The 251,323-nt window shown below is 36.9% G+C and overlaps 1 protein-coding gene across 9 annotated transcripts; it reads left to right on the top strand.

The window, feature by feature from the left end:
• The first annotated feature begins 45,518 nt into the window (after positions 1-45,518).
• On the top strand, positions 45,519-216,207 carry FER (FER tyrosine kinase). 9 transcript variants are annotated; one of them, XM_062599089.1, is made up of 20 exons: positions 45,519-45,579; positions 58,595-58,703; positions 62,264-62,522; positions 67,038-67,211; positions 70,028-70,127; positions 85,062-85,245; positions 87,839-87,976; positions 88,930-89,049; positions 92,917-93,039; positions 94,793-94,982; positions 118,491-118,583; positions 125,082-125,285; positions 128,555-128,677; positions 150,479-150,535; positions 153,099-153,214; positions 154,809-154,903; positions 170,700-170,823; positions 201,893-202,047; positions 205,128-205,250; positions 206,834-216,207. In XM_062599089.1, exons 3-20 carry the CDS (start codon positions 62,316-62,318, stop codon positions 206,974-206,976), a joined length of 2,469 nt encoding a protein of 822 aa, XP_062455073.1. In that variant the 5' UTR covers positions 45,519-45,579; positions 58,595-58,703; positions 62,264-62,315; the 3' UTR covers positions 206,977-216,207. The 9 variants fall into 9 exon arrangements, with proteins under 9 accessions (XP_062455073.1, XP_062455074.1, XP_062455077.1 ...); XM_062599090.1 differs by lacking the exon at positions 67,038-67,211; XM_062599091.1 differs by lacking the exons at positions 45,519-45,579; positions 58,595-58,703 and adding an exon at positions 62,742-62,823 and having other exon boundaries at positions 62,460-62,522.
• The last annotated feature ends 35,116 nt before the right edge of the window (positions 216,208-251,323 follow it).

The following is a 251,323-nucleotide window of genomic DNA, read 5'->3' as shown; positions in this document are numbered from 1 at the left end:
TTTGTCTTTTACATAGAAAAAAAAACACAGTTTGTTTTTAATACGGTGATGAAGATTAAAATGAGAAGGAGAGAAAACCAAATAAGAAAACCAAATGCATTTCACTAGTAGGTTTGGGACTCCATTCCTCTATGCTTTGTATAAGTTTTTAGTGGAGATAACCCCCTCACTGACAAGCTTAGATCATAATTCAGTCAGGCAGACCTCTTCCTCCTCCAGTCCCAAGAGTAAGCATATTCCTTTGAACTTTCCTATCAGTAATATAAAAACAAAGCAAAATGTATATACTTAAAAGTTTCTATAAACACAGGACATTCCATTGCACATACTTCACTCCTGGGGGAAAAGATGGGAATCTTGATTGTATCTTTTTTTTGTATGGCTGGAACACACTCTCCTGTTACAGTGAGATACATCATATAATCAACTCATGATTTTATCGGGTGACAGAGAGGCAACATATGACATGATATACTCCTGCTGGCCTCAAGGTTCAAGTATGCCTTTCAGTACCATAGTGCAGACTACAGGGCCTTCTTGGTTACTAATATCCACTTGAAAATTATTACTAGTTCCTGGAGAAATATCTCCATGTCCTCCAGTGGTACCAGTTCTCGTCTTCGCATGTGCAGCTAAAGTGGGGGCCCACTCTGCTAAGCTCTGGATACAGTGAAGGAAGTTCTGAGGAGTCACAGTTCTTCTTAGGGTGCTCCAGTCTTAATTTACAAATCCTCTACATAATTTTAATGAGAATATTTTTTATCTCATTACCTTAAAATAACAAGCCAGGTTAAGATAAAATATAAATAAGAATGTTTATTCATTGTCTCTGGAAACAGTTAAAATTTTATAGAAAAATTGAAGAAGTCATTAAAGTAAAACCACTTTTATACTACCTACACTTAGGCAGGTGTCTCTCTTCTTAGCTGTATTACTGTCATCTGTCATGATGGCAATTGGCTTTCAGTCTTCATACATACTTCGTGAGAGAGGTTGTACCCATTTGAGATCCTCCATCAAGAACATACCCACTGTTCCCTAGTGCCTGTGGACACTCTATCAGAGAAGTCCCAACAGCGGGCACCTTCAGGGACATCCTTCTGAACATGCCTTCCCACAGTTCTGAGCTTATTAGCAGTCTACTTTTTGAAGTCTTCTGTAAAGTCCAATTAGATTTAGTTTTTCCACACTAAAGCTCATTCAGTCTTTTCAAAAGTAAGTAAGTATTGTTTCACTTCTTGGGGTATACAAACATCTCTTTATAGACAAGATAGCCTTTCCTCTATTGACTAGTAAATTAACAGCTATGGGACACAACACAGGACAAAATTCTCCCTGACACCCTTGTGACATATATTTCAGTGTAAAATATCTCTTACATTACCCTTCTATTTTATATCAATCTGTATCTAACAAACAGACATGATATATAACACATCTAACAGGGTAAATGTAGAAAGTTCATTATTAGCTCTTCATTGACACCAGACTCATTCAGACTTACATAACTACTTTTTCAAATAGCTTATTCTTAACACTTTCGCTGTTAACTATAATAGCTCGATGCTGTTGCCAGACCAAAGTTTGATTACCATCAGAGTTATGTCAGATGCCACTACACTAACTCTGGGAGATCTTGTTAACATGGATACATGACTGAAGGCATAATCAGTCCAAAACTAATAAGCCCTCTCAGAACCAAAAATGGACAGATACCTCTCAAGTAGTATTTTTTTCCTTCACCTTCTAGTGCTAAGCCTAAGCGCATAAACCCTGCCAGACAACACCGGCACCATGCAGAGCTAACTTTGGTGTTCACCAATGGCACTAAATAAACCACTAACCTATAGTATTGTCCTTAAATCTATATGAAGAAAAATTATGCCCAGAATAGTGAATTAATCTTTTAGGAATCAGAGATGGAAAGATTCCCTGTTTCTTCCATTTAAATCTAGGACCTCATCTGTTAGGCTTGAAAGTAGTGATAAGTGGGTTGATGAATCTCTGCACATATCCTACAGGACTCCAAAGAGCTATGTACTTTTTCTAAAGGTTCATTACACTTGACCACCTGGTGATTTATTTCCAGAGTAGGTAGCTTTGGGAAGTTACGGAAACTACTGCGTATGCTAGAATGCTTTGAAAAGAAGGAAACTGAAGTTTTCTACTGGCAAAATGTACTTAGATGTTACTATATTTCTTGCCAAATTTCTTAAATCTCAATTTAAGAAGAACAGAGAAACCTATCCTCAGAAGTTGATTTTGTGTTAAACTTGAGCCTCCTGTGACAAATTTGTTTGGACATGATCAGGATAATTCATAAACAACATATGACAAAGCTGGGAACAATATATACTCCTTTCTATTTAATAGAGTTCTTGGACTACAGTCAAAAAAATCCTATGAAAAGACCAATTTTCTAACATATGGCAATGCAAATTTGACCATAAGTAATTAAAATACTGAAATTCATATTCTTTGTTTTCTGATGCATATGTGCAAGATTAATATGTGACAACTAATATTTGCCCAACTAGACAGGAATTCATGGAGGGCACTTTCATTTCAAAGCACTTTTTCCTCTGATTCAGTTTTAATAACCTATATAGAAAAATGTTAATTAACATTTCTGCATGATATCCAGATATAATTTTTGAGGCTCAAGAATTAAATCAGATAAACAAAATGTTCAAATTAAAATTACTGCACCTGATCTTTACCACATCTACGTGAATTAAAACTGTTCTACACAGAACAGCAGAACAAAGTACCTCAGTAGAAAAAAGTGGCTGCTTACAAACAAACCTCACTTTAAAAAACCTATAGCAGAACAGTAATTTCACATACTAGATACTGCCTAACCTGTTAAGTTGAAAATAGAGATGATCTTAGAAATCTCTTTTGGCAAAATCCTGGCTATAAAATGTAAACTACGTATCCATTACTATCCTGTCAATTTTCACTTCAATCAACTTTTATTCTAGAAATACTAGTACGATCTATATCTACCAAGTTAGAAAGCCTTTCAGGTTTAGCAATATTCCTTCCTGACATTTCAGGTTTAGCAGGAGGTTAATTAGACACAGTTTCATCTGTGTTGCTTTAGGGCATAGCACAACAGGCCAGTTTTTAGCTGCGTTTGAACTTAGAAGCCCTAGGAGATACCAGCTTGAGACTTATGGCAGGTTTAAACAGTTTTTTGTTTTTTCCTGCATAATTAGAAAGTGTACTGAAATTTTGTTCCACAGCACAAACTAATTGAAAAAACTTTGTCAGTGATGAGCTGTTTAAGGCCAAAATGGAAACATAGTCTTCACCTCTTTTATGTGATGGCTTTTAGGCACAGTGCAAACAATAACATCCAGATGTCCATATTCATCAGGGCTTAGAGAGTTTCACACTGATGAGGGTCATCTCATTACAAACCTACCACTGCTTTTATACGTGGACACACATAAAATGGAGAATAAGAATGAATCTATAATCTATTTTGCTGTAGTAATTTCCTATAAAGCACTGAAGATTAGAATTATATCAAAAAAGGATGAACGAGATTACATAAAAAAAGGAAATCATTAATTTGTCCATGAAATAATAACCATGTGTGTCATTAATAGAAAGCAGTGAGACTGAGGTGAAGTTTATGTGTGTATACTGCCTCTTTTAGACAGTAAAATCCTAAATTTTCTTCTGACACTGTAACAATTCTTTTTTCAGGCAGTAGAGATACAAAAGAATGTTTGTCATAACTACTAGTCATAACTATTTTTGAAGTCTAGGGGAAGTAGGGGTACTACAAATAAGACAGTTGTGGAAAAAGTGATCTATGTGATATTTCTCTGTCAAGCCAGTGGGAATAGACTCTGAAATTAAATCTGATCAGACCTTTTCACCTATTAAAGTTCTATTCACTCAGATTTTATCAGATCAGAAGCCTTACAGATATTACTTAAGGTACAGATAGAGGGGTGTAAGACTTCAGATGACATCGTGGGACAGAGAGTTCTGAACAGCTGTACAAAAAGGTTAGCTTTCTTTTTAATAAGCTTTTCTTTGAAAGTCTCCTACCTAAGTATTCACATGGTCCAATCTTGTTTAATTAAAGAAAACTAAGTTTGGTGTGAGACAGAATGGCGCTTAAATAATTCTTTTGCTTTTTTTTTTCACTCAGCCTACGATATCAGCATCACATAACATCTCTTTTTTGTCAGACCATTTGCATGGCAGTAATTATATTGAAAAAACAGGCCAAATCACATGAATTTGAGAAAACACATCTTACAGGCCATAACTGAGATTACTGGGATACAAAACTCAGTTCACTAGAACTACAGTGGCCAAGCACCATAGACCATCAGGTAAGGAGCAATATCCACTCCTCCAGCTGCCTTGAACACATTGAAAAAAAGTGTTTCCTTCCTTGTTCATCCTCTTATTACAAGACCAAAGCTTTCTGGTTCCTGTGACAGCGCACTGACCAGGTAGGAATGATACATGATACCAGTAGCACAGAAGTCTCGATTTGGGCGTTGCAATTTCATGAATGCGAAAATTTGCCAGGACTCAGATGACGGCTGTTACAGATAAGATGACAAGGCCAGCAAGACTACAAGGCAGGTTAAGCTCTCTCCTTATTGAATCTCTTTCACAGAACAGCTATTAAGAGTTTTAAAAGCAAGGTTTTGGCACAGCTTGAAATACAGGAGTCCCAGGATGAAGGCATTTCATCCTAAGGGCCTTGTTTAATCAATCAGTGCTCCTAACGCTTCCCGCAGCTCTCAGGGTTCCCCAAGAGGCAAAGAAACTGCTCTGTGCCAATGACAGTATTTTTGGAGAGGATACGGAGGACTTCCTGCAGAAGCAATGAAGCTTTGCCTTCTCTCAGGTACTTGCTTTCCTTTTTAAAAGGAAACTCCTCCTCCAGACTGTTCTTACTCTTCATCTTCTGTTCTCTAACACGCTTGCATGTATTCTTGCATGTATTTTAAAATATGTATTATTTAAAATATTACAATAAAGTAAAACAAATAAGCTATTTCACTGAGTCCTTATTAAATAGTATATGTTTGTTCAAGCTGAAATGTTTATTATTTCTGTTTCGTTCAAAGATACAGAATCAGCCTATACTTTCAAAAACATTTTTACAGATTTTTAAAGAGATGCATAATTTTAAATTCACAGGAGAAAACTTAACCATTTCTGAATATGTTAAATTGCTTGATTATTTTTCAGTTACAATTCTGAAAATAGAAATGCATAAAAAATATATACTTAACAAAATAATGTTTGCAAAATAATCAGGTGATAAACCCTATGCCTACATGTTTATTAAATAATTTGCCTCTTCAAATTTTTATAAGCTCAGTAACTGGAAATCTCATTTGATTTTTTTTCTATAAACAAGAAATACTGTTATGAATAATATTACCTGTTTTTCAATAAATAAATGATTTGGGGCATAGCTGAAGTTGTTCACCACCAGTATCACAGGGACAGCTTTCCACTTCTGCTCCTGAATCAAACTGTTCCAAACATAAGAAATACTTTTTAGAGCCTTTGCTTCAGCAGGAATACTACAGCATGAACCTGAATTTTCAAAATTATTTTGAATGTTGTTAAGAACATGAACTTGATTGATCTTCTCTATGTTCCAAAATTTTGTTTTAAAGTAGATTAATTCAAAAAGATCTGGGGTTCCTTCTCCATCCTTTCTACTGTTTACATAATTAACTTTGAAAAAAATACTGATTTTTAAATCCTATAATGTATGGATTAGATTATTTAAGCTTAAACAAGAGTATGAGGTTCCTTTTTCTGCACCCCATCATTTTTTTTCATATCTTTCTGCCCCTTTGCTTTTATTTTCTTTGATTTTTTGTCTCATTTTGAGTTCTGTTTCCTCTTTCTTTCCCAAGTTTTAAATTTTCATCAGTTTCACTAAATAAAATGACTGTAAAGTATTTATGACTTGGACTAAGAAACATAGCTGAAATACCTACACCATTACCATTTCCTTAAATCAATATCTGCTAACTTTTTAATGTTTAAATTAATTATTGTCATTTATTAATCATCTATTTATTATGGATTATATTAAGCAAAAATAAACAATAGCTAGAATTATTTACAAATTAAATCCACATGATTTAGTCTTGGTTACTCCAGTGTCCTGTATCCGTAACAAATCTGTCAGTGTTTACTGTGAATATGTATAGTGAATTGGTAGGTTAATTGAAAAAGAAGTTAAATGAAAAACCTTAGCTTTATTTTGTGTAGCAGACATCACTCTTTTGGTGGATTGACAGAGAATGAAGGCATGTGCAGGCTACCTAAAGCTGTGAAAAAATATAATCTATAGATTTTCCATGTTAAAAACCATAGAAGGGAAGTTTATCTCCAAGGTGACCTAAGTACAGTGATTCCCCATGTTGTTTTATACAGTTTAAACCTGATTCCCCCAAATTAACAGAGATCTTGTTTTCTTATACAAGTTTTCCAGAGGTGTGGCTCTTCTTCTTTAGTTATGTTCCATGTCTTTTTTTTCTCTACATATGCACTGGTTTTCCCTGTAAACTGCAAGCAGACAGGACAAAAAGCGTAACTCATCCAAGGTGATGTGATGGATCATATTGCCTCAAATGTTCATTAATGCCATTCCACCATCTTAAATGTTAACTTTCTCTCATTCATGTACAATGTGGGGACAACTCTATCTAGTACTGATGTGCAGCAATTTACTTTTTGAGGCCTCTGAACGTCTTTTACAGTTTAATCTTGGCTGACTTAAATGCCAAGAGAGAACTTGCAATTGTCTTTTGAATACAATCCTGCAATTCTGAATTGTTATAATTTGTCCTTTGTTAAAATAAGTGGTAGTTTATTTTAAATTAAGATATATAACAGGGTTTAGATTTAGAATAATCTTGAAAAATCTCCTCTCCTTAAGGATCTAGCAGCTTTTAGGAATGATATTGTACACTTGGTTATTTTCACTAAGTATCCTGTATATAAAAGTGGAATCATGTGCAATTTTCATCCATTTAGCTGTTTGCTTCTCTATGACTTGGGACTTAAAAAATGTTTATTACCAAACAAGATACAGACCTGTGAAATCCCATCTTTGTTCAGAAGTAATTTTAATTTTATCTGTAGCACTTGTTTGGTTTTTATAAAGGGCTTTGCCTATTTGAACAGCTAATTAATATTTTCCTTTTTCCCTCAGGTTCTGATTTATAGTTGCCTATACTCCCAGAAATAGAATTCAAGAGCTGTCTGCTCTTGAATTATAGTTGACAGCTTCCTGGGAACTGATTTCACCATCTCTTCTTCTGAAGAAACTTATTAGAAAAAAATTCATTTTTAAGATGAGTGATCCAAAATTACCTCTGTTGCAGAACTTCCTTCACTGCAGTGTTTTGGATACACCAGGATAGTGCAGCGAATCTGAGCATCACTGGTGCTCAGGGATCCTTGACCCATCTGCATTCTCTGATTACAGTGGCAGAGAAGAGCAGAGAAGACATCTACGCTGTTTCCTCTCTGGCAATAGATTTTCCCATCATATCAGCCTCAGGTTAGAGAAAAAAAAATATACACCAAAAATATCCTGAGCGGGCTACAGAGAAAATTCTATCATATAATTAAGTATTTCAAAACTCCATTTCAATTTATCAGCGTCAACACATACTATAATATGCTTATACTTCTAATTCATTATGGCATATCCTTGTTCCTTCCTCAGCATATTATGCAGAAATCTGTGCTGCCAGTAACAGGTCAAATGCTCTTTATTGTCCTTCGGAAACCATATCACAGCAAAGAGAAGAGGTCTATAGGTACAAATCTTCAAAGCCAGCACTGCTCTTGTTGCAAATATGATAGTCCACACAGCCAGAAGTGATTACTCAAAGATGAGAGTAAAGAAGATGGAGCTGTAATCACCATTCATTGGTTTAGAAATGTCACGCTAGCCACATTTCAGACGTTGTCTGATATTAATACTAATCAGCATATATTAGCAGCCAGTCATGTTCACAACTGTTCTAACAGCTGAGTGCCTCTAAGCTAAATTGATTTCAACCCTTAAACACCCATTAACACCTCTCTCTCCCATTTAGATAATGGAACACAGTTGTTCAGGGGTGTTTATGAAATGACATTCATTTGATTGATAAGTGACCTTGACTGAATTAGAATATATGCTTGTTGGAACTTAAAAGATCACCTCCCTTTTCAATAACCAAGTCAAAAGTTGCACACCTCCAAATCCTTAGAGAATTCAGAGGTCCACAATCTGTAAATATCAATATATATTTTTTTCCATGAGAAGTGCATTTGAGAGGGTTAATTTTTAGATAATGTCTTACATATACATAGTAGTATTCTAAATGTAGAGTGTTGAAGAAATCTGAGAATGAGGTCCGATTTGAAAATAAATCAGTATTTAATTATTTGGTTTTGTAGCTTAATCTATTTTGAAAAACTCACTTAATCTGGCTCCAGTGGAACATTCTTATTAAGATCAAATGAAATATTGAAGCTTCATATATTGTTAATTTTATAGGGCATATAACCCAGTCATAATTAATTAAAGATATTGGAAACTTCTGATACAATGACAGAAAAAAAATGCAGTTTAGTATAAGAAGGCTTTCTAGAGCTGCATTACAGGAGTTTTTCAATAATAGATTAAACAGACTAAATAATTAAAATGTCATTTGATTGCAATCAGACCATTTTCCTAGTATTTCAGCATTTCATCCTGTAATAGGCAAGACTATATTTTCAGCTCCAAATATTAGGGCAACCGTTACTATTCATTTCTGTTCTTTACTTCATAAAAAACATGAGACGGAATTTAAAAGCAAACGACAAATGCTGACTTAAATATTTATTTAAGAGTTTAAATAAAAAGGTATAGTTGGGGTACTATATATATCAAGTTCAAGGATATAGTTCAAGGATTCTTGAGTATGTTTATACAGAGATTATTTGGGGGAGACTACTGAAACTCACCTGGCTTTGCTCTGGAGAAGGTACTTGGGATGCGAAGATGCTCCCAATGCTACTCTTGACCACTCCCAATCATGTATACTTGATGGCTGGAGCCCTGTTCCTTCTCCTTGTGCCACTGTGGCTGCTTCTGCTTCTGGCAGGGCAGAGGGACACCTGAGAAGCAGCACCAAGCGTTTGCTCCTCTCTGCAGAGTTTGTCTCAACTGCAGCAATTTCTGACGTTTCTGTGGCAGGACAGATAGGTGGGCGGATGCTCAGCTTCCCTGGATATGAAGCCGGATATAAGTGTCTGTGGGCCAGATGTGGTTTGCAGATCACTAGTTGGACCACGCTGATCAGTGGCTCTGGTGTGATTGACTATTTTGCAGTCCTTTCTGCTAAAGCTCTTTAAGTATTTTTGTCAAATACTTAAATATAGGTAAGCACACACTGAAATAGAAATTCTGCTATTGCAAGAGCTTCCTAGTACTTGTGTTTCATGTGTAACTGGATAGCATCTGCAGGTGAGACTGCAGCAAGTCCACAAACCTCGTGGCAGTGATCTTGGCTGGAAGAGGCTAAAATGAGATCAAATACACTAATTGGTTGATTCTAAACAGACTTTTGAATGGAAGTCTTCCCTTTTGCAAGACAGCACTCCCACCACTAAAACATTTGTTTCTCCTTTAAAATTCTTAAATATAAAGCCCAATTTAGAAAAACATTTTTGGCCAAAATCTGCTGGCAACGGTTACAAGCTATTTCCACTGTATAAAACAGCTGTTGATACTCACTCTCATTTAAGTGAGACACAAATGGAGACAAAGACATTCCAAAGTAGGTTCATAGTTATTTACCTAAGTTAATTTCCCATTTTTAGAGGTATGTTTTCGCTGTTTCACCACTACAGCTTTTTCTATATTATACCAATATAGCTTTTTCTGTATTATTCCTTTTTCTCTTTACTGCTAAAAGTGAAAAGATCCATCAGGCATGATCCTCACAATATGAGGCTCACCTAACTGTGTCCTTGTTGAAGATACTCTTTACATGAATCCATGGTCCCATATGGTTTACAGCTCAGCAAACACAGTATATAATACACTGTTAATCCCCTCCTAGTGAACAATGCTCTATAACCTAAGTCTGCGAAGGTAAGCTACTGCCACAGAGGCCTTCGTAGCTTGGCATCTTGAGCTTGGGTCCCATCACAATGTCACGGAGGGGTGGCACTGTGAAGGTTGCATACCCTGTGTTTGGGGAAAGATACCTTAGCACCACACTACAAAAAGGGGAGATGCCAGCGTAGTTAGCAGGGACTGGGATTCAGAAACCACATGCATCTTATCTTGATAGTATCAAACTTGATGAGCCTGAGATAAAGCTGAACACTTCTATGAAGACTAATTTTTAACCCTGAAAACAGTTAAGGGAGTGAGTTTTTGAACTAGGGATGGTTGACACAACATAGGATAATAAACAAGCAACTGCTCTTGGTCAGTTCTTCCAATGTTCAGGAAAATAGGAATTAGTATGCACAAGAAAAATGGAAGGCTGCTTCAAAATACAATAGAGTTGTTAAAAGGCATCAGCACTTCTTGGCATAATTAGAAGAATTGGCAATAGTCCAGGCTTTTGTCTAGCTGCTTGGGTCAAAAGTGTAAAAATGATTTGAATGTAGTATCAAATAAATATCAGAGTGGATATTACGCTGACTATAATAATATTTTTACATGTAATTCATCATTATCTCTCACATTAATTTTAAACCGTTATGGTACAGGAACCACAGGGCCTTGTCACTGAGTCTAAACTTAGCCTTCTGTTGAGTTCACACAATTTTTCACTAAATCTTTAATAACTGATTCTTGCATTGTGGTCTTTATGCTTTCACCATTTTTGATACAGGAATGGACTTTTTTAAAGAACTGGCAGAAAAGAGAGAAGGAAAATCTAAATTATAGCTCAATATATAGGAATGTAATAAATGTAAAATAGTTTGTTCACATGTATTTTTTGTAGGTATTATTCTCTCTAATCATAAAGACTTCAGGCTTTTTCTTAGTTGCAGAGGCATACTCACATTTCACTTACATGGCTGAAAGGTTAAAAAAGGATGAAAGTGAAATGTTTAACTTGTAATTATCAGATGTTTTAAGTTACTAAATGATAACTGGGTAGCTATTAAATCACAATGATTGCCATCCATGATATGAACATTCAGGATACCCTGCTTAGATTTGCTCAGACCAATTTAGATTGGTTGCCCAGCTAAGTGAATTGACATCTGTATCTAATCCAACAACACACGACATCCTTCTATATTTTAGCCAGCACTGATGTTATATCATATTACAACAGAACTATGAGGAAAGCATCTAAATCAAAGTATTCTGAGAGAAGAGTGCTGATGCCCTAATAAATTAGTCATTTTTTGTCCTGAATGATGTTTGAGATGAGGAAGAAAAAAAGTCAACCAAGCCTGCAAGTTCAATTTGACCATGTGAGTCTCTGGTATGGTTGCCATTCCATGGCCTACAAGAATTTCACAGTAAAGTGTCCTTTCTGAAAATAAAGTTCTACACTCAGCAGTGATAAGATTCCACACTTGACTTAGTTATTCCCACTTTCCTGATTCATTCCTACTTCTGCACTGTAGAATCTCTCTCTGTCCCCTCCCTTCATGTTGCCAGCAAAACTGTTTGTGGGGTTGTCCTACGGAGAAAATCACGTAATGAATCCAGCTGAAAAATCACTTGGCAAAACAGGAGTTTAAGAGTTATATGCTGCCCTCCTCTCCTGGGAAGTTGTGTTTACACAACAGATGGCACCACACAGGGTGGAGAGAAAACGGTGGGTGGGAATAAGCAGCATGGAATCACATAGCATACACAGAGACAGGCATTTTTAATCCTCCATTGATCAATAAACCAAATTTTAACTTACACTTAGGTTTCTGTAGTGCTGGCAACTTCCCAGAAAATATTGCCAGCACTACAGGCAGTTCCGCCTGACCGTGAGGGGGAATTTCTTCCCTGTGAGAGTAACAGAGAACTGGAATAGGTTGCCCAGAGAGGTTGTGGAGTCTCTTTCTCTGGAGATCTTCAAGGCCCACCTGGATGTCCTCATATGCAGAATTAGGAAAAAGAACGAAGTTCTTGAGCTTCAGTTTCTCCATAGCCGAAGTTGTAATGGAAAGTTTGGCTGAGTGGGTCTATAGTATGTCCTGACCTGTGAATAGCTGACCACGAATTGTGTTGACTCTGCCACATATGAGTGACTTTTACCACAGAGTTGGTGACAAGCAAATACCAGTTGCTAATGTCTTAGATACAATAGCTGCTTGATGATGTGGTTCAGAATTTTGCATCTCTTTCCTGTGTGAGGGATGCTTAATTTCCTATATGTAAAGTAAATGTCTTTTCAGTGCATTTCCCACAATCTAAGCAAAAACTTCTTAACAATGAAATTACACACAACTGATGCATCAGCTGATCATTTCAATTGAAGGGTGAATAAGTTTAGTACCTGAGCTTCTCTTCTGTCCAAGATAGAGTTGAAATACAGACAGCCTGGTTAATTACTTGTTTTTTAATTACAACAGGAAAAATTATTTTTCAATCATTTTTATTCTGTGAAAAAAGGCATATCAGCAAAATACCAGGATTGTAGTTTAGGAGGTATGTGCTAATCTATCCAGAGAGCCTTTAATTACCTCTTCTATGCAAAATCCAGCACATTAAAGAAGAATTGAAACAGTTACTCAAGGAACGTTCCCTTCTAATCTCAGGTTTTAAGAGCTGATGAAGATGCTGAAGAATTTTGATATGAGGCTTATGAATACATCTATTAATCTGAATAACACCAGGTCGCAAACTGAGTTAACAGGAAAAATGAACAGTACTCGTTTGTCTCTTTATGCCAAATATATCCAGTTATAAAACATAATATAGGGGGATAAAGCAATTCCTAAAAACAGCTGAGAGAGCAGAGCTGGAAAGCATTACGGGGTATTCTCTGGCTGACTCTCCACTGTCTCTCAGAAAACAGAGAGCTAAAGGAAAAGGACTCTGGATACCTGAAAAAACTTGGACTAAAGATTACTTGTATCTAGGAACTCAAACCCTAACATTAGAAGTTTCCTTAGTTTCATTATGGGACTAAGCCCCTCCCATTGCTGGTGCAGATGAGAAGCCCATCACAAGAGAGGTCTCTTTGGAGCATGGCCCTTCCTTTGGCAGACCCATCAAAGTCCCACTGCAACATCACCTCTCAGCTTTCTCTTTCTCTCAACCCTAACCTTACCCCAATCCTAGGTTATTTTTCCTCCCCCTGGTGAGACTAAGGCCCTCATTGCTGGTGCAGAAGAGAAGCTGCTCACAGGCCAGGTCTCCTGGCAGCACAGCCCTTCCTTTGGCAGCCTGTTCACAGTCCCACTGCAACGGGGCCATTTGGCTTTCTCTTTCTCCCAACCCTAAGCCTAAGCCTAAGCCTAAGCCTAACCCTCGGATTTATTTCCAGCTATGCCCCCCATTGCTGGCACAGGACAGTTCTCTTGGCAGCACAGCCCTTCGTTTGGCTGCCATTTCACAGACTCATTGCAATGGTGCCTTTAGGCTTTCTCTTTCGCCCAAACCAAACCAAACCCTAAGCCTAACCTTTTAGCAGCCCCTTTGCAAACCCATGCAATGGCACCTGTAGGCTTTCTTCCATAGTAGGACTAAACGTCCCACTTCTGGCCCCGATGATATGCTCCACCTTAGTGTGTTTTTCATCTGAACAAAGGAATAGAAGGAAGGGGCTAGGTACATTTTGGCTCTTACATTATCTCCTGCTGTTGTGGTAAACCTAGAAAGTTTAAGACTTCTCAGAGAGCAACATTTTCTTCTCTAAGAATCAGAAATTGAGCATTCCATGTGCAATTCATTTTTTTTGGTCTTCCCATGCACAATATATCCCCATCCTCAGGAAGGATTCACTGGCAACTCATTTTATAATGGGTTCTTCAAGAGAAACATAGAAATCCATTATACCAGAGAGAGAGTTTTAGTTATTATCTATCACTCTGATGAGTGTGTATGGTGTGACTATTGAGACCTTACAGACCATGGAAGCTGTCTGAAGTAAAAATCGTCACAAATACAATGGTCTATGTTGGATTCATTAGTTTAAGCACTGCTCTGCCTGGTTCTAACCAGTCTTCCCTATCTGCTCAATAATCTGATGCTTTCTGGGTTTGGAAAGGCTTTGAGATTGCAGTATTTGTAAATAACAGTATTTTTGGCCCATTTTAATTTCCAGATGCTGTTATTATAACAGTGAGATGATCCAGTTTTTGTCTAGAGGGTCCTTCAATGTGATTGGCCATAGAACACATTTTTCCTCATTTGTAATTATATGGTCTCTACTGACAAACATTTACAAAGTTGTGCAGTGCTGACACTGAGGTAGTATATATAACTGATAGTATTGTTATTTTATTAGGAACAGGGATAGGCACATCATTTTAATAATAATGTGACCTCTTAGTCACATGTCCTGTGCAGCAAGTGCAGTACTTAAAGTTTTCTTCTCTTCTTCTGTTTTTCATTATTCCTTAAGAGCCTTTCTGAACTCAAGTATTTATGCCTTTCTAGGATGGCCTGTTATCACACGCAATGGAAGAGCCTTTGAAGTTCCAATATGGAGTTAATTCATCTCAGTTTAGTCATGCCATCCTTTCTGCCAAACCACCACATCAGGCAAGACTATCTTGAGTAGGGTAGCATTAACCACTCTCCCTGCATTATTTATTCCCCTTTCTGGCACACTTTTTCATGTAAGCTATGAGTCTTAGCTAGTTTTCACTGTGGTGTGTCATCAAACTAACAACCCAAGCCCTCTTGTCTTCATCCTTCAGCAGCACTAGTTCCTCAGTCTCAGTCAGGACAGTCAAACAGTCCTCCATTACACTTTACAAGCCATGTAAGGTTTCTACCAGGTACCAACTCACTCTTCCTGCTTCTTTTTTTTATCATCCTCCTATGGTAAATTAGCCTGCAATTGAAAGGAAATCTGAAGGTTCTGACTACCTTCATAGTAAGATCTAGATCAACTGTTCTGTTGGAAAGTGTATCTTTTCATTTTCTCTCTGCTACTGAGGAAGAAACACTTTAGAATAGAGTTTACCTTTTTTGCCTTAATGAGTGTGGGAAAATAAAGCTAACACTGTTTTTCAAGAGCTTTTAAATAAATTATTATATCTTTAGACTCTTCACTAGCATCTACATTTGGCTATTATTGCAGACAGAGTATTGAGCTAGAGGACCTTTATTCTGAATGAGCAGACCTTTGGTACTGGTCACGCTTTTATATTTACACAGAAAATACGAAAATAAATAAATTGTGAAACAACACGTGAGAGAGTAAAGCCTCAAATAAACTGACATAAGCTCTCCTTTTATTACTTTTTCTTTGAAAATTTGGAGCAGGTGAAGAATCTAACATAAGAATAAATTCTGGTGCAAATGACCTCAGGAAAATATTTGCACTTTTTGTCCCTACAAGATCACAGAATCATAGAATCAGTGAGGTTGGAAGGGACCTCTGGAGATCATCTACTCCAGCCTCCCTGCTCAGCAGGGTCATCTAGAACATGTTGGACAGGGTTGCATCCAGGTGGGCCTTGAAGATCTCCAGAGAAGGAGACTCCACAACCTCTCTGGGCAGCCTGTTCCAGTTCTCTGTTACTCTCACAGGAAAGAAAATCCTCCTCAGATTCAGGTGGAACTTCCTGTGTTTCAGTTTGTGCCCATTGTCTCTTGTCCTGTCACTTGGCACCACCAGAGTTCATCCCCATCCTCTTGACACCCTCCCTCAAGGTATTTGTGTACATTAATAAGATCGTCTCTCAGTCTTCTCTCCTCCAGGCTAAACAGGCCCAGCTCTTGCAGCCGATCCTCACAGGGCAGGTGCTCCAGTCCCCTGATCATCTTTGTAGCCCTATACTGGACTCTCTCCAGTAGCTCCATGTCTCTATTGTACTGGGGAGCCCACAACTGGACACAGTACTCGAGATGAGGCCTCACCAGGGCTGAGTAGAGGGGCAGGATCACCTCCCTCCACCTGCTGGCAACACTCCTCCTAATGCACCCCAGGATACCATTGGCCTTCTTGGCTACAAGGGCACAGTGCTGGCTTATGGTCAAATTGTTGTCCATCAAAACTCCCAGGTCCTTCTCTGCAGAGCTGCTTTCCAGCAGGTCAGCCCCCAGCCTGTACTGGTATATGGAGTTATTCCTTCCTAGGTGCAGGACTCTGCACTTGCCCTTGTTGAACCTCAGGAGGTTCCTCTCCGCCCAGCTCTCCAGCCTCTCCAGGTCTCTCTGAATGGCAGCACAGCCCTCAGGTGTCTCAGCCACTCCTCCCAGCCTGGTATCATCAGCAAACTTGCTGAGGAGACCCTCTGTCCCTTCATTCAGGTCACTGATGAAGAAGTTGAACAAGACTGGCCCCAGTACTCTCCCTGGGGAACTCCACTAGCTACAGGCCTCTGGCTAGACTCCTAGACTAGACTAGACTCCTGATGACTGCCACTGATGACAACCCTTATATTATATTAGATTAGATTACATTATACTATAGTATATAGATATAAATATTATATATAATACATGTATATAAAATAGAGATATATATTATATATATAATCAAATAATCTTACACAATAATAACACACATAGACCACTGCAATAATGTTTACCAGTGCTCATCTGTCAAAGATCTTGCAGGATGCAAACAATCTTTGCATGAAGATCTCTAACAGTTATTAACTTTCCATTTGAGAAAGACTTTTCCCCCTCTTTACTCCTATGATGAAGTAATCCTTGAATTAAGTTTCCTGGGCCACTAGCAATCTGCATTTAGATATTGATATAGTTTGGAGTCTTCCATGGAAACTTCTTATAAAACTAGAAAGAACAGTTCTCATGAGCAGCATAATTTTCTCTCTCTCTCTCTCTCTTAACTTTAAGGTTTAGCATGCCATACAAAAAAAGGCTCCAATAAGTCTTTAAAGGTGAGTTGCAAAGGAATAATTCATTTTTATTTATTCATTTTGTTAAAATGTTTATCATGGATCTAAATGAGTAAGAGGTGAATACAAAACATGGAAATATATCCTAGTTTCCTCATTGGGAGTGTTTCTCTTTCTCTCTGAAAGCCCACTTAGAACTCCTTGGACTTTGAAAGACAAAACATCCAAGATAATATAGGACCTCATCATGAAGCATCAGGAGTGCAGTTACAGTTGAGGTACAAAATTCTTTGATCCTTACTCAAACAAAAACTCCTACTGGACAAATGGGAACAGCACTTGACTAAGGACAACAGCATCCAATCCTGTAATCATGAGTCATAATTATTTTGGATAACTTCTATAAGCAAAGAATATCACAGCAATTTTACAATTTTTTTTTTAATCTGGAAATTAAAATTAAATTCTATGCTCAATATCTCCCATATCTAATTTGTTGGAATAGTCAACATAAAACACAAATCTGTATCTTTTCATCTCTCTGTTTATAGTTCGTTTTCAGAGTATATTAATTGTAGCTCATTTGAACTGGAAATTATCCTTTAAAAGTCAATGAGACATTTTAGGGCCTCACTGTAGTCTGTTTTCCAGAAGACAAACAAACCCCTTCAAAAACAGTAGATATGTATGCAGCTAGTGTGTGCATGCACACAAGGTGTATACAGTTAATAAACATGGATGCCTTGACAGGTTGTGCCTTTAAAGCCTCACCGTATTATATTTGTCTAATAAACCACAATCCCTCCATCCTTCACCTGTTTGAAAAATAAATTATAAACTGTGTTTAACAGTATGGTCTCTAAACAAAAGTTCAGAAAATGCTAGGGACTTAGATGTCTTCTCCAGTATTAGAAGAAAGTGCTTCCTTTTTCTTTCCAAGGAAGAGATCAAACTACTTCTAAAACCTGTTTCTAAAACTTGTTTGGAAATTGCTTCCTTGAAGCAGAATGAAAGCACTGCTTACTTCTACATAGTAGCTCCCCAGACAGGCTGTGGGAGCATCTCTTCTGCCCGTGGGAGATTCAGGTACACATGTCCCTCACAAGCATCTCTTCACTACCAAAGCATGCCACAAACTTTAGGAAATTTTAGCAGCTTTGGCTGCCCTTTCTGTTCCACTTCAATTTTGAATCTCTTTAGGCTGAAGATAGAATTGAACCACTGAAGGGGAGGTAAAAATCATGTTTTAACTCTATGTACTAGACCTTAGTCCTGTGTTTATATATGACTGGATCAAACATGGTACTTGTATAGGAGAGAACTGTCTGGGTCATGGATGCTGAGAGCGCTCTGGCAGTGGGCAGGCAGTGAGCTATTTAGCATTGAGAAAGCTGAGTTATGCCTGGGGAGTACCCAAAAGTTAGGCATCTGGTGCATGCCAGTGTCAGGGACCGAGACCCTTATCAACTGGGATATCCCCAGGGATAAACTCCAGTTTACCCGGAGTCTGGAAGGCTACTGTTTTGGCCTTAAGTGTCTTAGCGTGGGAGCTACAAGGACTTACAAATCCAAATCCATTTATGAAGTCTCAAGAATACGTTACTGGACTGAGTGAATTCTGTTTTCCGTTTTACAGACGGGTGATCAAATTATAATAAGCAATCATTAACTTTAAGTTCTAAACTCATAGTTTATCACAAGTAAATGTATCACATGTCAAAATAATGCCTGTTGTAGGACCATTACACCATCTTGGATGAAGATCAATACATTATTCTTCATGATTTTTAAAATTCTCAGTTATATTGTAGTTCTGGCAGAAAAGGCCTTTGCCATATGTCATTTAGATTGACATTCCCCATGATAACTTATTTTTTCTCATCCTACATATTATATATTGTTGCGCAATAAGTGCTCACCCAGTTCTTTAGTGATGTTTAGTGATACACAGCTTTTATATGATGTATAAAAGACACTGACATGTGTTTTACCTAGAAAGTAAGCCATATGCATTCAAGATAGTTTGCTTCCCAGTTGTGACTCAAAGCATTGAGTTTTGACATAGAGTATGACTTTCTATTCCTTTCTGAACTGCTAACATTTTCCAAATAGATTATGACAACAATTTTCATCTTCAAGTTGTATGAATCGCCTCAACAGATTTGGTTAATAGATGGTAGGTTATCAGTTTAGGTACATACTCTACATAGATACTTTTTAAAGTAGGATTTGGTGCCTATGTCATTACATACTTAGGCAGAGAATCAATAGAATATTTAGGCTCCTAATACCTACTTAAGGAAATTGATAGGAAGTTGAAACCCTAAACACATGTTAGTAGCTTAACTATTCTTTTGAATTTGGGCTACACACAGTTTTGGCGACCTGGTTTCAGCATGAGATCATTTTTTGAAAAGAGATTCAGGCTCCCACATTATGAGATTTTGAAAATTCCATTCAACAGCAAATAAGCACTGATATATTCACAGGCAGTAACTTCCATCCTCTTTTGTTTGTAATGAAGATTATCAGAAGAGTGAGAAACTTGAGCATGACTGTCTTTGAGAGTCAATGATGCGCTCAATAATATCTGTCTTTTCAAGTCTATCTTGCTTGGCTTCAATACCAGAGCCAAAGGAAGTGAGAGGGAGCCAGATGGCCAGAACACAGAATCTTAAAAGAAAAAAGTCAATGTGAGACTATATAATAGAACAAAGTATTCCTTCTTCAGTCAGAAGATTTTTTTAAAGGATGGAAAAATGCCAGACTGGCTGACTTGCATTACAAATGTTACTGTTTGCAGTAAATGAGAAGTGCAGCCAGTTTTAACAGGTCAATATTAAACCATCAGCCATTCCAGAATCATCTTCGGTAAACTCTACAGTAAGCAATATTAAAGGAAAGTATATTGACCTGCAAACCTGCACACACACACCCTTTTTTTTTTTTGTATTGAACTGTTCTGGCATCCCCTCTCTAACTTTTTCTAAGAGTGATCCTTCCTTAAGCTTTATCACATATCACAGCAATCTCTGCTCACACCTAGCTGAACACTTTCATATTATCTAATTAAACATAGCAATCCCACCCACCTACTGCAAGTCCAGCTATCAGTCATAAGGGAAGTTCAAGAGTTGAAAGATGGTGCTGCTGACTTACCTTTCTCTAAACTGACTGTCTTTTATGTTCATTTTTAGAACTGCAAAGTAATTTAAAACATCTAATAACATGCACTAGTCTCTGCTCTAAGAAATATACTAGAAAAATGTGTCTAGTCAGGGTAAGGAAAGATTTTAGGAGCACAGTAACAATGGAATATAAAATAAATATATGCTATAAAAAGTAATCAGAAATTTCAATGTAATCTATTCTTTAAAGGCCAATCACTTAAAGACTGAGATACTTGCTTCCAAGGATGGGAGAGAAAGTGTATAAACTCATTTATCAGCATTTTGTGTGCTACTGATATAGTGAGAATTCCTTCTTCCTTTCCAGGGCAATAAGTTTGACATGGAAACGTATTAATTCTTTTAAAAGAGGGAGTTTAATGTTTATAATATTTTCAAGGACATTTTACCCCTGTGTTTTTGTTTTGACTAGTTGTTTAAAAACTTTATCATTAACTTATACAAATTAGATTAAAAAAAAATCTGACAGAAAATTTTAAAATGTTTCTATCTGGCTCCGTGGAAAAATATAGATTAGAAGTGAATGTCACTAAGACTACAGTTCTACAGTTCTTTTAGACTCACAAGTCCATGTCATCACTAGTTTCTGACCTTTTCTTCATACTTGTGCCAGCATTCCTGCAGCTATATGGGGAACAAGAACAAGGAATAGATGTAACTGCAAATTCATCCAGGAAAAAAAATATATTTTTAGCCAGATTTATCCTTTAACTGTTCACTGTATAGCCACACATATTACTAATGCTTGGGTAAGGAATGAGATGGGAACATCACAACTCCAGAACCAAAAGCAGCTGATTACTAAATGCTCAAAAGTTTAAACATATTGCAATATACTCTCAGATTGCTTCCCCTCGCCTATCCTCATCAGCATAGAATTGATACCCATTCTGAACCTTCATCAATATGCTCTCAAGAATGCTACAATAACTACCTGGTCATACAGAAGACCTTCTCAAGAGTCTGTTGTTCCCCACTCCCCACCCAAAAAAGACTAGTGCAGATGAGGGAGAAACTTGAAAGTTCTCACTGAATTATCTAATCAAGTAGCTCCACAGAAAATACTGTTATGACAACCCCTTTGTTTATAATAAAATCAAACCCAATAAATTCATAATACCTTCCATTTAAAGATTTTAAAGTTGTTTAAGAGTACCACAATAAGTAACATTATTCCCATTTTATGGGTTGGTAAATAAATTATAGAGTCTGTAGGTGATCTGTCTACAGGTCATGTGTCTGGAATATGTCTCAATCTCCCTACTTCTTGTTAAGCTAGAGAAACTGGTTGGTTAAAATTGAATATTAATTGCAATTAACCATTACGTAACCTCTCAGATCCCCTGCTATTTTAGCTCTAGAGCTCTACAGCCTTAGCTCAAATGAGCACACCATCCCCTAATCAGATCTAGCAGAAAATGAGCACAACTTGAAGTAAGTGTTCACAATAAGATGCTGTGCTCTACAAATAGGCAGCTTAATTCTGCATCAATTTTTACAGATCCAAGTAGTAGTGTTCATTGGAGTATTTTGACCTGCTCCAAGTTTAAAAATAGATAAATTGATACCCAGATCCTTACAGCTACATGATGATTGAAATGCAGTAGGAAATCTAGTAAGATGAGCTCTAATTAGGAAGTCAGCTGAAGTCAGAACTGATGGATGCATATCCTCAATCAAAGGGCTGATGCAATCTCTTCCGTATCGTCTGGTTGCTTCCCCTGGTCTCATCATCTTAGTATTAATATCCAGACTGAACTTTAATCAGTTTGCTCTCAGCCATGCCATGGACTCAAGCAAGCTCTTACTGAGATGCTCGATCACACTGCCTGTGCAAAACAAGCTGCAGATACAAGATGAGTGCATACTCTCTTTGCGAAAATGTTTCTATCTGTACTTTCTCACAGACTCCCTTAACCGCAGTTGCCTGATACTTAAAGTGAGCAGGACTATGTCACAGAATCCCATAAAATATCCTTCAGGGAAGAACAACTACAAATCATTTAATGATTATTCATTTATTTAGTAACAGAAATCTGTGCAGAAATCCCAAGATCTGTATAAAGCAGATTTTTAAAGGATATTTTGATGTCTCAAAATGTATTTAATTTAGTTTGGGCTCTTTTCTGCTTTGAAGGATTCTTGTATCCTATTTCATTATTGTAATAGAATTATTGAGTTTACCTGCTTATGTTGGAAGATAAACTACATTCATACTGTCAGTGATGATAAGATAAAATTGCTGTAGCCTGAGGGGTTTCTTAGAAGCATCTTCCACATCTTGTTTCTTACTATGTGTGGGTTAGTGTAATCACTCCCATCCTCCAGCCAAAATGAAATCAACAACAGACCCCCATAAGCAGTGAAAAAGAAACATTCCTGTGTGCTGCTTTTCACCATATTCTTTAATTCCATGCCAGATCTTCCTATGCTGCTCCTCTTCTAAATGATTTACAGTTTTTTACCATGCTGTTGCTGTTGTTGATATGCCCACTGCCACCAAAACCATTCACTTTTTGAAACTGAAACACACTAGTACTACAATGGTGACAGTATCAGTAATAACATATCAGTAATGAATATCTGCAAGACACGGTGACAAGATATGCAAAAATACCTATCCTAACTCTTAAATTACTTTCACTAAATTTCTTCTTCAGTGTAGAACTGAAAGTCTTTTTTATATAGTTTCAGGGGAGTAGTTTCCTCTTTATCTCCCGTTTGTTTTTTCTTCTCCACATTACTCCTAAACTTCTTGCTTCCTTTGAACAAACTTTTAATTTTCATGTTCTCTGAGAGTCACATTTTTCCATGAGTTCTGCTGCTTACATAGTACTGTGACATAGTCAGAATGAGTATCAGATTTGTCCTTCTTCTAAAATAAACACAATAAATTCTTAAAACAGACTTACCTCATGACCTACTTATCAAACAGGCTTTCCTACCTAGGACACTGCATATTGTCCTATGCAGGAAGGAAAGGCAATTCTGCTATAGTTATTCTTTTGCATAGCATCATGTATGTTTAATGTGCTATATAAGTATTACTGCCATCCTGCTGTTATTTACTGGAATTATAATAACATTTAAAGCCTCATCTGAGATCAGCATGCCATTACACAAGTACTACAAAGGGGCAAAAAAGCCATACAACTTCAGTGTCTGGCCCTGTGCTAATCATTGGAATTAAGCACATTAATAAAGTTAAGCGTGTAAATGTTAGACACGGACAAGGAAAATGGTAGGTAAAAGAATGGAAATATTGCTATCCCTGTTTTGTCTATGGGGTAGAAAGTTGCAGAAAACCTATGTGATTTGCCCAGGCCACACAAGGAATTCATGGCACAGACAAATTCCCTTTTATTCAGCATCTTATGCATGTTCCTGTTTTGTAATTTATCTATAAAAACAATCAGGTTTACACAAAGACAGCATAGAAACAATAGTATTTTGAATTAGAATTGGTTAATCAGGAATATAACAAAGGGATTTGTGAACATACAGGAATGATTTAAAAGGCAACACTATGATAATATTGCACTACAGCATACCTTGCAAGCCATTCTTTATAATGAAGTTTTCTTGTAAAGCCTGAGACTGATTAGGAAGCCTAGAGGGGAGAACAAATTGAATAAAATATCTAGAACTGTGATGAATAAGGAGAAAGGCACCTAGAGGAACTGAAGACTACATTAAGGTATCAGAAAGGGAAAAAAAGCAACAAAATTGGATCTGGCATAGAGTGGAGGGAAAGTATCAGAAAAAGTCAAATATGCCAAAAGGGCAGAAGCCCATAGTAGTACAATCTTCTTTAGATATTAGATTAAAACTCAGAATTCTCAAATCTCATAATTCCTGGGCTATCAGCAAATCCCTTTCAGATCCTCTTCATTGTCAGTCAATATAAAGAGCCTCCTCTCCCCAGCTCAAGTGACAGATTTGAGCTGTCTAAAGGTTCTGCATGAACAAGCTGACTATCTGTACAGTGACATACAATTCATTGCTTTGGTTTGCTTTTCAAAGCCAGGAGATCACACGCAAAAATACAGTCTAAAGCATTACTGAGCTTTTCTATACTAACTCAGTACATCCCTCTTGTGTCTTTACATTGTAATTTTTTTATACATAGAATTTTTTTACACTTTTCTCATTCAGTGCCTTCCGGATAGTCTTGCTCTGAGAATAAATTAGAATCATACCGAGTAAGAGGCTGTATAATTCTTAAATTATTATTGAAGAAGTTGGAAGATGTGCAGCACTGGATGAGGCAGAAATTATGTGAAAACAAAGGATGGTCTAAACATTCAGAGGAACTGAGTGGTGCCCTTAATAAGTAGATTATATCCATCTCTCTGCCACAGATTGCCTGTGTGAGGCTCAACAAATCATTTAAAACAGAACTGTTCACAAGTGGTCTACCTGTATGTTCCTCATTCTTGTACCTTCAGGCCCTTGAAAATTTTAAGTACTTGCATTTGCAGTATAGTCATAAGGAACTGAGCACTGAACGTGCACTATACTATATAATACAAAGCAATCTGAAAAATCGGCTTCTGAACATCTCAAACTGTCAAAAATAGTAGATATTTTCTAATTTATTCTGTCTCAGTTCTCTCTCTGTTAAACTAAAATAATAATTCCTCTTCAGAACACAGAAATTCTGCAAAGATAAATTCATTAAGATTTGTAAAGCACTCAGACACTGTAGTGTTGAACACCATAGAAAAGCCCATGAGGAAATTAAAGATTCTGTGTTCAGAGCAGAACTTAAAAATGTGGCATTGGACCATACACTGAAAAATAACAAAGAAACAAAATGATGAATAGTTACTCATTCTGTGAGCATTATCTATATATTGTGCACAGGAGGAGACAAGAGTCCTGGGGGGAAAGAACAGTATGTGATCAGTTAATTAAAATCAGAATCATAATGCATACCAGAGAATGGTGGGGAAAGAAGGTTATGTGGGCAACCCAAATTCTGGCAATTCCAACATTTCAGTACTTGGCTTTAAATACATTGCATTTTTTTCAATGTACTTTTTATGTTTGTATGGAGAAAGCTTAAAGAGCTCTGTCTACCTCAGCTATTTGCACCGAGATATGACAGCAGCTATAGTTTCCTCTAATGTTACAGCTGATCTCCTGATTCAAAAGATTTGCTCTGATCTCTTTCCCACCTCTCTCAAATCAGTTTGTGTAGGGTTCTTGCAGAGACAAGATTTTGTTATTGTGATTTATAAAATCAGCTGCTGTTAAGAGAATCTCATGAAAAGTTAATTGTGTCAATGATGTAATCCATGTTATATGAATGAAATCTAAACTCTGCTGGCTGAATTATGTGAAGTACATAAATCCTACCAGAGATTGAGCTATGCCAAACTACATGAGTGTCTTATTCCATTAAAAACCTCTTAATTAAACAAATAAAAGACTGTCTACAACATTTATAAGTATAAAAGTACAGATAAAAAATTCACATTGATAGTTTGATTTTGCCTTGAAAAAGGTACCTTTCTAATTCTGTTTGTATTGCTCTGATTTTCTTAAATCTGAGTTGCTGCCTCATCCCTCAGTAAGTCAGTCATCAAATTCTCCAGGTTTTTATTGGTCCTCTAAATAATACCCTCTTGCCTCACAGAAAGTTTTTAATAAAAAATGGACTGATGACCCTTCTCAGACATACGGACTATGTTTTACTAGAAGTATATTTCCATTTTCTTACTATCAAAAAAACCTCTAGAAAGGGGAAGAGCTATTCCCAAGAATTCTGAAAAACAAATAGATACAGAGAAGTATTTTAACGATTTTTTCTACATCTTTTTATTTATCCTCAGTTTTGCAGATTTTTTTTATACAAAAATATAAACTTGAGGTTCAATTTTCCACATACAGTATTTAACAACTTTAATATTCTTTAACTTCTTATGCTTCTAAAACAAAAAGCATAGTCAAATGATATTAAAATGCTGGTGGTTCAGATACAAGTGCTTTTATAGTAGTGTTACAATTTTGTACATAACTTCATATAACAATGCAGGTGGATGAGGTATTAAGCAGATAAAGCTTATCAGTAGTAAGATACATAGTAATCCATGTATTTAAGTCTTCTAGGCTTTCTTTTTACTCAGGGATGAGTTTGAAGGTTAAAAGTTAGAAATATTTAAAATACAGTTATTGGGAAAAGGAATTTAATTCATCAGCATGAAAACTCTTCAGGATTCATGAATATTAAGCTATTAATTATAATGAACTAACACTTTTGCAGTTGGCATCTAGTGGTTGCTGGGTTTATTGCTTTTTCATCTGTATGCTTTTCCCATGTTGACAGGACTCAAGTGAACAAAAAACGTGACTGTAACCTCAGAAGAACAAAATTATATATATATATATATATATATATATATATATAAACTGTAACACATGTTGTAAGATAAGGGTAAAGCTAAGTAAGTCTGCCTTACTTTATCAAAGAAACATTCAGGTTTTGAAAGATACTAAGAAGAATAATACTCCTAATTTAGGAGACTTTTGTTGTATCACTGGATATCTTTCCATAAGGGAGGTTAGAATCAGACAGAATGACATCATCAGTAAACGTAAGATCAGTAGTATTTGTAAAGCTTGAGAGAAGTGTTTTGAATGGAACCAAATTATCAATTGTCTGAATGCATCATCCAGGATGAGTACAAACAGGAAGGTCCAAGAAGACACCATGCACGTCCTTCAGTTTTCAAGGCACAATTTACCACAATAGAGTTGGGAGTTCTTCTAAGTTATCTTTTTTGCCTGACAATGGGTTTTAGATTTCCAAAGAATTTTAAAAGTCCTCTGCTTTAGATAAATGTAAATGCTTTAGAGAAATAGATAAAAATTTCAGTCTTTGGCAGATGTTTGCCAAGAAGCTTCAAGAAGTTGTCATGCACAGTGTGGATGAAATTTAGCGTGCCTGAATACTTCAGAAATCCCTCTTGGTCAGTTAAGCGTAACGAAAGGCTTAATCCTTTTTAACATATTTCTGTGGCAGCTATTCAAATCTGATCATTGTCAACAAAGTTTTTTCATCTTGGGCGAAGGGGAATAGGAGGTTTAAGAGACCTCAGTAGAGACTCTAATCCTTAGTATAATTGCAATTTCTGTGATGTTTAGGCCACAAATTTCACTACTAAGACCTGCTGCATTTACTGTAATTGTTCTATATATTCTAGTATCTAGGAAGCAAAGAATAGGGTGTCTAAAAAAATATCCTGTCAATATCTCTGATCTCTTTTTTACCTAGACCTCACTCTCCCGCTAGTAGAAATTATCTACCTTTCAAAAAATGATGACCAAGCTCATCAGCCATATGAAAAAGCCCTGATGATGAGATTAAAATGTAGGAAGATGGGCTTCAAGACAAAGGGATGGAATTTGTGAATTAAATTTCTCATCTCAAGCACTCTAATGCAGCATTCACAACTTTCCTTCACAGCATCCTTTATGGCTTTATATTGTTGAAACACTATCTTCCTTCTAAAGTGGACAATTCATCATATTCCAGACGAGTCTCAGAAAGAGATAACCAACCATGTATGAATCTAGTTATTAATTTTGTTACATTTTTAATCAAAAGTCAAATTCTTATTACAAGTAAATTTTGTATTTCAAATATTCAAATGCTGCCTAAGTTTATTGGGCTTTGGTGAACTCTTCAGTATCTTAGCCTGGTTTAGAACCAGTAAGGAACTACCACAAAAGGAAGCAGCCTACGTTTGTCTTCTAGAATCTACATCACTCAATAAATAGACAAAGCAGCTTAGCTGGCCTCAGCAGAGGGAGCAAGCACCAAACAGGCAGAAAAACAGGACAGTCTTCTCATCCCAGAAGATCTTAATCATAGGTCAAAGGAAACAGAGTGGGGCTCAGAGTGTGTAGAGTATGTGTAGAGTATGTCTACCAGTTATTCAATAAATGTTTAAAAATCAATGATGTAAAAATGCAGCATTCGTGTTCTTTTACTCCTTCCTACCAGCTCCACCTCTGTGTTTTCACTTTCTCTGCTGTGCATCTTTACTTGCACACCACCGCAGAACTTTCTCTGTATTTCACATTGAGAATGTTTCCCACAGTTTCTTACTGGATGTCATTAAATATTTTCAGATGTTTATATAAATCTCCTTCTAAAAGTTTTCATATATATTTTGTGATTTCAAAGTCTACTATAAGACAGTGAAAATTCTGTCTTAAGCCACTAAAAGAATGTATCACAAACATGAATGTAGTATTACACTAGTTGGTTGGTCAACGTGTCTGACTTTAACATCTAGGCTATTTTTCCTGAGATTAAATATTACTTTCATTCATTCAGTCCCTAGCCTCTTCATCAGCCAGAAAAAAACATCCCCTGTCATGTAGACCTCTGTATAGGGCATCAGAATGTGACCAAAAAATTCATTTAAAATTTGAGCCACTAAAAGTTATCTAGAGGTGAACAGGAAAGCTAGAAGTTTTTAGGACCCTATTATCAATGTCCTGAAATCCCTACCCCACATTACAGTAAAATAAATCTTACTTTACTTTAATAAAATTATATAAAGTTTCTCATATAAACAAGCTACTATTAAGATGCCACACTCCATTATTTAGGTTGAGTCTACATTTTGTACATAAAATAAGATCTGGTCTTTTATCGTGCATGTAGCTAAAGCATGCCATTGCCAACCTCATAGCACTTGTTCTTTGAAACCAGAAAAAAGTGTACTGAGATAGTACAAATAAATCAATGTATTAGATTTATTTTAACTAAATTAAAGGTTGATCAATTAAGTAATTTATCTGTATCAAATCTTTCTTTGTTCCATTACTTAATAAAGTCCAAATATTTATCAAGCTTTCTTAGTGATATTTTTCTTCATTTAATTGTTCTCTTGTTTTTAAAAATTAGCCATGGACTACTTTGGGTTCCTTGGGATCCCTTAAAAGGGGGTCTCCATGGCATTACTGAGGGTCTTTATGAACTAGGGTTCAAGGACGGATTCTTCCTTCATAAGCTTACTAAAAGCCAGAGAAACAAATGAAACAAAGGCCAGATTTTCTAGCATGCCCTGGGCACTGATATAAAGTATATTGGCTATTTTCAAATAATCCAATAGTACACTGATTTCAAAAATGGTTATGCATTGCCAGTTCATTCTAACATATCCTATGTTGTAGCTTGTTTGTGCGAAACTTAGAGCTACTACACCATTCTGACGTGGATAGAAAATTGCTCGATCAGAATTCCTGTATGTGAAGTTCCTGTACAGCAGGTTACAAGCCTTTTAGCATTGTACTACCAGTGAAGCAGAACATACATAACATGTTTCATAGCAGAATTTCTTATTGATATTTCTAATGCTTACAGAAAGTATCATAAGATACTGCATTTCATTCATATGATGATTCTGTGGAACAGCATCCAGATTATATATTTATTCCAGCAGGATGCATCCTTTCCTAGAGATAACATCTATCTAAATCTGTCAGATTACAGCCGGTATCCAAGGAAGAATTTTCTAACTTGTTTTCTGAAATGTAACATGAGGTACACTGTCCTGAAAGTGTCAATCATAGAAATACAAATTTTGCAAATGCACCCACCTCTACAAAGAACAATACAAATTGTGATAACAATGCATGAGAGGTACTTTTCTTTTAAAAAATCCAGGTATGGCAGAAAATCTAAAAATATTTAAGCAACTATACTATACAACACTATTAATTACAGTGAGACAGTAAACCAACAATATCACAAGAGCTCAAACAAAATCAGTAGGAATTTAGTACAAATATCAGGTTTGGAAGAAGTAAAGCAAAAGGTAAATAAAATCTGAAAAAAGTAGCAAATTAATCAGAAAAAAGATTTTCATAAGAGCATCCAAACAATGAATGGAATGATATATTCATAATATGTTCCCAGCTAGAAATTTATACCAGCAAAGCCAACAGAAATAGCTCTGTGGTATGTTACACTGTCAGTCTGCACAGAAAAACAGAAAATGAATTACAGCAGAAAAATATTCATTCATTATTGACTATAAGTAATTCTCTAGTTTTCAAGATTTCACTTTAGAGATTTTTCTTTTGTATCAGAATGTGATATCCTTCTGGAATTGGCTGTATGAGAAATAAAAAAGGTTCTTCATATCTTCTGGGAATAAAATGAACATGAAATGAAATGGTATCAGAGATTTTGTAAGCAATATTTTGTATCTGACATATTACTGGTCATTTAAAAAATAGCTGTATGCAAGAACAGATTAAATAATTTCTTATTATAGACCTCAGTTCTTCAGGTAAAACTTCTAGAAACAGATCCCACTCAGTGTTACGATGCCCTTGGCTAACCTGGCAGGATAAAGAAACCTCCAATTTGCTTTAATCAGGTGTTTCGAGTGCTATGACATCCTTCTTAACAGTCCTGGTAGATGGCCATGGAAAAGGGACTTGAAAAGTTTATGTACTTCAGCCACTGGCTGCTGGCACAGTTCTTTGGATCTGTGACCCAAAGACTCATTAGCAGATAGCAGATAGAGGAGAAATCCTGCTGACTCAGCTATGTCTAGGCAAAGCAGCTTAGGATCATTTCTGTCATCTCTAGTAATATCATGTGCCCTCAGTAGAAAACTTGTAACACACCAGAGATCCTGAGCATGATTCAATTAGTGTATAACTAATATTTTACACAATATTTAATATAAGGTTATACCGTCAGCAACAGACAAGACAATTTCTGCTGTCTGAATCATGCTGACATGCTTATGTTCTTCAGCAACTGTAGCAACAGCACATAATAATACAGTGGAATGTAGATAAGTCTTAAGGGACCCACAGTCTGGGGCATATTTAGGGAATTAGTAGTTGGGAAGTGCTTTTTGCTAGTCTGCACTGATCACTGTGACAAGGACTAAGTTTCAGATCTCTTCAATATGCACAAATCAGTCCCCCGTTTACGAGAAACAGGAATGAGAAGAAATTCACCCTTTTTCCTTCCCTACAGATCTGAATGTACCCTGAAACACTGCGGGGGGCTATTGCACCTGATGCTAAATATAGTTGGAGGCTTCATCTATACCAGTAAATTAAATGTGCCAGGGAAATGCTCCTGATAATTGAGGACAACTGGCCCAGAATGACTGCAGCTATTCTAGATGTCTCTAGGTCTCCAAAAGAGGAAGTGCAAACAAACTATCTGATAGAAGAGGGAAAGGTCCCCAAACATTATAATTTGCAGCTCATGACCAAGAACAGTTTTGAGCAATATTAGGCATGTGCCAAAAATATGGGGAGAGAGATCATTTTAGCAGTTTAACAACATACAGTCACATTCCAGTCTGAGAATGTTCCTTGGGAATTGTTTAATTTACTAGTACAGGTATAGCCTAAGAGTTTAGTAGCTTTACAAATAAGGAGCTATAAAAGTAACCTTTGAGGTGATTACAAGTGAGTTGACCCACAGATCTGGACTGCATTACTATTAGTGTGAGTCTAGAATAGAGGACTGAGTGCACAATTTTTACAGCATTTTTGTTTCTGGGGGATGATCAGTGCTATATATAAATTTAAGAGATTTTATTACTAGGCATTCCAATCTTAAAAGTATTCTAGAAAGCACTTCATGATTTATGCAGTCTTAATCACAGATTTATGCCAGAAGTCATGGCTATTACCCAGGAGCTTGTAAAGAAAGGTAGAAAATTTAACACACAGCTGGAATATGGGACATTTATCCTACTAAAATAAAAGGTGGATTCTATGCTAAATTTCATCTAAGCTAACTTTCATCTTCTGTCTCTTTTTTCAATAAAACTGTAGATGGTTTTATGTGAAAATTAAAAGAATAACTACCAATTAAATCAAAAGAAGCGATTTAGGAGGTGAGCAGTCGGACTTTGATAGAAGTCTAGGCTGGTGACTGTTTTAAAATTTTATGATCTTATTGCTCATTAAATTTATACTCACACTCAATTTGTTAGGTTACAGTTAGGAAAAAACACTTATGAGTCTGAATATTTTTAGTCCAGCTCACCAGATAATAATTTTTAGTTATAGTTGTCTACCAGTCCAGAAATAGTAGGAGATAGAAAGAAACAAAAATGAAATGAATATTCTGCAAAACTTTGCAGGTCTTCTGGAAAAATGTTAGACTCCCAACAGAAAATGTTTTCAGCATGTTCAGTCATTGTTTCAACTTTTCAGCTTGCTCATCGATGAGATTCAACAGCCATTATCTATGGAAGCTAATTAGTGCCTAGTAATGTGATGTGATTCAAGATAAAAGCAAGAAAGGATTTATTTCCAGATCTGATAATAACTACTTCTCTTATAAACTATCAAGTTAATTTAGATTTAGGGATGGACATTGCTCTGTAGCATGCACCAAAGTTATACTGGATTCCCTGTAGTGCCATCTTGCGACAGCTGGCCATATGCAAATTTGAAAGTGGACTATTAAACATTTATATAGTATTTCCAGATGAATGTGAGAAATATTTTTAGATAGCACTATTGCTTTAAAAAGTTGAAACGTAAAAAAACAGAAAAGACTCAAATATTACTGCTTATATTTCAAGTTGTACAGATGATTTCTACACTGTAGGAAAAACAGAATTACAGAGAAGAGAAGAATTTAGTACAGATCTTGTTTAATTGCATACAAAGACCTATCTTAAAATAAAGTCATTAAGGTTGCAACACTAAGTACTCCACAATAATGAAATATCAAGTTCATGATTCTCAAAATCGGTTCTAAAGTACTTTGTCTAACACTACATGAGGTCTCCACAACAAAGGCAGGGACAGAATCCAACTCCCTTGACCAACATTCATGTCTTAATCTTTAAACTTTTGAACTACCTTTTTTCCTCTGCAGTTTTCAGCTTCATTCACTGGATATATTTCAACTGTTGCAACAGGTGAATTATGAATTATACAAAGCAAAAATTATATAACAATATAACACTGACATTACTGTTGTGATAATACAGTATAGCACTGATTCTCCTCCAGTGAAGGTCTATCATATACGGTAAATAAGTCTCAAATCCAATAAAGAATTGCATCTCTTAACACAATATGGGTTCTAAATCCATGCTTAATCCTTAGAAACCTGAAAGTCTCTGTGGATGCAGGTTTTCAACAGTTCCACTCCCAGTATAGCTTAGATACTGAATGTATTGCTTTAACAGGTGCCTTAAAATAATGCCTTTCAGTAGGCTTGAGCGACTGAATGGAAATTCAGATAATATGCATTTCCTCTGCCTAATTATTCTGAGTTTTCATTTAATAAGAATATTTGCAGCTTACGGCAGGACTAAGAGAAAATCATGCCCAACCAACCTGATTGCCTTATATGATAAAATGACTGCATTTGTGGATGAGGGGAGAGCAGCAGATGTCATTTACCTCAGCTTTACAGGAGTTTGAACACCTGCCCCTGTAATATTCTTATATCCAGGTTAGAATGCTTTGTTAGACAATCAGTTGGGTAAAAAACTGGTTGACCAGTCAGGTTCAGAGGGTAATGGTTAATGGGTCATATTCTACCTGGAAGCCGATGACAAGTGGAGTACCACAAGAACCTATCCTAAGAGGGAGGAAGGAGGGAAGGAGAGATGGGAGAAGAGGAGAGGGTTGGGCTTCAGGGAGAGCTAATAGCAACCTCCAGTATCTAAAAGGAGATTGTGGATAAGGTGGAAGCAGGCCCTTCACAGCAGTGTATGGCAGGAGGACAACAGACAATGGGCATAAGTTGAAACACAAGAGATTCAGACTGCACACGAGGAAAAATTTTTCCTCTTAGTCAAGCAGAAGAACAGGTCACCCAAAAAGGCTGAGGTTTTCAAGACCTGGTTGGACAAAGCCCCAGGCAATCTGCTCTTAATTCAGTGCTGACCCTGCTGTGAGCAGGGGATTGCACTAGCAACCTCCTGAAGTCTCATTCAACCTGAATTATTCAGTTATTCTATGACATATATTTGCATTAAAAATAATCTCATCTTTAGTTAGAAAAGATATAATCAATATTAGCCCCAACTTCTTTCTGTAGTAGTATCCAAATGCTTATTACATAACAGAGTAACGGGTTAAATTACTTCATGGGAGACCTGGATCAGTTCCCCTGTCATTTTTCACTTCCTAAAACAGTCACCTGATCAAGGTACAGTGGGCATTTTTTATGTCTCAAGGGCACTTTCCATCCCTCCTTTGCTGCTAGAAAATAAAGAAAACTACTTTATTGGCCCTGAGAGCGAAGGAGGTACTAGAGGAAGTATAGTTTCATGTTAAAGACTGTTAGCAAATGGAGCATGTTGCTGTCTCCATAATGGACAGGACAGGCAGTAAACTGTAAGGCTGATGAATCCTTTTAGCTACAATTAGCAACCTAAACCTCTGAGGGGTGGATTTTAAACTGACTCTTCTGTTTAGCATTTCTTCATTTCTGGTATTTTTTCCATTTTCCCCATCTTTTTTCTCAATTTCCCTTATATATTCTTTCTTGGTAACCTTGTGTCCAGGCCCTGAGAGCATCAGCTGACCTCCTGGTCCCTGCCCACACGCCTAGGCCTTCCCCTCCTGCCCAGCCCCAGGCCCGCATTTCAGTCCAGCCCAGAGCCATCAGTCCCTGCCCTGTGATGCTGCAGTAGCACTGGGATCCAGCCCCAGCATGGCCCTGCCCCTGCCCAGCCACAGTCCCCCAACCCCAAACCCAATCCCAACCGGCGGGTGACTTCCCAGCCTAGCTTCAACCTGGCTGCATCCCGGCAGCGGTGCCCAATGACTGGGGCTGTGCCCACCTCTGGCCGCTCTGCTCCCTTGCAGGGCGCCAGGATGGGCCAGGGCAGCCAGGCTCTGCCCTGTTGCCGTCAGGGCGCCTGCCAATACCACTCCCTGGGGAGGTGCTGGCCTCATGGTACCTTGACGCCTGGCTATTACAGTTTGAGGGGACTAGCTCTCCATGCTCATTTACTAAAATGATTAAATATAGGGGCCTAACTTGGTACTCTGGTTTCTGTCTGAAAACCAGGCATCTAGAATTTATACATGGTGACAAATACCTGTGTGGTTTTTAGTTCTCCTAATTATTACAGCCAAAGTCCAGGATAATAATGCTGTCCTGTCTTGTACTAAGACTGAATAATAATGTGAGGCATTGACACCCACAAATGTTTATCTGGTTGATCTATACACAAAATGACAATAGAAATCTTGGATTATATATCTATCTTATTCAAAGTCGCACTTACATTCTTCAGCAATAAGTAACTTCTCCATAATATAGCAAGACCAATCATAATAAAGTATTTAAAGGTGCAGAAAAAATCCTTTTTAGCTAAGTACAAACACTGTTCCAGATAGTTAATATAAACTAGCCAAGCAATTTCTGTAATTTCATATTTAACAATAGGTAAAGAATGCTGATAAAGCACAGACACTTTATTCTGTGCACATACATTAACAATTTTAGTGCAGTTTCTATTAAAGTTGTATCAACATAATCCTGCAATATCAGAACAGAAAAAAATTTACATTTTACAAGAAACATTGTTTACAATTATATACAATAGGGATAGAAATAGAGATGAGGTTAATATTTATGAAACAAAGCAAATAATATTTTTGGTAAACATTTCCTTCGAAATATCTTTTGCTGATTTTCTTATTTAAATAAAGAAGTAGGTGTAGGACAGAAGCTTGTCTTATCCTGCTTTGGATTCTAAAGGGCACAACTGATATAGTATAGCTGATTAGACAAGGGGGAAAAAGCAAAAGCTACTGTCAGTTTGTTACAGCTACTATCAGTTTGTTACAGCTTCACCTGCAAGTGTTCAAAGCTGGAGGATAGATATTTGCCTGTTTTTCATTTGGTGCCTATTATTGCTAGCTGTGGAATTCATAGTGTTTGCTGTTGGACATGATCCCACTCCACTGATGTCAAGATATGATTTCAGTCTACAGGGATCTGGACCCTATAGGAAGAGCTTCCCTCTGTGTGGAATTGTGGTCAATGTTGCATCAGACTCTTGTTCGTAGATGGTACTGTCAGTTTCAGTGCAATTCACTGACCAAAGGGCGTAAAGGACTCATGAAAAAAGTGTTGTGTGTACTCACTCATCCTTAAAAGATTGTGCAGACCTGTCAGGAGCTATTGAAACTGCGAAAAAGTCGTACTGCCTGTTGAATAATCATCGGATGTCCTGTGACACCAACATGCTAGGTATACCAGGGAGCAGCAGCTTCATTTCCAGGACCATAAGCTAATCAGCTTGTTATAATTTCCCTAATAACATGTAGTAGTAACAAAGTTTGTATTAGAATCTGAGAAACCTATTGATTCCCTCTCTCTTTTTTTTTTTCTTAATTCACTTTCTGAAGGAATTGATTTGTTAATGTACATACATATTTATTTATGGAACTCTTGACTAGCTGGCATTTCCATGTAAGGATTTGTGAGCTGCTGTAGAGTTGGAAGATCTTTTGGGAAAGACTCTGAGAGCAAAGACGCTGTGTCTGACAAGTAGCTCTTTGTACCTAGTTATTATTGCAGTGCTGCATAACACTTAAAAGATAATCTCAGTTGTGAAATACACACCATACTTTAGGAAGAATAACAATGTGTAAAATAATCTCATGGGATTGAGACCCAAAAATCAAAAGAAGTTTCTGCTATGAAGGAATTCCATTTTACAGACATTCTAAAGAAAGCTCCTGTGGTTCTCTGTAAATCTTCTAAGTAAACAAAGATAAAATTGACATTTTTGCCTTGGGAGCTCCACAATTTTGTCTCCTCCTAAGTTTTCCAGTTCTGTGGTTTGCAAAGACATGGTGACCCTCCAGAGTCTCTGACTAATACGTACTGAAAGATACTGCCAGACAAGACAGTTCCAAGAAAAGCACAGGATTTTAATAGGATGTTTCTGGCCTCAATAATACTTTGACTCTTTCTTTGATCTGTATTGAGATAGGAAAACCAAAACTTTGAAGTATGGGTCATTTCATAACCCATCCAGAAAAAATCTCTGAAGTATGGAAATGCAAAACTGAAGAAAAGATTTATACTCGCTACACTGAAATTATTCTTGACATCAGAAGTTAAAATAAAAGTAAAGAAGTATTTTACTTCCACAATACAGATATGTGCAACTTGATTGTTAAGTCTAGGGAGAGATTTAGAGAAATAAAGATTTACATCTATTGCTGTGTTAGCTCCAGGAAACACCTGCCTGCAACTTTCACCTATAATGATATGAAGTCACTTATCCAGACATTGCACTGTAGATACTAATTTATACAAAGTCTTCATCTTCTAGGCCTTTGCCTAAAGGAAGAAGATCTAAGAAATGTATAATCTTTATAAACACTCCCTTCTGTTTCCTGTCTTCTTTCTCATGGATTTTTTTAAGGTAATCAAGATATAGATCTTTATCTTTTCCTGAAAAATTATCTCCTGTTACTGCCTACAGTTTGGAAAGACTAAGGCCCATCACAATAGTAGGTGCAACCATAACCTGTCCAGATAGACTAAATAATTAACTTGCTCTGAGAGTAATGCTGCTGTCTCATGGAAAAGGCTCAGCTTCTAGATCATGGATTAATAAGTGCTATCCTAAAGATTTTGTTTGTTTATAGGTTTTTATTTACACTTATCAGTTTTGTTCATAATGTAATCCTGCAAGTTGTGTCAGCCCAGCCTGGGGCATCAGCATATTGCAGCCTAAGGAAAAGAGTGTGCACTGTGGGAGAGAGGCATGAATACCTTAAACTGATTCTTTAGGTCAAGGTAGTGTATTATTAAATGATGGGTTTTGTCTGTAGGTTCTCTATACACTAACAACTATGCTTTATACAAATGTATTTACAGTGACGGCTATGCTTTATTTAAGCATACAAACTAGTTTAGTATGTGCGTTACACTACTAGCTCCACATCAGAGTAGGTAAGGCCAGCACCAAACACACTGAAAAAGAGGAGGATTTGCTATCCTAGGGTTGGAAAGCTACTATGACTCCACCAAAGAGGTAATCTGTGGTTGCTTTTCAGGAACTAAGCTTTGGTGGCAGTAGTAGCTTAAGGTATTGCCACGCTCATCCTTTTTACATGGCTGTTCATTCTTAGCCTTATCTTGCTGAGTTGTACGGCTGTGATGTTAACCAAATAGAGAAAAAACATCTCATCTAAAAAAGCCCTAGCAAGATATATATAAAAATTTATATATATGTAGAGTATATTTAAAATTAACAATAGCAGGACTCTTTTTCTTAAGATAGATGATTTCCTTTATGTACTTTACAGAACAGCTGTGTAAACACTTGTCCTGGCAAAAGTGAGGGAACAGCATGCTTAAGATGAATACGTGGTACTGGAAGTGGTGGTAGAGGCAGCAATACTGACTTAAGGTATCATCAGTAAAGACTTCATATCGTGATGTGCCAGTCTGAGAGAAAATATCAACAGACACTGTGGTGTGTTTTTACTTAGATAGATGAACATATGATCATCACACATCCTTGTAGATAGAAAATTAATTTGCCTTAACACTGCTGAACTGTTTTAAGGTGGTTTCTTTACTGTGTGAATCATATACTCTTGCTCTGGTCCCGTTAACTTAACAGTAGGATAGAAACCTCTTGATTTTCAAGGAAAGACTAATAGCGGAGATTCTTATTCCTAACGCTTAAGAGTAATAGCTAGCTCTTAAATCAGCAGCTAAGGGGGAACTTTAAATACATTTTCACAGTAGATTGCTCAACTTTTTACTAGTTAGGATCAAAATATTAGAAATTAGAAATCTTGCTTCAAAGAGCTAGAAGTAGGAAGCGCAAAACGAAATTTGTCAACCTGGAACACAATCTGATGCACGGGATAAAACTGAGGCTTGTCATGTTAGGAATGGGAGCCTAGTGTTTGTAATAATGTTGCATAAGCTTTGTAATTGATTTTAATTTGGTCTAAGTGCTCAGGAACATATCTGTGGGGCTTCTGGGAGTTTTTGTTCCCTTCATGATCACTAGTTGATGCAGCGCATCATTTAGATCCCACATTTAGATTACAGTTGTGTCTGTTTGTGGAATTGAGCAACATATCCATGATTACCTTGTAGGATGCAGCCTATGACTCTACCTAATGACATGAGCAGTAAGTTTATCAGGAATTTAAATAGACTTAGGAAGTCAGAGATTTTAATGCTTGTGCTTACAGTTATTACTGGTTCCTCCATTATGTATTTATTTTTTGTTCAGGCATTAGCAAGAATCACTAGCTCCTTTTAAGAATAAAACTATGCTTTTAATTCTCTCAAGTCTTTGGTAAGCTTTCTGTTTGCTCTACTCTGTACTCACATGTTCTTTGTTTTATTGCTTTAACATGCCTGCATTTTATGATGTTATTCTCTAGATATATAATAGAAGAATCAGCGTAATTTTCATATATATTAATAATAGTAATAATGGTATTCTGTGTCAGGCACAAAAGCTCCGGTGCAAGGAGCTTTTGGTTTGTGTAGTTATTTAAGCCTTTTTACAGTATTTCTTTATCTGCTGAGTTTTTCTTTATGACTTTGTGAAATTAAAGAAAACTTACTGGCTCTTTTTCTTTTTCTGGTATTGATGTGGCTAACTCTCCAAGTGTGGATTCTCTCCAAAAAGTTCTGTGATGGATTCCAGTTTCGTATATGACTGAGAAATAAATTGCACGTATGTGTATGCACGTGTGCCAACATATGTGTATGTGTGTATACATATGTAAATATATATATATGTATATACATATGGAAGAACTGACTAATATATTTCCCACTGCTACCCACACCACCTTCTGTCTAGCCACCATGCCTCAGAGAGGAATTATTCAAAGTGATGTACGTAAGAAGAGATAGTCAGCAGTAGGTATGAGGATTTAGGAATGCACACCTGCACCACAGCTTTGGTAGGGAAAACCCTGTCAGGATATTCTGAGGAAATCTCCAGGCACCTTAAACACAAAATGTATAGTTTTAAATAGCACAGCATAGAATTCAAAAGGGTCTGAAGGGAGCACCAGTCAGATCGTGGTGTTGTCATAGCAACAGACATTGAAATTCAAAATACGAAGTACAAAATGGGGATGGGAGAAAAAGGATAGAAAACAGAAAAATATCAAGTAATCATGAAAATCTGTAAAAAGAATATGAAAATAAGACTTTCAGGACCAATGATAGAAATAATTAAACTAAGCTTGTTCTGTATGTTTTTTGCATTTGTTTAGTTTTTTACATACAACAATTTGAAAATGCTTTATAAATATTAATAATCTGTTCTTTCTGACACCCATCAAGAAAAGTATTAGTGTTGCCTTTTATAGATAGCGATACAGAGGCAGGAAGAGCTTTGTTTAATTCCAGTGGGATGTCTGTGGCAGAGGTGAAATGAAAAAGTTCAGCTGTTTGCTCTACTCTGTACTCACGTGTTCTTTGTTTTATTGCTTTAACATGCCTGCATTTTATGATGTTATTCTCTAGATATATAATAGAAGAATCAGTGTAATTTTCATATATATTAATAATAGTAATAACGGTATTCTGTGTCAGGCACAAAAGCTCCGGTGCAAGGAGCTTTTGGTTTGTGTAGTTATTTAAGCCTTTTTACAGTATTTCTTTATAATAGTAGCATAGTTAGCAAATAGAAGATATGATAGAGAGGGAAAGAATGAATAAAACAGCAAATTACATTTTTTTTAAGATGTGTAATAGTTTAGAAATGGATACTCATTCATGCCAGCTCATCAAGGACCTGCAGTAAATTTAATTTAATAAAAAGGAACTGATATGTCATTATTGGTGATCCAGAAATCTCGCTGTTGGTCAAAAGCTTGAGATTATTTGGGAGATTATTGTTAACTTATTTTTCTCTCTCACAGATCTCTCTCCTTGCAATCTTTTATTCTGAGTATACCTCTCTAATATCTTCCCCATATTACTGGCTGGTGTATAATAGAATTCTTCAGTATATCTAAGAGATTTTTTGATGCTGGACTTTGCAATGACTTACATTTTACTTCAGCATTTTGAAGGAGTGATAATAAAGTACTCCCTCTCTTACATTTGTATTTCACTTCCCGGCATGCAATCTCATTTAAAGTTGTTATCATTCTTCAGGTAATATAATGCTAGAATGCCTGTCCCCTAAGAAGAGCTTTAAGGTTTTTCAACTTGAGTATTTACAGTCTAAAGCAGACACTTGCACGTTGCATTTAAGAATCTAAGACAATGAGCCATAAACAAAAAAGAAATTAGATAAAGATAGAAAAGCATTCAAAGTTATGAAAATGATCTGACCGAATTATAGACTGGTAGTATACCAGAAAGTTGCAGCAGACAGAAGAACAAAAAGGAAAGGATTCTTGAATCCTAGAGCTTAACTAAATATGACAAGACTCTTGCTATTCAAGGAGCAAATCCCTTGGGATTTCAAGGGCCATAATGGCGGGAGAATAGAATATGATAGAAAGGCTGTAGTTTCTTTGGTAAGTCAGAAGTTTGCAAAAACTAAAATACAAAAGTTCACCAAAGATGACAGTCATTTGAACGGAGAGGACAGAACAGGATAATAAACTGAATTCTTCAGGTATTCCTACTAGACAGTTACTACTGTCTCAACCAGTTCAGCCACAAAGCACTCCGCCTGGTAGGCCCTGTAGACTTGCACCACAGAACTCAGCATGTCCAGGTGCTTGCTGAGTTTCTCAGGGAGATTCTGTATTTTGTAATGAGGTCTGTAGCAAAGCTTGACTGCTACAGTTGTCCAGACTAGCTAGTTGAAAGTACTGATGTTAATTAGCTTAGAGTTTAACAACAACAACAAAAAAAGGTTTAAAATATGCAGGAGCAAAGTGGAAGAGGTAGGAAGAAACTATGTTCAGGGATTGAGAGAATGTGGTGAAGTAGAAACTCTCTCCATTTCCTTGATTGTTTTTTTTACACTGGAAGGCCAGGTAGTAATGGGGCACAAGAAATTATATGTGGGGCCGAGTGGGAAAGGAATGTATGCAGGGCAAGAATAATGGGGCGGGGAAGAAAGGAGAGGAATGCAGCTGCAACTGAGCAGAAATAAAATTATTTTAGGCTTTTAATTGCAAAATACACCCTTAATGCTTTTCTAGATCAATTATGGGTTGCAATTTCCAAATAAAATTAACAATCCAAATTTTAAACAAGCTTGCATATGCCTACATAATACGTTGCTGACTACAGTATTCTTTTTCTCTTTCATTTAATAAATATACAAAGTTCGAAAAAACTAATTACAAAATGGAATGAAAAATCCTTTCTTCCTTGAAAATCAATTGGGTTGTTCATTAAATTGGTTTAAACTCTAATCAGAAAACTAAAGCAAAGCTATTCTTCTAACCTCACAGCAGCCTCTAGCAGTTTTCATCAGGTTCACTGCTACTGAAGCCAGCTAAACTGCTAAATTGTAAGCATATAATCACAAAAGACCTTTTTTATTTCTGTGTATGGCATGATTGATGAGTTATCTGTCCAACCCAATAGTATATATATATTTGAATACAGCTGAAACATGACTGAATGAGAGGGTCTCTCTGCATCTACATTCGCATAAAACCCTTACATTAATGATTTCTTTCACTAAATTCAGTATCTGCATCTAAATTAAGATTTTTATCCCAAATACAACATTATTGAAAAGTAACTAATGGTAAGTTACATCTTAGAAAACACTTTCTACTGCAAATTAAAGAATAGCTTTTAGTTATTTTCCTCTATTGTATATTTACTGTTTTGCAAACTTGCTTCTGATCCTAGATTCCCATTTTACAGTGAGGTCCACATCATAAAATATGATAAAAAGGATGGAGCTTCCTTGGTAAGTAGGCAGCTTGGTATAGGAGGAGGTACAAAAAGAATGTATTTTTTCACCTGATAAACCATAAATAAAAGAAATAATTTCCATAAGATATTGTGGAAGGAAAAAACATAAATGCCTTAAACTGACCAGACAAGTACTCACAGGATAGTTTCACTAGTGTTTTTTAAATATGATGGTCTAAAGACAAATTCCAGCTGAAGAGGCCCTGTATTGGAATATGTTTGCTCTGCCCATATCTCGTTTCCTAGACTCCTTCCTAAATACCGTCTACTGTCCAGCACTCAAGACAACTTGTATGTTCCTCTAGCCTGTTTTAGTGGTTCTTACGTTCTGCTGGTATGAAATGCATTGCAATAACAGACAGAAGTTACTACTTCTCAGTTACTTCTCAATTAAATTGAATTCATTTCCTTAAAATGGAATATGTTAAAAAGAGAATATCTAACATTTTAATATTCAAGCAATGTGTCCCCAACCTCTTAAGTTAGTGTCATGATAACAACCCAGCTTTTTTGTTCCTTCTTGTTAGCTGCTCCTGATACTAAGTTTGCTAGGTAACACAACATCAGACTTTTTTCCTATCTGCGCATAAGCTGCAATGTCCATGAGTTATTTTCTCAGGCTTTGCCATTTTTTCATCTCTTATATTTCTTTTACATTCCCACCCACGTTTCCATGGTCAAATACTAAATAGCAGAAAAGTTACACAAACATATTAAACCTCGCAAACAATGTATCTCAAGTGTGGCAATTATGTCCGTGTTCCTTACCAGTTATTAAAGTTTGAATCAAATCTTCTGTTTCCATTCTCCGGTCAATTCTGAAGGTGGTTACATCTGCTTGTAAATTGTACTAAAAACAAGATACAAAATATTTCTGAAAATTTTTGGAAATGTCAGAAGTGATTAAAGAAATTGACAAGATAGTTAAAAATTATCTTTAGCAAAAAAAAATCTGGTGCATTAATTTTCAGCAGTGGTAGACTCTACGAGTGCTTCTCAATGCACAGATAACTTTTTTATTTATATTCAGCACTAATTATCACACATTGCTTTTAATTTCTGGTAAGTTTTAGGAATGTTTGTCTGTATGAATCTGACCAGTGATTGCAGTAAGCATGGCAGCCTTTCGACTTTTCATCTCATGTGGCTTTTAAGCACTTGAAGGGTTACATCTACACTTGAGCTATGCAGAGAAGAATCAGCCTCTGATGTTACGGCATTTGCTAGAAATTTTGCATTTCTGCCTATGGAAAGAAGAAAATCAGCAGTGGCTGCTGAGGTTGACAGGCAGCTACAGATCCATTCCCATCCCTTGACACAGTGCTGGGAGCTACTGTCATCTCTAGTCCTCTGAACTGCTTTTGGAGTTTCCTTTACTTGCAACTGTCTGAGACATGTCATGTGTGTTTTGTGGCCCTTGTGAAGATTTTCTTAGGTGGCTTATACAGTCAGGAAAGATGCTCCCTCAGGATAAAGAACATAATCCAATTTTATTATACTGGAAAATGAGGTTTTCCATTCAGAATCTTCATGTGATTTTAGTCACTGCACCAGTGCACTATGTGCACCACTTATGCTACCTAGTCTACTTAGTCAAAAGATAATTTAAATATAAATCTTTCCAAAGTTCCTATGCTACAGCCAGACTCCCATCAGCACCAGCTGCTGAACCTAAAGGTAGAAGAAAAGCAGCTGTGATTGCCTAGTAGAGAAAATATATAGTACAAGGGATGAAAGACTCATATGCTTCTATTAAAACTCTAAGAAATTGTTAAGCATAGCTTTTAAGCTGAAAAGGGTTGGGAAAATTCAGCAGCAGGAAACTAACCTACCCGGGCTTTATTACAAGTTTTGAAAAGAAGGCCTTTGGGGGGGCACTATTTCCTTCTCATTGGGCAGATGTGCACCTCTGAGAGCAGGGGGTGCGCAGGCGGCCTTCCCGGTGCTGCCGGGGGACATCAGTAGCACCAGCAGGCTCCACTTCCAGCGCTCCACCTCTCCTCAGGTCGCGGCACGGGGTATATAACACGAGCAATTCCGACACCCGCTCTCTGCCAGAGCTCTCACTGCCCTGAAAGCAGCCCGCGGCCGGCTCCGCGCGGCGGGGCGCTCCGCCTCGCGCGGCCGCCTCACAACTAACGGCTGCACCAACGGCCACCGCCCCCGCGAGCGCCCGCCGCGGGCCGCGCGCGGGAAGGCGCCGCGCCTGCAGCCCGCCCCGCCCCCGGCCCCGGCCCCGGCCGCGGGGCCACGGCGCCCGCCGCCTCGCGACTCCCCGCCCCGCCCTTGCCAATCGCGTCGCTCCCTCCGAGCCGGGGGGCGGGAGCAGCACCGCCTGCCCCCTCGCTGACTGGCTGTCAGCCACAGACCGTCACCAGGGGGCGGTGAGCCCACGGATTGGTTGGCCGGGAGAAGGGAGGCCGGCGCCGATTGGCCGGTGCGGCGCACGTGACGCTGGTGGGGCCGTGACGCCTGCCGTGGCGGAGGGGCTCGGCTTGTCAGGTAGGTAGGTGCCGCGCGCGGCGGGGCGGCGGCGGCGGCGGCGCGGCCGGGGGCGGCCCCCGCGGCGCCCCCCCCGCGCGGCGGCGGCCCGCGGCGCGCCCGGGGCGGCTAGGCCCCGCGCGCAGCTGTACCTGCCGCCGGGCCGGGGCGGGCGGCGGCGCCGCCGCTGGCGCTGCTCGCCGAGGGAGCGGCGGCGGCCGCCGGGGGCGGCGGGGCGCGGGCGGGGCGGGGCGCAGGGCTCGCCCGGCGGCGGCGGCGGCGGCGGCTCCGCCCCGGCGGGGCAGGCAGTGCGGGCGGGAGCGGGCCCCCGCCCCCGGGGCTGCCGTCGGGCCCGGCCGGGGGGCGCGGCCCGCGGGTTGGGGCGGGCTGGGCCGGGGCGAAGCGAGGGAAGGGGCCGAGTCGGTGCGGTTCCCGCTGCGCCCGCCCCCGGCGGCGCCCGGCCCCGGCGGCCCCCGCGGAGCCTGGCCTGGGCTGCGCGGCCGGGCGCGCCGGCCGGGCTGGAGCCGCCGCGGGCGCGGGGAGAAGCCCCGGTGACCCCCTTGAGCCCTCGTGCTCCGGGGCAACGGCGACTAAAGCCCCGTTTTTCCTGTGGGAACGCTGTACGGTTTAGCGACTTTCAGAACTCTGTATGTGTTGGATCCGGGGGCTGCACAGAGAAGGACTTTGTGGTGTTGCTCTACTGGCTTTCTTCTCAGGTGCCCTTTTTTCTGTATCTAGAATACATAAATATGCTGTTTCTGTACACTAGTTTGGTATCTAAGGATACTGATTACATGTATATTTGTTATGTGAGGGCAAAAGATATATGGAGGCATTAAAGTTCCCTTTCTGTATTGGACTATGTTTCCGTTTTGTTTATATGTACGTGAACATGCGCACCTTGAAGTAACACATCCCATGTGAGCATCTGGGACTTGATTATTTGGTTAAATAAGCAAACTTGTTTTTCTTTTTTCTAAATAAGACTAAAAATAATCAGTATTTCCCAGATACTTGGCATACCTTTTCTCCACTTGGTAGCATACCTGCACAAAGTGACTTGGATGTTCTAGTACGTATCTTGATGCAGCTTCTTTTAGTAACTGCCAATATAAGAAAAACTTTGGCAACATCTGGAATTTTATAATTTAAGTCCAAAATAATTTACTGAATTTTATTTTTATTATTGTGCATACTGAACTGCGTATAATAAAGGTGTAGTCTCCAGAAAACATGACTGATATACTTTGCTGCATGATGTACTAGCTTTGGGAAGACTCAAGAAAATGGAAAGTTCATATTTCTGAGCAGCTTACAATCAAAACAAATTGCAATTAATAGATATCATAGGTTGATTTGCCATAATGATTTTTAGTAAGACAAATATACAACACATTTCTCCTCATGTGAATTCCTTTTTAACGTGTTCTAGCAGTTTGTCTGTATTATTATGCGTTCAGGGTAGACATTTGTGGGATGTTAACACCAAACGAGTTGTGTTTTGAGGATGCTTTTTTGAAGCAAAGGATCAAGTCTTTTACATACAAGGTGACTTTTTGACTGAGCAAAAGCTGCGTTAGTTATCACCAAGACCTTTACTTGCTTTTCTACACCTGTAACTTCGTGTCACAATTAAATCATTCAAAGGAAGGTGGTTCTTCTGTTGATATTTGAATTCTCAATCTGTAAAATGATCACAAAAAGCACTTTAATGAGGGGCTTGAAAGTAACGAAAGGATGAAGAAGGGATAGGAGGATTTAAAAGTGGGATGATATAAAGGAAGATTAGAGTGGCTCTTCTGTAAGAGAGAGAAGGTAACACTTGCTTCACTGGGATAGGGAACTTTAATGTGGGTAGGAAGTATAAGCTGCTGAGTTGCACTTAATATAGGATTTACTGTTTCTGTGCTTGAAAATGTGCTAAATTCAGTTTAGGACTTTATAGAATACAGAGGAGAAGTGTTTTGCTAACATGAAGTAGATTTATCCTAGACTGTTGCCTGGGGTAGGCTTATAGTGGTCTGTGTTTTATCCATGTTGAGAACCTCTCTTCCTGTCCTTGTTGCCTTATCCACTTGCTGCCACTTCTGGATGTTCTGGGAACTGGGAAGCAGCTGGGTGAAGGAAGGTATGTTGCCTTGTCAGCCTGAAGGCAGAGAAAGCTGGCAGCCAGCCCGGAGTTGCTCCATACAAGGAGATGGGCTAGCTGCATGAGGTCACCACTTCACAGGGAGGAGTTCTTCAGTGTGTGGGAAGTGGGTCTAGGAAAAGGAAAGGGGATTCTTTTGGTTTGGGGAGGGGCAGAGGAAGGAGGAGCAGCAAGAGAAAAGAGGAGAGGTTAAGTTCATTCCAGCAGAAAGTAAACTGCATATGTGCTTTTATCTTAAGATAAAAAGGACTTTCCACTTAATACTGTCATAATTACAGTGTTGATGTATTTGCATTATAAAAAATGGATTTAGAAAACTTAGGCTCGGAAGATTATTATGCAGGAAAAGGGGGACTTGGGAATTGTTGTGATCACTACTTTATTAAGGAGTAAATGGATTTAACATATTATGTATGTAAATATGCTGCAGGTTTCTCCTGTGTAACATTTACATTAAGCCACTGCAGCATTTCTGCAGAAAGATTTGTTTTGGAAACTTGTTAGTAAGCTAAGGAATGCTTAGCTTTGTTTCCATGGTTTGAGAGAAGATGGTTTTGTTTTAAAAGCTACATGTGTATGGTGATGCACCGTGTATAGAAAGTTTTGGAAGTAGTTCTTAGAAAGCAGCGAGGGTGCTTCTAAAATGGCTTTTTGGTTTGGCTTTTTTTTTTTTTTTTTTTTTTTTTTTTGAGGTGGTTCTCATATTGTGGAATCATATTTGAGGGGCTGACTTCAAAACATTTTTAATTCTTTGTAAAGCTTTAAATGCAAAGTTCAGGTTGGTTGAAAATGCAGAGAATCTACAGCAGCAAGGATTTTTTCAGTCTTTTGTTTCCCTGATGATTATAAAATATATTCCTGGTAAATTAAGATTTAATATTGTTACTAGTCTGAGTGCTCAGATTGGGCTTTATAAGGTGGTGGTTCTACTTTGGAGCTTGAGTGACCACATGGTCTACAGTCACCAGTTTCCTCTGCAGTGGAAAGTGCCAAACTATTTAACTGCAAACAATTTCTAACTCACTTTCTCACATCTGAACTTGTTACTAACCAGCTTACTACACGTGTACCAGTGATACAGCGGTATCTTTCACATAGAATTCATACAGTCAGTATGAAAAACATAGTCTTTCACATACAGTATCTGACAGTTCTTTCACAAACTCTTATGTTACTTTAATCATTCAATCTTAATGCTTCCCAACTTTTTTTCCCTTATGTTATTGATTTGGAAGCTATTTGTATATGAGGAGCCTAAAACATTGAGAAATTATATATCAAAATAAAGGACTTTAAAGTTCAAATGAAAAATCAACTGCCCTTTAAGAAGGGATAAACTGTGAAAAGTTTATGATTTATTTGATATTATGGAAGAACTCTTTGGCATAAGCAGAAATAGATTCCAGAATAATATTGAACTGCATTAATCATGAAGCCTTTGTTCCATGAAATTGCCTGTTTAGAAATTGGAAGACATACAGTTATGGCAGTGAATGCAGTGAGCTCTGAAGATGAGCCCCTCTGACAGAATGCTGAATCAACCCAGAGCACTCCATCCTCTAATAAATGAGTCAGGCATTTATAGAAAAAAGTAATATGGAAGTAATTACATGATCACATAATGCATATTCCACAGAGAGCAGAATTTAGGGGTTTGTCCTCAATTCGTGAATCTGTTAATTTCACTACTTGATTTGCCAACCTTCTTGTTTTTTTTTTTTTTCCAGCTTTCTGTATGGCAAGCCTTTTCGTTAGAAAAATTGGAAAGTCTTATTCCATACGTTGACAGTATGGTTGTGTTTATAGTGTTTGCTATTTCAACCAAGAATGACAACAAGAAGTTTTTTTTCTGTATGAAACAGACCTGAGGGATGGGGCATAGATTATTACAGATACTTTAATACAGCTAGGACTAAGTTTGTTGGTTATTTGTCACTATAGTGCTCATGCAAATAATATGTTAATAATAGCTCAATTGGTGGAGATCATCCTAGCAAACCACAGACTTCACCCTGGGAGATCATATCAGCAAATAAGAATCCATTCTGAAGATAAACCTTGGTAAAATTTCAATAACTAAAACTTGTCATATATGTTATTAAATTATACAAGTTTCCTAAACTATGGTAGGCAGGGCATACTGCCAGTTTGTCTGTTAAAATACAGCTTTCGTGCTATACCTAAAAGCTGTTTTTTCTTTTTTTTTAATGTTTCTGTTTTCCTTCAGATAGCATTTGACTTTGCAATAATGGTTTCTGCATTGAAAAGTATATGAATGTATAATAGTATCCTGCAGTTTTAGTATCCCAGAGAAGTTTCAAGAGTTCCAGATACGGGGTGTGGTGAAATGAGGTGGCCAAGCTTTTAAATGTGGCAGCTTGAATAATGATGTTTAAAAATATTTGTGCTGTCCCTTCAGCAAGATGTTGTGAGAAATGCTTTTGTAGCCAATTTTAAGGAAAATCATTCAGCTTTGTGCATTGTTTTGAAATTTTACTGATTAAAAGATGCAAAGCATGGAAGCAGAGAAACAAACATACACTTGGTTATTGCTGGTATGTTGTTCATATGTTGAAACTATGAATGGCATGTTTGGTCCAAGACGATTTTTTCATCATTTCTGTAATACATTTGCTTACCAGGTCAGAAGATACGGTAACTTCAGTTCACCAAATAAATAGAAATGCCTGTATTTTGCCAAATACAAATATAAAAACAAAACAAAACAAAAAAAGGCAAAGTGCACAGTTGCAAAAGCAAAGAACTATGAAGAATTAAAGATCTATAACAAGGATACAGAAGGACCTTTCTGATATCCTATTCTACCTTTTTGGAATGAGTAAATGTTGATATTTGAACAGGAAGGCTCTAACCTGTGGATGTAATAAATAAATCTAAAGCTGTTAGGTTAACTGTACTTAACTGTCATCTAATTTAAGTAATTTTCCAAATGATTCTGTATTTTTTTTGTTTTGGGATGTAATTATACACATCCTTATTGAGGTGAAGATCTCAGTTGGATACAGTCTTCTCCAAGAAGACTTGTAGTCTTCCTCCAAGGCTTGACCTTTTGGTTGTCCTTGCTGGCTGTGTCCTTACTTTGCTCTTAGGTTGCTTTCTGGAGCCAGCCTTCTGGAAGGAAACGTACCCAAAGCTGGCAGGATTGTTTGTTCCAGCTGCAGTATGGAGGCCTACTGCCACAGATCTATATCCTATGCAGGACGATCTTCAAACAGGAGCCCTGTATGCCTTGTGGAGCCGTAAGGTTTCGTGTTTCCACGTGGCTTGTAGTGCATACTATATGCATCATGTTGCTAAAACATTATTCTGATGGGTTGTGACAAGATGATCTCTTGTGTTCTAGTAATTTGAGCTTGAAATGTCACCAAAGTCCCCTCGATCAGTTATGGAGAGCCTAGAGGAGATCTAATGATTTGCAACATGGATGTGGTTAGTTTGCTTTCAGAGGGTGGGAGCTGTGAACAGTCTAAAGTAAGAACATCTCCATTAGATGATCTGGATTGTTTCTGCAGTGTTGTCCACAAACACATTAGATCTAGCCATTTCGAAAGCAGAGATTAAGCAGATGACTTTTAATATGTGATTTTTAAAACTGGAAGGCTTGTGTCCCCCTACATTATTTTTCTCAAATTAAGTGGTGATTTCAGGGTCAATAGTCAAATTCTGTTCAAGTGTCTCAGAGTACAGTAAAGCAAGAATTCCCAGAGGAACTTAAATAACTCTTGCCTACAATGCAAACATTCTTATCATTCAAAAACATTTTTTTCCCAAGAATATCTATGAATAGTGTTATGTCCTAAAGAACATTGGTCTCATAAATGAAAAGTTAAGCTGCTTGCATCATTTCTGGTAAGAATGCCTTTGATATCATGCTGAATGAAAGTCTGGGGGCTTAAAAAACAATAAAACAATGACAAAAAAAGCTAGTATTGCCTTTTGTGATCAAGTTAAATTAAACTGAAGCTTATGTGTGTAAATAAATTCCCATATGACGAGTCACTTTACTTCTGGCTGCATGTCCTAAAAACTGCTAATACGTAAGTACAGGTTTTCTCTCATTTGCACTTCAGTACCATTTCTAGAGAGCTGAGAAGTAAAAACATTGACAACTTCTAAATACCTGCTAGAATGTACATTAATTAGAGCTTGTTCCATTTGTGTCTTTGCAAATGAAAATAATACCTTTTAGAAAAAGTATTGTTTAACTAGAAAGGCTGATGATATCCAAACAGAACTGACTGGATCTAAAAGGAGGGGTAGGTTTTTCATATTTTTTTAACAAGTTCTCTCTCATAACACTGATGTATTAAAGTATGTTGTGCACCTGATTTTGCATTCCAGTAAAAGTTTTAGAAGGTGCACATCCTAGTTCTGTCTTACTAGTGCTTCTGGCTTTATAGTGGGAATAACTTTATCCTATTTGAAAGAAAGTTATCAAAACTAATACATCTTTCAGGATGAGCATGCTGGGGACAAGTCATTCAGCTCAGGAAAGACACACAAGCTTCAGGCAACACTGAACCACATTATATCTTATATTTTCTGCAATGCAAAAATTGGGAACATCAACTAGTAGGGAGGGGTCAGGACTTTGTCCCTTAGGAGGAAACAGTTGCTAGTTTTCTGGGTAGACCTACAACGTGTAGAATTACATTAAATATGACATAATGATGTCAAGGAAGTAAGTGACCTCAAGAAGACTGAATGAACAATGAGTTAACTGAGCAGAGAGTTTAATGAACCTGAAGGATGTAATTAGTTTAATGAAGGAGGAAAGAAAAAGCAACAACTTGATTGCTCTTTGAGGGTCTTTTCAGAGTGATAAATAATTGGAACTAAACTATTATTTTTCTGCTGAAGAGACCAATATGATCCTGTTTGACACAGTAATGGCTGTTTTTTAATCTAATTGGAGAGAAATTGTGTCAGGTGCTGGGCCATTACAAAAAATTAAAATGCTTCTAGTCCTTTAAAACTATTTCACATAGTCTGTGGATTGCTGGTACTCCCTAGCTGTTTTTAAATCTCAAAATTTAATACGGTTATTCTGGAAGAAGCTTCTTGTAGTATTTTGGTTTTCTAAGTTGAAACATGAAGACAACCGTTAGATGAGTTTCGCAGCCTGAAGTCTCACTAAGGAAGAGTCTTTCATTGTACTGTGTCATGATGAAAGACCCTTAAAGCAGCATCAATATTGTTCTCTCTTCCATCTTACCCTGAAGAGATACTTCCTTCAACAGGCCTCAGGACTGAGAGTTTAGGTTTGGATTTATGTTGTTGGTAGTGATGTGTTTCTTTTTTTTTTCTTTTTTTTTTTTTGTGTGTGTGTGCGTGTGTGTGCTGGTTGAATGCTTATACGGCATTCGTTCTCTTTTGAAATGGTTTTTATCTCAAACAAATGGAAATCAAGAGATGAAACATTACTTTGAGATTTATTTTTATTTTTTTTCAAATAAGGAAGACTACATTTACAGAGCTCGGGAAGTCAACATCTATTTGAATTAAAGAAATGTGAAGGAGTAAGTTAACTATGCATGGGCTGAATCAAAGAAATAAGTGAAGGAGTAAGTTAATTCTGCATGGGCTGAGTCATCAGTGGTCAAGAGTACTACAGTTTTTAATTTCAACTCTGACTCCTGTCACAACTTTTTCTAGAAATTTCTGTTTTTTGAAAGCACAATCCTTTAGTTGTTTTCTGTTGTTATTCTTTGGTCAGAAGTTTCTTTGAAATGCACTAAAATGAGCTTAAGTCACAGATATAAATGTTTAGGTTTTTTTTCATTTTGTGACCAACTCTTTGCTAATTTTAGCATTGTAGGTTCCTTTGTAATTTTAGGAGAACAACCACGTCCTTTGGAAGGTAGATGTATTGTAAGCTTAGACTAGTGAAGGCTACTCATACCCTTCAGAAACTCCGTAAGAGATATGAGAACTTACTAATAAAATTAAAAATCAGGGGACTGAAATAGTTATTTTTAACCTAATATTTCTCTGTAATTTGCCAGAGTACATAGGGCAGTATTCTTCCTGGCATTAATATATTCATTAGAAAAGAAGAGAAAATTGGCTTTGTCCAGGCTGTGTGAGATTCCTGCTATCAGATCATGGTTTTGAATGTGCCTTTGTCTTTGTATGCAACTTATATATCCATATAGAAAAAGTTGAGAGTGCTGGATCCTTAGTTTGACTAACTCTGCTCTTCCTAATCTGTTGTTGTCTTCACTTTCTTCTCTCTTCTGCCCGGTTAGATTCAATCTTGAGCCTTGCTATTTACCTGTGTCTGTGAGGTAGAAACTGCTACAGGATAGGATGCAAAACTAGTTCAGTAACAACACTCAAAGAAGACATACGACCTGCTTCACTACCAAAATGCAAGGGGGTTGACTACATGTTTTGCTGTTGCATACTTTTCACAAGAGGCCCAAGATGACAGAGTAAAGACCATGCTGAGGACATTTGCAGGTGACATGAATCTGGGAACAACTGCAAGCATGGTAGGGAATGAGACTGAAATTGGAAAAAATCTTGACAAATTCGAGATATCATTTAGAATAAAGCTGGATGTAATTCAGTAAGCACAAGTACAGCATACTACCTGCAGGCAGGACTTGTATGGATATAAGATGAGGAAATAACAGGCTAGGGAGCAGTACTGTAGAAAAGAACCTGGGATTTATGGATCACAAAGAAAGACAAACTTAATATCATGCTTTTGTGGAAAAGGTAAATGCACTTAGACAAGCACTTAGAAGACGTGTGTAGTCTCTCTCTGCTTTTCTCATAGTTTGTAGTTCTTCACTATACCACTGCTCGAGCCTCTGGATTCCAGGTGAGCTGGAGGACAACTGGGGGGAGTTCAGAGGACAGCAGCTGCCTAGAAAATAATGATCTTAAATGAGAGAGTAAAAGAATTAGGATTACTTCAGCAAAAAATGTTTCAAAGTTGCAAAGAAGTGGATAGTCTCTTCTCACTGTTCCTCAGTAAAGAGTTTTACTTGGAGCAGGGGAGATGGGAGAGAGAGCATCAGGGAATGTTTTCTGATCCTGAGGGCAGTAGAATACTAGATCAGATTATCTGAGAAGATTGAGACATAAATCTTCTTGCCCCAGGCAGGTATATGGGATTCTTTAGTCATAGGAGAAGGAATTAGGTGATGTCTTTAGGTCATGTGCAGCCTTATACTTGTAAATCTTCTAATAAATTACTTTTATCACAGCTATTACTTCTATTTGCACATGTGAAAAAAAATTCCAACAGGTGGTACTCCCTTCCTTCCCCCGCCCCCTCCCCCAAAAAGCCGCAGGTGTGGAATGATAGTTCTGACACTGCTTTCCTGCTTTTGCAGTTTAGAGACGTCCTGAGATGGAAGTTGCACTGTGTTTGAAAAACCTTTTTTTCATGAATTTGTATAATAATTTTGAACCTGCTTATTGGCCCTGAAAATGCCTTGAGGCATTGAGTTCTCTCCTGTAATTATGTATTAAGTGAAGAAGTACTTAAGAGCAACTTTAAAAAAATACATTTGGTATTCCCGTGTTCTGGGAAACACTTCAAACGTGACATATCATGTCACTTTGTGCTATCACAATTTTTTTTGTACTTTAATCTGACACTCTCCCATCAGTTGTTTGTTTTGCAAGCTAAAAAAATTCTTTCTTTGTGCAGAAGCTGCTCCATACTCTGATTAGTATTGTCCATATTTTTCTGATGCTTTGTGTTTTTCTTGCATTAGGATAAATAGAAGATACAGGAGCACTGTGAATTTTTCAGCAGTATACAAATGTGTTATGTTCTTAATTGCTTTCATAAAGTTCTTATATTCTGGCTGGTTACTGCCCTGACCACTGCTAAACGTTGAACAAATGTTTTCAAAGAGGTGTATTCAGAGAATACCAGAGTTTTTTCCAGATAATATTAAACAACCTTGCGCAGAGCACTGCGTATGTGGCTAGAATTCTCTCTCCCAGTGTGTTACATTGGATTTAATGACATGAAATTTCACCTGCTGTTTTATATGCCTATTGCTCAGTACTCTTCTGCAACTCTCTGTAACCAAGTGTCAGTTCTGATTGCTCAGAGTAATTGTGTATCATTTGCAAGCTTAAGCACCGATGATATGTGAAATGATAAATATTAAGGTGGCTGTTTTGAACAGCAGCACAGGTCTTAGCACAGATAATGATGAGGCTTGTGACCCCTTCCTTGTGAATCCTTGCTAAATCTGAGACCTTGTGATCTTCATTTCTGTAAGAGCTCTCCGTAAGACACTAGAAAGAAACGTTTTACAGGTCTTTTGTTCACTACCACTTGTAACATCTTTGCCCATCTGCTTCTTGACTCCTTCAGAGAAAGGTGATGAAGCATGACTTTCCTGTACAAAAGCTGAGTTGTTCCCCCCACCTCAACACCATTACTGTGGTCTAAAAATTCTTATGTTTTTAACCACTTTGTCTATGTGGAAGTTGGACTGTGTTGTACTTTTTCCTGATTGCCTTGTCAAGCTCTGAAAAAAACTTGATGTATTTGCCATTCTCCATTTATCATTACTTAGGTCACCTTAGCTGTAAGTTTGTGCAGAATTAGTAGATCGGCAGTTTCAGCTTTGGTCTTTTAACACTTCTGTTGAGTAGTATCTGGTTCTGGTGAATCCTCATAATTAAACTGATATTTTTACATGCTTTTCTGGTGCTTTTCAGCTTGAAAGAATGCTGTATATATCCCCCATATAAAGAGGATCAGGTGTGGGATTGGCTTTTACTGCCTCAGCAATGATTTCAGAAGACAAGAATTCATCTGACTTTTCTGCTGTAGCCTTTTTCTTTTTCTTTTTCTTTGATAATGAAGATACAAGAAAAAGAAAAAGAGTTTGTTGTTCATTCGACCATGGTTACATTGAGGTATCAAGTTGTCTGTAACTATTAGCTTCTACTATGTTCAAGCCCAGAAATAGTATCAGGAATTTTGTTTTATAACATTTTATTGCTCTCTTACAGTTGCTGTATAGATCACCAACAAAAATTTGTTATACTTTCCTGTTTTAGCTAGTATACCCCATCAATTACTCCAATGCGTGAAAGAGTTTGTATTACCAATTTTAATTTGGAGTTTTAAATCCTACTGATGACTTGTATGCAGATGGAAATATGCACATGTAGATACAAAGCCAGCTGAATGGAGTGACTATAAATGGATGTTGGCATTGTATTTTGTTTTAAAATGACAGATAAAAACTATATTTTCTTAGGTGTGTGATAGGATAGATAATGAAGAATGTTATGATTTTCTTCTGTGTCCAGAGAGCAGAAGATACAGTTTGTCTGGGCTTTTTGAGTGGCTCCAGTCAGTAGTTTTTAGAAAGGGGCATTTAACCACATGAAATTCTTTGACACCTGCTTAAAATCTTCAGGTGTTGGTAGTAATATGCCTTTCACTTTCATGAGGCCCATTTGAACCAGGAAAGGGGGAGAAAAAAAGTGTTGCTGTCTAGTGGTGGTCTGCTGTTTCGAACTGGTTTGTATTTGTGATGGGAGGGCTAGAACCAAAATTACCATCATGTTTTGCTCATGGTTGTAATTTTTTGATGGTCTTGCATACTTGAATCTTGGTTTTTGGAATTTATCACAAGAATTTGTGTATCTGCTATTAAAAATGTGGTGAGTTTTGTAATTGTTGTAGCCTGATGCATTTTTTTTTATCTCTTCTTGTATCTGCTTGCGTAGCTGCTGTTTCCTTGCAGTAACTGAGTGTAAGCATCACTTCTATTTCTCCATGACCAAAAATAGGAAAGACTAAGTTTTGTATTTGTATTCGGCAGCACTTAGTTCCTAGAATGTCACTAAGTAACCAGAACGGAATACTAAATAGTATCTGTTGAACATAAACTAAAACTGATCCTTAGTGCTTTGTTTTAAATAATGGAAATCTGCAAAATAGTTCTCTATTCTTCCACTCAGAGGACTGAGTCTACCTTTCTTTTCAGTTTTGTTTAATGTGCTAAATTGCTTAAAAGGTATGACTAAAAAGTATAAAATGCCTCCTCTAAAGATTTAATTTTAAACTGGTATAAGATTGTATGTGAACACTTAATTGGTCCAGATGTAGCTGCCAGTTAATCTGTATAAGCTACAAGCAGTATGCAAAACTTGTATATAAAAATATAAAAACCAGTAAAACCTCAAATTCATTTCAGCTTCATTTCTCATTTTGCTTCACGTAATTTGTATTCCAGAGTTGCAGCCTGAATTTGAATGCTGCAGTCTTTTTAACTCTCTGACCTCTTACTATTCAAGATATTGGAGTAATTGGAGAATTTGTAAAGAAATTTCAGTGTCTGGGGCACTTTCTCAGCTTGCCACTTTGTTTCCTTACTGTCTTTTGAAAATACTGCTATTAAGTTTGTCTTTGCCTTATAATCTTTTGGTCTCTCATGCGTTTCCTTTCCTTATTAACTGGCTTCCTCTTCATTTTGCCAAGGACAAAGTTCATACCTTCAAAAATAAATGAATTTATCTAGTTTTCCAGGTATAATACACTCCATCATAAGAAAAGAAATTCCAAGAACTTTAAGAAAAATAACCACCTAGAACTCCACATCACATAGAGGTTTTGTATAGACAAAATTATTTCTTGCCTCTAAACTGTGTATGAAGTGATAGTATAATATGGCTTGTAATCATCTGAGGAATATTTGCTCTTCCTATTTCCTTCCAGCTGTTTTTTTTTTTTTTTTTTTTTTTTTTTAATATATCTTCTGGTAATAATCTGAAAATGCAATGCAACATACCAAAATTTAATTCTTGCAACATATTGTAAAGTAAATGCTGGAACAAAGTAATAATTATATTTGATTTGTTTTTCTTTCACAGAGTTTCTGGAAAACAAAAGGTGTTTTTTGGAAAGTGAAAGTCAGAAGAAGCAGCTGGTGGCGTAAAGAGAAGTATACTAAGGATCATTTCTTGGAGAAAAATTTTTAAGGTATGTGAGCTGTGTTTTGCAGGAAAGCTTTCCTGAAAATAAGCTGCTTATTTAGCTTTAGATAAACTAATATTTAAGACCATTTTTGAGGTGATCAGGCCATTCCATATCCCTCCTTGAGGGTCCAGATGTGCTTTGCTACCCTGTTCTGAATTTAACTGGGGGCCAGGCTTACTTCTGGTTTGTGGTTTATCAGTTGCCTACCTTGGCCTGGAAAGCTTTAAAGAAGTGGGCTGTCATTCACATTATTAACTCCCAAGTTCCAGTGATGCACATAGATGCATCGTTATTTTAAGATTAACATTCACATTCCTGGGTATGTTTCATAGCGATGTGTAATAGAATCCATATACTGCAAGTTGTTATAAGGGTAGAGGAGTATTCTGGGTAAGTATTGTTTTATGTGTGCTCTGTTCTTCACTACTCATTTGCTTTTGGTTGTTGGCAGAGATACAGGACAGAAGGCTAGATGGGCTAGTCCTCTGACCCAGTGTGGGTCATTCTCTTGTGTCAGGGATGGGTTGCAATCTTTAAATTAGGTGTATATGTGAAAAATACTTTCTTCAGAGTCGTTGCTGGAGTTGTTGCCAGATTCCAGGAAGACTGCTAATGCTGGAGTATTGGCTCTGGTTGTTTCTGTATTAAAGAATTATGTAGCTGTCACTGAAGCCTTTCAGTGTATTTCAGAGTATTTTAAGTACAGACTGCATTGAACATGTCTATTAGTCTGATTGGTAATTCTTACAGTTTTGGCTTGGAGTAACGGTGTGATCTGTGCAGGTTTCAGTTGGCTTCTATATCGAATTAAAGCTAGCTTATAAGTGGTTAAGTGGTTTAGATCTTGGATACTTGTTTATCACTTCTTTTCCTTTGCAATATTGGAGCATTTGAGAAAAGCTCAATTTTTTGCTTGGACATTTTACTGTTTTGCAAGCAAGGTGTATTGAGGCTGGCTTGCCCAGTTTAGAATGGTCAGCTGTGAAACTTTGTCCTTGTTAGTCTTAAAGAATCAGAACTTGATCAGTTTTGCAAAAAAATTTTTTACTATACTTCTGTACTGGTGAATGGAATGATTTAAAACCAAAATCAGAGTCCATATACAATTTTTGTCCACATACACCAGCATCTCATAATGTAATTTGAAAAAAAAATAGCTCTTATTTACTGAGGGGAGACTTAGCAAGCTGGAAAGAGGTGTTATTGGGTCTTCTGTTCTATTGATTTTTGTGATACTATGACTCCATAGTCAGTAGAAACTGACTGAAATATCATGTACTAAGAATATTTCCTCCCTCCCTTGCCCTCTTGCATTCCAGTAAAAGATAGAGATCGGAGTAAAAGAAAAGAAAATCGCACACTACTAGCAGTACAGTACTTCAGTCTGAGATTCAGCTCCCTTCTGAATTTGGAATCTAAGAAAATAAAGATACTACCTTTTCTTGCAAGTCTTACGTGTGGTAGAAGAAAAATTAGCTTGGTCAGAAAAGTAGATACAGATCTGAAGAGTGTCAAAAATCAAAAATGAAGCACCAGTCAAGTTAAAAAATAGATGCTTTAAGATTTTTTATTTCATTCATCTTGCTAAAATATTAGTGTTTTTGCAAGACTATTCCTAAACTTTAACTGTAAAAATACTATCATTAATACAACTAAAAATGACTAAGACCATCCTTTATAAATAAAGCCTATATAAATCATTTAGTGTTGCTTTTTATGACAGAGCTCTTAACCATCAGTGAGATTTCTGACTAAAATGTGATCATTTTGAACATAAGAGCAAATGAAAGCTTGTAACAGAATGTGTTGGAATTAAGGTTGCTCGTATAACCTTGATTTGCCTGTATTGTGTATGTGCATAACAGCACAATGCTGTTTTTACTGGCTTTGTGGAATTTTTGGTTCTTTTGGTACGTAGCATGGCTTGTGTTCTGAGTGTGTACTGGATGCAACTTATTTCTGTAAGTTTTTGGAAGAGCTGACTGTGGCAGAGAGCTGCAGGAAGAGAAAGGATGGTTTGCGGAGTGAGGCTACTCTGGAGATAGAGTTGTTCTGCTGTTATTACCATGGCATTACATGGCATATGGACCAATCGTATACAGGAAAGTTAGACTATGTGATGACAGTTCTTCATTTTCTGATAATCAGCTTTGCAGTTGTAGATTCTGATTTGCAGAAATTTTGTTTGGTAACTGAAGCCAATTACATCTTTTTTCTAGAGGTTTAATATGCTAAAAATGCTAGGCACTCTGAAAAGTCTGTCTTTAAGCCTTGCAAATTAGACATCCAGTATTAGCTGGTACAATGTTGACATTAATTTCTACGTCTTAGTTCTCTGTGTAAAATAAGAGCATTAGTCTTGCTTCACCCCATGGGCTGTTAGGAAGATAAATCTATTAATGTTTGCAACGCACTCGAGCATTTAGCTGGCGCTTAAATTAGCTATGAAGTTAGTCCTTGTGTGTTCAACAGAGCTAAGGCTTGACTGGAGCGTAGGAATTGGTGAAAGAGCAATGCACAGGGTATGTCTGTGCTGTAGTCTGGCGGGGTAATTGTAGTTTGTGTAAGTTTGTCACCTAATTTGAAGCTGATTAGTATAGGAACAGGTTTTTGATGAGCGCACAGAATAGGTGCTCAGCTCACAGTGCAAAACCTATGCAAGTCTGTGGAAATTACTCGTGTGTGGGCTCAGCTGTTTCATGATGTGCTTGCAGGCTTATTGGTAGAAGAGGCAGGTGTTTTAAGGCAAGTTCAAGCATATGTCTTTGAACTGAGGTTGTGCTATAGTATTTTGTAAGAATAGGGTTCAGTATTTATTCAGTATTGTTATCTGGTTATCAAACATCAATTTTGTCCAATGAGACTGGGCTGCCTTGGAGGAAAACAGTATGAAATTAAGAACTCTGTCATGATCTGAGGGGGAGTAACGTAAGGTTACATGGGGGAATGTAATTTGAGTTATTTTCTCATAGTTGATATATTTTGAGTAGTTAGGGACAAACTAGCTGGTCGTATTCTGGCTATCGATTTCCCAGACAGAGATGCAGTGGTTCAGACCCGATGACTTCTTTAGACTTCTCTGTGCTGTCAGGACGGTATAGATGGGAATCAAATATTTGGGGTCACTAGGAGCAGAGTGGTACAGTTAGGGGTTCTTGTCTGGAGATACTGTTACCTGTATTTATTGATTTGATTAATTATATGGATTGATCTCTCATATTTGTCTTAGGGGCTTCCATTTGTTCCCTCATAAACTCCCCTTTGAGTTGGGGAGATACTAGTATCTGCTACATCACAGATGGGAAACTGAGGGACACAAGCTGAGATTAAGCTCTCAGTCCAAAGCTACATGTAGGACCTGAGATCTCAAGTCCTAGACTACTGTTCTAACCAGTGTACTGACCTTCCTTCCAGCTTAGGTCCAGGTGGTGTATACCAGACGGTACAGTTGTGCTCAGTCTTATGGTTATGTTACTTAAGAGTTTAGATGTTAATAGGTGCTCTTTGTAACACACCAAGTTTTTCTTTCTGTGTATTTCTCATTAATCTCGTTGTGCTTTCAGATGTGGTAAAGAGGATATCTTGTCACCTGTACGGTATATAGTGCCTTAAAAAATGGGGTTTGGAAGTGACCTGAAGTATTCTCATGAAGCTTTATTAAAACTGCAAGATTGGGAACTACGACTGCTCGAAACAGTGAAGAAATTTATGGTCATGCGAGTAAAAAGTGATAAAGAGTATGCCTCCACTTTACAAAATCTGTGTAATCAAGTAGATAAAGAGAGCACTTGTCAACTGGATTATATCAGCAATGTGTCCAAGGTAAGAAGAAAGTGTTTTGAATTTGGAATATCCTTAGAAATCAGTAGTATTTGGAATGTTTTTTGATTCGTTTGGATTTCTTGCCCATTCTTTGTAAGCAGCAAAGTACAGTTGCTTTTTTATTTTAATGAGCTACTGAAGTGTGTCACAATAAAATATTTCTCTCCTGAATGCTTTGCCAAGTGATTATGTCTTGTATTCTGTCTGCTTTATTTAAAGGAAACTGGAATGGTAACTGTCCCAGCTAAAAATAGTGTGTCTGTTGGATTCCTATTGATTCAGCTTCTTGAGACTTACTGTTGTAAGTAAGTGTTTAAAATGAGCTCCTTTTAGTCCCTCAGGGAATATGCAGAAGTCGAGCTCCGTTCCTGCTTAAAGAGCAATAAAATAACCAGAATTCTGAACTTCAGTGTTCTAGGTTCCAGGGTTAAGCCAACTTTTTCTTTCTTTTTCTTTTTTTCTTTCTTTTTTTTTTTTTTTGTTTTCTCTTCAGTATTTGGAAAACAGAGTAGGCTATAGTAAGCTTTTCTTTTGAAACAGTTAAATAGGAACTATTGTTTATGTTATATAGAATTTGTGACAGAAATAGAAAAATGCCAGGAAACAAGACAGAGCCTAGCATTCCAACTGTTATTCACACCATAGTATGTATTGTAAAAACAAAACATTAATTCAGGATGTTTCTCATAATTGTGAGTTGTTTAAGCATAGTTTTATATCCAGTGTAGAATAACTATCTTGACTTTTTATGAAGGTGAGGCTGCCCTTCCCCAGAATGATTAATCATTGGATTTAGAGTAAGTACAACAAAGGTGATGAGGCAAGCTTCCCTATTTAACCTGTTGGGTTAGCTTCATTCTTGTCTTGCATTCCCTCCTGAGTAAAGAAAACAATTCTATTTTAATGCCTTATTCAATTCTTGGCCCTTTTGCTGTAGCAGTGGTTACAGGTCACTTCAGTCTGACATAAATCCTGGTCTCTTCAGGACAACACCCTTTTTCGCTTAGGTTAAGTTTTAGACAAAGCTTTTTTTTTTTTTTTTTTTTTTTTTTTCTTTTTTTCCCTGAACTTACTGGGCTCACAGAGTTGCTCCTTGAATGCTAGCCATGGCATAAGAGTGGGAACACGACTGTCCTTTAGCAGCTGTCTAGATTAATACTGGGCTAATGTGTATGAATTGAAAGCTTCGGTGGTATAGCTCGCCTGTTCCATGTGCCCCAGAAGCAGCACTGCCTAGTGATCAGCTATACCAAATTCTGCCCTTGCCTTCCCCCCAGTAATTCTTGCCTTTTAAATGGATGCACTGCGTTTTTTTCATTTGTGTATTTTGATGGTGTATTTGGAATGCTTGTCAGCCAGTCAGGTTTCTCATACGGAGTTTCTTACAGGTTTTGTTAGCTAAGTTGTTATGATTTTGGTAAACTAAGATTCAAATGTTTTCATTAGCTTAAGAATGGCAAGAGTCAAAATATTTTTAAAGCTTTCTACCCTGTATTTTATACTGTTGGATCCCCAAATTTTGAATAGATTTATTGATGATGTGATTAATAATTCTTGCCATTGCTGCCCCAGTAGAATTGCTCTTATGTGCTAGTAAAGTTGTCCTGCATTCTTTTAGGCAATGAGACTGAGTACAGTTTAAGGCTAGGACAGCAGAGGAGAACAGGCATGAGTGTATTTAGCATTATAGCCCTTAACTTTTAGGTGGTCAACTAGGTCTCACACAGTTTGTGTCAGTGCTGTGGGCATTTATTTTGTGTAAGCAGATAAAAGCTGAGGATGAGGATGTGTCTTCAGCCGTTTTCTTCTTGGGCTGCAGAGAAGCATCCATGTCACATCTTAAAACGTTGTTTTGGACATTGTTTTATTCTGGATAACGTTGTTCTTTCAGGAGTCACTTTGCTCCTTTTTTCTTTCTTTTTTTCTTTTCTTTTCTTTTCTTTTTCTTTCTTTCTTTCTTTTTTTTCCTTTTTTTTTAAGAAGCTGCCATTTTTCTTTCAAACTCCATCCCTGATCTGTGTACATCTTTACATAACAGTAAAAGTATTCAGATGCTGCTGGCCGGTCACCATCATTTTGCATGGGCTTGTCCTAAAATTTCATCGTTAAGGTTGTGTAGCAATATATTACTGTCCCATTGGTTTTAGCGGTTAACTTGTCTGAATTGTTTGATTACTTTGCTCGTGTCATTCTAATTTACTTTGCTATTTCATGATACCTTTTCTCTTGTTCTGGCATAGCATTTTGCAGAAACAAATTTGTCCAGGTATTTTGGCCATAAATCTTACATCTCTTATTTAAAGCACTGTGCATGTATATTTGCTTTTTTTTCCCCCCTTTTTTGGCGTTATGTGACATAAGGAAATAAATACAAGAGAATATCTCTGATCTTTTATGCTTTTATTTTCTTAAGTATACTGCAAGAGTGAACACTGAGAGAGATGATGTTTGGGGAAATGTGTCCTATTTTTTTAATGAATAGGCAGTAAACTTGCTGGAAGGCACAGGGCAGCAACCAGTAATGTCAGGAAAGCAGAATTTTAAGTGCTTCCCATAAGCATTTTTTGTGTTTGTCTAAAAAAAAAATGTGAAAACAAATAATATTTTATTCTGTTGCTGTTGATACACTGTGTTAGTTTTTTCTGTGGAAGGAAGTGCTTTGCCTTTTCTGCTATCTGTCTTCATCCTGCTGCTTTTCTATATCCCAGATAAAGCTCAGTTTTTAAAGACTTTCCCTGATTATAGCTTTTCACTTTTGATATTTTAAAATATTATCATATAAAACATTGAAATCCTGTTTAACCAATCTTTTTTTTGGTGTGGAAAGAGATGCTAGGAATGGTGAAAGTACAAAATTTTTTTAATGGAAAGATAATTTTCTGCAAGTTATATGACTTATTTGGGTTCATTTAGTGAACTGTGAACTAAGTGCTTCTTTAGAATATCTGTTCTGTCAAAGAATGCCTTTGCTGTGCTTTTCAGGGTAGATCGAAACAATATTTATCTTATCAATAACAAATCAGCCTAAAATCAAGTGCACAACTCTTAGAGTTTCACCTCTGAGAGCTCTCTCATGAACTCATCTGTAACCACAAGAGCTACTCCTGTAACAGAGGTGTTGAACATTGTTTTTCTCATGTACAACTTTGTAGCATGTCTGCTGATGTGATCTGGAAAGTGCTCTGTAATGGAGAGATTAAATGCTCTTCAGAAATAGCCAGGAAGATTTAGGCCATGACCTTTCAGAATAGCACTTTTCAAGCAATCTAAGATAGCTCTGTGCCAGTCCATGGAACATCTGTGAGCTAAAAGGAGTGTTAAAGATGTTTTCATGCATGTATGAGAATTAACTGTCTTTCACTTCATTCTGTAAGATCCAGTCTGACTTTTACCATAGTCATGTAGTGATGGAAATATGTATGTATCTTTAAAATGAGATATAAGAAAACCCCAAACCTATGAAACAAATGAGATTTCCCAGGTTGGATGATATAAGGTAGATTTCTATCTTTAGTAAGAGCAAGGTTATGAAAACCAGTGTACTAGCTGCTTTCCTTAACTGACAAATTGTATTGCAAATAGCCTTTCTGAATTTTCAAGTGTAGTATAGCAGTCTGTGTTAGTAGATTATCTCTAAGGAATCCAATAACGTTCCCATCAACAAAGTGTGACAGGGTTTTTTTTTGAGTATCAGATACTTTGATCTGATTTGAACTTTAATTTCAGGTCCGTATCTGTTGTACATTGGAAATCTCTCTGTCCACATTGCAGTTCTTTCTTTAGGCAAGATTCAAAGCCAGAATATATTTTGCTGTCTTGAAAACTGACTGACAGAATGGCCAGGGAAGTTTAATAAAATTAGGTTCTATTTTAATAAAATAGAAAGATGTTCAGTTACTGTGACCGCAGAGTTGCTGCTTTTATCTCTTAGCCTGTTGGTGCCTTATGCTTTGCCCCAGGCGGCCTGGAGACTTAGGCTGCCAGTTGATGTGGAGCAGCTGACCAATGGTTTCCCCGAAACAATGGAAGCTCAAATATATATTCTTACGAGATATTTAAATAAAGGGAGAAGGGTCATCTTGAACAGAGGACCTATGATTAGAAAAAGGAACAAAGAACACAGGGACATCATCCTCAAAGGTATTGAGAATGTAATCTAAAACAGGCTGTACAGCTTTCAAGGGTGTTCAGGAGTACATGAACAGTGCTGAAACGTCACCATGCAATATTATAATTTTGTGTCTGATTTTTTTTGTGAATAAGTTCAAGGGGTGGTTTTGCTGTAGCAGGTAGAATTTTATTTTAGATGATCTCAAGTGCATTCAGGTAAAAATATTTTATTAAGTTGTTTTAAAAAAAAGATGAACAGGAACTATGGGAAAAATGCATCACTTTTTTTTTTTTTTTTTTTTTTTTTTTTTTTTTTTTCGGTATTTGATTATCTGGTTGTAAGCCAGAATAAGTAACTACTTTTCTGTCCCCCTCTTTTTTTTTCTTTTTTCTTTTTCTTTCCAGTCTTGGTTGCTCATGGTACAGCAGACAGAACAGTTGAGCAAAATAATGAAGACACATGCAGAGGATCTTAATTCTGGTCCTTTGCATAGGCTTACAATGATGATCAAAGATAAGCAGCAAGTGAAGAAGAGTTATGTAGGTGTTCATCAACAAATTGAAGCAGAGATGTACAAGGTACTTATTCAACTATACTTTATACATTTATTATAGTTTTGTATATTTACAAAGTAATACACTGAAGTGGCATTTTTTAGTTCTCTGTTTATTTGTGCTATGTACAGGTGGTGATTTGTGCTTTGTAGATTTTGTCTAATTCTGATTTTAGTCATTTCCTCCACATTTTCTCTCCCCTGCTACCTGACAAGGCGGAGATGTAAAACTTACTTCAGTATGAATTTGTTTGGACAGACAGCATTGAAAATGCTCTTATTCCAGTAGAGGATGATTCCATGTGACACTTCTGTATTCCATCTCTCCTCTTTTTTTCATCCACCCCTCTAGGCATCCTTGGGGCCACAGCTTTGAAAACTTTTCTTAATGAGAGCTCTTGACAGTCCAGACTGTTTTGGATGGGAGTGGGATGCTGGCCTCTATTCTAAAATATAAATCAAGTGTAAACCAAATATTAAGTCTGCAGATGGATTCTTAAGGGCCTTTTCTGTTACTTCTAGTGCTAGTGGAACGGAAGATGATGTTAGTTGTCCTGCTGACACTGAGAGTGCTGTGTCTAGGCAGTGAAGCTGACAGGCATCACAGTTTCGTTTAGATGCTCTGGAAGAAGGTTAGTTGCAGCTGTCAAAAATTGGATTGGTAGTCTGAAAGCTCTTCTGAGAGAAAAGGAAAGCAGTGTTTTTTCTTTATTTGAGCAATGTGGTTGGTGTTGAGGGGGGAAATTTGGAGTAATGTAATTCAAATGTAACATTTGAGTAATATAGTACGAATAGCAGGGACTGATGACTGATTTTGGGGCAGGCTGGGGGAGAACATTAAACTAGTAGTAAACATACTAAGTTAAACATATTGTCTGTTATAGCACTGCCTCCATAATCTGCTGGGATCTTGGCCTCTTCCCCAGGTTTTGACTGTGGGGAGTGCATCCTTTTTGGTACACGGTCAGTAGGCTGCCTTGTCTGATAAAACTTCCAAGCCAAATAATCACTTACAGCTGCTTACAGTGGTGCATCTAGATGTAGTCAGGGCAGGAGAAGGGGAGAAAGTGATGGTGTAAGTTAGAAATAGTAAATCTATAGAGAGCTGGAGAGAAAGAAAGCAAGCAAGAAAGGAATAGCAAGGATAGCAGAAACAAGACTAATGAGAACTGAGTCATGTTTTTGAAAGAAACTGTATAATGCATGTTTTCTTCTACTAATCAGTTAGTTCTAATAAATTGTTAGTCTTTTTAACAAGACCTTTCCAATAAAATATAATACATATTAAACATTCCCCAAATGTCTCATTAAAGCCATATTGATTTTAATCAATTGTGGCCATATGGCCATGCAAATATGTTGCACCCCCTCTAATAAATCTGTGTGATTTTTGTTTTTTGTTTTTTTTTCCCTTTCCTGGTTTTTCTAAGAAGCATTTGAATAGCATTTTGATTAGTGCTGTTGTGTTCCCTTATTGTTAGCTGGCTCTATTCATTCAAAGGTTTTGTGTCACTGAGATGCTTACAGAATGGTCACAGAAATACGCAATTCTTTTCATGTTATATGGTTTTATTTCTGCTTTTGTTAGATGCAGTAGCAAAATACTGCTTTCCAGGACATTATCTAAAACTTGTAAAGATGAGTGTCTGTGTGGTTCATAATCTTTCGGATGCTCTGGCAAACCCTATATTTTCCTTTCAGCAAAATGCACGTACATCGTCCTTTTATATTGCAGAGATCTCTTGGATGATGAACCTTCTGATACAACTCTAAGGACAATAAACTACTGTGCTTTTGACACAAAGCTGAAGTAAAACCTGTATCTTCAGGTTTATTTCAGTTTCCATTCAGATTTTGGGTATTCTTCTTTGTGAATCTGGGCCTTACTTCATTAAAAAAAGGTTAATTGTGAACAAGAGTCTTCTGCATGCCAAGTTTGATTTCTTTTATAACACAGAAGGATTGTCCAACGAGCACTTTTTCGGTGGAATTTCTGCAGAATTTTCTGCATGCTCAGTGAGCTGAGTACTTCTGTTTAATTAAGCTCCTCTTTCTACGATTTTCCACTGTGAATATGTAATACTTTTTTTGCTAAAGGTTTTAAGTTTCTTTACTATAGATTCCAGTTCTCAGGCATTGTAGAGACTGGGGATGTTATGAGAGTTTTTAAGAAATTTCATGATCTGCGAGTCTTGATTTCTGCACAGTGCACTAGTTTTGTCGCATTGTGGATGGAAGTTGGGGGTGGAAGAGGTAACATTATTGCAATTTCTTGACCAAAGATGTCAAGTTTAGTGCAACTTCTTTCATTGGAAAGACATCCTTCAGTGCGGTGTTCCACAGTGCTTGTTCTTTTTTTAAAAGATTTTAATTATCATGACAAGTAGATTGGCCCATACACAGTTGCTATTTCTAGACCATTTGTATGAAGTTTGAATCTAAAAATTCTTATTTCTTGCCTTTTATTTTAGATTCTAAAATGCTTCCTACTAGCATACAGGAATTTTTCATCTGCTGTGGTTTAATAAGGATTTTCGGTACTTTTTTTTTTTTTGATTGAAATATGGTAGTATTTATGATAAACTGAAATTTCCTAAACATATTTGTTGTTATACTGTATTGCACTAATACAAATGGGATCTGTGTTTCAGTCCTTTATTTCATGTCATACATTTTTTGTTTTTGTTATGTAAGAGCTTATTAAGATAATTTCAAGCTGGCAAAAAAAGATAATATCCTTATTTTGGAAAATAAATCCTGTAATTCTTTCACTAATGCTGAGATATTTTCAGTGTTGTGGATAGCTATTTTAATACATTTTATGTTTCTGCCTTCTTAAAGGTCACAAAGACAGAACTGGAGAAACTAAAATCTAGCTATAGACAACTAATAAAAGAAGTAAATTCTGCCAAAGAGAAGTATAAAGAAGCTGTGGCTAAAGGTATGACTGACTTGTATTAATCTTATCAATTTAGTAATGCATGTTCTAAAACTCAGTGACACAGGATAATGATTTTATTTTGAGCAACCTAATTGATTACATCATAAAAAGATTATAAAGCATCTTAAGTAAGATGGGCTAATTGTCATCATGTATACTTGGTGGTACTGTTTCATAAAATAAATAATAGCTCTTCTTTTGAGACAAATGAGTGCCTTTCTTTTAAGCTTTCTGTGATTCCTTCGGTGGATGTATTTGGAATGTAAAATTACTCAAATCAACTATAAAAACAGTAAGCAGGTTAGAATATAGATGAGATGGAGATGCAGCTGCAGCCAATTTGCGACCTGTGATCTTTTGTAGTTGCTGCTGTGCCATTCCTTCAGACACCACAGGGGCATCAACATCAGTTCTCAACACTTAGTAGAATGTATCCAAATTTTCTAACCTTAAGCAAAAGGGAGGAAGAATTCATTTGTCTGTTTTTAAAGCTGTGAAGCGTTCCCATTGCATAGCTTTCGATTCACATTGAATTGTACTAGGTAAATGAAAGCCCTTGCTCTATCAACTTTTGAAATATCGTATTAATATTTGGTGTTCTCACACGTTTAAGATTTTTATTTTACTTTAAAGAAAATTTAATTGAGTGATAGTATATAAATAAAATTCCAAGATCCATCTTTACTTTTTGTGTGACTACCTAAAATGATACTTACTGTCTTTGGTTCTGTTGTACTATAATTCACAGTGCAGTAAAATAACTATCAACACTAAGAGAAAGATTATTTTCTTTCCAAATTTGTCTACTGGCAAGTGAATGTGAAGAAAAAACAGTGTGGAATAAGGGAAATTATACTCTAGTACAGTTTAGCTTTAGGTTTTGACTTGTGTTCATGTTGACTTAAGAATATAAACACACATCAGTTGTTAATTTCATGTAGTTTCCTAGCTATTTTTTACCTATGACTTTAATTTAGATATTTATTCCCAACTAGCTACCTAACATGGGAACGTAGGGTAGCTAACATGGAAAATATAACAGGGTGTTGTGATCTCAGCTGTTCTTTTCATCCCTTCTTCCTGTTTTAGCTCTGATCCTTGTTCTGTGTTCCTTAGGCACCAAACTTTCCCATTGAAACCTAAGAACATTTTGACTATTGAGCAACTGTAATGTTTTTATGTGGTTCAGATAGTTGGATTAATATTTTTTTTAGATAGACAACAAACAAAAGCTTTTCCTATGGTTTTCCTTAACTTTCTCTCTCTTTTCTGTTTACATTTCTATCTCATTATTATAGTTTATACTTAATTTTACTTTCCCTAACCTTCTACTGTAAATCTTTGTTAACAAACTCTGACACTCTGCAGGTTTTTCTCCCAAGAAATGCAGAATTAAAAGTCCTGTGTTTCTGCCCCCCCCCCCAGGCTATATTGTTGTGTACAAATGTTAATGTAGTTGTAATGGTGTAAAGGAACACACTGCAGTTGTACATTAACTGATCAACTGCAGTTGAGCTGCTGTAACTTTTTTTTTTTTAAGTTGTGATATTTTCACAGGGTTTCTGAACCCTTTAATTGTCAAGCTGGTTTGAGAGGTGTGCATACTGTGGAAGTCTTAAAATTGTAATACTTCCTTATTCCAGACATTAGTTGAATAACTAGTGCTTACTCAAATTCTGTGCTGTTAAGAGATGCGCTTTTTCTTAATGTGCAAACTTGTTCAGCTTTTCAGGATTTCAAGAATTGTTGATAACAAGGAAGGAACAATGCCTACCAGCACAGTAGGAGGACATAACCAAGTTTTGAAAATAAGCTGAAAAACATTTTGTTAAGAAAAAAAAGAAAAAAAAAAAAAAAAAAAAAAGAAAAGGTAAAAGATGATGGAGACATTTTTGGACATTAACTCTTAAAAGAAATATGTTAAAAGAACACAAAAAGGACTCTCTTATTAGAATAAACAGTCCTAATTTTTTGTTACAGATAAGAAAGAATTTAAAATAGGATAAGTCTTTGTTGCTAAAGAGATGTCTGAAGAATGACTTAAGTGATGTTTTTACTACTAATGCCCAGGGCTAGAATATAGTATTTGGGAACATCTTCCAGGCCCCGTGTCGTATCAGAGCTATAGTAGGGGCAATATCTTGGCATCTTTTGTTACTGGAGAACGTGGTGTCAGCTGCTTTTCAGTAGCCTAATATTTCTTGCTTTTTTTATTGCAAATGGTGTATTTTTTAGAAAACTGAGTTTGGATTTGAAACACCTTTTTTATTTGTGTTTTTTTCTGATATTCGGTAAGATATTTTAATCCTGTCTGTTCCTATCTATTCAAGATAAATTCACAGACTCGTACCTTTGAAGAGCAGTGCTGGGGTAAATATTTAATATTCTGTGGTATTTGGTAGACTTCTATGTTTTGTGATCTGGTCTGATTTTTCCCTTCTATAATACTGGATGGTGTGCTGCCAGCAAATGAGTCTCTCGATCACTTACGTGTTTGGATGATAAAGATCATATTTATGTATTTTTATGTGTACATTTATGTAACATGTCATTAGACAGCACAAGTAATATCCCTGGATTTGGGTAGCTGATACTGAACCTTTTAAAGATCATCTTAAGTTCAAAGCACAACTTACGTTGGCTTACTATTAACTGGGAGCATCTAGTACTTTTGCATATCAGACTCAAAGTACCAAATGACTTCTCAGAAATGAGACATGTTATGAAAGAAATGGATATTTTATAACAGCTTGGTTTGAATGACTTGCCTGAGTTCTAAAGCTATTAATGGGGATTGGGGCAGGATTCAGTTCTCCGAAGTATTGTTTGGCTTGAGACTGCCAGTTTTCCTTTGATTTCCTTTCCCATTTAGGTCTAGTTTCTTGTCTAGCCAGTTTAGTTCTATTTTTTAAAAAATACTACTCTTGACAGACTCCTTTCTTTCTGGCAAACTGAGTATCTATGACAGTGTCTGGCTCCACCTGTCTGGAGCAGAAGGGGACAACCACTGCATAGAAAATCTTACTTGTTTTTGTGCCCTTGGGCTAGATAGTGTGCTTAATTATTTAGTGGTAGATTTGCACAGTGTCTCTACAAGCTGGTCAACATGAAATGCTGTGCAAGTGACAAAAAGGAACAATTCTGATATTTTGCTATTTTGCAAGTGTAATGATTTGTAATGATTATGAAATTTGGCAATTTTTTTTTCTTTTTTTGTGTGTGGAACAGTAAAGCCATCTTCTACTGAGAGATTGAATTTACTAGAGCTGCTCACCAAAGAGGTACAAGCATTTATTTAATTTGGAAATATAACTGTTTTCCTGTTTCTAAATGGCTGAGTTGTTAAAACTGAAATTATATTCTGAGCTAAACACCTGCTTTAGAGGATATTGACTGAAAAGGGTAAAGATTGGCAAAGTTAGAAACAGTTGAAAAAGTTCCTCTCCAGTAGTAGTTTGTTCTTGCAATATTTTCCTGTAACCACAATGTATCATCAGGAAAGCTTTAATTACCATCTGCTGCACTTTCCACCAGGTATCAGGACAGTCACTCAGCATTGTCATGTTGGTGCCTTAGCACAGAGTTACTCCTAAATTGTTGCTGAAAACACTAAAAGGACCTGTGAAGGAAGTACGAAGATTAAGCAGTGAATAATAATACCAGATAATTCCAATTCTTGCTTGGTTTGGGGCTGCCATTGCCAGCAGGGGAGCTGCTTCAATGAGGAAAAGGGAACCGCTTTATGAAGGGCAGAGGCACAGGCTTTTTTGTCGGGTGTTATGTGTAGGTAGTTAGGGAAAGATAAGGAAAAAAGGAGGTGGATATTGCTGATACATAGTGGACTTGGAAGGAGATGGGATGATGCTTGGGGTGTGGTGAGTGAAACATTGGTTTGTCATGGCTGTGGGGAGGTAATAGCTGTTGTGAGTGAAGAGGAGCCCTCCCAGAGTTAGGCTGCAGGAGCTTCATTGTGGAAGGGTTTGCGCTCTTCAGGTCTTGAGGAAGACAAAAACGATGGAGATGGTGGCTCTGGAGCAGTTGAGGGAAAACTTCCACCAGCACTGCTTCTGCTTGGACTCTGTCGGGGAAGCAGTGAGACAGCTGAGCTGCAGAGAATAAGTCTTGGCTGCCATTCGTTCATTAGGCCAGACTGCGCTGTGCTGTTGGGGCCGCTGCTCTCTGCATGCTGCCTCAGTGGGAAATGACTAGTCTCATTCGCTCTACGCCTTGTGCCGTTGAGCAGTGCCTTGCTGTTCCTCTCTGCGCCAGTGACTGCCAGGGAATAACGGAGGCAGCCTGGCTGGCTGTGCTGTGAGCGTGGAGCCCACAAGTGTCTTGCGGTCTGGTTAGTGTCATTCAGTCGAATGATAGGCAGTTCTTTGCCTTTTTCGGTCTTAATAAAAGAGAAGAGGAAGGGAGAGAAAAAAATAGAATTATGTGCGGTTACAGAAAGCAAGCTGGGAGAGGGTGAAGTCAGCAAGCTGATCTAGTCCAGTGCCTCTCTGATGAGGAATGCTTCAGCAATTGGGAATCTGAACAGATTAATAGTCTGTTCTGGTTTTAAACCATATGAGTTGGAAGACTTTGGAAAAGAAAAAAAAAAAGAGCAGTAGTGCATGCTGGGTTTGTTTTGAGCAATATATAAGATAAAAACTAATTTTTAGTTTGTCTTTGCATAATAAAATGGACAGCCCTCTGAAATCCTTTGGATGTGTGATATTGAGGGAAAAAATGTGTAAACCTCTTATAGATCAAGCCAAAATGGCAGTCTCTAAGCCTGCGGTGCTGTGCAGAGATGACCAGGCAAATAGGATGTGACATGGTGACTTAAGCTGCTGTAGGAAAACACAACCCTTTGACTCCGCGGAGGGATTTGTGACCAGCATGGACATACTGTTTCCACTCAGTGCTGACCTGCAGCCATGGGTTTACTCTCAGTCCGCACAGACTCGTATTTCTGAGGGAATTTACTAGCAGTGTTTAGCTGCTGTGGTATGCTTGAATGAGTAAGATCTAATTTTTATTTTTGTTACTTTTATACTTTATCTTAACTGTCGATACCCATTAACCAGATAACTTTACTAAACTAACTCTTAACTCAGAAGTTTAGGTCTTCAGTATTCTGTAAACCTGAAGTCTGTAAGTATATACAAACAACTTTTTCCCATCAGAAAACTGTTAGTCACTTGCAGTCGTGAATCTGTTAGATGAGGTCTGAGGAAAAACTCCTTATCCTTGTCGTAGAAGCTCACTGAATGGAGAAAGGAGTGGGTGACTTTCTTTTTTTGGAAGAAGCACATTCATGCTAGCCTCTTGCAAGAAATAAAGGTGAAAAAAGACCTTGGAGAGTAAAATCCAACACACCCTTTTTATTCTGTCCATTTTTGTGAATTTAGAGTATCACAGAATCACAGAACGGTTGAGGTTGGAAGGGACCTCTGGAGATCATCTAGTCCAGCCCCTCTGCTCAAGCAGGGTCACCTAGCGCACGTTAGACAGGATCGTGTCCGGGCGGGTTAGGCAGGTTTTGAATATCTCCAGAGAAGGAGACTGCACTTGTGTCTCTTTATTTGGTAATTCAGGCTGGTCAGTAAATGCTAGTGTTTGCTTCCTGAGACAGAAATTAAAAAAAAGAAAAGAAAAGAAAGCTTAAAAAGTGCTTTTCAGATCAGTATAAATGACTTTTACAGTCTCTTCTGGTCTTACTCATCTCATTCACATATAGAAGGAAAGTTTTCAGTAGAATATTGCAAGCAAATAGTATAAAAGAATATTATTTTTCAGACACAATGAAATAATCATCTGAGAAAATGTGTTTCTCCAGAATTCAAATAAGGAAGTGACTGTATGGGAGGTTTGTTATCCATAAACAAATGTAGAGACAGCAAAAAATTCAGGAGCTACCTTTGTTAGGAGAAATGTTGAAAAAAAAGTATCTGAAAAGATAGATGCAATTCTGGAAAATAATTTGAAAAACTGCTTTTGTAAACACTGGCAAACTTGTCATACATGTCTGTACGCTTTGACACAGCTCTACAGTTCAGTACTGACACTTAAAAAAATAAAAGATTCTAAAGAAAACCACATGAAAAATAACTGTTTGAAACATCATCTCAGGATTCCTCATTTATCAAAGGAAGATTGTTGCTCCATTTATTAAAAAAAAAAAAAAAAAAAGCCCTGATAGTCTCCCTAATACTATTTTCAATTTTAAACTTTTTTGAAATCAAATGCTGTGATGCCCTAGCAAGGTGTTAATAGAGAAAATTGCTAAAAATCTAAAACCAGACTCATTGCCCTTTCTTGTGAAAGGCAGGATATCTTAATTTCTACTAAGAACCTTGGGGAGTAATTTAAAGTAAAAATATTGATTGCATATCTGAGATAATGATAAGATGATAATGGATTAGAGGGGCTAAGAAAAGGCACTAAAACTTCCCAAAGGAAAGTAATGTGTTTTGTGGTCTGAAATAGAAAAGGAAAAGAGAGAAAAGTGCTGCAAGGGGTCTGGACTGATGAGTTGGTTTGGGTTAGCAGCTGCTCAAAGGCGGCTGCTCTCAGCGGTTATCAGGAACCCCAAGCCGCAGGTGGAAGGTCTTACTTTAGGGCTCAGGTAAGGCTCCTTCACACGGGCACCTGCGTTGTGCATTTGCTGGGCATGACTCAGCTGTGGTTTGGTGGGGGTACCACGTAGGTCTGCCTGTCTATACTGCCGTTAGCAAGCAGCTGCTGTAGTGCAAACTTGGTCTGGTCGTGTAATATGAACGCTTCTAACGTAACTAGCTGCTTGCTGTGTTTCTTGTTTCAGCTTTTTATAACCTATCTAACTGTTAAAATATTGTTGGGTTAATTGTTACTGAATTTCTGTTTTAAGCAAAAAAGCATAAATTCCTTCAGCCTTCTTTGTCATGCAGTAGTTATTTTAATTCATTATGAATCTCATGTTCTTCAACTATTACTTCTAATGTCTTCATAGAGCTCTGTTTTTCCAACTTTGTGTCTTCTAGTAGTTGTAGGTCTTTTGTACCCTAACCTCTCTGATTCTAAGCCTTTCTTTTTTTAATATATGTAAATATAGTCAGATCTAGAAGTGACTCTCAGTTTCCAATTTCTGTTCAATATCTTTTGTTATTTTTCTAGTCATTAAAAAATTCAGGAAGTAGTAATATTCACCTTGTTCTGCCTGTTGTTCCTCCTTCTCAGGACTGCTAAATAGTGTGTGGTCAACTTGGGGTGCTAACCGCTGCTTCTTTCCCCCCCCCATCCCCAACCCTCTCCGTATTTACCCTAACCCAGAAATTTTGTTTGACTTTGCTTCTGGCATTTCTTGGACTACAGAGGGAGTTACATGATTTTCTGACGTAATGTCCATGTCTGCTAGCTTTCCATGAGATTTAGTCACAGTTTTCTTTATGTATAAAGATTCCCCCCCCCCCCTTACAAATATATGGGCCTTCAAGATCTTGAGATTGCCCTTCTGGTTTTCATTTTAGGTATGCCTCTGCCTTTTTTTGAGCCTAACTTAAAGTCATCATCAAAAGTTGTGTCATAGAAGGATTTTCCCTTTTGTCAGATGGACATTATCTTCATTAGTGTTTCTTCACGGGACAGCATTCTCTTGTGACAGTGCCAGCAGCTATAAATCCTGAAAGCGAAATGATCTGTTGTGAGCTCAGCCTTTGCAATGGTCTCTGTTGCTTCTTCTATGAACATTTTATCATCACTTTTGAATGGCGGAAGGTCATACCTGTCAGTATTGTTAATGCTCCCATGGGTGCCAGGCAAGGGGCAGTCCTTGTTGAAATACCGTAACGTTGGACTTCAAACAGATGTTTTCCAGGATTTATGAAAACTGTGGGAGAACTTACTATGGACATTTCTCTCTAATTATAGATGTTGTAAAATCCGACTAGCTTTGTCAGATTTCTGCAGTTTTGGCAAACTGTTCAGTATTTTAATTATCCTTCCTCGAAAAACAGTTATGATATTTATCGTTTTTAAGAGCATAGTCTGCATTTAAAGATACAAAAATCTGCGAGAGCATATCAAATATGATGACATGCTTAGATGTTGACGCTTTGGCTGTCTGGGTCTTACCAGCTTTTTATTGTTTGAAATCTCTCTCCTTTTTTTGTCTCTCTCCTTCCCCCCTCCCAAGCAAAAACAACCAATTAAAACCAAAGCTAATTTAAGGACAAATTGCTTAATAACTGATACTTCCAGGAGCTACTCTTGGGCAGTTTTTTATACCATCATTGCAAAGCAATACTGAGGGTAAAAATTACAATCTTTCTGCGGAGTGGGATATCTTTGCTAGAGTGGTTTGTGTGAACTGAAAGACTTATTTTGTTATATTTTCAACAAAACAAAAGTTCAGGGCCTCTGTAGTGTGTGTCCACTGAACTACAGTGTTGTACTGTTTTCGTAGCAGCTTGTCTACAATACAGACATAAAGAAACATTTATTAATGCATTAAGTCTGGAATTTTCCTGATGTCTTTCTCTGTTTGAGCTACCGAAAATATTTATTTGAGCTTTTAATTTTGAGGGAGGTGCTTTGTATTTCTGGTTGATCAAAACAAAGAAATTTGCTATATGTTCATTATCTTCAAAAAGATTAAATTTTTAATGAAATTGTTCTCTTTTGGGGACCCATGTACCATTGCAGGATATTACATAACCTTTAGCTGAAGATCCGTAACTGAAAGCAGATTAATTGAAGTTTCCTATTGCAGCAACAGCAACAGATATGAGCCTCTGTTGTTAGTTTGACCTATCTTACAGTGAAGCTGAATTAGAAATTTGACCAGCTTAGCCTGTGCCATGTCTTCATTTGTTTCTTAAAGTTTATGCTACAGCCACCCGCACTGGTAGGTGATCCTTGTCCCACACGAATTAGTGTGAGCTTTATGGTGAATTCAGCAGTGTCAGAATTTCACTGTTTGAATGAATCATCGTCATCTATAACGCACATTTGAACTGATCACAATCATTGTTAAATTTTATTGGAATCGGTAATAGCTAAAGGTGATAAACATCTAAAGGGAGTTAACATTTTTGATCAAGCATAAAAAGTTGGGGGAAAAACATGGAAGTTGGGGAAAACCTGAGCTCTGCAATATAATTATTTCTGTTGACCTAAAATGTATATGAAAAATTTCTAGTTTTGCAATACTTATTTTATGAAAGTTGGTTTCTTTGAGGTGCTTGCACTGTAGATTAATGCTTATTAAAAAAAAATCAAGAGAACATTATTAGCTGAAGTTGTTCTCAGTTTCAAAGAAATGTCCAGTTTCTGTTGTTCCATTCCAGGTAAATATTAGGCTAGAGGAGACTAACAGAACTTCAGAATAGCCAATCTGCCATTTTAATACTTAAAAACAACCTACTGGATGGCTCTGTTGTACTATATGTAGTAAAAACTTCAAAGAGTTTTTATTAAAAATTGAAATACTTGACTTCCTAGAATGGTTTAACAAGTATGCCAGCTTTTTCTTTGCAAATGTCAAACTTGCATAATTGAATTTTGCAAGCTTCATAATAGTGTTTATGGTGTGACACATTGTATACACAGTCTGTTTCTATAAACATTAAATAGATTTGTCAACAACTGATGGCGGTAGAATTATAATTAGATCTATTTATGAAATTCATTATACAGATAAAGAAAACTGGATGTTTTCCTCTATGTTAATTGACATGTAGAACAACTGTGTATGCTGCCTCACTGCATTCTGCTGCTTACAATATGGAAATAGTACTGTAACTATGTTTCTTGTATTAATTACAGGTCTAGAGGCTGTGTTTAGAAGTTGAGTGTGTATGATACTTTGATTTATTCCAAAATTAGTTGAGTTGTTCTACTTAGGAGATGGCAAAGGAATTTAATCTTCAAGGCAGATAGGAAAATGGTATAGATGAGCCATTACTGAGGTTTCTGAAAGAAGTATAGTATTGATAGTCGGTAGTAATGTGGTTGTGATGATTTTTAGTGTAAATATTCAGCTTAGCTTAACTGTTAAAAGCTATTTGTTATGGTTTGTAGGTCAGAAACCTGTATTGATGGTGTGCTGTACAATTTGGTGATATGTGTTGATTTGTTGTAAACTGAGAATGAATGTAATTTAAGTAGGTTTTAAGCCTTTAAACTGATTGTGACATTCAGACGTAATTTCAAGTAGTATAATCAAGACCATACTGGCCAAATACTTTGAGTAGAGGTGGCCAAATACATAATAAAAATAAAAAGACAGTCCAGCATTTCTCTGTCTGCTGCCACGTTGTTGTCCTTTCTCTGTTTCCAAAGAAGTGCTCCATCCTGCGCATCTCCCAAAGGATTGGGCCAGGGCCAGGCCGTATAAAACACATTTTTCCTTCCTTCTGCTCTGTGTTCCGGCTTCCTTGTCCTCTCCTGTTTCATCCAGTCCCTATACTATAACTACTACTTGAGCTCTTCCTCCGCAGATTCCCTTCAGTCATCTTCCATTATCTCCCCGTGTTTGCATGCCTTTTATTCTCCAGGATGACTGTGTAGTGTATGTGTGCTAGTTTGCAGATGAAACATCGTAGCCCTATGTTTCTCCTGGTAGGTGGATGTCAGACATGCCCATGTTCAGTGGTTTGTAAGTTCTGGTATGTTAGTCTGGGGAAATTAGTCTCTGCATGAAACATGAATTTTAGTTGTTTGTGTTTACAAAAGATAAAACTATCAATGTTATCATTGGGAAAAATTTTAGAGAGAGTTGAGATGGTTGTCTCTGCAAAATAGCAGTTTTAAAGAAGTTTTAAAGTGAACTACTTTATCTGAGGATATGTATTTTTTTTTTTTCTTCTAAGAGCTTAAATGCCTAGATAAAAAATACTTCTCCAATCGTAGCTCTGGAGATGTATGTGTTTTCTGCTTGTTTTGCAAGGTAAATTTGTTCATGTAGTTATATTACAATACAAGAAATCTGTTCCACATACAAAATTAGGCCAGTAATTAGAATGTTTTCAATTAAAAACAAAATACTCTTTAAAAATAATTTTCTTACTGTGTGGTAAGAACATAACTGATAGTGGCCGGTAGCAAATGTCTAGGGAGCATATGAGAATGGACAAGTAGATACAGACAGTTGTCTCAACTTCATATACATTTGTTTTGTAGGGAATTCCTGAATCAGAGGTGCTGTCTTGTTTTTAACAGCCCTCCAGAGTTATTTTTTTTCTTACGTGCATTATGTGCATTAGTTAAGCTACAGAAGCTTTTCATGTTAAAAATAACCTTGGACAAAGGATTTGCAGTTTAGTTGCATGTTAGGTGGAGCAATATGTCCTTTTATTTGTTTTGAACAAAATACCTACTATTTTCTTATGATACCTTCTAGCTGTTGTATTGAAAGAGGTCAGGTACATCTGTTCACTGGCCATCCCTTCTCATGTATTGCTGCTCAGTCTTCTTTCCTCCAGCTTCAAGAGTCCTCATCTTAGTCACTCTGTGTGCAGACTGCATTTCCTGCCATTCCGATGCTCAATGCACTTTCTCTAAACCTTTTTTATTTCAAACGTATCCCTCTTGAGGTGAAGAATTGCATACCATGCTACGTCGGTTTACTTAGTGATGAAATAATGCTGTCTCGTCCTTTCCTGATGACACATTTTTTGATAGCTACTGAGCACTGAGATAGCATTTCCATCAAACTAGCTATGCTAACCCCAAAATCTCATTCCTGAGTCCACTGAGGAAGCTTAAAACTAATTATTAATTGTATAGTTCAATAGGCAGTAATTGAATAGTTCTTCCCTGTATGCATCTCTTTACATATATTTGTGCTTACTTTTGTTTACTGTTTCATCATTTAATTGCTGTGTTTCAGTGTCCTTTCCAGTTCTTTGTACTGGACTCTCCTTTTCACTTTCTTCAGTCAGCACGTTCATCAGCGTCTTTATCAACTCATTTTTTTCTCATACCTCTTCTAAATCACTTATGAATATGTTAAGAAACACAGGCCCCAACTGATATTCCTGAGTCATTCCATTAAATGTCTGCCTGCTCCTGTAAAACCCAACCGTAATATTGGTATAACATTCTTAAGTTCCTTTAAAATTCTTAGGCTGTGTACCATGCTGGCCTGATGATTTCTTCTGGCTTCATTGTTCCACAAACTCTTCTTCTGACATTTCTGAGGAGAGAAATACTTTGCCTCCTTCATTTCAGCGTGAGAAAGAGACATTTCAGCATGGAAATCTCCCAAGCTCTTTCATAGGAAACATACAAGCAAAAAAGTTGGTTTTTTCTTTTTTTTTTTCTCTGTCACCTCCTTTTAAGTCCTGATTGTCAATGGATCATTTAGATTCTCTAAGAAGCTTCTTGATTCCAGTGTATTTTTGGAAAATGATTTATTATCAATTTTGTCCCTATTTTACAAGTTGTTCCCTCAACTCTTTTTTGACCTGCCTTAGTGTGTTTTTAGGTTTTCATTTATCAGAGTTCATAATCCTTTGTGTATTTCTTGCTCAACATGATTTCAGCTTTTTAAGGTATACTTTCAAGCCTCTGTGCTGCTGATTAACTTTGTGTGCATGCTTTTTTTTTCCTCAACTCTTTTGTGGTATGTAGTAGACAGACACATTTAAATGTAATTTTATTACTTGAAGTAAATGATTTTAGGATTTTAAGAAATATATCTGTCTGAATGAGATTAGTTTATGTCTACCTGTGCAAGTAATTGTGTGTCTGCATTTGATAACTGTAGATACAGGATTTATTTTAAAATGCCATCACTGCATCAAAAAACTAAATGGGGTGTAAAATCTTCTAATATATAAAAGAAGAATTGGAGAGGATTGTAGAATCTATTCTTTGTGTTCATAGGTGGAAAAAATTAAGGGTTTAAATTAAAGCAGGAAAGATTTATGTTGGAGAGTGGGGAAAATGTTTTCGGGAAGGATAGCATAGTGCTGGACCTGAATTGCACAGGTAAGTTGCAAAGTAGCTGTCACTGGAGGTCTTAGGAAGATCATAAGACTGTCTGCCCCATACATGTGGAGTTAAGTCTTCAGGCAAAGAATCAAATAGGTGACCTCCTGAAGTACCTTTTAGCTCTCTGGTTCAGCACTGAAGCGGTCTCATCAGTGTGGACACAAGATTTCTAGACTATAATACTGTAGCAGTTGATTTGTAATGCTGACCCTCTGATCAAGATGCTGACAGTGATGAGGAAATGTTAAATTGTATTAAAGAAGCTGCAAGTTTTGGATAGGAGCAACTGAGAGAGCACAGCCACTGTCCATAGACTGAATCACTGCTTCATCAGGATAATACGTAGCAATAGAATTTTTGCTTGGAAGAAATGATAATTTCCGAGAACAGTTAGCCTTAAAACACATAGGAGAAGTCATGTGTACTCAAGATGATGAAGAGGTATTTGTGGGATAGCTGGTATCTGCTAGTGGCCACTGTACAATTAGTTTCAACATTGTAATGAGAGTGGACAAACCAAATCCATTGTACAGAAACTCAGTTTCAAGAAAGGGAAGGTTGAGCTCCTTTTTTAAGGGTTGGAGGGAGGCAGAAAATTGAAACAAACACCCAAATGAAAAAATGTAAAAGGAATAATTCATAAACAGGTTTATAAAAGTCAGGTGGCCTTCATCTAGGGCTTCTGAAGGAGCTCAAATACCAAATTGCTGAACTGCTGGCAGAGACATACAGCCCACCACTGTGCCAGGTGCCTACTGGCTTGCCAAGGGGCTAGAGTTGATCATGGGAGCAACCAGCAGGTGGTTCTAATTTCTGCCCTTGATAAGATTGTAAGGTCTACAATAAATAAGATTGCTGAGGGCCAGAGTAAGCATGGTCTGTTAGGAAAAAGTTAACATGGCTTTTGTAAAGACAATAAGCATGTGAATAAAAGATTTCCAGTAAACAAAATATATTTTGTTTTCAAAAAGCCTTTACCAAAGGCTGTTAAAGCAAAAACTTGCCATGGGATGGGAGGAAAGGCTCTAGAAAGATTTTTAAAGTTAGGAAGCAAAGGGTAAGGCTTAGTAGTCATTTTTCATAATAGAGCAGACTGAGTAACCAACAGAATTAGTACTGCATCTGGCTTTTATTCAATGCTTTCATCAGTGGCCTAGCGAGGGAGTTAATGACCTGATAAGTGCAGAACTATTATTTACCAAATCTTGCAGTACTAGGACTAGGTGGCCCTACTTGAAACCAGCAGGAGAGTGTTTCAACAGATAGAAGTGCTATACGTAGCAGGCAGTGAACTACGGAAACTTGCTGCCAGAGCAAGTTGTGCGGGCAGACAAGTATGAACAGGATCGAAAATGGATTCAACATATTCATGGAAAATTGGTTCAGGGAATAAACAGGGATATATCTGCTAGCAGCCCTTATCCGGTGACAACGGATTGGGATCCTGTTGGGATTTCCAACAGGAAGTGGGCCACATGTGGTCTTTTGCCTGCTTTCCCTAAAAGCGACTCCTGCTATCTTTATTGGAGACAGAGTACAGGTCTAGAAATACTATGATTCTGACCTAGTACGATGCTTAATTTCTTCACTAAAAAAAATTTCTTTATTTGCTTTGAGGCAAAGAAAAGATTAGCATTTGTAGTAACTGAGTTTTGTTTGTTTGTTTGTTTTACTCTTCATAGTTATATTACTTTTATACCTATAGATGTTGGTTTTCACATGCATTTCAATAAAAGAAGTCTCACACTTCTCAGTTTTTTCTTTCTTAGTCTTGAGTAAGAACACTAGGATATTTGGTCTTACAAATGAGTTGAGAATTGTCAAATTTTACCTTTTTCAGAGAAATAGCTTGAAAAAAACTACTGAGGAAAAGGTGAAAACTTACCATACATCTATTAGATTTATATAATCTACAAATATTGGTGTTTCTATACTTCTAAATCAACACACATATTTTTCTTCCTTTTCTCTCAGGAAAGGAGACTGAAAAAGCCAAAGATCGGTGTGATAAAGCCACTATGAAGCTTCATATGTTGCATAACCAGTATGTGTTGGCACTGAAAGGAGCACAGTTACATCAGCACCAATATTATGACACTACACTTCCTCTGTTACTTGATTCCCTACAGAAGATGCAAGAAGAAATGATTAAAGCCCTGTACGTGGTATTTTCTCTCATTTTTCTAATTTGTACAATTTTATGTATATCCTAATTAATTTACTATTGTTAGAAAATAATAAACTGTGATTAATTGCTTATATATAAAGGAGTAATTAAAAAAGCTGTTTTCGTCTTTCCATTAATAACAATTGTGCATAACGAAGTCTATTCAGGTAAACACAGATGTTAGTATTAAGGGATCATGAAATCATTGTAGTGAGAGGCTGTCTTTTCATGAAACTTTTAAAATCTTAAAGATTGTCTGAAGTGTTTATAGTTGAGCTCATGCTTTGTCCTTTTCTTCATCTGGGATACCGTGGCAAGTTTGCTGTACAGTAGTCTTAATTTTTTGAAATTCTGCCGATAGAAAATTTGGTTTTAACTGGCAAACAGTCTTGAAAGTTATCTGAGAAGAAGGTCAGACAGATGCATGGTTACTTGCATGTGCGTGCAAGTAACAGGATCCTATCAATCTAATTTCAGTGTAAGACATCCAGTCTTAAAAATACAATTACCTTTTTCTGAAAGATCATTCTCCACATCATTGATGAAGATGTGCAAACTGATGATGTCAGAGAACTGTAAAGGAAGACTTTGTGCTCTCTCTTCTGATTCCTAACCACCATGCTGCCGCCTCCTCTTTCTTGAAGAAAGAGAGCTGATTTAGGAGACTGCTTTGTAGGTCTTTCTCTAGGGCATTCTGAGGACAGCAAGTGGAAAATATTGCTTCTAAGTCACTTATTTTTAAAGAAAAGCCGTTAACCTCTTTGTGCAAGTATTGTTCGTATAAAGGTGAGGCACTCATCTTTTCTGTAACTCATTTTATGAATCTACATCCATCTTGACTTCAACGCGTAGGAAGTGAGGGAGAGCTGGAGGTTTCATGCTCTTATCTGCTTAGGTGACGACATTAACCGTCTCACAGTTAAAAGTATCATATTACTCCCTTTGATTTTGGTAAAGGTATCTAAATGAAATAGACTCTGAGTAATCTTTTTATCTTAGCTTCATATGGAAAATCACAGCAAGAGACTGTAGTTAAATTTTTATGCTGTGTTAAAATTGTGAATTCTGATAATTCATTGAAGAACTTTATCACTGAACAGGAACCTATTGAACTCACTTGTCTTTGTCATCTCTGTAGTAAAAACCTGTGAAAATATTTTTGTCGCTAAATACATTTTTGGAGGGATCTAAATTTATTGGATAATTAGTACTGTCTGATATGTTTGAGCTTAAAGACCACAAAAAGAGGTGGTGATTTCACAAATGTGATGATGTGGCCATCCATGGGAAATACATATGTTTTAATTTTGCAGTTAAAATAGTTCAATAAAAATAGTTCAATAAACTTGAAGTGTAGATTAAAATTACTAATATCAGTTTTGGTTTGGTGGTAATTGGCAGATATTCTTGCTTTTAGATCTGGCATTGCCATAGTTGATATTGGCTTGTCTCTCTCATCACTCTATTGAACTGTTTTTCTTTTCTTTTCTTTTTTTTTTTTTTTTTGGAGCTTTTGCAAATTTGTTGTTCACAGTCAAGTCAAGATGTAATGACTTTTCTTGTCCCTTTTCTCCTCAGAAAAGGTATTGGAGAAATCTAATGAAGTGTTTTTTATGTGCAATGAATGTAACTTGATCTTATTCAGGAAAAAAGCTGTACTTTTTTCTGTGTAACTTCCTCTGAGTCAGTCATAATTCATCAGTATTTTAAAAAAAGTTCACCATGCTTCAGAACTTAACAAGTCAGCAAATTTGTCACAAAGAAAAATGAAATAGGAAATGATTATAAGAGGTCATTTATGGAAGGCTGAAAGTTAGAATAGGATGGTATTTTGGGAAGTGTCACTGGATACCAGTAAAGTTAGTAGTAGAATATCACTTATTTTTCTTGTACTATTCCCTAATCTCTTAAATCACTTCCCACTGTTGGGGGCAGGTCATAAGGCTAGATGGCTCCTATTTTCTCACATGAACTTCTTACTTGATTTTATTGCTTCTTGTAAATGCATGCAAACTTGTGACTTACACGTGTTCTTGTCCTAAGGACTAAATCATAAAAATTAAGATATGGAAGAGCGTAGTTAAAACAACAGAGAAAAACAGAGCTTAAAGGATCTACATACTAATTATTGAATGGAACTATGGAAATGCATACTAACTATTCTCTGACTCATTTTACCATATATCAGAGTGTATTTATTTTATCAGTCTGGGGAACATGAAACACTAGTGTAAGTGATGGCTAGCAAGGTAAGTCTTCTAGTTGGGGAAAAAAGGGGTGTAATCAGTAAGTTGTATGCATTCCTTTTCTCCACAGCTTTAATTCAGCTATGTTATATGTGGATGCTCTGAAAGTAGAAGGAACGCAGTCGTAAGATTTCTCTACTCATAGCCAATCTGTAAAGAAGAGGCCACAATTGATCTGTTATTTCCTCAATGAATATATGATCTTATTTCTTACATCTTTTTAAACAGTTGAAACATGAGTTTGTAGAAACAGCACTGGTTGAAAGTTTGAAGCATCATCAGTGCTATCTATGCCTCCAGTGTCATGTTGTATTCTATTGATTTTTTTTTCTCTTCAGAAAAGGGATCTTGGATGAATATAGCCAGATCACTAGTCTCGTAACAGAAGAGATTGTGAATGTCCATAAGGAGATCCAGACCTCTGTTGAACAGATAGACCCTAACTCTGAATATAATGACTTTATAGAAACTCACAGGTATGCATTTTCATTTGGATGTGCATGTTCATATTTCCTCTTAAGAAATACTTGTGTTAAAATGCAGCACTGCTGAAGTGGTTAAAGTTGAATTTTGCTAAAGTGAAATGGTTTGCTAAAGTTGAAATGGTTCCTTTTAAATCATTATTTGTAAAGATTTATCCTAATTTGAAAAGCTGTTCCACTTGCTTTTACAGAAAGTTGACTGAAAGTTTTTAACCTGACCATCTCTTTGGCTGTATCTTGATAAACAGAATTCCAATTATGTTATTGCATGAAGAACTGTAACTTTGGTACTGGCAGCATACTATGCATGACAACCATGTGTTGTCCACATGATTCAGTGTGAGCTAATTTACTGTGATTCTGAATGCATTTTGCATCATGGGCTAAACTGAATTTTTCTGCTGTATTTCTCTCCTTGCCCAAATTCTGGATAGTTTAAAGTGAGCACTGGAACAGATTGCCCAGAGAGGTTGTGAAGTCTTCTCTGGAGATATTCAAGGCCCACCTGGATGCGACACTGTCTCACATACTCTAGGTGACCCTGCTTGAGCAGGGGGGTTTGGACTAGATGATCTCCAGAGGTCCCTTCCAACCTTAGTGATGCTATGATTCTATGAACTCTAGGTGCCCCTGTATTAACTACAGTTATTGTAGAGTAAGCAGTGCTTAAAGCAGAAGGACAGAATATGCAGGTAATACAAGAAAGTTTTTTATTTTAAAAATAAACTGTATTTGCTGTTTATTGAACTGATAACGCATATTGGTACTAAGTGAATAGTCTAAGACTTCTTGCATTATCTGTTACTGTTAATACACAAATTGATAATTGCCATAAGCGGATATACAGATGGCTCAGCAAAGAGTGGATCCATGCCATAGATTCCCTATTCCCTATTCTAGATAATAGATGCTAATTTTGCAAATGTAACTTTTATTTACTAAATTAGGTCATCAGAAGTTATTGAACAAGAAATAGAGTTTGATACATCTTTACTAGAAGAAAATGAAAACCTTCAAGCGAATGAGATCATGTGGAATAATCTAACAGCAGAAAGTTTGCAAGTCACGTAAGTTTTTCTTCACAAATCTTTCATCCTTTAGAAATGCTGTCATACATTATGACACATATTATGAGGCTCTCTCAGCTCATCCCGTACTGGAGTCTTTAGTTAACCTATTGCAAAGGTCCAGTTTCTGAAATAATGTTTTCAGGCTGTAGACTGAAAACACTGCTGTTTCTGTTGTTCCTTTGCATAAAATACTTCTTCCCCACTGCAACAGACTGTTTGCCTGAACTTTCAATCTAGTCTCCCCTCCTTCTCAGTTAATTCCTACAGTGACCCAAATACATTGTGAATTCTCTTTGAGAACTTACTAATCTTCTCAAAAGGTTTTCCATACTCACTGATCTAGGAAAAAATACAGAATGCTATTGATGAAGCCACCAAGTACAGTGATGCAGTCAGTGATTTAAATTGCTAACCAGAAAATGTTCATAAATACACTTGTTTTACTTATTTGGCAGGTTTTTGCTTTTGGTTTCAAAAAAAAAAAAAATCCTTACTCATTGTTATAACCTTTAAAGTGTAGTAATTTACTAACACAGAGATAGCTTTTATTACATTTCATGGTACTTTTGACTATTCAAGATGATAAACTCTCTCTCTACGCATTTTGTTAATCTATTCTGTAGTTTTCTTTTTACTAATTTCCCCAACTACACCTTTACTCAGTTGTTATTGGGGAGTAAACCTTCTGATGAGGTTTGGTATCTTTATATTATAATATTCTTTTTATCTTGTCAGCCTCACCTTTTGCCGTAAAATGGTCTGATACAGTCTGGTGAGACTTCAACTATTAATTGTACATTTTTTATATTGATTATAAAATCTATAATGTCTATAATGTATTTCAACCCATATTTGAATTATTTGTACATTTTTTTGGTAGAAAGCATAACTAATCCAAGTAAAAAAGATCAGTGTATTTTTTGATTTTTTATGTCATCCTAATCAAACTGTGACTTTTGCTTCGTTAATTTTTTTTTTTTTAATCAAAATCAATGTGGAGCATTATTCAAGTGAGGCATTTCAAATGTAAATACGCCACAGTGTGTCTTCTGTAAATTATTGTAATCTCTGTTTCCTCAACACTGTTGAGATTCTCTGGATTTTGTTCATTCCTTTTTGTTAGCTGTCCTCTCTTCCTCCCCTTTAAACATGCTTCTGTTTATAATATATTCTGTATCACTGCTAAATTGTACTTAGTTCCTGTATAAGCTATGTGTAGGTTGTACATCTAGATACATCTAGATATATTTCAGAACAGTTACAGGAAAAAAAATATACCCAATCTCCCTTTTAAAATGTCTTACAGTTCTTTTTTGTATAAATTCTACCTTTCATAGCTCAAAAAGATAAATAACTTCTTGTTTGGCTTGTCTTCCATGTCCTAGTATTTAGAAATAAACCATTAACATGTCTAGGCAAAACAGCTGAACCACTGCTTTTTTTAGTAAAGGGTTTTGATGAAATGAGTGCTTGTTTTTGTAAATATTTATCTACATAACTGTACAAATACACATTTTTAATACAACTTTCAGTGTATCCTGTTATAAAGCTTATATTCATGCAATTTAAATTCTTTCATACATTTTTGGAATAGGAATCAGATAGCTCTTTTAAGTATTGCTGACTTCAAGATGTCCATTTGCTGGTATAAATCATATTAAGACCTCTGAGCAAAGAAGTTTGGCTGTATTAGGTCAGACTAAAGGTTGACCTAGCCAACTTTATCCTCTCTGACATTAACCTATGAGGAAAGTCGAAGGAAGAGAACAAGAACAGAATGTGCATGCAATGCTATTTCCTCAGAATATGCTCTCAGCTTGTATAATTTACAGCTCAAATTTTTGAATCAAATGTAATGTTTGTTTCTAATAGCTTTAGATATATTTTTCCTGTGTGAGTTTTTCCAATAGTTTTCAATATGTGTAAGTATTTATCATCTACAATATCATAGGTAAAGGAATTCCTAAGATTAACTTTGCATTATATGGACTACACTTCCTAGATTCGCTTTATGACTTAAAGCTCATTTGGGATGAGAATAGGAACAATATACTCCTTTTCACCCAACTCGTGATGCTGTAAACGTCTACCGTACTCCTACTTGGTTATCATTTTTCCATACCAAACAGTCTATAACTTTTAGTCCTTCCTTTCACACATTATCAAGCTTGTCATCTTTCTTTTGAGTGTTTTCAAGGTCACTGTATTGTTTTTTGAAATCAGTGACAGAATTGCACAGAAGATGGATTAGAGAGAGCCATAAAAAGGTTTTCTATGTTCTATATTGTTCTGCTTCATTTTTAACAGACTCTGGAGAATCATTCTGTTTGATTTTTTTCTGAGCACTGCTGAGTATTGAGGCAGTGTTTTCTTTGAATCATCTGTTGTAACCTCAAGATCTCATGTCTGAGTGGTAGCTACCAACTTAGAGCCACTCATTGTATAAAATTTTGGATTATTTTTTCCCCTCTATGTATTTGTCTATTTTAATACACATGGAAATTAATCTTCTAAATATGGTCCATCTTCTACATGATGGGTATCATAATGTCCAGGAAAATCCTTCTTCATTCTTTATGTTCAGGCTGTTCTTTTACTACCTCAGATAACAGTGTACTGTTGGCATTCTTTGTCACCTTGATTATTTTCCTTTTATCTGGATTATTATGAACCTATTAAGCAGTGCAGATTCTTGCAGAGCCTCACTAGTAATTTTCTGGTTCTGTGAAAACTGATTTCATCCTTTTCCATTTTTGTTCTTTTTTTCAATACAAATGAGAACCCTTCCTCTTTTACTGGTTTAATTTTCTTTAACTGCTTTTGCTGATACGACTTGTCAGCTACTTTTTAGATAGCCTTTGCTAAATTACACTTGTTTTAAAACTACTAGAAAAGTAAAACAGACATTTGCATCGCTTACAATGCATCAACTAGAAATTCTCAAGTAAGGTCAGTGTATTACATACATTAGTGATAGATGATGACTTTTGAAAGTATCCTATCTGTAAGTGCTGAAAGAATAGGAATTTGCCTGTTGATTTTTAGAGTTGAGATCATGTCCTTGGATCTTCAAAATACTGCAAAGTTATGTTTTTGTAGGGGAAAATTGCATACAGGACCTAGCAAATATAGTAGTTCCAGTAAGTGTACATGTTTATTTCCCAGACTTTGAATAGATTAGATGTTAACCTAGAATCAGTACTTCTTGGTCAAATCCATGATTTTTTTTTTAAATGTATATGAGGAAAAAAGATAGCTTTACATTCAATACTGATTGAAAATCTTAATAAAAATATTTTAAGAATAAATGATGATGAAAACTGCCTCAGTTTTACATTTGCAAGTGAGTTTATGTTTATCAATGAAGAAGCTTTGCAGAGAGAGGTAGTTAACAGTGTTTACTAGAGAACTTTTCTAAGTAATAATAATATCTAATGCAAGACCTATTGGTTCTGGTTTTATTATTTCCAGAGAGAATACATCACAACTACTGATTGTACGTATTTAATTAATGTGTATTGCTGTATTGGGAAAGTATTTATTTTTCATTCAGCTTCTGGTGAATTAGCAATATATTAGGAAGATATTAATCTACATAACGTAATACATAACATGCAGTCTAGAAGTTTTCTTGACAGAGGAGTGTGCAGGCAGTAGATCATGTGTGTATATGCAATCAAGTATGCGTACTGTAATAAAGGTTAATAACATAATATAAAGCAATAGCTACAAAAAAGGCTATCAAGCAGCAAGTAGTATAATCTAAAGACTAATTCTCTTTTTCATCTTTAGAAAAAGAACACAGTGTTCCCAAATATGTACAACTGATGTGTACCATTGATTTCTGAAATGTATGTATCACAGGTTAAAAACAGTAATAGAAGAACTCATGCAGACACAACAGACTCTTTTGAGCAAAGAAGAACTTGTGCTGGAACTAGAGAAGAAAATAGAAGAATCTTCTAAAACTTGTGAAAAGAAGTCAGAGTAAGTATAACGAATACCAAAATAAAATAATTTGAGAGGAAATTGTCTGTAATGCAGTTCCTAAGACTTAAATATGAAATAACCTCCACTAAACTTGTTTTGCTTTAGAGAATTATTTTCAATACCAAAAAAAAAAAAAAAAAAAAAAAAAAAATTAGCTTTCCATCTCTTACATAACCCTCCCTGCTCCAGATCCTGAATAGTTAGAGAGCGAACTAGCGCCTTTAATTTAATTTAATTGTCATACTGTTGGGGTGGCTCAAGAACCAGACCTTTGATTAGCACTGTAACTTAAGTTTGGCAGAACGAAACACAGTGTCTCTTCACATGGCTCTCCAGTTTCTTGCACAAAGGTGGAACTCGTGGTAATTTCAGTTTAAGGGCCAAGAGCAGTGTTTTATGTGGGGGTGTGTTGTGAGACTGCTTGCGTGGTTCTCTCCTCTTCCCCCATCCCCCAGATCTCTAAAAAGTAAAGCACTCTCTAGTATGCCTGAAGCATCTAGAGCTGATAGTAGGATATGCTACAGCTGTTGTTTGGGAAAGGAAAATCTCAAGTCTTCTACAAGATTTTATTTATAAACAGTTTGAAGTCTCTTGAAGTGGAAATGAAATCTCCCTCACAAAAAGGCAAATAATAAATAGACTAAAAGCTGGTTACTGGACATGAAACGACTGTAAATAAAGTTTCTTACTCTGAATTACTGATATTTTTTGTTTTATTATTATTTGAAATTAGTGCTGTAAAGAAAAGTGACTAAAATGTTGAGATGAGATACTAGTAAACTAAGACTGCATTCTATATGGTGGTTGGCTAATTGTGTTATAACAGATTCAAAAGTAAACTTATACAAATGAAAAGGAGAGCTTACAGTAGTTGAAGGTGGCTGTTGCTGTGGCTTTGGAAGAATGTTGGAGGTAATAAAGGAGAAGTGAAAATGTTATCATGATCTCTGAATCTATAAAATGGTGAAATGTTATATTGGAAGACTGTTGTATAGGTGAGACTGCCATTCAAATATGGTTTCAAGTTCTGATAGACGATGAAAAACAGGAGATGGTTCAGAGAAAAGCCATAAAAATGTAGAAAAAAAGAAAAAATTTCTTTTAGCCCCTCGTGTAGTTGAATTTGTTGAGCTTAATAAAGAGAATGTTGAAGAGTATCTTGACTGCAGTCCAGAAATACTTGCATAGTAGAAGACCTTTTAGTCGAGAAGGTAGAGACAACAGATATATCTGATCTGAAGCCAGACAAATTTATACGATGAATTCAATAGTGAAGATAATTATCATTATAACAGCTACATGGGTTGCATTCCTCATCACTGAAAATAGTAATCTAAATGTGTATTTCTTTATTTCTTATTACTCAAATGTGAATTAGTTTAGGGAACTTTAGTGGTTGTAAGTTCAGTCAAACTGGTTGAAAATAATAGTTCCTTCTGAATTTATTACAATATGATTTTTGCAATACATTGGAAAAGAAAGGGAATGACTAGCTGTTTGCTTTGATTATCTTACAGCTTTGAGAATTTTCTAATTTTTATCTCATGCATGTATACTTTTGAAGTAATAACTCAAACTTTTCACATTTTCTTACAGACATTTAATAAAATTTCTGTCATTAACTGGACGGATAAAGTGAAAATAGACAAGTTCAATATTGAGTATGCTTTCTTTTGTGTAGCTTTCATGAAACAAAGTATGTATTTAAATCATGTGTGTTTCTAAGTTAGTTTGTTAATTTTCTCTGCAGTATTGTACTTTTGCTGAGCCAAAAGCAAGCACTGGAAGAACTCAAGCAAACAGTTCAGCAATTAAGATGCTCTGAGGCAAAATTTGCAGCACAGAAAGAACTACTGGAGCAAAAGGTTCAAGAGAATGATGGGAAAGAGCCACCACCTGTAGTGAATTATGAAGAAGATGCCAGATCAGTCACTTCTATGGTAAGCTTGATATTTGTTTTACTAGATCATGCAATCTGCAGTCTTGCTATTGTACTTTAGTCCTGGGGTCAAAGGCCTAAAACATTCACTTGCATGATGACTGAAGTGAATGCATCTCACTTGACATTTGTAGGGGTTCACTTAATGGGATAAAACTGTTAAATCACTTGTTATTTTTCAAGTTGCAGAAATTTGATCACTTATAACTCTCTCTGTACATTGGTAGACTTTGTTTGGCCTGCTGCACCCTTGATATTTAGACTCTCACTAGATGATTTTATAATCAAAAGTATAAATTCTTAAGTAGATTGAATAAGCATATGAACTCTGAGTAGCTATTGATAATGACATTGCCAGAGTCGAAGTAGTACATTCACAGTTGTAGATAGAAAACTAGCAGTAAAACTTGTTGGAATCACAGCGTACATGTAATTGAGAAATGAATTTAACATATTGTAATCACTGTTCATCAAATATTTGCAAACACTGATTTCTGTGCTATTTATTTTTAAAATATTTACATGCTCTTGACAGTCAAAATGAACTTTTTGTATTATTTTATGGGACACTGTAATTTGAATAAGTGCTTTACTATGCTAATATTGTGTGTGACTTTCTTTTCCCAACTGTATACAGCTATGTGTAAGGCAGAGATAGTAGGCCATATAAAAAACAACAAACAATATGTGTTTACTAAAGGGATTGGCAGTAGTGTTTGCTTTTATGGATTAGGTTTCAATACATGAGATGTTTGTGACTTGTTTTCTTTTGATATTTCACATGCTGTTACTTTTGGTCCACAAAGTAAATGACAATGAAATGGTTGCATGTGAGAGAAATGCTTTTTTTCAATATCTGTTTGTGGAACCAAGTTTGTTTTTTCTTCCACATCTCTTTTACAGTTATACTTATTTGTCAATATTCTCTTTCTTCTGTTACTATTGTTTAACATTTACAAGGTGCTGACAAGGATGGTTGCCATTTTCATTGGTACAGAACATGATTTTTATGAAGCTTATATGTTTTTCATAGTCTAGGAGGAGATAATGAAACACAAAAAGATGAGGTCAGAGAACAGGAAGGATGAGGATAACTGTAGTGAAAGAACAGGAGATTTGGGAGTTGTGGGTTTTTGTTTGTTTGTCTGTTTGTTTTTCTTTTCCTCAGATAGGCTATCTTGGTAGTTGTTTCATGTACTACCCTGTAGTAGTGTTAGTGATTATTCTCAGTAAGGGTCAGTTGAAAGGACCAGTGTAAAATTTCAGTAGAATGGTGTTCTTCCGCCTCAGTTCAACGTTACTAAAGTCTGTCTTCTGGTGTCCAAATCTCTATTTGAATATGTAGGAGAAAATACTGTTGCATTTAGGTACAATATGAAGTGAAGAACTTCTTTCTTACTTTTTACATTCTTTCTTCTGAACTTTATTGAATAAAAGGTACTTGTTTTATCTTTTTTGCTGAAAGTAGTATATACTGAAACCTCTAGAATGACACAAGTTTGATTAATTCCTTTTCAGAAACAGAAGCAAAGAAATGTTTGCATACCTTCAATGTGCTGAGAAAATTAAAATTTTACTATTTTGTTTTGGCTTCAGAGGATTATAGATTATAATTTATTTGTAGGCATCATTAAAAATAAAGGGGTAAGATTAAATGCTGGATGTTTTCATTTGAGTGAATTACTTAAAAAGGGTAAATTGATCGTAAGTTTTACCTAACTTATAAGTTGATATCCTGGGCTAATAAAATTGGCTAAATACTTTTAGAAACAATGGCAGTCTAAATTAAACCTTTTCCAAATTACTCTGCACTGAGAGAGTCTGTACTCCCAGTCTTGTGCTGTGTCAAAATAAGAAAAATAATAGACAGGTGGACTATTTATATAAACATCACTTCAATTGATATAACAACATTTTTTGGGAGTGGGGAGTAAAGCTCTTCAAAGTTGTGTAGATGCTCAGTGATCAGTAATGGAATATTCCTGATGCTGCTGTTCATCCTGGCATTATCTCTTAAGTTAATCATTCAGGAATATCATTATTTCTTCAGCTATAATTCCATTTAGGTCTCTATCTAAAACTAGGTCATCTAAATGACTTGAATGTAGCTATTTATTCTTCTTCAAAAATTCATTGTAAACAGTTGTTTTACATTTTTTTTCTTAAGAGTGACAAAACTAGCATTAGCTTGTGTTGTGAGTGTGCATATTTATTTGCCTGTGAAGTAGCCTTTGCATTCTGTAACAAATTGAAGTTCATTTTGTTACTAAGAATATGATATACAAAACAGCTTTATGAAGTTGCATGTCTCTATTTGAAGTATTTATATGGCATCATATAAATACAGCCAATTTCTTAGGGAAATAATTTGCAAATTGTTTTATTTTCCATCTGTTACACTAGATAACTGCGCCATAGGTTACTAACAAGGAATGCAGTTGTGAAGTGCTGCTTGAGGTGTTTTTATAGACAGATTGTTACCTTAGCGTCTCTAATAACTGTAGGAACATTTATATTTTATTAGTGCGTCTTCAACATGATGTTGGTTCAATATATTTTATTGTTTACAGAATGCTAGGTGTGTATTGATGTTCATATAAACATTTTAAGGAGAAAGGAAATTGCTGGAAGGTTCTGTTTTATTCATCATGATGGCATAGTAAGGAATAGAAATATTCTGCTTTGGCTAGTCCTGAACTGCAGTTGCATTTAAGAATTTTATACGTTGAAAAGTAAAAGCAATTTCTTATTTCTAGCATTTATGCCATTATAACTAAGCAAGATAAAGACAATTTTAATGCTAAATGTGCCACAAGCTTAAAATGATCCCTTTGTACCCTTAGCATAATTATGCAATTATCGTATTGTGCACTATGCAAGCAGGAAAATCAAGCTTTCATTCTGCTGCACTTACGTCAAAGTTAGGAGATAGTTCTTAAGAAATAGTTGATAAATTCTAGTAAAAAGATATCCTTTTGCCAAAACTATGTAGTATCTAGATTGTTATGTATCATGTCACTTAACAAAAATTAACTAGCAAGTTTTAGTTAGGTGTTTAGTATCTAGATGTTTAATCAGTGAATGTATGGCCTGTCATTTGTCTTAAGATTCGTGTATATGACTTTTGCTATTAATGTGATTAATGGAGCATGTCAGCAGCCCACCACAGTTAAAACAAACGAACAACTAAAACTCCTTTAGGTCTAGTGATCTGACTGAAAACATCAGGAATATTGCAGTGCCAGCGTAACAGTTATTTAATTAAGTACATGAGACTTTAGATGATGATGGTTTGCATTTCATAGTAAGACTTCAGAATTACAAAATCTGTATTGCCTTGGGGTACTGTTAGAGAACAGGAGCTGAGAAAGCCTGGCAGTAGATTTATTTAATATAAAATAATAATTTATTTTGTTTAGCAATAATACAATCTGTATTCCACTTCGCTATGTCATCTCCTTTTTCCTTGTTTGATAAAAAAAAGGTGCAAAAGAGGAGGGACAAAAAAAAAGTTATAAAGCTACAAACAAGATCTTTAAGAATACGTATTTACTTTTTCCGAAAACTATTTAACAATCTTCTAAATAGAATAAAACACTTTAGGACATACGAGTGGTATGATGGCAGTATTTTAGGTCCTCTTGGAAAGATTATCTCCCCATAGGCATGGTTCGTATAGATTCATTTTGCGTATTGCAGCATTATTCTGGAAGCACTGAGTATTTGTATGGAGGCTGTGTAATACTGGAAAAAATTGTCAGCAGGTGGAGCTCAGTGCCAGAGGACCAGTTATGGCTGAATAATGAAAAGTTGTTGTTACTGCATATGTTCAAATAAGGCTCACGAGACACAGAAATGTGGAGAGAAAAATATATAATTTTTCTAACGTCTAAGTCGTCTGAAGTGTTTTGCCTCCCCACTTCCCCATGGTAAAATACAGGAAGACAGAACGCGCATAAGCCAGCCGCAAGAGCTGGATAAGCTATACTGTCTACGGGGCAAGTGCTGCAAAGGCTCTGTTTTTTTCTCCATACCAAAGGACTTTTAGTCCGACCTGGGTGTCAGGATGGCAGATACAGATCAGTCAGTCCATAATGTCTCTAGTGCCATGAACTGTGCTATAAAAAGTAAATATGTCAGCAGGAAGCTGTAACACCACGGCATTGCGATTAAACCCAGTGGAATAGATTTGACTGTTAAGGTTTCATTCCAGGAGAATGCCACTCTTAAAAATGTACGCAGTGGGATAACAGAAAATAAGTGTTAGGAGATTTTACACTTCTGAACTCCTGTTTTGCCTGCTGTAGCTGAAGTAACCAAAATGTTGTAGTACAGATTTATAGATGTGTTTGCAAGCCAGTTGCTTTTTATGCATATATATACATATATATATATATATATATATGTATATATATATGTAAGAAATTTGGTAAAAGTTCACTGCACTTATTGCTTTTAATATTTGTCATTCCTTTTTAAAAGGCTTCAGAGATCATAGTTTGAGTATAAAACATAGTTGCTCTAAAAAGGGTCAGATAAGTCAGCTTTTAGTGAAGGTTGTTTGTGGTAAATATACAAAAGGAAGTTCACTGGTTGTGGAAGAAGAATATTAAATGTATAAAATAGTGCTAAAGTGATAGTTTCATTATGTATAAATTAATCTAAAATGATTTTGATTTTCTTATTGTTATTGCTCTGTATTCCCAATTCTGCTTTCTAGAATCCATGAATCAGTGCTCCTTTAATAGTGTGACTAACAAGACAGTACTCATAGTCATTTTTCTCTTAGCTGCTTCTACAGGTTTGATTTTTAAGGCAAATGTTTTTAGAATTATTACTGAAATCATAATTAACACATTTAACCAAACTGCGGATTTTTCAACTTTTTCAGGTCACACATATATTAAAAAGCATTTACAGGAGTGGATTATTTGACTAAAGATGCTTTGTTAAATGTATTTTAGATAACGCATCGTTAAACATATCCCATGGAGAGATGCACCCACGCTTTAAGGGGTCTCATTTTCCCACATGCCTCTGGCTATGTGGAACCTTCGTGTTCAAAGAGACACGGGGAGATGGTCGGCTTCAGGGGCAGTGCACTGCAGCAGTAACAGAAAGCTTGATGGTAGAGATTGGGAATTTTTTTTTCTCCTTGCTGACGCAGAAAAATTGAGACTTTCCTGCACTTTGTAATGCATTGCCGAACAACTCAATTGTTTATCGGTGGTTGTAAGTAATTCACTACTAATTTGTGGCTCTATTGAGAGAGCCACACATTGGCTTGAAGAACACATAATAGAAGAAGATAGGGGAACCCTTACAGTTATTTAATTTTTATTTATAAATCTTGTAAAACTCACTTGTGTTAATCCAAGATTGTAACTTTTCTTGTCAATAGAAAGAGGGCCAAAGTAAGTACATGGTCTGTGCAGCTTTAGTATCCTTACCCTTTCCCTTATTTTTGTGTCAGCGGAAGAAACACTGCCAGTACAGTCATGTTGTAGAACTTGTACCTATTAATTCACAAAAGACTTGGAAATAAACAGTTGCATTTGTTGGATTCCTGGACAGCTGAGGTTCAACTAAGTGATCTTTGCTTTAGGCTGCTTTCCAAGCTTGCTGGCTGGAATCTTTGTTTCTGGTTCACTGCCAGAACTTAACATCGAGCAAAAATGCTCTGAATGTCAGCGGCTTGTAGCAAGTGTAAAGAATGAACTCTGTCCCTCTCCCTCAAAGAGGGAGTATGTTCTAGCTTCTGTTTCTTCTCTTCCTAAATCCTACTTGCCTGCTGGAGGTATATCAGAGGAAGAGCAATCCACACAGAGATACTGAAGTAAGAGACAGATAAACTCAATCATCAAACTTTGCCCCAAGGGGATATTACCGGCTGGTCCGGAATGTGCGAGAGACTAGATCAGTGGAGCCTTCGAGTTTCTTCCCGGTGAACATGCCCGGCAGCTTCTGAAGTAAGATTATTCTGACAGTAGGCTTCTGGCAGACTAAGGCTCAGATTTTGTGCGTTTCTTAATGTCAAGGTATTATCAGAGAAAATGTTGAGCGGGGCGCTAGTCTGCCTTGGGGAAAGGGCAGATTAGGAGTGTGAGCAAGCTTTGACAGTTCAGGAAGGTGATGGTTCAGAGTAAACAAAGTTTGCAGAATATTTTGAGTGCAGAATTAGTATACCCTTTCTGTGAGAAGGGGAGTATGTGTTCTTGAGACAACAAGGATTTCTGACTTGAACTGCCAAAAATATTTCAAGAGCTTTCAAGATTCCTTAAGGAAGAAGCCTTTGTCATGCTAATGTTGCAGCATTTTATACTCAGTGGAGAATTGTTATTCTGGTCAAAGTCTTCTCTGGAAATTAGGAAAGCTTCACTCGCAAGTTTTCCTTTGAACAGAAATCACATTGATCTCCAGCATATGTTTCTGTGTGTGTTGAGAGCAGAGTAGTAATTCCTAAAGCCAGAACTATCATCTTGTTCTTCTTACACTTTTTCACAGTAATGGGACCAAATTAATAGGATTATTAACTTTTTATAGTCTTTAAGTAATGCACAGAAATAATGTGATGGAAGTGCCTGTTATATGTCCTCTTTCTCCGTTTTTATTTTTGAGCTGACTAGTTGAAAATGCTTTCTTTCCTATAGGCAGTGATTATGTTTCTGAAAGTTTTAAAATCTGCTACATAATATTTCTTTGAATTAGAATTTATGGTTTTAATCTATTGCTGCAGGCAACTTAATGACAGATTTGAAGCATATTACTTATGGTTTCTTTTGTGGCTCTTACTCTTTCTTACCATGTGGGTAAGCTCTCACAAAGTCAGAAGCCAGAATGATGATCTAATCCACGTTTCAAAGCACACTGTTAAAATGCAAGCCAGATTGTTTTGTTTTCATTTTTATTTTTTAATATTAGTGACCTTTAACGATGGGGTAAATGAAATAGCATGTTTCAGATATCACTGTGGTTTTTTTTTTTTTTTTGCTTTGTGTCACTGTGAAATACAAAAAAATGTGAAGTGTTTCTGGTCAGGATGGGATCCAGTTGTTTCAACATAAACATTAGCATCATTTTTAGATTGCCTGAGGTATCCTGGCAAATCTTAAGCTGTGACTCACGTCTGCCAGCCCCATGTAGATGTCTTGGATATCCTATACCATGCAAAATGCTGGATACTGATGTTCAGACAAATGAATCCTGTTCTCCTACAGAAACTTATTTTCAGGTTATTGGCTGAAAAAATCTTTGACAATGGGGAAAGTGAACTGCCACATGAGATGTGGTAGTCATTTTAATCCAGTTAAAAATTTGGGGGATTAGTTATTTCAGTTCCTTCTAGGAAAATCCAGAAACAGGCCACAAGGAAGCATATATTTATTTGACTGTTGTCATGGGCTAGTTTAAGGAAGGTGTGGTGAAGAAAGGCATAATGACGTTTGCATTAAGATAATAGTAGGTCTCCAGGAGTTTCTGAAACTAAGATGCTCGTCCAAAAAAGGAAAAAAGCCTGGTGCATCACAATTAAGATGCATGGGGAAATGTCGTTCTTGAAGAGTGAATAAAGCTTGCTAATTTTGGAGCACCTCTGGAACGCTGTTTTTAGCCAAATGATATTTCCTAATTCTGAGATTGTGGGGGCCAAGAACAGGGTTGGGGAGAAGCCACAAAGTGCACTTGGGGTGTTCACGTGAGTGTGGGGGGGGCGCACACGGGCGCACCCGCGGTGTGCCTGGGGCCGGGGTTGGGTGCCCAGGCCTGAGCCCAAGTGGAGTGGCCGGGCCCGTGGGCAGAGCAGGACTGGGGATCCCGGGGGGAGCCGCTGGGGCCCCCGGGGCCTGGTCGTGCCCTCGGCGGCTGACGCTAATACGCTGATAGAGCCGCGGTCGCCAAGTGAAACCATCGCTTTCATTTTTTGCCCTGTAGGTTAGTTGAAAGACGGGACAAGAAAATGGAATTAACTTGGTAATTTCAAGAGGCAAGTGCTGTTTTACAGGTTGTCAGTGTTAGCAGATTTCCTAGGGAGAGAATATTTCCTTGAGACTGTGGTTTTGCCTTCTTCAATATACGTTGCCACAGTGATTTATCAGGTGCTAAATCAAAATATTAGTAGGATATTAAAGAAAAGTACAGGGCACATGGTATTGACTGAGAATTTAAAGAATTACGGGCTGTATTTGCAAATGCCTGGTTCTGATATGCCTCAGAATTACATGGGTTTATTTCTAATTTTTGGCTTCAGGTACTAAGATAAAATAAAGTCAGCCCAATATTTGGATTTAAATGTAATGTAATGTAAAATTTTCTCATGCCCTTTTTAAATTGTATCTACTAACTTTGGCAGACTGCTAGAATGCAAACCTTTGCAGTGTCTAAGCTAACTGAAATTATTTCTGGAAGCAAGTGTTTAGTGTTTACTTAGTGTCTGTGATTGGTAAAAATGAAAACAAAGAACTGTAGGTAGGAGAGAATAAAATAGAAATTTAAGTATTTTGGGGAAGCAGGAGCCAAAAAGATAGATGCTTTGCAGTCTTGACAATTTCTGCATCATAGTGTCGTGCAATTCTCACCTTCCTTTTATGCTAACAGCTAAAATAGTTGAATTTGTTAATTATTATGCTGAATAAATTCTGGGTGAGCAAAGAATGTCACAATATAAGAGAAGCTGATTTAAAGTTTGTATGACTGAGCAGGTGTTACATTGAGCTGACTGACAACATTAAATTATAACAGGTCATGATTTCTGTATTTTTAAGTGATGCAAGATTTGCTCAGAGAGATCAGGCTTATATAGTAAAAAGCAAAAGGCAAGCTTTTAGGTACATAAGCTCTTCGTTAACAGAAACAGGCACGGCAATCCTCAAGGAAATCAAAAGTTCAGAACTGCTGGTGCAAGTTTAATTGGCTTGTGCTAAATGGTTCAATGTAAAATTAAGTGATATTGTAACATAAAGAGAAGTTGTTAACTCTATGGGGGGGAAAAAGGCTAATTTTTAGTCTCATGGAACCTGCGGGTAGAAGTTGTGAACATCTCCTACCTCGTAGGGTCTTCTTGCAGTGTGGTTGTAATTGTTCAGTAGTTGTTAGCGCTAGTGCTGGTCTATGGTAATACGACAACAGAATACGTATTATCAATGGAGGTATGATTTGTGTTCAAGTAATTTTTGTATGTGGTAATCAAGTGAGTTTCTCAGAAATAGTTTTCCTCTTAAGGGTGTTTCTCTTGGAGGAAAAATCCTTCTCTTAGATCACTGACGCGTGCGAGTGTTAGACTTCTGTCCAGAGCCCATGTGGTAGTATATGAAGCTGCAGCTTGTGTCAGAGGTTTTTCAGTGCGTTTCAGGTGCTTGCTGCTTTTGTTTGCTTGAGCTATTTAGTCTATGGGATTGCTATGTATTGCTTGCAATTTCACTTTTTTTTTTTTTTTTTTTTTTTTTAAACATGGATGACAATGTCTAGAAGCAGATCTTGATTTTGAAGCATCTCAGGAATAGGGATGATCTCTTTTCAATATTTGGTGAAAATTAACAAGGAAATAAGGATTTCCAAGATGGTTAAGGTATCATCCTGGGGATACTGTAGGCTTTGGGATGCATACGTTCCCTGCAACATGATCATTGATAGAGATTGATACACTGAGTCATACATAGCTGCAGCTTTGTGTACCCATCATGTGGAGAAAATGTTGGTGCTTTGAGGGGATAAGGAGCTGAGGGAATCTCTTCTGTCACAGAGAAGACTGGTTTCGATTTGACAAGAAGCTTGAGGATGTTTTATAGGAATTAGTTGTGAATTTTCAGAAGGGGGTGTCTTGGCTGGATATTGTGGGTCTTCTGTTTTTAATGAATAATGACTGAAATAAGTGAAATATTTCTTTTTTTGAATACTGAGAAAAACAAGCTAAACTCTTTTTTTGGAATTCTACAGAAGAAATGTTACCTGATTTATTCTGGCTCATTGTGCTAGCTAGGATTCCACTTTGGCTAGGATTGAAATCTATTACACTGTTGTACCATTACTAAGACTTACATGAGAAGTCTTTTCACCTTGATGTCTGTATTTGGAGAAGAGTCTTGGTTTTGTTTATGATTTATGAAGCTGTAATCTGAGGTACAAAGTGAGTTCAGCTGTGAGTAGCAACTTTAGGTTTTTCTCTGAGTAGATTTGAAACACTGCCTAAATAGATAGTGGGGTAACACTGGTAACATTTTTGTTCTTTTGTTGTTTATATTGGCAGATATTTGCAAAGATGTTTACTTAATGTGCAGAAATATCTAAAGCTATGTTGTTTAATTCTTCCTTATTTGAAAAAATAGTGGGTATTTCTGTATTATATTTGTGTGTTGTGAGCAAAAATACAGTAATATATTTCCAGTAGGTATGTTAGTATATGTTAGTTATACAAATAGAAAATTTAAAATTAAGTTGTCATCCTGCAAAGATTCTGTGTTTAAGTCTAGCTCAAATGATCTGCTACAACTATGTGTTGCAGCTTTCATGAAGTTATTGTATCATCTTATCTATTAATATGCAAGCTGCTTTTACTAATAAAGTGGTGCATGGACCTGTGAAAGCCAAAATCAAACATCATATTCTAACTGTACTGGCTGTCAAACAGAAATAACTGAGCAAATTTTAATGTAGTCATACTGCAAAATTTTTTTCTTTATCTCATTACGGAAGTGTCAGTTTTATTTAATATAACTAATGTAAATGCTGATCTGGCTAAGAACATATTTTGTTTTCTCTCACTAAAGATGTTCATGGTTAATTCCATGAAGCTCAGTTTTAGTGCGATAAAACAAACGTATTCTCTCTCAGTATGTGTTTCTAAACAAGATACAGTTGCCAGGTCATATAACGTGCATAATACTCTTTCAAATAGCTTGAAGCTATAGAGTTTGCCGGAGTGGCTTGTTATAGTTGATAATGTTGTGAGAGATGAGATGCTCGTTGGTAAGTGCCAGTTTAGGATGGAGTAGGGGAATCCTTAAACCAGGCAAAACAATAAGTTGAATAAACTTGCAGACAAAATCCTTGTGTGAGCTCACATAGGTGGTGGCTGAGGAGACTGGATTCTTCCCAGTCTTGTAGGAACTTCTCTTGAGAGTAGGGGGAAGCTGTGGGTGTGTGTACACACACACACACACACACACACACACACACACACACACAGACACACACACACACACGCTGGAGTGCTTACTTCTGAACCTGGGTTTGACTTCTGCTAAAGCTGGATTATAGGTACCCGTCCAGAGTCTGGGAGCCTCAAAATCTTGCAATGATTAAATTTGAGTTTCTATTTCTTGGTGTCCTGAGCTCTGGAGGGACGTTTGGCCACTTGTGAATTTCAAGGTCATGCAATATAGAGAGGATGCTTGTGGTCTCTGTTCTTTACATGTTGAGTGCTGGCTCCTCTTCCACTAGCAGCCCTTGATACTTCAAGGTATATTTGCTTCAAAAACTGTAATCCTTTTCCAGGTACCAGACTTACTTGGGCTTAAATTTCTACTGCTAGATTTAAATTCTTTACTGCTAGATTTATCAGGAACGTTTTTGTAGTGGCCATTGCTCGGTGTATTTATGACTAAAGAACAACCAAATCCAAACTACAGCTCTTTTAATAAAATTTAATGAGATCCGGAAAGACTATGTCATTCATTCTTTTACTGATTAATGCATTCTAATTAAAGTGATTGACCTGTATACTAAGCATAGTCATTAACAGCACTTTGTATTCAGTTCATGCTGTGTTTCTAAATACTGTGTTTGGATATCTTCTGGGCTACATAACCCTCTGTTGGTACAGTGCTCTGCCTTTGTGGCTGAAGCTCAGACTACGTATTCCTAATGCTTGAGATCTCACTTTATGCAGTTGATAAAACATCATGTTCAGTTGCTTCAGCTGTCTATCCATGCCTTCTCTTTGAATGCAAAATGCGGAAGTTCAGAGATGCAGGCCTCTTTAAAGAATATGCTTTAGGAGGAAACCTTTGCCTGAATTGAGGATAGATGAAACTGTTTTAAAAAATGTCTAGGAAGAAAGAGCCAAACTCATTTTCATTGTCCCTGTTGTCCCTGGGATATCTTACGATTAACCTCTATGGCAGCAATAACTTACCTGCTTGTGGCTATCTGATATAGTTTTTCTCTTTGCTGCTTTCTTAACCCTTCTCTCCAAATTGCCCCACAGATTCTCTGCGTAAGATCATGCTTTGTGGCTCTTCTAGCTAGTGGGATGAAAGAAATTGCTGCTGCATGTCAGGAATAAAGGACTGAAAACAGTCAATTTTTTTGTGCCTTAGTAAAATGTACCTTGGCATCCTATCTTGAGCTTTGGAGTTTAAACACAACCGTAACTCATTCTTTTTGCAAATAGAGGATAAAAGAATCATTTGTGTCTCTCTGAAGGACGTATTTACGTGAAGGTAGATTTCTGACAAGTCTTTCTTGTTATTTTAAGTTTGTAGTGAATGAAGATCACAAGGTGCCATTTTTTTGGCATGAACGCTGTTTGCCAGGGGTTCACCAAAGCCCTTTTGGTAGCTATAGACCATCTTCATTGTTATTTTCTTACGTCAGCGAATGTCTATTAGGAATTGAGGTTGTTAGGCCATTTTGTGCAACACTTTGTCTTCAACAACCCTCATCTTCACATAAAAATGCCAGGAACTTGTATTTATACCTGCTTAACCTGCAGAGTTTGTTGTGAGGTGCGTTGTATGCGTGGTCTTGGTCCTTCAGCCACCAGCACAATAGAACCGTAGGGTCTCGTGCCTCATGCCAAATTTAGGCCAAAGGTTCTTCACCTGTGGCAGCTTATTGCTACACTGTATAGCAGTTTGTTTTTCAGCAAATCTTTCTTCTATTAAAGTTGCCCTATTTTGATGGCTTTCTTGAACATACTTCAGCAGGGATGACTCTGCCTGTATAAGTTCACTGTTTGTAATGAAGGGATTATTAATCCCTAAGTAACACTTATCCATTTGAACAGTTGGAATTTGACTTTTTTAAAAGTTAAGCTGGTCATATAAATTTTACCATTCAGCTGAGCAACTGCTAATTGAGCAACTGCAAGTTACAGAATATTGTCCTTTTATAGATAGGTGCCAAAGCCACTATCTGCCTTCTTTTTTAGATTTATCAGGAACGTTTTTGTAGTGGCCATTGCTCGGTGTATTTATGACTAAAGAACAACCAAATCCAAACTACAGCTCTTTTAATAAAATTTAATGAGATCCGGAAAGACTATGTCATTCATTCTTTTACTGATTAATGCATTCTAATTAAAGTGATTGACCTGTATACTAAGCATAGTCATTAACAGCACTTTGTTTAGGATGAGTTTGGCTCTTTCTTCCTAGACATTTTTTAAAACAGTTTCATCTATCCTCAATTCAGGCAAAGGTTTCCTCCTAAACATTAACTTTTTCTTATGAAAAACGGTGTATACGAAAACTTCAGGACATGCAACTACTTTTCTACAGTAACATCTGTCTTGGGCAGAGGAGAATTATCATCTGATATTTTTATCAGAATTTGGTCAAATAGAGATAAAATTTTCCAAATATCACTAATGCAACATATCATCTGTATGTATTTAACAGAAATCTATTTCTTCCATTACTGTATCAGGATTTCATTACTATTTTTTTTTCTTAACTTGACGGGGAAGTGGCAAGATCAAATGTATATAATTCTACTGATTCTAAAATGTATTTCAAATTGAAGACTTCATCTCTTCAACTGATAGCTATGCTGTTGATCTTGATTACAATTCTAAGTCAGAAATCTTAGTGTTACTGTATCTCTTTCTTCTCCTATATTGTTTGGGTCATACATTTTGGAAAATATTTCAGCTGCATTTATACAGTAATAAAGTACAAAGGAAAACTAACATCTTTGCATCAAAAGATCATAAAAACTGTAAAGTTTTAAATGATATGTAGGTGCACATGTGCTTGCAGCTAGTAAAGCGTGTGCTTTCATAGCTGTCTGACAAACTATAATGTTCAGGATGATGAAAGCGTAAAACTTCCTCACAGTTGGTTTATTTTGCATGTTTTATCATCTCTTAACATTTTCCCTCCAATATATTTTGAGTTTTATGATGGTTTTAAGTTTATGGTTAAAAGCTTGAAATTTCAAGTCACATTCATGAAATCTCACTGATTGCTCATTCTGATATTATTAGCATGCAAGTTAAATGGAGGATTTATATTTAACTGCCAATCCATAAAATTCTTCTGGTTTCTAGGCCAAAAATTATATCTGGCTCAGGAATTCCAGGAGCCAATTTGAAAATATTTGGAGAATATGTGCAGAAGTATAATTTTTGCTCCATTTACATTACTCTTAGCTAGTATCCCCTCTTGACTGTGATTCAGATTGCTTCGGTCACTTCTTGCCTGGAAGAGTGGCAGCAGTTCCTTCACTGCTTTTGGCTTGAGATTCTTGGTTTTCTAAAGCAGCAGCATAGCCTGGATATCGAGCAAGACACTGCCCCTGGCAGATGGTGACTTTGTCCAGTAGCTAGTTCGTCATCTTGTTGTCCTGGATGGTGAGCTGTAGCAGGTGTGGGAGGATGTAGGTTTCCTTGGTTTTGTGATCATCAAATACTGCAACGCAACTAGGAGCGTGAAGCAGATGTCGCATGTGGTGTACTAGAAGCTGCAGTCCAATGCAAGAGAAATCGAGCTCTGCCTTGGTACAAGCCTTGCCTCCATGCTTTCCACAGCTGAGCATGGTGATCTCTCTCAGCTATAGGTCGTGCTGCTTGGAAAAAAATGGAAGAGCTATTTCAGCTATTCCTGGAGACAAGATATTGGGCTAGATGGACCTTTGGTCTGTCTAACCCATGTCTGTTTGTATGCTGTCCTGTTATAACATGATGCACTGACACAGGAGCATAAAAGAGAGGCTTTGCATCTGTATTCCAGGATTCCTTATTGTGACAGGGTAATAGTAAGCAAAGAGGAGAAGGATCATGTTATAACCAGATACTTCTCTTTTTGCTGTAGCAAGTTCTGTATAGACCCAAAATTGATCATTTTTGATGACTTAAATCTAGTAAATGATAGCATAATTTGTACATTGGATTAATAATAGTACTGTTGATTACTAACAGTGTTGTTGAAATCAGTGGGACAGTTCATACCCGTACATTTACATACCTGCTTATGTTTTTGGAGGAATAGGTTTTAATTTGCTCTGTTTTTCTTCCTGTAACAGTTTCATGAGGATATGGCATTTAGACATAATTTCTTTGAAATATATATTCATTCTAAACTTACATCTAAGCTTGCAGAAGTCTGGATTGGTTTGTTAAATTGTCCCTATTGAAATCAATTCACTTTTATTTGGTTTCATTATGCTATCAAGTGTTTGACACGGGTAGAGGATTAGTGGCACAGAGATGCCTGCATTAAGCAAAGCTGGAGTTCCTTGGTTCAAGGAGGGGCTCTAGCCGTCGCCCAGAATTTTTTGTCCGACTCCTTTCCCTTTCTACAAAAATAGTTTTGTACTGCAGGGGACAGGATTACAGTGCCTCAGCTTAGGTAATGTGCACTGAATCTCCTTCTTCCCTAGAGCACAGCTGACATTCTTGATAATAAATGGGTGAAATCTAAATCTCATCTTTAAAATGTCTGTTTAATATATAAGTAGTAAAATGTGCCCTGTCTCTGAAAACATTTTTACCTTCCGCCATTAAGAGGTACTCTTTACTTCCTTAAAGACCACTAATACGCATTTTTGTGTTTGGAATGAGGTACTAATCACTTCAAAGATGAAGGTGACATTTTGCTGGCATTTCATACATAGCTTGAAAAATTGGTCCATTGATACTGTAATTAAAAACAGAAGATATACTGCAGTCTCTCTACACCTTCACTTTACTTTCTATTCTGGGGATAGTCATTCAAAAAGAAGGTTAAAAGTCAGGTCCTAGTATTTATGCTGCTTTTTGTAAACTTCCATTTATTTAGGCAGAATGTTTGCTAAATCTGAGAGTTTGCTGAGTAAAACCTGCTTAAGGTGTTCAGAGTTTCTTCTCCAAATGGCATGCCAATCTCTTGTTTAATGCTTTTTTTTTAGATTTTATTTTATTACTGCTTCTCTGGACCACAGATAAACACTTATGAGCCACTGTTGTACCCACAAGATTCTCACTTTTTTCTTGCTTTCACACTAGTCACATTACCAGGAAACTTTATTTGGGAGTAAAATAACGAATTTCTTCATCTTACTGTAAAAAAAGAATACTTGACTTACTCTGAATTATATATTTTACTAATAGTCTTTTTCTTGTATTTCATTGTAGCAATAGTGCTCAGGTTTGTACATGGTGTGGGAAAATACCAATTTTATATATGTACTGTAATAAGCTTTGAATTACCACTCAAGAATGAGATCTCAGTGTTCCTAAAAATGTCAGGTCACTTAATTACTGATCAAAACAAAACAAAAAAATTGTCAGAAATTATCAAGAAAGGGCAGAGAATAGACAAGAAAGCATTATGCCATTGTGTAAATCCACATGTAGCTGCTTCCCAAATATTGTAGGCTTGCAAAATAATTTAAATCAGAAGCACTTTTGGAAGCCATCTGGTCCAAGTCCTTGTTCAAAGCAAGGCCAACTTTGATGTTAGATCCAGTTTCACAGGGTGTTGTTGCAGTCGAGTTTTGAGCACCTTCAAGATCGTTAAACCTGTTACACTGTTTGATCCACCCTCATCATGAATTTTTTTTCCTAGTATTTAACAGAAATTTTCTGCAACGCAATTGTCTGTTGCCACTTGCCCTTTTGCAGTGTGCCATCTAGAAGAGTCTAGCTCCATGTAGTCACATATATTTCCAGCTCACTTAATTCTAAATAGATAAAGGAGCATTGAGAAAGCCAAAAGAATGTGCAGATACATGGAGGAGCTTCTCTAATGACTAAATAGATTGGGCTTTTCAGACTTTAAAAAGCTGATTGAAGGGGGATGTAACAAAGGTCTGTACAATATGGGGTGATATATAGAAAATGAATAGGGAGTAATGATTGTTCACTGTCTCTTCTGAAGCATGAAGTAGGGGCTATCAGATGACCATAGTAGGCAGCTGGTTCAAAACAAGAAAACAAATGTGCTCTTCAAAGACATATAATTAAGTTGTGCAACTGCTTGCTGCAGCACTGAATGATAATAATTTATTTGGATTCAGAAAGCAGCTGAATGAATTTATGGAAAGAAGATCCATCCAAGGCTATTACATGTAAAAACATCACATCTGGTATAGGAAGTCCTTACGCTACAAATCCTCAGAGGCCAAGGGAGCGGCTCTGGAAAATTATCACTGTCGTTTTCTTAGAAGCCGTTAGGACATTGCATAGATTTTTTTGGTCTGAGCCAATATATCCGTTGTTAAGTTTCATGCTAGCAAGTCCTGTTTTTCAAGCTTCCCCCATGCAGATCCACCTTCTAGATGGAGCATTAATTTACATTCAGTACAGGATATTTGTACATCAATTACACATCATTTCTGTGCCTTCAAAAGGGGTTTCTTGTTTTTAAAACAAGAAAACGAAAGCTTATCCAGAAATGTATGTTCACTGTGTATTCGAGATACTTTTAATTAGCTTTGTAATAGTTTTTAATAACTTCATGTTACAACTTCATGGCTCTGCAGATTGCTGCCCTGATTCTGCATGTTTACAATTACAAAGCAGAAAATACATACCATTATTCCTTGGAAGCTGCTCCTGAGATAGATGATTGCTCAACTCAGATGAATGGCTCATATTCAGCCAGTATCTGTGGATGCCATATTAATTTAAAATGCCATGTTTTGCTTGCTAAATGTTGCATAATTCCTCATATGTTTCTTGTATATGTACATTTGAGATAAATCTTCTGAAATCGAAGAGTAGAATTCAGGAACATCAGGCATGTTTTGCTGTGTGTGTTCAGTTCTTAATGGACTTCAGCTTTTGACCTCTCATTTAGTTCAGTTACTAAGCATTAGTATGTGCTAATACCTTTAAGAGACATGTGACTAGGATTTTATGGTTGGTAGGTCTATTCATCAGTAAGCAGGCCAGTATTACTGTCATATTCCAAGTTCATTATAGGCTTTTGGGACCTCTCCCAAATAACTTTCATGTCCACTGCTGAAGTGACTAACGCAGAGGATCATTTTTAGAAAATTACTTTCTCTCTCTCTCTCCCCCCCTGCCCCCCCCCCCCAAAGCTTTGAGGAATTCTTGCTGGATAGATCACAGAACTCCACTGTCATTCTAGATGTCTTTAAACCTTCTAAGAGCAAAAATCTTCCTTATTCTATACATTATTTGAATTTGAAGGCTTATAGTGGACGTTATTTTGACACCTTTTTTATCAGAGAAATCGTATCTTTAAACCAGAAGTGATGCTAGCGTTCACTTTACATAAAGGACAGAGTCTTGGATATTAATTGCTTTGGCAGATACTGTCTAATCTCTCTTTGATCTTTAAGTTCACTGAACATATCACTTGCAATAACTGCCAAGAATTCCTCCCTTCTAGTTTTTTCATGGAGCTTTTGCAGCTGGGCTTGCAACTCTTGCACTTTATTGAAATCATTTTCATCAAAATCTCTGCTGACCAGTTTCCTAGCTGGATCTCAGAACTGGTACTGTCACACTCACCTTTTAGATATCGCTGATCATAGTCTTCTGATGGAAGATTTTTTCCTTTTACTTCTGAGAGTGTGCTCCTCATTCTGTTGGAGGACCCTCCTCACGTTTACTTCTAAACTTCCTGTGGAAGTTCTCTAACCTCACTTGCAAGTCCACATTCAACTACAGTACTCATGTTGATGGTTCATAGCTGAACCATCAAGACAGGTCTTTGAACAGAATAATATTAAAGTATCGGCCTATCTATGTGTGCATGCCTGGGTGAGTGGTAGTGGGTTGGGGGGGGGGGAGGGTGTTGTTTTTTAGCAGAATTGCTAAAATGCTGCATTGTCAGTTGTCTCGCTTGCTGCTAATCTTCTAGCATTTTGATTACTACAGAAAATCCTGCAGTTTACCTAACCCTCAAAAGCATTAAATCTGTTTTGTCTTTGTCTTGGATCTTTTTCCAGCTTCTTACTTCCCTGCTTTTCTAAAGACCATAGGGAGGTTTTTTTATGATTGTTTGTTTTCATATACAGCCTTTCCTCTGGATTCATATAGCTAAAGAGCTACATCACGTAGTTCAATTTGAGCAAAATCTTTTGCATTGTTGCTTTGTCTTTTTCAAGTTCATTCCAAATACCATTGCAAATATGATTCTTATGGTCTGTCATTTTGATTGTGTCACACTTCTGAGTGTACGGTATTTTTTTCGTGCACTCTAAGATCTGGAGAACTGTGTTTTTGCCCAGCAAAGGGAGATTTTTATCCACAGGACCTGAGCAATTATAGTGGAAAGTCTATGGTGGAAGTCTATCAAAATGGAGATGATGATCTGTTCGTGTTGCACAAAACTCCCTAAAGGTGACCAGATAAAATATAGAAGCTCCACTTTCTGTATGTCATATATTCAGCAAAATTAATAGCTAATCCTCAAGCAAAATAGGGCATGCTTGCATTTTTCAGATGTCCAGAGTCTTGGACTTCTTTGTGATTTATCATGCTTCATTTTTTCTCTTATCTATTTAGAAGAGAAAAAAGGAAAGTAAGAGTACTGAAGTGATTGGCTTATAGTGGGTCATCTATTTAAAATTAGTGATGTAATTCTTCAGAGCATCTAGGAAGAAAAAAGAAAACCAAAATGAAAAGCATAACTGAGATATACACAACTGGGAATAGGATTTCAGAATTTCTTGCTTCTCAATGGTAGAATGATAACACTCTTGCTTGCATAATTGATTGCTTTGGAAACTATGACAGCACTCTGATCTGATGGTTATAGTAGTTGCTGTCAAACAGTTCCTCAAGAAATTAGTAATTTATGTTAATAAACTCCTTCTCTAGTGTTTGGAAATAAAAGCAACAATGCCTTGCATTTTGCCATGTGTGTTTATCCAGTGGACAGAAAAATTGTCACCTAATCTAAATGATAGTCCCAGATCTCGCGGAGGCTCATTTTAATTCTCATTTAAATTCTTCTAGAGGGTGATTAGAAATACGGCTAGTCCTAAAACTGAAATATCAACCAATCTATTTTTCATAGTTCCTCGCATGACTTGCCCTCCTGTCACGGGTACTTTTTAAACACAGTCAATGAAATAGTTTTAAAATGGTCTCTAATGATAGTGTATATTTCCCTTGTATCTAACTTCTTAATGGTAAGTTATAATTTATTCTCTAGTAACTCAAACTTTGCATAAAATATTACAGACTTAGGATTAGTTTTCGTTTTAATGAAATTGGTGTGGTGTAAAATAAAGTAAATGACAAATCATGCTACCATCTTGCTAACACCTCTGCAAGTAATTCATTTAAACTAGAATGAAACTAAATCAGTTAATATATGTTAGAAGCTGCATCTTTTATTCTAGGAAGAAAAACTGCATTGCCATTCGTAATGAAAGTTGCTTCACGAGCGCTGGAATTAATGAACCCTGGTTTCCTACAGATTTTTATCCTCTGTCAACCCTGCAGTCTGTTCTGCATGCCCGATGCAGAACTCCCAGCCCTTTTGCAGTTTCCTTCGCGGGTTTGTTGATCTAGCAGTAGCACGTGTTAAGCTTCGGAGGCGAGCGTATGTGCCGAGCGCCTAGCCAGCGGGGCTGTGCCGCGCGCTCGGGCGCCTCGTGCTTGTTGGCAGGGGCGCCGTGTGCGATTGTAACGACTGGAATCGTTTCTTTCTGGGGAGGCACGGTCTCCGCTGTCGGCTTCCTTCAGAAATCTTAACCTAATCTTCCTGCCACGACCTCTGCTTAATTTTGACGGACTTGGCTGAGAGAGAACTGACAGACAGCACTAGTGCGTATTTGATTTTTCTTCGGAAAGCAGACTAAAAAACACAGTCTGACTTAACTAATATGACAGTGCACGTGAAACGTGGATGGGCTGTTCTGGGTTGTGTTCTTATGTTAGTTTAGGGGGTAATTTATACCTAATGTGTGTAGAAAAATCTCATAGTCCTGATGCATGTGCTATTTAGTGCCTCAGTGAAAACTGATTTCCTACAGGATCTAATGGCTTTTCCTAAGGTGATCTGCAGCTGGGCAATAACCATAAAATTTAGGAAGAGATCACTGGTGCTGCTCTTCAAGTCTGTTCGGGTTGCCTTAAAAATACTTAACATGCGTAAAGAAACTCAGTACAGGCTACGGTTGTATTTGTCATATGTTTGATAATGCTTACTGTGAAAATAAATTGTTAGTCTTCATTCCTGTAAGATGCAGAGTATTTGGAATATTTTGGAGGGAATGTGCTCTGAAAATACTGACAAGTGTTTATGAATGTATTACGTACTGAGCAGAGCCAAAGCTTATGGTTTAAATCTGTATTTCAATGCTCCTTCTATCTAGTGAGACAGCAGGACTGTCGTTCCGTGATCCTTAGCAAAGACCTGCGGCGTGAGGTCCGGTTCATGCGTCCTAGTGGTAGTCAGACGAGCTGTACGTTACCCGGCGTTCCTCCACCTGCTTGCTCTGTTGCTTTGAAACACTGTCTTTGTTATCCTTCCAAAATGAAATCAGATCTCTGTTGGAAACCTTGTTAAAAAGATTTTCAGATAAGGACAAATCAATGGCTGTAAAACCTTTCTTGTGATTTGTTGTCATTAGATAAGCGTGCTGTTTGTTAGTATAACATAACATTAAAACTTCTAAGGTTGTTTAGGGAAAGCCCAATGAAATTCATGCATGTTTTGGTGACCTTTCCCCCCCCCCCCCATCATGTGAGTGGTAGACATTTGGTCTTAGCTAAATCCTGTGCCTCACTTGTGAAGAGATGTATGAAATGAATTGTTTGTTCCAAGTGCAACAAGCATGCAACCACAATTTGGCAAAATGTCACCGTGTGGGTTTTTGGGGTTTTTTTGTTGTTGTTTTTTTAAGTAGTCAATTTAATCCATAAATATTTAAAAAAAATCAAAATCAACTTGTCAGTGAACTAAGGGCAGAGTGTTTTTATTATCAGAAAATGAACTGGCAAGCAATGCTACTTGACTCTGAGTAAAAATTTTCTTATGGGTAAGGGGGTGCCTGCTGAGCAGGTGATAATTTCAGTGCCCAATTACCTGCCTATTTGCCATTTGACTATTTCAGGGTGAATGTTCTTTTTCTTTCTCTCTTCTCATAGCACATAATCACGGAATATTGTAGAATTTGGTGCTAGATAAGTAAATTTAATTACATAATATTTAGCCTGTGTACTGCAAATGATTTTCAGGAGACATTTTCAATCAGTGCTGTATTCTGTATACAGACATAATAGATTTTGTTACTCATTCAGAATTCTTGGAATAAACCGAAAGAGCATTTATTACACAATCAAATTCTCAGTTTCTTTAATCAAGAGAGAACATTCAAAACTTGAAAGCAATCTTTTTTTCTTTTCTTTTTTCCTTCTCTTGAAAATCCTACCAAATGGATGTATTCTGGCTCCATTTTTGGTTTCTTAGTTTAGTTAACCTATAGTTAATTAGAATGAGATTATTAATGTGTCATATTTCCACTTCAGGTTTAAGTATTTTGAAAGTATTCATCAGAATACTTTGGCTGTTTCCAAGGCGAAGTTATGAGAAATAACTAAGTTTTTCAATGTTAAAAAAATACATTTCTGTGTTTGAAAAGATTCTTTGATACTTCATTTTGCGAGCTGGCAACAAGTCAGAGACCAGGAAAGATATACAGTCCTTAGACAAAGTCAATTTATAAGCACATTGGACTTTCAGTTGACTTATGCTTAATTAGAGATGGTTGAAGGCGGTTTCAATGTTCTAGTTTTAATGAATAGCCCTGTTCTTACAGAATTTCAGCACAGAATGGTATCAGCCCCTATGGCTTATTGTACTATCAGAAAACAAGCAGATCCTATCAGTTGCGTTGATTGATATTGATATTTACAAATAGGATATTAGTAGAGAAGAATAAATTAATAAAAGAAGAAAACAGATATAAAAGATAATGCAAGTATGCACTGACGGGCTTTATTATGTATTTTTGTTATATGATTTCAAATCAATAACCTTTTTCAAAAGCATGTTACGGGTTAGTTGAGAAATAGGTCTTCTGCTTTTAGGCAACAAAAGCATTGCAGTTCTCTTTTAATGTTAACAATAGTAATATTGAAAATAATTGCAAAAATTTTTGAAGAATTACAGAGTTTTTCAGCCTTTGAGTTAGTATGTGTTAACATAATCCCACTGATGTTAACACAAGCTTGCTTGTTTGTATCAGTAGAGAATCAATCCCTATCTTCTATTTAAACAAAATCCATCTATGTTCCATACCCTCCAAGAATTCAATTATCAGTGCTCAGATGTAAATCTTTATTGGTGTGTATTACTTGGTTTTACTGGAAATAGTCTTTTTCTCCTAGGATAAGAAGGACAAAGTCTCAAGGTTTGACACTATTCGTCACTCTATAGCTGGAATTATAAGATCTCCAAAATCTATGCTGGGCTCATCGTCGGTGAGTAGTATCAACAATGTCATGGTGTAGTATATTCTCTTATTTATACAGCTTAAGTAGATTTTTTTTTCTGAAAATTTTTTCAGAAATACCAGACTTCTCAGTTTACGTAGAAAAAGTTAGATTAAAGTGATGTTATAAAAACTCCTATTCTGATTTTCAGTTGGCATAATATTGTGGCATAACGGTATGTCAGAACAACTTTAATTTATTATTTAGAAAAGAATTTGTATAGTCTCTGCAGCTCCCAAATTGCTGCCAGATACTGTTTCCTGTGAAGTAGATTTACTAGTAATGCTGTGTATTTTTTTTGTCTGTAGTAGGTCAGATGGTCAAACATGTTTTACTCATCATTGCAATAATTATATTCCTCTATGTTTACTATAGAGGCACCAGCATAAGAACATTTTTTATTATTACTTTTACTGCCACAAGAACTTGTGTTATTGAAGTTGTTACACATCTAGCTTCTATCCCAGATGTAGTCCTTGAGTATCTTTTACTTCTAGCTGGCTCTCGTTCAGGTGGATGTAGAAGTTGTTACCCAAGTATTAAACAAAATGACAAAAGGAGGAAAACCTGTTTTGTGTGACTCCTAGTTACTCATTTGTTTTCAAATACAGACTTGAAAGATTAGTTGAAATACTGGCTTACATACTAAGAGATTGCACCGTATTTTATTTATATGTCTTCCCGCTGTTTTCCTGAAGTAGAAAAGGTGACTGTCCCACTTCTACCAGAAAAGATATCACAGGTTGAAGAGATTTTTTTAAAAAAAATGTCTTCTGATTTGTGATCTTGTAACCTGAAATATTGGCTCAAAATAGCATTTTTGAGAAAATTTTACAATGAATAGGACTTCTGCTGCACCGGTCACTGTTAGATTATGGCCAATGTATTCTAGCTAAACAATATCTAAGATGCCTGGGAGAGATTACTGTTGCACATGTGCACACACATACACACTGTATTACATTTGTATATGTGTGTGTGTGTATATATATGTATATATGTATATATATGTATACACACACATGTATATATATACATATATATACACACACACACATATAAAAAAATGAAGAGATATATATATATATATATATAGGGTAAAGGAGGACATAATAAATATGATAATTTTGACAGGAGTACTTTTCTTATGAGAATTGTGAAAGTTGCCTGAAGTACTGAAAACGCCCTGCTAAATGTTAAAACATCCCTACAGAGAAATTAAACCTACAATTTATCATTATCTTTGTATTATAAAACTTTTAATTGGTGCAAAATGCTGCATTTTTCATAATGAAAGCCTTTTAGAATGTAGTTCCTATGACCTCTGTTCTTCATGTCGGTCAGACATAGCCTTCAACTTTGTCTGTTTGGATGCATCATACAATTTGCTATTGTTTTTTTTAAAATGTCTAAAATTTAAAATTACTCAGATGAACACATAAGGGAGAGAACAAAATTTAAACAATAGATTCAAGATAAAAAATATTAGGGTGAAATTTGGGAAAAGCTGCATCAGTATTGTTATTATCTTTAAACTATCATTTTAACTAAAGAATTTGCTGCATTCTAATTTTTGTACAAGTATTGTACAAAATAGTAGGTTGAAGTTTGTGTAAACTTGGGTATAAATACATGGTGAGTGAGATCAGAGAATCTTTGGAGTATGTTTGGGAGAAGTGAAATATGAATTGGGTCTTCTGAGGCAGAAAGTCAAATGTAAGTAACAAATGTATTTTAGATTACCTGCATTATTTCAATGAGTTTCAAAGTCATAATATGTACCAGTCTTATGTGTGTGTTGTGATTTAGCAATTTCTTGTGCATTAGAAAAGCCTGCCATGCCTGTGTGGATAAAATTTGTTTCATGAATTAATGTTTTGCTTTAAAAGTGGTTAGGTGCTCAGCTTTTTCCTGCTGGCAATTACATGACCATGCGGACTGCTAACTTTGTAAGTTGGTACTTCAAACCTATTATTCATCAACAAAGTATACTGCCTGATTATGGAAGGAGCATTATATAATAATAATAGTAATACATATAAAACAATTTGTTAATTCTTTTAAACAGAGCAATGCAAAATAGAATCTAGAAGACGGGTGGAAAAGGACCAGTACTAATTCTTTTATGCAATATAGTCTACATAAAAACATAATGTTGGGCTACCTGGTTTCATACTACGCATTTTAAACATATTGAAGCTTTTAATGTGAAACCATATCTTGGGTTAAATGTAGTGTTATTGTAAAAACAGTGTACCATAATGAATTGGTGACAGAATTTTAATTAATATTATATGTAATTAGAGAAGACAAGGTTTTTAGTGTCACTGGAAAAACGTAGTAGAGAAACCCTATACTTCCTCAAGCAACCAAGAGTTTGACAAAGATCAAGTTACTCGTTATTTATGTGTTATCATTTAAATGATTTATCATTTCTCAGAGATAGAAATTAGAAGGTAACATAAGAAAAAAAGTACAGTTGTGAATGAAATACAGAGAGGTAAGGGATTTAGGAGCAGAGAGTGGGAGTGTAATCCAGCAAAGATGATGGATTTTGTCAGACAACATACAAACAAGCTGTCTGGTATAGCAAGAGACGTAAGTTTAATCAGCTGAGAAAAGAAGAAAAAAACAAGCACAGTGTTTATGTACCTCTGATACTGTGCTGTTCATGAGCTGAATGAAAAGTCTGAATGAATTGCATCTTGAATGCCGAGTTTTGTGCTTCAGATAAAATCAGTTTGTTTTTGCTAGTGAGGGATTTCAGCTTGTCGCAGACATCTGCTACTGTTTTGGGATAACTGCACTCATCATTTCTTTAATCTTAAATAATTTATTTTTTTTTACCTTAAATAAGGATGATTTTAGTACATAGTGATGTTCTTTCTAAATATGAGAGGATTTTTTTTCAGTACATTTGCTTTTATGTTATAATTTTCAAGTGCATTTTTAGTTTTCTAGGTCTGTTTTCAAATAGAATACTCATGATTTTTAGTAATAATTTTTCTTTGAAGATAGTTTTGGTTTAATATGTTCTATTAGCATGCGAGAATAGATTTATCAGGTTTCGGTAAGGCTAATGGCAGGGCTGAGAGATATTCTACAAGGAAATGTCTCAAAATATCAATAAATGTATTGCTCTCCTTTCTAATCCATATCTGTGACTCTATTACTTGGAGAAGAAAAATTTTCAAAATGTTTTGTTCTTGGTTATTTATTTAGCCTTGTTCTTGGCAAAATGTTTTGTTCATGTAAAGATGTGAAATAAAAAAAGTATACAAACCCTGAGCTCAGAATATATGTAAAAATACAATATTAAGTAAGCTATTAGTTAGTAACATAAAATTCCCATGAATATTCTCTTCTCGCTCTCTTTTAGAAGAGAATAAGAAGTTAGAAGTAATAATACACCACTGCTCTATTTTTCACTTGACTAAGGGCAGCAGCTTCATTTACTGTTGCTGGAGAAAAAATTCAGTTTCAGTAGATTGAGGGAGGGATGGAGATTCAGAATAAGTAAAGTAATGTATATATGAAGAGCAAGAGGAGGAATGTAAGGGTATGAAGGATTTGAGGACATTTCACTCTCCTCAGAAAGAGAAATATGCCATGAGCATAGTTTGGGAACAAGTGGAAAATTCTGAAGAAAAAAAAAAGAGAAGGAAAAAAATCTGAATATTTCCAGTGTGAATAAATTTCCTTTTCCTTCTTTATGATTTTTGTTAGCCATTAATTTAACTAGAAGCTCAATATAAACAACAAAAACCTTTTTTCCATTTTCCAATTTTTTCCATGTAAGCTTTTTAATCACTTATTTGAAAGTGCTCCTATCAGTGTATGCATAAAAATGCTTGAGAAATATTCTCATCCCAAAAATGAAATTATAAAATATTGAGGCCTAGAAAGTAAATTTGTTCTTTCAGTATTTTATTGATATTATTACATAGCTTACTGTTCTTTAAACCTGCTAAGAAAACAGATGGGAATAGTAAACTAAATTTTGTGCTAATGGCTTTTTTTCTTTTACTTTCTTTAAAGACTAACTTTTCTTGTATTGAAATCATTTAAATCTCACTACACAATGCAGTAGAAATGTTGGTGTGAAATGGTAAATTGAGTTGAAGTCGATAGCAAAATGATTATGGTCTAGCATTTATACTGTTCTTTCTGGGCTTATAGCCATGTTTTCTGTAATAGCCAGTCAGGGTGATTATACAGAAAATATGTAGGCGTAGGAAAGTGTGTTCATAAAAAGAAAAAAAAAACCCTACAATTTCAATAACTTACAAAAGAATAATCAATTACTGATTGTTTCATTAGAGCAAAATAAAGGGATTTCTACCTCACTTATGATTAACCCATAGTATATGATAAAAAAAAAGAAAAAAGGTAATAGCAGGTATGAGACAATTGGCAGAAATGTCAATTTTATTATTCTTCTAAAGAAATAAATATTTGTTTAAGCAAATTTGAAAGAAGGAGGAAGATTGATTGTTAGTGTCATAAAAACCACCGTGGTTAGAAATGTCTAAAATGCTCCCGTTTTTCCCTAAGCTCTTTCTGTGTCATAGAGACTTTCAAGATATTTTATTCTGGGATGTGATCACGATAATCTAAACAGTGATTCAGACTTGACCCAGTTTGAACATAAGCAGGTGCTATTGTCTGATGGCTGCCTTTTTTGTCAGCTATAAAATGAGTTACATGTTTATATATATATATATATATGTGTGTGTGTGTATAAAATATATATATTATATATATATATATATATTCCTTCCTGTGTGGAGTCTATGCACTAGTTTTGTGACACTGATCTGTCATCTTGTCCTTAGAAGTGTTTCCTTTGGAATAGAAACGTGTTTGTGTGAAAGGTTTTGCTCTCTGAAGTCCCCCAAATTTCTTGTCTGTGTAGAACTGGGTCTGCATTTTCTGATCAGTCAAATTCTTTGAACAAGAAATGTTAAAATAAATAACTCTTTATAATATTCTGAAAGCTTAGTTTCGTTCTGGAGGGTGGATAAAAACCCCACTGTGTCAATTAGCAGTGGCAGACAAGTCCAATGTGGGAAGCAGATAACTTTAGGAAATTGAAAACAGACCAGACAATATCCTGAGCCATCTACTAGTACTGCCCTAGTGCTGGTGCTTCGCTGTGCTGTAAATGCATTACCCTGGCGTACATCCTGTGCTCCTGAAGTCTCGGGCTGTGCGCTTTTTGTGCAAGCCGTTAGTGTGCTTGCAGAGTCCCGCTTAGCTCCGAATCTGCCTGGAGCGTACTGTTTGCAGCGATGGCTCAGCTGCTTGCGGCGCTCGTCTCGGGTCTCGTGCCTGAAGGCGTCTCTGCCACACGAGAGGTGCCCAGGGCTGTAGATGCCGGTGTCGATGCTGGAGGCTGGGACGCTCTGTCAGACGCTTAAATACATTCTCTAGACCTCCGCCAGGATCCGACACTAAATTAGCCCTTCTGAGATATAACTTAGAAAGAAATCCAGGAACCCACACCTTTGCAAAGGTGACCTTTACATCCAGAAGTTTACCCTGGAAGTGCTCAAGAATTACAGGTATTTGGGAAGTCAGGAAAGTCCTGCGCAGGCTCCTTATCTTGGCTCTGCTCCTATTTCTGCCTTCGTTCTCTCACCTACGCCTGCGGCCCGTCCTGGCACACGGGTGTGTGTCCAATTTGTGCTAGAAAATGCTTATTTTGTTTGCACATTTGCCACTCTGGCAGAGATCTGTGTGAGCACTGAGGTTAATGATTTTTGAGTGACATGTGGCTGGGATAAGGGCTTCTTAGTGTGGCCGTACAGATAAATCTGAAATGGTCCTTGAACAAAATACAGTATTTTTCCCGAAGTGTTGTGTTAAACAATGTAGGGTTGTTAAAACTAATATGTGAAATTACACCTTAAGACTTGCTATCCTCCATTTATAACAATGAAACAGTATCTAAGTTGATAAGCGCAGTACCACCCAGTGGCCTGTCCTCTGCTATGGTGTAAATGCTAGGAGAAAAAAAATGGCTCCTAGGATTGTTAATTGGTTTGGAATGGGATTTTTAAATTCTATGAAAATAATTTAGCCAATGCAGGCATTTTTGAAAACTCCATTTCTTATGTCTCATAAATTTCTCTACAGAAAAATAAATCCTTTTTTTGAATTGTTCTTAATGACATGCCAGGATATGTGAGAAGGGGTGATAATTTGGTCAGTTTGACTTATAAGAAAAAGAGGGCAAAATAAAAATTCTTATATGGTTTTATAAATATTTCCATTAACTTCTGATAGATACATACATATATATGCAAACTTAATTTCTTAAATGGTAGAAAAAAAGATGATTAGTATTGTTTTAGTGTAAGTAGTTTTAATTTTGTTTGTTAGTAGAAATACACACAATTATTGTTTTTATTATGCTTTTTATATAAAGATAAGCTCTAAAGATGTACTGTTATGGTAACATTTTTATTCAATATTTTTTCCAAGTTCTTTGATGTAATATCAACCACTGAGAAACCGTTGGCAGAGCAAGACTGGTATCATGGTGCAATTCCAAGAATAGAAGCCCAGGAGCTGTTAAAACAGCAAGGAGACTTCTTGGTGCGAGAGAGCCACGGGAAACCTGGTGAATATGTCCTTTCTGTGTTTTCAGATGGACAACGGAGGCACTTTATCATACAATATGCTGATGTACGTCTCTGATATAGTACTAAATATTCAATTCAATGTTAGGATGCTTATTATTTCAGCTAAACAATTTAGGATCTACATAATTTACTTTGACATTTGGCTTTAGTCTTTATATGAAATATGAAAGCTGTTGGGATATACTTTAATCGGTGCTGAAATCAGGGGAAAAGGTCATTTTAGGAATAAAAGATAAACATGAAGTGTGAGGTTATTTTACATCTTTTTTGAAAACCAGAGCTCATTAATGCTAATTCATGCATGTACATTTTTTTTTTTAAACCGGGTGTTTTCTACGTTGTTGGAAATTGAGCAATTGAGCATTGTTGGAAATTAACCCTAGTGCTGTTGAGGTGCATGTATTCTTTTTTAGCCTTGTGGATGTTGTTTTGTTCAGCAGAACATAAATACTTGTGAATATTTTTATTCTTACGTATTTTTCTTTATACCTTTCAGAATTTCAAATTCTTTCAAAATAAGACAGTGCTCATAACATTACTAGAAATGTCTCTAGCTCTTGTCTCTGGGAATAGAGGTACAATACACTAGCAAATCATTCTCCATTTTGATTCAGTAAGGTTGAAATGCTGACAAAACATACTTCAGCATGTTGCAATAAAATCTTCCAAACTTCAGTCAAACTATACAAACAAATGCACAAATTTGCTACCTTAACTATGTTTACACTGAGGGAATTTTCCCAGTCTAAATTTCCGGCTGATGCATCCTACCATATTGCTGATGTGCAGCTGTATTACATTTTAATGAGGGGCAGTGATATTGTTCCAACTTCTGTGAAGTTGGGAGGTTTCCGTAGGGTCATTGATTATGGACACTTGTCCAGATGAGTTTTTTTGTTAATTTTCACCTGGAGTTTTATTGTATCTTGATTTTTATGACCGTAGGGTATTTTGGCGTTTCAGTGTGCAGAATGAGAAATAAAAGTATCCGTAACTAGATTCACACATTCTTGTAAGATGCTTGGTGCTTTAATCCTGACCCAACAGAATTAAATGTGTTATGTGCTTTGTATGACTGAAATCTTGTGTAAATCATCGTAGGTGTCACGCTCCTGAAAAATTTTTGAAACTATCTTTATTCCTGTAATTTCAGTACTTTTTCATAGGAGTTTTATTTGAAATGTAAGACTCGTATTGTTTAATATTGCATAGCTTGGACAGTCCAAACATCAACAGGTCACTAGATCTGTCCGCTCATACATTTAAGAAAGAAAAAATCTTATTAACCCTGAGTAGCAGTTAATAAGTGGTGGGACTTTTGTGGTCCTGTGGCAAGATGGACTACATTCATCAACTGTTTGGTGGGAAAGTTGGCTGAGAGTGAAGTGTAAGAGCTTGTTTTTCACACAGTGATTTCATACAATGTGGAATCAGCCCTCCGTGACCAGTCAATTTACTCTCTTCCATCACTGACAAGTTTTGTCTCCCTCTACCCAAGTTTTCTTTGGAATCAAAGACTGCAGAGTAGAAGTATGACATATACGTGTTTTAACAGTGGTCCTTTAATTGCCGAAGTATTTAATTGGATAAGTTTCATGAGTATTTCTAAGTGCTAATCTCAACAAAAGTACTTGTATGGTAAATTATTTCATACTTCAGCTTGAAGCATCAAATTTTGCTGCAATCATTAAAGGCTAATCTATTTTTTTCACTGCTGCCATTGGAGGCTATGCTATTTTCAAACTGTTGTTTGTTAAGTGATCTTAATCGTGGTCAGGATCCTGTATAAGTGCACGGAATAAAAGCATGTTGTCTGCCCCAAAAGTCTTGCAGAAATGGCAGCAGCTGGATGTGGGATGGGGTCTGGTATGAGGAAATGATAAGCAGGAGCGGTGGTTGTGCTAGGAAGTCTCTCAGGACGTCAGCACCCTCGCCATGTCGAGGGTTTTCTGGATCGTCAGAACGGAGATTTGAAGGAAGTTGTTTGAGAAGATTGTGGGCTGGTATCACTGGCCAGGCAAGGCTGAGCCAGTGTTTAATTAGTGAATGACCTTAGGAGGGAGATAAAGCGCAAAAAGCGTTTAGACTGAAAAGGCACTTTTACAATAGAGAACTAATAAGAAGGTGAAAATAGGTGACATGACCAAGCTTCCTTTACTGAAAGTGGTAACACATTACAGGAAGTTGATGAGGAGAAATCTTGTATTAAAAAACAGAATGCCTGTGGGTGTTAGAAAGAAAAAATCTGCATGCCAGCGATGATTTTCCTTGTCCAGTTGAGTAAATGAACCTGAGTCTCCGTTTACGCTCCCCCCGGCACAGTCTTTATCCCGGCTGTTAATTCTGCTGGGTGGCTTAGGGCAGCTCCTCTGCTGCGCGAAGAGTCCTCTCATCGTACGTGTGGAGAACTTGTACGTACCGTACGTGTGGGCACCGTAGCTTATCCGGTGTCCCAATCACTAGGTTGCGGTGTGGAATTTAAGAGATTCAGGAGGAAGAAATAAACACTTACTTACCATTTCCCTCCCTAAGTGTAAGGGCAGGGATGAAGCCCCCCCCCTTAGTACCTGAAATCACATTTTTTTTTTTAATAGGAAAATGTTAAATGCTTCTAAGGAAAATATTAAGAGATTCCACTGTTCTATTACTGTGGTGTTAAATTAGATATCTAAAATGAAATAGAAGTATAGAAGGGGAAAAAAAGGCATTTTATCTTTTCAGCTTCTCTAAACTATATGTATGACCTGCCCTTATTTTTAGCCTCTGTAACACCATAGACTTTTCTGGCATACTCTTCTTATGAAGGCAAATCATGGGTCTTGTGTCTATGCCAGGGATTTGTTAATTTTTTCAAGTGTTCTAAGTGTGGTAAGATCTGACTAAGACAGCGTTACTTATTTCTTGTTTATTAGAATATCAGTTGTTTATTTTTTTGGTTGTTTTATGTAATTTTAGTCTCGTACTTTGGAAGTTAATGTTGATTTTTCTATTTCACTTTGTTAATTTAAGTATCGCAAACTTTCTAACCCCTTGAATTACAAGAGCTTTCTTTTTTTTCCTTGTCTTTACGAGTTTTATGTCATATTGCCTTAAATGTGAGATGCAATAATGTTTCAAAATAGTATCTTCCAGATTCACAATTCTGTTTAATTCAATAAAAGTTATTAATTAAAGACAGTGATTTAGTTCTGTAAAAGTAAACTTTTTTTTTGTTTGGTTATTAGTGATGAAAGCTTGGTAATGCTCGTTTGCAGTTTCTCCTTTGAAATTTTACGTGTACAGAAACAATTGTTTCATTTTACCTCCGTACAGAATCAGTATCGTTTTGAAGGAACTGGATTTCCAACCATTCCTCAGCTCATAGACCATCATTATACAACAAAGCAAGTTATTACAAAGAAATCTGGTGTTGTTCTGCTGAATCCTGTTGTTAAGGTAAGGCATGCATTCCTAGTACTCTATTAAGCTGGAAGTATTCTCAAGTCTCTATTATTATTTAAAATGTGTTCCTTGTGATGACAAATGGAAATTCTAAGTATGTTGTAGACTATGTGTATATGCTATTAGGTCAATAATTGGAATACTGGAACTGTCTTTGTTACTAGCTTCTGGACAGAAGAGAATGCAGTTTTTTAGTGTTTTTTCTAGCATGCAAATTCTTGGAAGTTTTTTTTTATTATTATTCATTGTTCTGTGATTCTCTGTTCTTTTTCTGAACATTTTTAGCCTGCTGTTCTTGGCTCAGGTTATTCCTTCAAAATAACACTCCATCCTAATTTTTATAATAAATAATTGCTGTCCTAAAATGAATGGTATTCAGAGTCTCCTAAAACGTCCTTCTACTTTTTCTTTTCTCTGCTTTTTGTATTTCTCATTTGGACTCCACTGTTGACTAAGTAACTGAAACTTAGTTCAATGTCCATAAAGTTGTAATGAAGATGTTTTCTGAAAAAAAAAAAAATCTTTACGTGGTAAAATTCTCATAAAGTTTGGGTGAGTTACCACCACTCACAGTTTCATCCCTATTTTAGGCCTTGTATATAAGGTGATGATATAGATGTGGAAACAGGTACAGTCCCATCAGCATCATTGCAAATTTGGAATAAAAGTTTACTTTTTAATCACTAGACCATTTCACATTGGCTTTCAGAACAGAAACAAAATGGGATTGAAATGTTAAAATATATTAGATATTAGAGAGATTATCAGTCTCCTCTTGTTCTTCCAGTATTTTTGTGATTATTATCTATTCAGTTCATATTTCATTCATAAACCAGCTCTTTGTAACTTAATCTTTCCATTTTAACTATGAGCTAGCCATGTATGCTTAATAAAAAGGATTGACTAGTTTCAAGCATATGTAAGGCACAGTCTACATTCTACAGAGTTTTAGCATAACAGCATATAAATCAGTTAGTTTCATATACCAAACTCCTAGATCTTGTTCTGTAATAATACTAAGAAATTAAAGTTCTGTTCTTCTCAAAATTGATGTGTTTTGTTTATGCTTACCTCTCCTTACTTTAATTAAAAAAAAAAAAAAGAGTTTTTAAGGTGAAAGATTTATTTTTCTTCACTGCCTTTAACACCTCATGCCTATTTTCTGTAAGGAATACATATTCAATGCATATTTTTATGGACTTTCCCTAACTTTAGGTAAAAGTTGGAGATAACTCTGATCACATCAAAAGTGAAAGTTATTTCTTCTAGGTAACTTCTAAAATTGTGAATGACCTTCCCTTTTAGTCTGCTTTGGTTATAAAGATATTGAAAATGTGTTACTTCAATATCTTTCAATAAAGATATTGAAAATGTGGTATGTTGTGTTCTAGCTGTGAAGTGCATTTATTTTGCTTATTTTCTAGGGAATTCCAAACATTTAAGTTCATGTATGGGGGGGGGGGGTTGGTTCTTTATTGATAAGTGTCTACTATATTCTATATAAATTTTAAATAATGAGGATTTGTAAGTGTGCATTTTAGGTTAATGTCATACTAATTACAAAATTTAGATTTTAATTATTAAACATAAAGCATTGCTTTAAATTCATTATTGAATATATGGGAAATCTCAAGATAGTATGGCTACTACATGCCAAACAGGGTTTATTCTTGGTTATTCTCTGTTTGTTAAGATAGAACAAGCCCGGAAAACTTTATTTCTTTATTCTGTTGTTTACTTTGAATGAAGGGAGTTTTTATATTCTTGACATTTTTGTTTCATTTTGATAACTTTAAAAAGAGAAATTAGGTTTTCATTTATGCGTAGTTTTATGTAACCATACATAATTAAATAATTTTTCTGGTACAGTGCCAAATAACTTTACTCATCCTTTCTCCATTACTGTACTTCATTTCATGTCCTTTTAGGTATAAATGCACATATAGGTTGTCTAGGATCCCTTGGTGATAATCAGCAGAACCATATGCAGATGTATGATTTTGTGTGGGGGATCTTTTCAGGTCTTGAATCAATGCTGCTGTTAATGCACTAAAGCATATCATAATCAGCTTATGAAAGGACTGAGAGCCATTTTTAAAACAAATTTTTTGCTCTACTGCTGTCACCAGTAGGAGAGCAGTGTTCTATTTTTCTGGTTTCAGGGAAGTATAAAATAGGCCCACTCTCCTCTAGATTTGTCAATTTTAGTTAATTTTAGTGCTAACTAAAACTAAAGCAAGTTTTAGTACTATAGATGGTGTTAGTCTTTTTTTTTTTTTTTTTTTTTTTTTTTTTTATATAACCTATTGGTAATTGCTTGCAATTGTCATAATGAAGTACTTTGTTTCCTGAATGCTGCAAATAGTTGCCATCCATCCATAAAATTGCATCATACCAGCCCTGTATTTGGTGATACGACTTCCTTTGTGCTGATGTGCTTCAGTCTTAATATTCAAGAGCAATTCCTTTGGGGTTCATGAATTTTTTAGCTTTCATCCTGATAGAATGCATGAAATGATGGAAAGGTTGTTCACACTGGTATTGGCAAAAGAGTGCTAAAAAGAGTACCTTTTAGCAAGTACCTTTATATGTTGTTTTATATTTGCATATGATATATGCAAAAAAAAAAAAAAAAAAAAAAAAAAGAAAGAAAGAAAAATGAAAAGTAATGTATAATGCACTTTAAGGGCTTCAAGGCCGACATTTTGAACCTCATAAGACAGTATTGAAAAGTATGTTAAAAAATTTCAGTTGTTTTAAAACAAGTATTTTAGAATCGCTTTAACTGTTTCAGAGCTTTGCAACAATTACTTTTCTGCACTATGATTTTGTGGTATTTGTTCTCAAAATCCATTATTGAAAAAAGTACTTTAAAATTAAGAAAATGAATAGTTTGAGCTTTTCCTTTTTAATTTTCATGGCTTTTCATGGCTTTCATAGAGCAAAGTGGAGACATTTTAAGCATACTTATTTTTAGTAAGGACACATGTACTCTGACACCAAAGGTTGGGGGTATTTTCTGCATTGTGCTCTATCAGTGTGTCTTTGATAGTTTCCTTAAATTCTTTTGACATCTGTAAAGGCTGCTTTTTCTATCTTCCTGATGTAGCTGCAAAGCAGCCTTTGACGTTTCATGCAATCTTTAATCTTTTTATGCAAATTGCTGTTGCTGTAATAACTTATTTAGAAAGTGAAAGTTAAGTATGACAAAGAACATCAGAGAAAAAATATGCAATGTAGTTTGCTTCTGCTTTTCTTTCTGCAATCATTTTTTCTCCTTTACTATATTAGCAAAATTAGTGTTCACCTTCTGTGATGTTGTCCTTGAAAGGAACACTCTTAATTGTGCCACAAAAGGCCTGTCCCACATCCCGTTTCGTGTAGACCAAATCTGCCTGCTTGGAATTTTAATGATATAGAAATAATAGAATTTAAATTAGAAAAGCCAAGGGCATTAAAGAGATATCTGCAAGAGGTTTTTTTTTTAAATGAAAAAGCTTCTCATTTATATTTATTTATTATCTTTTAGAAAAAATGCACTTTATGTTCTTCAAGTTATTATTGATGGAATGACTAGTATGTAAAAGGCCTCAGAGTAACCTCACTGCATCCCCAAGGTCTTTATTTATGGAAAAATTATGCTAAACATACTAAATATATTTTAACTTTCTAAAATGTTTGACCTCGTGATGTAGAGTTTTTTAAATTTCCTGAAATATGTTTCATACAATTAATAATAAGAAATCTATATTAAGTTTTGGAGATATTTCAGTTTTGCTCCTAGAAAATAAAATCATCAAGGAAATCAAAACCAACATTTTTATTTGGATGTGTTTGCATGCATTAACATTTAGGTCAGATCAGAAATAAGCTTTTGAAGCAAATCTTTGGACCATCACCACTTAGGATGCTATGTTTCCCTCACTGAGCAGTCTCAAAGAATGCAAAACTTGGCTGTTTTCAGCTGAAACAGAACAGGAAGCTGCACAAGTGGGAGTACAGTCATCAGAACCAGAGGAGACTTGATCTGAGATACCACCCTGCTCCCCAAAATGTATCAGTTCCTCAGCAGCAACTGCTTCGCTCTGCCGATCTGCTATTACCTGATCAGTTGCTAATGCTGATACAGCCTTTGCTTCCTCTGCAGCAAATTTAAAATTCTGGTTATGAATATCTGAGGCTATGTGTTTGTTGCTAGTAGCTTTCATTTACAACTTTTGAATCTTATTTTCTGTCACAAAGAAGCCTATGGAATGACTTAAGACATTTCCTGCACATGGGGAAATGATAGAAATTTAAATAATGTTGATTAACCTGAACAGAAGGGTTGAAAGGAGGTAAACCTGCATGGTTTGGTAGCAGTATGCAAATATCACGGATTACCGCTGCAAGGAAGAAGCAGTCCATAACAGTGAACAACTTGATTGTCAGAATTTTATGTAGGTTAGGTTTGTAGCATCTGAAGCAGTATGGTACCCACTCATCGAGATGGCCTCACAAATGCTGAGGAGGACCTGTTGCTCACAGTCAGTATGGGTTGTTTCTTGACCCCCACCTGCAATTCTTATGACCACGATAAAAGTCTGATATATACGCTTTTGAATGTTAAAATACATCTTTCATTTCCTTTAAGGAAATTAAATACACAATGAAAGGTGATAAATTATATTACATAAAAGATAAACCAATAGAAAATAATCATACTCATTGCATAAACGTGGTTTGGATGCAACTATCTTTTGCCACTCATTTACTGTTCTGTATCATTATGGTCATGCAGAAGACCTATTATTCTTACATCAGGGAAATCAGCATTATTTTTTAATAGGATAGCAGGATTTAAGCAGATTTTTGACATTCATATGAACAAGGAGAGCCACATCACTGTGTGGGCTGCAAAGTGAACACGAGTCATCCTGAACACTGCTGAAAATAACAAATAACATTAGATATGTTTTGATAATTTTTTCAAAAACAATTGAAAAGTGGAAAAAATAAGCTAAGTTCATGAAACAAGAGATCGAAGATGTATTTTCTTCCTTAAAAATAAAATAAAATATGTGATTAAGAGAGAAAAGTATTAAATAGAAAATTTTGGAGTAATAGGATTTTTTGGGGAGAAAGCTATTATCTGGGGGAATAAGCTACTTCAATTAAAGCATCCTTCGGCAAGTAGCTGTTTGAATTTACTAGACCGTATACGTAACCTTCTGTATATACACGTGAAGATCACAGGCCTGTCTGCATTCTGGAGTTCTGCAGTTTTGTGGGTACAAGTCAGACCTTTGCAGAATACCTGTAAAAAGTGGGTCTTTGGACTGGAGGAGTTGTAGTATCTTCATCACAAGCTGCATAACCAGAGCCTTTAATATAGCACAGTAGTAAAATTTGATGAGGATAGGGTATGATTACAACAGTGAAATGCCTTTTCTGCTGAAGTAACATCCTGATTTTATTATGAATTCTTGCTCCTTCCCAAGAGTTGGGATTCTGATATTCTGTAATATTCTGTAATCTGTAATAATTATTTTTCTGATATTCTGTAATAGTTATTTTTTATCAAATTGTAGTTGCAAACTTCATTTCTTATGTAGGCATTTAACTATGGTCTTAGTTTTTGTTTTTACTAGTGCAGTCAGTGTGACTTATATAATACAAATAATACTTTCATAGACTGACTGACAGATATAAAAAAATTACTCAAATGCAGACCATTAGGCTCAAGAAATGCAACATAGATTAAAAGTAAGAATTTGAGCCCATGCTTTTAAATATCTTTGTAGAGTTGCAGTTCCACAGTATGAGTTATTTTGAAGTAGCTTTTGATATGTGTTCTGTTGTCCCTGAAAAATTTTAGCTCTGCTAGTTGAAGTGGAATAAGACATTAAAAAAGGAGTGATGCAAAGAACCAGGGGGAGTGGACCTCTCTTGGCTGTCAATGACCTAGAATTCAAAACCACTGTAGATTTTAAAGCAATCATGAGATTGATGGTCACTTTTTTTTCAAGAATAATACTGAAGCAGAATTCTATAAAGCTATAAGTTCTATAAAGCTTTTTTCCTCTTCTCTACAGAAGTTATCTTTATTCATGTTTAAGCACAGGTGAATTGAAGCATATGGTCTACCAAAACCATATTGTGCAAAATAATTATTTGGGGATAAAGAAGGGAAGTTATTCATTACGAATTCCAAAATAAGATTTTATTAGAGGCTCAGAGGGATGGCCAGGAAATGTTTTGCATTCTGATCGTGAAGATATGATTAATTTGGATAGACTTCTTTCTACGGATCAGCTGAAGAAATGCAACCTAGACTTTTTGCTTTTGTTTTCGTGTTACAGTGTGATCAGAAGATACTAGGGAAAATTTGATCTGACACGGGGTTGTTGGCAAAGGCTGTAGTAAAAACTGAAATAAAGTTTTTTGATTCCACCAAAATTGCTTAGCAAACTAAGCATTTGCTTTCCTGAAATATTGATGGCTTCATCTTTGTATTTGACATTGCATAAGTACTTAAAATTTCCTCTTTTAATGAGTTTAATTTAGCTACAGTTTTTGAATGCAGGTTTATAGTTTGGAGTTTTTTGATTTTTGTTGTTGTGGTTCATAATCAGCAATGTCATTTAATACAAGTTTTATCAATAAGTAAATATTTATGCTGAGATAACTTACCATATGTCTAATATGAAAATGTGCCAGATGCTTTAGCAATGTGTCATTATCATCTTTCTATTTGGGCAGAGGACAGTGCTGAGCAGTTGTTTTCTCTATCATTAGAGCTATTAAAATTTGGGGGAGGAGGGTTATATTAAATTACAGCTTAGACTGACATTGTTAAAAATTGGACAAGTTCTTCAAATGGATGGGCAGAGGACTTGTTTGTCCTAGCCTTCTGTGTGCAGTGGGTGTGCTTCTGGCTCTCCTTGTGTTCTTTGCTCAGGGCGTAGTGGGCACATATATTTCCTCTCTTCAGTGCTGTCTGTTGGACAAGGATGGGACAGTCACAAAAATTCTACGGGTAAATGTGGTTATTTGTACAGTGCTTATTTGTTTACTCATTGTACTCTGAGTGATTTCAGAGTGAGCAGTTCTGTGGGAAATAGCTCTTGACTTCCTTAGTAAATAGCCACTGTTAATGACACAAAACAAGCTTTTCCGTAAGTATCTGCATTGGTATAGTGCTTGTTACGGATGCGTGTGGATCTCCAGAGCTATCTTGGAATTGCCAAAAATGTGATTACTCTATAAGGATTACTTGCACTCTAACACACTTAAATTTCTTGGCAATTCGTCTCAGATGATATACTACAAGATCAATGCACATCAGAATTAAGTCCACTGTCTTCTGACATTTCAGTTGTGAAGGAGTAAAGGATACACTCAGAAGATGATACTCACTGACAAGAGCAGGGCTATTCTTGAATCAAATATATTTCAAGTGAATGTAGTAGTGCGTGAATTCTCAAGAAGCTGGATCTGTATGAGAGAAGTATTTAAGTGTTAATTAAGGTGGAATTCAGTGACCGGGTTAGGTAGAACTTCAGGATAACCTTGCAAGAAGGGCATATATAATGAAATAAAATATGTGCGTAGATCTCAGCCTCAGTTCTTTATGAAATAACCACTATTAAGAGTGCTATCCTTTCAGACAGCTGATCTTCTAAAAGATTGTCATGTAACGTGTCTGTGGTGAGTATTAAGTTCAAGTCACGTTGAAGGACTGATCTTTGTCAGGTGCTTGTGGAATTTGAAGCACTGTTGTAGAAGAAAAGACTAGTTGCTCCTGCATGGAATGATGGTGAAAAGACATAGCAGTAAGCATACCATGAAAGAGCTGGTGTGCCAAAATGCTGCACTTCTGACTAGTCTACTACTTGGAAGCTAATAACTTAATAACTTGGCTTTAGTAGTTAGAATGGAAGCCTCATAAATAGAAAGCTTATTCTTTATGGTACCAGACTGAAAACATATTCCACTCAGATGGGAAGGTTTGTCTAGTTTAATATTTCCTGCTACTGACAAAAATGTCTTTTACAGGAAAATGTGTGCATAAACAGGAAGGAAAAAGGAATTGCACAATATTCACAAAAGGAAACACAATACTCAGTGAAGTTAGTGGGAGCCACATGATAAGCATTTTTTTATGATGACTGGAAGTGTCCGATTTTGACTAGCATTCAGCAATTTCCTAAAAATTAGAAGTATTTCACTATAAAGCATTCTTGCAAGAAAATTGCTCATGCATCTTGGAGATATTCAGAGTGAGGAAAGGATACATATTAAGCACAGTGACATTTGTTTGACAAGGAACAGAATAGCCAAATTAAAAGGAGAAGAAAAGTAATAGCTTTGATTTGACTGTGTTATTAAGAAACCGAGAGGTCAGTCTAGCACAGTGTCTTGTATGCAGGTTGCTAAAAGTGAATGCCTAGCGAAGAATATAATTATGGGAAATGGATATACATCATAACTTCCTTGGCCATGGGAGTTTCCATCCATCTAAGGTTCAGGGCTTTTCTGAGCTGGAGAGAATTCTCTATGTTTAGAAACTTTCTACAGATTTCTTTTCTGCAAATAAACAAAGTGAAAAGAGATTATTACTTTTAAGCTGGAATGTTTTATGGAATGACCAACAGGATAATACGCATACTTACAATGCCTTTAAAGTAACAAAAGTAATGTCAATAGGATAAATGGCAAAGAGAGATGTTTCACCGTTATCTCACTGAGTTCATATTTTAAATTAAAAAGTATGAATAATAAATGCATTTGCTTAATTCTGGGCCCGTTTATTCAAAAGGAGTTCAGAAACATTGAGGTAGACCAGCATAATTATTTCTTAGACTTTCCTGTTTTAGAAAAAGACAAAAAAAGTACAGTAAGATTCAACAAACAATAGATTGCCATAGACCATATGGGAAAATTTTGTCAAGCTAAGTTCAGGTATATAAGAGAAAGGAATACACATTTGCTGAATAGAGCATTCAGAAGAATGTGCGAGCGTATCGTAATAGAAGCTGCTAATATTTAACAGGGCCACTTGGTGGGTCTGTACCACTTCTCTTTGTGTGTCCTTCGTTAGCTGGCTTTTTCTTTAATCAGAGGTTTCCCAGCCCCTTTCTTATCTGGAATAAGAAGTTAATGATAGAAGCTAGAAATATCTTGTTAAAGAATGATGTGGAAGGGTGTATCTGATATAATAATAATAATAATAATGCAGTGCTTCATTTAAATTGTTGATATTTCTGTAATGTTCCATGACTTGTGGTTCAGAGCCATCATCCATCTAGCTTGGAATGCAGGCAGTTTACTGATATTCACAGCAAAAAAAGAATATAAATTAAGGCTAAAGCTGCATGTTGCAGCTGAGTCAAATGAACAGCCTGCTGCTGCCAAAAAGGTGTTTGGGGGTGCTTACTCTCCCCCCCCCCCCCCTTTTTTTTTTCCCTGTGTGGCTTTGGCTTTCTCCTGTTCTTTTCCAGTCACATATTAAGCTAGCTCAACTGTTTGGAGTTATGCCAGGTTTATTCTTTTCTATTTTAGTAATTTTAATGTGTGATCTGAAGATTATGAAAGCCAGTGCAAGATGAATACATGTGACTGAGAAGAGGTAGGATGCTGTATCTTACCCTTCTGAGATCAAAGAATTAATTTGTCACAAGTTGTAATGTGAAATTGCAGCTCTTTGGCAGGTATTGCCTACTAACCACTACAACTTTGGAATGAGTTTTGGAAGAACTATTCATTATATAAGATATACTCCCTGCAAATCCACTCCCTTATTACATGCATTTTGCAAAAGCAGTGAGTTAAACGTTTTATCCCAAGGAAAAGAAGCGATCTAAGAGGAAAAGGACAGATAGTTTGAAGCTAAGTCAAGATGGGACCAAATATGTGGCTACCTATGACAGTGTGCTCCCTTCCCTCTTTCCCCCCCCTGCCCCGATGTGCTCTTTTCCCTGCTTTCCCATTGTATCTTAGGTAATTCAAAGAGACTCTCTTGGTCATTTTTGTATAAATCTGTTGTCTCCTAAGCCCAGCTGTATATGCCTGCTCAAGTACCTTCCACAGATTGAGGATGGGCAAAAGGCAGAAGTGTATGTGTTTATATGAAAATATTTTAGGCTATTTTAACAATTTGAATGCTTTTTTTTTGCTTGTATTAGTAATGTTACTGAGCTTTCACTTTCCTCTCTCTTTAAATCATACTAACTGTTTAAATATAAATCTGTGCCTATTCACAAAGTTTTGTTTTGCTTGGAGCCTACAGAGTACTGGAGCTCTTTTGAATGGCCTATCTAATAAAGGACAGATTATGTGAATCACACATTAACCAAAAATATGCAGAAGTACTTAAGTTTAGAAGCTGAAGTTACTATATTCAATAGAAAGAAGTGAGTGAGAAAATATACAATGAGTGTTCAGAGGACCCTTGTTAGATATTATAAATTTCCTCTATGTGTCTGAAATAGGATGATCTCAACTCCAACTTTATCTTCCTTTTCCTGTATTTAAGGATTTTGCACTCCATATCTATTTCTTAGGTGGAGAACCACCATTAGTATGGTGATACAGTGTTTCTTCTCCAACTTTTTTTCTTGCTACATTGTCTTATTTTAGTCCAATGACTAGAAATATCCTGAAAAGGACAATATACGCTTACAGAGATACTGCATGTCCTTCCAAAAATGTGAAGAATTTGTAGTGAAGGTTTTGTATATTGACTTTTGCAGTCATTTTGTCTATTGATCGTAGAGAATGAACGTTCACGGAAGAGCTGTTCTGTTAATCTCAGGTCACTTCTGCAGTGTATATACTGCATCGTAGCTTTTTCAAATCTCAGCTGTATCCTCTAAGGGGCTTATGATCGTGTACCATGCAATTTGTTATAGGAAAAAGGCTGAAGTTCTGAGTTTTCTGTGGAACAAAAGGCAAGTCAGGCAAACTAGGTTTACCTACTTGGAAAATGTACTGTCTGCACTATTATACTGTTTTATGCCTCACATCGAGTTTCATCAGTGAATTATAAGACGGCTTAATTCAGTGCTGATAATAATGCAGAACGGCTTCTACAACAATTTTTACAGCTCATGAATTCTGAAACAGTTTTAAAGAAATTGTCAGTGGGGTTTATTAAAAAACCATCTCATAAAGCACACTTGTTATGAAAAATCATTTCACTAGCTACCTTTATTTCTGTACTTAATCTGAAAGACTTGAAATACATAGGTTATGATTCATGAAATCTGTATGCACATTAGATCTACTGGCCTAGATGGTGTCAAAAAACATTTCTCATTTCCACAAAGATAGACCAGTATCAACAGGTTCACAACCATTATTTGGCTTCATTATTTTACTCTGCTTCAGCAAGTTTTGAAAAATGGTATTTGGATACCCACTTCTGTTGAAAAATGATCTGCAATGGTGATTCTCTTAGCCATAAAAAGGAATTTCACTCTGATTATCTTTAATACCCAAAATGAAAGATTGACTTTCCTTTCTTGTCATTGTGCAAAAATAGGTCTTGGCTGCAGTAATTCATACAATTGATATTTTCTATTTCAGAGGGAGAAAGGAGAGCAAATACTACTTCTCAAATTATTTTTCTGAACACATTTTTTTTCCCTCTTACAGCATGAAGAAACATATGAGTACAGTATGTGAACATTTACTATACCTGAGGTGCTGCCAGGAGGACTTATGCCTCTGTTTCATGGGTTTTTTAGAATAATGTTAATGAAAAGGCAATTTTAGGGGGGAGAGATTTAGGCTTTTGGTAAAAGCTCGATGCTGAGTTAGGACAGATTCTTAGGTTGGCAAGTCTCATCTTTTCAATTCTCTTAAGGCAATTTGCTTTACTTTCATTGAATCATTGTGGTGTTTTGAAAAATTCATTCTAGTTGCTGCTTTATTTTTCATAAGTCCACTGAAGTTTCCCCAGTTTTAGATGCTTTTAGCCTTTTGTGTTTTAAGTCCACTCATAAGATGAAAAGCAGTGACAGAATTTCCTATGGATCCTGTCTTCATCAGTGTGAGAGTGTTTTGCACTATGGCTTTTATGTAAACTAGCTCAGAAACATAATTTTACAGAGGATGTGAGCTAAGTAAATAGCAATGACAAAATAGAAGTATTCTAATTTACTCGTGTTATAGTAGAACCTGATCATGATTTGCTCCTTTTTTCGGTAGAGCTTTTACAAATTGTGCTTTAGTCTGTTAGATAAGACTCTTGTTTGTGTTTGATGGTACTCTGAAAGAGTACAAGCACATGTGACACTCTATCTCTCCCTTTCTCCTACTAAAAAAAAAAATGCTAAGATGTTAAAAACTCAATGCTTAAGTTTAGGCTCATAAATTCATATTTAATTCCCAAAATATCTGTTTTTAAAATGCTTAGTACTTAGTTGTCTCACTGCTGGCTGTTAATTTGAAAAAGTACCATGTTAGACTTATTTATGATTGAAATTGTTATTGAAAATTAAAGCAAAATAATGCTAGGGAAATCTGAGCACTAAGTATTCATTCTGGGTTATGTTTTCCATTTTACTGAGAGCTATTATAATTTACTGCAACTAATTTGTAAACCTTCTTCCTGGCATAATAATATCCCGTATCTTTGATGAGTGTTCTGCTAATGGAGGGAGATAGGCAGCAGGAAAGCTGCACCTCAGACTTCAGCTTACATGTTTGGAAGAAATTCAGAGTAAGAGGGATAAAATTTCGGTCTTTCAGAGAGAGAGAGAGAGAGAGGAGAAAAGAAAAAGTCTCTCCATCTTTTCAGAGACTATCTGCTGTTCTTACTGTAGACTTGCACACAATTCTAATAGCTGCATTTTTTCCACCAAAGAAATGAACAATGTGTGATTCTCTTCTGCTCATTCAAGACCAGGATACTGACCATGATCTCTGTCCAGAGTCTTTTCAAAGTCAAGATAATATTTTCTTTTAAAAATAAAAAGAGAATGTTCTGGTTGGTTTCGAAGTATTCTTTTTCACAGTTGAAGATTTTGGTTTGTTAAAATTATCAGGAGATATTCTCCAAGTTGCAGTTAACTCTTGAAATAACTGTTCTCACTGAAAATACTTACCTTTGTTGAAATTAAAACAAGCTTCCTGGATAACCTCAAGAAGTCTGGGAATATACTTGCTTGTAAAAATGTTGGTTGTGTAAACCTTCAGGATAATATGGAGAGAGACTGTCAGCTGATACATGTGGGAACACGTGGGAAAGGTAACAGTATCAAGGCTGACCATAGTTCTCCACTCTGCAAATTGCCTAGTTGACAACCTGTTTCTCAGATTTTGGCCGTCTGTTGATCTATCAGTATGTTCAAAGGTTAAATACAGTAAGACTGCAAACACAGTCGTATACACAACGGTTGAGGTTGGAAGAGACCTCTGAAAGAGACCATCAGGCAGGGACACCTGCAGCACAATGCTCAGGACCCCCAGTCTAAACAGTTTTTGAGTATCTCCAAAGAAGGAGGCTCTACAACCTCTCTCAGCAGCCTCTTCTGGTGCTCTATTACTCTCACAGTAATGATTTTTTCACTTATGTTCAGACAGAACTTCCTGTACTTCTGTTGGTGCCCATGGCCTCTCGTGCTGTTACTGGGCACCGCTGAAAAGCATCTGGCCCCATCCTCTTGACACCCTCCCTTCAAATAATTATACACATTGAGAAGTTCCCCCTCTTGGTCTTTTCTTCTCCGGGCTGAAGAGTCCCACCTTTCTCAGCATTTCCTCATAGGAGAGATACTCCAGTCCCTTCATCATCCTAGTAGCACTCTGATGGGCTCTCCTCAGTAGCTCTATGTCTCTCTCATACTGGGGAGCCCAGAGCTGGATACACTACCTGAGATGTGGCCTCGCCAGGGCTGAGTAGAGGGGCAGGATCACCTCCCTCCACCTGCTGGCACTGCTCTTCCTGATGCAGTCCAGGATACCACTGGCCTTCTTGGCCACAAGGCTGGCTCATGGTCAGCTTGTCCACCAGGATTCTCAGGTCCTTCTTCGCAGAGCTGCTTTCCAGCAGGTCAGCCCCCAGCCTGTACTGGTGCCTGGGGTTATTCCTCCCTAGGTGCAGGACTCTGCACTTGCCCTTGTTGAGCATCATGAGGTTCCTCTCCGCCCAACTCTCCAGCCTGTCTGTGTCTCCCTGAATGGCAGCACAGCCCTCGGGTGTACCAGCTACTTCCCCATGTTTGGTATCAGCAGCAGACTTGCTGAGGAGGCACTCTGTCCCCTCATCCAGGTCACTGATGGATGATACTATGCTATGTCACTAGTAAATAGTCACCTCAGTGGCAGGGCCCTGCGCGCACCCCGCTGGGGGCAGTGTGGCGGCTGAGGCCCCGGGCAGGGCCGGTGCGGCTGGGGCTGCCCCCTGCCCGCTGGCGACCTGGGAGCGAGGCTCCCGGCAGCGCCGCGGGGAGGCCGAGCCAGGGCCGCCCCGTCCCGCGGGAGCTGCTCCCCGCCGCGGCGCTGGGGCTCGGCCCCCGCCTGAGCTCCAGAGAGAAGGTGCGGAGGAGCGTGACGGAATAGCTGATTCAGAATAGTTTAAGGGAGGGAAATTAGATATAAGAGAGAAGTCCTGGTTACAACTTCTGTGCTGTTGATTATGTTACCCTAAGTACCTTCTGCTAATCTCTTGTGGGTGGTCTGTCGAATTTTCCTGGTGTCAGAATCAATTATGAATACACAGAAGTTAGAGAGTAAACGAGTGATGAAAAGTGCAATCAGAACGAGCGTGAGATGCTAACGGTTGCACCATTTTTTTTCAGCTATCTGCTTTAGAGGTTCATGCAGATGGTGCCTGATGAGTAGTTTTGAAGATATTCCAGCTAGAAGCAGAAAGGATCATTTGAGTGTCTCCCAGAGCGGCAGCTGCCTTCTCTTCATTCTGCTGGTTCAGCCAGCTAGCTGCTGAAGTGATGTACGTGATGAGGCGCTGCAACCCAAGACGTAGTTTGTATACCTACAAAAGTAATTAGGTATTTCTATTCATAGAGCAAATCACCCATAGACAGGCAACTGTTATTTATGTACCATTTAAATTAATATTCACTTATTGATATCTCATGAAACTGATTATAGCAAGTTGGCACAATTGGCATATACTTAACTGATAAGAGTTTTGTCTTAAGCCAACAAGAGCTTAAGTAGCAAAACTGACCAAACTTGGAATAATCCTTTGATTGTCAAAAATCTGGCTAAAGCAAGATACTGAATCAAATCAATAGGTTACACCAGTATAATGAATGACTCAAAGTTTTCATAAAAAGAAGGATACAGGTAATTATTAATGTACTGATACAGTGATAACAAATCCTTTGATAGTTCAGTTGATTGCAGTTTATAGTGCCATTTTGTGTAATTATTCCTCTGAAGGTTTATGTATCAGATGTGTTCTTCATAAAACAAGCCTTTGAAATGTCACGTTTTAAATATTTTTGAAAAGTCATTCACTGAAGTATTGAATCTTGGGAATTAGGAGGTAAAAAAAAATCCATTATTTTTTTTTTAAATTCTGAAATTATTTTTTCTTTTTCAGAATTTATTTCAGTGTAAAAAAATACTAGTAATACTTCGAAGTTGTCATTTTTAATTTTTTTTCCTTAAAATCTTTCTTTACAAATCATTTAAGCTTAAGAATTACTGGTAGAGGAAAGAGTGCCTTCAGTTTGCCAGTGCTTCTATCTGTTTATAGCATGCCTCTGAATATGAGGTATGCTATGAACAATCAACAAAAAGTACCTAGAAAATATTACAGGCTTTAAACAGTTCTAAATTGGAGCAAAATCAAAATTGGAGCAAAATCAAAAGCAGGAGGTGAAGGAAATATGGTGCTTCTGGTCAATGAACCAGCAGTTTCGATCAAGAATCTTGTCTATAGGTGAAATATCAATTAGCCACGCTTGAGACTTTCCTGGGAAGCCCTCCACAGGGAAGGGGGAATGGCTGCGCGGGAATCCCATCGCATAGGCATGGTGGTTTGGTGCAAGAATTCATGTGATGCAGGCTGACCGAGTGGCAAGCAGGGAGCTTGGGAGAATAACTAGAGGCACTCAGAGGGTCTCCACAACGTGCACTAAGCGTGGCTTATAGAAGCAATCCTTCTATTGCTTGTGTGATACTGTGGCCTTGAGCGTAAGAAAAAAGTCCTAGAAATCTCAGCAGAAATTACTTTTCCCCTTCTGTCCTCACACTCCCCCTGCCCTGCTTAATTCATCTAAATCTAACGATGTGAAAGAAGCTAATGAGTAGCCACTTTCCTAGCAAGGTGCATTGTGCAGTGTGTTTCTTCTCTACACCTTTTTCTTTCTTTCTTTCTAAGAGTTTTCTCCTTTCAAAAAGAAGAATTGAGTCAGTATAAGCCTCTACTTTCCTTATGAGTTGACAGCAGAAGTCACTGGGAGTGTAGCCCAGAGGAAATATGCAGTACTGTGAATCAGAGCGCTGTGGATGATATTCTGTCAAAGATTGGATCTCTGTCAGCTGAAGGAGTAGAAGAGCTTTCAGAGTTTTTTTTTAAAAATCGTCTTCTAGCTTCTTCTAAGATGGTTTCAAGCTTTGTGTTTTGAAAAGCGCTTTGATCAGGTCTGTAGTCAGGTTGTACTTGGGACTATGTACCAGTTACCTAGGGTTCAGGGCAGGGTTTCATTTCTTTTTAAAGTTTGCTTTCCTAGGGAATCAACGTATCACTTGTTGCTTATCTGTATCGCTAATAACTAAATTCTTTTTATGCATTCTGCACCATTTGCTTTTGAATTTAAAAATTGATGAGTTAGAGGCAGTGATCATAGTTGTCATGCCTTCTGCTAGGATTCAGTCTTTTAGAAGAAAATATTTTATATTATATCTGGTTCCAGGCAGATAATATGGCTTGACCTAGCATGTTAGTTATGGACAGGTTGTCTATAACAAGGAGATAATGCCCTGCATTAAGGTCTAATTACATACCAAAGGGTTTTCTCTATCTTTGAGTAGTAGAGACAAAAGGATTTTTTCAATTATTAGTTTGATAATTACAGAGAGAGAGAGACTGTCTTTAGAATGAAATTGAAATAATGTAGGAATAAGGAGTTCTGATGTAGATTAGTCAGATGTATAATTGGTCAGCACAAAATATATTTCAATAAGACTGTAGTTAAATTGAAAAGTGAAATTTCTCCTCTCTTGTAAAGGTCTTATTTTTGTAGACATACTGCTGAAACCTTGTGTTGTACATTAAAATTACTTAATGCATTGAGTTTTAGCTGAGTACAAGACCTTTTCCAGTATGTCTTCATGTGCAACAAAATGATTTTGAGTATAGTTTGAACTTGTGTTAATTTTTTTTGTATATTAGGGCACAGCCCTATTTGAAAATTGGACTTTTTGAGACTGTGCGTTTCTCCAAAACATAAGTAAATAAATTTCATCTGAGCCTTTGCAGAAGATCTCATTGCCAGTCTTTGGGGTGAAAGACCACCATAATTCCACCATTAGTTTCAGTGATTTACAGAGTGAGCATCATACAGCTGTATTACTTATGCACAGTTCTTGGAACAGAGCACGGTTCTTTCAATGCAGTGAACGAGTGTTGTCACACGAGTAAAAGCTCATACTAACATTTTGCTTTCAAGACTTACAAGGGACTAGTTTGAAGGCAATAGCAGCAAAATAATACTAAATGAGTGTGAAGTTGTCAAATCCAAAGTAATACTAAAATCTGAGATCATTATTTTCTAGTCAGGTGCATTTTTCAAAGTTCTGAGACAGTGTTTTCTTTTTTTCCTTTTTTTCTTTTTTAAGAGATGATTTGAAATGTGAAATCTGTAGACTGCTCTAATATTACCTAATAAGTAATAATTATTTCCTGATTTTGTTGTTTAAATTTTGATCTTCTCAGTAGAACTTTATCATTGCAAAGGATCACAAAAACTTTGATTAAAAAAAAAAGTCTAGTTAAAAATACAGGAAGAAGTGACATGAATGTTTGTATGAATTTCTTAAAAATCATTGCAAACTGGGTAATACCCTATTCATTATAAGAAATGTGGCAAGATTGATAATATGTGTTATATCTCTGCAGAACTTTAAAGTGACTTGGTCTGGTTTATAGCGGAAAGGCTTACCAACAGTGAATTCATATACACGTGATGGAGAATGATGTAGGCAGTAAGAAAGTTTGTTTGAGCATAGGAATTTGTCCCTAGGCTGGTGATTTCCAGTGAATGATTTAAGTCCAGGTTTCAAATGAGCTGTTTTGGAGTAAAGCAGAGTAAATTGTATCGCATTTTTTCCTACTCTGTTATAGCTTTGTAAATGCATAACAAGCACAAATGAATCTCTGCTCCGCTTAGGAACAGAGAAACACGGAATTCCTCACTCTATTAGATACGCAGGTTATTAGCTATTGTATCTGAGACAGCTAAAACAGAAGTGAATTTTGAAAGCTCCACAGCTAAAGCTGCTTTCGAATTTAGACCAAAGTTGCTCTGTTCCGTGCTTGAATGGTCTTTTGCGTTCAAACTTGGCATAACTGTGTGTTGAAAGAACCGCTTCTTTTTGTTCCTATTCGTCTCTGTACGGTTGCAACATTTGGATTGCTTGCTTGTTCACCCCAACTGCTTTTTGGTGTTTTTAGTGGTTGTCATCATGAACCTTAGCTGGTTAGGTACCAGGACTAGGCGTAGACGCAAGCTGTCCGAGCAGCCACCTGTATGAAGCTCAAACTTTGTACTCCACGCGCTGCATCAGCTCGTTTGAAGGAGCAGGCTTAAGCCCATCGGTTAGCATGTGCCTGCTGATCTGCAACGTCTGACTGCCCTGGCGTGTGCTGTCTGCTCTGCTGCGTGCGGGTGCCAGCGCTCGGTGGCACCCAACTCACTGTCAGCATAGAGGAAAGACAGACTTGGAAGGTAAATATCATAACTTAGTGTGGGAAACGTGTGATGAGAGAGTTCAAAGCGTGAGCAATGTGGATTTTGAAGGCTGGCTTGACATGGACAGGATGTGGAAGAGCTTTTAAAGAAAAATACAGGGCGTGTTCTGAAGGCTGTTTGAGAATGTGCGTTATGGAGGACCGAGTCTGTAAGCTTTCTCCTCTTGTTTAACAAGTACATTTTTTTGTGTTATTTTAGTATACATAGTACCCGATCATTCTTATTAATTGTGGTCTGTTGCAGACTTTTCACAAGGGCTTGTGGCTTGATAATGCTCTAGGAGCATGTAACATAAAATTTCAAGGACATAAAAGATCTTGTTTAAATTTTTTTTTTCTTGCAGCCAGACCCATCTTTATCACTTAAATGCTATGTAAGAAGATTTGTTTAGTTCATCTGTCATAAGAATTGCCTGATATCAAATTAGCAAGCAATATCAAGAATAGTAACTTTATTTATGCTCTATCTTTAGCCTTTGCTTTAATGATTTTAAGTAAACTGACGTGCATATTTAGAAATTTTTTTCGTTTACCTTTATAGATAAATGAGGCTTTATAAAATTCTAGACTAATATGAGGGTGACAGTGTGATAGGAAGTATTTTTCCTGCTCAATACTTCAGTTATTACTAAGTTCTCTCTTGTACTTAACCAGGATCTAGCAGGTGTGTGTGCTGGTTTGTTAAACACAGAAGATCCTGGAAGCCTGAGAAGCTAGGATAATTTGTCATTCCTGAATTAACTTGCTTTCTGGGGCACCAAGATAAAAATCAGAGGGTTAAAACGTAGGCGCGCGTTTTTCTGTAGTGGTAGCGCTCTTCAGAGCTGCAGCCGCAGCAGTCCTTGGGTTTCGTTCACACTGTGAAGCTCTTAGCAGTAGTGAGTGAAATTCTGACCTATGACAAAATGCACGTATGTGTCACGCGTTGTCGTCTGAGGTGGTGATTTTCCATGAGAGCCCACTTGCGCTCTGGGGTTCACTTGGAAAGCGGGCACCAATTACCGCATTACAAGGCTGTGCGTGACCTTAGCAGTACAGCACATAGCTGTTAGTGTTAATAGTGAAGCAGAGCAGTTTGCTAAATAGACTAGCAAAAATGGGAATATCTAAATCAGAATGAAACAAACTTTTTTCAGCATAATCTTAAATGTACTTAACATTGTAAAGCAAACCAGGAAAAAAAGCACTTGATAAATTATAACCTATGCTAAGAAAATTCATGAACGTAATACCTTAACTGACCTTTTCCAGTTTTTCAGTTGCAAAATTAATGTTAAGAACTTTTTATCTGGTAAATAAAATGGTGGCAATAATTCTCTCACTATTGTTTTTTTTATCCTGAAAGCAAATAGGATAATGCGATCCAAAAAATAAACACCACTTTGGAAAATGCTTATTCCCTAAGCTAAAATGTTCCAGTCTCCTCTTAACATTTGCTAAAAGTGAAATCTCCTGTGCTTTTCCGTGATGCTGATACAAGAATGTTTAATAGCACATGCTTTTAATCTAATATTTATGGCCGCATAAAGACGTTGGGTCTTTTTTTTAACTCCCTGAATGGAAATATATGGGCTTTGTGTTTAGAAACTTGTTTATAAGGCACATTCAGTTATAACAGTGTCCCCTCATTTAATGCGTAGTCGACAGGAGATGACCATAATATATTTCAGAACTTAATTGAAGGTAAAAGTGTATAGGAAGAAAATAACTTTGTCATCATAATTCTAATAAATTCCAAAAAACTTTTTGTTAATTTTCTTTAACTTCTGTTAGTTAATCGAAACTGTGTGCTGCAGACCAGACAGCCACACATAGGAAGATTACGGGGCGAAGGCTCCGTGCGCGTCGCAAAGCGCAGCACGCCTTCCGGAGCGCCGTGCCGGCGTCAGGACGGTCTCGTCACAGAATTCTGGTATCTGTTCTCATCGTACAAGTCCTAAAGACTTCGAGACTCTGAAGCCTTGAAATTAATGCTCTGTGTTGTAATTTGATTTTGTGTAGGTGCTGAAGTTGATGCATTCTCAGTAGAAATGGGGCCAAGTTCTCCGTGGTCCAGTAAAACTGGTGTTCTAATGTCAGGGATACTGCAAAGCCAACATGTTTAGTTTGGTTTCCTATGAGCTTTGAGGTAAAGTGATTTACTGAATTGGCAGTACAATAGGATTTTTTTTTTTGTTCTTTTGTTTTTGTTTTTTAATCTGCTTCAGTAGTAATAGAGAATGCTTGAAATCTAATCAGGATCTTGCCAGTAACATGATTTGGTAGTAGTGTTTGTGAGTTAGTTAGCAGTTCAAGTGTTAGCAAGACTGTTAAAAATGAGAAATAGTAAATAGCTGTTTCATTGTATGGTTTAGACTTAAAATATCCAACTATAGCATTTTAACCAAGTATTTTTTAAATATGTCTGTGTAGCAATAAGCTTAGAATTGTTTTTGATGCATCTGTGGGAGAATATTTGCAGTGTTAGTCATCAGTGCTGAATTCATGTTTGTTGTGTTACCTTTTTCATAGTTTCCTATAATATATTAAACTACCACAAAAGATTTGAGAAATGCAAACACATGTGAAGTTCATGTTCAGAAAAATTGATTCTTTATTCAGTACACCTAGAAATGTTTTTTTGAGCTAGCAATATATTATTTTGTGTTCTAAACCAGAAGTGTTTGTGTCTGATTTTGACCTAAGTCATTTTTGGCAGGAGCTTTTGAGAGCTTTTGTGAAAAGTACATACTGCGTTCTTTCTACATGCATACTCTCATGTTGCAGGCTTAATTTCTAGGTCCTTTTCCACTGGCTGGAACATATCTTAAAGGATGTAAATACTGGCACAGACTGAAAATTATTCTTTTGTTTCCTTTCCGTAGGATAAGAAATGGGTTCTCAACCATGAAGATGTCACGCTGGGGGAATTACTTGGCAAAGTAAGTAATCAAATGAGCTAAATAATATTTAAATAAGTATATATTAGTCATGAAATATACATTTTCTATTTTCCTTATCTTTTAAATTACTCTAGCATGCAATTTTTATACCAGTTCTTTTACTACAACACAATCATAGCATTGTGCTTTAAGTAAATGTGAATCACATTTACAGGTAAATGATACAATGTGTTTTTTTTACTGCTGAAAGTGTTTAACTATGGTGTGCTTATTTCTCTGGTTCAGAAGTCCTGAAACCTAACCTGAAAGCTAGCTGGATTTCTATGAAGCGTTATGTGGCTATTTCACTTCGGTCTTACCAAAGAAAAATATTGTAGTAGAATAGGAAGTTTTAAATAAAGAAAGAATTTGATATAATAAAATGATTTAACCAACACTTCTCAAAACAAATGCTCATTGCTTTTGTATGACTTACTTCGAATAATAGGTAACTTCACAATAGTTGCATATGTTAATTTAGTTCTTATGTGCTATAGTTCACATCACGAATTCTGCTTAGTAGCTATAAATTTTAAAAATACTTCTCTCAGGTATTTGTTGCCTTATTACCCCACTTAAAATTTTAGCAGTTTTGTACCTACCAGCAATGTTAGGGCAAATGCTACTTTGGACACCATGTCCAAAAGATGTCCTTAAACTTGTAAAATAGGCTTAAATGAGAAGCCAAATGAAAGCAATGGTTGCCTCAGGATTAAGAGAGACACTAAAAGAATTAATTAAACTATTCAAGAAGTGAGAGAATTAAATACTGTCTGAAAAAACTGTTTCCGGGGATATAATCTCTTTGACAGTTTAAGATGACAAGGAGATTAACTATCTTTAGACAGAGTGTGTCCACATAAATTGCTATACAGGTGCAGCGCCAGATTCACATTCTTAACAGAAACTTCTCAAGAGAAGAAAAATAAAGATGATTCAAGCGTAAAAAAAAGATGCAGACAGCAAAAAGGCTTCTTCCCCCAAAAATACGAATTAGGCTGGATGTTACTCATCAAGGTAGTTAAAATGATTTTATGAATGTATTCATATTTTTTGTGTAAAACATTTTTTGCCCTTAATAAAGACAAATAGATGCTTCAAAGCAATTATAAACACAAATCTAGTTAATAATTATTTTAAAAATAATGAACTGAATAACAAGTTTCTTGGTTCATGATATAAAACTGTTATGCGTCCATCTCTAAAAACTATAGTCAAACTAGAAAAGATAAGAATAACAGGATGATCAAAGATGTGGGATAGTTTCCATATGAGAAAAGGTTGAATGAACTGCTGCCATTCACTCTAGAAATGAGAAATATGAAGGATGATAAAATCTTGAGTGACCTGCAAAAGGTGAATAGGAAAGTCATAAAAGTTTGATGTAGAAGCAGAGGCAAACTTTCATAAGGGGAAAGTTTCTCTTTCTTCTGTGAGGGATTTTTTTGTTTTCAGTCTTCCTTCCTTTGGCACTGCGGTATTCAAGTGCATGATATAAAGAACCTTGTTGAACTTGCGTGTAGCTCCAGAGACTGACACATGGGAGAGGAACTCGTGGAGATAAACCTTTAAAATGGGGTTGTATTGGTTCTTTGAGAAATACAAAGCTTAACTAAAAGAATGAGATCTTCAGTTTTTGGTTTTGTTTTCTTATGAGTGTTTGTCTGACCCCAGTGTTTTGTTATATGTCTCATAATATACTTGTTCCTTCAGTATCTGTCTCAATTCCTTTTCATTCTGTTCTTACCCAAGTAGCAAATACATATGATGAAGACTCTTCTGCTAATTATTTCAGTCACCTCCTATGAAAACTGAAGAAATAGATAACTTACACTGGTGACAAAAAATCTAAGAAATATGATTATAAAAATGAGCTGCTTTCTAAATTCATGTCCAAATGTGAGGGCCTGCATACTTGGCTTTATAGAATAGTGTTGATCAGCTTAGCTTATAAAGATATATTGTGGGACACTTAACTTCTTTAGCAGAAAAGCACATTTTTTCAGTGCTTTTAATTTACAATTAGAATTAAGGTTGAATATTGCTTCTTATTTTTCTTTGTTTTTTTTTTTTCTTTCCTTAAATGTGTAAGAATGTTTATGGGATTTTCAGACGTTTTGTACTAGTTTCACAGCTCATGTTTACATATCTTACCGACAGAAGTTGGGAACCATTGTTAAAATACAACAGTTTGAAAATGAAAGGAGGAGGGAGTAACAATAAGAAAGAAAATACTATTTTCAGTATCTATTGACTTTAGAAGTTCCTAAGATGTTTTATAAGAAAATCATAATTACGCAATTCATGCGTTTTCTTCTCTCTTTCTAGCAAAGTCAATTTAGAATTCATGTGTAATTCATATAACAGATATATGATATCTTTGTGAACTGAATTGTGTAAAGGGCGAAGATACTGGAAGAAAACTTCATGTGACTTCATAAAAGCATTGTAAAATGATGCATTACCTCTTCAGATACTTTGAAACATGAGATGTCTGCAGTATTTTCCTGGATATTTATGAAGGCTTTGTTTAATTGGAATTATTTTTTTCTCCTGATTTCAGGGTAATTTTGGTGAGGTATATAAAGGAACATTAAAGGATAAGACTCCCGTTGCTGTAAAAACTTGTAAAGAAGATCTTCCTCAGGAACTGAAAATAAAATTTCTATCAGAAGCCAGGTAAGTTCTCTAAATTTAGTTAAAATATGTATTTATTCCATATATTCCATATATTTATATATGGATTTATAAAAACTGACCTTTACAAAAATTCAAAGAAGCAATTCTTAAACTTTTTCCTTTTTCTCTTCCTCAGTACATTGTACAACTGTTTCCCCAGGAGCTAAAAATAGATATTTTTAACATGTAAATACAGCAGCATCTATCTGACTTCTTAAACCATTTCTCAGTAAAGGAGACTGTGCCTATAAAAATGTATTTCTGTTACTGTAATTGCCTCCATTGAGAACTTCATCTGAGATGTGCCATAAGGGATAAAGAGATGTTGTTACTTCAGATGTGATTATATCAGTCATAAATCCCACCTTCTCAAATGCTTGACTATCAGCTCTTCAGATTTGGCCAGGTTATAGTGTACATCCCATTTACTAATTTTCTATTTGGAAGAAGAATCCACTTCAGAAGAGCAATTCTTTGCTGTTTCAGACAGCATGTGATTGCATACCCAGTTTTTCAAATGGCAATTATATCACGATAAGCTAAGTATTTTAATATAGGCTGACTGTATGGGTATGGAAATAAATTCATTCTAAATCCTCAATGCAGAGGGAGTGTATCAAGATAATTTTTAAAATATTTTTAAAGTCTTTAAAATTGTTTAAATTATTTTGCTCTCTTCTTCTAATGGAACATGATATATTTTCATTTTTGCCATAAAATAGTATGGTCAAAATGGAAAAGTAGAAGACATTATATAAATCAGCTATTATAGCTTTTGAATATTTTTAAATGACTGATAATTCAATCATTTAAAGTTGGCTCAGATATTTCATTTGCTAAGCAACTTACCACTGAGGAAAAAAAATGAAATGCATTATTTCTCACTAAGTATTTATGTACCAAGTAGGCTACTATTTTATTCCTTTTCACAAGAAAAAGAGAGAAAGAAGAGGCAGTTTAAGTTAGCAAATAATAGGAAAAAAAAATTAAAAGTAAACATTTAAATGTTATAATGTCTCTCTAGAATTCTTCCTAGCTCTTCATTTCACTTATAAATTGTAGCATGCTGCTTTAGGCTGCAAATGTTCTTATTAAAGTATTGTGTAAGAAGTTGTAAATGTTTTTGTTTAGTTCTCCCAAATTAAAATTGCTGTCTCCATATTGTTTTAAAACTTGCTGTACTAATTAATTTTGTTCATTAAAATTGGAATGAGCATGATTTGAACAGCACGTGCTTTTTTGACGTAATTCTGCTACTAGTTTGCTAGTGAAATGCTGCTTAATTACAAGGGTTCTTGAAAAATGCCAAACCTATCAAGCGTTTTTTCGGTTCCTTTTCTATATATAGACAAATGGTAGGATTACAGTCAAAATGATGTGTTCAATCTTGATTTGTGAGTGAGTTGATGTGCCCTCAATTTCACACAGAATGACGATTCATCTCTTCCATTGTTTTTGTTTTGTTTTTTAACGATAGCATTAATGGCATGTTCCATTAAAATAACATTAAGAGTTTAAGATGTTTTCATATGGTACTTAATTGGTTTACACAATAAAGTTTATTAATATAATAAACCTAATGTGTGTTTTGCAGAATACTCAAACAATATGATCATCCTAATATTGTAAAACTTATAGGAGTTTGCACACAACGGCAACCTATTTATATTGTTATGGAACTTGTTCCAGGTAATTTTTTTTTTTTCTTTTTTCACAGCATATGTTAATATGTAGTGTTTCTGTAGCAAAAAAAGATACTGCTTTCTCTTTGCTTTTGTTTCCATTCTAATTGCTGATCTCAAAATTTACCTATGTTGCAATTCTTTGTAGAGCTTTGCTTCTACCGGTTTAAGAGTGGAGTGAGTTTTTCTGTAGCCGTTCAAAACAACACAATTTGCTACAAGGTATCTCTGCCATAGCTTCATGTTTTTCCTGAAAACAAACTGCATAATACTTTATTTTTTAAATAGAGTTATGTTGTGAATGCCATAATGCTTGTATTTCAAGAAACTACATGATTGGGAAATGTTTAAGTTTTAGTAATTCAAATTTGGATTATCTTTGGTAATATAAATAATAATTGATAGGTTGTTGTTTCTATAAATAGTTTTTTCTTTATGAGACTATGTTATTCAGCAAAATTATTCTGTTCATCAGTTATTCTTGATTTATTTTTGGAATTTGAGGTTCATTTTATTCACCAGCAGTTGCAGAGTTTCAAATTGTTGAGATGATACCAGCTTTTGGGTGGTTTTATTCCTCTGTTGATTCTCTCAGCAGCTGGAAAATATATGTTTTTGGTAGCCTCTATTATTGCTTAATATGCACCAGCATATTTGTTTTATTTATCACTAGTTTTGTCTTTGACGTTGTACTGCGAGCTGTATCACAAACCATTTCGTTCATGAAGACTTAGTAAATATTTATAATTTTTGAGTACTGGCTTTAGTACAAGTTCACTGATGAAATCCTTTACCTGCCTTCATTCAGTTAGATGAGATTATTGTATTTGCACATGTGACTAACTTTATGAAAATGGAGACTCACCGCATTGTCCTGAGACGGGCATAGTCGGTAAGCAGCTTCTCCAGACATCTCTGCCGATAAATATAAATCCTGATCTTCTAACACCTTTATTGTTCCTCTTCAGGGTTTTCAGAGGCTAGGGAAAGCTGTAGGAAAGTATTAATACAATTACACAAGGAATTAGTGAAAGTCTTTCACCAGTTCCCGTGCCAAATCTATCCAAAAATTCTTCTCTCTCCTGGCATCGAGTTTACAAGAACCTTCTTAATTCTAATCCTGTTTTGCGGGGCTGCAAAGTGCTCTGGCTAGCACCCATGCCCGCGTGCTCTCGGTAGCTTTGTACTAGGTTCAGGCCGTGACCATTCTTTGTGTTCTTCTGCGAGTTAAAACTTGGCCGCGCACCACCAGCCTGACAAACCAGCCAGAAGAGATAAGGATGTCAACTCTGAAGAAGCTGACAGAGGGACAAAAGCAAAACACTAACTTAGTTCTGTTCAGAAAAACAGTGACTCGGATTTTACTGGTTTTCTGTTCTGTAATAGCAAGTTGAATGAGATTATCTAAAATAATTATCATTGGTGCTTTGACTTGGTACTTAATGCTGCCCTTTGAAGCAAAAAATACTGGGAGGTGTACTGGCTTGCAAACATCACTGTGCTTTCTCAGCAAGTGTTTTGCTTGTGTTTTGTCTTACAGATGCTTATGCTTGAAGGTGTTTAAGCAGTTTAATTCTGATGTTCTTTTTAATAATTAAAAATAGAATGTTATAGGTTAGTGTTGTATTCTGTAAATGTGCAGCTGTGAACATATATGATGCATAAGTCTGCAGGACAGTTTTTTCTCCAAAAAAAAAAAGATTAGAAACAGCTCCATATAATGTGGAATCCCCCTGTGATAAGTTTTTTGTGTTCTATTTAATGTTTGTGATTTTCCTTCTGTGTTGGGTTTTTTTTTCTGAATGCATGTATACTGTATATATGGTGCTTATTGGGTCTTTTAAGATTTCTTTGATGCGAGTTTCAGTGTTTCAGCAGCGGCTAAATTGGCTTTTCATTTCAGATTCAGATTTCAGTTCAAATTCTTACTTTGTTCAGCTGTTAAAAATTACTTGGGAAACTTAGCACTTCTTGTAGAGAGGCAATTTGGTCATTAACGCTCTTGGCAGAGCAAGCTCTCTTTGCTTGTTTGTTTTCCCTTTTCCCAAACATAAATGGGACTGAGGCCTGTGCATCTGGATAAAGTCGTCATAGAAAGCAGTGCAGAGCCTGGCAAAGGTGTGCTTAAGCATCTTGCACCTCCATCGTTAGACAGAAAAACATTCCAGATGTTGTAAATGAGATAGGGAAAAGAAAGCAATTGTCAAAGAGAACCATCTGTTGTAGGTGGGTCCTTTCAGTTTGGTGTGTGTTTAGTTTGGTGATGTGCTTCCTAAAGGAAGGATCACATCGATAAAGAAAATTCAAGAAAGTCAGTGCAGCAGTGAGTAACCGAGAAAAATAAATAAGGTAGAAGAGCATGCTGCAGATACATAACCAAAGTGAAAAGTAGATCAGAAATTATTTATGTTAATGGAAAAAAAAACACATCATTTGCTTATATTTCAGTTTCTTCTAAGATTGCTGATGGCAATTTTGAATGAACCTCACACAGCCACCCAAGATCAGTTCACAGTAGATTGATAGAGAAAGGCTGTGTTACCTTTTTCCCTGCCCATCGTCTGTCAAAAAATGAAAGAAATATCTTAATCGTGTTTGTGTGTGTGTTATTATAACTTCTCTTTAAGGAACGCATGTGTGGAAAAAGGCATTCCGCCTCTCCTCCCGTGGCCGGGCAGTTGGAGGCAGGGCTCATCTCCTCTCCTCTCTGCCTTGTCCCGCGGGAACCGCTGCAAGGCGGAAGGAGAGGAACATCCTGCAGCCAGGCTGCAGCATCTTTTCCTAGAGCGTGGCGGTAGGATGTCTCCCCAGTCCTTCTAGCCTCTCAGACAATATTTAATGAAAACAACAGTCCCATAAATTGACTGAAAAAGGAGAAGGCCTGAAAATTCAGAATTTGCTTTTCTTTGTTACTCTAAGCATATGTTTATGATGGTACTTGAGAAATTTTATCCACCAAATTGAAAACATAGGAATAAGATGCCTAAATTTTTAAAAAATTAAGCTTCAGCTTATTATTGTAACAAATTCACGGAGTCCGGTAAACTGATTAAAGAGAATTTCTTCTGAAGACTCATAGATCATAACAAATGCTTTAACAAAGAGATATTTTATTATTGTCTAATAAAATATGCCCATTGACAGACTTGAGATAAACATATTTCTTACGCTTTAAAGAAACCAATATCCAGCAACACATGAGACCAAGCAATTTTCATATAGAAAGAACAACTGGAAGTTTTAAAGAGTTAGTTGTATTATTCTGTTTTCTAGGTAAGCAACTGGCACCACTTTCCAAGTTAAGAGGACAAATAATTTTAAATTTGAATACAGAATATTCTGTCAGCTGTTTCTTATTATTTCTGGTGACACACATACCAGGAATAAGTATTTCCATAGGTGGTAGCAGTTACCTACTAACAAGAAATCCTTAATCAGTTTTCTAAAGAGTATTATCTGGGAGATACATCCTTCTTGTTTAGGAAGTTATTTATTCATTATATCATTTGAACTGCATTTTAACAGCTTTTTCTCTAATAGATAGAAATCTTAAACTCAATGAAATACTACTTATCATGTATAAACAGAACCCAAGACATACTTAGCACCAACACTGTCCTTCATATAGACATTGAGAGTTACGTGTACAGAAGAGACGTGACAGAAAATTGTTGTGCAGGAGTTTAAGAGGAGAATTTAAAAAAAATCATAAAGGAGCTTTGAAAACAAGTTTTTCTTCCTCTCTTCTCCCAGCCCCCCCAAAATTGCCAGAGTAACCACTGAAATTCTTTGTTCTTAGTTCTTTATCACATTAACATTTTATATATGTCTAAGTTAACATGGATCTATAGAAAAGTCTTATTTGCAGGATTGAGTTATTCTACATAACTGCCATGAAAAGAAGTTTAGCAAGGAAGATGGTTTGAAAACATTGATTCGTGGTTGTGTAATGGTTAAATTCGCAACAGCCTTTAAAGCACTGTTACAAATAATTAATTTTATTCTGTCTTATCTAAATAACTTTGGAATATTATCTAGAAAGAACTACTGCCTAGATCCTTTCAGAGTCCCAACACTGAAATTGCTGTGTGGATTTCAATATGTTTCTTGACTATCCTGTCATAAAAATTTACTTAAATTTTACAGTAAGGTAGACTTTGTCTGTGAATTTTTATTTGACTAAGAATTAATAAAACAACTCCATTGGGAAATGTTTGCATTGCAACATTTGGGTGAGGATCTTCTCATAGCCTTTTCTTCTTCCTGTCTGGTAGTTACGGCTCTTTCGTTGTTGACAGCTTTAGTTACCAGTTTGAAAATATTAAGACTGTTACAAAGAGAGAAAACTGGAGGAGAGCAACACCTGTGCATTTTGTGTGCCCGTTGTTTCACATCCACTGTGTGTCTCTAGTGCAAGTTTGACTGCTGTTGCTGTGTGCTTACCTCTGCTCACATTTCCGTTTTCATGTTGCTAGCTTCAGCCCGTAGCGTGCCATTAGGTTTCTTTTAATTCAGGATGGGCCTGGACGGTGTATACGATCACGCGGCAGATCTTCCGTGTGCGCATGCAGTAAGTCAGACGTGCTGAATCCTGGATTGCACATGGGCACATCGGTGAATCTCAGCTGCCTGGGCACGTGCCGGGGGGCCTGGAGCGAGGAGCCCCTGCTGTGGGACGCGGGCTCGGGACGTGGTTTTGTGCGGAGTTCTCTGCACAGAAAGTCGCGGCAGCCTCAGCTGTTGCGCATCGCTGGGGATCGGCGTGGCGTACGCACACGAAGTGCGATGCATCCAGTGGAGAACTGTGTTTGAACTGCAGGCTGCTATTCAAATAGCGAGCCCGGGAACTTGGCTTTGTGACCCCCAAACTTTAACTCGCAGCAGTGCCCGGAGAGAATACAGCATGGATAGTCTGTGCCTGCTGACGCTGATCCCAGTGAGACTGCTGGACAGAGGGGGGGAAATAAAGTCCTCTGATTGCCAGTTTCTTCCCTTAAGTCTCCACTGACCATGAGCAGATTTCAAATACCGTGTTAAAACAGAGCTAATGAGAACCCCATGGCAAACGAGGCATATTGTGTATATTGTATGGAACAAATCTTGATGTAATTGCAGGATCATGCAGTGAATTTTAAATCCTGCGTTGAAGGAGTAGAAATAATACAGATCAGCTCCAGTAAAAGTAGAGTGCAACTTGCAACTTTGTATACTGACCAAAATTTTCATACTTTTCAAAAATTCTAGTTAGACAGGACTAGACTATTGGAACCTGTCTGTATTGTGAAGAAATCTGGTAATGATATAGGTTGCTCTAAGTTTTTCTTCTCTGCAATAGTCTTTTTTTTTTTTTCTTACTACTTTATAAAGGAACGTCAGATAAGCAGGTCTGATATGGTTTGTTGCAAAGATGATAGTTGGGAGATTTTTCTGGTATTTTCTAATCTAAAAAATACAAATTCTGTATGATTACATAATTTAATACAGTAACTCTTAGTAATCTGTTGTAATGCATTTTACATACACGGTTTATCCTAAAAAGACAGCAAGAAGTTAAAGTGAAATAAGAGTTACTAATGATTTGGGGGGGGGAGAGAAATCCCAGGTGTGTTTACAGAGAATCTGTATGTTGAAGTTTGTCAAACGCTTGAAGTTAGAATAGGCCCTTGAGTTTGTGGAGTTGTCTTGTGAACTTGATTAAAGGCTTAATCTGACTGAAAATTAACCTGTTAAAGGTGAGATATTAGTCTTAAAATTGTTCAGTGAGCTTATTGTTCAGCTGCATATTTGACACCGTGTGAATGCAGTCTGTAGCTTTTAGAGCAGGAGTTTCCTTACATAAATCAGGATTTGTCAAGGATAGTTTTCAAATGTGAGGACTGTTTTTAAGATATGATTTACACTACTTTTTAAGGAAGCACATAACCTCTCTCAGTTGAAAAAAATGGGCATTTTATTCCCATTTGCCAGGTCAGTGTATTCATTCTTCTTTTCTCTCTTTTTTGCTTTCTGTTTTCCTAATGAGTTTTTTGTGCTTTATTCCACACTATTATTCTTAAAACTACAGTAAGGAAAAGAAAAAATAAGCTAGGATGCCCTTCTGTCACACTGTATCGTAATAGAACTTGCATTTTGAGAAACTAGGCATTCAAAAATAGACAGTTCAGTATTCTGGCTTGTCAGATGAGTCTTAATTTAACTTCCTCCAGCATATATATTATGAAACAACCTTTAATAACTAGGTTTTTGTTCCTTACCAGATCCTTACTTTGTGCAATGCTTGAATCGTTTTTCAGTACTTGTTTCTCTTCTCCAAATCTGTTCAATGGTATAAGCCTTATTTAATGTATTCCATCAGTTATCTGCTCTGAGTGTGATCATTTCTTTTTCTTTCCCTTTTTCCTTTTTTTTTTTTGTTTTTGTTTTTGTTTTTGTTTTTCCCCCGATGGACATTTCTGGGGTTTTCTCTCTAATATTAAGTGCATTGCCAACTTTACTCTGGAATACTAGCATGCGTCTCTGATACAGCTCTAGAATTCCTATTTGGTAACAGATGCATGCTTTCAAAAAAGCAACCTCTCCTACCTTCCCACTCAACAGGATGCTGAGTTCTTATTCCTTGTTTTATTTAGGCTAATGCTGGCATACACGGGAACAGATTTGCTGAACACCTGCAGCTGCAAGCAGGTCGAGCTATGCTTGTACACATAAAGGGCTCCGAAAACATCCAGTAAGCTGATAGTACAAGAAGGTTGTCTGACTTTATCACTGAATTCAGGTTTCATCTAAGCGTATCCCACTTTCAAGGTGGGATTCAGCAAGGTCATCACGTCCATCTTTGCAGCTGGATAACGTAACCTCTTGTGATTTGGACTGAATCATTTGGGATGCAAATTGTCTGTGCCACTGATGCAGAAACAATTCAGAGGTGACAAGTTTTATTAGCTCATGTACAGCACTGCATGAATGCAGCTATGCTGACGCCCAGGCAGGTTCAGAAACAGCATAGCCGTCCTTACAACGCCTGTAACAGGATCTAATAACCCGTTCCTCAACCCTGTCGTTCGTTTTGGTCCAGCTTGGCTTGCTCACTCCAGCTCTTACTCCATTTTAATTTGTTTCTACCCCTCTGCAACCTGCCAAGCTTCTGCCTCTGCCCCTTCTTCCTGATGAGCATGTCACCCCCGACTATGAATCAGGCAGCTCACCAAGACCAAGTCCCACTTCACCCCTCCTCCCCAACCATTTTGAAACCTCCCCCACATCCCAACTCTTCTTCCTCCCTTCTCCTTATATATTTCCTTAGTATTATATTATTATCATTCATGTGTGGCTCTGCCTTCCTCCTGTCTGCTGCATGGTTTGCACCTGTGAAGACATAAGGAGAAGAAGGGGGAACAGTCAGATTCCTCTTCTGGGCAATAGATGATGATGATTAAAAACTCCTTTCAGCTCAGAGCTTCTCTCTGATGGAACAAAACTGACACCTGCAATAGTGTCCTTTTTGTTGCACTATTTGAGATTAGAATTTGATTTTTACCTTTTCAAATATTTTAGGCTTTGATGATGCTGTGTTTTATAATAAGACTGTACAAAAGTAAATGCATATTTAACTGGGCAGTCTGTTCTAAGTCTGAATGAAAGCAACCAAACATAAGAATTTAGCAGAAGTGTTTTGACGGCTGCAAGCACTTCTGTGTGCAGTGTTGTTTCTTTAGTTTTGTTTGTAGATATTTCTTCATCTTACTACTTTTTGCTTTGCCTAAATTAGCTTCTAAGTATCTATTATTTTAATGTGTCTGCATTTCGAGAGAAATTTTCATTTTTTTTTCAATTAAAAAGATGTTCTACACGTGGGTCCTGTTTCATATGGATCATCATTACTTTCTTGCCCAAAATCTCTTTTGAGGATATTGATTCTTTCTTTCTTTTTTTTTTTTTTTTTACATAGTCCAATTTGTAGGAATTAATGTAACAAATCTCAGTGGAAGGCCTCACAGACTGGGAAGGTGATTTTCATTTTAGTTAATTTCTTAGGTGAGTTGCATCTGCCCACTCATCCTGCCGCGTCCTCGTTGCCACAATACCAAGATGTAGCGTTGCTGTTGTCTCGGCAGGATTAGTTTGTGCAGCCTGGAGGAGAAAAGGTGCCAGCTGTTGATTTCTCACTGTGATTTCTGGGTTCCTCTTGGTGACAACACACTGGTTTTTGGAGAGGCCTTTATACCTTTGGGAATCGGTGGTTATTGTGGCCTGATCATTGGCGTCAGAATCTGGCTTACTTGGTCTGCCTTAACTCTGAGACAAGGTTGCTGATCCTGGCCAGTTTTTTTCTCCTTTTGAGTATCTTATGGCAACAGTGTGTTCTTCCCGTCAGAGTAACAGGATGAGAAACGGCGCGTGTGATGTGCTGTGACTGTTGTTGTCATTTGATTGGAGCGCAGAGCTTGTGCTGATGCGTGATCTGTGCTGTGGGCTCCTCAGAGCTCTGGTCTGCTGCTGCTGCGTCGCCTGCACCATGATCTCGGTGCAAGCAACATCTTCTCCAAGTCACAGAACGGCTGAGGTTGGAAGGGACCTCTGGAGACCATCTAGTCCAACCCCCCTGCTCGGCAGGGTCACCTAGAGCGTGTTAGACAGGGTTGCGTCCACGCGGGCCTTGAAGATCTCCAGAGAAGGAGACTCCACAGCCTCTCTGGAGATCCTGGCTTTACTGCTGCTAGTCATGCTCTTGGCTGTCATTCTTTTGATCTCTTCTTTCATCTTTGCTTTCACACACATGCTTTTCCATTCCTGCTTCATTTATGCAGGTGTTAATATTACTATTGCAAAACCTTATGTAATTACAGCAATTTTTATGTGGTTTAACAGAAGAAATTAAGTTTTAACTGGATTTTGTAGCAGTAACACAATTACTTATCTCCTTTAGTAGTTGAAAAACCTGGAGTTTATTTACAGTTTCCATTACCACCTATGTAAAACAAAATAATTGGTGAAAGTACTGCATTATAACAGATGTTTCATTACTTGAAAAGTGAAATTCTATTTTATGTGAAAAAAAGTAAAGCTCTATTTTGAGGAAAGTGAGAATTCAGCATTTCTAAACACTTAAATTTTTAATAGCATTTACAAAATACTTGCTTATTTGTTTTTAAAGAACTACTGCAGATGCATTTTTAATATTTAAAATCAATGGTTTTAAGTAGCTATGTTGGATTTATTCTGTTGATAATGCATATGAGATTATAGTACCAGGCAACAAAGAAAATGGAATTTTGACAGTCAAAAGACTGAATCCTCAAATTTATAAATACTTCCAAGAGCAGGTAAAAATTATTTTATTATTATCATCATAGCTTATAAAACATGTATGAAAACTGAATCTTGGAGCCTCGAACAAGTAGATAGGTACCATTTTAAGCACCAGGAGAGAACATTGAAGTACATGTTTCTAGTTGATGCTATATACCATCAGTCAGATATTAACATAGTGAAATATTTTGTAAACTGATACAGCATATTACATTGCAGTTTCATGTTGTTTTGGCTCTTCTCGTAGGTCATAGATGTGATTTCTCTCCTGGAAAACAGTAGCTTCTTTTTGTTTGTCACACTAATGTTATATTCCCATAAATATTACATAAAATATAGCAGGAAATCTGCAGTACACGGTGTAGTATACTTTATAGTAAAATATATGGCCACTGCTCTATTTTTAGTCTCTTAAAATTTCTGTATGTAATGAGAAATATTTCACCTGAAAGGCTGTTTGTGGATGAATCCAGCTCTAAACGGAGCTTCCTGCTTGGGTACTACACGTGGTCGTCTACTTAATAAAACAGTTCTGTTGTATTTGGCAAACAGACCAGTCCTGTTATTTATCCTTTTGTAAATTCAAAACTAGTCATTGACTTCTGCTTCTATGGTCTTAATTATTTGTGTAGCATTTACAGCTTTGGGGGCAGAACTCATTTTCTGGTAGCGTTGCGTGCCATTGACTGAAATAGCAGGTAGCTCCATACAATACAATGGAAATTCCATGCGTAAGAAAGTCTTGCTTTATATTATGAAGCCATCCTGCTTTGTTGCAGTTGTTTCATAGTCTATCTAATTGGTCTGTTTATTTCATTTTTATCAACAGCTATTATATTGGAGATTACGTTCTGACGCTATGTGCTGCAAATAGCAAATTACTCCCTTTTATATTAAAACTAGTTTTAAGAAGCACATAAAGATATCACGTAGCTGGAGTGGCATACTGAAGGGTTTGTAGTGAAATCCTCTTAACTCAGCTTTGATGCTATTCATGCGGACAGTTTCTTGTGAAGATGAATAGCTCAAATATTGGCCACAGTAGATTTTAAAAATCAGAAATTACTAGCAATGTAATTTTTGTTAGTTGAAAGACAGATAGCTAAGCCTATATTTGTGTCATAATGATGAGGATGATCAGATTTAACCTAAAGTGACATAATACACCTTGTACAGAATATAAAAAATATAAATCATTTTACTTCTTGTTTTTTGCTGTCTGCAACTAAGTGCTTTCCCATCAAGGTTGAAAAGAGTATTTAAAAACATTTTCATGACCTTTATTCAATGACAGATACCAGAAGACAGAACTACTAACAAAAATGTGCCCTTTGAGACTTTCTTCCATATTGTGACTCTGAGACGGATTAGGGTTATTTTACTAAAAATATATTCAGATGATAGGTAGGCATAAAATACACTGTATATAGATTTAGGCATTTAGGCATCTGTGCTGTTTTTGCTCAAAATTTTAGAAATTTTATAGTGCACGCCAAGAACTGAAGACAAATTAGCAGGTCTAAATCACCTCCTGAAGTTATGTTTGTACTGGGAAGTTGCAGGCTCACACACTACCAGTTTGATGCATCCTAATATTTGAAACTCCGCAGCTTTCAAGCAAGCTGTTCAAAAATTAGCTGATAAAAATTAGGATTTTAATCTGATTACCTGAGCATATCAGAAAGGAATGTGTAAGATAATTTAAATTTTTCAATATGAAGTCACCAATTTTTAATTCTTATTTGCAAGAATGCACAAAACCATTAACTTGAGCTTTTTGCACTAAACCTTCCAACACACTATTGATGGAATATCAAAAATAAAATTCCTGGAGGTGTGAATTATATTTTATCAAAAGTATACAGACGTTAAGAGAAAAAGTATTTTGTTGCACAATCTCAGCTGTATGACAGTTAGTTTGTATATCCCTGGACTTCTTGGATCAACAAGTGGGTTATGGGGACTTGGTGTATTTGTAGATCATGGAGGCTCATATAATCTGATAAAACAGAAGGGAATAAGCAATTTATAACAAAATCTTGTTATAGTGATTCTTTGTTATGGTGTAAGAGAAATAGTGATTTGTAAATCACAAAGACTAGAAATTAACAGTTGCATTATATTCACAGTATACTTTTAACAAAGCAGACTTCCTGATTAAAAAAAAAATACTGTAAATTTAATCTGCCTCATAGCTGCTTCCATCCTGCTTAGATGGGAATAGGCTAACAAGCACAGTTTTGTTTTTGATTGCTATATGGAGCGTTTGTTACATGTAAAATAGTATTTTCTTAAATGTCAATTGACAACTGTTTTTACTGTAACTTGTTTAATTTTTCTTTTAGAACAGGTTGGTTTACTATCATAATTTCTTTTTCTGAGATTGTCATTGTAACATCTAGTTACTACTAAATGTTATTGCTGTATTCTCTGTTACAAGAGATTAGCTCTTACATACTCTTAGTTGCTTTTTTGGCAAAGAGACATCTAACGGTTCCTTTACATGTAACTCAGTTTTGGATTTGATGAACTGTATGTTTGTTGAATTATGTAGTAGCTGGCAGTGGGTGGCTTGGTCAGGTGGCATAGTGACTGAGGGTGGCCAACAGGAGACCATCTGCTGTACCTATAAGCATAAAATCATGGGAAAGAGCTAATTAAATGTTATCACCAAAAAATAGATAGTATTATTAGATCTCATAAATTAGATACCTGACAATAAAGTGCTCGCTTAATGTTTATTTTTGGGACAGTTCAATGCCAAAGCATGTATAATTTTAGGTCCATCATCTTATTTGGAAAAATGTAATAGAATGTTGATTTATTATTTCTAGATTTTTGAATAGTTAAGTATCTTGTTGTTTACCTTGATGCCTCATTGTCTTTACTAGCTGGTTTCCTGAGAACAGTTTTACTATGATTTGTGAACAGCAGTAACTCATTCCTACAAGGTAACTTACATGCATTTTGAGGCACAGTGATCTTCTGAAGAGTTATTTTTCTCTGTTTATCTCTAGTTCAGAAACGTATTTCAGTATGCTTATAATTGAGAAAATACTTCTGATTATGTTTTGATCGTGGTTTTGCCACTGACCCCCCCCCCCCCCATCCTGCTCTGGCGTGTTCATTTGTAGCTTGGTGAAGTTCAGGTTACCTGTCACTGCACACAGAGTCCTGAGTTCTGCGTGCAGGGAGGGTTCAGCAAACAAAGCAGCTGAGTCTTCACAACAGGAATCAGTAAGGAGAAGAAGAAGGGATAGTAAAAATCATTATTGATGAAGTAATTACTAATATTAAAAGTAATGCCTGTGACTGGAATCTTTCCAGTTGCCTTTCACTACAGATTTATTCATCTTTCCCGTGAAATGCTTTGTCGTCCTTGTGCAGCTAATGTGCATACATATTTTCAGCTCCAGTTTGGAGAGTTTTGTTGTGTATGACGTTGGGCATGATTTTAAAATGCCTGTGGCTGGATGATTTGTTGTTGTTCAGCTGATTACAAGTTGTATTAATTTGGAGGTTTCTGGAAGAGTCCATATTTTCCTGTATCTTTGTTCTCTTTCATAAACCATGTATGTTGAAACTCCAGCTGATATTTCTATCTGTAAATTTCCAAGTGTAAAGAAATTTTCAAGAGTGAAAATTTATAAATTGGAAATTTGTAAAATTGGAAATTCTCCAAATCATGATGATGTATCCCAGCACATATAGTCTTATATCTTACTGGGTTCCATCTCCATTTTTTTAAGCCTGTTAGAATTAAGTGATAGCTAAATGTTTTGGTTTTCACTAGTATTTAACAGTGTTAAAATTTATTTTCAAGAAAGAGAATGTATCTGTAACAGTTTTTGCTTCAAAACAAGCAGTCTACTCTTGCAATAAAGGTGTTAACCTCACTCCTACTAGTACCTGCAACTAATGTCTAAACTCACACTGATGTTGTTATAACACTTTGTATAAATAGACCTTTCTTATTTTGAATTCATTCCTTCCTTTTTAATATATCTGTGTCAGAAGGCTTCTTTCTTTTGGGTATATCAAACTGAGCTCATCTATTTTTTCCGTACTTTCTGCAGTAAGTTGTTGGGAATTCTGAGCCTTCAGTATTGGCAAATATTGGTTGATTCTTGGTAGCTTTTTAGATTCTTGGCAGGTTTTTTCTAAGTTGTCTCGATTTTGTGTTCCTGCACAAGCAATGCTACAATTTGTCAACACTGGAAGTAGTTAATATTTCTACATTAATATAGACATAATCATACTTGCTCAAAGATGATTCCTGTGTACAGAGTGGTGAGTGCTCAATATATAAACAAAATAACTCCAGTCAGATTTGGATGTAAATATTGTTTATTTGGCGGGCTGTGTGTACATGTGTGAACTGCTTAAAAATTATTTTTAGCTCTCTGCTATAACCAGAATAATTCCGTTTACATGTGGAAGAAATGGCACCTACTTCAGTGGTGCCGTCTGCTTCCTGCCAGTTGCCAGGCCTGGTCGATAACCCCTCAGGCCGAAGGAAGGGTGCTTGTTGCGGGTTCCAGTTTGCAATAGTAGCTGGTCTTTTAGGTTTTCATTAGAACTTAAAATTCAGTGTCCCACGACTGATCCCGCCAGACTTTGGAAATGTCACGTACGTGACTATCTCTTGTAAAACAGTCGTTTCAAATCGGCGTTAGCGTCGCAGGCAGCCCAGCAGCTCGGTTTTCCATCGGTGGGTTATGCAGCCCGCCGTGCCGGCGCGCGCCGGCGCCCGAGCGCTGCTGCCCGCCCCGGCGCACGCGCTTGCTCAGCTGCCGGGGAACAAGGTCACGGTCAGCCTCGCACTTGCATCCTGTGCTCTGTGGTCTACTCTTAGATACTTCAGACTCTCCAGTTCTGGCTCATGCGGTTTATAAGCAACGCTTTGTTACTCCCGAGAACTGAAAATTGACTGTGTGCACTTTAAATAGACCGTGCTTAGCTGGTATGTTAAGACTTGCCAGAAATTTGTCACTAAAGAAAGCATGTCTTAGATAAGCTTATTCATCTGTTCTAGTCCCATCTGCTTGAACAAGTTAATTGGAAGTCAGAGTAATAAGAAAATATAGTGGTTTCCAATTTTTCTTTAGTATTTCTGGGCTTACAAAAAAGGCAAGGAGCAAAATGGAAACTGGTTTTTTTTTATCTGAAGGCTAATCAGGTGTTTATTTTCTTTGAGTTGTCATGAAGGAACAACCTGTTAAGCTTTCATCTGCAGATACCTGACACTAAGAACAACCTTGATCCTAGGCAAAATAACTGAATAAAAGAGTGCAGCAGTTGGCAATTAAGATGCTAATTCCTCTTACATTTACTCCAACTTAATATTTGAAGGGCCTCAGAAGCTGGCCCTTATAATAGCAGGCTTATTTTTTCCTTTAGTAACCTCTTATTTTAGTTCTTAAGATACGAAATATAAATAGATACGGCCTCCTAAGAAAATCCTAACTAAAAGTTTTAATATATAATGTCTTTTTACTGTGCTAAGAAAGATAGTAAATGAAATTGTGTCACGATGCATTCTGAAAGACTAGCTATAGTCAGTTCAGTGCAGAGTGGAAAGAAAGAAAGACTGGAGCAATGATAAATTGGAAAGCAATATTGTGACTTGAAAAGCTACAGAGCGATCTTTTGACATTGCCTACAACAATTAAATTTATTTTAGAAATGACCCTTATTAAAATAATATCAATCAGAACATGATATTGCAATGTTTATATAACATTATCTGCGTTTATCTTTTTCCTAAATCAGGTTTTCTGAATGTTTTTTTTTTTGCAAACACAGATTCCCTTTTGGGAGTCCTTCATGCTGCTGCCTTCCTCTCCTAAGACAAGACGCAGCACCTAGTTCCTCCAAGACAGAAGACTATGAAATGACAGTAATTGTTTACAAAGATTTATACAAGTTGGGGAATAGGTAGCTGCCTTTAATTGCAGCATCAAATAGGCAGCTAACATTGCTTGGGAAGTGAAACACTAACCTTTCGGAAGGCTGCAGCCTTGAGAAGTATCGCTGCAATGATCAATTACAAATCAATTCAACGTACCTGAACCTGCAAGTAGAAACTAATCAATTCATTCATGATTTTAATAGACCCTTGCACCACTCTGTGATTAAAGGATACACGTATCACAAAGTTTTAAAATTGATTGTTTTGCCATCAATTTTCGTATAATGTACATTTAATGTACATTGTGAGGACTGACTGATGTAACAAGAACACAGATTTGTTTAATCTCCGTCACAGTTTGTGCCATTTTCACTCTTACGCAGCTCGTTCTGAAGGGCGCCCAGGGGAGGCGCAGCCTGGTGGCAGCGCTTCCGATCCTTTTTCTCAGGCTAACCTCGGACTGACGGGTTGAGGCCAGCAGCTGATCGCATAACACATTTTCTTCGGTCTCACGTCCTTAATGAGAGCTACATGTGAGCATTGTATCTGTCGTGTCTCACTGTCCATCTGTCTGTTTCTCCAGGAGGTGATTTCCTGTCCTTTTTAAGAAAGAAGAAGGATGAGCTAAAAACCAAACAGTTAGTGAAATTTTCATTAGATGCTGCTTCTGGTATGGCGTATCTTGAATCTAAAAACTGTATACACAGGTAAGTAATGTATTTATTTTCAGTATTGTAATTTTGATCACTTGAAAAGCCAGCAGGTTAAATTTATAGTGATGTTTAACATCAGTGGGAATCATCCCTACTATTTAAAAACAGGCTACTTCCCCCCACCCTTTTTCTTTTACCTAGGAGATCATCACTAAGTTCTAAGCTACTCTATTCATTTGTGTAAAAGAATGTACTACATTATTTGGGTTGTATAGTTTATTGCTATTAATATAAGTTAATAATGATTTATTTCACCACAATAATTTGCATTATAAGGAACGTAAATCATACAGCGACACTGAATCATGGTAAAAAGCAATCTTGGCAGGTTAAGACTCTGAAATTGAGAGATATACATGTATAGCCAATACAGAAGTCCAGGTATGTTTGCAATGTGTTCAGGGAAATCCACTGATACGTCAAATCATAAAGGAAGGGAGTGTTTATACAGGAGAGCGTGTACTCCAGTAGATCTATGGAGTTCTAAAACATTATTAGTTGTCTTGACTGCTTGTTTTATTTTCATGAACACATGAGATCAGAACGGGCACTTCTGGTCTAACATTGATCCAATAACTAGACTACAACATTTATGAGGATAGTGAAAATCTATTTTCAAACTAATTTTTGCCACTTAAACTGAACTCTTAAGACTCATTTACATTATCTCTCACTGCATCAAGTATTCTCTTCCAAATAACTTCATTGTATCCATGGTGGTTTGTGAATGAATTGTATTGTGATTGACAGCTTATGATAATGGTTGATGTCTTTTTTTCAGTTGCTTTTTTTTTCCCTAAATTATATTTTGGTGAGGTTTTGTTATTGTTGCTTGTTTCTTAAGAATACATTTCAGAGCAAATGTCTTGTGTAGCGATGCCTTATCGTATGAGGGTTTTGTTGCGATGAGTTTAGAAAGCTGAATACAAATACGTCATGTAGGACCGAAGCCAGGAAAAAGGTCTGTATTCTAATCTCTTATTTTGTTACTGCCAACAATCTGTCAGTGCATACAGCCTGGACTGCACGTACAGGGAGGCTCATGAAAAAAAAACCTTACAAAATCCTCACAAAAATGTTTATTATTATCACAGGTTATCATAAAAGGTATTACAGAGAGCTACCCCTTTCCTTAAAGGCAGAAATAAAAATTTCAGTAAACTTACTCTGAAGAAAACTGTAGTATCCAAATGCAACCAAGTAGTCAAATAACAACTTAAGGAGCACTGCTTGCTTTCAGGAAACACAGAAGCTAATACATTGAAATAGGCATTTCTCTGTTATTTCAACAATCTTATTTTCTGAGAAACTAAAGATATTTTAGGTCTTATATATCTATTATGGCATAATGCATGTTTATTGTATCAACAACAATTTTGAATCAGGATGGTAAACAGTCAAATTTAGTGATTGCAGTAGTAATGATATGGTCACTATATAATTACTAATTTTTTTCTTTTTTAAGTTACTAACAGAGGTTAGTTGCCAAATGCTCACTTTGTCGAATTTTAAAATGTGTTTCTCCAAATGCTAAATTGCATTATATTAGGATTCTCATACACAGAAGTCTTCTAGGTTTGTTCTCTGTTTGAAATGATGTTTGTGGAACAGCTGGAGATAGCGGTAGTATGGAAATGCTGGATACGTCTGCCACAGAAGCACAGAACCTGTATTTATTGTTGGGTACTTTGAACCTGTTGCACACTAGTAGACACAACATTCTGGTACTATGCTGCAAATATATTAAGAATGACAGATAACCCCGAACTGTCTGGTGCTTCGTAAGCAAGCTCTTAGTTGTTTAATACTCATAGCTCCATTGGCGTTTCAGCCCCTCTCCTCACCTGAGCACTGTAGGGGCACCTGCGTGATGGTAGAGTCTGTACAAGGAATATAGGAGCTCTTGTTCCCCACTTTGTGGTCAGTAAGACGAAGATGCAATCTAGTCTTGGATAAATTTAACGTAAGAGGAAGAATTACACTTGTGAAAAAGGAGTGCAGATTTTGAAAGAACAAGAAATTTTTGGGTTTTTTAAATCAGAAAATTCATCAACTAAAAATGTTTCTTTTAGGTTGAAAAGAATTAAGAAAATGGATTAAGACTATTCTTTATTTTAATTAAAATTCAAAAGGCTTTGATTACTACTTTGAGTTAAAAGGGGATGTTAAATAATATATATTTAGAAATGGTTTCTGCTAGAGAAGCAACTGGGCAGACAGACCCTGTGCCTTGTGGGAACACTCAGAAGAAGCAGCAAGTGATTGCTGTGGGTGACTCCCTGCTGCAGGGAGGCACCTGTCTGCTGGCCTGACCTCTTGTCTGGAGAGGTTTGCTGCTGCCAGGGGCTCAAATACAAAATGTAATGGAAAGCCTGCCAAGGCTTGTCCATGCATCACACTGTTACCCTCTACTGCTCTTTTAGGTGGGTGCTAATGATACCAAGGGCAAACTGGAAACCATCAAACAGGATTTCGGAGCTCTGGGGATGGTGGTTAAGAGTCTGGGAGCCCAGGTCATTTTCTCCTCAAGAAATTTTCTCTCTTCAAGCTCAAGAGCAGTGCATCCCTATGAATAAGAAGTGAAGCAAAGAGGGCAGGAGACCTGCCTGGATGAGCAAGGAGCTCCTGGCAAAACTCAAACAGAAGAAGGAAGTATCCAGAATGTGGAAAAAGGGACAGGCCTAGGGGAAGATAGGAACATTGTCAGAGTATGTAGGGATGCGATGAAGAAGGTTAAGGCCCATTTGGAATTGGTCTGGCAAGGGATGTCAAGGACAACAAGAAGGGTTTCTTCAAATACAAGTGGAAGTAAGTGGGAGACTAGGGAAAATGGGGGCCTACTGCTGAATGGGATGGGTGCCCTGGTGATGAAGGATGCAGAGAAGGCAGAATTACTGAATGCCACCTTTGATTCAGTCTTCACTGCTAAGGGCAGCCCTCAGGAATCCCAGCCTTGTCTTGGAGACAAGAGAGGGTCTGGAGAAAGGAAGAGTTTCCCTTGGTCAAAGAGGATTGGGTTAGAGATCATTTAGGCAAACCTGACACCCACAGATCCATGGGCCTTGATGGGATGCACCCATGAATGCTGAGAAAGCTGGTGGATGTTGTTGCTAGGCTCCATCATCTTTGAAAGGTCATGGAAAGCAGGAGAGGGGCCTGAGGACTGGAAGAAAGCCAGTGTCACTCCAGTCTTCAAAAAGGGGCAAGAAGGAGGACCCAGGCAACTACAGGCCGGTCAGCCTCACCTCCATCCCTGGAAAGGTGATGGAACAGCTCATCCTGAATGTCATCTCCAGACATACGGAGGAAAAGAAGGTGATCAGGAGTAGCCAGCATGGATTCACCAAGGGGAAATCCTGCTTGACCAATCTGATAGCCTTCTATGATGGAATGACTGGCTGGGTAGATGAGGGGAGAGCAGTGGACGTTGTGTACCTTGACTTCAGCAAGGCTTTTGGCACTGTGTCCCATAGGTAAGCTCAGTAAGCGTGGGTTAGATGAGTGGACAGTGAGGTGGATTGAGAACTGGCTGAAAAGCAGAGCTCAGAAGGTTGTCATCAGCTGCACAGTCTTGTTGGAGGCCTGTAGCTAGTGGTGTCCCCTCGGGCTCAATACTGGGGCCAGTCTTGTTCAACTTCTTCATCAGTGACCTGGATGAGGGGACAGAGTGCCTCCTCAGCAAGTTTGCTGATGATACCAAGCTGGGAGGAGTGGCTGAGACACCAGAGGGCTGTGCTGCCTTTCAGAGAGACCTGGCCAGGCTGGAGAGCTGGGTGGAGAGGAACCTCCTGAGGTTCAACAAAGGCAAGTGCAGAGTCCTGCACCTGGGGAGGAATAACCCCATGCACGAGGACAGGCTGGGGGCTGACCTGCTGGAAAGCAGCTCTGCAGGAAAAGACGTGGGAGTGCTGACGGACAAGTTGACCCTGAGCCAACAATGTGACCTTACGGCCAGGAAGGCCAGTGGTATCCTGGGGCGCATTGGGAAGTGCTGCCAGCAGGTCGAGGGAGGTGATCCTGCCCCTCTCCTCAGCCCTGGTGAGGCAGTTTATTGAGGGCTGTGTCTCTCCTATGGGGAAAAGGTGCAGGAGCTGGGGAAGCTCTGGAGAAGAGAAGACTGAGAGGGGATCTTGTCAAGTTATCAAGTTCTATAAATACCTTAAGGGAGAGTGCCAAGGGGATGGGGCTGGACTCCTTTCAGTGGCCCAGCGACAGGACAAGAGGCAACAGGCACAAACTGAAACACAGGAAGTTCTGTCTGAACAGAAGGAAAAACAACTTTCCTGTGAGGGTAACGGAGCACTGGCAGAGGCTGCCCAGAGAGGTTGTGGAGTCTCCTTCTCTGGAGATATTCAGAACCCGCCTGGATGTGAATCTGTGCAATGCGCTGTAGGTGACCCTGCTTGAGCAGGGGGGTTGGACTAGATGATCTCCAGAGGTCCCTTCCAACCTTACCTATGTGATTCTGTAATTGTGTGGGTTGCAATAAAAAGGAAATTATTCTGCTTCCATGCTATGCTTTTTTTTTTTTTTTTTTTTTTTTTTTTGGCAGTACTGCTTTTTTGTTGTTTTAAAGATCTCTTCAGATCCCTTATGTGTTTTTTTTTAGTCATTTAGGTAACTTATGTAGTGGAATGTGCGTTTGACTACTTGCTCTTAAAGTGAACCTTAAGACTACTCAGCAGCTTATTAAAATGATTTTTAACGCCACTGTTTAGTTGTAGCTGTGCTAGCTATACTTAACCTTTATATTTTAAAGTTATTTTTAAATCCATGTGGGCTTTTTAAAATTGCTAACTGAATCACCCTTTTGCTTAGTCTTTCAGCAATTGGGCCAGTGCACCAACTAATCTGCTCTTTATTTTGTCTTTATTCATGTGTGCTGTGGTGTTTCAGTAGGTTCAGGTACAAAGTTTGAATTTATCAGGCTTAGAACGCTTGATGCGCGTGAGTGATTGTTTCGTCTGCATTTCCATCTCTGCCGGGTTCCAGGGATCTGGAGAGCTTTCTGCTCTCTCTTTGTTCTGGTTAAAGAGCAGAAATGAGTGGGCTGAAATAAAAAAGTTGCATAAATAGATGTTATTAAAAGAAATAAAAAGAGTAGCTAAACAAATACAGAAGTATGCAATTATTTCATCTCTCTTTAATTAAACTGAGGTTGAAGAATTGTTTCTTGCATTTCATTTTTACCACATGCTATTGTTTCATTGGTCTTTTTTCCATTTTTCCATTAATTAGAAACACAAGATTAGCATAGAGATGTGATAATCTCAATTGGTTTGATAAGCATTTATAACTGATCTTCTTTTCCAATATTTGATTGCATGTGTTGAATTCATTTGTACGTAATTTGTTTTTAGTTTCCAAACTAATCTGGTGGTGGTACAGGAGAAAAGCTGCAGCTACATGATTCAGATAATTTGAATAGATACTTTTTTTTTCACCTTTCCTTACACAGCATATTCTCATAATGAAAATAATTCAAATTATGATAAAACTTAATTGAAAAAAAAATCAGTATTGGTAGAAGCAATTAGCTTTTGAATTCTCTTTTTTTTTGACATTTGATAGTACGACCCCTTAAACCAAGGGACAGGTTTTGAAAATATTATTTTTGTGTGCAGATTTTGCTCTAGCTATATCTGCACGTCACACATATATGATTCTAACTGTAAGTAACAGAAATTTTTTTCAGTTATTTAATTTGCTTATTCATAATATTTTGTACTCAATTTCACTCTTACTTGAGAAACAGATCAATTTTTCCCTTGTTGAAAGGCTTTTTTACAAACAAATTAAGAGTGTATTTTTAGAAACAATTTAAACAAAATTCAAGATGCACTATAAAGAGTGTGCTATAATAAAGCTGGAATCTTAAAAGTAATCAATTGATAAACATTCCCAATGACAGTTCTGCACTGACATTAGCAGCAATAGCCTTCAACTATTCATGTGCTAAATGTAGCATAAATGTAGTATTGGATTTAAATCACTTATTTTCTGTCTATGCACCGTATGCTTGAGATGTGAACAAACAGGAATCAAGATGTATTCCTTACTCAGGTTTTTGTTTCTTTCAGTAAAGTTAATGTTCTGGAAGTCTCCCATATCCTGAATTAAAGAGGATGCGTTCAGTGGTGGGATCATCATGTTCTGTAGTCCACTTCTTCCATGTTTCATTCATATCACTACTGCTTGGTTTTGTCTTTGTGCAAATAAAGTATGTTTTAGCCTATTTTCTAGTCATTACAAACGCCATATAAAAGGCGGCTGGTTTAGCTTCACACTGTGAAATTCTGGCTCTGTGGATGTCAGTTCAGAATTTTTATTGCTTTCATTAGATATATGCACCATTTATATTCATTATGTATAAATTACTATGAAAGCATGTTCCTTGTTACTGCGTAGTTTACGTGATCTGCTTGGCTCCCAGAACTCTTTTTTTCTCTTTAATCTGGTAACTGCTAATGTAAAGAATTTTGGAAAGAGGGATTCAGAACTTTTTCCTAACCAGGAATGCCCTCAGCCCTGGCGTAGGTAGGTAAGTTATTCTTTCCTTACTCTGGGTCTATGAACGTTTTATTTCTGCCTGGGACAATGGTTCCGCTGCAGCAGAAAGAATGGAAAGCGATTCTGCACAGCTCAGTGTATTGGGAGGGATCTGACCCTCTCGGGGAGCAGGTGGTGATGATTTGAAGCCCAAAGCTGAGCAGGCCTCCATCCTACGGGGAGAGAGCAACCCACTGGCTGCATTTCTGTGCCCAGTCCAGCGGCAGATAGCAGCGAGATGCATGGATGTGCCTGCACCTCTTTTTGATGGGTCCCAGCAGGTCAGTGCTGCCCAGAACAGTTGTTTTGGTTCTGTTCTGAAATACCTGATTCTCCTGAGGCAGAAGGAGTCTCACTGACTATCCCTCCTGGGACACACAGTGCTTAAAAGTTGGTGTTGCAATACCTAAGATCTTTATTGTAGTTTCTGTGATTTTCTGTGGTGGTAGCGACTATGGAGAAAGACTGTATTTCTGCAGAATGAGTTTGCCTTTCTATCAACTGGATAGTTTCATTAAGGTTTATTGTGCAGGCAGTAATTTCTTATAAAATGGTATCCACTCTTATCATTCATAAAATTCCCTGAGGAAGTATTGAGGACTTTATAAAAGAAAGCATTAATGGAAGAAATACTAAATTTATGACCTTATTTGTACTTCTTTTGAGAGGTATTATGCAAACTTAAGTTTTAAGATTTATTAATCTTAAGATTTATTAGTCTTTTCTGTCCATATACTTCTGTATACAGTCATTGTCGTTAGTAGCTTTTTACGATTCATTCAGAACTGCATGTGTAACATGAAATGACAGTGCAAAATTCCATTTCTATACCTTTTTTCCAGAGATAGAAAATGTTTAATTATTACTGAATCAAAATTCTGTACCGTTGGTGGTTAATAATAATAGTTGATCATGCTTCAGCAAGTAAATCTTTTAAAGAATTATTGTCAGTGGTATGGTTGAAATGGCAGATAAATGTAATGAATAATCATAACTTATTCATAAGCCTTTCTTATAGGATGATGTCTCTTTCATATAAAAGTGTTTCAAAGCATAATGGTTTTTACAGTGTGAACACTAAAGATCATTTCTATTCTATTTAAAGCTAAAACCACAAATGTGAACTTTGGAGGAAGAACTGCTATTTTGTATTGGTCACTCACTCAATACAGGCATGTTGTTTAAAATGGGGAGGGTGGAAGTGTCCTAAGAAACTTATTCACTATCATCATATCTATAAAATAAATTTTAATCAAATTTTGAATTCGATGCTACATTACAGTACCCTGTATTGAGCTTTTATTTCTTACTATGTATATCATTTATGAAAATTTGTGTTGCCTGTTATCTAATATCTTTTCACTAAAACAGGATTTCCACTGACTTTTTTAGATGATATTGTACATTGCAGATTTTACACAGGTTATTATCTTTTATCTATAATTTTATCTATTAATCATACATATTAATGAAAAATATTACAAATACATAGTATTTTTGTGAGGAAATGACCTAGACTTGCAGCAAGTATGCAGGAAGGCTGTATAAGCCCTCCTTCTCTTTGTAGCTGTGCTGGCTATGGTAGCTGAGGAGTAGTGGGGATTAGCACTTTCTGAACAAAATAGATCTGGAGAGCAGCTCCTGGGACTCCTAGGAGTTGCTAAGCAAATTAAGGTGGTGGTGACTGTTGAGGGTGCAGTGGCCCTACTCCACTCTCCAGGAGGCTTGGCAATCTGTTCCCGGTGTGGGGGTGGCACAGCACCCTTCCAAAGGCTACACCACATCATCTTCTCTGCTGATGCTCTCCCAAGGCGTTTGGTGTCTTCAGCCTGTCTCCATGCCCCAACAGTGCAGTGCCATTGATGTAGTCTTATCTGCGCAAGCCCCTTAATTTATTAGTAGCTAAGAAAACTACATTCCAGACCCTAACATTTATTTTAAACAAGAGTTAAATAATGCAACTGTAAGTGCTTTGCAGTGCTCCAGGAAGTTATTTTTAATAGTTTTCTGACTACAGTGTGTGCTTTGAAGTGTGATACTTCCAACCGTGGAATGACTAACATGGTAGTCATAGATAGTTGTCATTTAGGAGGAAAGAGAGGCAGGTGAACATGGTTCCCTTTCATTGCTTGCAGTACGCCAGTGATTGGAGTACCATATAGCAGGTTTCCACTTTTAAAAACAGATGTACTTATAATTCTTACCAGGAACTATTAATTTTAAGCACTTGATTTGAAATGATGCTGTCAATAGACTGTCCTGCTTAGGGAACAGCTCAGCAAAGCCACATTTCATTTTGTTTCTCTTCCCTTTATGAGCTCTCCTTGTAGCGGCTGTGTCTCTAATTGAAAAGATTGTTCTTCTGTTAATACAGTTCCAGTTTGGTTACTTCCTCACCATTTGAGCTACTGAGTTAGATAATTCCTACTTTTTCATTAATCATTTTAATCCTCTGGTGGAAAATTTTTCACCTTCTCACTCAACTTACTTCCTTTAATATTTCTTGTACAAATAACATGAAGAGCCAAACAATTTCGTATGTGCTATCTGAAGCATTTTAACTTGTGGCTGCACTGCAATCTGTATGTAAACCAAAGCATGCATGCTAAGTTAACATCTTAGTTTAAAGTTCATACACTACGTAGCAACATGAATCTCTTGAAACAGATTATGTGATGCACATCTAGTGAATATAAAATTCAAGAAAATTTCTCTAAATATTTTCATGTTTTAGCCTTAAATTTCACTTTCATAATTGATTGTATTTAACTAAGTTCAATAGCTTAAATGCAGGAAGATAATCATCGTCTAAAACCACTTTTTATGTAATATGCTTGCTTTCTATGTAAGGCAGTCTGTACTACTCACAATACCCCATCCTTTTTCAGGGCTTCCTCCCACTGAAGGCTATTTCAGCAGAAAAATCAGTCATTACTTATAGGACCATGAAGTCAGTCTCCCCACACTTTAGAGGAAAAAGACTTTGAAGTATATTCTAGGTGGAGGCTTAAGACCTTCTATTTAAGAAATTATAATGGCTTTATTAAAAGTTTAAATTAGTGCCTCTGAGATTCTTCAGTTGTAGTGGAAGATTGGTTCATGCTTCTCAACCTGCAAAAAACCTTTCTCTACAGATAAATCTGATCTTCTCAGCAAAAGCGTCTTGGTTTCACCGCAGGGCACTATCTTTATCAGGGTTGCCCTTTAGTCTTTTAATGGCTTTGAGGGCCTTTTTAAAGATGCTGTTGCTAATTCTAAGTTCTCTAAATCTGAACTTTACCTGATTCCTACTAATGCAACTGGAAAATTAATAGATGTCCCCATAAGGATGCTAGCATTCCTTTCTCCGGATTATTTCCATGACAGTCAAAGCTCATTATGCATGCAAAAGAGTTTTGGTCCCAAACTAGGTTTGGTTCAAAAAACAAAATCCCCAATAATCTGCCATCTGGAAGCATACAGCTATATGACTTCCTATGGCAAAGTTTTGGATGATACGGCTTCAGATTCTGTGCCCTTGATCTAACGGTTGAAAGTCTGCTACATAATGCTCATGCAGGTTTCTGCCCTTCTGCCCTGTATCTGTACACTGGTGAATAATTCTGCGTAACATTTGCCTTGGAATGTCCTTTCATTTTCACAACCCTGTCCAGAGTGGTAATATTAGTCAGATGCTCTTTTAGCTCAGAGCGGTGAGTCACCTAACAACAAGCAGAAGTTACAGGAGCTTGGTTCTGACAGCTCAGAGTTGCCAGACATGCTTGTCATTTCTTCCTTCTGCTCATCTTCAGGCAGCATGTTCAGATAGTCACAGATGGCATTATCCACACTTTTTTCATTGGAAGCAAGGAAGTGCTAGTTTGGGAAAATGTTGTAATCTCAGTCTTTCAGAATTGTGGCTTCCCAGACAATAATCTTTTTTTCCTCAGAGATGAGCTTAAGTGTCTAAAATTCTTCTCCGATGGAGGCCAACTCCTGGACCAGTAACAAATGCATTCTTGATTCCAGTCAGAAGCAAGAATGCACACCTTCTGCACAGCTCCCTTCATTGGTAAGACAAGACCAAGGATCAAGTAGCTTTTCCAGATCTATTCTGACCCACATGGTTTTCTTTTCAGCACCTTCAGAGTCTCCAATTTTAGTTTATTTCTATCAGTTAGATACTACGAATACTCATTACCAGACTGCCTAAATGCAGCAAGGCTTTCAGAGCAGGAATGAAGTTACTCCTCCATGTGAGAAACGTGCTAAAAATAGCAGAAAATAATTCAGTGGGTCGGCTTACCTGTTTAGATTTCTTGACTGTTGGTCAGGAAGACTGCATTCACAGAAGGGTTGACATTCAAAGAGATCTCCGGAGGAGATCATCTAGTCCACCTGCCCTGCTCAGGCAGGGACACCTACCGCACATTGCTCAGGACTCTGTCCAGACAGCTTTTGAATATCTCCAAGGAAAGAGATTCTACAACCTCTCTCAGCAGCCTCTTCCGGTGCTCTGTTACTTTCACAGTAAAGACGTTTTCCCTTAAGTTCAGACTTCTTGCACTTCTGTTTGTGCCTGTTGCCTCTCATCCTATCCCGGGGCACCACTGAAAAGAGTCCGGCCCCCTCCTCTTGACACCCTCCCTTCAGATATTTGTAGACATTGATAAGTTAAACTGATCTCAGTTTAACAATGAACAGCTGTAAATAAATGAAATATCTTCAAGGCTTTTTTTTCTGCAACTTACATTTCTTGTCTATCACATTGGTAAGTGAGGATTGATCTTAGATTAATCTATTAACAATTAAAGCTGAATCAGTTCTGAATTGTTAATTCCGCTTGTCTGAAAACTTATTTTAGCAACACAATTATTTTTTCTTCAATGAGCTTGTAGAATTCTGATCTGAAAGCATTAAGGAGAAAAAAGTAGGAAATGTAAGCTGAACCCATTGAATTAAATATTACAAGTGTAGTATACTCAAAAGTCAGGATACTAAATTAGAGCAATTATTGAATTCTAAGTATACTGTAATGTAAGTGGATGTGGTTTATGATGGAGAACTGCTTCTGAATACAAAGTCAGCTTCCTGAAAATGTGTTATCAGTTTCACTAAATTATTGATGACTTCCAAATTTGTGCATGACTGAATAACAAAAGATTTAAAAGAGAGAATAATATATTTTTTTTCAATGCAGGCTATGTATTTGTTGTTAGGGTTGGTACTGCTAACTCCAGTCTCCATTAAATTCACCCCTGAATCTCCACTAAATTCACCCCGATCTCCATTAAAAGCAAACTAGTTATGTCCCATGTCTCAGTGAGCTTGGCCACTGCTGCAGAAATAGTTCTAAAAGCTTGTGATTAGAGTAATGGATGCAGGAGTTTACATGACCAAAGTATGATATAAGAAATGTCTGAATACATTTTCATTTACTGTAAATCTCTCTCTCTATGCACGTTCATGTTATTTTACATATATTTGTCTGAATTATGCTCAGTGCTGCAGTCTTGTTACCAGAGATGTCAGTAATTGCAGTGTAGGAAATACATATTTTTAATTGTGACTTTTTACTGTTATATCAATAATCAGTAGACTATATATCTCATTACATTAATATATGCAGTATGTAGGAAATATATTTTTAATTACAGCTTTTTGTTGTTGCATAAATAATAGAATGATTATATTAAATATGGTTATATGGAATATAGTTATATTAATATTTCTCACATTAATGATAGACCTTGAAGTTCTGTTATCTTCTTTTAGAGTACCACATTTCTTTCTTCATCTACTGCTTGAATTTGTGATAAATAAGACAGATTTTATTTGCCACTGGGAATTTCCAGCACCAGTTATCTTTGCCACTGGTTACTCTTACTGTTAAATATTAAATTATCTATCATCTATTAATAAAACTGCAAAGCAAAGTTGTTTAACTATGGTCATTTTGAGACTGACATTAATAATGAATAGTTCCCATAGGTCAGTTTAGTATAAAACATTAGATTTTGCTGTTTTTCAGTTTGGAATGACAAACTAAAGCTTCTACATATAAAACAAATATGAAGAAAAAAAGGTTTCTCTTTCTGTGATTGACTTTTCTTTCTAAAAGGCAATTACAATGTTTCATCTTATTTAACTGAAATTTCCATTAGGTTTCACGTTATATCTAGTTAATATACAGGTGACAAATTGTCTGAATGGCATTAGACATAATCCATTTGATCAGCCAAAGATAGCCCTTTATACTAATGTTTTAAAGTGTCTATTAAATGAAGGGTTTTAATGAGGTTGATATTTTCACTTTACAATAAACTTTCCCTACTGCTGATTTTGTCTGAATGTCATTCTTTGTGTTCCCAATAAAATGGGGAAAACATCCCAATTATTTGCGACCGCTGAGATTTCAGTATGTCACTTTTCCTAGAATTATTACCATGAAGTGATAAATTGTTTAGATGTACTATTGCAGAATTATTCTGTAGACTTATTTTTAAAAAAATCCAGGTCCATATTGACAATAAGGTATTGTAATAAGAATCTGTGGTGGTAGAATACACCAATAACTGGGTAATGTAAGGGATGCTGAAAAGCATGCTAGCACGCACGCACTTTGAGTTCATACCCTTCATTCTTCAGTTAGCTACTAGAAGGTGGATTTACCATTAGAAGGTAACTAACTTCTTGATTCTAATCAAGTGTGACTCTTTGTTTTGTATTTTTAAAGAAGTATAAGTATTTCATGTATTCATATAAAACTTATATGTGACTTGAAATGTTAACTGAACTCTATGGATTTGGTGCTTGTGCAGGAAACAAATACAGCACAACAAATACAAAATCCCTTGTCTGTGGGTGACAGCAGAGCAAGGTTTCCATTCAGACTGCTCCTATCAGCCAACCCCAACGGTTATCTGGTAGGGATTTCCTTATATTTAAGACGCTGTCACAACCATTAGTGTTTCTTGGCCTCTGTGCTGTGTCTGTTAATCAATGAAAGCATAATATATTGTTTGTAATGGGGGAAGTGGAAACAACACTTACTAAAATTATACTGAATGGAGGTAATAATCCCTTAGCTGGGAACACTTTTTTGTCTGTTTTTTAAAGGTCTGCATAGAAATGAATGACCTTCCAGAGGTAATCTCTGCAGGTGGAGGTAGCTACATTTTTACACTAACAAGAAAAATGCTTGCTTTCTTGTGAAAGCTCATGGTACTAACCCTGCTTTTGATCTTTTTGGAGGCATTCGCAGCTTGGGTTTTCTGTTAGTTCATGGGCAAACTGCCAAACCAAAGTTTATCTAATGTAATACACTATGATTAATACTTCATTTTTTGTGTTAAAGATAACTCTCCTTAATCAAAATGAAAATAATAAAATTGAATGAATAACACAAGTGTTAACATAATGTCCAAGTTCACTTGTAAATTAATACTAATTTTAAAAGAATTATATCTGTGTAATCCATGTCCTTTTACTAACTGAATGGAGAGAATTTCTCATTCAAGGAGTTCAATACCCAAATGATATAATATGACTCAGAATCATTAAGACATAACCCAGCAGAGGGAGCTATAAGAGTTTTTCAGATGGGAAGTGCTCTCCAGGTTATCTGCCCACTCATTTGTGGGAACAAGCTAAGCTGAGCATGGAGCTGGGTTCCTGGGCAGACTGAATGGACAGATGATTTATTGTGGCTTTTGATGGGATGTCCAAGAGGCAGGATATGAGAAATCGATGCTAATGAGCATACATTGTATACAAATAAAGCAAAATTTAATGAACTACAACTTCACCTCACGCTGGTGATTAATACATCTGCTTGCTGTTCTGCCCAAATCAAGTCAATGGCCAAGTGCAGTTCTACTTGGTGGGAGAGACAGGATCTTCAGATGATTCTTATTTCTCTCTTCTTCAAGAAGAGAGAATGCTGCTGTCTTCTGTAGCTTTAAGACTATATATTACCTGTGCATGTATCGTCATTAGCTTCTGTGTGTATGTGACCAATGTGTGACAGGTCTTATTGAAATATAAAGATTTGACAAGACAATACAGTTGCCATAGTTTCAGGTTACCCTGTCCTGATTTCACAGCAAAGCTTACTGGGCCAACAAATGTTTCATTTCAGTAAGCTAGTAATAACTCCTTTAAAATCCTACAGAATAGCAGACAAGTTGCCTGTAGGTGCACCTATAAGCAAAAAGCAAGACTTAGGAGTTTTGGTTGGAGTGGTGAGGAAGTCTGTTCTGGCCTATGCTAAAGCCTGTGTTAGCCCAAGAAGGCCTATGGGAAGGCTTTAGGAGTCTTATAGCTAGTTTCAGTGGTGTTCATAACCACAGTATCAGAACTAAAATAATTGGGTTTTCAGGTTTGCAAGTCTCATGCTATGGAATTCACAGATTTGAAAATACAACTTGTTATACTACCAGGTTGGTAACACAATGCCTGATGCGATGTTCAAAATAATAGGAAATTTTAGAAGAAAATGAACCATTTTAGGAGAAAAATTTTACAAGAAAATAAACGTAAAAACCTTGCAAGTTCTGCTACCTTCTGATAGTTCAGAACTTCTCTTTCTGACATTTCTTACCTATACATTCCATTTTCCCTACAATTTCAGATTTTACTACATAATTGGCTAACACATGAACAAGAAAATGCAATTTGCAAAACTGTATCAGGAAGTATGATATTATTTGTTCTTGCTACAGCATAGCTAGAACAAATATTTCAGTAGCAAGCTGGTATTTCTGGTCTTACATATTTGAGCGCTTAGCAGTTCTTGGAAATCTCAGAGAATAGTCTCGTCTTTCTGCCATGCTGAGCTTGTGTTAGGATGCCGAGGTTCAGCAGAGGGTCCAAAAGAATGACACGTAGTGTATGTTCAAAAAAACTGTATGATACTGTAGTACAACTGCCTATGATGCATGTATGTGTGATCTGCTCTTCTAGAAGAGTTTTTCATTTTATAGTAGCACAATGGCTAATCTTAATGCGTGCAAGAATGAATCAAATATAAGTCCTTGCATTAGAAAACCTAATGTTCTATGGATTTAACACAGTGGCGAGGAGTAGAGTTAAGTATCAACATTTGTTACAGGAAGGGTAAGAATTATAGTAAGAGATAAGAAGAAATTATATTGCCAACAATTCATGAAAAAATTCAGAGGAGATTTAATTTTTTTTCTTGTTTTAAGATAAGTTTATTATGCCTTTTTTTTTTTGTTTTGCCTTTGCAGAGTTGAGTCAGTATATCTTTTTCTCATGAGATCTTCCTGATACAGAAGATTCACTCTAAAAAAATGAGTAAGCTTTGCTAAAAATAAGGTAAAAGGGATTGAAAGAAGTATCACCAAGTTTTCATAGGCTTCTTCATTCTGTTTAACACTTGTAGCATTGTGCGTGTTTGATATGATACTGTGTTAGGGTTCATCTTGTTAAATGATGTTAAATGATACCACTTCCTTCTTTATAAATATTAGGAATTAAAAAGTACTGTTCAGGCAATTTCATCAGAGTAGCACCTTTTAGAGTAATAAATCCATTCACTGCATGAGAGCAGGAGGCTCTCCTTAATTAAAAAAAGAAAAAGAAAAAAATGAGAGTACTGGCCATTGAAACTAATATAAAAATAACATGCAACTAATGTTTGAGAAAGCTGTTGTGGTGATCAGTAAAATCATAAAGCTTTCCTACATGGTATAAATAATACTCTTTACTTTCATGGCCCTATTACAGTGGAGAGTAGTGGAATAAATGTAATTATTTTTTATGGTGTATGTCAAAAGTTTAGTGACATCTACTATTTAGATAAATAACAAACCTGAAGTTCACAGAATGTGAATTTCAGTTGTGTTCAACAAGAACAATAAAAACATGTACTCTGCAATTATTGTCATAGGACACAAGTATACTTTATCCAAAGGCTACAGAAGAGAAAATGTTGAATTTCTCACATGTGTAAAACACATTAAGTATGCCAGTCTCATCTGGAGTATTTAGGTATTTCTACCTCAGATCTTCATCTTAATTCCACAGGATTTAATTTTAGCAGTTCCTTGTACTCTTAGCTCTCATCACTTTCAACAGGATTTTTAGCTTCTCTGTGTTTACATTTATTTATTTTTTTTTTAAGAGGTAGAACATGAAGTTACATTATGTTATTAGAACTGTTCTTCTAGATTTTGCTAGTTTGCATAGACTGGTTTATTTGAGTAAGAAAAGACAAAAATTAAAATTATTATGAAATTCCCTAATTTCTCCTAGAGAGAAAAATGTACCCTAATACTGAACAATTTAAACATACACATACTCTTTCAGGAATATCTCCTTTATCCACTTTCTCATCTAAGGCACTCCTATTTCTTAAACAGTACTTTTGAACAGATGTAAAAGTCTGGAGAACACTGTAGCTTTAATAACAATAATTGGAAGGAAATGGCAAGCTGTGAATCTAAAATCATTAAAAAGGGAAACCATTATTCAACCGAGGGTCCTAACCTCCCACTGAAACTGAATACTAAGTGAAAAGCTTAGACTTCTTTTTACAGCCAGATGAACTTCCATTCCATGAAAGAGAAGTGAATTAATTTGCTTCTAACAAACACTGGTTATCTGATTGTATTTAAAATAAAATAGCAGTTTGCTTGTCATCTTTGTAGCAAGAATTTTACTATTAAATTGTACTGAAAAAAATGAACTGATTCTGTATACTAAAGTCTAATTGCAGGACACAGCGAAGTTGGTGTTGCGTGTGTCCATAAGTGCATTAAATGCAACTTGCCATGCAGAAATCACCAAAAATTCAGTTGTCACTGAAGTCAACTGGAAAAGAAATAGGGCTTTAGATTGTAAGAATTGCTTTTGCTGTACATCAGATACATGTTATTACAAGTTGTTATAGTCATTGCCATGAAGTAACAGTGATAGTTCTTATTTTTACTTGTTTACTGTATTTTGGAGTTCAAAGTTTCAAATTAAATCCGTTGGGGAAAGTGGAGAGGCTCTCACGTATATACTGTCAGATACCAATGCTTCACAGGCAGGAATGTAAGAATATACCATTCTGACTGATGATACCACTGGTGGGTTTTTCACAGCTTTTAAACCTTGTCTTTGATCACAATAGGAAAAAGAACGATGGACTGCCGGGTTTTCATTTTTACAGTGGGTAATAGAGACATTCATGTCGAAGACCAATGGCCAATTACATCATAGGACAGGACAAAAACATAGGTAGTTGGACTGGTAGAGGGGAAGGAGAAGGAGGACATTCAACACTTACTTACCAGGTAGGTCACCTTAGAAATGACACATCCAGAATTATCTGAGCATAGAACATTGGCCAAAAGCTAAGTATAAACATCAGTATTTTTGAAGCAAAACCAAAGCATGCTGTAACTTGGATGTAAAATCTTTCCAGCCTTTTTCTCACAATAGAAAATTCTAGTCAATGTTGCTAGAAAAGGAAATACATATTGCAGTGAAATATAATGTAGTTTAGTATTTTAATGGCTTCCTGATAGTCATTCTTGACCATCCATAGAGGAGTATGCTCTAGTTGTTTCAGACAGGAAACTACCTCAATTTTAGTTGAAAATTCTTAGGCTGTGTGTTGGTGCAAAGGAATAATAAACTTCCATTTTGCTTTTTTGAGGAAAATAAGTATATTTCCTTCTTCTAATTTTACATGTGTGCACACACATGCATGCATACACACACGTATTTTTATATGCATACTAGAGTTTAGCTGTTTTGTGGATTTGACAAAAATTTCTCCACTATTTTTTAGAGAATACCAATGACTGTATACCTTACTGTAGTGTAGATGTTCCTTGTGCTAGTGGTGGTGTTTCAGAAGTACCTCATAGCTTTGCATTGCTGTAGTTTTATCACTGATGTGTTCATTTGGTTTAAGTGTGTGGCTGTGTGAAAAATAGGAAGAGAAAGGAAGAATGTAAAAAGGGTTTTAGTCTGCCTTCGTGAAAAGTTTGAATTCATTCAGCTGAAAAACATTAGGAATTACTGTTTTAAAGCGTGTATTATTTCTGGATAATCATAGATGGTATATAGTTCTACATATCAAATAACTAAGGAAATAATACATTTTTTCAACTTACTGTTCATCTTAGAGCATCAAGACATTTTTCTCATAAAGCAGACAGAAACTTAGGTAAGGTTATGTACATTTAGCTCAGTTCAAAGGTAGATGCCGATCCAACAGATATTGTTCACAAGAATATTCTGACCAAATCTGACCAAATGCATCCATCAGAAATTAAATTCAGTTGGATCATACATCCTAAAGGAGTCATAGTTCTTTGATATAATAAAATAAAACAAAACAAACAATAAGCTCAGGACTTTTTTTTTTTTTTCACTTTTCTCATTTCATTGTAGTTTTCAGCCTCCTTCTGTCTTCTCTGGCAGAATTACAGTGTGAGGACATATTTATGAAACATTTTTATATCACTGTGAGTAATGATTGAAAGAAAGACTTGCTCTTTGTCAAAAGATATTTCAAAATCCTCTATGCAAGGCTTCAGCCAGTGAACAAAACCTTACTGGCCTGTTAACTGACTTGGAAGATGATTGAGAGAGATCATGAAGGTACACGAAGCTGCAAGATTTACTGAATCAATGTTACAGGATTTTACTGTTCACAGATTCAAGCTGAGTCATTCATGCCTGACAGAGCAGGATCAGAAACCTTTATATGACAAAGCAGAATGTAAGATACTTCATCAAATTGCATGGGTTCTGGGAAGTACAAATAAGCCAGTGGAATAAGGACTGAGCCTCAGTTTTGAGAAACTACTATGTAGAGATTAAGATGGCAGATTAAGTAAAGCTACTTGATTAGAAAGGCTTACTGCTTTTGGAGTAACTTCTGGACGCGATCTTGGAGATCGGTATGCTGAGTAAACTTATAAATCCTTAAACTGGGAGTTTTTAAACTTTCCTGCTATGACTGTCACTTCTTAATATTTGAGTTAGTGGGCTACAAACATCTCCATTCCCGTTTAGTAATGAGTGAAATGACTGTCCTTCCTATCTTAGCTATCCCAGAGCTTCATGACTCCTCTTTCCCTGGCAGGAAGCCCACCCTTCCTTGCCACTGCTGCTTGTGCAGCTCGCCCTCTCCCACACCAGCCTGCTTCTCCTTGAGAGGGCCTGGATGGAACCAGCAACGCCGACTCCCTCCTCATTTTCTCTTTCTGGGACCACCTCTGCTCCCATTTGTATTTCCAGTAATCTTTATAGTGGCTAAAGTAACTGCTTACATGAAAAACTAGTAGCAGCTAAGGGTTTCATATCTTCCTAGCTTGAAAAAATCAGGGATTATGCTGTGCCTAAACAGAAATTCTCAGTTTTACAAACAAAGATGGCAAAACTGACATGACAGGATCTCTCATGCTGCTATTTTCTGATTTTGACTGAATTTGAGTGTGAAATAGTATTACCGCAATTACAGACATACTTTTATTGGTTATTTATTAATGTATTTTAATTTTCTACTGTTTAACTTCTCAGTGTTTATATTTCTTTAAAACAGCTGGACTTGCAGTAAATTGAAATTAACCATTTGTATGTTTGTAAGTAAAAAACTGTTTTTCCTACCACAAGACAGCACTGTAAGCTTCAAAGGGAGTCAGACGGAGAGCTCTCAGAAAAAATTAAAAGTGATAGAAGTTTCTTCTATGTAAAATATAAGGACATACTTTTTGTCATTAAATATATGATTGTTCTTTTTTTAACCAGGAATTAGTCATTGTCTTAAAGTGCTTCAGCTTGCTTTTGGGGAGTCTTTAATAGCAACTGATTTAGTGCCAGGTAATTTTTTAGATTTGACAATGAGCCAGCATTTTTCTAAGATTAAAGATTTAATCCAGTCTTTAAATCCATATAGTTCACCTCTACTGGTGCTATGACCCCTTGCAGAAGATGTTGTCTAAACTTGGAACTGGAAGGTGGGGCAGTTGCGGGGCACAATGATGTAACTCAGAAATGAGGAGGCGCAGAAATGATGATGGCAGGGCACTGATGTCCTGCCGCTGTCTGCGTGGCACAGGGGCAAGGATGAAATGATGCTTGCTAGAGAAGCCTGCACTGAAGGAAGCCTAAGTTTGTATCATAGCTGTGCTTCAACAAATTCAGGACCATGTCTGGCACAGGAGACCAGACTATATCTAAGCATAAGTAAAGCCCTCTTACTGCATATAGTGGAAATCTGAGGAGCCTTAGCACCAGCTACTTCAGTCTGTTTATCTGTTTCTCATGCACTGAATTATTTGCTATAGAGACATAACATATTGGAAACATATTGGAAAACAGATTCAATTCAGCTGTTACTAGTTGCAGCTACTGATATATATTTTTTTTCTAAAAAAAAAAAAAAAGAAGAAGAATATATGCAAATACTGTTCGATTATTTCCTCTAAGAGTCTGGGTTACATATACAGAACTTTCATTTCACTGATCAATTGTATACTTCCTTTATATTCCCATTCACGTATTCATGACAAAATCATTTCATATCTAACATACTGTACTATTCATATCCTCTTTTACAAAGACAGCATAAAGAGTTGCAGTTGGTATTCATGCTCTAGAAATAAACAGATGAAAGAAAAATTTTATCAGTCTGCAAGGTAGCACTGACATGCTGAGCAGAATACTACATGCAGCTCTAGATACTGATGTTAAAGTGGGAAATAAACTGGTAATTCAGAAAAAAGCAAAAATGTAGGCAAAATTCATATTCATAGAAAGCTGAATGATAAAAATGCAAAGGAGAAAATGTACTTGTTTTCAGTGATCCAATAAATGTGACAAACTGCATTGTGATTAAGAAAGGAAAAATTGTCTGATTATTGGGCAAGCTAATAGAAAAATTTTGAAAATGAATATCCTTTGTTTGTATTTGTATATATATTTGTATCTATATAAATGTCTGTGTGTATAAAGCTTACTTGAGCCAAATTATATAACACTGGCATTTAGATTTGAAGAGTCTCTTTCTCATGATACTAGTTGCTATGGTTGCTTCCCACAAATACTAACTATGTGCTATCAAAAGAATTTTGTATTTTTATTCTTTATTGGAAAAGGGGAATTTAGTTTGTCCTGTCACCAGGTAATTGCTGTGTTTTTGTAAATCCTCAAGCCTCACTTTTCTGTTTAGGGCTCCCCTGTGTTATATCAATTCATTTCCAGTACAGGTTTGCAGAATGCTTTCCTCTGAAGAAATAATATCTGTTTTTAGTAAACCTTAGTTAAGTTGTAAGACGGTATAGTTAAATAATTGAACAAATTGAGTTTTAAAATAGTGGTTGAAATCCTGATTCCATTTAGTTAGTTAACTTTAGTAGAGCAAGGATTTCAGGTTGTGGGTCATTCAGTAAACAGCTAGTTAAGCTACAACTATTGACTTTTAAACTGTATACAACGTACTTTTTCCTTTGTTATTAATATAGGAATATCTACCTCACACCTCCAACTTCATTAGCCATTTCATTATGTTCCAACCTCACCACTTTCATATTCTTGTTTTTAATGAGTTGGACACTATTTTCTACTTTGGGATTTGCTTTCATGATTTATATCCAGCAACTACGTGTAAGCAGTCAGACTTAAATTTGATCTGCATTTCCAAGTGACACTTACAGAACTTTAGTCCCACAAAATCTATGTCTGAATTGCAATGATCAATTCCATGCATTTTACATGACAGCAGCCACAACTGCTGTTCACCCTTTTTCCCCCTTAATATTCCATATACTCAAGCTTAACCTTTTTTCAGAGAAAGGAGGTCCAGGACAGCAGGCAGACCTATTCACCAATAACATGTTTTAAAAAATGCAAACAAGCCTAGAGGGTAAAATTCAAAAGTAGAAACAAACAAAAGAAACTCATCTCCAAATCTCTTGAGACTGCATGGTTGCTGCATTTAGGAAAGGGTTCTGACATCAGTAGTACGTGGAAGCGATCTCCAGCCTTCCAGCTGAGGGGGGGAAAAAAAAAAAAAAAAAAAAAAAAAAAAAAAAAAAAAAAGGAATTATAGTTTTTAAATACCAGGGAAGGAAAGATAATTAAAATATTACAAGAAGTACCATGGGAATGAGATCTTAGTCTTCCAAAAGTTGCCTGGGGGTGGGGGAAGGAGGGCTTGTCAGTTTGACAAATGCTTGGTTTCTGTAGTGAGATACATCTGTAAGAAAATGCAAGTACCTCCTGTAGGGTCAACTGAACTCTCTAATCAATTCATTACAAAGTAAAAGACTGATTTTATATGGAGAAAAAATAAATAAATAAAAGTGAGTATACCGTCATTTTCTACCTTGTTACATGCAATAGTTCTGGTTCCTACTAAACTGTTTAAAAAACTGAATTTAATGGTTCTTTTTACTGTGGTGAGATTCCATAAATAGCATGCATTTAATGGCAGCAAAGCTGCCAACATCAGCTCAGTGTTTTGAATGGAGAAAATGTATTTTGGGTAGAGATGCAGTGGATACAGACTTCGGTGCAAATAATACAGGCAGTGTTGCAGTAATAAAAAAATTCTGACTTTGTAGGTGCCTGCTTATACTCACTGGCAACATCTGTAAGTACTTTTTTGTATACATGAGCACTTTGTTTCACCAGTTGCCTCCGACGTTGTGTTATTTTTGCCTGTTGTTAAGCTTATTGTAAAGATTTGCAAGAACTGTAACTCTCTAGTTGTCATTTAATTAGCAGTTAGCAGTTATCTGATATAATTTTACAGTGCAATACCAAAATGTCATCTTAAATTTGCCTATGCCAATTTCTATACACTCTAAGCTGAAATAAATGTATAGTGAAAATAAATCTATAGGATTATTTTGCTGTATGTTGCTGGCAGCTTATATTCTAAGTGGTAAAATTTACACTTCAGATTTCTATGAGATGCGGAGTGTGCATGCATGTGACTAGTTGAAAAGTCAGCTTTTCATACAGACTAAAATGAACAAATATGCTGATTTCAAAACAACATGGTTCTAAGGATTATTCCTACTTTTTTTGTTATTTAATAACAAATAGTAATAGTACAATTACAATAAGTAATTTTTTTGTTATTACTGTGTTCATATAGTCAAGGGTGCAGGATCATTAAAATGCTCATTTTTAATTCATAAAACATTGTATTAGCTTATTCAGTCCTTCTCTTTGAAACTGAGCATTGTTCTTTATACCTATTTAACTGGTTTTATGTTTTTTAAGTAAGTAGATTAAGAAAACAGAATTACTCTATTTCCCTAGGCAGCTTTCTCCCAATCTAGTAGATAATCAGCTTTTATTTTCCTATGCTCAATTTCATTCCATTACTTCTATTTATACACAGTCTCATCAGGTCCATAATTATTTTGTTCCTCTTTTGGATTCCTTTTCTTTCAACACAATTACTGTGAAGTATTTGCATTTTACTGAATATCTGTATTTTGGTTTAATTTTTCACAACTTATTCATTTCTGTTTTACAGTTTAAATCTAATTTTGTTATTTCCAACAGACATTTCTCTCTTCATTTTTCATTCATTTTTTCATTATTTTTATTTAATTTTTGCCCTTATTGGTGTTTGCAGCAGTTCCTAATTTCATATCATCTGGAGATTTAATTAAAATTGCTGTTTAACATTTCCTCCAGACCATTAGTAAAGCTGCTAAATGAAAACAGGCACCTTACACTTCAGTACATTATCATTTATTAAAATGCTTACTCTGGTCTTTCAGGCAATTTTCAAAATATATGACAGTCCAAATAATGATGCTCTTTCTTTATGCAGGAAGATTTTAGGAGTTTAGCAAATACTTAGCTAAACCTTGGGTTATCTGTTGCATTATCTTTGCCCACAGCAAGTGCTGATAGATGTAAACTTTAAAATATCAGTGAGGATCCTGTGTATCTATAGTGCAGTTTTGGAACATTATTTGTGTGGAAATACTTAATGTTAGCCAGGTACAGTAAATCCATAGCTTTATAATAGGTGTCTGATAGTTGATGTTATGTATAGTTCTGTGTAATTTACTAGCCTCATGAAAATTCTTAAATATTCCCGATCAGCTAACTGCATATCTTCCTTAATTATCCAGGACAATTAGCAGACTATTTCTCATTTTCATTTCTACTCAGCTTTATTTCAGATTCTTTTATGACAGTTGCAAAACATGAACTGTTACTGGAATAAAAAGTATTTTAACATGATAGTAATCACGTGTTGACAATCTATCTTTGACATGTAGGAGAGAGATGTTGCTAGGTACAAATTACAAAGTGGTTTTTGCTCTGATTAGCAAATTATGAATCAAATTTATATTATTGTGTATCATCTCTGCCAGCCCGATGTCCATAGTTAGCATATGTTACCTGTGCTATCCATTTAAATTCTTCCCTTACTAAAAAAAGAAAGACCAACATTGTAATAATTGCTTTAAACCATAGTTCATTCTTCTCTATTAGTGTCCTTTATATCTGTCTCTTAAAAATTCAGGAGACATTTCCTTTTATTCCAGCTGCAAAGCTTACTTACAATATTAACCCTTTTGTCTAGTGCTATTTAATTCTACTGTTTCTCTGCCTTTTCCTTTCCTAAGTTCTAATCAACCTAATTTATTTGGTTTCTTTCTTATTCCTTGTGTATTAGTTTCACAAACATGTAGTCTGTTGTACCTTAATTACGCTGGATTCTTCATGTCTTTGTACCCTGATGATTAGCTATTGTTTTTCTAACTGCATTAAACCGTATATTGGAATCTAATGCCTTTATAATACTATATCATCTCTTAGTATATGGACATTAGTCTAGATTCATCTGTTACTCGTGAAATCTTAATACATACCTCTCTACTGGTAGGAGCATAAATAGATTCAACTCTTATAAAGGTGTTCAGAGTTCAATGTTCACCAACATTATTGGTGTTAGCTGTTGAAAGAACAGCACTGGCTAAACTTGTTTGCTGTCTGAGCTGATCTGAATAGCTCTGGTAGGCTCTAGCTGTACATAATTCTAACGTGGAAAGAGAGTCAAAGTTTTAAATATTTCCTTTTTCACTGAAACCTGTGTTCTATGTTTTAAATTTTAGTTTACTATCATGAAAAGAGAAGAGAAGACAAAATAATAGTAATGGTATTATAATAATGCTCTTGAATTAGTTGGTTGCTTGGGCACTTGCAGTGTTTTTTTGTCTGTTTCTCATGCTCCGCTTTCATAATTAGCGTTAAACTGATTTTTTTAAACTATTAATGCATAATAATATGTACATTGGAATATGGCTTTGTTTAACAAAAATGAAAAATTCATTCTCTAGAAAACTTAATCCTCACAAGGTCAGTGCTAAAAATTCATCCGCTTTAGACATTTTCTTTAAATTCAGCACGCAAAGCTTTTCTATTGCTGATGTATAATGACCAAGTAAATATCTTTTTATTATCATCTTTGAGGTGGTCTGCCTTTTCAGATTTCATCAAGCTTGCAAACAATTTAAAACCAGTATTTAATGCTCCTGCACAGAGACATCAGTGATATTCTGACAGTATGCTACAGAACAGAATAAGCAAACGATTTGGAAATTAATTAGAGATTACATTTATCTGTGAAACTGAGAAGCTTTCCTTGTATAAAAGGGCAAGGACTGTAGCAAGTTCCAGGTCATCACACAGACTGAATAACGCCCTGATGTGTTAGTACAAACAAACTAGTGCTCTAATATTATTTTTCTTGTTAGTTGCTTCTGTAAATAATAAAGCACACGTGGCATCTTTTCCATGAAAATGGAATTTGCCTTACCATCAGTAAGGCAACCTTACCTGTATTACTGATTTTGGAAATCAAAAACTAGGGATTTCTGTGATTGATTGTGAATTATGTTTGCTTTTCTTGAGCACAAAATATCAGCTTATGTTTTGATCAAATTCCATCTTGGGTAATCACTTTTTGAATATTTAATTTCCCATATAATTTTGATTTCTAGTGAATATTTTAAAAACATGGTTAGCGTATATTTATCCATTTTCATGCCTGTTATGTCCTGTAGTGTTTCTGTCAAGCAGTGCAAGAGTATAGGAATGGCTGCATTTCATTTTGATAATGTTTATCTATAGATGGTTTGATATAGGAAGTATTGAAATCCAAGCAGGGAATCCAGCATTGGTATTATTCCTGTATGTGCTATGCTTTGGGGGATCTCTGGGAGATGCTTTCTACTTTCTAGTTGTCCTAATATTGTTGGATTGCTACAATGTTACTTACACAGGACTATTCAGACCCACAACTTTCCCAAGGTCCACCATCCTCCTCCTCATTAGTAATGATCAGGATGTGGTCAAAGTAAATTGTAATTTTCACTAAGACTGTGACTAAATTTTTTTTTCTAATGTTTTTGCTAGAGTTGGACTCTATGGTATAAACTGTTATTTTATCAGGACTGAGGAAACTGGATAGTTTATTGTACAGTTGAATGAACTTAATTTGTAAAGTGATTTTTCATGGATATAAAATGTCAATTATATGGTTTGAATGAAGTCACAAATAAGTTGTGGAACTTATCTACTGGCTAGAGTAGATAAGTATTTATTACTTATTTTACAGTTGAGAAAAACAAACAGCATCAAAAAATATGGACAGCAAGAGATCATCAAGAAATTGCTACTGCAGCTAGCTTGAGTTGTCTCTGCTGTCCTAGCACTAGTCATCTGTGAAAATGAAGATGGATGAGTTGTTATATGAGAAACTTAGAAAAATGATTAGCATTATAGTTAATATTTTTCCATTAGTATTCATTATGTCATAAGTAAGTACAATAATAAGAAGAAATAAAGTGAGGAAGAGAAGGCCAATGTAGAGCATTTGGAATTATGTGCTTCTGATTCTCTAGTTTTCAGATCTGTTACTAGATACTATCATCTGATATAGTCTTCACACAGAGGAAAAAGTAGTAGCATGTGCATAGCAAGGAACTTTTGAAATACATCTATTTTGGTTTAATTAGCCAGCCAGCACTGGAAGTTACCTGAAGTGGTTGAAAGAATGGGCGTATCTGTAGACCACAAAAAACAAGAGTTTCACATGTAGACTTATCACCCTTTCTTCTTTAATCAGCTAATGGAGAGTTTTGAATTAAATGTGCAAAGAAGGTATACTGATCTTGTTCACTAATTACTTGTTTTTATCAGCTGAGGATGTTTTAACTACCTGGTCCAGGGAAGAGGCTAATTTCTTCAGTGAGGCAGTTGTCTGTCCTGTGGGTTTTGTAATGTGGGGTTGTTTCTTTTTTTTTTGTTTGTTTGTTTTAATAAGTGGAATACCATTGAAATGCTGGGTATTTGTTGCTGTTCAGTTCTTTCCAGGGTGTTTAAGTCCTCACTGATGCACATGAATCTGGATGATAGCAATTCCTGCACACAGAAATTGCCTCCACTTCCACTTTAAATTGCTTTGGATTTTTAGCAAAAGTCATTAGAGCTATCTGCTGTAGTTTCAGCAGTCCAGCCTGTATTAGCAATATACAGTCTATGAGGTGTTTGTGCTTGACAGAAACTTTAGAATAGGGCTTAAAAGTGATATTTCTGCTTTACGTATTAGTTTTTTCCACTTTGGTAGTTGGAGTAAGGGGCTTTTTCCTTTGTTTTTAATGTCCCTAGGAGATTTTATAACAGGTGCTGAGTGTAATTTGTGCCCACTCTGTATAGCTTTCATAATGTGATATAGTGAGTATTTCTGTTCTTGTTTAATAATGGTAATACTGATTTTATGGAATTACTGCAGTAAGCAGTAAATGCTGTATGAAAAGAAAAACAATGCCCTATACAGAGAGAGGCACCTAATTCCATGCAACTGTATCAGTGCTTATTTAGGATGTTTACTTTGGGGGAAGTTAAAGAGAAGGAAAACAAACTGAACGTATTTGTTTTAAAAGATCATCTAGAAAGTGTGATGAGTTATTACAAATATTTAGTAGGATAGTTATCATCTGTAATATTGACTCTTCAAAGTGGTTTTCTAATCATTAACCCTATATATTTACAGTTTCTTTTGTTTTTACTCACTGATGCAGAAAGATAAGATGTAAAGGTTTTTCTATAAGCCCCTTAATAGCATTATGCCAACATCACTTCTAGCCTTTCTGCTGCTTGACTATGCTGCACTGTAATAAAATATGCTTCTGCCTGAAGCCCATTTCAAGAGAGAGGAGAAGAGAGTAAGAAAGGACTATTTCTTCCCTTCGTGGAAAAGGGAAGAATATTTTTGTTTCTCAATGCATGCAATGGAACGGCCTCCACACCAAACCTGGCTGACAGGACAGATTTAGAAGAGAGAGCAACTAAACGTCGTGAAATAGGCTGGTCATGCCAAAGGGATGAGATAGTGAATAGAATGGTATACAGATTTCAGGGAGTATACAGGGATACTCTGCTGCAAAATACCCTACCTCCTTTTATCAGCAGCAAGCAGAACATTATATAAATTAAAGATATTTTAAAATTAATTAGAATCCTGGAAACTGGAAGAAAATTAATGCTGTTATTTATGTAAAGCAATAGAGCTAATATTTTTGAGACCCTTTTGTCAGATGATAACTACAAGTTCTCTAACGAATCAGTCGCCAAAACGTATCTTCCACCATTTTTTCTTGTATCTAGACTTTAAAAGTATCAAGATCCTTTTAAAGAAAACATATCAATAGCATCAGCCTAATTTTACATCAGAAAACATGTCAGAGATGAGGAGAAATAGTGAAGAAACTGTTTGGCATATATAGAAAAATCTAAGCAACATGCTCAAAGTGAAAAAGAAGAGCATGAGGAAGACAAATACCAGTCTAACAGTATTTTTTTAAATGGTTTGAAGTATATAAATACAAATAGGGAAATCTGGACAATTCAACAAGAAATGCTAAAAATAAGAAACAGAGTTCAACACACAGTACAGTCTGGCACAACATCCAGACTGTATTGAGCAAAGTGATGAAAATGTTACTGACTTAATACAGTTGGAGCATTTGTCCTGAATTCCTGAAACTCCTTGGTAACACATTTTACAGACATGAGTATAAGCAATAACAATTTGATTTTGCATTGCAGCTCTCACTTTTGCCAGACAATACAACATGTTAATGTCAAACTATGCACTTTAGTGTGCATTTAAACCATTTTACACATTTGTCTATTTCTTCAGCTGGAAACTGATTTCAGACTTATTTTTAAATGGTGCATCTTCACTACCTGTGAGAACAACTGCATTGATATTAATGCAGCATCAGGCCAAAGAGGCATAGATGTTCTCACTGCCTGACAAGTTCTTTGAGATTCCTATACTTACAAATTTAAAATCGTTATAATAATTACCTGGAAAAAGAGGTTCTGTGTATATATGAAACAAGGTAGTGCAATATCAGTATGGATCAGTAGATCAAAGCAATTGTAGTTGAAGGGGCTTTAACATCACTATATATGGCTCAGGATTTTTTCTTTGAACTAAATCAAGTTCAATCTCCTGGTCTGAACGTCCCCATCATGCATGGAGTTTGAAGCTGCTTGAAGGACCAGTCACTGGTTCAGACCTTTCTTTCTGCATTAGGTGTAGACACAAATTTGGTGCATGCCTTAGGCAGAGTTCTAGGTTAGTCTCCTCCCAAATGAAATCTGGTTTGCTTGCACCTAAACTGCTCTTCAAAACCAATGAATGTGCAGTAAATGGGAATGCTTAAGGCATTCACTTCAAAACCATATTACAGCTCCCATTCAAAACATTAAAGCTAATGCAGGTATTGTGGAATATTCACATACAGCAACTGATTTTTGCTATTTAAATTATCAATTTAGTTAAAAAAAATACTTTGCCCATGAATTGCAACTGATGCTACTGATTTAATTCTGTTATCTAACACTTTTCTCTCCAAAAACCCTATTTTATTATTATTCAAAACTTACTTACGCTGTAGAGCAGCTGCATTGGTCCTTTTATCACGTATTAGTATAGGTTGTCTCCTCATCTGAAAAGCATCTTTGAGGTGGAGGAAGCGGAAGGAAGGTTGTTGATTTTTCTGGGCTTCTCATCCATCACTAAGCCAAATATGTTTTCGTGCAATACTGAGTAGCTTTTTATTTTTGATGGAACCTATAGTGCTGGTAGTGATAAGATGGATCCAGATCTCTGGCTTCTCAGTGTCTTTCACAATTAGGGGAACCATGGTTCAAGCTGCTTCTTGGAATTGTCTCATTTGCATCAAATCTGATTTCTTAGTCTGCAGATTCATTTCTGTGACCTCAATGGGCAATGTAGCCACAGCAGATTCTTGCATCTACTTATTTCAGCATTGAAATGTGTATGTATTTGGTCTCTAGAAACCTTACCTATACTGTGACATACTCGCTTTTACTGGTAAATTCAGCTATGATAGAAAAGATGGAGGGACCTACTTCAAATTTGCCTTCACATTTTAAATAACTTTTAGTAATTTTCAATCTGTAAAAATGTGCGTGTTTACTTCTTGTTTTAACTTAGAGACCTGGCTGCAAGGAACTGCTTAGTAGGTGAAAGCAACATTTTGAAAATAAGTGATTTTGGAATGTCTCGTCAAGAAGATGATGGAGTATACTCATCTTCAGGCTTAAAGCAGATTCCTATCAAGTGGACTGCTCCAGAAGCTCTGAACTACGGTAAGATTAGCATTTATCTTCTTGCCATAAAAACATACTGCATAAAATGTAGGAGAATTACACCATTGACAATATTTGAGCATATATTCTTCCTCCCTGTGCCCAACTCAGAACAACAAATGTTCAAAGTAGTTTAATATTTCAGCTTCATTTAAGTTATGTATAAAATACTATTTTTTCTTGAAACAGAACAAAGCAGCAACATCAAACCTGCTACTGACTTACTTAACAATAAAATAATACTTTAGTAATGCTGCTAGGTGAGAACCGAGACCTCTGTTGACCCATGGCTGACCTGTGTTCTTTAACATTAACATCAACATTAACAAAATACATGTCAAGTTCTGCATATTTATGGCAGTGATTATTCCAGCATTTTTTTTGAAAATAGAAAATTTGAAAATTCTAGAACACTCAATTAGATAAACCATTGCATGAGAGAAAAATAGAATTACTTAAAAAAAAAAAAAAAAAAAAAAAAAAAAGCAGCTTAACCTGCATTTTTGTAAGGTGCTATGCTAGTATCGGGGGGGAAAATCCGTTATTTCAGATTGAGGGAAGTGGTCCATACTATGTAGGTAGCAACTTCAGAACAAAAATAGAAGATGCCAGATTTTGCTTTTTAGTTGATGGGTGAAACTAGAGAAATAAGTTCTACTGAGTAAAGTAGGCTGTGAAGCAGCAGCATATTAAATGAATGTCATGTTTTGAATGCAGTTCTCTTCAAATTCTCAAATTCCATACCCATTTTAGTGACTTTCTGAAGTGTTTGGAAAATAATCTATCTCAAACATTTGTTAAAGTGTTCAGCAGTCTAATATTTAGCTTTAACTATGTTTTGCAAGTTTTCTGGGTTATTTTTGATGGAATATTTTTTCATTCCCACGAAAAGTGCAAGTAAAAATAACTAGTTTGTGTTTTACCATTCTAATTATGTGTTCATAAGTACTATGGTAATTTGGGTAACGTTCAGAGTAGTCAGGGATACAAGAATGAGACAGAACTAAACTTGCAGTGTCTCAAAACTAGATGACAACCACTGAGCATGTCAGTTCTTAACAGCAAAAACTTATGGGTTGAAGGAAAATGAGAAACAGGGTCATTTGGCTATTACACGAATGATACAGTGCTTAAAGCAAAGTTCTTTTTTTAATCTCTTCTAGATTTACTTTATATGACAAATTAATAGCAGTCACAAAAAAAAAAAAAATGATGACAAAACACATGTTGGGAATTCTAGAAACCAGATTAAGACAAATGGTTATGGAGCAGTGCCTGAAGTTACGAATAAAATCCTGATGCTACTTGAGCTTATGGAAGACTTAAGCTTTAGTTCACTAAGTAGTGTTCATTGCCATTCTAGCTCATTATTTTTATTTGGAGCTATATGATTTCCATCACTTCCTGCAAGTGAAGAAATTGCTTTAAAAGTACCTAGTAAAATTACATACTTAGGCCAAGATATGGGTAGTTTTGCTTCCTATTCTCTCAAAAATAAAATACACATATTTAATGCATATGTTTTTCCAGTAAAATTTTTTGGTTCTTTGTAACATTAATAAATTATTGTATTTATTTGTTTATGAAAGAGCATGCCCTTTGTTGCCCAGAGATTATCATACTGGGAAAGATTATTGACTGCAGAATTTGTACTTTCTTTTAAACAAAACTAATCACTTTATCTTGTATCTACTGAATGACTTTAATGAAAAATGTTAAATTACTGGATGCCAAACTCTGAAAAGAGTTGATATGTAGACAAGAAAATTAATCTTACTACAAACAGCATAGTGAATGTCCATAATTACTGTCTGCTAATGTAGCACAGCTGGAGATGGTATTTAGTTTAAGAGCAAACTGAACTTTTTGATGCCAGAACAGTTGTCATAGCACCAACTGTCACTAATTTACATATATCTTCCTTTTCTCCAGTCTAAGTGAAGAATATTGGGCTTTCAGGGATTAGCTGAAAATCTGACACAACAAGAAGGTTATAGGGCCATTCTGGAAATGTAGCAGCAGGATGGGGAAGAAACAGAAGTAGGGTAGTCTGGTTAGTTAATGCTCAGCATTAATGAACAGACAATGCATTGGGAAGAACAGCTATGTTTTGAAGAATAAGGACACTTACAGAATAAAATAGAATGTAACAAAGAAATACAGCCATGAAAAGTGCTAAAAGAAATGTGGTAAATGGATCTTTAAGATAATATTTTCATAGTCTCTAATGCAAAGGACTAGGAGCTGTCACTTCCAGATGCAGCGTCCTTCTTAATGTGAATCTAGTCAGGAATAACAGAAGTATCTCCCCCAACAGCTGTCCTTCTACCCTCATGGAAGGCTTTCATTCTGCAGTGAGGTTTGGAATTTAGTTATCTATCTTAATTCTGCCATCTATCTGAAGCATATTTGAAGATAACAGAACCAGTAGGCCAGATTTTGTTTAGCTGATTGATCACATCATTCTTCAAGGTACAAGTTAAACAACAGTTGAAACAGCTTTACAGTACTTTTATTTTCAGAGAGTAGCTTCTCAGAGTAAGGCATCCAGGCTCTCTTTGCAATTAAGAACTCCATTGATTTTGGCTCCTCAACTTACTGCCCTGCTATGTTAAGTAACTGGAAAAGGTATTTGAAAAGCATCTTCAGAATTGAAAGTGGTTGTAGTCTAAGGAAAAAAAGTTGACATTTTCCTGTCTTTTTATATTAGGAGAAAAAATATTTTTGCACAGCAAGAGTCAAAGAAAATCTTAACTTACATGGAAAATAACCAACCTGGTGAGATATTCTCCAGCATGTGCTGCTTTTATGTACCAAATCTGTCTGTAAAATCATGGAACTTTTAAGTTAGCTTATTTTATTCGTAGGTATTAAGATAATTTATGTTTGTCATTTGAAAAACAGCAGAGGAAATACAGGAGTAACTGAAGAACGTTCATTAGACGCTACAGCTTTATTCTCTTTAAAGTCCGACAAAATAATACCTCTACAGAAAATCTGTGTCTATAATTATCTAAAATGGGAATTATTAGTAGAAATATTCTGTAAGTTAAGTCACTGTTTTTCTCTCCTTTCCTTAGGGAGATACACATCTGAGAGTGATGTATGGAGCTTTGGAATCCTGTTGTGGGAGACCTTCAGTTTAGGAGTGTGCCCCTACCCTGGAATGACCAACCAACAAGCACGAGAACAAGTGGAAAAAGGTAGTTATTTGCACAAAAGAGATGCTGTACAGATTCATAGAGCTGTTCATACATACAGTAAAAAAATACTAAAGAAATGACATATGAGTCATCTAGGAACGTCAGCAAAAATGTTATTAGACTATTTAATTATTAGGTCTAGTTTTTTGGAAGGAGTAATGTGATCTGTAGGCTTCTTGCAAGAAGGAAGGTACTGACCAGTGACTTAAAAGAGAAAAGACTTACAGCATGTGTTGGCTTTCACCATTACAGACCTCAAAGGTGAGATGAAAAAGAGGGATTGGTTGCTGTGTAAAGCAAAAGCTTGAACAGAATGAATTATGCTAATTACGCTAAAAATGCTAATGCAGCTGTAAATGTTCCCCGACTGCTAGGGAAAAAAATGGCATCGTTCTTTTTTTTTTTTTTTTTTTTAAGCATTTCAGACAAAATTTTAACAATTACAGTGGAGATAGGCAAGCTGGTTCAGCAGTGACTGTCACAATTCTCTCTTAAAAAACGGTCAAAAGGCTTTAAATAAAGTAGTAAATAACTATGAGCAGGATTTCAGGTCTTTGATTCCTTTTCATTATCTTTACTGGCATTTCAAAGCTGTTCCTCTTCTACATAATAATACTGTGTAATTCATAAACAGGTTCTAAGCTAGTAAAACCGCTAATGATAAAAAAAGCTAGTTTGTTGATTTATATAAAATGCTATTGTTAATTATAATTACTGCACACAAGCACTGAAGTTTGAAGGCCAAAGCAAAAATCTGATGTTTTCCAGAGCAGAGGAGTGTTTATAAAAGCAAGTCATACCACCTATGTACTGATTATGTATAAATCCACTGAGAAGAATAATCTCTTGAAATTGATACAGTTTCAAAAATTTGGAAGTCCTCAAGGTATGGACAACAGTTACTTACCTGTGGCTTCTGAATGATCAGCTGATAACTTAATTCAGTGATTGTTCATTCGCCTGCCCTCCACTAAGTCAGAGACTTCTTTCAGCTGATCGCAGCACCGAGCTATGGCAAGCCACTGCCTGTATGAGCAAACCATAAGAGCAGCAGTGTTAAGGTGATATGGAAAAATATAAAAGTACATTAAGAGAACAGAGTGGGAGGAAAGGGGCGATGGAGAAAGTACAAATGGGAGAGGGAACTTCTACAGAGAGCAAAAAATGGGAGAAGCATGAGAACAGAAGTAGATGCAAAAGAGAGCAAAGAAATTTACTCCCATCATAATGTTCATTATTGATTTCCTCAGTAGGGAAAAAGAGGGGGACAGAACCAAAACTTTAATAGGTAGCTACATCCTCAGATTCAGGAAACAAATGTAAGCACGTTGTAACTTAGTGATGACAGAAGCATATGGGGAATTTACCACAGCCAACTTAGATATTACTGGTAGCTGAGCTTAGATGAGTTGGCTAATTAGCCAAGTCAAATGGGTAATATATTGAAGACTTTGTTCGTATTACAAGTTGAGTGAAATTTACCATCAAGGTTTTTGTATGCAATCATCTTGAACTTACGTCATTTTTTTCAGATTTGTCAATATGTATCATTTTTCAACACTAAATATTTTTCCCTTTACCAGGATACAGAATGTCAGCACCACAAAAGTGTCCAGAAGAAATATATAAAATAATGCAGAGGTGCTGGGACTACAAACCTGAAAATCGGCCAAAATTCAGTGAGATTCAGAAAGAGTTGTCTTCCATCAAAAAGAAAGTGACATAGTGATAAACTAGTGCCAAACTCAATCTGCGGGACTTTATTTTCCAGTGAAATAATATTTTCCCCTCAAACACTATGCGTTTATACAGCATTGTTTGCAATATTCTTCTAGGGTTACTTTAAAATTAACTGTTTTTATATGCTAGTGTACCACCTTGAATGATGTCTACACCTGCATTAAAGACATATTCTGCCAAATGCTATATATCCAGTCACAGTAATATTGTCAATTAGGATACATGTAAATAGAAAAGCACATAATATAGAATTAAGAGACTGTGGCTTCTATCTATTTTACAGCAAGTAACTGCTAGTGACATTTTTCAGAGGTTTTCTACTTTATACTGTGTTCTCTTTCTGTTATCCCTGTCCCAGCTATCAACATCAATGGCGCTCTGATGTGGTGACTGTGTCATACACGATAGCCTTAAAACTGAAAGCAGGTTTTAACAAGTATTTCAACGAGAAATTTTTGTATTTTTTAAATTCTTTCTGCAACTGAACAATATTTTCAAACGATGCTTTGCTTTAAGGATGAAGGTTGATTAAGATTCTGGATACAAATGTATTAACTAAACCGCGAATTTTCTTTTGTAGAAATTAAGAGTTACATCTGCATTTCTTACCACATTATAGTAAATACTTCTGACTTTGGATATGATTTACTTAAACTACTGCTTTTTTCCTATGAAGTCACCAGATTTTGGTAATATATCTCCTTTGCAATGACCTATGTTTATTTAAGAAATGAAAAGGCCAATATCAAGTCCTGACTATACATACATGGTTAGGAAATACTGCAAATCACCTGCCCTCCAAAGAATAAGTGAAAGCTGTTGATGCAAACATGTAGAAAAGGCCAGCAACAAGGTTTGCTAACAATTGCAGCATGCAATTGATGATAACCAATATAGATATGGTTATATCTAATATGATAGATGATAACCAATTATACTGATTTGAGAGAGGTAAAGAATGCGAATGGCTAAATTTGCTTTTGATCTTGAATGTTTTTCCTTAAATTTATAACGATTTTCCGTATGCAACTGGAGTCTGCAAAAGCATATGCAAAACAAAATACATTCCATGCATAGTGTCCGAAGAAAAAAGGCTACTTCTCTATGGCATACGGAAATTGTTCACAAAAGCAAAATAAGGACCTATGATGTTCTAAGACTCTGGCAGGCTGAACAAGAAGGCAGAATAGACACATTAACCTTCTTTTAACTTTCTTAAATCATTACAATCAGATTTCAGAACACTGGGGAGAGGGAGCTGTAAATGCCGTCAGAAAGGAAAAAGCTTGTCTAAAAGTAACATTCTTCCAGACAGAATAAAGGCTCAGCAATCAGAGGAGGAAAGGCACAGTTTATTAGTATGGCTCTTGGCCTTGTTTGCAACTGGGATTATTTTCCAGGGCCCTGCAGAGAGATAGGAAGAAGTTACAGCATCCTGTTCCAGATTAAGGTGCTTAAACTTTCTCCAGGAGTTAGCTAAGAATTACCAGATCAAGGGTTGTCAGCTGCTGCTAGTGCAAGTAAGAAATGGGACTGGAAGTAAAACAGCATCTGGAATGTCTATTAGCCCTATTTCACTGGGAAAGGGGAACTGAGATGTAGCAAAGTCTGTGGCTAGATTGCATTCTTCTTTCTGTTAAGGTGACTTTCCTATTGTCCACAGCAGTTTTTGCTCTTTAAAGTGTATTTGTGGTAGTAGTGAGTGTTAACGTTTAAGGGCTATGTGTGACCAAAATACACGTAGTCTAGAAGAGTTTGTCTGTTACATTGAAGTTGGTGTCCAAACGAAACAGTGAATAAGCATGCTGGAGCACATCACCTTCGTTTGAGGTGGAACCGCTAGCAGCTAAGTAGAGGGAACAATGAATGCTTCTTGTCTTTTTGACCATATCTGTTTTTTTCTTGGAGCTAAGGGAGCACATACATAGACATGAAGGTCTAGCACTTGAAAATTTTAGTGGCATAAATTTAGATATTCTTATAAGCATACTGGACATATTTACTTTCTACTGTACTTACAAGTAGCCCAAAGACATGTTTCAGAAAGCAACTGAAAACTTTTTTGTCAGCTTGTATGCTTTTAAATATTACACAAAGCTTGTGCCTTAATTTGCCAGTATGCTAACATGAGTACAAGTGTACTAAGATTCAAGGAATGTGCAACAACATTTGTAAAAATCCAAGTTCCAAATCCAAGAATCATCCAACTGCAGGTCCTTATCTATGCACCACTAACATCTGTAAGTAAGGACAACAGTGTCTTCTCTTGTCAACATTCATGGCTTCTTTGGAGAGTTAACATTCTTTTCCTATAATAGGGATTACTTACGTCTTTGATACATACCTTCCTGACAGCAAAAAATACTGTTTGTCTTAAATTAACTGAACACCATCCTGACTTTCACATAGAGATAAAAATTGTATTCATATTTTACTCTGAAATAGTTAATGTTTGTAATTCATATCATACAGCTGTTTAAAATGAAAGGCTTTTTAAAACATGGGATATCTACAGCAACAAAAAAATATTATCATTCCTGAAGTAGGCAACAGTTCAGTTCAAAAATAGCAGCTCCCTGGGAGATGACCAGAATGAGTTCATAGGCATTGAATAAATTTAAACACAGATATGTGTCTCAGATCATTTGAAGTGTTTTCTTATCATTGATTTGGCAGGGTTTGTGGCATAATTTGTCATGCCTCAATAGTAATTACTGTAATTATACACTTTAGGAAGTGGAATCCATGCCAAGTATACCTATAGATAGAATACTGTTTTTAAGTTTTTGTAAACTTACTGCAGGGGAGTTCACAAACAAAACTGCCATATGATGAAATTTGAAAGCTAGACATGGTATTCATGAACCAAAGCTGTCATATCAGCTTTCTGTGGACTTTTAATGACTTAAGAAGTCTTGCATTGTTCATACCTTAAGACCAGATACTGGTTATTTATTTGGCTTGTTTACCCAATACTTTGTATATTCTAAGGCAGTTACAAAGAAGGGAAACCAGGTCACCTTTGCAAGTACAGTGTTTCAAGTAGATTCTTGCATCTGCGCTGTCCCAGCCAGGGGCAATCCAAGGGGCTTCTAAGTTGTTTAGGCTGTTAAATGGGAGAGACTCTGAGTATTGTCTGGGTCAGTTAGAAATACAAAGTCTGGTACATGAGATGGACTTCTACAGCTTATCTGTAACTTTCATCTTTTTCCAAAGAATTACAGTCATAGTTTCTAAAAAGATTGTTTTGAAGGCCAGTAATGCATCCTTAATTTAATTTTTTTTTCAGTAGAAATTGAGCATTTGTAGTAGCATCAGAGTTCAGTCATCAGTGAAATCATTAGGATTCCTATGCATATGTATTTCAATGTTATAGAAAGTAAAAAAAATGAAAAGCATCATGTCTGAAAACAGAGTTTGCTTCAATCAAGGCATGGTCTTGCAGAGTCAACATTTCACCAATACATTCTCTTTTAAAGTGTACATTTTCATTAGTTTCCTTTAGCAACTAGTTTCTTTGCATTTTTGCTTGCTAACTTTAACAAAAACCTGCCTTTTCACAGTGTTAAACACTTTAAAGTTTTTTTGGAAAGTACGTAACCAGAAAGCTTCCAGTAAAAAGTGCTGTTTCAAAAATAAGCCTCATCTTTGAACAGAAAACTGTTTAAGGAAATGTTAGTTTATTCATACATAAGATTTTCTTTTTTCCTCCATGTCTTTCTTTGTCTTTTATGCTTGATCAAATGCTACAAGCACATCCCTAAAACTTACTATGAAGTTACGATTTCATTATCCCCTCTTTATTGTGAAGTTAATAATAATAATAATAATAATAATAATAAATCTTCCTTAGGTTAAATAGAGCAGTGAAAGCCCAGAGGCATTTGAAACTGTTTCCCCCATCCAAGAGAATTTTCTCAGACACGTTGCTGCATAGGCAGTAACAACAGTGATTAATTACTAGGCTTGCTTCCAGTATTCTTATTGTCACATCCTCTAAATGCCAGTGCCATTGACCACTTGCAACTGCAAAATATTTGGAGACAAGTTAGTGTCTAAATAGTGTCATCAAACATGATCCTCAAGAGCAGTAGTCAGTTAGGAAAACAGTTGGTTGTGATAAGTACTGATAACTTGTTACAAAAATGGAATAAAAAGAAAGAGACTAATTCAGAGAATCCAAAAATGTTTCTTATGCACTTGTATTTGTAACATAAATTGTAACATAAATGTTACATTTGTAACATGTAACTAAGCATAAAGTAATTGGCTGTTAAACTAAGAGCTCACTAATTAATTATTTTTCCTGAAACACCAGAGGATACATGATAGTGCTGGAAGCAGTCCAGCTAGGAAAGTCAAGATAATGTGGAGGGAAGAATACCTCTACTACCAACCAAGGTACTCTTTAAATAATTTTATTCATGCAGTCCTTCACTTTCAAGAACATAGGATTTTAATTTGCAATTAAAAGGCAGAGGTGGAAGTCCACTATTCCTTAACTTCCAAATGACCATCACTTTTTAAGAGTGATCTAGTAAATGTCAAACATAGGCTCTATTAAAAGTTTTTCTTCTACTTTTCTTCTGCAGAATTGCTGTAATAAATATGGGGTCCTTAAGCCCTCATCAGTAAAAACTGTACAAGAAAAATGCATCAGCCTCAGAAACCTATCCAGTTTCTATAAAAGTAACTCCAATAAAAGAATATTATTTCTAATCTGGAGGTCACTTTCTTGTACTAGAATTGACCCATGATAGTTTTTCTTCCTAAAAGCTAAGAAAAAGTTTTAAAAGATAAAAATTGCAAGTTGAAAACATAAAAATCCTTTCTCGTATCACATTTTGAACACTGTCATTCAAGTATTGCCACTCTTTCTTTTCTGAAGCTGGTAAAGAGATTTTGCTTTCCAGCTCTACATACTTTTCAATGTTGCATATTAGTGCATTATTAACACCCAACTTCAGTTTCAGACCAAGGAAGGTAATAGTCTTTCAACTGAAAGATATAGCAAGTTCTGACTAATAACTCTCATGATTCTTTAAAATCTCAAGTTCAGTAAGCGCATTCATTATGTTTATGATACAAAGCACCATACAGAACAGTTAATTATTGGCCTTTTGAGAACAGTACAGGTTAGTACTAAGTTTTAGTTGATTCTCAGTCACTGCACAACACCAAACATATTAATCCTCCAGAAAGCATTGCCTTCTCTGGAAAATAAAGTATTCCCTGTTTTTGTTAGCACTTATCAGTACAATGCCTCTTCTGCTTTACTGTTTTTTAAATCTTATATTTAGCCTATCCTGTTGCTGTGCGATTCCCTGATCAGATTTTATTCTTTTTTGCTTGGAAGTTACTCAAGAATTTGGTGTGAAACTCCACATGGTATTTGCTTTTCTCTTGTTATCAAGAGCAGAAAAGAACACAAGTCAGCCATGGGTCAACAGAGTTCTCGATCCTCACCTAACAGCTACTTTGCCTCTTTGCAGGGGATATCTGAAATGGTTCATAAACTAAACAGTCTGTATTATAAAAGACACCTCTTGCCCCTCCTAGAACCAGTAGTTTCTAAGAGTGAGAAAAAAGAAAATGGGTTAAGGGGCACAGAAAATAAGTAACAGATGCAGACGGGGCAAATAAAAAGATTTTGTACAAAAAGATACCACAGTGCAAGCGTGGATGGGCTCTGTGCTTCCTCCCTCACTGGCATTTTACCCCCTTCTAAGGCTAGACTGTGCAACTTGAGAATAATAAGATTTTATTATCATTTTCAAGAATGAGAAGAACACGAACTGTATTTTCCCTGCTCTTACTATTCCATGACTTTAATGCATACGTCAAAGAAAGATAAATTTTTAAACTAACATGCTTTTGCAGAAAATTCGCATTCTTTTTATTTGTATAAGAGAATCAACAGTTCTCCAAGTTTCATTCATCTCTAGTCTCACATTCAGACTGTTTTATCTATGAAGTCAGAGTCATACTAAGGAGTTTTGCCAAGCTTCAGGAAATTATTAGTATTGTAAGGTGTTTCTCTGCAGAAATACACTGAGTAGATCGGGGGTGGAGGGGGAAGTTAGCATAGGAGTTAGAAGCTACATGTTGTATCTTCAAGTGAACAGCTAATTCAAAAAAAAAAAAAAAAACCTTTGATTCTAGAAACCAAGTTGTTTTTTATTCTTTGTCTATAAATAAGTTAAATAAGCAAGAGTGATTTCTGTATTTCAGCCTTACTATTAATTTGATAAAATGAGAGTGCTCCAAGAAATATATTTACTGTTCTAAGGGAATGCTGTCTCCACCAATATGCAAAAGCTACTCTAATGTCCCTATAACGCTCTTGTACATAGAATTCTAAATAACTGGAATATATGTCCAAGTGTAGCATTTATTAATTCTGAGTTCTTTCATTTTCAGGAAGTTGTGTTTTAGAACATCAGCTATTCTAGAACACCATTTTTACAGACATCATTTAGGAGGACTTAAATTTGATTTTTTTAGTTTTTTTTTTTATTTTTTTTATTTTTTTTTTTTATGGGGGCAGGAGGTGAAGCACTAATCAGATTGCAAGCTAGACCCATTGTTATTTTGGAGCTGTCTCAGATTATAGCTATAAGAGAGTATTTCATTTGTAGATCTCAGATTATATATGCCTTCTCTAAATTAGAAACCATTGGCTATATTTAAAAAAAAATAGTAAATAAAAATACACTTGACTGAGATTGTAAGAGTGAAAACTTGAAAAATCTGTGAACTAGCAACAGCTTGCTTTGTGTTCATACATATGAATCGACATACATCTGTGTCCATACAGTAACTAAGGACACTTAGTATTACAGGCAAAGGTGGCTTGAAAAAAAGTGTTCCTAAATTGCCACTATTTGGAACTGTCATTTAATTTTAGAACTAAAAAAGGTGGCAGATTACCCCATTCACAGAACTTCAGCTACATAGCTAATAACACACACAGCATGCGTTCTTCCACTGAAACCCTTCATCAAGTTAAGGCAATTATGCTTTTTAAAAGAAAAATCAGATCAATCAGTGGTCATTCCTAGATTACATGCACTGAGGCTATCAGCAAGTGGTTTCCACCACTAAAAAGTAAGAAAGAGATCTACACTGTTGTGTTATACAGCCAGCTCAGTCATTTTAGTCTTTCTCAACATGTAAGAAAATCCATAAATATTAAATGCAGTAGCAACACAAAATCCTTGTATTACTGTTACGTAAACTAGTTCTCCATGATCTTGTGCCTCAGTTAGTTAGAAACGAATCTTTGTGCCCTTTAAGGAGGGGTGCTGTAGGCTAACACCAAGTCTAGCCGGGCTGTACACCAGAAGCCTCTGGCCCTTTGCATCTCTCAGGCATTACTGTACACTGATGGTTCCTCATACTACATATACTCCCCATTCACTTACTTCAAGAAAGTTACTCTTGTAAAACAAAAGTTCTTATCCATCCCTGGTTATCTCTGACTCAAAAATATCATACTGGTGTTTAGCTTTATACAGGTGGCAATGTGTTTGTATGAAAAACCAAAGCAATTGCAAAGCCAAGGTGAGGCACATAGTTGAGTTACGAACCCAGAACACATCATGACTTGATCACACTGTAAAAGACAACGGATGCCATTCCCCAGTGCAGAGTTTTAACCCTACACGCACACCACATGCACCCCCATTCTGAGACTTGCAAATTCAAACAAGATGCATTGCTAAGTCAGTAAAGTCTGCAGAGCACCTAATCTTTCAGTGGGCAACTAAGTTGATATGGCTTAATAAATTTTAAAATATCAGTGTTTCAATTAACCTTTCATATATTTTGAACCGCAGTATTCTGAATTATACAGAAAGGTAGAACTGTACCTTCATTCCACTCCAGGTTATCAGTGAAACTACTCAGTTAAAGTAGCCAGTTCAGGTACTTTCAGCCACTCTGACATGTAGCATAGATGCAGCAAGGATGCCACAGAGAATGTCTTGCACTCTGTATGCAATCTTTTTGTAACATGCTTATGCTTGCTACAAATCACCAATAAATCCACTGGAAATTGGAAGTTTGCTGTATCCCCAGAGTGGTCAGTTCCTTACAACACCTTAAGCTGTAGTGCTAAAGGAGAGATAGTGACAACATTTTTTGTTTGTCACTATGCAGGCATAAATGAAAAGAGATATACAATGGGGACTCTGCATTATCTTCCTTCCTTCCATCTTCTCTTGGTCATGCCACAGATTCAGACCCTTCAGTATACCAACCAGCTAGGACATGCTTGTTCCCACTGTTAATTTTTAGTCATTACCTGTAACTGGCACAACTTATTTTTTTCCACTGAGCTTCCCACCTAGATTTTACTAAAATACTAAAAACATGAAATAGGAAAAACTCAGGGTTTAGGCTCATCACACAGGAGACAGATTTCTACAAAGAAAGCTTGAGGACTGAAAGCCAAAACCAAACATATAGCCTTCCCTCCTGTTAAAAGATTGTAAGTAAGTTACATGCATGTTTGCAAGACATCTAAAGATGAAGACTGCTGTTTTTCCAACTACATAATTTTCCTTCATACAATCATGGGCAACTGGAGAAGGAGGAGGGGTGTTGACGCAGGAAGAAAGGTTGGTTCATTGACCCACTAGCATACACAGAGCTTTTGACTCATGTAACCTTGAGCTAGGCACGGATACCATTTGCAAACGTGTTTAGATTTTTTTTTCCAGTTTGTGCCAAAGTGTGCACCAGCAAGTTTAATATCAGGTAAAGCACCTTTTATACTCTTTGTTCTTTTTTAATAATATATTTGTGAAACAGATCGATAATACATAACACTGGAAATGGGTGCTTCTTCCCAAAACTACACATGAAAAAAAAAAAGAAAAAAAAAAGACGTTTGTGAGTTTATCTGGCTTTTAAGCAAGTCTGAAATGATAACTATATAATACAGTTGTCAGTGTTCTCTCCTTTATAATTTTAAATAGATCTTCATTTTAACTTTTATTTATTTGCCAATTTTTTTATATACTTTAAAGTTACACGTTTGAACTTAAGCTAACTTTTTATTTTCCTAGGCTGTTACAAAACAGAATTTCACTATTCTTGTAAACTGCAGACCATTTTTGAATAGCCCCTTGTCTTTTCTGCTGGACCAGTTACCACTAATGAGTCTGCAGTCCCCTTTTTACTGTACTCTTCCAATAAATGTAAAATATTTCTATCAAGCTGTCTCAAACTTTATTTGATATTTACAGGACATATTTATTCACTCACTTTTGTAGTCAGACGGAAGATCACCTCTAACAACACTACTCTTGGAAATACTACAGAATATTCTGCATTTCACAAAGAAAAAAAAAACTGTTGTTGATTTCTGAAATTAGCACCCTATGTGGTCCCTGCTTATTGCCTTGCGTCGCTTGTGGCTACCCTTCGCAGTTTGCAGGAGACTGAAAGAAAGAAAACCGCAGAAGGCATGTCAAAACAGGTGCAGAAATTGGAGGCTAGACCCTTGCAAATTTGAGGATGCAACACTACATATGTCTTTTCTTCAATCTACAGCAGTGCTCAGAAGCCAAACACTGAGAAAGAAACACACATTCTGGCTCTTCGACAGCAGATTAAAATCCTCCCCATTTTTACAGTCATTTCCAGGTAAGGTGAAAGCAGTAATCTAAAGATATATCCAATCTTTATTCTTTTACACATGACATCATAGTGCTGTTTACTTTATATTTTTTAAAAAAGTTTAATTAGGAATGAGGGGAAGGGGGAAAAAAAAAAAGCAGAGGAGCCTTGAAAACAATCAGGGCCTTTGTGCAATCCTATACTTTTGTACTGCTTACAAGGAGATTGAAAGGACTTGCAGTTTAAAAGATCAAGCTCCTAAAGCTTCTGAAAAGATCCCAAAGGATGTTAGGCATCTTAAGTACTACTTTAAATGGCCAATCTCAATTTTCAATAATTCTGATATAGCCAATATAACCACATCTTCCTCTTACACACCAAAGAGCGTGCAATGGCAAAGCAATAACATGCAGGAGCACCTAGGCTGCAATACCAACATCTCAGTAAAACCTCATATGGCATTTCAGTTCAATTAAATTTTTGACCTTGGACTTTTCCAGCCTATCTGGTTTGCGAATACTAACCCAAGCACATACTGGACACTCAACAAAATTCCATGCATAAGACCCTTTGGTACAATATGGTTTACAGTTAGGCATAAGGTTGGGAGAAAGCAAAAGCCTAGTGGTGCCGTTGCAGTGGCTCTAGAAAGGGGCTTCAAAGGGAAGGGCTGTGCTGCCAGGAGACCTGGCCTGTGAGAAGCTTCTTGTCTGCAACAGCAAGAGGGGGCTTAGTCCCACCAAGAACCCCAAAATAGTCTAGGGTTAGAGTTTAACGTTAGGAGAAGGAAGAAGTCAAAAGGCACCATTGCAGTGGGTCTGTGAAGGGGCTACCAAAAGAACGGCTGTGCTGCCAAGAGACCTGGCCTGTGAGCAGCTTCTTGTCTGCACCAGCAGTAGGGGGCTTGGTCCCACCAAGGGCCAGAAAACCTTTCCAGGCTTATAGTTAGGATTAGGGTTAAGGTCAGGGTGCCAGAAAGAGAAAGGGTCGGGGTACAGGAGGACTGGTTATTTTAAGAGGTAGTTTTTTCCTCTCCAGCAAATTCATTTCACTAGCTGATTTAGTGGCTCACTCAGATTGCCGACTTACATGAACTTTGTTTCTAGGTCCCTAACTCTTTGCTACTTCCATGCTCGTGGCACTCAGAAGTTTAAGGACCAAGGACCACAGGGTGCTCAATAGTTCAATGTTACCTATTTATAGGCCTAACCACTTTCTCAGAATGGAAACAGAGGATCACGAATATTGAGTGTGACATTTGTATAGTGAAAGATTATGAGGTTCTAATGTAAAAAAAAAGTCTGTGTGGATGTGTAGTCCCCATTACACACACCCACTGAGGCTACTCTGTAGACAGATTTCAGATCTCCTTTTCATCATGTTCTAGTCATAAGAAATGTAAAAATATATCACTGATACAGTCTGAATTATAACTGCACATTTTTCAGCTCGAAGGCCATAATACAGATAAGCAAAGAGAAAATGCAAGTCAGTGTCATGTGCAGACTGCACACGTGAGACCTACAGCTCTCTAATATAGATTAATTGTAGCCATTCTTCTTCCAACCCTCTCAATTCTTTGCAAAGTCTGTCATGTTAAAAGCAGCGCTGCTGCTAAAGAATCTTCAGAAAGGCATCTGAACTAAAGAAACAGCACCATATTGAGAATGCAGAATAATCAGAAAGATTGCAAGCTGCAGGAGCTAGGTTATTAGAAAAATAGAGCAAAATGTCCTAATACTCAGCAAACAGAAGCAAGAGAAATATATATATAAAATATACATATATAAAACCAGGATCCTGCCCTACATCTCCTTCAGTCAACACTCCCTCAGACTTGGCAGTTCCCTCAAGCTGAGGATTTTACTATTGTTTTATAAATCACAAATAATGTTCAAGAAGGAAAACTACAAAGAAAGGATACTGCTATAAGAAGCCATTGGCAGCTTAGAAGAGTTGTCAGCAATAGCTACTTTTTCTTATAGTAGTCAAAACTTGAGATACAAGAGATACTTTTAAAATTCTTGAACAAACAGTTTGCACTGTTATTTATACATGCTAGGACAGAAAATAAATTCCACTGAACTGTCTGTGCACCTGTCTTCTGATCCCGTCAGATTCACTTTTCATACAGGCATTTATACAGTACTCTTGGGACAACAAATGCTTTTTTCTGACAAGTATTCCACAAAGGAAGGTAACCATTTATGAGGTTTCCTGATTAGCTTCATGGTGGAATTATACACAGATACCCCTGAACTTCCAGGCTTCCATCCCCACCGATTACAGTACCATGCAAAGAGCTAAATATGGAAAAAACAACCTCCTCCTTATAACTGTTCAACAGATCCAATTAAAAGAAAACTCCAGAACAGGAAACCTTTGAAACTGTTCAATCTAAAATATGTGAGGCTAATCCACACAGAAATAAAGAAGGGGTTTTTTTTGTTTGTCTGAAAGTTGATTCCTCCAAAAGGGAGGATACATCGGCCTCAGGTTCCCGAGCTTTTAATATGGTGCATGCGAAGAAATACAGTGCAGTGCACATGAATGCTGTTATGAATTCTGTTCTTAAGCACATCACGCTTTCACACCACTCTGATCACATGAATCCAAAATTTCTCTGCATTGTGAAAGAGCTGCAGGCACACTATTTCAAAGAGCAAGACAGGCATGAGTATTCCACAGACACACACAAAGGGAAAAGGACAGCACAAGAAACCAAGATTGCTCTTCCAGCCTAGAGATGCTGTAGTCATTTACACTAAACAGTAACACGAGAAAAACACCCAAATCCTGAACATCCTTGGGGCACTCACTAAGTCTCAAGATTAACCAGTCTTCCCGCAAACACCCTGACACCTCTTTGGAGTCCCAGCACATATGTGCCCTTCCTTTGGCCCATGAATCATTTCTTTTCAAAACCTTGGGGAGGAGGGCAGGGTGAATAAGTTCCTGTCCGACAGTCACAACCCCAGCTTCCTCAATCTCTAAGGTTGCAATGGAAGCATTCTGAGCTAAATAAGCAGCCGACCTTGAGATCCCTGCAGGCCTGATTCCAGGAGTGGCTAACTGAATCAGGGAGGGCATCAGGCCCCATTTGGGGATCCTACCTAAGCTATTGCCCAAAGTGTGTGCTGAGATACCTGACTGCCAACACAGAGGCAACATCGGACCTTCCTGCAGTAGGCTTGGATATGCTACAGCTACTTCACGTGCTGATGTCTCCACCAGTCAACAGAGTTTGAGAGTCACAGACTTGAGCTTTGGTGCCTGGAGGCCAGTGAAGACTCACCTCAAAATCCACATGCTTTCACAGCTCTGTTCTGCTCTTGGTTCTGAGCTCAAAGATACCACTTGAAAGCAATACCTGAAACCCCCCGCAAGCCAGAGACTATAGCTCATCTATATGAGCTTGGAAAGTGTAACAACACAATCTGTCTCTCAGAAATTATTAGGTTTATCGCTAGAGCTCCTCTAATTACAAGACCATTGTGAAAAAAACAAGATTTAAGTGAATATAAAAGCAGAAAATGGGAAAATTAAATATATAATTTCTCAGCAGTTTTTCTTCATGATCCATTTGCAAGTAGTATCTGCTTTGCAGTCTGATGCTCATCTACATTGGTTTATAAGAATTTTTTGAGGAGGCATGACTCAGAGTAAGGTCACTACATGAGTCTCAGAATAAAACTTGCGCTGTACAATTGCAGAAAAACTAAAGTTCAGGTGGTTTTACACCTAGCTTTTTGATATTATAGAGGGGAACACAGATTACTGCGTATTATCTATTGCAGAATAATCACCACCAGTTTGTAAGGCATTATAACCTTTCCTGCACTGGAAGTAGTGGGGAGAAAGTATGAATGAAAAAAAGATACTGCACAGTCCTCAGTTCTGATGTAACTGACTGCTAAGACTGTCTTTCCTCAGGCCATTCAGCACCCAGAGCACTGTCCAAAGGATACAAAAGGCATGGTGGAATACACAGTCAAATTTCCTCATTTAGAAATTTGTATTTTCATCATATAATTCAGACAACTGTATGAGATCCACAGCAAAAGCCTGCTAAAAAATTAAGGTCTCATTTATTTCCATGTTTTAAACTAAGCCCTAGGAACAAGTGACTGTAACACATCACTCCCCAGCAGCCAGGTATGCTGCCACATAGTGTCATTCCCAAACCCTGCTGGGACAGAGGGCCTTTTTGACAAAAAAAAACATTGCCTAAAGTCAGAAAGTTTGAGGCCTGCCTGGAAAACATCTAGTTAAGAAGAGACCTTCCACAGCAAAGTCCCATCTAAGTCCTGATCCTTATCTGCAAACTCACCATCTGTTCTCAGAAGTCCAGTTTTAATGCTTAATCCTAACACTGACAGGAACAGGGGCTGCAAGCCTGGTCTGCCAGCAGAGGTGCTACTGAAACACTCTAAGTGACAGTGACAGCAGGAGCCTTTCTTACCTCTCTCATCTTCCAGCCTCAGTTTCTCAGAGAGCTGACACGCACATCACAGAATCACTGAATGGTTGAGGTTGGAAGGGACCTCTGAAAATCATTCAGTCCAACCCCCTGCTCAAGCAGGGTCACCTAGAGAGTGTTTCCCATGATAATGTCTAGATGGCTTTTAAATATCTCCAAGGATGAAGACTGCACATGCAGCTCAATGCACAAATGAATGGGGAGGAAGACTCCCCCGCAGTAAGTATGAGCCACTAACATCCCCAACATTGGCAGCTTCACTGTTCAGAGGAAGTGGCTTACACAGATCCAGGTGAACATGCACTGGCCTCTATCTCCATTTTCCACTTTGATGCAGTCTGACTGATGCAACAGAATCTAAGAACCAATATTTTGTTACTTAAAATACGCAGCTGATTTTAACCGGAAAATTTATGTATTTTAAAGTAGCTTAATTACCTATACTCTTTCATAATAAAGCTAGCCTTCACTCTCCAAGATATCTTGGATTGCTCTTGCTGGGGGTGGGGGTGTTAACATAGTTTACATGCTGGAAACGCATCTCCCTAAAACTTCCGGAGCCACCAAAATTTGTCAAACATCAAGAATCAGAACACAGGCTGTCTTTCTTTTACTCTTGGTTATTATTAATATTCTTCAACCATAGGGATATCAACGTTTCTGATGGCGATGGATGCAATTTAGATGCTCCCTAGAGATGGTTTTAGAGCATGTGTAATCAATTTTATAAATGAGCAGCTGGCCTGCACAGCAAGATGCACTCTGCAATTCACCAAAATGAATAATGAATTGCATATACTCCGCATTAAGATTGGCATTCATTTTAAAAACTGGTCGAATAAGTCTCACTACTTTTACACATTAAAGAGAGACTAGGGCCTGGCTGCTACTTAACATACTGAACTCCCAAGCAGAGGTTTTGTCAGTGTAGTACCCAGACTCCAAACATGAACATTGGCAGTCCTCGGATACTAGCCATGGCCAGGCACCAGAGTCAGAAGCAGCTCGTGAACTTGAGTCTGTCCAAATCAGCTTTCAGTGGTGACATTTGTGAGTCAGAGGCTGAAGTTTTGTCTTTTACTGGTCCAACAAATTGATATTCTCAGAAAGACAACGTGTATTTATTTTTATATTGAACAAAAATATACAGGAACAGAAAAACAAATTCCAATGCCACTTCTATTGCTCTTAAAATTAGTGATCTCTGTGATCCAGGACAAAAGTTTGTTCAGGCCCAAGGGCATTTTGTTGACTTTCCACTGGCCTTTCAGTCTATAATGCAATTTCTTAGGTCGCTGCATGGAAATGATTTGTGATTCTCACATTCCCTTTGAGAATAACCCATCCATTATATTCCCTCCAAAGAAACCTGCTCTGTGACAGGTCTTTTGAGGTCAGAAAGGCTACTGTAATGCGTCAAACAGGCAGGCATGTCATACCTACATTTCTTGTGGTTCCTCGCAAACGAAAGCAAGCAAGCAGAGAGGAAACAGGGAAACTAAGAAACAAAGTATTCTTTTTGAACACACATATTCACACTCGGAAGCAGATTTTCTTCTGACAATGTAGCATCTGAATAAATCTCACTTCAGCTGCCCTCCTCCTTCCCTCACCAAATGTTATTAAGCATTTCTCACCTGAGGTTCCTAGGTGTGTCTGATCACATTTTACTGACATTTACATCTAGATCTTCTACACCAGACATACTTAGAAAAGAGTAGGAAGGGAATAAGAGCAGCATCATTGCTTAGTAATGGCAAAGTGTGTGGTTTTTAGTTTTTATGATAACATTGCTTTCATTTATGAGACAGTTTTGGCAATAGTGACATAGGCCATGTTAGCTATATTCAGCAACATAAGCTAGGAGAAAAAGTGTACCTGTGGGAGCACATAGAAATACCACTAGGCTTCAAGCTTGTGTGCTGCAGGAATTCAGCACACAGCCCCAAACCTCATGACATTGCTGTAGGCCAGCTGTGCCCCTTCACTTTTTAATGAGTTCAGCAAAACACAGATAATCTTCTCTGCACAGGATTTAGCTCACAACCACATCCTGGCACCTCAATTGCCTAATATTAGAGAGACGTAAAATCAAAGGCAGCACCCAACAGTCCTATTGGATTAGTATTATGGCTTCTCTCCTTTTGCTACATGTAAAGTAATAGAGACATTGGGAATGTCACATCTGTACATAAACCAGAGAAATCCATACAGAGATCTTGGCACCTAGCTCTGTTTCCAGAACCCAGGACACAGACTGCAATATTGTGTGGAGTAAGATTGCTTTTCTAGGTTTCTCCAGCAGTTCAGCAGCCATATAGCAAGGTAGTTAAGGATTACAGTCTTTGCCAAAAGCTGGAAAGACCCTGTTGGGAAATGGAGCTTTATACTACTGACATACCTACTGCAGTAACATCAAGCAAGCATGGCAGGTGTTGTAGTTGTAGTTCGCAAACCAGTAATTACAGCTGAAATTCTACCCGCCAGCTGGCAGCCATCCCAGATGACATGGTCAAATACAGATAAAAGCTCCTGCATTTTTAGCTCTAAGAATCCCTTCTCTTCCTCTTGCTGCCCTAGATGCAAAGCCAAGAAACACAGTAGCTTAATATGGAGTTTAGCAATTGCTCTTTTCAGAGGACAGTTCAACTCCATACGTTCAAGATAATGCTTAGCTTTTACTGCCTCAATGTACTGAAAGTACCAAAACAAAAAAGCACCAGGAAGCCCTTTTGCTCTGGCAAAGGCTGCCTTTGTATTATTCCAAACTTAGCTTCTCACAGTTAGGCACCAACTGAAATGCCCTAACCTGAGCTTTTTCTTACTGCTTTTGCTTTTCCAGAGTATTTGCTTTGTATGGCTTGCTCTGGCTTAAGTAAACAGTAACCTCTTCATTATTCACCCTGGTAGCCTTGTGCTCTTAGATAACTTATAGTTTTGGGGTTTTTTTTTTTTAATATCTAGTGTTCAAAAAAACATGAAGTACTTTTTTTCTGAATTTCTAAACAAGCTCATTCCATGCCTTCAAGTAATCAGCCTTAAAGGAATTTTAGACAAGAATCTATCTGTTATTAAAGTGTAAATATTTTTCTTCCTTTTACAAGCTTTCTTTCCCTTAAAATCATACCACTATTTCTCTATGAATGAGACTGTTCTTGCGTGTTTTCTGCTGAACCTCTGAAGAGATGCTACATAATCAAAGACTGAGGAGAGCATTATGGTATTTATGGAAGAGTGACATTCCATATGCAATGAGCAAAGTTATCTGCATCCTTCCTTTTGAAAGCAAAACTATTTTCCCAAGGCAGACCAATCCGTATTTCAGAAAACACACCTCCAAGTCTTATTCTTTTGCTGTTGTTTCTGATATCAGACAATGTATTTTAGCACGTCAAGTAGAAAAATTACACAAGTCTGATATGATGTGTTATCCAGATCAGATCCATGTAACAGTGGCTTAGTTATGGCAACACTGCCAAAGGGAAAGGCTCACTAGCAAAGCCAGGGCTTTGCCAAGCTGAAGAGAGGAAACCTAGTCCTCAAAAGAACAGAATAATTCATGGACTAATGGCACACAGGAACAAAAGTGGTCTCTGAGCTTCTTTTTTTATTCCTCTCCTTAATAATGAGGCTGAATGGCCAGCAATAATCCTTAGTAACTATTTAGGGAGCAAAATAGTGCAAACTAGTGAAAAGCATTGTGCAGGGCATGAAATGTGAAAATACCAGCTCTTTCATTATTTCCTTTCACAGTAGTCAGGGTCATGAAAAAACAGTTTGTGGCCTTCCCATATTCTTCCTTGAATGTGCAAATACAGTTAAAAAAAAAAAAAAAAAAAAAGCTTAATATTTCCAGACATTTGAGATATTTTTCCAATTTTACTCAAAATATTTTATTTTGTAGAAGATCCATCACATGCCTACAATAGTTTACTTGTCCATCTATGCAAATTCTGGGGGAGCAAAAACAGCCACCAACCTTTAGCAGTTTGGACAGTTTTAAAATACCTTTGATTTTTATAAGCAATTAAGACAGCTTATAGACAGGCAGCTCAGGCACAAATACAGCTTTGAAGAAAAAGAACTAGCAGGGGCAATAATCTACAGTACACAGGCAAGTTGAGCCCCATACAGGAGTGCAGGACTGTCGGCCACAGGATACTTTATCAGAGCTGTTGCTAAAACCAAATTTCTACCCACACAGTTAGCCTCTGTTGTAGGAGCAGCAGGACAAAGAGAAGGGAAGCGTACATATGGCATACACGTATGGCACAAAATAGTCCAGCAATATGAGAGAACAGAGCATTGCAATAACAACCCCACTCCCTATACCTTCAAGATAGATAGCAAAAGCTGATGTTTTTGTTAATTTTTAGATCTTCTCCTCAAAACTCTACCCATATCCACAAGCAAATCTCTTCCTCACTAATTAGCATGAGGTCTAACCTAACACTGTACAGCAGAGCTTTCTGGTGCATTCCCTCCCTCCCCCCCCTCCCCCGACACTTTTTTATTTTTATTTTTTAATAATCCAATCACCAACTTACACCATAATGGCACAAAACAAAGAGGTAAAATGCAAGTAAAGCACTGTAATGCACTTCAGAGTCTTTTCTAACATTTTTTTCTAAATATAAATCTTCTGTAAAAATAAGTCCAATTGTCAAATTAAGTTAGCATGTATTAATTATGTTTTACCAAGGATTATTCCACTATTCAATGCAATTCTCAAAGCTAGTCTTCAAACAGAGGGCAAATACAAGAAAATATTATTTTTCTAGATAAAAAAACGAGACAGCATACTTCTTGTTAGAACTATAATCATGAATGATGCATTTGACAACTGCATCCTAACCATGCTGCCCAAGGGATTTACAGTTGGTTTCTGTGCAAATGTTATTCAATCAGGCATTTTTCTTTTATGGGCATCCTATAGGCAAATAGAGCCAGTACAGGCAGAATCAAGTGATGTTACAGCTATCACCTCTGCGTTACACAGTCACGTCCTGTTCCTAACAGCACTTTTTACAGCCTATGTTAATCCACATCCCTGAAAATAATAGGTCAGTGCATTTTTGTTTTCATTTTACAGAGACAATAAATATTTACACAGCAAAACTCAAAGTCATGATAGTTAGTTGACTGCCCACAGTCACCCAGCAAGCCTGGCAATACAGAAAAGTAACTCCTCTTTCCTGACCATTATTCCCCTGCTTCGAGAGCTCAACAGATTTCCTAAATTAGTCCTTTTCTGATCTTAGAACTATTTTGGAAGTGCTAGTCACACTGACATTCATTTCTGCTTCCATAAATTCCTCCAGTCTCTTGTTTTAACTGGTTACCCTGCCTCCTTGTTTGTCTTAAGGTTACATAAAATACATGATTACTCAGCAGGAAGTATTATCCAGATCTTCAAATATAACACTGTCTACTCTTCTCCCAAATGCTGACATCACTTCTCACAGAGAGATTTCACTTCAGTCTCCAATGTTGTTTACTTCATACAATTTTTTCCCTCGAAGCTCCTTTTTCAATCTCTGCTACAGTGCTCAATATCTGTGGCAGCTTATTATTTGTTTGAGAGAAATCCCACTCACACAGCTGTAATCTTGCTCATATCCAGTTTTAAAAACAGCATAAAGTAAATTATTAATAAGGGTGAACAAAAGGAGATAGACCTTCTCTATTACCCTCCTGTCCAAATTCTAACATTTTCAATCAAACTCAGATGACTGGAACATGCTCCAGTGACACTGAACATGACTGGGGAAAAATGGGCACCAAGAAGAAACTAAAAAACATTATCTACCTTATAGACTCCTACCTCCTGCCTTAAATGTTACATATGAACACTGCTTTTACTAAGGGTATCTAACTAAACTGCAATGAAATTGGAACAACAGTGCACACCAAATCCATGCAATAGATGGCAGAGCCTTAACTTCATTTTGCATTTGGGCAATCTGGTTCAGAAACCTCTCAAGCCTCCTGCTAAGTAAAATCCTGGCCCACTATCAGAAAGTCCCAAGGAAGCTCAGAGATGCCTCATGGGTTGACAAGGACCTTCAGCAAGCTGGCCAAGGACGTGGAGAGGGAATGCCAGCTTGCAAAGCAGGTGGACTTATGTGGCAGCTAGCTCTTACAGAGCTATAATGAGTGCATGTTAAAGCAAGGCCACGCTGGATCAGAGAATGAGTCTGCAACCTGCTCTCCAGAAGGCTTCCCTACTGCATTCATCATTCTCCATCTCACATCCCTCACCCATTAGTAAACTTTGCAGACACAGATTTTACAGATGTCCACCCTTAGCTACAGTAAAACGGTGCTGCCAAGAGTAGTGAAACATTAACACACAAGAAACTTTAAACAGGAAAAAGTTTTACAGAAAGCATTCTCTGTGTCTTTTTTGTTTGCTTAATTTCTTGTTCACAAAGAACAAAGTTTAACCTGAGAATTGAGGAAGGCTCTTTATTTGAATCTTATTCAATTCAGAGATGCATTTAAAAAAAGAGAGAGGTGACATAGCCACAAGTCTGCTGCAGCTTTTGCATCACCATTAAATCAGCATGAACTAGTTTGAATGTGTAGTGGTTTCACCTCTGAAAGAACATTTGTTCTAAAGTATTACAAGTTCAAGAAGGATCTCTTCCACAAAAGTGCTGTTAAAGTTGAATTGTTTTTGAATTTAGGATAGGGTAATTTTTATACTATCTGCAAAAAAGGTAACATCAAGGAATTAAAAAGATTGAGGATAGCTCTACGCAGCATGTTCTAACCAAGCCAACTTAGGTAAAATAAATGCCATTAGTACAGAGTGCTAACCAGACTGTTTCTCATCTAACATATCAGAAGCTGAGGTGTCTTACCTAAAACACTCTGCATTGTGTATCATTAGTGCCACTGAGGCAGCCATACTCAGCAATTATTTAGGGCTCATTTACACTTGAAATCTGTTTCAAATCAGGCAGAACTGGTCTGCATCCATTACACACAGAACAAAAATCACTGATGTAGCCTCTCTCAAGCAAGCTGCTAAAATCACATCTAGAATGAGTTTTATCCTGTAGGATAAATCTAATTGCAACAGAATAAATGTGTGAGCACAACCTTTTGAAGAAGCTGTTGCCTGTTTGCTGAAGTCTTCTGCTCATGTTACACACTGTTTTCCAGTGCTCCTGCTGCTACTCTAGAACAAATATTCATCCCCCTGTTTAAATGCTGCTACAAGTCAAGTTCATGGAGGACCCAGTGTATCTGGGTCTCAACACTGTTTGTTTTGCATAAGACATTATACCTCACTGTGGCCCTTTCAGAGGGCTGAAGGTCTTCCTTGAGAGAGTCCTTGGTGAGGAACGTGCCATGGTATGGCACTCACTCCCAGCCTGAATCACAAGGAAGGATGGATGAGGTACGCCCATCCAGCAGTGAGGTGCTGCTGTTCCTACAACAGGATAACATTTTCATGACTGAAGTATGTTTAAGTACAAGGACACCTCCAGCAAACCTTGCAAGATCAGCTACTAGGAGAAATAGGATTTCATTTTGCTTAAGTTGTGGGATTTCTAAAATTGCATTTAGTGGATTCAATGGCAGGAATCCTCCAGTCATGATTATTGGCCTTAAAAACCCTAAAGCAGATGGTCATGGAAACCCAGGACTCCCTCTCAAACCACAGCTGTAAGACATTCAAATACTATATATCTTGCATGCAAAAGTAAAACAACACAGTGATCTTCTCCCAGTCTCTTGGATTGTCCCTTACTGTTGCCGGGATCAGCTTTGCTATGGGAAAGAGCTCAGGCGCCATTAGGCACTTCCCCACATGCACAGGGACACATGCTCAGCAGAAATTCACCAGGCCTCTTCCCCTCTCAGAGTAATGCTGATACAAGAAGTTGCTTTCATTGTGCCAACATGTATAGGAGAGAAAAAGTACCACCAATGTATTTTACGGGCTTGAATCACCAGCAACATGAGCACTGAAATAACTTGCACAATTCCTGTCAGGTGCTTTTAAAAAGACTTTCAGAAATTCCCCATCCCTTTTCCTTGCCTCCTCTAACTTCAGCTAGGTGACTACAGAGATCTATTTATTTAGCCAGCTACATAACACTGATCTGCATGCCTTAAAACAAGAATTTAAAGAAAAGCACACTTTGGCACAGACCCTTTGTGGCAGTACAGTTCATTTGTCACCACCCCGCAAAGCATCCTCTCTGTATGCACTACCAACGGTATCACAATCCATTCCCCTCTTAAACAGGAATCTTCCTTCCCATTGCTGTCCTATGCTTAGACAGGTTCCCAAAAGACAAAACTTTCCATCTCAATCAAAAAAAAAAAAAAAAAAGAAAGAAAGAAAACAAAAAGTTACCATACCATATCCAAGTAGCACCTTGCACAAAAATATCTTGCCTCAGCACTATCCAAAAGCCCTTAGATCCCACACAGCCACAAAGCGGTTTTACATTTCCAAGACTAAAGAGGATCTATTGAGAAAACAGCATTAAAACACAAAACGTCACCCAAAACATAATAACTGTGTTCTCTTTCACCCCTCCTCTTATGATATTGCTGCTATGGATTAGGTATTAAGACTCTCTTTGTGTATTTTTTTAAATAATGCTTACAGTGTTTAGTGTATTCATTATGAAAATTGTGATGTCCTTATATTCATGATTGCAAGTCCTGCACAATTAAGACACGTCCATCAATATCATCAAACACATGCCAACCCTACAATCAAATCCGAATATATACTGTAACAATCCCCTTCAGCAATACATTATTATATGCACAGTTTTGCTATTTTAAAAGGGTATACCACTCCTGAAACCTTGCCACCAAAAACACACAAAGAATAAAATTCAAAAGGCCTGACTCTGAATTTTATTTCCCATTATAATATGCACAAAACATTAGCTTGGTTCATAAGCTGATCAAGATCTGGCTTAAAAAATAATTACTTTTGAGCACCTCAATTTTCACCTTGGAAATTTGTTTCTGAACCTGTTGCTCTGATTAGGAGAAATTTCCTAGCTATTTTCTGATTTATCCTCATTTATTCCTGTGCTAGTTTTGTCTTTCAGCTGAAAAACCAATCCATCTCTTGGCCCGTTTACTTCAACGGGATTTGATCCAGTGTAATTAAAAAGTCAATCATGAACAGCAAGCTTCCAGAGAACAGCAGTTACATACTAGATAAAGCTCTTACATAGGTAATACATTTCTGCAATACACATATTGCCCAGACTGTAGAAATACATGGCTTTGGTATCTTTAACAGCTGCTCACTGTAAGTTATGTGTCAGGTCTACAACATCAAAATTAAAGTGCCAAGCAGGACAGAGGTCTGGCCCTCACCTACTTCTCCTTCATAATAAAACTGATTATCTGTTCCTGCATGCCAAGCTGAACTCCAGCCCACCCAATTCCCCTTCCACAGTTTACCAAAACACAGATGAAGAGGCAGCTGAAAGCACTCGCTCTGCTGTCTTTTGCATTGCAGTAACTAGCCTTTTCCCTACTATACCATATACTTTTTGAAAACAAAATATTGTACACAATACACTTCACATGACAACAGATTAAAGACAGATCTTACACATATTAAGAAGTTCATTTTTCAGAACCACTAAAACAGAATTCCTGAAGCTGCAGGGCAAGAAAGCTTCCTAACAGCAATTGTTGCCCAGTAAGAGAATAGGAGCAGTAACTTCCAAATAAAAAGGTCCCTCTCTCCTGCCACGTTTATTTCCTATCAAACTCTCTTCTTCCTCCTGCTTATGCCTCTTAACATGAACATGTTATAAAAAGGGGCTAGGCCTTCACTATCTTTCACCTTTCTGATCTTTAGACCAGTGCCAAGACACTGCTGTTCCAGTTTGGTAGCATTTTACACACAGGTGTATACTTACACAAAAAGTAAAGCAAGAACAACAAAAAACACACAGACCCATCAACCTCTCCTTATTACATATGAATTACAGCAAGATGCTGTATTTCAAGGTGCTGGATTACTACAATACATCTAGTTGGTAACATCCACTATCTAGTTTTTGAAAGAATACCAATTTTTGAAAAAACTATGAAATACACAAAAGACTGGAAAAAGTTTGCTATAAATACACGCAGCATTTCAAAGGTGCTGCCGCAAATGAAACCTCCTCTGATCTCCAGCATACTGCAAGTTCTTTACTAGCTACACCTAAACGTCTTTCTGAAACATCACAACCTTCTGACTGCCAAAAGCCTGGCTACAGAAACAGTGCACTGGTTTTCATTGGACTTTTGCTGTAATGTACAAGAGGCAACATGAGCACAGAAAGCAAAAGAAGGGAAGAAATTCTAGTTTCTTGCATTGTAAAATACAAGTAAGTTCTCGTATTGTATTATAGGATGCTCTTCAGCCAGCCTCTACTCAGTTTGTATTTATAGCCACAACTGACAAGCAACTTAGAAAAAGGCAAAAACATTCAAGTGTTCTGGCATATAATGCCACCTTTCAATGTCCAAAGTATCATAAGTCACTGTTGGTTTATGTTAAATATCAATATGTAAAATTGTAGAAATACATGCATTCTAGAAAAAATACATTATCAGTTTCTCCAGAATTCAAAACAACAACAATAATTTTGCACTGTATCTAATCCAATTCCTGCCAGGTTAGTTTTGTCCCAGATAGCAACTCCCACTAATTCAAGAGAACAACTGGATTCACACCTGTTAATTACTTTTTCTATTTGGAAATAATAGTGATAGCATTGATACTAGGATGGAAACAGGAGCAAGGACTGAATAAGAGCGTACCCTATGAGATTTGTCATATAGGTCTCCAATTTAAGCCACACTGTTCTTATAGTCTTGCTTGGGGCATCAGTGGAGAAAATGCCCTCATACAACTTGGGAAGCCACAGAAGACAAATCTCCGTATCAACCACCATAAGCCAACGCAGAAGAGGGGCAACCACAGCTCTGGATTTGCTAACCGCTATTGGAAATAACAGAGTATTGTATGTGCAGAACAGCAAATGCAAAACGATGCACTGCACATTTTCTACAATACTAAATCCCCTTGTCTCCTTTTTTAGGGAAGAAAAGGGAACACAATCCTAAGTAAACAAGTCTAGTCCAGGAGAAAATAAAGGGGAAGCTCAGAACAGGAAAATAAATAAGTATAGTGGAAGCAGAAGAAAATCAAAAGTTCAAAACAGGAAAAAGAAAAAGAGAAACAACTGCAAAAATTCAGGAGGGGAAAAAGGCATAAAAAGCAGTTTGCACTGCAGTACACTGCACTATGCAGGTATAACTAAGCTATTACCATTATCCTAGCTACTTGATACAAGTAAAACTTGCAGTTCAACTGCAACAGTGGACCCCTTGGCATAGTTCGCAAAGTCCTATCTCTCCTACCTCTGTAAAGAAGGCTTGTGCCTAGGCACTATGCTACTGAAACAAAACTGCTAGATAGGTTTGCATAAGGGGTAGCCACATCAAGTGAGCATCATGCAAGCATATAACAAATGAATAAAACAAAGGGAAAAGAAATAAAATTTGAACTTCCAGTAGCTGCCATTTTTGCCTTCAAGTATATGCTAAAAGTGTTATCATCGGAGTGAATACTACCACTGAAGCTTAAATACGTGTGTGAGTGTACATGCACACATGTAGATACATTTGTTTTAGTACGTCAAGGCACTGAACTCTCTAAAGTCAGAATTTCAGGTACTAACGTAGAAAACTAAGCTTACAGAATGGCACAGGGCATATAATTGCATATTTGCCCATAAAACATGCTGTGTGTCATTAGTCATTGCTGAACTGAGCACCCCCGCTGAAAGTCAAAGTTACAAGGAAGGCATTCAGTTCACAATACAGAGGCCCACAAACTCCAGAAGGAACACTGGAATTAAAACAGCTTTACTACAACAGGTCCTTAAGAAAGATCTGAGTAACTCAGGAAAGAGACCAAAAAAACCCTGCGGATTGGAAGCTGAAATTCAGAAGAAAACCAAAAGTATCAACTGAAGTCTACTTAGTTTTTAGAAGTGAAATAAGAGAACCCTCAGGTATTCTCCAATCCCTGGTGAACTGCAATGATGCACTTAGAAGTGAACAGTAATCATACTCCTGTTATAGAAAAGAACTTGCAACTTGCTGCTAACAACTGGGGATATTGGGGAGGTTCCACATTACCTTGTCCCATTTTAGCATTCTGCCTGGGACCCTCGAGAGTTTGTTTTATCCATCTCATTTAGAAGGCTATGTCTACACATAGCCATGCAATATCCAGAATAATGGGACATCAGCCCTAGGTATTTTAATAGGAAGAAAACAATATTCCATACCTTAGAAGAAGCAAGGACAAGTACATACAAAAATTGTCAAATGCATACTACAAGTAGGTTGAAACTAATTTTGCCCAATTCTTGTTTAGTTCTTTGGGATGATCCTTGTAGGAGCATAAGAAGATACTTCCAGGAAGAAGTACAGGCCTTAAATTCATGATGTTACAGTAACTACATCTTAATTGATCTATCAAAAATCTATTTTATGTGACGCAGGAATAAAGCTGTTGTGAGGTTACCCACAAAAACATCCCTTGCTACTGTTAAAAAGACCTCCAGCTTTTCTCCTTAGCCTTCTATGCGTGTATTTTAGAACACAGTTCATCCCTCCCTGCTCTTGCAGCATCCTCAAGAGAACGTAATTCGGGCTGCCTGCAACGCTTCAGTTCTCTCCTCCTCATTTCTTCAAATTCACTATGCAAATATTTTACTCAGCAAGTTATTTGTATTCTGGTTGACAGAGCTACTTGCCGGGTTCCCTCCACATTCTCTTTTCTAGCTGAGCGTTACCAAATTCATACCTTCTAACAGGGACAGAATAGACAAGAAATGCTGCTTTTCTCTTCCTAAGCAAAACGTTGATTGAAAAATAAAACAAATCAACAAGAGGCACGATCCCTTGCTATCAATACAATGTTCCAAAACCAACCTTCCCTTTTCAGGAAGGGATTTTCCTGACAGCTAACGCATCCCTTATTCTGGGCAGAGCTCAACACTGCAACAACCCTTTTCCAGAAATATACAGGAGCTCAATGGCCAAATCCATCACCTGTCTTCCAAGTGACAAAGGTGACATGTCCACCCAACCGCAGCACCAATTTCTGATTAATAACAAATTTCTCTGCTGAATGTTTCCTGTGTAAATAGAGGCATTCTATTCCAAATACACTTACAGCTAGCTTAAATTTTAACTCTGCAACTCAGTGAGCAATCCTATCAAGGACTTAGGAACAAAATTTTGAAGTGCAAAATAAAGAAGGCAGGCAGGAAAGCAGTCTGTCCTGCTAGCCCAACTAAGAAAAAAAGTTCTTGCTTTGGGTATGGCAAAGCACTAAGAGTAGTCAGAGAAAGTAGCAGTAGCCTAGAAGAGGAAAAGCATGTGTCCAAAACCACAGCAAGTCTTCAACTATGTCTAGTTGCACTATGTCTATGCAGCTTCTTGATTTTATACAGTATTATGCATGCATAATACTGTGATACTAGCTTTCCAATGGCTCAAACATCACTTTGAAGTAAAGCAAGGATAAAAATTTTGGAATCAGGACTTAAACTTTAGTTTTAGGAAGGGGAGGGGGGCTGAGGGGAGAAGAAGAGGTTAGACAAAATAGCACTGTTTCTATGAATCTTACTGTTCTGCCTCTACCCACATCACTGCTACTACTATTACTGCAGGAGAAAAGCATCAGGAACAGCATCATTCACTTACATTAGAGGTCAATGTCTTATTTTAAAAGTTGCACATTCAAGAGGTATAGCTAAGATTGGAAATACATAAACATTCATTTGTCTTAGGGCAAGACCTGCAGTCTCACAGAATACAGATGTTCTTCAAGGCTGTCTCTCTGCACTATTGTTTGAGCCAAACACATTACAGCTGCATTGTACAGGATGTTTACAGAAATCACTCCTGCACACTTTTTTCTGCTCCTAATAAAGTTTTGCCTGTTTCTCTGACTATGATGGATGTCCTCTCCTTTTGTTTTCCACTGATCTTGGATGGTAAAGGAATAGTAAAACAGCCCCTTTGCTGCATTTACATCAGCCAATGACATGCATTTTAAGTGCTGAATTAGGATTTCAGGTACTATTTGTAGTCTAGGGTTTGCCACATCAGTTCAGGAAATTGCTGCATCAAATAATTCAATTGCTCTTGGGTTTTTGCATCTTAAAAATTGCCTTTGTCAAGTTATCCTCACACCTTATTACCGCACTCTGAGGACACACAGGTATTCCAAATGTTAAAACAAACAAACAAACAAACAAAATCCCTCCAAGGCAGCCTGGAATGACTGAGAGTATCAGAGGTGCTAGGGTGCAGTTTAATTTCAATCAATGAATTTATAAGCTATGATGCTGAATGGAACACTAGGGAAAACAACAATTCTCCAGTAGGAGGAGATTACTGGAGCTTTGCTCTGGAAAAAAAGACATTTTTATGCATATTCCAGGACTTGTATCTAATTAGTAAACATGCCTGTAAATAAGTGAAAAGAACAGCCTCTAGCATCACATGAGTTGTACCTAACAAAGGACAAAAAGTTTGGAACCAAGACTTAAACTTTTAGTTTTAGTAAGGGGAGGAGGGGCTGGCAGGAGGAGAAGAGGTTAGACAAAATAGCAAGGTTGTTCATTGAAAGAAAAGGTTTGGTAGAACTTGTTGCATATTCAAGAACCAACTTGCATTTCCATACTTCATACAAAAAAATTGCTTAAATAAAAATGCATTGTATTTCTTCAGTAAGTAGCAGCACCAATATTGATTTGATTACTCAAAACAAAAGGTGCTGTCAGTGTGGCAGGCACAGGCCTTAAACTGGAGGTTGCTCAAAGTAAGGATACTACAGGTCTTAGAAGACAGGGTCCATACTGTAATCTACGCCTCCAAACCACACTAAAAAACAAAATGAAATTAAGACAAATGTTTTAAGTGTTTCACTTCTGATAAGGCAAGCCATACTTCCTGAGGCAGTATCTTATTCTTAGACCTAAAGACAGCTTCTTTTAAAAAACATTAGAAAAATTCACAGCCTTGCAACTTTTCCACATACTCTATCTCATTTCAAAGCTACTTCTAGCAAGTTACCTAACAGCCTAGGTAGAAGTTGCCAATTAAAGCCATCAGTTCACAGATGTATGAAGTCTTGTTAATCAAGTCCAGCAACTTTATCATAGAATCATAGAATCAGTAAGGTTGGAAGGGACCTCTGGAGATCATCTAGTCCAACCTCCCCACTCAGCAGGGTCACCTAGAGCATGTTAGACAGGGTTGCATCCAGGCAGGCCTTGAACATCTCCAGAGAAGGAGACTCCACAGCCTCTCTGGGCAACCTGTGCCAGTGCTCCGTCACTCTCACAGGGAAGAAATTCCCCCTCACGCTCAGGCAGAACTGCCTGTGCTTCAGTTTCTGCCCATTGCCTCTTGTCCTGTCACACGGGACAACTGAGAAGAGTTTGGCCCCCTCCCCTTGACACCTTCCCTTCAGGTACTTGTACACATTGATAAGATCCCCCCTCAGTCTGCTCTTCCCCAGGCTGAAGAGGCCCAGCTCTCGCAGCCGTTCCTCACAGGGCAGGTGCTCCAGCCCTCGGATCATCCTTGTAGCCCTACGCTGGACTCTCTCCAGTAGCTCCAGGTCTCTCTTGTACTGGGGAGCTCACAACTGCACACAGTACTCCAGGTGAGGCCTCTCCAGGGCTGAGGAGAGGGGCAGGATCACCTCCCTCCACCTGCTGGCAACACTCTTCCTAATGCACCCCAGGAGACCACTGGCTTTCCTGGCCACAAGGGCACAGTGCTGGCTCAGGGTCAACTTGTCATCCACCAGCACTCCCAGGTCCTTCTCTGCAGAGCTGCTCTCCAGCAGGTCAGCCCCCAGCTTGTGCTGGTGCCAAGGGTTATTTCTCCCTAGGTGCAGGACTCTGAACTCGCCCTTGTTGAACCTCAGGAGGTTCCTCTCCGCCCAGCTCTCCAGCCTGTCCAGGTCTCTCTGAACGGCAGCACAGCCCTCGGGTGTCTCAGCCACTCCTCCCAGCTTGGTATCATCAGCAAACTTGCTGAGGAGGCACTCTGTCCCCTCATCCAGGTCACTGATGAAGACGTTGAACAGGATGGGAGCCAGTACTGAGCCCTGGGGGACGCCACTAGCCACAGGCCTCCAACCGGACTCCACGCCACTGATGACGACCCTCTGAGCTCTGCCTTTCAGCCAGTACACAATGTCCACTGCTCTCCCCGCATCCACCCAGCGAGTCATTCCATCATCTAAAGCAGCAGCCAATAAGATGTGCATTAAGTCACTGGATTGGTACCCTAAGTCATGCAAACACACTTCATTGATTCAAACTATACTTCGGTTGGACCTTTAACAAACTCTAGTTTTAGTGTTTCGTAGGACACACATTTCAAGCACTTGATCAAAATGTCTTCCAGTAAATATCATCACATACAGTTTTAGTTTTTATTTGCATGATCACAGTCGCATAGTAGAGGAAGATGTATCATTTGAGACTAACATATTAATAGAACAAGCTATACTGAGGCTTATCAGTCATGAAAGTTTCAAACACAAAACATGCTACTCTAGTTCTTATTATTTCAATGTTGCTTTGTTCTGCAGTTAAAAATACCTAGGTAACACACTTACAGGAATGTGGGTTTATTCCACACTAATTACAACTGCCATAAGCAGAGAACATTAGAGAGGATGGAGTGTGACTTGTAAGCAGCGTAAAAGCCAGCATTTTGACTTGCAACCTTTTCAATACCTGCTCACCGATCAAATGAAGCCTAGTCTCAGAAAAGTCACAGACTATCCTTCAAGACTATCCTATCCTATCACTCAATTTTTGCTTTTGGGTCTCTTACCAAAAAAACAAAACAAAAAAACCCAAATAATAATAATAATAATAATAATAATAATAAAAGACCCACAAAAAACCACAAAGCAGGCTAGGACCTTTTCAATAAGAGCAATTCTGTAAAATAAAATGTAGAAAGAACACGATCTAGTAAGATTTCTTTCCAGGGCATAGTCTGGGTAGGATGAAATGTAGATCTATTTAAGTTAAATGTCTTACTTCAGGCTGTCAAGTGTTTTGTTTTTTCTGTCAGTCAAGACATGCCATTGTTACTAGTGCGTTCAACTGCAGTCCAAAACGTAGAGGGAGTTGTTCAAGAAGGGTCTTTGATTGTGGTAAACTCAGCTCTGGAAAAAGTAATGAATGAATTGATTCAGGTCGGAAAACAAGGGGACTCAGATGAAGAGGAGGTAATAAGTGAAAGGACAAACTGCAGTTACACACCTTTGAGACAAAGAAATCCATAACAACGTGAAACACGAAGACGAGAAAATTTACGGTATTATGGAAAGAAGGCGCAGATGAAAGGTCCTAGCAACATCTGAAAGGATAAAGGCCAAGATATTTTAATTTTGATACTGTAACCAACTCCGTATACAGATTTCAGGTTTCTCCTGTGTTTCAGTTCTCTTTTACCTAAAACTGAAATAACAGTATCTCAGAAGTGTGCTTTGCTAATGGATTACACATCCCCCTGGCCTTTCCAGTAGTAACATGCTAACTTCTGATAAAACTGAAGAGTAAGAGCTTTCACACAGACTAAGCGCCTATAATTCGCAAGATCACAATAAGAAATACAATGCTTCCCAAGATGCACTGTACACACAGCACAGATTTTCGCTTGCCCTCTCACACACAGAGGATGCCTTCCTGGAATTTGTAAGGGTTGAGTGGACTACTGGGGGCTGCCAGGCACCCAGGGATCAGGTGAGGTACTGACAGGAGCAATAAGGAAGGCAGACAAGAGAAAAGCTGAGATGTTATGCTCTGGATTCATTACTGCAATGACAGAGACACTGTCTGGGTTAGAGTACCGCTTTGTCTGACAGTTCATGTCACTGCACTGAGCAAATTTGGATTAGAAGACTCTCATGGTGGGAATAAAGTATTGCAGTAGCTGCTAAGGAGTCTGATTTATGAGGCAAAAGAGCTGTCATTCCTGAGCTTTCCTCAGAGACCTGTGTGGAGATACTTCTGTGATGTTTACTACTAACTCGTTTCTGAAAAGTAAGGCTTGGCTACCTTTTGCAAGTAAGCAATGTGAAAAGAGAAAGAAAAAGAAGGCGGAAAGAAGATAACAAGAGAGAAGACCTAGTGTCCTCTGCGACTAGATTAAAAAAGGTAAGGATTCCCAGCTGGTAATAACATAAGGTTAAAAGAAAGAAAATACCATAAAGCTTTCTCTTCTTTAATTCTTTCTTCCCTTTCTTATATTACAAAATCTATGAGGTACAAACCGAAAACAACAAAAAGAGGAAACAGAGTCAAGTTCTCAACAAAGCTTTTTAAAAAGAAAAACTTGGGTTTTTTTTTTTTAAGTTATTCACATAATTTTCTAGTGATTTTCATTAAATAAATGCAATGCTTAACATAGAACACTTGAAGTAATTTCTAGCACAACAGCTACAGCAACTTTTTAATTAAAATAGAAGTGGACTTTTCTTTAAATAGCAATTACTTATTCTGTCCTTGGAGATTAATTGAACAGGTTAAAGACTTAATTATACTAGAAAAGGGCTTTTTAAAGCTACATTAACGATAGACAATAGCATTAAGTAGTAACTTCAACCTCGTAAGAGGAGAATTCGTTTTCAAGGACCTGTTACAAAACCACAACTGGAAAAAAATACCAAGGCTTCTGGGCTTGTTTTGCTATTTAAAAATATAGCATTTTATAATTATGTAACAACATGGAACTACTTGAACTCAGCAAGTCACTGGAATTGCATCTCCATTTAAAGAAGAAAAAAAAATGTTATTTCAGTATAAAATTTGCTAATACTAATGTATGTTTGTGTGCGTGCACATATGTGCTGGGGAAACAAACAACATCCAGAATTTAATTGCAATCTACTGATATTTTTTAAAGTCTTCATTAGGTTTTTAAAGGTTTTATCCTATAATTTGCCCTAAATGATCTTCTCCACTAATAGTTTTCTATTAAGAAATTAGTGAAATGCAACAGGAAAATTGAGAATAATAGACTACTGACCACAAAAGGGACCAGTTTTTCCATTTCAGTGTTATTCAAGAGGGCAGGCCCTAAGATCTGCTGCAATTTTCAGGTATGATTTTTTGTTACTGACATATTCTACCACTAATTACCAGGAGCTTAAATCGCTTCCCAGAAGATTCCCGGGGCTTGTTGGCCTTGGATGCCCAGGCACAAGAGGCTACTCAGCAAAGGGTTTTGTTTTTGTGTGCTAGGCCTTGAAGCTTGGGAGGGTGGGGAGAAAACCTGCAATGAACAATATTTAGATTTATTCCTACCCCTCTGAAAATATCTGTTATCTTAATTTAAAACTCATCATCTCAAAGAGAGGAGGGGAAAAAAACACTGTAGTTTCAACACTTTATTTCACTTTTTTCACCTGTAGAATACTCAACAGAGCTTCCCTCATCCAGTCTACTAGTACAAGACAGAAATAAGTCATACAGCAGAAGCAAAGAACCTAACATTTCTTACACAAGATTTTGTATTTCTAAAAACCAAACTGTATTTGGTTTTCCCCATGTCACATTACACCTCCTCAATTAATTACCGTTGGTACACACACTCAAAAGTATCTTTAAAGAAAACATACGTCTCTCCAGTACCTCTTTCCTCCCCCTTCAAAATACCTTTATTTAAAGGTATTCTTTATTACCAGTCCTTATTGTACAAACAACTTACAAACAGGGAAATCACTGCTTTACCAGGTACTAGGTTACATTCACTTTTACAAGAACTAAGAAGCACCACCAAACAACACTGAAGCACAGACAACTTGAGAAAAAAAACTCCTCCCTCCCCCCAGCTTGAGAAGAGATATCTCCCGATAAGAGTCAAAAGACTGAAGAACTTTTACCAAAACCGAACAGAAACAAAACGCAAACACTTGCCAAGAACGCCGACCGAGCGCCGCTGTCCGCCGCGGGAGTGACGTCACCCGCCCCAACGGCCGCACCTGGCGCGGCGCGCGGCGCCGCCGCTAACGCCCGTCCCGCGAGGGAGACGAGCGAGGGGCGGGGCGCCGGCGCGGGGGGCTCGCCGCTGTCTGCGGAATGAGTGAATCCGGCTTCAAGGGATCACAAAAATGAAGTCACAACGCTGTCTAGGCTTTTTTTTTTTTTTTTTAATCTAAGATTTTCCTTTTTATCATTTATTTTCTTTGATATAAGGCAAATTGTTCAGGCTCGTTTTGCAGCCAGCAGTGCTTGTGATGGCCTCCATCTTAGAATCAAAAAAAGCGCTTTGGTGGCTACGTGTTAGGCACGGTAACACCTGACTTTCAAATGCCTGGTGTGCAGTGATAGGCAGTGGGGTCCACTCTTTTCTGCTGGGGCTAATTAGGTATTTCAGAGTCAAATTAAGCAAACCCAGAGACTAAGCAAGGACCCAGCTAGAGCTAATCAGCGGGATACACTAAGCTGAGCCAAAATCTCCCTTCTCCTCCATTTCCAACCTGTCTCAGGTTCCCCTGGGTAGCCTTGGCTGTTTAACAGCAGCATCTACAGTTATCCTTGGGCAGAAATAGGCAAACAGCTCTTCTCTTTTAAAATGGTGGTGCTGGTGGCAGTATCTGTGTGCGTTAGCTTAGCGGGATGCTGGACCGTGAAGGCCCATCCCTACCACCTCCAGGAAGAAACCATCAGCAAGCGGCTGATGGTGCCCCTGGGCGTCCACGGGAAAAGCACAGACAGACCAAGCCTACGTGACTCTGCTTCCTAATACTCTGTTCAAACATTTGCAGTTCAGGGCAGCTCTCCCTCATGGGGTTGGTGTGTGCTGTAACCACCAATGGATCTCTCTTACCAGCCCTTGTTCAGGCTGCTCCTGAACGCCACATAAACCTTATGCAGGCACAGTGTCCTCCGACAAGGATTACTCTCCTTTTGTTTGCCTTAAAGTGGCTTTTAGGCAAAAGGCAGGGCTGCACCCTATGCTTACTAGCTCTTGTGGTGGGAGAAGCGACTGCTGGCTCCCTCATATCCCTTTCCCCCTGCAGCCCTTTTCTAAAGAGGTCCGGCCTATCCCGGCTGGGATTTTTAATGGAAAGAGCAATTTTAACTGTGTTCCTTGTAAAGAACCTGCTGACTAAAATACAGCTACTGCTCAGAGGACTGAGCACTTTGATTTGACATTTTAACATATGGCTCAGCTGAAACACTGCTGTTACAACATCAGTTCCTCAGTGCAAACTCTAGCATAAGGTTTTGCGGAAAGTCTGAGGCAGCACCTGTCCCACCAACCCCAGATCTCAAGTCCATTTCCAGAAACATAGCTAGGCCTGCAGCCACCACTGTCCGGGTGGAAAAACCAGCACCAGGGCTCAGCTCTGCCAGCACTGGGGCACGCAGGGTTTTTTGGGCCCCTTTGCTCCCCACCTCCCCCAGGGCATTGTACTCGGGACAGCGCTGCTGGTAGCCTGGAGAAGAGAACTGCGGCATGGGAGGGAAGGTGGTTTGGGAAAGAGGAAGAGCTCGGAGAACAGCAGAGAAAAGCTGAGAAAACAGGCCAAAAACTCTCATACCTCGACACTACCTATGAAGAGTGGAGGGAGAAATCAGTACGTTCTAAGAAAAGGTTCCAAAATAACATAGGTAAAAGTGCTTTCCTCTTGGCCTTCATAGCAGTGCTGGTCCAATGACAGTCCACTCATCCAGAGCTGTGGATGAATTGTATTTTGCCCCCGAAGCATCAACTCAGCTGCTTTATTATTTCTTAAAAATATATACTCTATCCACCCCAAACTTGTAAGACCTACTGTTTCACTCCTGAATGCTTTTCACAGAATTAAGTAAATGAAACACTGACAACAGATGGACTGTAGAGTATAGTGGAAAGATGGTTAGGGAAGGTAAATTGGAAGATCAGAGGTCAGTGAAAAGCAAATAATGTATTAAGATAGTCATCACTATCTTAAATTTTCCATTTGTCCTGAGCAATCAGTCCTGCTTTCAAAAATATTCTCACTGTATTTGTGTCTGAGTGCTCAGAAACATTATGATAGCCAAAGGGTTAATAAAAAGCATTTACCTTTTTGCTACTTTTACAACAGACATATCTTTTCTATGAAATACAGATGTGGCACAGTTAATCTTTTATTCTCAGTGCTTGCAGCAAAAACATTTTACAAGCTTTATCACGATGATTTCTTCCTTTTCTTGACTGAGCTCTTTATAGAACTGTTTCAGATAAGGACAGTATGATATCTCTTCTAGACCTGCAGAGACTTATTTGTCAAGTACGTAAATACACAGTGAATTACCAACCTGGACACAATATGCCAAAATAAACTAAGGATGAACAGACTGAAATCAATAAAGTTAATGCATGGCTGAACTTGGTTCATTTTTTTTTTTTTTGTTTCATTACAAATAAGAATTTATCTAACTTCTTTTTTAAAAAGCAACCACACTAATGACAAAGACCTCTAAAATACAATTAAAATTTCATATTGATATACACTCTATTAAAAAAAAACATTATTTCATTTTTAGCAGGAAAGCACTTCCACACATAACCAGAAAAAAAATGAGCACAGGTATAACGAACAGGACATTCACAGTCATATACAAACAAGAAAGTGAGAAATTAGTATGTGTTTGTTAAAGATTACAGTTACATTTGATATATATCATTGTGATTCATTATATACACATACATCTCTCACTGGATCCTACATTCAGAGACACAAACCAGCATGTGGGATGCCCTTGTATTCACTCATGTGAGTGTGCATTCACTGCATTGTACTAGGGAGAAATTGTATTGCTGTTCATTCAAAGATTTTTTTTTTCCTAACCTTCTTGATATTTCCTCATAGCAACCACTGTCACAGCCTTTTACTTTCCTCTGGGATGGTAGGAGGTGGTGAATGGTTGAGGTAAAAATCTATGGACTGCAGAGAGAAAAACTGACTTCTAAGCTAGCGATTGAATTTTTATATTGAGCAGTAGATAAAAAAGGAAGTTCATGAACATGGACTTCAGCACCTTTCAACTATGATCAGCTCTGGGCAAGATAAAGCCTCATATAACATTTTTAATCTCAAATTTCCTTTTGCAAGAGGCAGAAAAATAGGCTTAAAACAAGAAAAGCCTCCAAACAGAAGATTTTTCTGATTGTTTTAAACTATTTTACGTGCTTCTATTTTAAATGTTACAACCATGTTCTTCAGCCTGTTTTTGTTCTGGCTAACGTTACATTAATCTTATGTATAAAGCAAACTGGCACCAGCAGTACCACTTACTAAAAGTAATCTATTAAAAACATGCAAAACATGACCATTCACAATGCTGTGTTCCTCGTAGCCGGGAGAGATGCACAGCTAGAGTAGAAGAAGCCTTTGCCACCCAGTGCGCTACGTAAATAGTCTCATCCTCTGGAGAGCAGCAGAGAGGAGTGCACTCCTTAAATTAGGCACCAAATACTGATGACTAAATGATGACTAAGCAGCTTCTCTCTGTAAGCTACCTAGGGAAACAACAGAGAGAAAGGGGTTGCACTCAAAAGTGCTTCAGAGCAGCTTATCTCTCTCCATTGGACATACAGGGAGTCCTGGGAGCCCACCTGTCTTAGTTTGGGCAGTTTTAAGCCAGTAAACAGCAAGAGATCTGATTCTTTATGACTTCTGTTCATCATTCCAAAAAAAGGAAAAAAAAAGTCTGAGGATTTCCTCTTGCTAATACATAAATTAATACCACAAAGTTGAGTTAGAAGTTCTCTTTGCCTCTTGAGATAAAGAATTAAACTGTCTAAGAATCAGAAAATGTTAGAAAGAACTTCCCCAATCTTTCCTCCCCCACTCCCCTGTTCCTTTTCCCAGACTGGTGGTTCTCTTTCAGATGAGGTTTATAGGCATTTCTGCAGAGCTTTAAATGCACTGGAGAATTAATTTATGCATCTGTACATGTATGCCTCTGAAATGATCTTGTTCTTAAAGTAATTAGGAGGAAAACATATAAGGCATCTGCTGAAGAAGACAGTCTTCCAGAAATAATGAAAAACAAACTGGAATAATGTTAACTTGAAAATGGCTTTCAGAAACAAGGAGCATGATTCGTCATAACGTTAGTCACAGATCTCGGAAGTCATTAACAGAATGTCATAAATCTGTTATGGCAAAGGAAGACATTTTTTTCATCTGTGTGAAACTTTAGATGAAGATGACCTGTCACTTCTTGTAGAAGTGTTGGCATGTTCTGTGAGCAATTATTATAATTCATGTAGGACCAACACTATGTTTATCCATTAAAGTAAATCTCAATAATCTTATTTTGTGGACATGAAAGCAGACAAAGATTATGGGATTTAGCCTGGAAATCACAACTGAAAATAATCTTGAGCTAAAGAGGTTACAAGGACTTCAGTTTGCCTGACTGTGCAGCAGTGATGGATCCAAGGCAGTTGCAGCATTCCTGCTCTTCACAGTACTAGCCTGTCAGTAGCTGGAAGTGATGAATATGATTTTCAACAATACAAATGGAAGAGGAAGAAGAAATTGTAGTTTCTTCTCTTCTGGCACTCAAGACATTGACATTTATATTATATTTACATAAATTCAGAGCCAATCAATCAGTTCATACCTGAATGATACAAATGAGAATGAAACACAATGATACTGTATTACATAGTGATATTCAGTTCAAGACAGGGAGAACAGGAAGGGGTTCTGTGCTCTCCCGGGTCCATGGGATGAAGAAAAGAGCTTACATAGAAGAGTTTGTTTCAGACATCTGACTTAACAAAGCAGTGGACATTTAAGGGTATGTGAACTTGTAAGGTAATTCCTATACAGTTTGAAAAATTTCTGAAGTTAAAATTCCTTAAAACATTTCTATTCAGCAACAACTAAAATGGTTAGGAAAACTAGCAAGTAATTATTGCTTATGCACTGACAACTGAAAACAGGTTGTTTACAATGCTTCTTTGTTGTGGCCCACACATCATACACTTGTACATTAATCTGACTTTGCCAATTGTGCCAAACCCCTCCCCCAAAAAAAGAAAAAAAATATCATGCAAATGAAATTACAGCATCAATTTTGATCTCCCTCTTCCCACTTGGAATAGAATCAAACTGTCAGACAGTAATAGGCCACTAGCTCTCGAACTGCAGAAAGTCAGCTTGAATTACCACAGTATGAAATCAGATCAAGCTGCTTAACTGGAGGGAAAAAAAAAAAGAAGAATCAGTGTCCTTGCAGATCCAATTTACAAACACTGGCTTAAAGTTAACCCTGTTGTAAATCCTGTAAATTCAAAGCTAACACAAGACGAATTTAATCCAGACTGAATTATGAAAGAATTGTAATACACTAGAGCAGAGACAGAAATCCCATCATTAGGAAAGGCTAAAGAGAAGTAGTGCATGTGAATTCTTCCAAGCAAGAATGATCCCGCCAGTGGAAAAGAGCCTCGCTAGGTCCAATGGGAACGCATGCAGAGGCATAAACTGCAACGTGAACACTGGAGAGCTGGGAGACTTCGCTATGTACAGTCCCCAGCAGACTATGTTTCTGCAAGTATCTAGTTAGCAAAGTCAGCAAGAGAAAAGAAAAGAAAAAAAGTATTGCTCAGTACTGTGCAGCAATCCTAGTTACCAAGCAAAGCTTTTATATTTCCATTTTTAATACCATAATCAACATGCCAGAACTGCACAGAACAAGTTAGAGCTGTTAGATCATTTCTAAGATTTCCTTCATTCAAATACAATTATATTCCTGTTTTGAGCAAATTATAAATTCATGCTTTATCATATATCTGATATGAACTACATTATTCTCAATCTGCTTATGCAAGAAGTTACAATATACCAGTACCAAAGTAAGAGTAAGGAACTTTGTGGGTTCACAGTAGTAAGTTATTCTGTTCTCTTCATAGCAAAACAGATAATAGGAATTTCCTTTCAAAATCTGGTGCACAGGAGAAGACAACTGCCCCAAAGTGTTTTCATGTTCTGTCATCCTGTCTCAAATGCTATTTTTCATACGTGAAACAATTTGAGGAAGTTTTCTTCTGTTTCTGATGATGCTGTGCTTTCACAAATGTTTATGAGTTGCGATGTGGCCTGCAGCCATTGTGTTTTCCAGACTGGGATTCAGCACTAATTTCTGGTGTCTATTATTAATTCAGTTGAGGGGTGGCTTTTGTTAGCTGGCTTTGCAGTCAATCTACAGAAATCTCTACACCAAATCTCCAGCAGACTGTAAGAGCAGCTTGTCAGAAGGTATGTTGTACATATGCTTGAGGTTTTGAACCCTTTTAAAAATGAAGTTTCATGTGTGTTATCCGTGCATACAGTTATATATTTGCTGTTAGGTGGTTACCGTTTGCTGACAGACTGCAAATCACAGATGGTTATTTTTTCAGAGATTCATGAGAACTGGAAAATGATTTTGCTACTTAATTTATATGATTTAATAGAACCATATCAATGAAAATATTTTAAATGTTATGGGCCAAACCATTTCCTTTAGAGGAAAAAATAAATTCTCTGTGATTAATCCAGTCTTTGAGACACATCTAGCAGGCAATAATCTTTACTTCAGAGACAAGGGTGACCAGGCAAAACCAAGTTTGATATTTAGAGAGATGACTTGCCTATTATTAGTTTTGATATAAAAAAAAAAAGAAAAAAGAAAAAAGTTATCAAGCAAATAGGGAACTCAAGAGAATACTTGATTTTGCCCTCTGTCCTCCATGAGCTTCAGTTTCAGGATCCTGCTGCTATTCATAAATGAATGGAGCCCCAGGTGTCAAGTGGAAGTGACAATGTGGTGGAATAAGCACATGTAAAGAATATTTCAGAAATACAGCAAGGTGAACATATCCCATATATATTCTAATTGTCAGTTAAGTATTTGCGTATACAAGTTACGAGCACATTCACGTAGACTGAGACTTAGTACAAATTTTAGCCATAAAAGTTTAAACAAGCATAAAAGACTATTATATCCTGGGATTGCAGTACAACTGTCCTAAATAAAATAGCTGCTATCTGAAATTGTATTGTACTGATTTTTCATTTTAAAAATAAAATTTACTATACACAATGCTGAGAAAAAAGTTAAGACTAATCAATAAAGATGGCAGCAAATTTTAAGGACTATTATATGCATACACACATATAATTAAACATGAAAGTGTACCAAGAATATTTATTCTACTGGAGTGACAAGAGTACACATTTAAGTGAATGAGCCTTCTGTTCCCAGTGCTTTCTCATCTTAATGTTGGCATTTGATTGATCTCTCGTACGCACATATATACACGGATGCACACTGTAACGAACAGTGCAAGCAGATACTGTGACTTACTTGCACTTGCAAAAATTAATAGATTGTATTTAGTTATTTTGAAATAATATTGTCTATACAACCATCACAGAATTGCACCAGTTCATAAATACACAAATCTAAACACAGATCCATCTATTTAGTGACCTCTGAAACAATAGTTTACAAATCTCTTCCAGAGATTACAACACAGTGCTGAGACAAAAACAACTTCTGGGGGCTTTTAATACCTTCACAAGAGTATGAATGCTTTGGCCAGGAGAATCACAAAACTGCCCGTCAGCTCAAATCCTTTCTCTGAGCACCAGGAAGCAAACCCAGCTCTTATCATTTAACTATAAGGCAAAGCACTATCGGTCCACATGAGCCCTCTCTGACCGAACTCGCAGGGTGCTATCGCACAGGCATCACTTGGCAGAGGAACGGCAGTGCAGAAGGGTCACAAAGACCTCAGTGCGTATCCTCCCCGTAAAATGACATCGGGAAGTCACAGCAGGGCTGCACCTGCAGTCAGATGGTCTCCCACACTGTAGCCCATAAATCCCTTCCTGTCTCCTCAGATAAATGCTAGTTCAGTGATTCTCAAATGCTTTGGGGCCACGGTTTGGACAGTATAAAAACAGTATGTTTTGATGATCTGCTAGAGCATGTTATCCCATAGTGAGACACGTCAAGTTCCTGGTACCTACAGGCAGCCATAAAGGCCACATCTGAGGCTCTTTGCCCAAGTGTGCAAGCCATCTGCTTCCAGGGGATACCAGAGAAAAGATGTGTGCTCCAGGACTAAACCAGAAGTCCCAACTCAGGCAGTCTTTCTACTGACTTAAAACAGTGTAACATTCAAAATTGAGAGAAGTTTTTTACAAGATAAATCACAACAGCAAATATGCGTAAAGCACAGTGCCAGAGAGACTTCTGTCTCAAGCACCAGGATGACCTCTCATACAATCATGCCTCTGTAAAACTACCTGTCAAACTCCATAAAGCCTCTGCCTTGTCCTCTTACAAATGCTTCCCGAAAACTCTGCCAAAATGACTCTGGTACTCTGTTATCTGATAACGATGAGACAGCTGGCAAGCAAAGATGACCCATTTTTATGCAAAACATGTTTATTTTACAAGCATTTCAGTCTCCCATAGCCCATCTATCCTTCCTACACAGTTCTGCTGCCTAACGTGTTTTGTATAATCCTACACTAGATTATACAAGCACTTAGGACAAGAAATGTTTTTCTTTCTGAAAGTACTTCTCACAATGATTCCTAATTCTTTATTAAGTCTTCTAGAATTCACCACATCAAAGTTTTAAGAGCCACAAGCTACAATAGTTAATTTTATGAATCATTTAAGAAAATAAATGTGAAATGCCTTGGGTTAGTGGTAAATAGATGCTTTCAAATGAACAGATATATTTCTTCATTAAATAATGCTGATTTGAAGAAAATTTTAAATATATTAAATAAGATTTTAGTTCACTGACTTCCATGTTCAAGCAGAAGTGTACAAGAATTAAAAATTCCTGTTGTTATGCAATCATTTGATGCAAAAATTTCTCAGTAAAACTACATGACAAATTTTTTCAAACTGCACAATATTAGTACCTCAAATGCAATACTGATTGTGAAAACCAAAAAGCTGACAACTGTTGCTGTTGACACTAAGCCTGGCAGACAGTAATCTGCAAGTACCTTTACTTTCTGCAAAAAATGCCAGTTGACTACAGACAGTGGAAACGTGGATTCCTCATCTGAGACTTAAATCCACTCTGTAGTCTTCACATTTCATTAGTGAGAGAAAGCCTTTAATTTCCTCCTACTTCCCCAATCTGAACTATAAATCACTCTCCAAAGTACGTTAGATAAATTTTCACAGAAAAATTAACAACTTCCAATCAATATTATATCAATCAATTTTTAAAAAAATATCGTCATAGTAACTGACATCATTTCAGTAGTTTTGCCTTTAGAAATGTAAGTCATCTAATGACAGAATACTACCTTATTGTACTTAACATTATTCATTGATATATCTTGTGAAGTAGCCAAAAGACTCGAGTATGACGGAAGAAAGCACCCTGTCCAAGAGACAGCAGAACAAATGCATTAACAGAAGTCTGATGATGCTTCATGCTCTACCACAATCGGAGAGAGGTTCTCTCATGAATCGGAAGTTTCCTAAAAGCAGTTAAAACAATCAAATAAAAAGGGCGATCAAAACAGAAGTTACTTACTCTCCCGTTGCTTACAGGATATCCCTATATTTCCACTGCACACTCTTTTACTTTGGGAAACATCTGGCCAGACCGCGTCATCATCGGGCACTGCTGGGAGCAGGTTATCTGACTGGCCATGGGAATGGGACAGTAGGTAGGCTCGGTAACACCACATTGATTTCTACGCTACATACGTATTCCTGAAAAGACACTCAAAAGATATAAATGTACACATGAAAACTATCAATTTGGAAAAAGGCTACCTAACTCCTGCAGAGGATGAGGCACTTAAAAGGTGATACTATATCAATAAAGCAATTTCTTTCACTGTTGGACATAAGATACACAAAACTAACAGAAAATCACATCTGAAAGGCTAAAATAACCCATTTGCAAATACTAAAATTGCCAACAGATTAGTTTTTTTTTTTTTTTTTTTTTTTAATGTGCTCAGGACAACAAATTCAATTCTGCATAAGAAATAGTGTTTACTGTGGAAAGAACTGGGGAATGTTTTCACAGCTTCAGTAAAGAATTTAAAGCAAAACTGACATTTTCTAGAAAAAGCTTGCATTGACATTTTAGTTCC

The sequence above is a fragment of the Rhea pennata genome, chromosome Z, assembly GCF_028389875.1.
Source record: "Rhea pennata isolate bPtePen1 chromosome Z, bPtePen1.pri, whole genome shotgun sequence".
Taxonomy (NCBI): domain Eukaryota; kingdom Metazoa; phylum Chordata; class Aves; order Rheiformes; family Rheidae; genus Rhea; species Rhea pennata.
The sequence above is the reverse complement of the archived record's forward strand: the minus strand, read 5'-3'. Positions and strand labels throughout refer to the sequence as shown.

Excerpts from the sequence above, each read along its gene's own strand:
- FER (XM_062599089.1), top strand. The coding sequence starts at position 62,316 with ATGGGGTTTGGAAGTGACCTGAAGTATTCTCATGAAGCTTTATTAAAA. Across the intron at positions 85,246-87,838 it reads GAAGAAATGATTAAAGCCCT|AAAAGGGATCTTGGATGAAT; the intron begins GTACGTGGTATT and ends TTTTCTCTTCAG. Across the intron at positions 94,983-118,490 it reads CCAGATCAGTCACTTCTATG|GATAAGAAGGACAAAGTCTC; the intron begins GTAAGCTTGATA and ends TTTTTCTCCTAG.